This window comes from Rissa tridactyla, chromosome 3 (genome assembly GCF_028500815.1).
Source record: "Rissa tridactyla isolate bRisTri1 chromosome 3, bRisTri1.patW.cur.20221130, whole genome shotgun sequence".
Taxonomy (NCBI): Eukaryota; Metazoa; Chordata; class Aves; order Charadriiformes; family Laridae; genus Rissa; species Rissa tridactyla.
In genome coordinates this window covers 76,164,952-76,453,309 of record NC_071468.1, presented here as the reverse complement: position 1 = coordinate 76,453,309, position 288,358 = coordinate 76,164,952, and the positions used below count along the sequence as shown (strand labels likewise).

The 288,358-nt window shown below is 41.7% G+C and overlaps 5 protein-coding genes and 1 long non-coding RNA gene across 12 annotated transcripts in view; 1 reads left to right on the top strand and 5 right to left on the bottom strand.

The window, feature by feature from the left end:
• Positions 1 to 91,782, bottom strand: part of WASF1 (WASP family member 1) — a 101,373-nt gene extending 9,591 nt beyond the window's left edge. Inside the window, exons 1-4 of one of the 2 annotated variants that reach the window (XM_054194854.1) lie at positions 91,718 to 91,782; positions 39,518 to 39,598; positions 23,063 to 23,223; positions 10,309 to 10,443 (exon numbers count right to left, since the gene is read on the bottom strand). In XM_054194854.1, coding sequence (XP_054050829.1) covers positions 10,309 to 10,443; positions 23,063 to 23,195 — 268 coding nt within the window. In that variant the 5' untranslated portion in view covers positions 23,196 to 23,223; positions 39,518 to 39,598; positions 91,718 to 91,782. Of the gene's footprint in view, positions 1 to 10,308; positions 10,444 to 23,062; positions 23,224 to 26,479; positions 26,540 to 39,517; positions 39,599 to 91,717 lie in introns of those variants that run through there. The other variant, XM_054194855.1, reaches the window with a different exon arrangement.
• Positions 91,783 to 92,924: 1,142 nt separating this feature from the next.
• CDC40 (cell division cycle 40) lies at positions 92,925 to 135,389 on the top strand. Its single transcript, XM_054194853.1, has 15 exons — positions 92,925 to 93,139; positions 103,810 to 103,896; positions 105,425 to 105,554; positions 115,715 to 115,798; positions 117,783 to 117,922; positions 118,547 to 118,643; positions 120,098 to 120,237; positions 121,762 to 121,836; positions 122,478 to 122,523; positions 123,919 to 124,020; positions 125,311 to 125,426; positions 125,510 to 125,643; positions 131,577 to 131,653; positions 133,860 to 134,004; positions 134,928 to 135,389. The coding sequence occupies exons 1-15, from the start codon at positions 92,948 to 92,950 to the stop codon at positions 135,103 to 135,105; spliced, it is 1,743 nt and encodes a 580-aa protein (XP_054050828.1). The 5' UTR covers positions 92,925 to 92,947; the 3' UTR covers positions 135,106 to 135,389.
• A 12,979-nt stretch (positions 135,390 to 148,368) lies between these two features.
• Positions 148,369 to 200,592, bottom strand: METTL24 (methyltransferase like 24). Of its 2 annotated transcripts, none has more exons than XM_054196926.1 (5): positions 200,190 to 200,592; positions 180,087 to 180,185; positions 175,630 to 175,769; positions 169,472 to 169,700; positions 148,369 to 149,889 (listed from the first exon to the last, which is right to left on the bottom strand). In XM_054196926.1, the coding sequence occupies exons 1-5, from the start codon at positions 200,481 to 200,483 to the stop codon at positions 149,575 to 149,577; spliced, it is 1,077 nt and encodes a 358-aa protein (XP_054052901.1). In that variant the 5' UTR covers positions 200,484 to 200,592; the 3' UTR covers positions 148,369 to 149,574. The 2 variants fall into 2 exon arrangements, with proteins under 2 accessions (XP_054052901.1, XP_054052902.1); XM_054196927.1 differs by lacking the exon at positions 200,190 to 200,592 and adding an exon at positions 199,809 to 199,824 and having other exon boundaries at positions 148,370 to 149,889.
• A 15,025-nt stretch (positions 200,593 to 215,617) lies between these two features.
• On the bottom strand, positions 215,618 to 227,866 carry DDO (D-aspartate oxidase). The gene is made up of 5 exons (XM_054195493.1): positions 226,962 to 227,866; positions 221,878 to 222,080; positions 221,572 to 221,680; positions 220,598 to 220,774; positions 215,618 to 217,558 (listed from the first exon to the last, which is right to left on the bottom strand). The coding sequence occupies exons 2-5, from the start codon at positions 222,047 to 222,049 to the stop codon at positions 216,991 to 216,993; spliced, it is 1,026 nt and encodes a 341-aa protein (XP_054051468.1). The 5' UTR covers positions 222,050 to 222,080; positions 226,962 to 227,866; the 3' UTR covers positions 215,618 to 216,990.
• A 3,724-nt stretch (positions 227,867 to 231,590) lies between these two features.
• On the bottom strand, positions 231,591 to 268,926 carry SLC22A16 (solute carrier family 22 member 16). 2 transcript variants are annotated; one of them, XM_054195483.1, is made up of 8 exons: positions 268,796 to 268,926; positions 250,223 to 250,699; positions 247,225 to 247,342; positions 244,785 to 245,334; positions 242,735 to 242,862; positions 242,233 to 242,342; positions 241,633 to 241,732; positions 231,591 to 236,629 (listed from the first exon to the last, which is right to left on the bottom strand). In XM_054195483.1, the coding sequence occupies exons 2-8, from the start codon at positions 250,657 to 250,659 to the stop codon at positions 236,417 to 236,419; spliced, it is 1,656 nt and encodes a 551-aa protein (XP_054051458.1). In that variant the 5' UTR covers positions 250,660 to 250,699; positions 268,796 to 268,926; the 3' UTR covers positions 231,591 to 236,416. The 2 variants fall into 2 exon arrangements, with proteins under 2 accessions (XP_054051458.1, XP_054051457.1); XM_054195482.1 differs by having other exon boundaries at positions 268,792 to 268,925.
• Positions 268,927 to 277,492: 8,566 nt separating this feature from the next.
• On the bottom strand, positions 277,493 to 285,977 carry LOC128907084 (uncharacterized). Of its 4 annotated transcripts, none has more exons than XR_008465458.1 (4): positions 285,815 to 285,977; positions 281,705 to 281,800; positions 281,459 to 281,609; positions 277,493 to 280,732 (listed from the first exon to the last, which is right to left on the bottom strand). It is a non-coding gene; the product is annotated as an uncharacterized LOC128907084 (long non-coding RNA). The 4 variants fall into 4 exon arrangements; XR_008465455.1 differs by having other exon boundaries at positions 277,493 to 280,686; XR_008465457.1 differs by having other exon boundaries at positions 277,493 to 280,686; positions 285,843 to 285,945.
• Between the last annotated feature and the right edge of the window lie 2,381 nt (positions 285,978 to 288,358).

The following is a 288,358-nucleotide window of genomic DNA, read 5'->3' as shown; positions in this document are numbered from 1 at the left end:
ATCCACCAATGCCATAATGCCGTCGTAGGAGGCAATCAAATTTGTCAGACACTATTTGCCTTTAGTGAAGCCATGTTGGCTGTCACCAATCACCTCGTTATTTTCCATGGCCCTTAGTATAGTTTCCAGGAGGATATGCTCCACAATCTTGCCGCACACAGAGGTGAGACTTACTGGCCTCTAGTTCCCCAGTCTTCCTTTTTTCCCTTTTTAAAAATGAAGGTCATGTTTCCCCTTTTCCAGTGAGTGGGAACTTCACCAGGCTGCCACGACTTCTCAAATATGATGGATAGCGGCTTAGCAACACCATCCACCAGTGCCGTCAGGACCCGCAGATGCATCTCATCGGGTCCCATGGATTTGTGCACCTTCAGGTTCCTTAGATGTTCTCAAACCTGGTCTTCCGCTACAGTGGGCAGTTCCTCATTCTCCCATCGCTCCCTTTGCCTTCTGTGGCTCCGGCAGTGTGGCTAGAGCACTTGCCAGTGAAGACTGAGGCAAAAAAGCCATTGAATACCTCAGCCTTCTCCATATCCCAGGTAACCAGGTCTCCCGTTTCCTTCCGGAGAGAGCCCACATTTTCCCTAGTCTTCCTTTTATCACTGATACACCTATAGAAGCTTTTCTTGTTGCCCTTGATGTCCCTGACCAGATTTAATTCTATCGGGGCTTTAGCTTTTCTAACCTGATCCCTGTCTGCTTGGACAATTTCTCTGTATTCCTCCCACGCTACCTGTCCCTGCTTCCACCCTCTGTAGGCTTCCTTTTTGTGTTTAAGTCTGTCCGAGAGCTCCTTGTTCATCCACGCAGGCCTCCTGGTTTTTTTGCCTGACTTCATCTTTGTTGGGATGCATTGATCCTGAATTTGGAGGAGCTTTCCTGGGCCTCTGTTCCCTCCAGGGCTTTATCCCATGGTAGTCTACCAAGCAGATCCCTGAAGAGGCCAAAGCGTGCTCTCCTGAAGTCCAGGGTAGTGAGCTCGCTAGGCTCCCTCCTCACTGCCCTAAGGATCTTGAACTCCACCATTTCGTGGTCACTGCAGCCAAGGCTGCCCTCGAGCTTCACATTCCTCACCACCCCCTCCTTGTTGGTGAGAACAAGGTCCAGCATGGCACCTCTCCCTGTTGGCTCCTCTATCACTTAGAGAAAGAAGGTACAACCAACGCATTCCAGGAACCTCCTGGATTGCTTATGCCCTGCTGGGTTGTCCTTCCAACAGATAGCAGGGCAGTTGAAGTCCCCCATGAGGACCAGGGCTTGTGAACATGAGGCTGCTCCTATCTGTCTATAGAGGGCCACATCCAGTCGGTCTTGCTGGTCAGGTGGCTTGCAGCAGACACCCACTGTCACGTCATCTGTCCCTGCCTTCCTTTTAATCCTGCCCCATAAGCTCTCGGTTGGCTACTCATCCATCCCCAGGCAGAGCTCCATGCACTCCATCTGGTCATTGACATCTATGCAATGATGCGACACTCCCTCCTCATTCTCCCCTGCCTGTCCTTCCTAAAGAGCCTGTATCCTTCCATTCCAGCACTCCAATCATAGAAGCCATCCCACCACGTCTCCAGGATGCCAATAAGATCACAGCCTTGCAGGCACACACACATCTCTAACTCCTCGTTTGATCCCCATCCTACCTGTGTTTGAATAGAGGCACTGAAGTTGGGCCCCTGATGAAGCTGACTTACTGGCTAGAGCGGCTGGAATTCCTTTGTGAGTTCCTGCTGACCTGTGCTCCTTCTCCAGGCTCTGGGCATCTATTGCTGGCACTGACATCAAACTGGTAGGAGTGGGATGGATTGAGGCTTCTCTCCCCCAGCAAGTCTAGTTTAAAGCCCTCTTCATGAGCTTGGCAAGCCTTAGACCAAATATGGTCTTCCCCTTCTCTGACAGATGGACCCCATCAGCCCCCCATAGACCTCGTTTCTCAAAGCGAGTTCCATGGCCTAAGTAGTCAAACCCCTGGCTGTGGCACTAGTCCTGTAATCTTTTGTTGACTCGACAGATTCGACTGGTCCTTTCAAACCTCTTCCCTTTGACTGTGAGGACTGATGAAAAAACTACCTGCACTCCAGAGTCCTTTACTGCCGCTCCCAGGGCTCTGTAATCCTTCTTGATACTCCTCAGACTGCTCCTGGCAGTATCACTGGTGCCCACGTGAAACAACAGCAGCAGATAATAGTGGACTGTAAGAGGCTTGGTAGTCTCTTGGTGACATCCCTGATAATGAGCCCCTGGTATGCAGCACACCTCTCTAGAGAGCGTGTCAGGTGAGCAAATGGGTGCGTCCATATATTTCAGAAGAGAGTTGCCTACTACTATCACCCATTGCTTTTTCTTAGTTGCCCTGGTTGTTATATGGGGAGTAGATCGGGCTGCCTTACTCAGCTCCAGCGTCTCTCTTGATGTGACTCGTCTTTCCTCATCACTCTGCAGAGCAGCGAAGCAGTTCTGCAAGGGCACCTCAGGCTTTGGGGGAAGTCTCTCCCTCCTGCTGGTCCTTGCAGTTGCAAGCTTCCGTTCTTCTGCATTACTGGCCCCCCTCTCTTCTGTCTGTGCTGGTGGGGAAATTTTTTGTTGTTTGGCTGTGGATCCACTGCAGACTGTGCTTGGAACCAGCTGTCTTATGCTCAGGCATATCAACATATCATATGCTACTGCTATCAGTGAGTTTTAATGGCAAGTGATACCATGTTCCAACACATGAAACTAGTCTAATGTTGTTTTTTAATCAGACTGTATAATCAAGATGAGACTTACCTGTTTAATTCAGGTGAGACACCTTGAGTTTTTAAGCACAACAGTTTGGAATAATCAATTATCTTTATGTAAGATTCAAAGGAAAATAACACTAGATGAACACAATAGATTGAACAGTGATTTGAAATAGTACTGACTTACTGCTGTTAAAGCTCATATATCTTTTCCTATTTCACAATCATTAAAATTCAGAAAAAGATTAATGGGAAAGCGACTGCAACTGATGAAACCTGCACTTTTAATTCTGGACACAGTGTACCTGTTCAGTCTCATATTTTTCTCCCTCTCTGATCTTCAGTTACTACATCTGTGAAGTCCAGATGTGTCTCGACTAACTTTGCAGCCAGTGTCAGGCTTTCACTAAATAAAGCAGCAACCTGTTTATAATAGGCTTGGGTTTTTGTTTTTTTTTTTTTTTTTTAATTTTTAAAAAAAATCACAAATAATACTGAAAATAGACAGTTTTTGAGACATACTAGCAGAGGATATTTTCAGCACATGTATTTTATATATAACAAATTATGTTTATTTTATACAAACAGGTTGACAGTAGTGCTCCTTTATTCAAGATGAGAGGGCATCCTCCCCCTCACTAGGGCCTTCAGCAACAATTTTTTAAAAGAGTCCATCTGTTTAAGCTGAAAGCTGCATTTTACTCTGGTTCCTGTGACACAGACAAGTGTAAGTACTTGCATACATACACACACACACACACACAGAGCTGGATTTCTATTGTACGATTACAAAAGGGCAGAAGGTAGGATTTTTTTCCAGAGGGCTTGAACATTCCTGGAATGTTCTATCTTCTTACTGATGTGTATCAGCAACATCCTTTGTGAGGCTAAAGATGGGATTTATTTGATTTTCAGTATGGCTTTTGAAGTTTATTACAGTTGGCAAGGTTGTATGCTCTTGGAGAAGTTTCCTCCTTTTTACCCTTAGGTTCTATTTCATTACAGTGTCTTTTATTTTTTTTAATACCTTTAATTAGCTGCTCAGAAGCCTTTTTAAGTGTGTGAAAGAAGTATTATAATGTATGAATGTCAGCTAGGAGTCTCAATTTCTGCAGGTTTTTTTGCACTCATAAATAACCATATATATTTTGTACCTGTCATGAAGTACAGCTTGTTATTTGCTGGCAAAAGTTCACAATTAAAAGAACTGGGGTTTACCTCATCTACAAACCTAGTCTTAGATTCTTCTGTACTTCAGCTGTTTTTCCTTTTGGTTGTTCGTTTTACAAATCTCACCAAATGTACTTGTTCAGAGTTGCTCATCAATCCTTCAAGTCTTTAAACTATCTGTCACTTATTGGAGACTATGCCAACCATAAAAAAACCAGTATACTTTTCTTTGAACCTGCGTACATTCTGAAAGCAATTAAATAAATTAATTTAATCCAATAAATAAAGAGTTCTTTGTTTTAATATTAAAATGCTCACAGAGCATGTAAGACCATATTATTGAGATGTACATTGTTCTATAAACTCTTTATTAGCATTCCTTAATCTCTTGAGTGAGGAAATACAGCTGGTCTAATTCATACTCTCCATTTTCTTATTTAAATCTCCACTTTTTGTAAACATGTACGGGGGTAACACACCTGAGGGTAATCAATCAATCCCCAGTAATAAGCATAGATTACTTTCTCTCTAAAACTAAGCTACATAGCAAAGGTCTTCATAAAAAATATACACTGTGGAATTTTAAACAGCTAACAGCATCTCCTGTGCTGATATCCAATGACCAGCATTCACTGAAAAGCATGTCCATTATTCAAAGCAACTGCCTATATTAGGACAATATTACTAAGGAAACAAAAGGACATGGCACACAAAATACTGAGAATCATGACACTGATATAACTCGCCTACAGACAGGGATCAGGTAAATCCCGTGTTGCAAGCACATTGTAATCTTGGGCTGTGCATGGTTTGGCTTACAAAGCCATTTGTTTAGCTTGCCAGCTGGCTAAGAAACAGAAGCCCTGCATGGCTTGCCACCTCAAGGGGGGAGAATGCGTGAAAACCCGGCTGGTTACCCAGCCACTTAGCTTTGGCTGATTGACAAACTGGCACAGCAAGAGAGGACAGGTCAAACAAATTGGACATATGAATTCAAGCGTGGGAAGAGACAAGACACTCCTCCAAGGAGGAACTGGAAGTGCTGCAGGGTTTTGACTTGATTCTGATAAATTTAAGCTTCCAGTTGCTTAACTAGCACCAGAACCTTCCTGTAGCCTAAGATCCTAAATTTCACATGGAGACATTTTCCTGAAAGTCCATCTGCTATACCACTTATGTTCACTGCAATGAACAAAATATGTGGTCTTACATAATTTCCTGAAATGCTGAGATGGTCAAAATTTAAGTTAAACATTCATTCAACAATCTGAATAAATGCCAGTTTATCTTTACTGTGTCTGTTGTTTGGATTGTACAAGAAGACCTATTATATCAGCCAGTCTAACTTTCTGTACACCACAATGTTTTCTACATAATTAAAAACTATCTCTGTCTGAAAGCTAAACTACCAGCTTTTTGTACATTTGGTTTTGAAAAAGAGATGTCAGTCCATTTTTATTCATAATCAACAATGAATCGGGGGGAAAAAAGGTATTTAAATTGCACTCTAGTAGGATACAATAACTGGGTTTCTTCTGGGCTGAACTACACATTAAATAAAAGAACCTATCAGTAATATATACACATAATAACATTTTACCTCCTATTAAACCTCTCATTAAATTGCAATCCCCAATTTGTAGTAAAAGTCAGGTATGGAGCACATCAGCATACTGACAGAAAGTACCTACTTTTACATTTTATTTTACCTCAGTGGAAGAAAAACACCTGTTACTAGATTTTTTTAATTATTTTAAACTCACTCCAATGTACAATTTATGAAGAGGTTCTAGGCCAAAAAATACCATTCTCCTAAAGGTGGTAAATAAATAAATAATATATATTCCTTTTAAAAGCTTGCTCTCTCAACACTTTCCGTAGAATTTCATGCTGACAACTTTTAAGACCATCAACTCTTGAAAGCCACAGCTGTGACTCCTTGCAGAGCTGAATGACTATGAGAAATTATATACAAATCAATGGACTCAGCTGCCCACAATTCCCTTTCTCTGTTCAAAATCTTACCCAGTGATTTGAAAATTGCAGGGAAGAAAGAATGACAACATCGAATGAACAACTTAGTCATAAGATTCCAATTAAAGGTAGTTAATTGGGGTTGGGGAGGTTGAAGATTCTCTTTAAATAAAGATCTGTGTGGTTCAGCTCCTCAAGATGGTGCAAATCTTGAACTGTGATTTCTACTAGTATTTTATTTTTTTTAATGATTATCCCCTTCAACAATGCCTAGAATCGCACACATATTAGGTTTCTCCACCATCAGAACACACTGACTGGTCACTGCAGGTTTAGTAGTTGCTAAGCGGATGGATGACTTCTTCAGAACAGAACTCTCCTTTGGGCTTGTCCCCAACACATGAAATTCAAATTTTCTGAAATATTGATTTAAAAAAAAAAAAATCCAACACAGCTCAAGCATTGTTTGGATAGAGAATGTATGTAGTTTAACTACTACTGGTAAACAAAGAGAAGATGTAAATGTTAGAACAATCATGTTAAGAGGACTCAGAAGCTGCTTTAAATACAGCTTGTAGAACCAGGGAGCCTCGAGCAGCCCATTAGGGAAGACGTAAATCACCCAGATGCATCAAGCAGCAAATCTGCTGGTGAGTTCTTAACAAAACCACCACATTATTTAGCAAACGATACTGTGTCCATATTCCTCTCTTCATATACAAAATACAAGTTATGCAATATCATGGCTTTACCATTGAACTACTAAGCCCTGGACGCACTAATTTAAAACTGATTTACTTACTAAATAACCCATAAATTGAAATGAGGACTAAGAAAATTGGAAGAAGCAGCACGGAGAACAGTTGGAGCTCAGCCCACCGGTACAGATCTTTGGGATGGAGACGCATTGAAATCCAACTTTCATTAAGTGGAGATGTGCCAGGAAAAGTGACCTGCTACACAACTTAATTTAACAGTCTTTTTTTCCTTATTTGACTTGAGGGGGTAAAAATTCTTACAAATGAATTGACAACAGTGTTATTCTCCACATTAACATATTACATGTGGAAGGCATGACCCAACTTTCATCTGCTCCCTGTTCTTAACTTTGATTACAATTACACTCAAGTCACCAAATTCTTCTTCAAAGACTACAGACAATAAGTGAGCTGCCCATTAAAATAGAATTTACTACCCTTTCCTTCACAATGGGCTGAGTATCCTGATTTGCAACGTGACCAAGTCTCCCATTTTCAGAAGTATACAGACCAAATTAGCTGTCAAAATTAGCTCTTTAGGTTTCTCCCCACCAGATGCCACCTTTTTGGCCTACACCAAACACTCAAATTTCTCTTTAGCATTAATCCAGCAAAACTCCTGAACTACTGTCCTTTTTATGACAAGGCAATATTTCTAGAATGCTTAGAAAAAACCAAGCACATGTATTCAAAGCCAGAAACTTCTTGAAATACAATTAACAACATTGTTGGATTCCTTTCCTGAAGTACTCCAGGCTGCTCACCCATAGCACTTCTGCCATTATGATTTTTAAGTTGCTTGTCACAGTTGTAACAGATACGCTGTAGAAATCAAGACTTTGATACATTGCCTTTGAGATTAAAATCCTCTCCAGTTTGAAACTTAAATAGAATTAGGCAGTTCATATTAAAGAACCACTAAGTTAATGCCAAAATATGCAGATAAACTCTTAGCTTATGAATTCTCCTTCTGTCATGATACCATTTATTTCTGAGCGATACACAACTATTTTCTAATACTTCATGACACTGTACATCAGAGCTGTACTATGTGTTAGCATTGCAAAAAAGAACATAAAAGCTAAAATGACTATTCTGTGAAATCAAGAATTTGAGAACAGTGTAATAATTCAAAGCAAATCAAGTTCTTAGCAATTCTTGTGACAGAAAGATTGTGCATCAGGAGTTAGTTCCTTCGGGATACAATCCTAACCTTGGTTTCATTTGGTTTTATTCTTTCACAGTGATATTGTAATAATTCAAAATGAGAAAACACACAGACTATGAAAAAAAAAATCACAACTTTTTATTACTTCAACTTAACGCTGGTACCAACTCTGGTACTTTCTACCAGAAACACCTTGTCAGGTATCTGTACCTCGTTCAATGAATCTTCACTCAGGCTGTTTTTGTTCATGCCACTTAGCTTTAAATGAATCTTAATTTCTTCCTCTTGTGTAATAGCATGGGCCCAAAGGAAGACATTAAATCTTCCATTACTGCCTGCTGGCAAAGAACTAGCAAATGAGACTCATTTTACAAGTAGAGGCCATTTTAGACATGCTGTTAGCTGAGCAGAAGTACTGAAATTTGCTTAATTCTTGCACAGAGGGTTAAGAAAGGCAAGAAAGGTAAATCCAAATGTTTTCCCCACCCTCCAGCTATTTTAGCCCAGATCAGGACTAACACAAAACTATTTGTGATGAATTTCTAAATTTTGAGCCCAAAACAGGATACTGAAGGAGAAACGGTTTCCAGATCCCTAACTTTTAAGGAAATATAATATTGAATTTCCTCTCATCTCCTTTGTCCTCATCTGGTGACTCATTCTGGGCAGACGTTTGTGAACAAGGAACACTGTATATGGCTCAAGGGCTGGATAGTCTTAGGTTAATAAAAATAGTCATTTAACAGCTCCTGATTGAGGACTGCATGGGTTCCTCTGAAGTACTGGCAGTCTCGGTTGTTCCATGGTGTTGAGAGACAAATCCAGGATATCAGATTCGAATCCCATTTAGCCACTCCGGACTTGAGCAAGAAGACCTCTTTTCAGCCCTGTTTTCTTTAATTGCAGTGTCTGTCCCTTTCTTTAGCTATACAGTTTAGCAAGTGCTATAGTATACACAGTACTGTGAAAAGTTATTGTTCTGGTGCATTCGGGACTACATACTATTTAGAAATATTTCTAGCAGTTCTCTAACATCAAATAGTTATGGATATTTAGTACTGAAAGCTACAGCCAAACTTCTCAAAGGCCATTTACACAGCAAAGTACAATTTGCATCTTGCTATCCTGTAACATCCTTAGATGACTCAATGAGTTAAAATGGTCTCTCCATTTTCCTACATGTGAATAGTAGCCATATTAGATATGCCTTATCAACATATACCCCACTCTGATTTAAACCAAAAAACTAGGCTGTCAAGGGTAAACACAGAAATGACGTTAACACTGTGGAGTATTACAGCTCTTAAAAGATTACAATTGCTGACAATTTGTTATGGTACACGGAAAGGATTTTTGTCACTATCCAATCATAGTAAACATGGTATTTTATTGGAAAAAGAGGTGTAAATGTATGATTTCTGCTACTGTCAAGAATCTTGGAAAATCCCATTAATGCAAGAATTCACGATTTCGTGGAAAATCTGCTACTAGCTGTGAACAGCTGTCTTTTGAAACCTGCTCTAAAATTAATGTCACACCAAGTACAGAATCAAAACTTCCATAGCTTAATTTTGCTATTAGTGAAATTTCGACAACAGTAACTAAATATAGCCTGAAGACCATGCTCCTGGTCTGACACTTCATTTTTCCTGAATGACGCACAACTATTATACCCAGACATTTGAAATTGAAACAGATTTCTATACTTTAAAATTGGATCATACAAGCAATCTGAAGTTATTTTTCATGACAGGATGTTGCTCTACTTTCTAGGTCTTAGCTATATACTCTAGAACACCCTAAACCCGTTTGGGGTTACAAGACCTTTCAGTTTCACCTGTAACCAACAGATATCCAGGAAGGCAAAAAAGCTTCATGGCATTTACATATTAGGTGGTCATTGCTCCTATAGTAGTCACAAAACCTATGCATCATTTAAATCCCAAACAAATTCTGTCTAACAGGCATGCGGCATACCCTATTGACTTTTGGAAGTACTCTTCTTCTCAGTGCTAACCAATATTTATAGTACTTACAGCTATTTAGGAAGAATCCAAGGGGATACATAGCATTAATAAATGGAGCTATACAACTATAACTTCATAGAGAATGTAAAATGGTAACAAGTCAAATGCAAAAACCTTATTTGGACAAATGGTATGTCCCATGGGAATTAGTAGGAAGGTTAAAAAAAAAAGCAAAGACTTATCTCTAAGCATTCACATAGTATTACATAGTATTAACACTAATACATAATACTAGTGAAGTGACACATATTCCTGTAGCAGTTTTTATGTAAATTCATCGGCAACATTACTGCTCAGTTACCATGAAAATGTTGAGCTCAGAAAGCTGCTCAAGACTATCAAAGAAACTTGTAGCAGAAATAGAAATGGACCTCTCCCTCATGATGCCTTGCTCTGTGTTCTTATAAATATAATTTAAACTATTATTATTTCAATCTCATGTATCAATAGTGTCTGGGTGACAAAATAAGAAATCTTCAGTGCAGGGGTTAACTTACATTCCTCTTCCTTTGGATCAAGTTGTGTAACACTGACAGATAAGCGATCTACACGTTCTTGTAAGGAGTTGACTCTAAATGAGAAACTGTGTGCTTCATTAAAAAGTTCACCAAATATATCTTCAGCATATTTACCTGAAATAGGAAAAAAAGAATAATCAAGCATATCACAAGACAGTCAAATAAGTTTGCCTTGAAAAAGATTTCTAATTATTTTGTTCAAGGAAGTAAACCTAAGATGTGTGAGTATCATTTGTAACAACATGTACTTACTGAGCTCATTAAGAACGCTTCAGAAAAGTAAATATTTAATGTATAATTTATTTATCAGAAATTAAATTATTTAATACATTACAGGACAGATATTCAGGTAGTATAAATTTATTTAACTATGCTGATATGCAAGGAACTAGACTGTTTAGTTTCTTGGGTATGTACAGAAGGATGATTTCCAGCATCTTAAGTTGCTCCTGTATGAGCAATAATTAATCTTTCCAAGTGAAATTTATCTCAACATTTCTCAAAATGAAGCACAGTTTCCACTTCTACTGTTTAGAGGACCTGTCAAAAGCAGAAGATCAGATATTTACATCTAGGTTAGTTAGAATGAACCTATTAAAAAACACACACTAAAATAATAATATAATATAATATAATATAATATAATATAATATAATATAATACTATAAAAAATAATCCTACTTTGAAGAATCAAAATTCTAGTAACTGACTAATTTATACTGAAATAAAATAAGAATGTCCTTTGTTCGCTTCAGTGGGCATCACACATTTACCTCAAAAGAGAAGGAGATTTGGGTATCACGAGAAAAGGATCAGTAATGAGTTTATCTTCTACAGAGGGAGTACTCCGCATAGTGCTTCTAATGCATCCTGGACTCAACTTGAGTAGTCTGCCAACGCCATTGAAAAAACCTACTACATTGCCTAGCAAAATTTGCAGCCACATTTCTGAAATATCACAGGATAGCTTTTTAAAACTGTCTACCATATTGTGCATATGTAGTTTCTGTGCTATTTGTGCACTGACTTTGGTTTTGGAAGTATAAATCTCACAAATTTCTAACTACCTGGTTTGCGCGCAAGTTCTGACAGGTACAAAAGGAAAGGATAGTTATGAAAACTTTGCTTCTGGTGCATAATAAATCTGGAAGTATACATAAAAATGAGGACACTTTTAAATAAAGACATGAAAAGGACAGAAATTAAATCCCTACAGGTAGTGTGGAAACTACTTAAAGATACCACGCGGTTAGCACAAGGCCAGCACATACCATTTATTAAGACGTAGGTAACGGCAATAGAAAACCAGCATGACTATAAACAACAGACTATAAAAGGGGATATTAGAAGAAATATACAGATGAAGAAAATAGAAAGGGTCATAAATTCTGGCATATTAAACGTAAACCCCAAAGACTAGCTTGAGGAACAACTACCAAACTAATAATAAATATTTCTTCCAAGATGTGAGGAGCAAGAAAGCCTGCCAGGGAGTCTGTAGAGCCAACTGGTAATGAAGGTATAGAGGAGTACTCAGAAAAGATAAGATCACTGCAGACGAGCTAAACGAACACTTTCCACTGGTGTTCGGTGAAAGGAACTGGAGAGATCCTCATCCCACAACTCTGCTTTGTGGAAGGCTCAAAGAAACTGAAGTAACTATATAGAAATTACAAAACTAAATAAAAAAAATGACCAATAAAATATTAGTAACAAATTGTAAAACTCCTTAATACACGCTGAAAGGTGGCAAGCACAGCAGTAAGGTTGAAAAATTTTTTCACGGAACATATGAGTGCTACAGGCCTGTAAGCCTGACATCCAGACAACTTAATATAAATCATTATGAAGAACTGTATAAGCAGACACCTGGATGACCTGTTGGAGAAGAGACAACACGGCTTTTGTAAAGTGAAATCTCTTGTGGTGGGTTGACCCTGGCTGGGAGCCAGGTGCCCACCGAGCTGCTCTATCACTCCCCTTCCTAGCTGGACAGGGGGAGAAAAAATATGGTGAAAGGCCTGGGGGTCGATATAAGGACAGGGAGATCACTCACTAATTACCATCACAGGTGAAAACCAGACTCAAGTTGGGGCAATTCATCTAATCTATTGCCAATCAAGTCAGAGTAGGGTAATGAGAAATAAAACCAAATCTTAAAACACTTTTCCCCCCAAGCCCCCCTTCTTCCTGCGCTCAACTTCACTCCCAGTTTCTCTACCTTCTTCCCCTGAGCAGGGCAGGAGGTCGGGGAATGGGGTTGTGGTCAGTTCATCACACACTGTGTCTCTGCCACTCCTTCCTTCTCACACTCTTCCCCTGCTCCAGTGCAGAGACACTCCCACGGGAGACAGTCCTCCACAAACTTCTCCAGCGTGAGTCCTTCCCACAGGCTGCAGTTTTTCACGAAGTGCTTCAGCGTGGTTCCTTCACAGGGTCACAAGTTCTGCCTGCAAACTTGCTCCAGCCTGGGCTCCTCTCTCCACGGGTCCACAGGTCCTGCCAGGAGAGCCCGCTCCAGTGCAGGCTTCCCATGGGATCATAGCCTCCTTTAGGCACATCCACCCGCTCTGGTGTGGGATCCTCCATGGGCTGTAGGTGGATATCTGCTCCACCATTATCCTCCATGGGCTGCAGGAAGACAACCTGCCTCACCATGGTCTTCACCATGAGGTGCAGGGGAATCTCCACTCCGGTGCCTGAAGCATCCCCTCCCACTCCTTCTTAACCCTGCAGACACCAAGGCCAGTGGTTTCTCTCCTATATTCTCACTTCTCTGTCTGCTGTTGTGCAGCAGTTTCCCTCCCCTTCTTAAACATGTTATCCCAGAGGCACTACCACGGTTGCTGATGGGCTCAGCCTTGGTCAGTGGTGGGTCTGTCTTGGCATTGGCTCTGTTGGACATGGGGGAAGCTTCTAGCAGCTTCTCACAGAAGCCACTCCTGCAGCCCCCCCACTACCAAAACCTTGCCACACAAACCCAATGCATCCCTGAAGTGTTTATAAGCACATAGATGGAAAGCTATCATCTAGTTAAGATTTCCAAGAGAGTTTTGAAAGGCTTTAATCAAGGCTTTTGACAAATACTTAACAGCTAGGTCATAAAAAAAGAAAAGACATAGCACAGATAAATAATTCCTCGGAAGGTACAAAACAGAGGATAGCAGTAAATAACTCGTCTTCACAGTTAAGAAAGGTGAGTTTTCACATATTTCTGTACTGGGACCCATGCTAAAGAGATTTAAGCTTGCCTACAATACTAAGTCATGGAAAAGAAACACACTGAGCATTAATAGATACACAGAAGCCCCAGCTGGCTGAAGAGGCTTCCAAGCTGGAGAGTTCGAGGCTGGGAGATCAGTAGGAGTATCGTACATGCTTGCCTTGCTCTTATTCTTGGAGCATCTTCTATTAGCCACAGTGAGAAGAAGATCAAAGATGCAGCCATTCTTAGAATCCTTAAGTACCAGGCCACAGTAAAATATAGATGGAAAGTTAGTAAAGTCTACTTAGCTGGCAACTCACCTAACATAAGACTTTCTAATATGTAAAGTTTACGTTCTTTAACCTGTATCTGAAGCAAGAGAAACTACTTAAAAATGTGATCCACTAAGAGCAAGATTACTAAACTTTTAATACGCATTTACTACCATTTTAATGTCTTTCAGATAATACATTAAAATATATATTCAAATATATTATTCAATTTAATTAGACAGCTCACATAATATTCAGACATGCAAATTAAAATTAAAATCAAGTGTAAAATTTCATATATAGAATAAAAAGTAAACTGCAGGGCTTTAAAATCCAACAACTTCCCTTTTATAGGTGTTTTTTAAGGCTACGGTTTGTTTTATCTACATCGTTTTATCAGGCTTACAATTTAGCTACCTCATTAATGAGCTCCAATTGCAAATAATCTGTCTCAAAAATCTTTTCATTATGTTGCATACAGCCACAAACATATTGCATGGAATAATTTGCCTGTGCTTACGAACACTAATTCTCAAATGGGAAATACATTAAAAGCAACCTGTGGCGTTTGAAGTGGTATGCCAACCACAATGTCTCTACCTACATGCCTGTTGGCAGTCTTTTTATTTAGCTTGAAGTATATTTAACTAAATGCTTTTTCAAGCAAAGCAAAACGTCTGCTTTTAGTGAAATGTACAACTTCCCTTCAAAAGAATACTATGTGTGAAGGTATATACGTATGCAACGTTTATAATCCAGCATTTGTTCACGTTGCTGTCTCTGCGTGTATTCCATATGAATATATCTTCAATTTTGAATGGCTACAAAAAATACAACTACAAGTGATAACACTGAACAAAGAGTCATAACAATTCAAATAAGTAACAAAAATCTTATAAGAAAAAATTACATTACTGATTTCATTACACTTAATTTATAGGTAATATGTTAGAAGAGTAAGGAGTCAAAATTACTTCCATTACATAGAATGAATATTCCAGAGTACTATTAATACTTCAGAAAATTTACATCATTATGGGACTGCTTGATGAAAAACTCTACTCTTGCTTCATGGAGCACAATAAAGAGAATGACAGATGACTCTGACAATTAAAATAGTAACGCCTTAGGATCTTGGTCACAGCTGGACACATAATACCAGATTAGAAAGATCAGTGATCTTGTTTGTCTATTAAATTAAACGACAATATAAACTTCTGCAAGTAAGTTATTTCAGCATCTGTGAAAAGCTTATTTTACTGTGTTTGCAAAACTTGCTTAATTGACTAGAAATATAACAAAATTTGTCATTTTCAAAAGACAAGTCATATTCCCTCCAATATCACTAGCTGCTCTTCTCAGTCCATCACACCTGCATTTAGTTTTATTAACAGAGTACAAGTTTTCTTCGTTTAAATAAGAGCATAATTATTACTTATTTTTAATTAAGGAATGTATTATTCACCTTATTATTATTTTCACAACGTTTTCCTCTTGTCTCAAAGGTCTCTGTTCATTATTAACTCTTCACTAAGAAAGGGATACAGGAATGCAGCTCCCTCTGGTGTCACTCGGTGTCCTTTGTTGTGACAGCCAAATAAAATGCCCTGAAAGCAACATGATATCCTTCCTCCCCAACAAGCATGTGTGTGTGTTTTGATAGCCTTTTTTGAACAATTATTTTCCTGACACTTAAAACAGATCTGTGAGCTGAAAACAGAATACTAGCTAGTAGTTACTAGCCGAAAACAGAACAAAAAAAAAATACTACTCACTGCCTTCACCATTTATTTTTTTTTTAATTAAAACCACCAAAACATGTATCATCCACTCCTGTTCGTTACCATGGCAGTAAGTGTACAATGGCTTATAAAAGCTGTAAAAAACCTACAAATCAGTCTTACAGTTCTCTTTCACCATTTGTTTCTGTTAATTTGTATTATCTTCTAATCTTCTCCCATAATGTCTTAAACATTTGTCCAGCATTGGCTTCTGTGCACAAATGAATAATTTCTAACTATCCAATACACTAATATGAAGGGATACCAAGGTAAAAGAAATGCTACTTTTGCCTTGTTCTGGGGGACTGGGTATGTATCAGACAAACTGAAGTCAACTACAGTCACCATGTAAAGTTCTGAATCTTGTTTCAGGCTAATTAAACAAAGTGTGGCAAAGAGATGTCTCATACATTGTGTTATACAAATTCCTAGAACCACACTAACATGCTGCAGGATAAATTAGCAGTTCCCTCAAAACTCCACTCCTCAAATTCACCTGAACTACAGCATTCTCTAGGCTGTATCTGTCAGTAAACCTGAAGGAAAGGGCATTTAAATTAATCATTTTACAATACTAGATCCGTTACCTTCAAATTTAATTACAGGCTCTCAGACGAGGAATGGGACACGGGTCCTAAAGCAGGACTGGTGGAAGAAGCCACTTCTTTACTATCCTTTTGCATTTTCAAAGAAAGAGTTCCAAACCCTTCAACTGCATCTAAACCTGAAACAGCATCCTGCAGATCAGCTATGGCATCAGCCACCTCTAGGAACTATGCTCTAAATTTTAAGTAGCTATCTGGATAAATAAATTAAGCACCTAAAGTGCTCAATGCCGTAAAACAACAATATTTTTTTGAAATTCAAGAGGATGACTGGGGTAAATCTCAGGCCAATGTAAGACGCCTCGAGCAGGACAATCAAAATGAGGCAGTTGTTCAATGTTGCCAAAAGTATTAATCTTCATTAATTTAGCCTGAACCAATCTGTCAAATTTCTGGAGCTCAGTGGGAAGAGGGGAGGAGGGAGGGCAGCATTAACATGTACACAACCAAAATCTAATCCAACATACTTATCATTGGAATTAAATTATTAATACATTAAATATTGCATTATTACATGCAATGTTTAATGAAGTGTTCTATCATTAAATTTAATATTATTAAATGTTATTCTAATATTAAAATAGTAAATATGTTCATATATTGAAAGATACAAACCTCATAATATTATTACAGTTTAAAAATACAGATTTGGCAATTTGATTTTTAAAAAAGATGTAGAAATGGATACAATATCAGAAAGAATAAGCTAAGAATTCAGTCTGTTACCCACCTATACGCTATCGTTCCTTGATTTCTATTATTTCAATCCCATTCACACACTAAACCATGTTTTTGCCCAGTACCTTTTCTAAAAAATAAAAATATGTACAAAAGCAGCTGTAAAACCTGTCTTACGTCCTACTGCACAATCCCTTCCCAATATACTTACACTATGCAAAATTACATTATTCACTACTGAATAGTTCCTTCCTACACAATATAGCATATATATTAGAAAATATTCTTTCAGGATAATTAGTTACCACATAAGCCACTAACAATGTAACACCAGCGTATCTTTATAAAGCAAACCAAGAAAGTTATTCCAAGTCTATTAATACATTTTTCTTCCTCTGTTAATTCTAACACATAATTTAACATATCCGTTGCCTGTTGATTCAGCTTCAGATCTTCACTACATTAATTTTACTTAATTGAATGTTTTAGCAAAAATCGAGGTATATCTGAGTTTCACTTGAAACCTTAGACTTGTTTCTCATCAGGATCATTTCAATCTCAGAAGTCAGTGGCTAGGATATGGACTAAAAGCTAGGAGACTGAACTGTCTCCTCAGGCTTGGAGATAAGACCCCTGGTAGATCTTGGTAGATCCTTGAGAACTTTAGTGGCTATGGTTGAGCAAGCTCTGAAAAATGATGTACTAAATATAGTTCAGAGATGCTAATTAGGAACCTATCATTATGAAGGTGTAAGGGCAGTCCACAAGGACTGGATTTAAGGATTGTAACAGAAATATCAGAGTACTGAAGAGGCAACTTGGTTCCTTTAGCCAACAAAATTGAACCAGGCATTTATCAGCCAACCTGACCAGGGTATCAGAAGTTATCAAATAAACTCTGTTAAAGGCCATCTCTGGAGCAGGTCTGATGCTTCTTGTTGACATCCAAGAAGAAAAAGTCAGCCTTCAAAAATATTCAGTCACGGTGGTCTGAGATATAATTTCTTGTCTCCTACTGAGGACACCACCAAGTAAACTGGCTGAAATTATCCATTAGATATTCAGAAATCTGTGAGACTGCTGAGAGATGAACCTGATGTTGAAGGCACCAGTCCTAAAGATCATTTCACAGGGAAGCCTTGCTCTTCCTTTCCTTTGATAGTGTCACCTGAAATCACAGCACTACATAGGCAAGGAATTAGTAACAGGTAGGACTTTATTCTGCTAACACATGGTAGTTTTTCAATGAGAGATTACCGACCATTTGCTCATCACCTCATTATCATTTGAGGTGGACGCGAAACAACATCACATCACCAATACTGCCACTGCTGGGGAGACAACATCAAGAAATCGGACAGAAGACTTTGAGAGGATGGGGGTCTCTGAAAAGCTGAGTAAGCCTTTGGTTTTCAAGTCCATCCGCTCCCTTACCCTATGTGCATAAGAACACTTTTCTAGTACTCCCTGGCTATCACAGTAATAACGAAGAGAGAGAGGTGACTAATGAAGAAAATTCACAGAGGATACTGAATGTGCTTGTGAACACAGCGAGGAGGAGAATTCCCAGGGCAGGACTTGTCACAGGGATTCTGCTGGTTCTGGAATATTGACTGAAGCTCTAGCTGCAGATCTGCAGAGACATACCTCAGATCATGCAACATGCAGGGGCCTCACCTTGTCCTGAAGATGTTGTAGAGACAAGATGAAGAGAAAAGGCTGGTCTGAAGAGGCCTCGTTCCAAAGATTAGTTGCAGTCCAGACACCTTGCTGGTAAGTATTTCAGATGAAACATTTCCCACTTATTGAATGTTAACACCTTAAGCCATGGCAAACTGAAGGTTTTCCTAAGGTGAGAAAATGTCCCTCACAAGATAAGCAGTGTTTAAAACCCTCTAGGAGATCGTGTGGTAAGCAAAAAATAAGGAGGAAAAGTTAAAAGTGTGTGAGAAGGGGAAAAAAAAAAAAAACGGGGAGAAATAATATGCTCCAAAGTCAGGATTTTAGTCCTGAAAACCAACAAATAAGGGGTGAGGAAAAGAAATAACGAACTAGAACAGCATGGTAAAAATAGGAAATAATACAAAGAAAAGATAGAAAGAGGGGAAAGGCTACTGAAGATTCCATGTTAATTGAAAATTGCAAATTTTCACAAATTTGCACTCCGGCTTAGCAAACAAGAGTTATGCAGCATTCTCTTCCTATATACAGAGGTAGAAGAAAAAAAAAAAAGGGAAATGACATCTTGCTATGACTGAATAACAGTTCTGGTCTGAATGCCTGCAATATAAATATTCATTAAAGGAACATACTCAAAAGGAGAAATGTTCTCCTCCACAGATGGAGGTGTCAGAGACCAGGGCCAAGAACAAACCCCATCAGCTAGGTTTCTTATGTGATACTGAGATTCTGTGTACAGGGAACAGCTGCACAAAAGGAAAAGCAAGATTGGTCAATAGCTGTGAACAAAACGAGGAGGTTACATGCACACAAGAGAACTATTATCCATCTTCCAACAATGGCACAGCTGCACAGTGCTATCAGTTATGTTTCATCTATGCTGGAATGCTATAGTCTGACATTCACCAACATATACCAAACACAGGCAGTACTGGAGTACTAATGTATCTGCAATATCGGTGAAAAAAAAAGGTAAGCACTTCTCCAAAGCAGATACAGGCAGAAAGCAAGAAATACAGGGAAGAATGTCTAGAAAACTAAAACAAGTGTTGCTGTTGTCCAGAGAGTTTCTGTTGCCACAGTGCTAAGAAAAGCTGTCCGAAGACAGATCCTTTTATGAAGTTAGAGAAGACTGGGAATAGGAGGCGGGGGGGTCGGGGGTGGAAATTACTTACTGGCAATTTTCTGTGTTGCATCAAGACAGACTGATGTGTTTTCATGCTCCAGGGAGAAAGGCAAGGACTATCACTCAAAGCAGAAATAAATATTTTGTCCTTTCATCTCTACTTCTTTTAAAGGTCAAAAAATTTCTCAAACTGAACAATTAAAAGCAACACATCAAATAAACTATGAAAGGACTGAGAATTTGTATGGAGACACATAGCAGCTATTGCTGACATACTGATGTAAAGCTCTTTTCATTTTATATTAAAATGCAGGAAAAGCATTCCTGTTATTTAATAGGTATTATTTCTGCAGGCATATCCTACTTAGACAGTGTCCAAGATCATAGAAACAGTGCTGTACATGTTGAAAAGACCTCCAGAAGTCATCTAGTCATCAACACCATCTAGTCATCAACATCCAGAAGTCATCAACACCCTGCTCAAAGCAGATCCAATTAGATCCACTTGCTTGACTAACCCAGTCAAGTTATTAATATCTCCAAGAATGGAGATCTAACGACACACATGACAAAACTCTACACTTAGCTTTTCTAAAAACATTTCTAAATTATGTTTTTTGGTATCATTTAAAGTACTGGAGGTTCTAATTCCATCACAGTGCTCTTTGTCCATATCATATCAGAAGAAAGGTTAAGAATGGTTGGTCTTGAGAGTCATAATGGCAGGAGATTAATCCTCTCTGTTTGAGGGCCAGTAACTGAAAAATCTTAGAGGCAGAAATGACTAAGTGCTAATCAGGTCAAAGACCATTCATTTAAATTTGTGTAACTTTACCGTCAAAAGCAAAAGCAGCTTTAGTTTAAAGGAAATGAAACCCTACCAGAGCACTCAGTTTCTGCTCTGAGAGAGAAGCCCTGTTTCATCTACAATTTAAGGATGATTCTCAAACATACACATTATACACAGAAAATAAAAAAGAGAAGGACTGCAGAGAAGCTGGTTGCCAGGGGACTGCTGCGAAACCATGCCCACTGGCTGTGACTCACAGGCAACTACTAACATTTATCTGCGTGTCAGCAGGCCTCGCTGTACACCACTAACAGTGACACACCGAGTGAAGACTGGTTATTTGGGTTTAAGCATTAGGGACAAAATTCCTATGCCAGAACTCCCAAATCTTTTTGAATTTGTATTGCTACTAGCACAAACAGGCAGAAAAGCTAAAAAAAATATAATTAAATACATATATATATATATATTCTGGAACAAAATACTTTCACAGGTACTCATACCTTTGTAACACAATCTCCATTTTTATAGAGCATCCTTAACATGGCTGAGAAATAGGGATTATGTTGCAAAACATATTCTATTTAACTGTAGGAATAATGTATTTTTTTCTTGAAAACACATACAGTATAAACCAAAAACTTTCTTCAGTTGGTATAAACACTGCCCGTAGAAAACCTACAAACACCATGGTGCTATTTGGAGGGAAGAACAAAACACTGATGTAACAGGTCCTGCTCATCAGTGTTTAACTTATAAAAAATCCTGAATGACCTACTCTGGGCTTGCTGTTGCAAAGTAAATTAATACATTTTCCCTCCTCTTTTACCTTCCTTGTCATTTCCAACGTTGCATGCCTTTTTGACCACTAGAGAGTCACAAGTTCATGACAGAAACTTCTGCCAAGCGAAACCAGCCAATTTAGGGCTCATCTCTATGTATGCACGCTTCAAGTGGAACCACATTCCTTTTACAGAAAAGTTTACATAATTACTGTTACATTCCTTTGAAAGTATCTCTCTAAGTGTGCTATACACTAGGCAAGCCATGTAACAAATGTGGGAGGATTCAATAGATATTCTTCAATACTGTTTTTTCTCTCTTAATTGAGTTCTTTCTGTTCTGGTATTGCTTCATCCTGACCTCCTCCTCAGCAGTTGTGCACACAGTGTCTGGCACAAGCTCTGTAATAGCAAAAAAACATAGCAAAGGCAGCTGAATCTCAATAGGTAAGCACTGAAACCATGATGTTGAGTTAGAAGTTGGTGTTCTTTCAAATGGAAAAAACACGTGCTTTGTGGGTTTTTTTTAAGGTCAAATGAAACTTACAAACGAAAATATCAAATGTAAATTTGGTATGCCACCTACGAAAGGAAATTACCCTATATGGAGTATATAATCATATAAGAATTTTTAAAACAAGCAAACTAAAATAAACGAACACAGTATTAGTAAGAGTGACTTGGAAGGGAAGGCTAGTACACGAGCAGCTAAGACTGGAAGGGCTTTTGGCAGAACAAAGCAAGACCACAGATGGTGACCATATACTGCACCTAATCTGATATGCTCTTGATTCACTGAAAAGAATTTAAATAGTTATTTTCCTTGCTGTTGCAGCAGCTATATTAATAATGTTCATATTTATATGGTGTAAGCCTTCCTGTCTCGATTGCATAATTCACTGTCCCCAGTTAGAGTCTTCAATCTAATGGCACCCTAACAGCTTTGAAAGCCTGCCAAAACAGAGTCACCATACAGTATACCATCAAACCAATAACCAAATTAATCTAACTGACAAATTAGGCTACATCACCTACGACCCTAAGATACTGACGGAGCTGAAATTGTTTTTCACACTGAAGATGCATATACACGCACATTTTAATATTTACTGTGTTGGTAGTCTTACTAATGTCCTAGTAGTTAAAAAGCACCTGTAGTATTGGAAATTTAAAATGCCATCATGCTGGTTCATCTGACAACTTTTTAAAGTTGCTGTAACTTAAAGAAAAAACAACCCATAAACCAGCCTTTTCAGAAAATCTTCAGAGTTCAAGAGCTTGAGAAGTAGTCACTCTTCTCAAATGCACCAAGGGAAAAACTGTTGACAGAAGGGAGAAGGAGGAAGAAAGATCTTCAGCTGTTTGAAATACTGTGTAATAATTACATTTCTGGGTTTATTATTTTAAAAGGCAACTACTTTTTTTTTTTCCTGAATGACCACAACATGATCAAGGGTTTAAGTTAAGAGAATTAAGCAACCAGTGATATATTCCTCATTATGTCATATTCCCTACTCAAGAACTGCTCTAAGGTTAGCAATTACTGACTTCATTAACTACCAGCTATGTTTTTCTGTCATGTTCCACTAGTAACAGAAATATATGTCTGAACAGTTTTAAGATGTGCTGCTGGAAGGACTCCTAGCTTTCTTTCACAGAAGTCCAGGCTAGTCACTAGGCACAAAAGGAGTACATTCAAGGCTCAGCCACAATTTTCTACTGAGAATTTGAAAAGGTGTTCCTACTTCAACCACAGAAACTGTGACTGTAAAGTATATTAGTTCTAAATACAATTACTAGGACAAGGTACTTACTTAGGCTACTCAGTTGTCTGATTATATTTGCCAAGGAGATATTGGTGACACATTCCAATTCATTCTTGATACCTCGAGGCAGAGCCGTGTGGCACAGGTGCCTGGGGTCTATGTTCCTTTTTACCAGCGGCATTCTGAAATGTATCAGAGGACCAGCAAACCTGTAAAGAAAGGAGACAAAATACTGCTATAAGTTTAATCATATTTTAAATTCAGATTATGTCTAAAGTTAAACTGACTAATCCTAACAAGGTAAAAATACCTCCATAGTACTGATGGAATTCATTGCTCTGAGTACATAAATCTTTTCTTCTTTGCCTACCAAAAGACTATTTCATTCTCTCTCTTTAAACCTTTACCTGATTCAGATGCCAGTGAAGTGACAAATAATTTTTTACAGTTCATGCTTTTTTCTTTTTTCCCCTGAAAAAAAAGACAGGAAGATCTTTGCGATACAAAAACACTAAAGAATTATTTCCTTCTTGATGGACTACTTCCTTAGTCAGGCCAGGCAAAGTCTAACAACAAATTCCCTTTGTTATGAGGTCAAAGTCAAACTTAGTTGCCTATTCCACCTGAAAGGCAGGTATGATCCATTCATTATGTAATGTCATATTACTAGCAGGAATCACCCTTCTAGTCTAAACATCACTTCTAAATCACATCTAATTGAGGCAAGAAAAGAGATGTTTCCCTTCTACCTACACTGCTACTGGCAAGAAATTCAGGTAAGAATGCATCTTCCAAATACAAGTGTCCTCAATAAACTTGTAGTGCGAAGTCCTCAGTGACTCAGAAATTCTACCCCTCCACACCTTTCCAAATCTACATATGTTAAATTAATCACGAGTCTTTACTAGTTCTGCAGACAGTGTAAGAATCATCTCAGGCTGTGAACCCCAGGCTTGTAATTTTCTGCACCCGTGGCAGTGATTGGAAGGAGTTTCCCAGGGGACAAGTTATGCCTCTCATCTTATTAGTGCTGCTTATTAAGATCTGCCTACTAAAACTTTTCTTCATGAAAAATGGATTCCCTAAAATTCTGTAATTTTTCCATGATCTGTCATGTAAAACTCCAAATGACCAATACAAAACTCCCATTTGATAGGCAGAGAATGGACACACTTGGTATTGTAATAACTTAGTCTCCTATCCCATTGCAGAAGAGATTACACTTTCTTCAGACAGCAAGGCAGACAAGTTTTCCACAACTCAACCTGCAGTCCTTGAACCTCAACCGTACAGCCTGCTACAGCTTCATCTGTCCTCTGCTTAGAAGCTTTATCCCAAAGTGTTCCCAGGATGCAGTTAGGGCTTCATGTTGTGCCACAGATTCTTCCCTACAGTATACATTTAGCCACTGTTATCTTTACTTGGCGGAAAGGAAGAGGTTTTTTTGCATAAGAATAACATAAGGCCACGGTGCTAGAGCTGAAATTTTGCTGACCTAGAATGGCATAGGGGAATTAAAAGAGTCAAAGAGACTGTAACGGAGTACCTTCCTCTCGCAGACTGCTTCGATTTCTCCTTGCCACTCTTCCTGGGAGTATATTCTTTCACTGAAGCCAAGGCTCGTCGCTGAGGGACCCAAGCAGGATCCTTAAGTCCACCTGAGAAACACCTCTGTGTTTCCAGGATCTCATTAGACTTCATTCATTGCATTTTAACACCATGTCTACTGCCTTTATTTTCTTGAGAGAATAATCCAAAATACTTCATGCTTTTGAGGGATAAAAACCAATTAAAATAATTTTTCTGGCTTAAGGGAAAGGTTTATACAGTTCTTAAAATTTTGTAATTTAGTTTCTCAATATCACCGGTAAAAATTATGGAAATGTACATGGGGCAGGGGTAAATTATAAGAACAGGTTTTTTTTTTTTTTTAATTTTCTAGGAATATCCAAAATCCTTCTAGTTCCTAAATACCCGAGTTCTAAAAAGCTAGCTGCTACCTACAAGCTAAATGAAATAAAAAGTGCAAATCTGGACACAGTCTCAGAAGCAATGAGGAAGTGTTTATTGTTTAAGTGAGACTTTACACCTGCTCGTACAAGACAGGTGTTTGTGTCCTTTGCCTGAACCAAAGGAGATCAAATGGGCCCCACCAGCGAGCTTCTGCTGCCTTAGGAGCACACAACCCCTTCTCCCCCCAGTGACAGGACCCTGAAGAAACCTTTAACTACAGGTTCATTATCATGGTTCCCCAACAGAAAATAAAGGAACTATTCTGTTGCTGTAAAAGAAACACAACAAGTGATATGTGAGCAATGTTCTACAGAAGCAATTAAATATTAATCCCAGAGTTAAGCCCTTTCTTGATTACTGCCTTTAATGATACTCTTGTATAAACAGCACAGTAGGCAAGTCTTTTAAAAAGAGGTCCAAACAAGTATGTAAAGATATGTTTTCACAGAAAAAGTAAAAATCTACTTATAAAAGAAACTGAAATAGTCCTTATTTCTTTCTGTCTCATATAGATCTGGGTTATGAAGGTTAAAAAAATATCTGTAAATAACAGGCATAGAAGCAGTTGATGGCTAGTGCACTTTTTCTTTCATTTTACCTTATATAATCAAGATGTTGCTAAGTGATGATAGTCCTCTTTGACTTTATATCATTCATGAAAAAACTTGCCCAATTTATAGCACATATAGATCATAAAGCTCCAGATGACCAAGTGACAGATTCTTTAGCAAACTGTATGTAACAGCAATTAAAAAAATAATCTTAAAAGTAATTATAACCAACTTCAAATAAAAGCGTTTGAGTGTGTATGGCCCTTTACCAGTCTGATGTGTTTATGATAGAACACTTAATAAAACAGATGAAAAGACACAGTATTGGCCCAAACATTTTCTCCAATAGACAAAAAAGATGCTTTACAAGCAGAGAGTAAACCCGAACTCCCTGAACCTCAAAATGTACAACTCTGAACCTGAATAAAAGTCCACTTAAGACACTAGAAACTTTCTTGCATTGACCTCTCTAGAATTTTCAGAAAATCTACTCTTTGGCCTTTTTTCTCACCCAAAACCCACAAATACCATCTTCTAATATCTGAATAACACAGCTCTGGTTGTCCTACCCAAAGATACAGTATAACAAGAAAAGGTAGCAGAGGGAACAGCAAGTATGGGAAAAGGTATAGTTTTAAATTAAGAATAAACTTGGAAACAAATGACAGAAGATATAACTGACACCTTCCAAATTATGCATCACGTTTAAAAACTATGCAAAACCCAAACAGAGAATATTTCCCCATTTCCCACAGAAACAAGAACAAGGAGGCAATGAAGGAAAATACCACTCAAACATGGTTAAAAAAAAAAAAAAAAAAACAAAAGGAAAAGGCATTTCATGCACATTTAACAAATCGTGGAACTCATTGCCACAGGACGCAGTATACAACAAAAATACCTGCCAGTAATTTGTCCACCACAGACCACATATTCTTTGCAGTTTGTTGCAACCACTAGAAGATCTTGACGATTCCTCCCCAATCGTATTTAGTGAAACAGGTGTGCAACAGCAAACTGAACTTTACTGTACCCAAATAATTTCTTCACTCCTATAAAAGATGTCTTTCCTAATGAAGTTCTTATCAAGAAAGCTGAAAAATTCTGAAATCACTATTATTTATTATGCAGCTTTAGAGCTGTGGAAGAGGAAAAAACAAAAAAAGGCACCATTACAATCTAGTATATCCTTTAGGTGAAAAGTATACAGACACACCCCCAGTAAAAGAATACAGACACACCCCCACCCCGCTCCCAAACCATACATTACCCAAGCCACTTGGTCAGCAAAGGAAAAGCTCATTCCTAGATCATAAAATCCTGCTACCATGTTGTTCCCAAGCAAACCCTGGAAACTGTTCACAACCCCAACCAGGCAGACAAGAGAAGCAGCCTGTCAGTGCATAAGAGGATCCCTGGGCTGAAAGAAAGGTTACGTGACACCTCCTCAGAGGCTCACAGTTCTCCTGTCGCGCAGTCTCAGAGCTCTCCCTCCCCTCAGCCTCACCGCTCCCCGGCTCAAAACTCAGGGGAAGGGAAGGCAATCTTCAAACACAAATCCCTCCTCTTCCCTCCTGTCCCATACAAATCTTTGAAGCAATTCTTAAGAAGCTAGTTTAACTCTAGTTTACACGAGTTAACTGAAAGTCCTTTATTCTATAGTGATCTTAAACTGAAACTCCTCTTTACAAGGAGATGCTGATCTCTTTTGCAGAGCTACTGTTGAAAACTCTTCTCCCCCACTTCCTATGCATCCTTTGTAGCACTCTGAATCCACTTGAGAAGCCAACTCTAATCTTCTTTACAAACCCCTCTGCTACTTAAGTTGCACAATGGTTGGCACAACACCACGTATGTTGCAAGTATGAGTACAGAATACGAACACGTGTACATACTGAGTATCTCATGTTTTTATCAATCTCTCATGCTTTGATACATGACTTTTTACGAATTAGGTAAAACACTTCAGTTGCTTTTTCAATTAATTCCTATTAAAGAACTGCAGAACAATGGTGCTAATGAAAGTTAATTATTATCTTTTTAGAAGAATAGCCTTAATGACATTTGACTGCCCATCTTTTCGAAAGGCAAAGTTGTTTAGTGTGCTGCACAGCCTTCTTCAGCTATCGGGGGCCTTACGGGTGATGCTGTTCTATCTCCATCTCCTACTTCTCAAACGCTGCTGGCAGCAGCTGAGAAACCTGCTCTTGGGATGCCTGTCCCCTGCGCCCAGGCAGGAGAACCGGCAGGAGCAGCGCTGCTCCCATGGCTCCGACCAGGACGCTTTCACCCTGCCGCTAGTGCCAAGAGACAGGCCCTGGGGAGCAGCAGTGTACAAAACGGTGATCGTTTTCCCTTCAACTTTCCTTTCCCTTCCCTTCCCCTCCTGTAGAAACATCTCAGAAGTGCAAGATGTGCAAAGAAATGTTGCCTTACTGGAAGCTTGTGAAAAATTTGAAATGTCAGTTGTCACAGTAATGATTCAGGTTTTCTAGTAAGTACTGTAAGGCAAGTAGGAATGAAAGCACAACATTAAGGTGGGGAAAACGAACTAACTAACCTGCCCTGCACTTTAACTGGTAATTAAACTATACTTCAGTTTTTCTTTCAGAAGACTAATGAAATTTCACGATCACGTGTCTTTTTAAATAAAAGTTCACTTCTGATTAGGTTACATTTCATCCTTACTAAACTTGACATTATTTTCTTAGCATTAATAAAAGACATTAATCTATAATTTTTATATAATATACCAATAATGCAGCACTGAATGCCCTTGCCTTCACAGGGTTAAATTTAATTCCAACAACTTCTAGAGCATATCTTCATGCCTTGATATTACCTTACTTCTTGTAATTTTCCTTTAACAATGTGCAACAGCAATGCCTTTCATGTGCCTCGTTTAATTGATCACGTTCTAGCTGCTGGCAGAACAGACCACAGCTTGAAACACAACAATCAATTTAACACTTCCCCCACCCACCCTCAGAAACAGAAATAGAATATACAATAGTTCTTATATTTGCTTACATAATCATGTACTAACTGCATCTACACTATACAGACTTTGGGACAGAATGAAAGTAGCTAATAAAAATCCTCAAATGTGTTAATGAATCTGATAAAATCAGCACTGCATCAGTTAATAAAACAGGCTCATTCTCTTGTCAAGTTTTAATTATACTACGAGACATCATGTTATACTAGTTGCAGAAAATACAAAGACGAAGATCTTCTAATACACACCTCTACTATGAAAAGGCAAATGTGCAAAGACTTCATGTAGCTTTTTTCTCTGCAGCTGTCACTGTAAGATCAAGGTCCAGGCAAAAGCTTGAGAAATGACAGACACCAACAGTATGGTGTCCTTCAAGAAAGTAGGCCACTACCACCTACTGCTGAGTCAACATAACGATTTTAAAACTCTAAAGGCAATTAACATCCCTTAGAGGATACATCTTGGAACTGACAAGTTGACAACTGACATCTTAAATTGACAATTCAACAGAAATGTGTTAAAATTACTGTTTTGCAATCCTTTCTGTTATGAACCATGTCACAGAATGAAAGATCTTCTCCTTGGAATACTTCCCTCAAATCTTAGTCTTCTGAAACTCGCTCTCAAAATTTTTTCTAACTGCAAGTGATGAGGAAAAGATGAACTTCCTGTAACTAAAAAGCAGTGTCAAAGAAAACAAATGCAAAATATATTATTCGAAAGTGATGTTGACATCAGTGCTGTTTGAGTGTAAAATGAACTGTTTACAGTTTAAGACCTCCTATATTAGATTGACCAAATGTGTAACAACTTTTTTGAATAGACAACATAAGGAGCAATGCCTATATAGGGTATATAAAAGAAGTTCATACATTTATTTTTTTATTAAACCCTAAAGTCATTAATAAAATATTTCTTAATTTATTTGTAGTCACAAATATAAAAAATACTGTTCCTGAAGTAATACCAATAACAGTCTCTCAAACGTCATTCTCCAAATGTTCTGTTGCTGAACTGAAGATAACATTATGCAGGGATGGATTAATATATCAATGGATGACTGAAGTCTCTATCTCAGTAACTTTGTATAGGAAACCATTTGATTAGCAAGATAATAGTGAACAGATTGTAAAAAACAATCTAACTCTTATAAAATGTATTTAAAATGCATCTCAGTATATCTGTGACATCAGATAAGCAGAAAACAGACGACAGCCACAAAATGGGTAGGACTTGAGTTCTACTCAATCTCTAAGGCATAATTACAGACAGTGCTAAAATTACTTTTCAGCTACTACCATCCAGCCGATTTTCTCCCAGATGTGTATGCATGCACACCTGCACACATACAGGCACACTCATCTTTAAAGTATGTGGAAAAAACGTTTGAAAATTATGGGTTTGATTATAGACACAAACCACAGCTACATCTACTTCCTTGCCAAAATGTCTAAGTTTCACCTTTATTCAGCTAAACAAATGAAAAAATATTTTTTTTTTTACACTGGAAAAAAATTTTGTATTTTCAGCCCTATATTGGTTGCAACTAGCATGAAATAGTGTAGTAAAAATGAAGGCAATTTTGGCAAGTTAGGGGTGGGAAGAAAAGGAGCGATTAATTATTTTTATGCTGACTTTTAAGAGTTTTATCTGTGATAAATTAGCTTTTCAAAAAAATCTTAAATAGTTAATTGACACTGAGATTGAGATGATTCTGGTGACGGCAGAACAGCATAATTCTCAGTACAGTTAAGGCTGCAAAATATGACCCTCCAGTATCAATGCAGCAAGTACAAATTCATTAATAGAAACAGCAGCAATATTCAGGGGAGAAAGCTGACATACCATTTCATAACTACAGGGGCTAACTCAAGTTTTAGAGGAGGCAACAGCATATTTTTGGTGAGTGAAACACTGCAATCTGGGTCGAGTCATTGAGCTACGTGTAACAAAATATAGCATCATAACATGTGGCAACCACTTTCTACTGAATATGTCCAGCCCTCAGGGCTTCCGTACCACTTCCAGTTTTGCTGGGGAAGATCTTCAGAGCCTGACTCCAGCTACAACCCATTTGTATGGGTTTGGGCTTCCACAGGGTCCTTACACACTTGTCTGAAATTCCTTCCACCTGTGTTTTGTTTGTGCTGTAACTGGCCCCTCTAGTCCCAGTACGCAGATGACAGAACCTGTCACCATCATCTATACAGTCCTCTCCTCCCCTCAAGCCCTAATGAAAGATTTCACTCCGATCATGCGTACAGAGCAAAAAACTAAGGTATCCTAACTACAAGGAGAGAATATTCATCTCAATATTCGTTTCTTTTTCCCAATACAGGTGCAAAATACAATAGGGTTAAGTAAACAACATGTGGATTTTGCAAATCTCGTCCCTTTTGTTAAGCAAAATTCCTATTAATGAATTCAAACACAAACAATTCAGAGCACAGCAGCTTACAAACTGTGGCTATTTTAGATAGTTTCTTTCTACACAGCTAAGCTCAGCTTGATTTCACGTGACTGAAGTTTTTTCCTTTGTTTTCACCTCTGGTTTTCTGGAATACAAACAAGTACCTACTGATTTGTCAGTTTGTTAAGCACAGATTCTTTTAACTACATTGCTTCCTTCATTTTTCCCCACTACCAACAGCTTCTATCTTACTATGGTAAGTGTCTTTTAAATGCAAGTTGTTTATATCAAATTTAATAAATCTGCAGCAAAAGCAAAAAAAAAAACAAACCAAAAACTAATCCAGCCGCCATAAGTGTAGTTATTTGATGTGTTTTGCTAATAATCATAAAAACATTTCTGTTTGTCTTAGTAAAGAAACTATTTATATCAAATTGCTCTTAAGGGAAAAAAAACCAAACAGGTTCAACACTACCTACCCTGAACAGTAGGACTACCTGGGGCAATAAGGCACGAAGCCAGTTGCATTTCTGGCTCATAGACAAAATTCAGTGAACGTGGTTGGACATGACATTGCTTAGCATGTCTACAGCAAGAAACATTTAGTCATACAAACTTCCTTCACATTAAGTATTTTAAGCAATAAGGGAAATTAAAAAGAGAGAGTGAACTTTTTTTGGTGTAACAACTTACTTACAAAATACATGTAACATAAAATACACAGAACAGACAACGAATAAAATTTCTGATTAAAAAAAAATCCCTAAGTATAATGAAAAAACAAAATAACACCACTAAAGATTTCCAGATGCTAGATTAGAATTAATTGGTAATTGTTTTGGTTTTTTTTTTCCTTAGAATTTTACTTCTCAGTATCTTTAAACCAAAACTTTTGTTACACATATGGTGATCCATCCCTTCATGACCTGTGATATTTTAAGTTTACAAAACAGTAAACAATCAGAATATAATTGCATTATTCAAATCCAAATCTTAAAGGCTCAAAATACTAATCACCAATTCTTTTCCTTCCAACATGGAAACTACAGTATTAAGCTACAGTGAAGTCTTACAAAACCGATCTTGTGAATAGTGCACAGAAAACATGAGAATCACTGTCCCCAAACAGGCACAAGGTCTTATGACACCTTACTACAAAAAAAAAAAAAAAAAAATATATATTCATCATACGTGTCCATATATTAAGGGAGAAGTATTTAAGTCATGTGGAACCTCACTGCACTTTATTGTTACGATATTAATCAAGGAAAAAAAAAAGTGACTCCTTGCACATGTATTTCTATTAAGCTTTCCGAAGAAGTTAATTAAAAAAATATAAAACATATGCACAATGTATTTGCATTATATAAATGCACACACACAAACTCCTACCTCTAAATAGAAATCTTTTAAATTATTACATGTAAGGTTTGAAAAAAGACCTGCAAAATTTCTTATTAGCGTTACCAAATATTATTCAGATTACCCTGTACTCATTAGTTGTCTCCTAGTGAGCTTCTGTCAGGTCATTTGATTAAAAACAATTTTGGAAGTATCCTGGGTTCTAATTTAGGTACAGCCAAGAATGCTCAAATTAATTTTTGATTACAAGTTTTCCTCTGTTCCCCAAAGGCTAAAAAAGTATTAACAAACTATGTGATTTGAAATTGCTTTTTGAGACCTATGTTTTATCTGATGACATTTTCTCTCAGCATTAATCTAAGTTTTCCTGTTAACAGCTTCTATGTATGGTGTATAACACAAAAGCCCTATGATGGATTGCAACAAAAGCCCTTTATTATAGTCTTGACAGAGACAGATAACTAATCCAGTGTTAATTTAAAATCAAAACCTTAGTACCAGAACTAAGGGTATGGTTTCTGTGGTTTTAGCGTATCCATCATAACATACTACCTTTGAAAATTTTCTACAATTTTTGAAGAATGTATATTCTATATATCAACCTTTGTTACATAGTCCTTTACTGGTTCAGCATAAGGCCTATTAAGTGCACACATCAGTTTTGTAACTTAAATTTTATAAAATTCACCAAATGCATGTAAAATGAATGCCAACATACTTCTATAGCATGGATACAACAACCTGCTTTTGAATGGTCAGTAGTTCATTGCAGTAAATAACAAATATTTAAAGAAAAGGTACCTGAACTTCCCAGCTGGTAAGAAAAGTAACCTGGATGGGTACTGGGAAGACAAGGTGTTCCACCCTGGCTACAGCACTGGACTGCTAGTTGCCCATCAGCTGTGCATCACCAACTTCCAGAACTCCCCATGCCGAGGGAGCCCTCGGGCTGCAGCACTATTAATCGCAGCCAACACCTCCCGCACTGGGCTGCTTCCAAACAGGCTGGCCCTTGCACAAGGCAATTAGAATTCAACACACAGTGCCCTGCCTTAATAACAGAGCTGTCCTTACAAAGGAAACACAGAAGCGCTCACCCCCGGTGGCCAAGCCTGCCCTTTTTCCCCAGTCGCAAAGTGGAGAACCCCCTGAAGGCAGAGTGATTAGAAAATAATTATTCCTTTGGTACCAAGCTACAACTGGTAAATATTAATTTATGATGTGCCAAAAATGAAAGAAATGAGTGGCTGTGCATGGGTGAGGAAAGGAAGGAAGGAAGGGGAATATGACAGTCTGGGCCTTTCATTGTGTTGACCTTACTGCCAAATCCAAGAAGGAAATTGGATGCTACTGAAATAATAAATAATGTCGGGAATCTACAGTAGTAAGACCAATGTAGAGAGGGCTGGGACTAAGAAAACTTATGCAATGCAGGAGCTACTTATGCAGTTCCTGTATATTAATCCACCAGTGATACACACTACACTAACTAGTACTCACTTACTAAGCTAAACAACAGGTGTCAACAATGACAATCAGAAGCTTTTCATGCCTCAAAACATTACTAGACATTTGAAGAAGTGATGTTCGCACTGCAAGAGCCAAAGATAAGCCATGTATTTAAAAAATGAAAATTTCACTGCACTTTATGCTGTGATCCCAAATGCCTAAATGCATTTTATGCTATGATACCAAACCCATGAAGGACAGATTATTGGCTTTGATTTTCTTTTTCACGGTTTTAAAAGAAGAATTAAGATATGCCAACTATCAAATGGGATGTACAGATGTGTAATAATCACCTTATTACTAGCTGAGCTTCTTTGTAGATGAATTTTTCCCCTCTGTGAACAATAAAATTCCTCAGAAGAGGATTTGTTGCAAAAAATGTGAATGTGCATAAACAACGTTTTGCCCTATCTACTGCCATTTATACTACTTAGCATGTTTGAACAGACATGCTGTGGGAAAAAGGTATTAACATTCACAGAGAAGTTGTTTACTTTTGAACAGAAATGTTATTAAATATTCAACAGTCCAGAAGCACTAATGATTTATATTGTTGAAGGCTAGAAACTGATCATTTCATCCTTCACTCAGTATAATGTCAAAACTCCCCACTGAAGTGAATAAAAGATGCGTTAAGTAAAGACTGGAGGACTCAGATATGACTGTTTCCTACCCAGTGCAGTGCTGTTTGGTACAAGTATTTTTCCAGAATTTTTCCCATTCAATTTTCATCATTTTAGGTAGGGAGTTTCCAGTAATTTAATGGGTAAAATCTTCTACAGCCAACTACATCTCATACACAGCAAAATGTACCAATTTTCCCTCCTGCCCTCTCAGTTTTGTTCCCCTATACTTTCAGATTACACATATTAGCTCTTATTTCTTGTTGTTTGTAACCTTCAGGTATTTATAGATGTCATACCCATTCTTTGCTAGCAATTCTTTCAAGTTATACATTTTTGTTCTTATTTAGGAGGAAAAAAATATAAAATGTCACTTATTCCAGTAATGTTTATTACTCTCACTCAAGTACCATCTAATTTATCGGCATTTTTCTAGCAATGTGGTATCCAAAAGTGAAAACAGCATTCTGGATGCATTTGTGTTACATGTGGATACCTAAACAAGTCTAAATATCAGGATGGTGTTTAGCTGGCATTATGCACTTACAGCCCAGAAAGCCAACCGCATCCTAGGCTGCATCAAAAGAAGCATGGCCAGCAGATAGAGGGAGGTGATTCTGCCCCTCTACTCCACTCTGGTGAGACCCCACCTGGAGTACTGTCCAGTCTGGGGTTCCCAACATAAGTGCTGCGGTTTTGGCTACCTCAAACCAGGACATTAAGAAGGACATGGACCTGCTAGAGCGAGTCCAGAAGGATGACGAAGATCATCAAAGGGCTGGAGCACCTCTCCTATGAGAACAGGCTAATAGAATTGGGGTTGTTCAGCCTGGAGAAGAGAAGGCTTCAGGGAGACCTTATTGTGACCTTTCAATATGTAAAGGGGAGCCTATAAGAAGGATGGAGACAGACTTTTTACCAGGGCCTGTAGTGACAGGACAAGGGACAACTATAACAGGTTGCCCAGAGAGATGGTAGATGCCCCATTCCTGGAAACATTCAAGGTCAGGTTGGATGAAGCTCTGAGCAACCTGAGTTGAAGATGTCCCTGCTCATTGCAAGAGGGACGGACTAGATGACCTTTAAAGGTCCCTTCCAACCCAAACTATTCTATGATTCTATGAAAGAGGGTATGTTTAGGTTGGACATGAGGAAAAAAATTCTTTACTGTGAGGTGGTGAGACACTGGAGCAGGTTGCCCAGGGAAGCTGTGGATGCCCCAACCCTGGAAATGTTCAAGGCCAGGCTGGATGGGCTTTGAGCAACCTCGTCTAGCGGGAGGCGTCCTGCCCATGGCAGGGGGGTTGGAACTAGATGACCTTTAAGGTCCCTTCCATCCCAAACCATTCTATGACTCTAATAATTCTTTCAGTTATAGCATTATTTGTTGCTATCACCTACTTTAAACTCGCACCTGCAAAAATTCAATTTCACAAGTTAATTGAGGAAAAAAAAACCCAATGAAGTTTCTAGTTTGTATGTCATTTGAAGGCTGAGGTCTGGGGTCCAGACTCTCAAACTCTTGGTCTTTTAAGTAGTTATTCTGAAGTTAAATGAGATTCTTTGCAGGACCCCATTTAGAAGCTGCAATAGGAAGTTTTTTCTATTAGTCTGACTCATATGACTTCCAAAGAATAAATAATCTTTTACAGAAAAATCAAAGAAACTGCTCATGCCCATATTTATTAACAAGAAATGTGACACTGTTTGCCTTTCTGTTATAACACTCTGATGAAAGATAAATAAGGCTGCATCTTTTGGCCTACAAAAGAATCAGTACTCATTTAGCAAATTTATGTAGCAAGTAGGAATTACCTGCATGAAAGTTTTAAAACTTGTTAAATTTTAATAAATTATTTCTAATATATCATAATTTCTGCAAACCATAATTTAAACACCTTAAAATATATCATTAGGAAAAACTTATTTTCCAGACAAAATTAGATTTCCTCGTAATTTCATAAGCAACATTTAAGGTTGTGTATTTACATATGTATATTTCCCTAAATTTAAATACTAGAATTAATTCTAGCCACCATTTACTTTCACTGTCCATGTCTGAGTTTGAGAAATATTCTTGCCAGGAAAGGAATAAATATTGCAGAGAAAAATAATTTTTTTTTTGTGAACACTGGAACTAATTAAAGCTAGTTCTCTCAAGGCTTTTTTGTCATGGTTGATTGTGAGCTTTAAGTAAAGCTGTTCCCATAATTGGGATATCTGCAAGATGCCTTTCCTCTCTGGTTTCCTGTATCTATTTACATGTAAACTAACACTGTCACCTTTCCATTGCCTGGAACGTTTGCAAAGATACACATTTTCATAATATGTGCAGGAGTTTAACAATCTTCCAAATATCTGTTCCCCTGTGAAATTTGGCTCAAATCAGACAGGAGTTTAGAAATTATTGGGATGAAGCAGGAATCATAGACAAACAGACAAAGAATTCACCTCCTTTTCTTGACCCCAGGTTTGGAAACTTGATTTTTAAAATAACTTGCTTTTGTGCTATGCTTCAAATAACAATTATTTAAAGCTACTAGCTTAAATAACTGGAGGCACAAACATGAAATAAGAACATTCTGAAATTCATTCTTTCTTCTACTTTCTGATTTGGGCTTGAAAATACAAAATCCATGGGAATTAAAACTACGGTCACTAAACTGGAGATGCCACCTCAGTTTCAAGAAGAGACAAACTATTAATATCTGGAAACTTTGCAAAGGAACTTGTCGGGGGTCAGAAGACTATTTTCAGTTGTGCATTCCTCTTAAATCAGACTTATTAATAGAAAGTAAAGATACACCTATAAGGCTTATGGCAACGTTATTAAATCACTATGACCAAAAAACCCTGCATGTACATATTTATCAGGGAAAGTAAGGTGTTCTCAGTCTTCAGGGAGAACATCCATGGCCCTCCTGACCATTACATGTGACAATCATAATATATTCTGTGATAAGGGAAACACTGATTAAACGTAGGTCTCTGCTGGCTCCTTCGAGGGAGTCAAGGGACTATAGATGAGAAAAGGAAAAGAAGGTGAATCTGCTTATTCTCTAAAATACAGCTAAGATTAGCCCAGCCAGCCAAGAGGAAGGGCAGACTTACTAAGGGAATTAATAAAGTCGGCTCTTTCTCTCTTACAAGTATTTAGCAAAAGGTAGATAGTGATTGAACAGGGATGGAGAATGAGATTATCTTTAGCTGTCTCTACAGGGAGCTCTGAAAAGATAGCTTGGAATTGTCAGACTTTGAACTAGTACATATAATTATCAAGTAATAAAGATACCCATTTGCCTCAGAGGTAGGTAATGTAAGAAGGAACGAAGGAACTCAATAACTTCAGTAATTCCTTCTACATTTAAGATATTGTAACTGTAGATATTCAGATAATTCAGGACACGGTACTGGAATAAAACTGTATAAAATTCTAATTATCAAATATTGGTGCTGTCATCAAAATGCAGGTTTCAAGCACAGAAAAATGGAGGAAATGGGCATGGCTGGGAAGACAGCAACAGAGTCACTTTAGCAGTCTCTGAGAGTAGCACTGGAAAGTCACTGTATCTAGCTAAATGTCTGCACTTCTACAGAATGCACAGAAATCACAGGTGCCTATAAAGAGCAATCCAGTCCATTTACATTATTTATTTTTTTTCTACCAAGGATGTATGGAACCAACAGTAAATCTAAAAGGCCTCCATGTACTTCAGATTAACTCTATCTACCCTCTTTGAAGTATAGGCATCATAGGAAGGATGGTTCTTGCCTCCTGACAACAGCCTGCTGTTTGGAGAACTCACTCGAGAAATGGAAAGACTGATTAAAGGATGGAAGCCAGATTAAGAGGAATGAATTCATGCCTCCCTTACTGCAGTAATCAAAAGCATTAAGCCACAGAACATTTTGTGTGAAAGCATTTGAAACTGAGAAAGCAAATAAGGAAGCCAAACGTTATCCAGAAATTGAGATATTAGCTGCAAGCGGCAGAACTCAATTTCCACATCTTAATCCCGGAAAATAATTATGCATTTAAAAAAATATGTATTGTCATTTGATAAAACCATCTCCAGAATTACTGATTAGAAAATTAGATACGCATCCTTCCAGTTTAATGTCCTGGTTACTTGAAAGGCATTTTTCCTCTGTTGCCTAGCTCTTTCTCCCCTACAAGGTGGAAGACACAGGTTTAAATAACCTAGCTTGAGTGCTGCACCCATATTTGTCAGTGCTCTAATATGGCACAACCAGCTGAATGCTCTATCAATCAGGGACAGTAATGACCACTCTCATATGAGATGAGATCAGTCACAGATCTAATCCCCAGCTCACCTTTTCAAGCTTCTCCTGGGAATGACAGAGAATTTAGGAGGCTGTCCAGATATCTAGACAATTTAAGCACCTCTAAGTATGTGTGGGTGACTCAAGTTAAATGTCTCAGCTAGGCAGGGAGGAGCCTAATGTATTTATATGCATAGTGTTAAGCAGTCTTGGAAAAGAAATAGATTTGACTATCTGAGATGTGTATCTTTTGAGTGGCTAAATTGCAATTTGGGCAGGATATGTCATCCTTAAATCGCAACTCTAATCCTATGCAATGCAGAGGACAACACTGTATAATCCTATTTATAAACTAAACTAATCAAACTCCATCTTAAATCTAGTTAAATCCTTGCCCCTGGTATTAAATTTAAGCACAATTCACTCCTTAGGTGACAGGAGACAAATGGCAATTCCATTCTAGATTTATGATTAATATTAATTTTTTTCCCATTCTAAAAGTGTTCCTCATTACCCGTTTTCCTTAGAAAATTCTCTCTCTCCAATTGTACTTCTGTCCTTTACCATCATCCCAGTTTCACATAACTAAAATATATTATAATTAAATTTAAGATAATTAAAACCAGGCATGGCCTTTCTGATGGAAGGACGAGTTGTGTAGTCAAGGAAGTACAGAGTACCTTGATTATCACATGGACTTTGGTTCAAGTCAATAGGTATTCAGATATGATTCAAGTTATTTATTTAACTTACAGATGAAAAGACTGTCCAGGAGACCGGAACTGGTATGTTGATGAAACACCAGTCAGGAATCCATGTAATCTGGAGACATGCCTGAAAAGAAGTGGATGTGGAATTTAGCACAGGATTCAGCATAGGGGTAGGCTGCTATGTGGCACAGAATACCTAAGGACCTCATCAGTGTATGGGAAGGGGATGCAGGGAAACACCAGGAAAAATCCATTGTACGGATCACAACTTACAGAAGGTAAGCATAGGGGGAAACCAAGTCCAGAATGGTCCTGCTATTCTCCAGTGGTTTACGTAGTGGTTAGAAGAGACTTTTTATATATACTAATATCCCAAATTGATTTGCAGGGGGAGAACAGCTATTCTTTTTATACCACCAAAAGGATACTTTATGCACAAGAACTTAAGAGCCCAAACAGCACACAACAATAATGGCCAGATCATTACAGACTAAAAGGTGTGTTCTGACAGAGGACATAGAATTAAGCGTCCAGAAAACCAAGAGATGTGGGCCAATACCTCTGTTAAAGAGACGGTATCATCCTGTCTTGCATATTATCTTGAACCAACAAATACAGGCATCCAGACCTCTCTGATCCAAGATCTCTTTCTCTTTGGCAGGAGAAAATAACTGCAGTACATTCTTTTCTTTAGATGGGAAGGATTAATTCCATTTCTCTCTGGTTAGAAGAGTGGCTTCTTGTTATTTTACCATTTTGTTAAAAAATAAAAAAAAACGGTAACCAAAAAGAGATGGAGATGGTAAGGCTAAGGGCTGCGAGGGAATCAGACTAGATGTAGGGGTTACTGAACAGAATGATGTTGAATACTTCCTTTCAAGGTGAAACTGCTTCAGGCCTGATCCCAAAGAGCTGTCAGGAGGAAGATGATCCAGATAAGAGGAAACATCTCCTAAGCAAAGATACAAGGTGATATGTGAGGTGCAATGAACACCAAGCACAAAACTTGTCTGCTGCAGTGGAATTGCAGTCTCCTCCAGTGAGGGTTACAAGGTCTTAATATGCCTTTGGAACTTAGGAGGTTGAAGAAAACACTCAGAAAAAATAATCTTGGAACCGAAGGAAAGACTCCAAAAAGGATGCCAAGGTAGGCACTGAATTCTTAAAAAGAAAGTTAAACCAGCACCCAACTAAATGCTCTCCATACAAAAACAAACAAAGAAATAAAATCAAACCCCAAACCCAAGCAAACAATAAAAATTACACCACAGAAGAGAATGCAACAAGAGCTAAAAAATAAGCGTGAACCCCCAAAAGCTAGAGTTTACTGCCTACAAATTATTCTGGCACTGTAGATAAGCATTTGAAGCTCTGACCTGGCCAGACAGTTGAGAGGAGTGAAGAGGAGCAGAGTGGTCCCTGCATGGTGCGCACAAGGGCTGACACTACCCTCAAGAGCGCTGCTGAAGATAAACACATCTTCAGTTTTGAGAACTTTGGCATATCCAGGGCCTGGTTTTGAAAGGGAAAGGTAAATGCCTATGCAAATATTACTTCATGTATTGTATCACAGATGGGAGTATTCTGTGGATCAATGCCAGGAGACTAATAAAAACAAAATGAGAAGTTTTCCTCCTCTTTAAAACTCCTACTTAAACTTAGAGACACTGGTGGATGAGAGTATAAAGGCATCACTGTGACTAGCATCTCCAGGAAAGTTTCACAAACATTCACAGAAATTGGAGACATTCATATAAAGCTTAGTGGGAATATTCATACAGCAAATTCAGATAGTCATCTATCTTTTTGTCAGTAAAAACTAGCAAAATGAAATTAATTAAAATAATATTCCTCTGTAGAAAATTGTTGATTTTAATGAGATAGCACAGAATAATTTTATACCACTAAAATTCTTAGCAACTAATTTGAAATAATCTAAAAAGAAGCTAAATTTCTATTTTTCTCAATAAATATAAGAAATACAAGCTGTAAATAAAATTGAAGTCTTTGCCTTACCCTATGTACCACAATGACAGATGCAATGAAAAAACAACTGCTTGGCTTTTCTGTAAGATCTTCAATCAAAACCTTTATCAAAAGGACAGAAAATAACCAAAAAGGAAAGTAAAAAGCTTGCTCAAAAAAATACTACCTTTAGTGCAATCTGAAGAAAATAATGCTGCTGGCAGCAACAAGTAAAAACTAAAGCAGCCACCACGAATCATTTGTATTACTCCCAGTTCAACACTACAAAAGAAAACAGAAATGGCTATGCACTTAACAGAGTAGATAAGATGTTCCTACTAATAGTCTGGAGGTACTTTGCAACAGTAAGCAGGAGAGAATGCTACACTCGTGACAAAACCAATACTGCTGTTTAGTCAGTAAACAAACACATATTTTTGTATTTATATATGGACATGGTGAAAGGTCCCAAAGATGAGATCTAAAAGCACAGATTTAAAAGAGAAAACTTAATATTATTTCTGCACATTTTCAAAAACCATGCCAACTTTATCTATGTATGGATTATATCCATAACCTCAATTTACTAGTGTCCCCAAAGGGCTAGACTCTCACATGGGAAAAAATACTACCAGAATTCACACCTGAACTGATGACTAGAAAGATTAACAAAATTACCTACTCACTGCAGTGCACGATTGTAGAAATACTCCTAATTTTTCTATGCCAACGCCAGAACTTCTGCTTTGAACTACATGCATGCAAAAAGTGGAACAAAAAAACCACCTCAAATTATGGAATACATACACATGCTAATTTTCCAGGAAAAAAACCCATATGCAAACAGTTATAAATAAACCTCTTGTGGTTATGCAATGCCTGTATTTTCTTTTCCAATATAAGTCCCCGGCTACAACTAAAGACTGGTACCAGCTTAGATAATTATATATTTAACTCACATGGCAACTCCTACATGCTTGGATTTAGTCTATTAGTACTGAGACGATCCTTGCCATGTAGATGTTTAGATGAACTAAGGTTAAATTCACGTGACAACTCCTACGTGCTTGGAGTTATTCTTCTGTTAGTGTTGAGATGATCTGTTCCAATGTACTTGAGTCAGGGGGAGGGAGGATCACAGTAACTGGAGTATTAAAGCAACAAGGAATAAGATGTTTCAAAATTTATATCGCAATCATACACTGAACCCGCTTTCCTCCAGAGAACTAACCAGAAAGAGTTAACTAAAAGGAAAACAATAGGAAGAAGAAAACCCTTATGTTTTGTTGTTAAGCTATATCATAAGGCCAAAGCTGCTTCTTCCAATACCCAGTTTATATCAGACACCACTACAGGGAAAATATTTTACTAATATAAGAGGAGAGGAAGAAGAAAAAAAAAAAGCAACCGTATAGAAGACTTTACAGTAACACTATTAAATTATCATTGTGTAAATGTTTAGACAACCTTATCCATAAATAAAAAGGCTGAAAGTGATTGTCCAGCACTTGTAGTCATACAGTCATTCATAATGAAGGCTAACAGTTTACCAAGCTATAATTATTCCCCGAAAAGGAATTATTCTCTACTATTGCTGTAACTCAAAAATGTTACTACTTATTGAAGAAAGAGAAGCACCTTTTCACACAGTTAGAGAAAATAACCAAATGATTACACAACACTTAGAGCAAAACTGTTGAGACCCAGGGTAAGAGGAGGATGTTCTTGTTCTTTGTAGACCCAGTCAAGACAACAGCACAGTAACAGTTAAATTGAAACAAAAAAGCTTTAGGAAGGAACAGGCTTTTCTCACTGCAAAAGTTGATAATTTCACTTTGAAGGTACTTTGCTGAGAATGTTTCATTTAAAATCACTGCCATATTTTTTTAGTGATTTCTAATAGCCGATACTGAATGAGCAGGATGTGGAGAAAATAAGTTTCCACAATTCTCAAAGTCTACATGAGATTGATATATTTTATGTCTTCAAGAGGCCCCAGTTTCCTGCCTGCCACTTCCAACTTGCTTAAAGGTCACCTGTTCCTTCTAAACGTAACTGTAGATGGGAACACCAAATTTTAAAATTCCCCTTCAGCTTCTGGTCATTATTGCTGAAATAGTACTGAATATATGATATTGGGCACTCCTGGATGCGAGGCGAGTGCTAAGAACATGAAGCCTGGTGAGATGGCTCCACACAGTGAGTTCCTTGGCAAGAAAGCGCTCTTACCCAAAGACTCCATCTCCACTTCAGGAAGCCCTTACATCTCCTGCAAGATAAAGACACTTCACTGCAAAAAGCATGAGGAGCTCTGCCAGGGCTTCCCGACTCCTCTAAGGACAGCTGGACAAATTTTCTGCTGTTTTGAGTCACTTTGGAGAGCCCCAACTCGATGGTTGGGCTCAAACCAGCCACGTTCAGCAAAGCATCTTTCCTGTCTCCATTTGCTTCCTAACCCCTCTAGGCTTTCCAATGGGGAGGAAACCAGCAAAGGCGTCTTCTGCCAAACTGCTTCTCTCTTCAGCCTGTCACCCTGGAGAGGTCACTAGGGAAGAGCTGTCTCTGTGTTGGACCCATCCAGATAATCAGGAGACTGAAGGCTGCAGCAATCCACAATGAGCAAATCCCAAGAGTGCTCCTGTGGGAGTTATAAAAGACTTATAAGAATTATAAAGCTGAGTACAAGAGCAGGGAAAGTTTCAGGTCATCTACAGTCCATTCTTTCATTCTAAGGAAGTTATTGCTAGCAAATGATAGGTTAACCTGTCCTTAAAAACATGCACAGATGTCTCAGAAAGTCTATCAAACTCCCAAGGAAAGCTGTTGTGATCTTCACAAAACCCACAGGTCACCTTGCCTAGTTGAAAACAAGTATCTTTCATTATACCTGGGAATAAATTCTATTCGTCCCAAATAAAAATACTGGGCAAATACAGGAGAAAAAGTGTGGGGGAAGAGTTCTCACAGCAAAAAAAGCTCATCTAGGGAAACAACCTAATGCCCAGAGAACTGTACCTTGGTTTTCTGCCTGTCTCAAAGCTTCAACCACACAAGCTCTAGCAAATTTAGCTTAGCTTAAATCTGCTGATGTACTGAACTGAGAAAGGTGAAAAGCAGACAAATGTGCCCCCACCCTAGCAAAGTGGCATGAGATAGATGGGACAGACAGCAGAGAGCAGCATCTTAAACATCTACAACAACTTCTAATAGAATTCATCTGTCAAAGAGTCTTAGTCATCTATGTCGGGAGCATAAATGCTAGTCATTCTAGGACTTGTATTGACTCCAGGTAACTGCCAAAATGATAGTAAATCTACAGCCCTTTATCCCTTTCTCACGTAAGGAAGACACTTTATATCAAAATATTATGGTTTTACTCAACAGCTTAAAAAAAAAAATCTCAGATACACTGGGTCCAAGCTAAATATGACAGAATTTGAATAGTTCTGCTGTTGACCCAAAGCAAACTCCTTTCTCAGTTAGATCACTGGATGGCTCATGGAATAGATAAATGCTCCCTGAGTCTTCTACCTCTCAGCTGAAATCCAGGCTAGACTGGGATTGGATGGCAATAACTACTATGCAATTCTTTTCAGTGCCCTGTGCAAAAACAGACAATTAACCCAATGCATAGATGATAAAACTCCATCGCTCCAACAACTTTATCCACAACTGCTCATATCAGAGCAGCTACACAAGGGTGAAACAGCCCAGTGAAAGCAACGAAATTCTGGTTTTAGTCAGAAACTAAGGACATCATTCAGAAACTCAGTTATGCTGAGTCTCTTCTATGTTGGTACAACCACCTTAAGGCAGTGAGGATGACTGCTTATAAAGAATATGCTTGCCTTCACCAACTACTATACCTCTTAAGCACCTCTTATATGGAACCTTAGCCAGGAAAAGAAAACCTGCCTGAAAACAAAGGCAACCGGATGAATAAAGTGAGCCTGTCTTTTTATGGTGAGGATTTCTGAACTTTTTATCACAAGCTCTGTTTATGAGACCGTTTCCTACATTCAAGGTTCCAGTGTTAGTTTCTAGTTGTGCACTGCCTTCAGTTACCAGCATTCAGAGTATGATCTGATGTATCACTTTAAAGGTGAACATTTTTAAAACAGCACTGTAAAGAACTGCATATAATCATCGTAATCCATACCAACATGCATTTTTATTCACCTCTGTAAACCGAGACAGGGAGAGAAAGAGACTATTGTCAAGCATAATTATGTGCTGCGTAGTACCCTGTGAAGTTGGAATGTGCTTGTTTCTGACTGAACACGCTAACGCTGTCTGGCATTGCTGTCCCGGCAGCAAGGTCCCCACTTCTCCTCCTGACATTATAATGAACAACCCTATCACTCAGCTGCTCTCCTGACATTACTGCAACAGCATCATTAACTGCAGAGTTTGGACAAGTCTGTAATAACCCTTGAAATGCGCACAGAGAAGAAATATTCCTAATAACTCCCAAATAAAGAAACTCATGAGAGAGGGCAAAAACTAAGCAGAAGTGTATTAGATTGCCAATGCACCTCTAGATTCTCTCTCCTAGAGAAGGCCCTCATAGTTCTTATGATTGTAAAGGGGCCAATTAAAAGTAATAAGCAATGGTGATAAAAATAATCAAAGTATTTTTCATGGATTAATTAAAATAATTCAAAGCAGAGAAATGAGTACATCAACAAAAAAATCTAAATTTTGCATCTACTAAATTATTTAAAAAATAAACATATCTGGGAGGCAAATTTCAAGAGTTACAAATATTGTACACACAAAAAAAATTGTAATTTGTTAACTTCAACTGGTAAAGCTATTGGATCCTTCACTTACATTTGCCTGTCTACAAGTTTCACAGCAAAAATAAAGAGCAAGTGTTACAGCTCTATAAATGTTCTGAGAAATTCAAGCTAAAGTTGTTACCAGAAAGTATATAAAGTAAACACTATATTGAGTATTTAATATGTTTTAAATTATCATCTTTGGCTGGGGACATACTACATTTCCCACATTTCTGCATTAAAGAAAGCATTTCACTTTTTTAGTATTAAAATAGACTCTTTCAAGATGTTACATAAATTAAGCATGAAGTAACTGCTTGTTCCTATGTGCTACAGAAGACTTCCTCATGCATTAATGGAACATATATATAAAATAAGACAATTAGAAAGTCTTGAAACGGTTTGTTACATATTTTAGCATTTTATTTGCTGCATTCATAATTCTGTTTTTAACTCCTTCTGACAATACAGAAATATAAAGAAAATGGAAGGACTTAATTTGCTTCAGTTGCTGAATTTCAAACAAAGAATTTGGAGGGTAGAGAGGGCAACACAGTACTTACTTACATTATTCACATTATTTAAACTGCAAGCTTCCTGGAGCTTGTTCACTGAAATGAAGATGGTTAATCTTAAATATTCAGTAAATTCCACAGATCAGCTGAAAAGTCTTCCGAGGCACAGATTAAAGAGCTTTAACTAGGCATCTCTAGTTCATGCATGGGGTAACTGCTTCAAAACACCATGTGCTAAATCTGTATAGGTAGAGAACACTCTCTACAAATCCTACTAGGATAATTCTAAATTGTTCAGGGTGTTAAATTTAGATAAAATTAATCCCAAAAAGGCCAGATGATTTGCATGGGTTCTCATAGGAGAACACACAGAAAAAAAACAAAGGGCAAAGAAGTGATCATGAAACTTGCAAAGGTTCTCTTTTTGTGCTTATTACTATTTTTACTGTGGTATCATGTTGAGAATCTATTTAGTGCTAGATGCTCAATAAAGACATTACTCCTGCCCTGAAGATCTTTGTTTTAGAGGTCAAATCCCAAATAACTGTGGAATCCTGACCTACTGGTACCAGAGTCACCTAACACTAGAGATCAGAAGGAGGAAATGCTGATTATGTGACTTAGTTGTGCTTTATTTTTTTTCTAATTAAGTGAAAATGCCATTTCCTTTTTTGAACGAAACAAATTGTTTTCCCCTTAAAATGAGAGGGATATACATGTAACACAAAAACGTCCTGTCAAGTATATAATTCTAATGTTACTATTCTGGCTGATCTGTTCAGCTATTTGTTCCATTTTATTATTCTAGGCTTTCAACAGAAGAGCTGGAGAAAGTACACATTTGCATATTTCTACATCACCAGCGTTTCTGCATTAACAGCATGTACTATACAGCTCATACTTTTAGCACACAGCACTTAAGACGTCTAATTTTGTTCTTTTCTGTGCCACTTTTTCTTTTGTAACTTTCATTTTACATACAATTACATTTTAAATGCTTAATTTTATCAAGTTATTAATGCCCATGTCTCAATATTTATGGAACGCATTAATAATGCGGAATACATTATTTATACTTTCAGCATTAGAACAGGAATTGCAAATTCAAAGGACCATTTCAGATCAATTTCTTGTCCTAAATAAAAACATTAATATACCAGGCATAGTGGAAACTTTGTGAAAGGAAGCCTGGGGACACAAAATATACAGTAAACTGTGCTAGGTGTACAACAGAACTATGTACTAAAAAGAGAGTTTAAAATCAAATCTAAGTAACAAATTACCATTTCGGTGACTAGCAGACAAGCTGCATGGATTGAAATTTCAGATAGAAATACAACGTTTTGCTGCATATTGCTACCTGCCCACCTATGATAGTGACACCAATTGTAGAGGCAACACCTACTAACAGACATCAGAGATGTAACAAAGACAGAGCATTCAATTGTATTAGACATAATGTAGGTGAAACAAACATCATAAATATGACATTATTTAGATCCCACTGATTTTTTAGACCAGAGGTTGTTTCATGGTCAGCATCACAAAACAGGAACCACTACCCATGACATGCTTGCACTGAGGAATGCATAGCGCCCGTCCAAGACCTCACAGTGGAAGTGCCACTGAAGCAGTGACTATAATGTACCGAAAATCAGTATCACTGCATGAGCAACAAAGGCCATGAAAAATCGCCACAGCTGTGCTAATCTTCAGAAGGTGGAAGTATATAAAAATGAAGATGACTGCTAAAAAAAGCCAGAAGAGGCTCCTAAAACAACTGAATCCTTACAGGCAGGAATAGAGACTACTGAAGGGTATCGTATCAGAAGCACAGTGTCAGACTACATGCCTTACTAAAGCAAATGCTGTTGTTACTGGGTAAAGTGTAATCAACTGACTAAACAATTGTGTCATTAAGTCACGAAGCAGAGGTTCGGTTTAAAATGAAAGTAGCTATGGAAGAAGCTCTGGTACAAGCACACAAATTAACATACTGCCTAGGCTCCATGGTATTCACCCAAGGGTTCTAATGAAATACAGGATGAAGTAGCCAAATGACGACAATTTCTTTGGTACCTAAACACTGGAGCTGACAAATGCAATGCCAAGCTTGAGAAACAAAAATGTTCTGGGGAACACATTTGTGTAAGCCTGAGATTTTATAGTAGAGAGTATAATAAAAGACAGAATTAGCAGACATCTCAATAAATACAATCCATCAGTGAAGAGCAAATACAGCTTCTGTAAAGGCAAACCTGCTGAAGTGCTCTGCAGGGGTTACATCTCGTGCACAAGGGTGATCCAGCTCACACAACCTACTCACTTCAAAAAGACTTTAAACAAAATACCCTACTAAATGTTTTTAAGGAAACTGACAAGACATAAAAGCAAAGGTTGTATTATGGGAAAATAACCAACTAAGAGAGGAACCAGAAGATAAGAGTTCAGACTCAGCTCTCACAATGGAGGGAAGTCACTTGTGCAGGGGGCTGTACTGAGCACTGTCCTGTTTAAGACGTGTATAAGTAACATGGCAAGGGAGAAGGAGAAGGGGATACATCAGTGAGGTGAGAAAACCTACTGATGGTACATACTTATTCAACGTAGTCAGGATGAGTGCCTTAAAGAACTGCAAAAACACCTTATCAGTCTGAGTGATCAGGTAATAAAGTGGCTGGTGAAATTCAATTTAGATTCATGTAAAATGATACATGTATGGAAAACTAATCCTGGCTTCATATATAAAACAAGAGGCTCTGAGTAGACCAGTAACACTAAGGAGCAGAAGAGTGGGGTTATGCTAGCTAATCCCATGAAAGCAGCAGCTCAGTGCCTGGCCGTAGTAAAAAAGCAAATTAGGAAATTTAAGAAGCATTATGAAAGTTACGAAGTAATGGGAAAGGAAAAGAGTATAAAACAGGAAAAGGTCATTCTATATAATTCTATCAACTTCTGTTTGTTCCATACTTCAAATTTTGCATGAAGGTTTTGCCTGTTCCTCTCAATAGAGGACACAGTAGAAGTGGAAAGAGTTTTGAGAGGGCAAGAACTACCCAGGGCATGAATTGCTCTCTACAAGGAATGCTCATATAGCCTGGGACCCTTCTGTTTGCAAAAAATCTCTGATAGAGATCTACAAAATCTTCAGAGGCAACACCTTAGATAGAGATTAAGTATTCATGGTTTCTTCCAATAAAACAAACAAACAGACATGACATAAAGGTAGGAAGAGCCAGGTTCTGTGGTAGGACTTCAAACTATGAGCAGCAACCCCCTGGACTCTGTGCTGAACACAAGAAGCTCACTTGATGAGGTCAAGGAAAAACCAGAAAAGCACTTACGAGACAGAATCACTGCAGGTACCTAAACAGACTAACCCCCAAAAGTCCACAAACCCTTCAAGCTGAAAATGCTCAGAAGATGAAAGAATAATAGGAAGTACCATATGGGCTAATCCTATTCTTGCCCTTCTCTAGGCATCTGCTGGTGGCTACTGTTGAAGTGAGAATTCGAAGTAAGGTAGTTTGGTGCAGAATTCATTACTTGGTTTCCTATTTGAGTGCAAGATTTACTGCAAACTACTAACAAGACAATTCACAGTATAAAGGCTGAGTTAAGGGGGTACAATCATATCTAATAACCTTACATAAATTTAAGTATTTAAAAGAAAAGCACTTAAATTGCATTCTGCTGTCCTTGCACTCATGTATATGCGGAAGTTCCTATCTTTAGAAGCCCAAACCTTTCTTGCAACTTAGTTGCTGAACCTATTAAAGCTGGTAAGATTACTAGTACAGTAACTAGTTTATCTAGAATAATTTATTTGAAATAATCTTACCTCTGTATTGTAGGCATTTTCCTTTTTTTACTTCCTTTTTAAAAAACAATGTACATTTATTCTCATCTTTTATCAACAGAATTATAATTTCTAAATACTTTCTGTATATTACTGTAGCACATTCATTTGTCACGTTACGGTTGTATTTTTCTCCTCTTTATTTTTCCATTGGATCTTACCATTAATTACAACATGACATAAAAATCCTGTTATCTGATGTGAAAGCCCAGTCCACTTGAGACAAGGGCCTTGAACGTTTAGATTTTCCAAATTAATATCCAGTGGTCAACAAAGGAGAAAAGGCTGGGGTTTTGTTTGTTTCGTTGGTTGTTGTTTTGTTTTGGTTTTTTTTTTTTAAAAAAAAAAAGATACTGAAAGCTAAACCATTATACTGGTACTGAAAACCTTGACGTACCATTCTGCAGAAGGGAACGTTTTAACCAGAACTTAAAATTTCTTCAGGCTATACACAGAAAGTCAACTTACTTTAGAGTAAACCTCTCATATGGAAGAATTTATAGAATATGGGTGATGTTCATCATTCCTTCTGTTACTACAGTGCTTTGGAGCCTCAGCTGTAGACCAGGGCTCTATTGTAACTACATGTATTCATGCCCCATCTTATAGACATTTTTTCTCTTGCCAGAATCATCTTTTATCTTAAGAAACTCTCCTTCTGTCAGTGTTTACCCTCTGGTGTACTTAAATGAGGTGGGGTCACAACTCCTTTAAACTTTAACTTTGTACATCAAATAAACCACTCATAGTCCTTAGCTGCACGTATTACAATCATAATATATCATTCCTGAATACAAAATTTGACGTTAGATCTTCTGAGGGCTTTGTAAAAGGGCCCTATTTTATTTCTAGCTATTTCAGAAATACTTCATCAAATACAGCCTAATTTCAAATGTGCCTTTTACAGAATTCAGATTCATTTTTGCTTGGCAATTATTATTGGGTCAGCTAGTGCTTCTCAGGTTTCCTCATGCACTCTTCTACTGATAAACGTAAAAATGCTTTTTTTTGACATTTACATTTTTTATTACATTTCACCCTAATCAATTTAGTCTTCAGAATTATTCAATCTTTCCTCTATAATATCATGATCTTTCATGATTTAATTATACTTTCCACTGCCTCATCTACAGATTTCATCAACATCTTCCCACTTTCCGTGTACTGATTTAGACTGGTATCTCCAAGTGACTTGCAACAGGAGACAGGAAAATAAGAGACAAAAGACCATAGACCAGAGATACTGGCATCAGTACCGCTTATGCCTGTTTAGGTAGGTATTTGGCAACAAATTATAAGGAGGGTATTGACGGACTATAGTGAAGTATTTTTACAGCTATTAAGTAGTGAACGCCATTAACATGAGCATGACAAGCAGCACAGTTCTGTATGACTATGCATGCAAATTGCACCTGGAAATTTTTCTTTGCATACACACTGACCATTTTGTAATATACAGTGCACTGAAAAGCTTTGAAATTTTTTTTTCATTGCTTGAGTTTCTTTCCCATTAAAGATACACTCATTAGGAATCAAAGATAAGGCTGCTTCCAGAATGTTTAAAATTAATTTTTTGTATAACCGAAAATGGAATCTTTTATTCTTGGTGTACAGAACTACCAAAAATAACAATTGTGACTTAAGTGATCTCACTGAATTAACCGTACGGTTTAAACTGCTCTTGTTAAACTGTATCCAAGAGTCAGAACCAAAATAAAACTCATCATTAAAGGCCAAAGGATAAGAAATCAGGTGGCTGGCTCTAGGGATGGAATTCACAGGCTCCATTAAGCACCTTCATTGTCTTTATGTACAGCCTTAGGTATAGCAAAATAGTATTCACAATACTCAGTATCCTGAGTAGAGGAAATACCTACAAACACCAAAATGGAACGTGCAAGAGAAGTGTGTTTCTGAAACTTTACCTCTTTTATGGATACCTAAGCTACGCTTGAAGTAAGCACCTCAAATTATGTTAAACATTTCCCACATGTAGTTTTCTCAACCATATTATGTGTATCCAGACAACTGGATTAATTTATGTTATTGCCCAATTCGCACATAACAGCCTAGGCACTGGAGCACTAAAGGGAAACACTGACTCACTAAGCAGAAACTCCCCATCTATTCAGATCCATCCTTCTCACCTTCTAGGAGAATACCTTAATCACCAGGATACAGGCATTTGTACCCTGTATGTTTCTGAAATCTGGCAAAGAAAAAAGAGCTGTGGTTTGGGCCTAACTCCCTACTGTCTATGTGCATCAAATGTGCTCAGCTCATTCCTCCTGATACGCATTCCTGGAAGAATGCAGTAGTATGAATGTCAACCTATGGTTTCTTAAAAAGCCTTTGCTGGAAGTTAGACACCTAAGTGTGCTGATGGTTGCACCTCCAGGCGTGGGCTCAGCACACTCTCCAAAGATTATGAAAGTTTTTACTAGAAACTTTACATACTGGTGATGGTCAATTAGATCTTTCATATTTTACAGTTACTCAGATCATTCTCTTGACCTTGGAAATCTGAATCCCACACAAACTCAAAGCTAGCAAGATATTTTAGAGGAGAATGGCTGTACACGTGCTTTCCCTATTCTTATTCTTTGCCAGTGCCATAGACAGAGTATGAGATTTGTTTCCTCCATTTTGGCTTGGCTTTGCAAGCTCTTCTGCTCTTAAGCAGCACTTCACACATCTGTGTGTTTCTCGAAATTTGCCCTTTGGTTCTGTGAATTTAATTAACTTGGATATTTCACATGTATTTTTCCTAACATCTGTGATTTTTTTTTTTTCCTAACATTTCTGTTACTCTACATTAACAACCTCAGAATTAATGCTATGTCTGGAAAGATGGTATTTTCTAGTTCAGGAAATATTTCAAGTATAAAAGACAAATCTATTTATCACCTCAAAAACTATCTATCATTTGCCATGATAATTAAATACACGTGTAATGCAATGATGATAGGAAATGTCAATAATAATTTATTCAGCAACATGCTTTCTTTAATACTTTTTTAACATATGATAAATATATGCATTTTTATATACCTGTGTTCAATCAGAGTCTCTAAAATTTTTAAGTGCCATTTATTTTTAAAATACTTCTCTAATTCCCCCTGCCACAGTGGATTATCCCGCTGTAAGGCATATCTCAACAAAATCATACGCTTTCAAGGCTTCTGACAGTTTCTGTGGCTACTTCTATCTGAAGTTAAGGTTGTACACATATTTTATGTACAGTTGCGTATAAAGAGATTTCTTCCAGCCCTCTTCCTCCTCATGAAAAGAAATACACGGAGCTTCATACCAACAGGCAAGAGCCACTTTACACCATAAAGGAATTTTTAATGCTTATAAAAATAAGTTACTGCAGGATGATAAAAGTTGTTCCATTAGAACTGTAGGGCGTTCTGCAACATAGAAGGAAGCATACAGATGCAGGTGTACACACGCAACACAGGCAAACCCAGCTGAAGGACAGATTTCTTGTCACAACATGGTAATAATATTCTTGTGAGTTGAAGCCCTTAACATACAAGATAGCGTTGTGAGTCTTGTTGGTCAATTTTTTGCCACCTATACTTATCCAAAATTCTAGAGCTTTATGCTCTAACCAACCAAACCACAAATTACTCTTCACTTTACTTCCCAAAGTGCAGCTCTGTTAGTGGTTAGAAAGTTTTCTACAGGTGAGTGTCAATGCAGTTTATTTACTGTTAGGAAGTAAAACCAGCTTCTATCATTCACTTTTATCACTCTATCTATTAACATCATTTCTTGGTGGTAGTGGTAGACTTGAAACAAACAAAACAGCAAGCAAGTGTAGATCAAGGCATAGAGAAAATATTTTTGGTTTGTGACTCGTGCAGGCATACCCTGCGAAAATAAATCTGGCTTAATCCTCTTGCCTGAAAGAATCTGAAAGTTCTGTTCAAGCACTTGAAAAATGCAGTTTCTCAATAAGCATTAGCAGCGAAAGCAGCACTATGGAACAAACATTTCAACCAATCTGTCTTAAATATTAATTGTATATCTACTAGTTTAATGAGAAAGGAATAAATATTCCCATCTGATAAACTGTTTCTACAGACAAAGTGAACATTTAGGAAGCAGTGCTACTCCTTCTACAAACACCCTGGGAGCCTTCTGTGGAAAAACTTCCCCGATAGTTCCGGCAAAGAAACACCAGCTGACTCTGAGGAGGAGAGAAAGGGAAAATTATGAAGCTCTTCTTCCCTAGAAGGGAGATCCAAGGGACACAGTTTGCAAAAGAACTGATTGTTAATTTAAGACTATGAAAGCAGCATTTGGTCAGATCTGTGAACAACTGAGAACACAGGATGATCTCAGGGCTAACAAAAAGTGAATTTATCTTTACTTGACAAATTCAGAATCCTAAATCAAACAATTCCAACAACCCTGGGCAACATATGTATTTGCAAAGAGTTTTACAGAAATTCTGGACTCGGACATATACCTTTGATTATCAACTAATACCAAAAATAGAACACATGGTGGACTAATAATGATAATGGTTTTGGGGCTTTTTCCAACACAAACAATGTATGTCACTAATGATTGTGCAGGGTGCTCTTCAATCTGCCTCCAGTGGCAGGAGTCTTTTCAAGAACAAGGACTTCCAGTTAATGGTACACATATCTCTTACAGTACCCTTCAGTTCTTGAGAGCTCTATACAGTCCAACACAGACCTGAATTTTTAGATCCCGGTTTCCACTGCCAGTGATGAACTCAAAATCAAAAAAAACCCAAACCAAATCAAACAAACAACAACAAAAAAACCAAAACAAACCACCTTGGTAAACAGTAGCTTACAAAGTGGATTCTGAAAACTGATATAGAAAGATCAGTCACCCTACCTTAATTAGTTTATTATAGACACATGAACTAACAGAAAAAAGATCTACATTTAATTTTTCTTCTTCCATGTAGATCACAATATGTCTAATTATAAAAGGCCATTTCATTCTTTCCTTGGGTGATGTTACCAAGATAAAACACCATTACAAGCTAACCCTAAAGAACTGAGTTGTATTTACGTAATCTTAAAAGCAAACAAAGATAATAATTCATGACAAAAAGGAAACACTACTGTTACTAAACCTTCCTGAAATGAAAAGGCTTGGGAAAAGCAATGTTTCCTTCTCTTTGAAAATTATTCCCATCAGTAGAAGGCACCAGCAACTATGTCACCCCCCAATTACTCTCTTTTGTTAATGATACGCATGCTTAGCTAAAATTTTTCTAAGACACTAGTATTTACTGGCATAACTTGGAGGGTAGGCTCACAGATTATTTCATAGCCTAGATGCCAATTCTGCTAAACAAAATAAAGGCACACACACCAGAACTATAGTCATAAATAGGTACATAGAGTCCTTAGTGTTATGAGATGACTGTGATCATGCCGAGCAGCCAGATTAAAAGTATGCGATATAATTACATCATATTTTTTAAAAAAAACCAACCAAACACAAGGAAATATACATTTAAAAAAAAAAGGTTTAAAATGCCATAGCTAGATTAGTAGATATAAACCTGCTTTTAAAAATGGCTACTTAAAAAAAATTCAACTAGAATAATAAGCTTGCCAGAGGACATATCATGCAAAGAATAAAAGATGTGAATGAAGGCTGTATATACCTTTTTTGAAGTCATCATGTAATGCAGTTACTCAGTGTTGCAATACAGATCCCAAACTATTCCAGGACAAGGTTATCAGCTCAATCCTATTAAGATAAATCATAGAATGTGTTGGGTTGGAAGGGACCTTTAAAGGTCATCTAGTCCAGCCCCCCTGCAGTAAGCAGGGACATCTTCAACTACATCACGATGAACATCATCGCGCAACAAAAATGTATAATGTACAATTTTTTAAAACACACTCTATGAAATAAGATACATTTACCATTTCACATAAAAATGCAAGATATGTATTCCAGAGAATAGATGCTGAAGTTTGAGTTCGGCATCATGTAGATGATCACCTACCTTTTTCTTCCTGCTTTCCTTTTAGCAAAGGAGAAATGAAGACTTCAGATAGCTAACTCAGGTAGTATTTAAATATAAAAGAAAAAGAATGCATGAGATCCCACCTGTTACATCAAAGTAAAACCTCATGTTCTACTGCAATGTCTGAAAAGAAGCCTCTCAATTAGAAATAAGAGATCACAGAATCCCTTGTCCGAAAAGGCTGTGGAAATCCCAATCCTACAAACTGATCTAAGAAGAATGCTTTTGTAGTTCTATTCAGTGAAAATAATTTGTAGGAATGAGACCAAAAGTCAAATGGATGTAAACTTATTAAAGACACAAGGAACTAAAAAATAATTAATACTGTGGACAAGACAGACACAGTCCTTATTTTATACATACAAGGCATTAATGACAATGGGGTTTGTTTTGGTTAAAATCAGTCCAATCTTTTCTGTAGGAACTAAGGAAAGGACTGATCAGTTCTAATAGAATTACCTTAGAAAAATTAAAAGTTGAAGATGTAATCCCTTAATTATGAAGTCTATCAATATTGTGACCATTTTAATGACAACTTAAATACACGCTGATAGGATCTAGTCAGAATCACAGAATAGCCAGAACATATAATTACATCATATGTTCTGTCTGAAATCTGGTGGGCGTTCGTTTATGATCTTGGTTTTTTTTTTTCCCCTCACTAAAATGCTGTATGTTTGGGCGGATGGGGAGGTGCTTAATGGACCATCCACACTTCTTTACTCCACTATGCCTCAGTGAGTCTGTACATAATACATAATATTACTAAAGCACTAGATACAAGATCAAACGGAAGCATGCCGTCTTTTCCACAAGTGGTCCAAACTGAATCATGGGTATTTCTTACAGGGAACAATGCCATCATCTTCCTACTATGCATAGCTCCCAGCTGCTCATCTCTCCCTTCTTTTTACAGTCTTTGAGCACAGTAAATTGAAAATCACAACTGAAAGAAAACCAAAACCAACCCACAAATAAAACACCCCTCTGTAAATAAAGACAAAATCCATGTATTTAAAATTGAAAATCCTTAGAGAAGCATAATCAACTAAAAACACAGTCATTCACCTAGGATTAAATAGCTAATTCAGGATGAACAGCATGGTCTTTCATTAATTGTTCCTACTATTTTGTGTGTATAAAAATCAGAAACACAACTATCGCCTTTGGACTATGCAGGAATTTAGCTTTATCATAGCACGTTACCTACCCTTAAAAACCTTAAACCTTGTCAGTACAGGGGTCCTATAAAAATTCTTAGTTTCCATATTTTTGTCTGTTTTTCAAAACTGATAAAATAAAAAAAAACATATCTGCATGTAATTTACATACAACTATTCACATTTTGTTGTGCTAAGTATGTAAATCCTACTCTTTCTCTGCCTTCCAATTCTACTATTGCATATAAATGCAACTGAAGTGCTTTGTGCAACTCAAAACAATAGTCTCCTTGTACATGCAATTTTGCCCACTTCAGGTCTTCAACTATGCAACTAATTTGCTGAGTTTCAAAATAACTCGGACAACACTGATTTCAAAGTTAATTTAGTTTCCTGACTCCTCCATTACTCTGCTTAATGAAGATGACAGTGAAACCACTGTTACTACAACATAAAACTATGTTTTCAAGCACAGTTGGTAAATTTCCTGTCTTTATGGCCCCAGAGGATGTCAAACAGGTATGTAAGTATTTTATTTGATATTATCAAAAGGGAGAGACTGTATTTATAATCTTTTTAAACAATCATTTGGGATGTTGGTTTGTTTGGGTGGTTTTTTTTTTCATTTTTGAAGAGTTATATAACTCATGATTAGAATCAGAATTATCAGTGACACCTTTCATGGGGACAGACAATGGGGAGGAAAGAGGGGGCTTTATTTGTTGGTTTTGTCATTGTTTGGTTTTTTTTTTTTAAATCCAACAGCTTTTGTTCATCTGTTCTGAGAATGATCAGTCTGATCTGAGATCAAATTATTTAGTTTTCCTTTGTCCGTATTCTTACACTCATTTCTCTATTCATCTTATTTCCTCATGTATTGTCTCCTTTGTTATTTTTTTTAGGTTGAGTAACTGTCTCTCCTCTGCCTTTCAATTCCGTTTTGGCAGCGTGGATCTCCGACTGTTCCTTCTTCCAGTCACTAAAAAGCTACACGTTGCTGGGTGAAGAGAATGCATTACCTCACCCAGAGTGCCCAAGGAACAGAAAGAGGCTTAGATCTGTGATCTGTTGTAAGAGCTTCTGCAACCAACATTAGGACTAATACAGAAAGTGGACAGGAAAATGGGATTTTTTATTTTTTTTTAAGACACCTGTTGCTTTCTTACTGGCAAGATTTTCTATGTATATACACATAGATCTTAACTTTCTAAACCACCCGATTTTTTCCCACGTCCTGTATCTGTCTAAATTAGCCTGAGAACCTTACGATCAACAAACATTGTGCACAATGTAATGTGCCTAAAATGCATTTACTATCATAATTTTCACATTTAAATGTTCATCTTTTTAGTACCGAATATACTTTATGATACCTTTTTTGTTTGCAGAAATAAAAAGATGAGTAACTATCAAATTCTTTGGAAAGAACATGGGGAGAGCAGGGAGTAAGTCTTGTATTTACATAACCTTACAGAATTCTACAAAACTTCTGGTATTTCAAATGTATTTTAACAACTGTTACTGCCATTGCATAAAATGCAGAAAATGGGCGGACAGAACTACTTACTATATTTAGAGGAACACCTGCTAGCACATACAAACCCTGCTTTTCAAGTTTCCAATCAAGCCACTGAGAGTAATTGTCTGAAACTAAGTACACTTAGCTATAATTATCGGTAAATATGAAAAACATGTTCTATGCCTTTTACTTCAAAACCATATATAGTGATATGATACACTTTTTACAGAAGAACAAGCACATTTTGATCTGTGTGAAAGTGTGTGCACAACTGCACAGCCAGATCACTCAGTGAAGTAAGCATAATTTCATCATCTGCATGGTTTTATGTCAACTTCCGAAAACAACTCTCATAGGATGCAAACAACCTGAAACTGCCTACCATTCCAGCAGATGACGTGCTGTAACACGTTTTTCAGTGTTACCTCATTCCTCCTTCCTTCCTTCCCCCACCTCCTGCCCACTTCCTAAGGGAGAAGGAGGATAAAATACAGAACAGAACAGTGAGGACAGTCTTCCACTTGACAATCAGCATCAAAAACAAAACAAGCCCACATGCTGTAAACTAGCATAGATATGAAAAACCATGAAAATTTACCATTATCTAATAGTATAGCTAATGTGACTCTAACAAAGTGAAAGCTAGTTCGCAGCTAACGTGAAGGGATTTAATTATTCAATACATTCATTTATTGCAGTGTCATCAAAATGCATCAGCACAGAGGCAAACTATCCTCACCCCAATGACAACTTCTCCATGTTATTGCCAGGGAAAAGAGAGTGCAATGGAACTTAGGTGCTTTTGTTGCATAAACTTACACCTGTTCTATAAACAGATAACAGTTACTGATCTAGAAGCAAACATAGTTACTTCAGATGCATTGACCGCAGACCTTTCATTGCTGGTTTGCAAGCACCTGGGGAAATTTGGGCTTCTTTTTAACCAGAAACATTTTCTTTTGCAGCACTGTCTCTATGTTATGACACCTGCAGGTACAACAGATAAAGTTGTTCTTTGTGCATGTGCAGTGGTAGCACCCCCCAGCTGCAGAAATTCCAAATAGTGGGGACAGAAGGTAAGTCACTGTCCCTCAGTCCCTCAGTCCCTCAACAGTCCCTCAAATAACTGCGGCTACAGGAGGTTAAGTTGCTTGCATCAATTCATCACCCCATTCATGGTGATTAGCAAGAATCCTTACTCATTTTCTAAATCAAGTCTGATGAACGCATGGATCTAAAGTTCAGAGGGAGACAGAATCAGAGACACACCTGGTTGGAGGGACCTCCGGAGGTCATCTAGGCCAACCTCCCACCTGACTGGAGAATTACTGCCAGCAATAAACCAGGGCAGCGTTGGCTTTGTTTCATCATAGTCCAGAGGCCTGAAAGGATGAAGACTACAACCTCTCTGAGCAACCTGTTCCAGTGCTGCACTATCCTCCTAGAATGTTTCCAGAAAGTTTAAAAAAGTCCACACATTTGAAGTTGTAAGAGATCAGTTCAGCAGAAAAGCAAGTCAGAAGAACTTTGGCCAATAAATCATAGAACCAATGAGGTTCAAAAAGACCTCTGAAGATCGTCTAGACCAAAACCTTCTCAAAGCAGGGACAGCTAAAGCAGTTGCTCCAGGCCTCTTCCAGTCGTATTTTGAGTATCTCCACAGATGGAGAGTCCACAATGTCCGGACAGGCTGTTCCAGTGTTTGGCCAGGCCCGCAGAGAGAAAATTTTTTCATGTTAAAATGGAATTTCCTGTGTTTCAGTTTGTGCCCATTGCCTCTTGTCCTGTCACTGGGGACCACTGAGAAGAGTCTGGCTCCATCTTCTTCACTGTCTTCTGTCAGACGTTTATATACATTGATGAGATTCCCAAGAGACTTCTCTTCTTTAGGCCAAACAACCCCAGCTCGTTGAGACTCTCCCCTTATCACAGAGGCTCCAATCCCTTAATCATTTTTGTGGCCTTTCACTCCAGTATGTCCATGTCTCTTCTGTACTGGGGAAACCACAACTGGACCCAGCACTCTAGACGTGGTCTTGCTAGTGCTGAGTAGAGGGGAGTAATCACCTCCCTTGACTCACTGATGACCCTCTGCCTAATGCAGCTCAGGACACTGTTGTCCTTCGCTGCAACAGCACCTTGCTGGCTCGTGTTCATCCAGCAGCCCCAGGTCCTTTTCTGCCAAGCTGCTTCCCAATTAGCATGTAGTAGTGCCTGCAGTTTTCCTCCTCAGATGCAGGACTTCACACTTCTCTTTGTGGAACTTCACAAGGTTCCTGTCAGCCTGTCCAGGTCTCTCTCCACAGAAGCACAACAGCAACTCCTTCTAGTTTTATATATTTTAAGACCATCAAACATTTTGTCATGATCTTTTTTTTTTTTTTTTAAAGTAATTTTGGAGCTATTTTCTTTCTGAACAGAAAACATTCGAGCACCAAATGCATTGTTAAATTAAAATATACTTGATTCTTATATTAGTCTTTGGTAAGCTCAATACTGCCTACAGTAATGCATATTCCCAATAGGAACACAGCAATTGGCTAAATGTTATTAAACAATGCTTTTTAAAAGTTTCATGTTTTTAATATAGGAGCATCAGGCAGTATTATTAAATTCAGACTTCCCTGTAACTCTACTACAGCATTTTAGTCATTACAATCTATTCAGAGATTAGATAATAGTTTTTATTAGTTCTCACTGCAAACAGTTAAAAGCTCTTTATCTGCATTTTCTAAGGTAAGATTAAGATAAGATCCTTGAGTCAACAAATGTACTTTGACTTTCTCAGTTTCTTTTATTATGTACACCTACCATAAACCTCTCTGGTTCTTAGAATCATAGAATTGTTTGGGTTTGAAGGGACCTTCAAAGGTCATCTAAGTCCAACCCCCTGCCGTGGGCAGGGACACCTTCCACTAGACCAGGTTGCTCAAAGCCCCATCCAGCCTGGCCTAGAACACTTCCAGGGATGGAACAACCAAAACTTCCCTGGGCAACCTGTTCCAGTGCCTTACCACCGTGTCTCACCTTACAATGTAAATATTCTCTAATTTTCACCTGGTACTTATAATTGGCCTACTCCTTGTTCCAAAAACATTAAAATGTGACAGGAAATGAAGAAGTCTGTCTTGGACCCAGCTGAAACTGTCTGACATGGTGGCAACTCCTGGTGCCCTCTCACAGAAGACACCCCTGCGGCCCTCCGGCTACCAAAATCTTGCCACATAAACCCAGTAAAATACAATAAAATCTGATCAATTCATTCAGATATAGATAGCTTCACAGAGGTGACACTTCAATATATACACATGGAAAGTTGTAGATGTCATCTCTGGACACCGGAAATAATAATGGTATCTCAAAAACAGGAATAAAACAAGATTACGAAAGAGATGCTGTCAATCAGAGCAGGAAAAAAAACCTGAGATATAACAGGCAGGTTACAAGATCAGGTGACAAGAAATAGCAGAAGGAAGAGCACATAACAGAATTCTAATATGACTCAATGGAAAGATAATTTTTATAAATTCCAAGATAAAAATTCAGAGCTGGTAAATTCAGATTATATCAGAGGATTACTGAAGTTATGACAGCTGTCCCTTTTTCTCCTGAGTGCCTTCAGATTGCTAAGGGCATCATGTGACAAGAAAGCGTTGGGCTCCATCATAAGAATTTTTACTGTCACCTTTCTACTTAGGCCTCCAGGACTAAGACAACTACTAAAAGGTGCAAATCCTGTTCTTTCAGTGTGGGACAAGCCCTACCTCTTCACATCAAGAGGATGGAGAAAGGGCAAATTATGCCAGATTATAGAACTGTTTCCTTAAAACAATGTATTTGTTTTAATTTTTCATGGCTTTCCCCTTTTGTCAACCATCCCTTTCTAGTAAGTAGCCTTTTCCGTAAATGTTTTTTTTATGTGCACCAATAATAATTCATTAAAATTTAAAAGAACATATAACAATAAAAAACACTAAATGGTCTGCTCTGTAAAAAGGAAGGTCAACCACTACTGCCGATTTTTTAAGACTGCCATTTAAAAAATAAGGATGTAAAATAAATATAAAATTATTAAGTTAAAGAACCCATAATAACTTTCAATAAAATGACACGTTAAGGCACTGGGCTCTCTTTAGGCTTGATTTCTACGTTTTCATTTACTTAAAGATAAAAGTTCAAAATTTGTATCTGTGTTATAACTGTATTTACAACATTCGAACTGCTACTCACACTTTCTGAGTCACTTGCAATGCATCTACAGCGGCTTTTTCCCTGCTGTAACAGAAATATAGCCACAATGCAGAAAGAACAATTTTTTTTCCTCCTTCAGTTCCAAGAATGCTCAATTAAAGGACACAAATGCATTTGGAAAGTCCTCTTCATTTACATATTGAAAATCTGGATGGAAAAACAGATGAAGAATACACACATTTTGTAGACAGAGCATTATATTAGATATACAAGATTAAAGAACAGATTATGGAATCTCATGAAGTTCAATAAGGAGAAATGCAGAGCACCTCCCATATGAGGACAGAGCAAGAGAGCTGGGACTGTTCAACCTGGAAAAGAGAAGGTTCCAGGGGATAATCTTACCAACGTAATATGGATACCTGAAGAGGGCGTGCAGAGAGAGATGCAGTCAGACTCTTCTCAGTGGTGCCCAGTCACAGGACCAGAGGCAGCGGACACACACTGAAACACAGGAGGCTTCCTCTGAATATCAGGAAACATTTTTTCACTGTGAGGATGACCAAGCACTGGCACAGGTTGCCCAGAGAGGTTGTAGAGTCTCCATCCTCAGAGATATTCAAAAGCCATCTGGACATGGTCCTGGGCAAATATGTCTAGGCACCCCTGCTTGAGCAGGGTAGTTGGACCAGATTAATCCCAGATGTCCCTTCCAACCTCAACTATTTTGAGATATAATATGATCTATCATATCATAATATGGAGTTCTTCCTAATCTAAATGGATACAGGAATTCCTCACAGCAGAGTACCAAGAACGCTGGGAAAGCGTTCGTGTTTGAAGACACCTGAATGTGACTATAGCATTCCTATTTATATCCAAGTGTTAAAATAAATAAAACAATTTAAAAAGGCTCCTAAATGATGACACAAGAAAAAACAAATCTGCCAAAATTTTTCACCCTCTCACAGGCCACATTTCCAGAAACTTTTATTGACATTAGAATGAAAATTAACATCCTAATTTACTACAATATTCAGAGACTTCTAATGGCAGCATCATAATGCTAACCTAAGGCTCATTGAATGACTACTGTTAATAGCGCGTATGCCAAGGAAGTGTAGTGCATTCTTTATAATTACACAGAAAACGTTAAGTAAATTTTTTACATTCCTGAAAAGCAGTTACAATGAATTTACCCAGAACAGTGGCAAGAAAGAGATCTATCTTTAGTAATTTACAGGAAACTTCAGCTATGCATTAGGGGAAAAAAAGATAAAAAATTACCTGAGCTCACAAAACATACAAAATTTGTGCATTTTTGTTCTGTAAGCACAAAAGCTCTCTATGCAAACAATTTCACTTATTTTCTACAACCACAGCTTTGCAGCTCTGAATAACATCAACCATCATAGTATCTTCTGCTTGCTTAGAATTTATTACTTTAAGAATATAAATGCAGGCAGGCAGACAAACTCACTCTGTCTGCATCAGGGATATAGATGCTATTCAAGCTCATAAATGAAGAAACTTGGCAATAAAGATTAATGGTCTAATACTGCAAGATGATGTACTCTTCAAATGCATTTCAATGCAAATCAAGATAAAACAATTTCTTACAAGTTTATATTCCAAATATCAGCACGTGCACACAAACTCCCCACAAATCCCAAGTGTCTGCCCTGACCACAAGATCACAGACTAGAAAATAAGACCCAACACTATTCTTGCCAAAACATCTTCAACTCAGCAAATATAGTACCTGCTTGGTTAGATCCAAACACTGAGAGAAAACCACGATCACCAGAATACTTTCAGCCTCTTTGGAACAACACCATTTCCTGAATGACATAATTCAGGATACACATGTGACCTGCCATCCCAATTCACCTGACATGAAGTCCACACTCTTTATTTAGGACCTTTCAAACATAGTAGGGGGAAAGGGACTGCAGACGAACCAAACTGCTCTGTAGCAGTCTGCTCCTTACTGACACTGGTCTTTCACTCCTTCCATTTGAGATGCATGTTCAGTCCTACAACAGACTAGAGACTCCAGAAGAGAGACAAAATGGAAACAGACTGCAGCTGCCTAACTCATCATCAACATATTTTTGACGGTCCTCAGGAAAGAATACGGTTGGGAGCGCATTACATAAGTTGTTGTGGTGCCATTTCTGGATGCTGCCTTTCCAATAGACACAAGCAGGAATCTATGCCAGTGCCTTTTCTGTACTGTACTTGTGCAATAAGCGCTGGTCCTCTCAGAAATACACAGGTCACGGGTGTTCTAAAAGTGAGCGTATGGCAAGAAGGTGACTGAGAAACTTCCCCCAAATGCCTATAGTTGAAGCTATATGGCTCATACTGAGGACATGGAGAAAAGCCAATCATAGATAAGTTTTGAGAAAAACAGAGGTCCTGTACAGCTAAAGGAACTGGTCTTACAATTCAAACTAAAAACTTTACTAGCTTACAGAAAGAGATCACTTCTAATGATTTCAGTGCTAATTTGTAGACTACCTCCCTTAAGGCTTCTGTCACTGAGCAAAATGTCCATTAGATGCTCAGTGTTGACTGTAACATTATATTTGAATTTCATCAGTGAAACACCAAAGTGATGCCTCCCTGCATGCTTTTCAGTCTTTTCTGACATTCAAACTGTAGACTATAGTAATAGAACTTGCTTCTGTCAGGAAAAAGAACAAACCAAAACACAACACAAACACAACTCAGTAAGAGCCTCTCCCCTCAATTACAACTAAACTAGGTTGTCAAATTTCAAATTTAGTATCCAATTATCTTTTGAGAAATATGATGTTTATGTCAGCACTGTTCTATAACCTGGTGTTTTGCAACTGTCCAAGATTAAATTTTGAAATGAAATTCTGAATGTCAAAAAAATGAAAAATAAGAATTTTGAGATTAGGGCTTAAGGAGTATGTGGAGGTGGCTCTTCTTCCAAGCTTCTCACATTATGTTAATTTTAAGCAGTCCACAAAGATTCTCCATCCCTTTAGCTTTTTCAATATGAAAGAAAACAGACTGTTCCCATGTTTCTTACATGTTTTACTAAATCCAGTTAAGCCCTGAAGTACATAAATATCTTTCAACAAAAGATGCTGCACAAACAGAATTCTTGGAAGACCATACGAACCGCAGAAATATTTCACAGTAAAGAAGAAACTAAACATTCAGGTTGTACTGTGTTTGGGTTTTTCATTATAAAAAAATATTTGTGATATAGAAGTTGCTAACATTTTCCATCATTTTCAATCATTTTCATGTTATTTTGAAAAGTATATATTTCTTTCTCTATGTTAAGAAATATCCTGTTCGTTTAAAAAATTCCATAAATACCCAGTATCTCTCTGCAGCAGTTGCCAATGCATCAAAAGCTATCCTCAAAATGATGCTGCCCACACATAATGGTTACTCATTTAAACCAGAAAGAGAAACTTTAAAAGAAGGGCAAACACTATTTTTATACCAAAAGAAATTTAAGAAAAAAAGCCCAAAGAGTTAGAGGAGGTAAATGTCAAAAGTCACACTTGTGGTCATAGCCTGAGAACTGCAGCTTCTATTTCCCTACTGACAATCAAAGAAAACGAACTGTGGCCTACGTGCTGGGTAACGAAGAGGTTAGTGTGCATGAAGCTTCCAACCAAAAGGATTTTTCTTTCCAAAAGGTTTTATGTTTCTATGAAGAATAATCATGACAGCAACAGGCTTGCGATCACAAAACGTTAACTCAAAATTAGTACATTTTCATGCTTAAACTTAGGAATTTCCTCAATTCATACATGCATGCACACCTCCCGTTATAGTTCCCAGCACTGCAAGCGGGAGCTTCCTTCATGGTCCAAGACCCCAAATTCAAATGCCCCTGGCTGCCCTGATTAGCCCTACCAGCACTGCCTGTTGCTTGGGATCATAGAGCATAGGAAAGGCCATCAGACTGCACTGCAGCCAGAGGGAAAAAAAAAAAAAAAAAAAAAAAAGAAAGAAAAATTTCATAATCTCTGTCCTTCACCACTGCTTGAACTTTGGTGAGTTGTTTATTTTTTTATAGCTATACCAGTCCTTCAAATGATCTCGCATTAGTCACATATGAACATCCTCTGCTCAGCCCTGTCTTCTGCTCCTCAGCCAACCTGGAGCAGTTTGGCTCTGTACATATACCTTAATGCTTACCTGTATATTAAAGTCTGTCTGTCTGTCTCTCTTTTTTAATTTTTATTCTGTGTGTATTTATATATGTATCTTACTGTTGAATCAATCTGGAGGTACTTTTATCTTTAAATAGATTTTATATTCCACACCCCCAACCCCCCAAACATCAATTCATAGCAACTCCTTCCTGCACAAAATATTGGAAACAGAAAAACTTTGAAAGAACTGTAAGTGCTGAAAGCTTTGGCATGCTTTTGCTGTGGTAATTACTATACTTTGTATCCAACTACACACAGTAAGACTAAATTAAGACCAAATGATTAAAATTTCACACGTAACAGAGCTTCCCCTGTGCACAATATGAAACTGAATCACCTGTATCTTCAAAATAGCAAAGACTAGTCAGTGTATTTTCCGTACACTTGAACTTACATAGTGAAAACACTTGTAAATTAAACTGGCATCCGGGGAATTCCCTAAATATCCAGACTAGGCATATGTTACATTTTCTCATCTATATATATGTATATATAACTAAAGTGCTCATATGGTGAGATTTCAAAAGGCAGAGGTGGTTTTTATCTCTTTTCTTCTCCCCACTCACATTTTTGTTTTAATATTTTTGCTTTTCTCCTGACGTCCTTTTGGGTTTCATCAAAATGGTTTTGGCTAATGAGAACATCAGTAACTGGGAAAAGACACCTCCCTTCCCCAAACTCTGCACGTTGATGTAATATCAAATAACAACAAAAATGGACAAGCTGATCTGAAATCCCTTTACCACAGCAATATTTGATCTGTCTCAGATATTTCCATAATTTGCTTTTGGCTGCTAAGCAACAAATTAAATATGATTTGGTATATTTAAATGCATTATTCCTCCTACTGCTTTTCTGACTGAAAAAATACAGTTATAACAATGCTGTTGTCACAGAGCAAGTGTTGAGGAAAGGTCCTGCACTTCAGCAGGTGTACTAATTGTGCACAAAAGAATATACACTTGTTTGCCCTGCAGTAAAAATGAGGAAATACAGAGAACACAGGATCCTACGATTTATTTCCAGAGCCACTGTTGTCTGGATTGTCATGATACCTACAGGGATTACAATCTTGCCTAAATTAGCCAGCTCACAGTAAATTAATAGGCAAGGCAAACATAAGATGGATAAGTAACTCCACCTGGGGCTCTCTGAAATCTACTAGCATATTGGGAATTCAGCACTCCATTCCATGACTTTACACACACGGACGCTACATTTCCAGCTGAGAAAAAACAACTGAACAAAACCGACCTTTAGTATCAATCAAAAATGCCTCCTGCCCAGAAATCAGAAGCACCCCACCACTTACTAGTCCTTCTGTTGCAATACGCTACTACTGTACCAAAGCACACACAGACATAAATTGAATGCAGATTTCAAGTATTAAGTGCAGAGAAATCACAACAGGCCCCTGTCTTCCAATTTACGTGCACTACAAATTCAGAAAGACAGTTTTTCAGAATGCAAGAGACCACTCATATCTGTGCACCTTCAATTTAAAACATGAAATAAAGTGCTGTGAAAGGTGGAAAATAACCTTTGAGTTTGGAGAAGGTACAACCAGCTTCCTTTAACATCGTTAAAGCAACTATGTTAAATATGAATATAAAGCAAGCAATAGCATTTGGTGTGTGGGCAGGAGGCTTGCATTGCTACTACCAATGTTTGTTGTATGTCTACTGAACAAAAGTACTTTAGGTCTTAATCTTGCAGTTTTAACTGTTAAAACAGTAACAAAACCATCCAAATCACAAGACAGTTATATTTGTATACATCTTAGTATCTATTTTCCAGACAGAAATACTCTTGCATTCTTCATCTCAGTCCCATTAACTTTCTCTGCACTCACTATTCAAATTATTTGCTATTAACTATGTTATTACTGGATGAACATTAGCCTGTAATAACAACTCTGTGACAAATATTTTCTTTACTTATCCACATCACTATGATGGATGTTTTTAATTTCAGCTGCAATATTAAAAAAAAATAAACTACTGGATTAGGTTGTCAGAAAAACTTTCAGGTTTTTTTCTTTTAAAGTTTTAATGAACAGATTAACAAAAACTAATTCCTTCACACACAAATACATCAGACCTCATTCCTCCACTTCCTTTTCAAATTATATCTTCAAAAGAAATACTTAAATATAAAAGTGGTAAGAGAGGCTTAGTCTGACCTCATTATTTATGTAAAAAGAAAGAATCCCAATACTAACTTTATTAATCAAAACAAAGTATGTCAATAATTGTATATGAAATACATGGGTATAAAGCAGGTTTTACTGCAGATACTCTACCATTATTTTTGAAATATCTGTCGATTTTTCCTCCTGTGAAAGCTGCTGGTATTTACATCCCCAAAAAGGAGGTATTTATTAATCTATAAAACAGATTCAATACATGTGGTATATGGATGGACAGTCTACTGGGATGATGTCCTTGAAGGCCAATGCAGACTAATTTCATGTTAAAGTGAGTGTGTAACCCCTGCCAGTGCTACTACTAAGAAGTTTCAGGCACACCAATATGCAACTGTTCAGCAGCAATAACTTCTCATCACTAGAAAGATGAAAATAGAAATGCTCCTTTTCTCTTTAATTTACAAGTTTGGAAATTTGGCCTTTTTTTCCTAAGATAAAAATCTAAAGCAGCTTTTCTTTGGGCTTTCAAGATGTTCAGGGCCCTTTTTCACTTTGATGAGTTCACAGATTGTAAGCAGAGTTGTACAGAATATCTAACTCAGATCCTGTTTTGACATGGTAAAAGAAAAACTCACAACCAAACTCACTGATAACAGTAAAAAGAGGGACATGGAGAAACTTGACGAGTGAGTCATCTGAAACCATGAAGTTCACTTAGAAGCACAAGGGGGAAGAGTTGTTCCACGTATCAGTACAGGCAGCCTTGCTGAGAAGGACCTGAGGGTTACAATGGACCCTAAGCTGAAGACAAGTCAACAATGCTTTTTCACCACAAACAAGGCAAATGGCACACTGGGCTATATTAAGTCAAAAAAAAAGAACGAGACAGAAACAAGAACAAACAGAACAAGAAAAGTTTCCATTCCGCTCTAGCCCAGCACAAGTAAGGCAATACCTAGAATAATGGTTTTGGGATTCCCGCTTCAAAAAAATAATCGGAAACTGGAGAGCATCCCCCTGGATGGTAGGGGGCTGAGAACTCACAGCCTCCAAGAAGACTGGGTGACCTAGACTATTTCAGCCAAGAGGTCTCAGGAGCAATTTAATAACAGTAAATGACAACTACTGGATAGGAATTACTAAGACAACGGAGTCAAACTCTTCTCATTACTAGCAGGCAGTTAAAAGTTAATGGCCAAAAATAGCAACTCAAAAGGTTCAAGCTGGACTTCTGGAGAAAATTCCTCCATAGTAGGGTGGTGCAGGGCTGAAACCAGTCATAGAGAAGCCTGTGGAAGCTCCATCCTCACAAGTGTTCAAGACTCATCCAGATGAAGGTACCCGGCCTGGTTTAGTGCTGGTCATAGCTCTGAGTTGAGCAGGAGTCTGAACTAGATAAAGTGAGGTCCCTAGTCATCACGTCTATGGTTTTATCTTACGAAAAGACTTTAAAACTGCTAGGGGATTAAAAGAGCGTGCAGAGGCAGCCATAGAAAAATGAACCTAATGTTCCTAGTGTTATGATAGCTATCTAAGAATTGTAGGACTATCTCCCCTTAAAGCAGTTGTATGCAATACAAAATGAAACAGGAAGGAAGTTTGGCATTACCACTAGAATAAAATGTGTCCTTTCACCTGAAGCATAAAAGAAAGATACAAGAAATGGTCTGAATCAAACCAATCCTGATGCTGTATTAAAGGATTATTTTGTAAGAAAGATGTCACGCAAAACAAGCTTCTCCCCCGCCCCCACACATTACTTTTAACATAAACTATGTATTTTATTCTTCTGGAAAAATAAACAGTTACAGAAGTCTGTTTGATACAGCATCAGATTACTGATAACTAACTTATGAATGCAAACTGCTTATTTGATTTTAGAACAATCTTTTTCTATTGTCTCACAGAACTGACAGGATAAAATCTAATTTCATTTTAACTGTCACCCTCATTGTCTATTTTATTCCAAACTTGCTCATCCCCAAGTTCATTAATAAAGCTTCCCCATCTATAATGTCATACTTACAATTAAGAAGTTAATTTAAGGGATTCACAGATCAGGGTGTCTCCAGCTTGGAATAACGTATTTGCCAGAATTATTTTCTTCTGAAAAAAAACCCTCTGAGTTTAAGAAAAATAAGGACCATTTACAGCCATGATTTCAGAAAGAATAACTGATGTGTAGAATACTTACTGTAATTATTTCTGACAAAAGCCCAACTGATATCTAAAGTACCATTCCAAACCTACATAGATGCCTTTCTTTCTTTCTCCGCTACTTTAGAACTAAGCATACTGTGATGAAAATGGAAAAGACGACTTGTGTCTTGAAAGAAAACCCTCAGGAATTCCCTCCAGCCACCCAGCTTCCCCAGTCAACTTCTTATTAGGAGCGTGACTCTACTGAAATCAATTGCAAAGCCCCCTTGATTTCACCAGTGCAGAAATACATTTGAAGAGAATTCTTTGAAAAGTTTTGCATCAATCTGCAATGAATACTTAGGTAACAATTTGGTAACTGCTTTTCAAGAAGCGCAGACAGAAATCCTATTTTTCTACACCCAGCACACAGGTAGAATTTTCTTGAGAAGAAAAGAAAATTAATCCAAGTAAAACGTAATCCAGCAAACAAAACCAAAAGACCTTGGATGAGTACGCAATCCTGCTTACTGTAAAACCATAGAACTGCAAGGTGACATGAACACAAGCATCATCAGCAGGGGCTACCTAACAAAATTGGTACCACAAGAATTTCTTAACAGACTACATTCTTACAAGCACCTTTCTGAAACTCACTGAGCCTATCTAAAGTATTACATTCATATAAAATCCATACTTTTTCAAAATACAGACGTAGAAGAAACACAGAGACACAGTTCCTGCCTCAAGTTCAGTATCAACACTGCAATAATTTTATACAAGATGATTTTAGCCTAAGTTAGTCATGAAGTTTCAGATTGTATGATGTTCTTAAAACCAGACATTGCAGATTGTTAACATAAGGCACTGAAGCCTCATACCTACACTTAAATAACTGGCTCTGCAAAATCTCGTGTTGCTATATTTAAGGACAAAAGCATCTGCCAGAAGGCAAGATGAAAACCTAACTGATACTCTACGTTTATAGGATGAATGACAATGACTAACAAGATATTGGTCTGACTGTCTGGATGTTCCTTTGACTAAAACAAATATGGCCCGTAAAGAAGCTCTACTAACACCTACGTGCCTTTTAGATCTGCACAGGGTTTCTAACATCAAGTTGTAGTTTAACCTAGTTTTGTATCCCATATCCCTCTTCCTCCCTCATATTTTTGTAAGACTGTAAATTCAGGTGGTTTTCTTTTCTAAAATGAGACCCTGATTTAGATGCATATGCACTTTGATCCTCTGCATCCTTAGTGTTTTTGTTACCTTTCGCTGCTTGCTTTTCTCCCTCCACTTTCTGTTCTCAGTCACATTTTCCACCAATTATATTTGTACACAGGATTTTGTTTCCCAGGTTATTTTCCTCTCCCTCACTGCTATTTCTTCTCAAATGTATGTATCAGCATGTTAGAGCCTTCTTCCAAAGCTCCTTCACCTTTTACTTTTTCCTAAATTGTTTATCTACACACCAGATTTATCTTCTTTTCTCCCTTTTCCAGCTCCAGATTCACCTCCTCCTCCATCTTCTATCCTTTCATCCCTCTCCACTCTCTCACTAACTTCAACTCTTCCCAATGTATACAATATATATATATGTGTATATATATATACGTAAAGCTCTCTATCAACGTTCAATACATCATTAAAGAAAACCTTCATAATATTACTACCAATTTCAAAAAGGTCAGGGCTTTAAATAATTTAAGAGAAAAATGGGTAGTTTTTAAAGTGAATTTTCCTAAAGGAGGAAATAGCACAGAAGCCTCCAGTGCTTCTCAAATATTTGAAAAATCACAAATGCTTCTTTTTTTTCTAGTCCATCTAACTCCTTCTTAGATTTTCTTGCTGCACTGCTTCACCCATCTTATCTGGTGATGAACTTCTGTGCCTTCACAGATAATGCCATCTATTGATCCCACTTATCCATACGTCTTGCAGCTCCATCACACTGGGATGTCATCACACACAACTATGAACATAATCAATCTCATTCCATGCTGAAAAAAAACCCAAAAATCTGTTTTGCACATATGGAAGACTGACCACAACAGGAGTTTCCCCGTGTTTTCAAAACTGTTGTCTTCTTGTTGTAGGTAGGACAAATTGGCAAGTATGACAGTGGTCATACCCTCATCATTTGTAAGGTTCAGCTCTTCTCCAATGAGAGACAGAAATTAAGTAGATAAAACGCTATTTGAAAATAAAACCAATTGTCAAATAAATGGATTGAAAGCATGAATAACTAGACTGTGTTCTTGTTTCAGCCAGTTTGTGAAAGAGAGGGGAATGTTTTTTGGGTTTTTAGCTACAAGTTTTCATTCGCCTCTTACTTTGTTGTTTGGTGTTTTTTGTCTTCTTTAGTAGTCATCCATTTTCTTCCCAAAGACAGCAGGCTTAGGAAAAGAACTTTGAAATCTCCCCATTCCATCCCTACCCACAGCCCACCTATGCTAGAAAACTAAGTGGTTGTAACAGCACAAGAGGCCCTTAAACCCAATTTTTTCATCTTGTGACAAACCTGCTGTATCCATAGTCTGTAACTGGAAAATAAAAGAGCATGAGAAGGTTTAGAGTCTGACCTTCCACTTCGGAATTTTCTAATAAATGCCAAGGGAAAAAAACAACTACACTGGCAAGCAAGCAAATATTAAGCTGCATTTTACTGGAAGAATTATGTATTCTTTGTAAAAAGCACAAGTTTATTAAAAGACAGACAAGATTTCATTTGAACATGCCAGCTGACATATAAGGATAGAACAAACTGAGAGTAAAGATCTTACTTTGTACACCATCTTAGCAGATTTCAAGAGCATATTTTATTTTACTAAATTGGGCTCATTCAAAAAAACCTGTAATACTTTAAAAATTGTTTCCTGAGATGCCCGTATAAATTATGCCTTATAGTGGTGATTTAGCAATATCCAGAAACGAGACTATTATTGCAGACAACAACGACACTTGAGGTTTCCTTTAATTTGGTGGCAAAATTTTTAAGGCTCAACTGGGAGCCTGAGCAAATTTCTTTCAGAACACAACTGCCTCCCATGATCCTGGAACTGCTCACTGTTCATTCGAGTAATTTTCTCCACTTACCCACATCCTCTTTTTTACCTGTTGAATCTCATTACCAGTTATTGGTTTCTTCCAGTTTTGAGACAAAAACAGGATGAAACCAAATAGTTTTCTTCCTCTGTAATATCACTGCCCAGGCTTTGAAGACAGCAGAGAAGCTCTAAAAATTCTGTTTGGCTTTCACTGTAACACCTATAAAAGCCATGAGCTACTACACGTTATTTATATTTATCATAGTCGTGAATAGTCACACAGAAATCCTTTAGCATTTTGCACACACAAAGATCACCAAAGATGACCGATTTCTCTGAACCCATGCATGTTTCTTTATTTTACTACACTATTACAATTAAAAAAAATCCACTCAGGATTATGGCTTTATGCTGTTCTCACTAAACACAGTTCTGCCTAGAATTACAATGAAAATACAAGCAAAATTTTTTAACAGTAATTGCAAAGTTTTGTTTAGAAAGGTATTTTCTCAAGTCCTAGGTACACACAAATGCATTGAGTTAGTTAAAAGTTTCTCTCCTGAGCAAGCTTTACACAGCACAATGTAAAAATAAACACCCCAAAAAACCTTCCACATACACAAGGTGTTAGTAATTTTTTTTTAAAAATTAATGTTTTAATATGTAACATCAGGAATTCAAAATTCTAACAGTAAATTTTACCTTCTCTTCATATCCCTAGCTCTTTAAATTATACCAGTTATTACAAATAAAACAAAATGTTTGTTGCCTTTACATTCTACAATCTACTGGTCAAAACACGATTCCATTGCTATCCTCTTGATTTTGCTACAAATTTCTAGCTTCCAGTTTGAAATCCAGCTGCTATTAAATGCAATTTTTTGCTTAGGTACATAATGATGAACTGATGTCTGTGAAAATAAGCATTGTATAACACATCTTACTAGCACTCCTACCTTTTAAATATTCAAAAAAGTGATAAGCCTTACAACTAGAGTAACAATGGAAAGCTAATTATGTATTACAATTTATAGCAATCAGACAAAAAAAGAATCCAAGCAATATCTTTCACTTACAGATCATTATTTAGGCTGCTAAAATGATTAAGCCTTCTTCCACATACTCCCATTAAAGTGACCCACCAATGTAAATAAGCATAGCTTGACACCTGCTGTAAGAGTTTGTAATTGGAATGCATTTACTTGCCTAGCCTTGTGTAGGATATCTACACATTAAAACAAGTCCTGCATACCATCATTCTGCTTTACCACACAGAGAAGACTTACCTCCACCGTAAGAAGAGAGCAAAGCATTTTAGTTACCAGTTCACTTAGCAAGGAATGAAAAGGCAACAACTCTGAACAGTAATATACTCAACTGAGGCTGTTCCCCCTTGCTCAAACTAGATACTACCTCAGCAAGTAAAATACAGCAGTTTTGTAGAAAAGAGAAGGAAAGGAGAGGAGAATGGTGAAATGAGAAAAAAAGAAGATAAATGAAATGCAGTGTTCATATGACATACGAACCAGACAAGGACAGTGTAATACAGCAACAACATCTATGAAGAAGAGTTTAAATTATTGTGTTGCTTACATTTTTTATCTCAAAGCTAAAAAAGCAGAAATCAACATTTTGTCAACGCCTGATAAAACATGCTGTCAACTTACATCAATTTTTATTGTTTAGAGGAGAGTTATTTTTAGAAGAATTATATTTAGGAGGGAGTTAAACTAGTCTGTTCACATTGCATACTACTTCTTAATACTTCTGACAGTGGCTGTTGTCTTTCTTTTACAGCCACCTTCAAAAAAATCCCATTAAGAAAACTACACTCTTGAGATCAAAGAGTAGAGTTTTAGAAGTTGTTTAACGGCTGAGTGAATGCAACTGCTATCCCAAGCAGTAAATGTGGATTGCAGAGGTCAGCGAGGACTGAAGTGAAACGTTCACTTCAATTAGTTTCTAATACCTGAAGTTCAGAATGTTCTGACAAAGAGTAACTTATGAATTCCATGAAATATCCATTATCTACACGTCACAACAGAATGTTAAAGTGACTGAAGGTTCTCCTGCTCTTAAAAAGCAGCAGTCACACAACATCTGCAGTGATCTCTTTTTCTCCATGACAGCAGCTGTCAATCTGAGGGGCTTCTAATGTTCGACTGAAGCATACCATAAGGGGTGACCCCTTACAGATAAGGCACTCTCTAGGGTAGGTATGACAGACCACGGATGGCAAAGCTCTGAGGCGAGAAGAAAGGCATTAACCAGCGTTCTCTAAGGGAAGGTCATCTCTGCCCTTCGGAATAAAGCAACGTTTTTAGGTACCTTCCTTTCCCCACTGGGAGCAAGCAGTGAACCTACTGCCTCTCTGCATTTCTCATTCTCAGCTGTGTTCTGTGGGTACGCACAGACGTACAATAGAGCAGGGATAGACCAACCAAGCCAGCATTTATCAAACTGCCGTAAACTGACTGCTCAGGAGCTTCAAGGAAAAAGGTTTGAAAATTTCTACTTTAAGAAAAGGTTCTGTTTATATTCTTATTAGCTGCCTTACAGCAATGGAGGTTTGCAGCAGAACACCAGATTCAGGGAGAAGAGATTAGGGATATCAGGAACTGAAAATGGTGGAACAACACTGATAGGTGTTGATTTTTCTGCTCCAAGTTTCTCTGTTGCCTATAGAAATAGATCACCTTCAAAAATTCATGCTCCATCGCAATAAAAAAAAAATCTGATAGCAAATCAGCGTTTATGGAGATGCCATGTTTAGAAGATTGAAAGGAAAATGGTGTGACTTTAAACTTTACTGACCCAGGAAAGAACATAACATAGCTAGACTTTGGGTGAGGAATAAAAGTTTGCAATCATACATGAAACATGATTCTACATTCTAACAATTCTTATTTCCTTACCAAACCATGATATGACAGTTACTGGTCAGCTTCAAAATGAAGCTGTACCGTCTGTACCCAAACAGCATTCAAGATTACTAATATGTTATAAAACAAACTTAAATTGCCCAAAATGCATCTAACAACTTTGCTTTGCTCATTACTGAAACACTGTGAAAAGCAGAGAGGAAGGAATTTAAGATATATTTAAAAAAAAAAAAATCAGCGTTTATTTTCAAGCATACTTCATTTTGCTAAGAACTGCACTAAGAAAGAGATACTATGACTCCATTTACACATATATGCGTGTCACCTTTCATTTAACAGGTACATTTTTCAGTACTGCATAGACAGCTTTATTCTCAAAAACACACACAAACAACCTCAACAACTTGCTTTTATTTACATGTTGCGTCAGCCAACTTTGCATGATATATGATTCAGTCAAATCCGGTCACACCATTAAAGCCTAGATCTAATAAAACATTTAGGGTATGTCTACCTGGACAGCTGAAGACAGCGATTCATTAAGGTGTCTGGAAAAGAGCCAGCACTGCCTCAGTCCCATCCTATGCCCATGGCAGTATAGACTGCCTTTGAGACAAAAATCTTCATTTAGGTTTCTAGACTACCCACATACAGTATGATGTGGAGAGGGTATAATCTGAAATAAATCTATGGATGAAAGTAAAGACAGGTAAACTGTATATTTCACCCCTTTTCTAGACTTCATCTGTCAGATTCAAACCTATAAGCCAGCATCTTTATCCACTAAAAATTAACATAGCTGTTTACATTCACTCCTTCAAAGAATGAAATAGATGTCCTTATTTTCTCTTATAAAACGTGGCCAGGAGAGAGGGTGCCCATCTTTGATATTAGGTCTGTCCTCTACAAAGAGGAAACATCTTCCTTGGCTCTCTGGGGGTTCAAAAGCCTATCTCCTTGTTGCCGTGGGCGAGAATATAAACAAACACAAATTAGAAAACTATTCACCTTCTCTTCGCAGTTGTTCCACTAACCACAAAACAATTCAAGATTCACAATAGCAGAAAAAAGCGAACATTACTGTATGACTCATCAGTTAGGACACACAATACACCCTCCAGAGAGCCTTTCTGTATTTCATTTAATAACTGTCTAAAATTCTCTGCTGTTACAACAAAAAAATACTCTACAAACTCGGAACGCAGGCAACATCCTTAAAAACTGAATACAGAATAAATGTATCTTCTCAGGATGTTTGACATTGTTATTTTATTTATTAGAAAAAAATAGGTAGATGCTAAACAGGACAAAACATCAAGGACTGATGATTTGCCTGACAATTTTTAGCCACAGTTCAAAGCAGCAAGCAGTTGACACCTTTTTTAAACAGTGAGGTCCACCACCAGTAACATTCAGTTACAGTTCCCTGACTAAAGCCTAGCAATCCACCACTTTCTTCTTGAAAAACGAGATCCCTGAAGTTTGTGTTTTCTGTCCCAAGATCCCATATACTGCAGACACCGTATCTCAATTAGCACTAGAACAAGGCCAAATCACTTACTTTCCCTTTCATTTTCATGCACCTTACACAGAAGAGACGAGCACGTACCTAAGTCTCAACCAAGCTGACCAGCATTAATTTCACTCTGCAACTTTCTGAGAAAATCCAAGCTGCAGCAAAGGGACTGAAACACACTGTGTATTAAATAGAACAAACAATATTATTATTTTCGATTAATATTTGATACTTTATAGCTATCTAACTGAAAGCATAAACTCTAAACTTACTGAGCTTTGGGTTGGTTTTCATAATAAGGGAAACTTCCTAAATATTTATGGACAAGTAAGGTGTCATCTTAATATTATGGCTGTACTAAAGATTCACTACATTAATTTCTCCAATGCTACTCAAACTTACCAAAAAAAATTTTCCCATATAATGCATACCAGTCACCTTAGATTTTGGAGCACTAGTTTTTGAATCTTTAGGAAAGCCTGAAAGTGGCATCCCAGCAGAAGCACACTAAAATTATTAAGCAGAAATCCTGTATCATGATCTAATTCTGATTTCATTAACAAAAGACAACTTCTCATATAATTGACACAGGGAAATTAAAGAAGAAATAACAGAGTATGTAGAGGGGAAATTGTTAAAGCCCACGCTTTTCTAAATAGGTTGTAATGTCGATATTCTTCAAAATACACTTCCATAATAAGCTTGATATGCTAAAAATAAACTGAGTTTCAAAAAAAAAAAAAAAAAAGAAACTCAAGACTTTGCAAGAACATGACCCAAGTTTGTACTTTTGACATAGAAAGCCTGGAACATAAGTGGTTGGTTTATAGAAGAGTTAAACAACGTAATAGAAGAAGCTAATTCACATTTAGATTCACTTACTCCTTGTTTATCTGTGGTAGTATTAACGCCAGTTCTGATTATGAGCTTTATAATGCACAAGCACATCCACTAAAAATACTAAGTTTTGGCTCATATTGGCCTTGGACCAGAGTCAAACTGGATGCTGTTCACTCATCTTCCCAATTCATGCACTAGCTAACTGTATTTAATAGACAAATTTCTCTCCTTAGGGTATCAACTAATTACAGAATATATTTTTAAAATCCTAACAGCTGCACAATAGCAAACAGTATTAGCAATACTTTCACTTTCTAAATACATAATAATTACAATATATTTCATTTTTACTAATAAACTTTCACTAACTTTGGATAACAAGTGATTTTGAAGCCCTCAATTGTAACTACATCTATGTAACAAAACCCACAGCATTTGTAACAAAATAAAAATTACTACATATCAGCAATTAGCACTGTTTTGTCCAATTAAACCTAGAAATTAAGTTACAATTGTATAGTTTTTAAATATATCTGCATGTCATTTATTAAATCTTATCCCCAAAGCTTGCATAATTCTAACCAAAATTAATACATGCACTACAGTGAAACCACCATGTACCAGTTACAAATTTTCATTAAGAAAAAAACCCACCACTCTGAACAACATGTTTATTATTATATTCAAACATTTCATTCTCTGTTTTCCACATCCTATAATGTCTGCACTACTTAAAAGGGCTATAACTCTGTGCACTGACCATGCATTTTCTTTCTATAATCCTCCAGATATTTCAACAACCTTACAGAAATAAGGTCCTGTCACAATATATATTTTTCTGAAGTGTATCTTTTGAATTAAAGTACTGTTCCCAAGTACAGGTGAATCAGGCTTCTCCAGAACCCTTTCAACAACAATGGGCCAAAGGGTTCCTTGTGTTCCAACGTGAAATCAAAACCATCTATCATTTTGCCTGCAACTCAAGCTTAGAGATAGCCAGGTATTCTAAAATTAAGGCTACCAGGTGTGTCTTGGGATCTAAATGGTCAATAACGTCTTGAAAATTAACATAAACTGCTAACCTGCAAAAATGGTATATAGGCAAGTTGCAAGTCAGAAAAAAAAATGTATGAAAAGCCTCACTTTGCAAGTTAAGACTTTTAAGGCAGGTGGGAAACCAAGTATAAAAACTCTTACAGTGCACGTTTGGAAGTGTTGCTACACGAGCTTATGAATTCCTGAAAAAGGAGGCATAAAACAGGTAGAGAAGAATCTGTCCTTCAAAGTCTTTCTCAGCCTTCTAGAAGGTTACCATCAAGCAGAGTCCTCAGCTCTCTCTGACTAACATGCTTCAGAACAAAAACTGACCAACAACCAGAATCAAACATCCAACACATTTTGACTGCATCACACAGTTGTTATGGCTTTCTTTTCTAGCTGTTTCCATTTAAAAAATCATATCCTTATCTCTTTGCTTAATAAAATTAATCTTTTTTCTAAAGAGATTCTCTAATGATACATAATTTTTCAAAGGAAAAATAACTATAAGTAAAGAAGCTCATGATAATCAAGGATGGACTAGACTATCTACAAGCAAGGTTTGGTATTCTTAAAAACTGATACATTTGCTTCCTACCACATAAAAAGGATTGGATGCTACTTTCATGCTCAAAAACCAGCTTTGGTAGCCAGTGCCCCATATGCAAGCACTAAGCTAGGGGAAAGTGCTTACATTTCTGAAAATACTCGGACACAGATGATGACCCATTTAGATTGTTTCTACACGCAAATGGCTTTGCTTTTCAGTGTATTCCAAGGAGCAATGAAAGACAGAATTAAGGGACGAAAGTCTGAAAGTATTCAAAGTAACAAGGATTTTTCTCAACCAATAGGTTATTCTACATGAAACCTCTTACCAAGTATCGCTTTAGGATATCACTAGGACAATCACGAAGTGGCTATTTCCCATGGGAACTCTCTGACATCTAGGCAGAGAACTCATTCAGTTGCTGTCAGCAGTTCAGAGCTAAGATAAATTTTAAGACACAGAAGTATATACATTCATCAAGATGTCCCATCATTGGGACACACTGATACACCACAAGGTCATTCCAAGTATAACACGCGATGCTGTATTAAAGAAATCAACAGACACTCAAAGATCGACAGGTTTCAAGAGAATAATCTTTTGGCTACACTGATTAGATCTCTAATGAATAAAGAGATAGCAAACTTGTGAGGAACGCAGAGTTTATTAGAAGACAGCCTATAAATATATTAGTGCTTCAAGAATCTATCAAATATGGTAGATATTAAGAACTAATCCCATCTACCTCAATTGCAATAGAGAGTTTGGTATATAAGGCATCAGGTCAGGATTAAGAAGCCATAAGAGCTCCTTTTTCCCCTTTGACATAATATCACTACTATCAATTTTTTTTCATTAATACTGCCAGTACTTGTAAAGATTTGAGTAATGAAGCCCCACTCAGAACTTCCCTGCAGATTGGACAGATGACCGTATAGAAGGAATGCAAACCTGTCTAGAGCCTAATGACATGTACATTTGTCATCCTGGAATAAAATAATGTAGTTATCAGCAGAGTAGACACAGGTGTGCAATAAAGGTCCAGCTTTCTCCCAACAAAAACAAATAGTACGAACAAAAGTCTTTCTCCCTGTTAATAAAACTTCTCCTCTTTTCCTAGACAAAGAAACAAAATCTTTTTTATAGTTAGAAGTAGAATGGATAAAAATCCAGCCAGATAGGCAAGCCACAGATAATCCCCAATAATCTGGCTTCCACTACTGGAAACATCATAGCTAGTAGAAAGTATATTCTTTTTGGACTGAATCACAGAGCTTGCTGAAGGTAGATTTGCTTGCAGTTTGTTCCCATGGGAAACAAAAACTATTAACTCCTTTGTAACTCAGATTTATTTTTTTAATAGACTACTCATGCTAGCTAGAACCACAGAACGCATTCCATTGTCTTGCCTGGGGATGCAAACAGTACTGTTTCAAGTGGGTAGCCACATCTGAAGTTTCCAGAGCACAACAGTATTGAATCTTCAAGCCTATGGAATAATGTCATTTCATTTTGTATATAAATGACATGCATAAGTATTCTGCCATATAATGCCATTCTTCAGCTGCAACATAGATCCCTGCAACACCGAATGCTTGTTGTATTATTTTTGAGGTACTTTCACAAAAGCAAATTCAGATCAGACTGCAATGCCAGAAACTTTCATTACCACCTCTACAACAGTTTAGGCCACCTATCACTCCTCCCAAATTATTTGTATGATTTTTTTTTTCCTCCTGCTATGAAGATCATATAATCATAGAACACTGGAGGTTGCTCAAAGCAGGATCAACTAGAGCAGGCTGGTCAGAGTATTAAGGTGTAATAAATATCACTGTCTTGTATTACCAGCAGAGACTGACATTTGCAACACCATGTTGCTGGGAGGCACAAAAGTAAGATTTCCCTCCCTACAAATTACACAATTTTTGTAAAGCCCTTGTTCCTGAGGAGAGGCCTCCAAAGAAACAGCACCTATGGCAAACTCAGCTTGTGTCTTTGGTTGTGTTCTCAAGCCTAGTAAGTTTCACAACTGCATGGGGAATCACAACTGGAAAAGTTCGTCAATCACAGCCGTCTTTAATATCAACAAAAAGGCAGAACCAGCTGGGTGTAAAAGACCTCTCAAAGCATTTCTGCACACACATTCAGTGGCTAGTGGCTGAACAAGATTTAACAAGTTAAGCATTTCCTTTTTTTACTGAAAAGCACGCCATTTTTGCAAGAGATGGCTGAACTACTTAAGTTCACACATATTATCAAGTTATAAATGACTTGTTATAAATGACTTTTCCCAATTTTTTTTTTTAATTACTTAAAGGTCTGTACCAAAATCACTGTGGAGGGTGTTGTTTTGTCTTATGATAATGAAAATCTTTAGTCAAAAACTGCTGTCAGCTACCAACAATGGGTCTTCAATAGTGACTCTGCTTATCTGATACAGCCAATCTGGCAGACAATCTATCTGAACCCCCATCACCATCCGGAAGGCACTTGAATGTAAAAGATTCTGGACCCTCAAACCATGAACAGTATCGTGTTGTAGAAATATAGTTGACAACTTCGATTTTGGCCACTCCATAGCCATTACGTTGGAGGTGGCAACTGGGTGCTGCTGGACAAGCCGCTGTATTTAGCGTAAATACTACCAGTAAAGTACCTCAGTGTCAATCACTTACAACTTCCCATAACCTATGCAAACCAGGACAATTATGCAGTGCTGATACTAAGTAAAAAGGATAATCTAAAGGAAGGCTCCACCCCCTGAAAAGGGCTCTCCTGCTCCTTTGCCATACACCTTCACTATAAGCTTGCTGGATTGGCCTAAAATGGCTTGTCTTCAAACACCAATTTTCATCCACAGTTTATGTTCAAACTGGCCATCCCCATGCTACAAGCCATTTTCATATTCAACATATTGACGTAAGACTTTCTCTTATTATCCCCTTGTCCTGGTTTGAGCAACACAGGATTCAGTTCTCTTTCAGTAATTTTACTTATCAGTAAGGTCTCTTCTAATGCTTGGGAAAACTGCACTTTTAGAAGACTCTAGCATCTGAATCTGTGAAAATATTTACTTTATAGCCAACTAGGCTATGTGGGTTTCAAGATCTCAGCATTTTTGAGTCAGCCAGGTACAGGAACAAGGAGGAGCGAGACCTGGGCACTTGACCCAACCTGGCCAACAGGATTATTTCATATCATGAATGTCACATTCAGTATAAATGAGAAAGTTTGCTGAGGAGTTTCTCCTCTTCTATGATGGCTGCGATCCTGAGAACTTCTTGCACCAGACCGCTGAGCCCTTCCCTTCCTCCCAAAGCCACAGCACTCGTGGTGTCCAATATTTGCTGTCCACTGCTGGGAGTGCACAGCTTCCTATTGATAGAATTGACTGAGTATAATCCTCATGTATTTTGTATTGGTATCAGGATCAATATTGGTTCTTTAGTATTATTAATGTTAATTATCTAGTCTTATTCTATTAAATCTGTTTCTATTTCAGTCCTCGGCTTTCCTTGGTTTTTTCCCCAATTCCCCTTCCCAGGTGGGGAGGGGTCATCGCGTGACAGAATAATTGCCTAAATGACAATAAATTGTTGTGGGTTCTTCAAACCATAACACCCCCTGATTTGGACCATTTCATTTTGTGTAAAACAGTTTGTTGTATCAAACAGCCAGAAAATTACTCCAAAGCCCAGAAATTACAAAATTAATTTCAGCTATAGAAGACTGAGAATAGCTCATACCAATGAATATTAATTTATTTGAGCAGTCATCTCTGATAAGAAAGAGCAAAGTTCAAATTATTGGTTTGAAACAAATAAAGCAAGAAGTTTAAGCTGGTTCTGTGTATTCAAGAGAAACAGTCTAACACTGAATAACAGATAGATAGACATATACATACACATATACATGGACAGAAATACAGGTACAATACACCTGCTCTAAGGTGACCCTGTTCTGGCAGGAGGGTTTGACTAGATGATCTCCAGAGGTCCCTTCCAACCCTATGATTCTGTGATTGAGTGGAAGAAGGGAAAAATTCTAAATTCCCCCTCTCTTTGCAAAAAAGTACTGCTTCAATAAATTGTCTTTTACCGAATGCAGCTCTTTTTATTTTACATCCGCTATTGGAGAGCATAAATTCACATCTATTTTACAACTTCCCACTCCTCACTGGTTTGATCTGCATTTCATTTCCTTGGGTAAATAACTCCAATCTTTTCAATCCCTTGAAAAACTCTGCCATATCCTTCATAGCAAACTCTCTACAATGCTGTGATTTATCTTTTTTAAACTAATTGACAGTTAATAATTCTTATCTGCTATTCAAAGTGTGTTAAGGAATTTATATAGAATGGCACTTCTTTCTCTATGCTTTTTTCCCCCACTTCTGATTACAGCTATAAATTGGGTAACGATACCTCAGCAAACTGCAATAATACCCAAATTTTCTTGTTATATTAATACTGTTAAATTAGGAAGTTTTAAGACATATAAATGGTGTCTTATTTTCTGCCTCCAAAAGACACTGTTTTGCATATACCAACAATCAGTTTTACCTGTCATCCTGCTGTCCTTTCACACAGCTTGCTTGGACTTCTCAGGTGACCTTTCCAGTATTTCTGAATTTGATTAAACAGTTTTGAATCCTCAGTAAACACTGCTACTTATAAAACAAATTCTACAGACAATTAATAGAAAATATGGAACAAAACATTGTCTCCTATGATTTAGTATTTATTTCTGTTATTTCCTCTCAGAGATTTTTATGACCCTCGAAAATATTTTACCTCTCGCATCTTGGTTTCTTTATTTAATAGCCTGGTGTGAGAAACCTTAAATTATACCCTTAAAAAGTATATGTAAATTAGAACTATACTAAAATTTAACCTGCTATGCTAGCACTGCAATCAAAAACCCTAGTAGATTAGTGAGGCACAACTGTCTCTGCAGAAGCAGTACTATGTTAGCAATACTAGTTAGTACTACTGAGTCTAATATCAGGCTTTGTTCTCATCATATACTTCTACCTACAGGCAGTTGCGACTGTAAGGGTTGAGAATTACATGTGCATGTTTTTTCCTTAAGAGGTCCCAACAATTTTCAGACCTGTTTCCTATGCAAAGTTTATGAGCTCACTTGCAGAGGATTTGTTGGAAGCTCCCCTTCAGTAGTTTAAAATCTATTGACCAGTTTCTACCAAATTGGACTCAAGTACATTGAGGTTCTCCAAATTTGTGAAAACAGGAGCCAGATAGAGAACAGAGACTCTATTAATCCTCCCAGTAAATGAATGGAGCTTACCAAGAAGGAGGAAAAATGGGAAAAAAACAGTAGAAATGCCCTAGCTATAAGAAATGCTTCAACAGAATTCAATGCCTTTTATTAGATGCCAAAAAAACCCACCTGGGTTTAGAATAGATTCCTGTTTTCTAGTAAGTTTTACGTGTCAGACAGTCATGGCATTCATAATAATCTACTTCTGTGCGGAGTCTGCTGTCGGAAGACTAAATTCACATCGCAACCATAGCATCTAAGTAAAAAGTCGATCAACAACAAGGTATAAACTCATTGAAAACTATCCATTATTTCTGCTCTTCATTAAGTGTTTTGTTAACATGCAACCACCTTTGTTATGCTGTAGTTCTTTGTGTGTATAAGGTAACACCAAGACATTAGCATAAGTAAGCTGGCATTCAATTTGGCATCCCACCCCCCAAAAAATATAGGCACCTAAATTAATAAATATATTTTTAGAAATGCATACACTTTTGATAACATTTTCTGCCCTTTAAGTGATTAAAAAATTTTTTTCAGAGAATTAAGGAATCCAATATTAAAGATATGAGAATTTCTAATTATGCTAATTAGTTTATTTTCCTGGAAGTCTGTAATTAATGTTTTAGCTGCCTCTCCGACACATTCTTTGTTCAACTTGTGCTCTAAGATGCAGGTCACAGCACTGCATAAGCACTTGAGTAGTTCGAAGAGGTTATACAGAATGCTTCTGACCTCTAGGAAGAAGGTGGCTCTGCAAAAAAAAATTATTTTGTTTGGAAAGTCATTTGAAATAAGTATGACAGTCTAAGTTGTTCCAGTCTTATCCCATATCTTTTCTTCTTTGAAACTACATCTTGTAAACATGAAACATATAGCCTGTAATCTGTGTCAGACGACCTCAAGATCCCCTCCAAAAAACTTAAGCGGCTGATTCACAGATGTACTGGAACACAGAACTCCTATTGCAATCTGGCGCCTTGGTATCTTTGAGAATCCAGGACATAGTCCAAAAAAACAAAAACTGGAAAAATGGTATTAGCACCCTTGCAGAAGTCAGAGGCTCCAAGGAGGCAGAAAAAGCAGAGCATGAGTTATAAAAGGTGCTTCATTCTCCAAGCAGTTAAATTAAATAGAGTACATTAAGATGCATCAGACACACAAGCAGAAGGTTATAAAAAGGCCCAATCTGAGTGCAGTAACAGTAACCTGATAAGACTTCCATCATGATACCTTTTCTCAGCAGCCAAAAGCATAGGAACAAAGGAAAAAAACACCCTTGTTTTCTTTCAAACTCTATATTTCCCACAGACAATAGAGCTTCATATTTTAATTCAATTCTCAGTCTGATAAGTATCTGGCTTTTTTTTTTTTTCTTCCCTCCAAACTGCAGACTTACAGATCTTGGTGGATGCAAAGTAAGCATATATGCAAGTGGGCTGGCAGCAGTTTAAGACTGTTAAAAAAAATAAAAAATATAGATATAAAATAGAACAAGTGAGATTATACACATGTTCTGTGGGGAAGAAAAACCAACTGAAAATGCAAGGTATGAGATAAAGCACATCCATCATGGAAAGTGACAAAAAGAACTATGAGAGAGCAAGTAAAGGGAAAAGAAAGCAGGATAAAAGACATTAAAAGCACAGGGAAACAGATTTCATTGTCTACTATAGGGAAGAAAAGACTGATGTGAAGGAAAAACTGTAAAATGTTGGGTTATAACTTAATATACTTTACCCCAGCTTTTTAAGGAAACTAGTCTCATGCAGGAAGTGTTGGGGTGGGGATCCCCCACTTGGAAACTGGTTGGCTAAATTCAATCGAATTTGACAGAAGGGTAGGGGTCTCAAAGATAATTGCCTAAGAAAATGCTAAGTTCACGAAATCAAGATGCTATGAGTGTCCTGACCGAGGGAAAGGCTGCAGTACGCATTAAGACCTTATTAGACATTAGGTGATCCACAAAAGGATGAGACTGTAAATGTTTCAAACGGGGGAAAAAAAAAAAATCCATTAGAGCTTACAATCATCTGTTAGATTTAAAGAAAAAAAAAAAAAGAAGAAAAAAAGGGTAAGAAGCCAGGCTTCTACTGCTTAAGGAACTACTCTTTTAAAATACTTCTTCTTTCACCTGGGGAAAAATGGAAGGCATGGTAATACTTGGTACAGTGTTCACCATCAGGAATAGTAAGAAACAAGTACCAAAAGGCCCTTTTTAGATGCAAAAGTGGTGTACAAAGCGGGACATTTTTATCTTCCTTTGGTGAAATCAAAGCAAGAGAGACAAAGTGACTGCAAGGAAAAACAGCAGTGGAAAAGCTGGATGGAAAGAAAAGCCAAGTAACCCAAATCAACTTCCACCCACTACTCCAGTCTGCCTTCAGAACCAGCAGCATCCAACACATAGCATAACACATCCTCTGAACCCAATTAAAACAGAACGTACTTTCAGCATGCAGTAATCAATGAGATGAATTTTTTTAAAGCTGCATCATTCTTTTGATTACTTTTATACCGATCAACCCCTTCGTGAATTCACAAATATTCAGTTAATAGTCACTATGTGTTAACATATTATCTCAACACGGATGAGCAGCCTTTTTCAAGAAAAACAGCTTTTAGATAACGATGTATATTATCCATCTACACTTCTATAGCGCAGTCAAGTCAGTATTTCATATTCAAAAGCAGCACCTGCATGCTTGCTAAAAATTAATCTTTGCTCCAATTTAAGCAAAGAGAAACTTCAGACGGTGTTCCACTGAATGCCTTCTTCTGGGCTTGCTTTATACTAGCCTGACAGTACCAGAAAGGCACCTCATTTAAACCAGTAAGGGATTTTCATAGGTTCTATAATGAAAGCATCTAGAATCCCAGGTGATTAAATTTTAGTGGCAAGCAATCTAGGATGCTTGGACACGATGTAGCTGAACATACTTAAGCAAACTAACAAAGCTTTGCCAAACATTTCTGATTCAAGGATAACAAAGCAGAAATAGTTTAATGATTTTCAACACAATCCTCCAGGTAAAATATCACAGACTGGTTGCACAAATAGATCTTGAAATATTTCACTTCTCAGGAAGTGCACCTTTCAACTTCAGACAATACCCAGCATCTGCATGCCAAGAGAAAAAGGAATGCAGTCATATGGAATCAGTTAACAATTACAGCCAATAAACAAATCGACTGCAGCGGAAGACCCACTTTGATACTAATAAGCAGTGATTCATGTGAAGCGTCATAGAGCTTTCCTTACTTATAGATTCATCATCCATATATTTAAGAGAGACATTCAACTCATTACCATATGAAACGCTAGTTAAACATAGTATATTTCAGCTGTTGGAGATGCAAACACAAGAAAGGTCTTAGTGCTGAAAATGTGGGACTGTTACCTAAAACCCTGATTCTAGCATACAAAGAGGCACGTCCGTATTTAGTAAAACGGATCTAAATGCAGCACCTTGCTCCACTCCATACTACGAACACTTTCTACTTGCCCTTATATTTATTCTATCATTTTTTCCAAGAAGAATCCAAATTACGTCTTCTCAAGCTAAGGTATTTGTTTAAAACCATCACTGCTGAAGAGGGTGGGAAAAAAAATTAAAAAAAAAAAATCAAACTAGAGCATTTAATCTGATTAAATGCCGCTGTGTCACAATTAGATGTCACTGTATGTTCACTTTAAACCCGAAAGCACATGCAGCATGAAAAGGAAGCCACGGCAATGTACCGCTCCAGGTGCAAGCGCATGCAATGTACATATGCCTAGGGTTAAAGCTAGCCCTCCACCGCTCTGGACTTTTATTTATTCTGCCCGGGAGTGAAGAGGGAGCGGAGAAAGGCTTTTTTTTTTTTTGCCGGCCAGAGAAGTTGGAACCTGCTCGCCTCCTCCTGTCCCCCGCCAGCCGCGATCTCCCCGGCCGGCCGAACAATGGTCGCAGTGTTCCGGCGGGCAGATCTGCCCCCTCCGACGGATCGAATCCCCTCGCCTCGGGGCGGCCGCCCGTCCCCCCACCTCCGCCCTCCCGAGCCCCCAGACACCCCGAGGTCGAGGTGGGGAGCGGAGCCGACCCCGCCGCCTCGCCTCGCCTCAGCCCGGCCCGGCGCCGGCCGCGCGCACCTGGCTGCGACTGACGTCACCCCCCGCCGCCCCCCGCCCCGGCCCCGCTGACCCCGGCCCCACCTTCCCCCGCCGGCCGAGCCCGCCGCCGCCTCGCCGGGTATAACACGGGGCCAAGCGGTCTGGGCAGCGAGGAGAGAGGAAAGCGCCGCGCTCCGGCACAACCGCGGCCCCCCCCCTCCCCTCCCCACCCCGGAGAGACGGGGGAAAAGGGGCTTCGCGGCCGCGACGTGCCGCCTTCCCTCCCTCCCGCCGCCCCCTGCACGGTGCACAGACAAAGGGGAGGGAGCCAACACCTGGCGGGGGCCGGTCCCTTTGTGGGGCAGGCACAGCGCCGGGAAAAGGGGGGGAGCGGGGGCTGGTCCCGCCCGCCCCGGGGGCCGCCGAGGGAAGGGTTGAGGGGGGGAGGGGGGGGGGGGCAGCACTTACCGGCCGGCCCGGCTGCCCTGCGCCGCCCGCCCCTCGCCTCACACCTTCACGCCGCTCAGCTTCGGCCCCTCCCTCCGCCTCAGGCGCTGCCCGCGCCGCCCGTTGGGGGAAACTTCACGCGGCGCCGGCCGTTCCGCGCGCGCCGCGGAACCGGCCGGCGGGGGCGGGCGCGTGCGGCCCCGGCGGCGGCGCGGAGCTTCCCCCAGAGGCGTCACAATAGGCACCGGGCAGAGCGTGTGTCTGCCTGTGCGCGCGCGGGAGGCGGGGCCTCTCCCGGCGCGCCGAGGCGGGAGGGAGGGAGGGCGGGCTGTTTACCCGGCGGCCGGACCCGGCTCCCTCCCGCTCGGGCTGGTCCATGCGTCGCCGCGCCCCCCCCCCCTCAACGCGAGGCAGGCGAGCCCACCCACCCCGCGGGCGGCAGGTGGTACAGTCCGGCCCGTCGGGCTCCCTCTCCCCACTCACTGAGCGGGGCGGGGCCTGCCGTTGTGTGACGTACCCAAAGCCGGCTGCTGGCGACCAATCAGCGGCAGGGGGCGTGGCTCCCTGGGGCTGGCCGGGACGGGGTGGTGGGAGCTCGCGGGGGCGCGGCGGGCCCAGCCCGGCCCGGCCCCGGGCAGTAGCTCTGCGGCGCCGGGATCCCCGTTAGCGCAGCGAGCCCACCTCTCTGCCGAAGAGGTGGCGAAAGCCCTTTGTGTGCGGGAGGGAGCGCCCGCCCTCCCCTGAACATTCTCCCCCGCCGTTACACTAGGCAAGCGCGGGGGGGAAAACCCCAAGCGCCCGTGACCGGCCGTAACGGGCGCTGGGGGCGGCCCTGTCATCGGCGGGTGGCCGTTCCGCCTGGCGCTTGTGTCCCCGGCAAGAGCGGCGCCATCAAAGCTCCGCCGCCCGGGCGGCGGAACGGCAGCAGTCGCGCCACGGCACCCGGGGCCATCCGCCTCACAGAGCCCGCTGGGCCCGGGCCGGCTGGGGCCGCGTTGCATGCTGGAGCTTGTAGTCCCGCCTAGGAGTCCTGAAAGGTTAAGCACTAACAACAGCAAAAGGAGATGATCTCCCCCAGATACCTCTATATCCCATCGGAGACCATAATTTACCGATTAAAGCACACTTTCCGTTTTAATGCGCTATTTTGTATTGTGCAGCCCCACCCTGTCTCATCCGCAGGGGAAGGGAAATACGGCGAGCTCCGCGGAGCTGCCAGGACCTGCTTGTCCCGTCATCCCCCGCGCCAAGATGTCGGCGGCGATCGCAGCCCTCGCCTCCTACGGCGGTTCCGACTCGGAGCCCGACTCGGAGCCCGAGGCCGAGGGCGGCTCCCAGCGCGCCGCCGTGCTCGCCAGCCGCGACGCCGTGCTGCACCTCCGGCCGCCGCCCGCCGCCCCCCCGGCTCTGGCCGTCGACGCGGCCCCGGAAGTAGCCGTGAAGGTAGGCGTCCCTCCGCCGCCTGGGGGAACGGGCCCTGCGGCCGCGCCGTCGGCCTCCAGCGCCGGGGAGAGCCTCGGGGCAGCCCCAGGGTGGGAAGGGCAGGGTGCTGGGGCGAGCGGGCCGGTGTGGGGCCGGCGAGAGAGGCGTTGCCTGGTCCTGGCCTTGCCCCTACCCCGCGGTGTGGGGGTCAGAGCTGGGCAGGGAGGGCCTGCGTCGGGGAGCTCGGCCGGTGGACCTCACTGTGGCGGTTGGGCGTATTAAAGCCTATTATTTCTTATCTCAGAGCCGTGCCTTGCTTGGAGTTCCTCATTTTCTTGTATTCTGCTCCCCCGAGTTTAAGGTGTTTTTCTGCGTGGTTTGCCCGGGTGGTGGGGTGAAACCGATACTCGATAGGCTGAGTGCAGCTGAATCCCGTTCTGAAGAGCAGCCTGAAAGCCGATCGGTGTTTCTGCTTTCATTCCAGTGTTGCTTGGGAAACCTTAATTTTCCAAGTTCAGTATCATATTAGCTCATTTCTGTGATTCCAGAAGGGGGGAGGGGAAGGCGTTGGTTTGATTTGGGGATTTTTAGTATAAACAACTAATTTCAACTCAAAAGCAGACGTCTCACCATGATACCTGTCACTATAGTAGTGTGTTGCTTCCAGTTGTTCTGAAAAGTTTCCTACTTTGTGATGGAGGTGGATGGAATCTTTCACTTTGTTGTCATTAGTTAATTCATATGTTATCGCAACTGATCATATTTATGTGTGCATGTTATATTGTGCCTACTGACTAGATGTGTATTTTCTTATGCCTTAAAGTCCTAGAAATATCTAACTTCTTGAATTACAGCCTCTGGCAGACTGTCTTGTGCAGGCTTTGAAAGAAATGCTAATTAACATCTATAATACTTTTTGAGTGTGAATGATGATAAGTGGCAAGTAGCATTGACTGTGCTCTTCACCACTCTTAATGCTGTAGCAACAGGGTTTCCCTTTGCCACGCCAGCACAAAGGTTTGTGCCGATGCTTGGTGGCTGACATCAGGGAACTGATCTGAATTTTTAAAAAAGTAATTCTGGTGGAGTTATTGGACGGTCCTTGGAACCGTTCCTTGATCTGGTTTGCAGTGCAGTTGTACAAACGCTGTGCCGGCACAGGTAAATGCCCAGTGCCAGCATAGAAATAAGCGGCTGGAGGAAAGAGTGAGGCATCAGCAACATGTTCTATTCAAAGCTGTTTGCCAGGCTGTGCCGTGAAAGGGGTATCCACCAGTGCAACTGGGACTGTCTCTGCTGCAGGCATCCTGCTAACCGACATAAAAAGGAAGTGAAGTTTCTGAGTATCAAAATGTTTCATTAAAATGTTGTTTATAATTTTTGAGATCATCGATGAGATGCATATAACTGAAAAGATCAATGACTTCAAGCTGAGGCTTTCTGAATACACACTGGAGCTTTTAGCACCACAGCCTTCTTTGAGGAGTAACAGATCATCTCCTTGTAGAGTGATATCAGGCTTTCTTTTCAGACTTTTGTGGTTCAAGAAAGAAGTGCTGGTCTCATAGACAAGATTCTCTCAACGACTTCAATGTCTAAAAATGATAGTGTCCCACCAATTGGCAGTGAAAGTTTGACAGTCACCCCCTTAGGAATTTACCCTAATTCTTTACAATTAGAAAGCCCTTGCTGAACAAATGTAAAAGACATGATGTTTGTCTTTGTCTTGTGTAGGTCACAAGAATTCGCTAAGTACAAGGTTGGAAAAACAGGAAGCTGAGTGAGGAGGAAAACAGAGTTGCATTTCATTAGTATCATTTGAATTGTGCAAATGTTGTTTTGACATGAATAAGGATCAAGTACTCTTAAGTGCATGGATATGTATTACACAAGGGACCAGGAATGGATAAGAAGAGATGGTGGTAAGAAGGGAGACTGGAAGAGTTAGTCATACAATAAGTATAAACGACAGCTGCACACAGTGCATTTTTGGCAGTTGAGAATCACTGTACCTGATTCTGGTTCAGAATTTCGGCCTGTTAACTTGCACAGACATGAGACCTATGTGTACTTTAGAGAGGAATAGGTTCCCCCCGCCTTTATTAGCAAGGCATAATTGTTAGCACACTCAGCTACAGCATTAGTGTTTTTGTTGTTACTTAAATATGCATATCAAATATAGCCCTAAGATGTTACTCCAAGATGTATTTCTTTATTGTACAGAAATCTGCCGAGTCCTTGCCTCAAAGTATATCACAGATAAAATAACATTTTTTGGAAAATAATTGCTCTATAATTGAAAACAGAGGTAATGATTTGTAACTATGTTTTAAAAGTTTGAGGGGATGGCTTTTTTACACCCTCTTCTTACAGTCTGCTTGTTAAAATATGCCTATTGCTGGTCTTGATGTTAAATTACTCATAATAAATAGCATTGAGCTATAATTACTGGTTACTTCAATCCAGCTGTACTTCTACTTTAATTTTAAATTGAAAAGCTGACTAGATGAAAGTGCATGTTTCTACTACTATTTTTAGCACTGCTAAAGTGCTGAAAACAGTGTGCACTTCAGGTCCATTCATCCAGAAAAGGATATGTTATAACTGTAGAAAGTTCAGAGAAGGGGCAGCAGGGCTGAAGAAGGGTCCTGCTTCTATATGAGGAATTATTGAGGGGACCAAAACTGAAAAAGAGATGACTGAGGTGAAAAGCGTGACAGAGACCTACAAAATCATTAAACGTCATGGAGAGGGGCTTGAATATTCACTGCCTCTTCCAGTTCAGCAACTATAAGCTAACTAGTAGGAGCAGGGTTCAAAACAAACAAAAGGATGCAGTTCTTCATGCAACATATAGTAGGGCTATTCCCATGTCAAGAAATATTGTGTATGCAAAAAGTTTACACTGTTACAAGGAGAGTCTGGACAAGTGAAGAGCTGCTGAGGGAGCTGGGGTTGTTTAGCCTGGAGAAGAGGGGGCTGAGGGGAGACCTTATCGCTCTCTACAACTACCTGAAAGGAGGATGTAGAGAGATGGGGATTGGTCTCCCAAGTAACAGGCGACAGGACAAGAGGAAATGGCCTCAAGTTGCGCCAGGGGAGGTTTAGATTGGATATTAGGAAAAATTTTACACTGTAAGGGTTATTATGCATTGGAACAGGCTGCCCAGGGAAGTGGTTGAGGCACCATCCCTGGAAGTATTGAAAAGACGGGTAGACATAGTGCTTAGAGATACGGTTTAGTGATGATTTTTGTCAGAGTTAGGTTGATGGTTGGACTAGATGACCTCAAAGGTCCCTTCCAACCTAGGCAATTCTATGAAGCACTTGGAAGAGCTCCATTGAAGGAAGAAGTGTCAGTAAATACACAGATTTCTTCAAGCTCACAGAGTCTTCTAGCCTGAAAATATTTGTCTGTTGGGAGAGTGCAGGAGTAGTATCGTGTACACTTGCCCTGTTCTTACGCTCCCCTAGGCATCAAGTTATCGTAAGGCTGATGTTTTCTCTTGTGGGGAGAGCGGATAGGGTAATCAAGATATTTTCTTACTCCTTCTTACAGAGTCTTTCTGCTCTGTAACAGCATCTTGCTGCAGGATGGGTGGCTTCAGGACAGTTGTGTTGATTCTGATTATTGTGGGGCATGAGCCTATTGAGAACTAGCTGTGAACTGGCGATAGAGATCTCATCCCCAGCATGGCAGTGTCCATGATACTGGGCTAGGCAGGCTCTTCATCTCTTACGCTCTTAAAGCAATCAGTTTTGTGAACTGATTAACTAAGATTAACACAGTGAGAAAAAACCCAGAATATGTTTAAGTAATGGAAGTCTGATGACCTAGAGCTCCTTTGCTGTTAGCTATCCAGAAGCTGGCTGAGTAAGGTGTGTTTATTAGTGGTAGCTTTTATATGTGGAATGAATTAGGCTAATTAAGAACATAAACTGAAAAAGTCAGATACGGACGCTCATTTACTTGATCCTTAACACCAGTGCATTATGAATGTTCAGTGTTTTAATAATGCTGGCTTTGATTTGAAAGCAGAGGCCAGCATGTGTTTCAAGGCCTATAACAGCAGTTTCCTTTTTTCACTCTAAGCCTCTTATTTTAGGATTCTTTCTAAGTTATATTTTGCTAGACATTGCCAAAACCGATTATAATTAATTTTCCTACAGCTTCTACTGATTTGAAAAAAATCACCCTAAGATTGCTCACAAAGTATTTACCTTCACTATTGAATTAAAAATTCTAGAGGAAATTCAGGAAATCGCACGTTCTGTGAAGCAATCACTTTCGCAGGAGATGTTGCAGCTATAAGCTTTGCTTTTGGAGAGAACGTTTATTGTTTAATCTCCATCAGTTCAGCGTAAGACTTGTATGGGAGCAGATTTTACAATATTTATCTACAGTGTTTCCTTCAGTGGTTTTCAGGAGAGAAGACTCAAGTGTGTTGAAATCAACTAGGTTGGCCTGGCCCAGTGCAGGGGCTGGAGGATTTGTGCGGTCTTTAATGGGGGAAGGGATTGGAAGTCTTGGGTCTATTTCTGTCTTGAGTCTAGTTCACCTTTGGCACTATGCAGGTGTCCAGAAAACTACTACTTTAGGGGAAGAAATAGATTTCAGTCACATTTCTCAATGTTCTCTAAAACCTAATCCCTGCCCAGCTACGGAGAGAGGAAAGATATAAAGTCATCGTGTAACCATTCTGTAGCAGTGATTTACATTAGTGACTTGGGAGGTGCTATTTATTAGGAACATTTTGGCTTCTTTTAATATGGTGGGGTTTCCTGCTTTCTTTAACACAAAATATCTAGGAGAGAATAGATGGTTAGAACTTGTCATCCTGCAAGATGCTAGCCTAGTAACATATGCTTTTCTTGCTGGTTTATTTTTATTCTATTGAAGCTAGTGGGATGGCCGTTTACTGTTAAGAGTGTATGAATGGGCAGAATGACTAAAAACTGATAACAACCAAATCTTAATGTTGGGAATTCACTGTCAATGCCATTAATCTCTTGGTAATAAACCTTAAAATCTTTAGAATGAGATAATACTGCATATTTGACAGCCCAAGTGATTTATGCAAGAATTGGTAAGTGACAAATTGCTTAAGCCTCTGTGGCTCATGGGATGGGGTCTTAATTTACCACATTTTAATTTAATGGATAATTAAAACTAATGAAGTCTTATGCAAAGCAGCCTGCCCTTTTCAGCCATTTGGCTAATTAGTAATGAATTTACCTGGGGAGAAGGGAACATTGTAGGTTTATTATCTAAAATGTCCAGGGGGAAAAAAACCCCAACATCTATAGATATCACAACTCTTTGCTCGCATGGTATGAAACTGGAAAACTCTGACCTTTGCTTTGTTCTAACAAACTTTGTGTTTAGACAAACACTTGAGAATTTAAGTGTCAAATTCTGCTTCTAAATACATAAACAACTCATTAAACTTACAGGTAGCCAGGTATTAGCACAGTGGACATTACAGAATTTGGCTGACATTTAAAAATATTGGGGATTAAAAGGATTGTGAGATGCCTTAACATAAACACCACTATATTCTAAGGAACAGAATTAGCACCCAGTGGTGCAGTCCATGCTGCAGTTTGTTTCTTTTATTTAAGGTTTTGCTTTGATGCCTATCACAGGGATTTGGCCTGTGTTTAATTCAAAAATGTTTGTTTCTGGCATACATGTAAAAGAAAACTTCTGGCAGGTTTTTTTTTTCAGATTTTTTTTTAATTATTGAACTATTTTGCATTCTATAAATCAAGTACTTTTAATAGATGGTTAATAGTTTTGATTTATGGCACTCAGGTAGGCTTTTTCTGAAGAAAAACGGGACTGTGTCATGTTCAGGAATCTGTAAGAAGGAAAGATAATCTGATTTACGTATTTGTAGTCTAAAATCCCTTCTATTTCCTATGCTCTTTCCTATGATGACTTTTCACTGGCCACAGGGCCTTTATGGTAGGACGAAAGCAGCATGCCTTGGTAGGAGCTAGACGTTCTGTGATCTCTAGGGAGTTACAGTGAAGCACCTGCTTGTCTATACTTAGCGTCGAAAGCTTCTTTCTGTCTCAAGGTAGATTCCTTAGGAAATGCTAATGCTCCAGAGTACAGCCCCAAGTGCCATTCCCCTATGATAGTGTGATGCTGTGTTGTAGAATGAAAGAAGCAAAAGGAGACCAGCTAAGTATCAAAGACTTTTTTTTACCTAATCAAGTTATATCTGAACCATAAATCAACCTGATACTACAAGTAAGCAGGCATCGCATCTATTTAGAAAACAGACAAAAAACCCAACCAACACACCAAGTAGTTCAGTGATAAGACATCATCTGCTTCATCTTGCATCAGGTGATACCTGTCTGTCTGGTGACACTCATTTAACCTGTCCAGCTTCGTTGGATCTACAGGCTGAGCAGTTTCAGTGTTGGGTGTCCTTTTTTCTGCTAAGTTGTATAACCTGAATCATCTTTAGGCTGAATTAGGTTGTTCAGTTTTTCTATACAGGTCATATTTTCTTAGACCTCTGATCGTTCTTAATTTTCTCTTTTGGACCTTTTTCAGTAGCGTGTTTCTTAGCTGATAAGCAGTGCCCAATGCAGCAGCTGTATTCAGTTGGGCGCTTGTTACTAGCGCTGAGAAAAGCAGAGAGGTGACATATAGAGCTGAAGTTTGCAGCTCCATGGTATTACGTCTTCCAAGAAAGCCATATTCAGTAAAACATAACTTCCTAAAACCTTAATTCTTCTTTTCCAGGTTTTATGGGGTATACCACCTTTTATCATATTATGGCATGCCATAAAGCCCATATTTGTACAAATTCTGAGTTGCAGCAAACACAAGCTAAACATTTAGCTTTCTCTGGAGGAACACTGTATTGTTTTAAATTGACATGTTCTTAACTACCTTTTTTATGATTCCTGTGCTTTTGTGAGTGGGAAGTGACCGAGGGTAATACTTAGCCCATCATTGAATTCACAGATGTCCTCCTCTCTCAGCCTAGCTACTGATAGGCTTCCATCCCGCAGAGCCACTTGTGTCACCCTTGGGACATCAGCTACACGATGAATTGCTCACCTTAGGCTTTTAGATAAATCAAGACATATCGTGTGTGACCAAAGGAAAAACCACAGCACAGCAGAGGGATGTGATCCCTTAGATTGCCTTATCTCAGCCACAGCTCTGCCAGACTGCGGCTCCTGTGATCCCTTCCCTGTTCACTGTAGCTATGGCAAATGCATCTGGAATGTACGGAGGTGAATTCTGTTGGCTGTTGCCAGCGTAAGGGGACAGAGTCGTGAGACCTGTATGTTTACTTTTTTCACTCTCTGGGTCTTAGAAAGATGAATTCTGCTGAAACAGTCTTCTGGTGATGCATGCAGTTGTACCCAGTGATCTTCAGCATGTGCAGAGGTTGCTTATGTGTTCTTTCCTCTCATTAAAAAAACAAAACAAAACCAAAATGCCCCCGTGCAGATAGGTTGCCAATTTGGGAAATGATTGATGGACTATGTTAATATTTTTAATATTTCTGCTACCTACCAAAGTCTTGTAATGCTGTACAAAGTGGCATTTATCGGATGTTGACCAAAGAATAATTTGTCTGCTGCAATTTGAGCTCTTGCTGTAGACCAGCATCTCAGAAGATGTTATGTCAATACTTTATTTTCCTGTCAAGATTTCAATTCTTTAAAATACTGAGAAGGTAAAGTAGGGAGTTGGGACATGTTCAAATTATTGTATAGTTTAAAGCAAAATGGCATAATGAAAAGATAACCATGATGTGCTTCAGCAGCATGTTAACAGATCATCATTTGATGCCCAAATATATGAAAGCATGAATAAGGCTGGAGGTCCTGGGGAGCATAGCTCTGATAAATATAACATGTGCTTCAATTTCAAGGCTGGGTAGTTTTCACACAGAAAGACTCTGCCTGTGGTGGTCTAGGAGCGAACATATTGTGTGGCTTTCAAGTGACTCAGCACTGTTCCACCAGCAGCGAAGTAGAACCAGAATTGCTATAATTGTCCAGCAGAGGATCAGCTTTCATGGCACAATCTGTTTCTTTTCTCAATTGCCGAGCAGCATATAATAGGACTTAACAGGGAGAAAAGAGGAGGAGAAATAGCAGATCTGAAAAATTCTTGGCATTTTTGCAAAACTGGATTTTTCTCACTCTTTCAGTTTAAAGAGCAGGAAAAAAACCTGTGTCTTAATTTCAAGTAAACCGATAACTGTTTAAATGTCACTGACAGTTGGTCAAATAAATTTTGCCATTTTATCAATGATATTAATTTTTGTTTTCTCAAATTATAATGTTGGTGGATAAGATGTGAAGTCTATCTGGCAGAGAAAGCTGTATGATGTAACTTGAAAACGTTGTCTATGGAAAATGTCCTCAGGTCATGGAGCTGTGAAAGGAAATCTAAGTGTGTAGGTAATACAGGTTAGGAAACGGTTTTCATGTGTTCCTGTTCTAGCTGGGGATGGGGAGGGAGGTCTGTTTTTGTTGCTGAATGACTGGATTAGGCCTGCTGTGCTGTTCCCAGGCAAGTTCATAGTGTATGAAAGTCAGGGCTGTGAATGTACCGGTAGCTGTTGTCATCCAAGCCCAGTGAATTGGAAAGGTTGTGTGATGAGAGAAATGAGGTCAGGCCAGGAATTGGCAGTGCTGAGGGCTCAAGCAAGAGCAGTGCAATGGCTGGACCTGCCTGTTAAAATAATTGATGCATAGTGAGAGTAAAGCTTTCTAGTTGGACTTAAAAAGTCTATTAAGACAGTGGTCTTAGTAGAAAAACAATTCATGGGATCGCTGATGTCGTTTTCTTTTTTTTTTCCTTTTCTTTTTAGACATTTTAACCAAGTATAGTCCCTTTTTTTTTTGAGTGGTTTTAACAAAATGTAACCAGATAACAAGCCAAAGATCTTTAGGTACTGTTTTTCTTTTCTATGTTGTAGAAAACAGTGTTTTACATGCATAAGTAATATGAAGACATGCTGAGAGAATTGTGGTTGTTCAGCCTGGAGAAGAGAAGGCTCTGGGGAGACCCTATAACAGCCTTCCAGTACTTAAAGGGGGCTTATAGGAGAGATGGGGAGGGACTCTTTATCAGGGAGTGTAGCGATAGGACAAGGGGTAACAGTTTTAAACCAAAAGAGGGACATTTAGATTAGACATAAGGAAGAAATTCTTTACTGTGAGGGTGGTGAGGCACTGGAACAGATTGCCCAGGGAGGTTGTGGATGCCCCATCCCTGAAGTGTTCAAGACCAGGCTGGATGGGGCTTTGAGCAGCCTGGTCTAGTGGGAGGTGTCCCTGCCCATGGCAGGGGGGTTGGAACGAGACGATCTTTAAGGTCCCTTCCAGTGCAAACCATTCCATGATTCTGTGGTTCTAAGTAAAGGCATGTAAGTCTTACGTGCTTAAGCAAATTTGTTTGTAATTTACTTGCTGTTGAGCTGGGGAGAAATAAAGCTTCTGGGCACGACATGTCAGAGAATAGCTAATAATATTAAATAAGTAAAGAACATGCCATTTTGCTTTTTCAAGATACTATAATGCAAAGCATGATTGAATTTTTTCGAGGTAATTTTCTATTAATGAAGTGACTGCTAAAATTCGATCCTCTATTGTGCCACTGCCTTCTGTGAGTTGGAGATGCTTTTGGATCCTGTTGTAGGTGAGCACTGATTAAGCACTGATGCTTAGATAGCTTTTCCAGTATAATTACTAGGGATATTGTCAATACACTAGCACATTGTAAATCCCTTTCAAATACATTTATTCTAGAATAAAGATGCAGGGCGCAATACCAGTAATGATACTGCAACATAACATTCTCCTTCATTAACTGGGGGGTAGGGGGGCATTGTGTCAATTTAAGATGAATGTAAATGAGCCTTTGTACAGCTCTGTGAAACCAGGTCTTTTGGAGCACTGCTACCTAATCAGCCTTTTTCTCCTTTGCCATCTTCTCTGTCTTCAGCTGCATGTGCCCTTCTGAGTTTTTCCCTTCGAGTTGCTTGAGAAGTTATTCTTTTGGTTAGCGCCTCTTTCTTGTCCCTTCATCTATCAAGTTAAATTTTTATCACAACAGGCTTGGAAACGCATCTAAATACTGAAGCTGAACTATGTCTATACTTTCTGGTAAAAACTTGGAGATAAGGAATTGTTGGATTCTCTGAAACTCATTGTTATACGTATGTTTGCGCTGATGTCTAGTATTTTTTTCCCAACTATCTTTCAAAACAGTTACTTGTGAATTCTGACTTCTACCTTTTGTAGAAGTCTAGTTTTCACACGGTTATATTGAATTAGTGGCTATTTTAATTTACTCTTCTTTACAAGGTCTGGTTTTAAAACATCCTAAAAAAAAAAAAAGCTTGCCTCCAATCTTGCTATTGTTTTCAAAATGTGTGCATGAAGCATTTAAAAAAAAAAAAAAAAACACACATGCAAAATTCTGCATGTGTCTTAGATTATTTCTCAGTGAGGGCCTGACATGGGTTTTGCAATCAATATTTTTTAAAAATAGAAACTTTGGCCAACATACTCATCTGCTTTTACAGTGCTTAAAGTGTCAACTTGAGCTCAGCCCTAGTTTGGTCTGAAGGGAAGTAACGTCACACATTTAAAAGTCTGTATGTGAAAAGTGATTTATTAATATGTCTATTTTATTTCAGGAAGATGTGGAAACAGGAGTACACCTTGATCCTGCTATCAAGGAAGTTCAATACAATCCCACTTATGATACCATGTTTGCACCTGAGGTAAGAAACAATATTGATCTTTAGAGCAGAAATGCCTTTGGCTTAAAGGGCAGAGGTTCTATAAATCTCCTGTGAAATTCATATAAAATATATCTTCTTTGGATGCTTGCTATATTTTGAATTTTGTCTGGGCAAATTGAAAAAAAGATTCTAAACATGTGTGTTGATATTTTTAATGCTTGAATTTTAATATTCTCCGTAAAGCTGTTCTAAGAAGATCTTAAAATGTTTATCAGAATTATAGCTACAGAAATTAAAAATCAAGCTAGGAAAACAGCATTATAAAGATGTTGAGTAAAACACGAGCTGCATCAAAATAGCCTCTTACTATTTTCACGTTTTTGCTATTTACTCATCATGCTACTTTGAGTGTGATGAATGGTTCTAAGTCTTGCGGATATATGGCTCTTAAGAGGAGGATTTAAAATTAAAATCCAAATACTTTCAGTATAACTATTCACATCAGTGTTAAGTACTTTAGCAACTTAAGCTATGCTAAATGTGTGTAGTAGAAAAATGATTTTAGTCTGAATTTGGACTGCCTGGTGCCATGTGAACCACTTTCTATTTTATTATCTGAAAGACAAAAATAGCTGTTCATTTAACTCTTTTCAGTATCTAACTTCTTTGTACCATTTGTCTGTTAGACCAGGGGTTAGCATTCTAGGTAGACAAAGGCTGCATCAATCCGAATTATGATTTATGTTTAGAAAGCCATTTCTGGAACCACATAAATTGGCCTTTACATCGCAAGCTTGCATTTTGCAACATACCAAAGCCACGAAGTGTGTGAGCAAAAATACTGATTTAAACTTAGTACAGTGTTACCTTGTGTAAGTGTTTTAGTTAGGGAAGCCTAATGTGGGACAGTCTCAGGTGTCTGCAAATGTCTGACGAGCATAGCGGTTACAATTAAATTTAGTTTGATATTAGTCTCAGTGAATTGCATTTGTTTGTATTCACTGTTCTTTTCCCTAACCGTGGTATGGTCAGGAAGACTAGCATTTGTCATCTCGCAAGAAGAAAAGCAAGACAGGGTTTCATAAGTGTATTTCCTGGAATAATACAGCGAGTCCCCAGTGCTTTTTAAGTGCACAAAAGTATTCTTGGCATTGTAATTTTCGTATTAAGTACTTGAGTTTAGTAGGAGCTGATATCTCTTTCTTGATATCTCCCCCTTACAAGAGGTAGTATGCTGTGGGTTTGTCTTCTGAATGCTTGTACTGATCACATACTGAATGGCAGTGTTTTTGTGTCAAGTAGTTGATATTGATTTGTCTTCTGTACCACTAATACAGGCTAGAAAGTTCAGTCATGAAACGAGCTGTTCAAAGCGACTGTGTAAGCAATTGCTGTGTAAAATAATAGAGCAAGAAGCTTATTCAATAGCCATAAAGAAATACAAAGTTGAAGTCATTTTGCGTTACAGATTTGGAAAGACAAGTCTTTTTCTTTCCTGAAAAAATGCAGATACATTAATAAGAAATTAGTAATTCTGATGTACTTTCTTTTAACGCTATTGATGTAGTTTGGACCAGAAAACCCATTTAGAACTCAACAGATGGCTGCACCTAGAAATATGCTTTCTGGATATGCAGAACCAGCTCACATCAATGATTTCATGTTTGAACAACAAAGAAGAACATTTGCAACCTATGGTAAGTCCTTAACAGTAGAATTGACCTCCACCTTTATTATGCTCAGGTCAGACAAAGTAAGTTGTTCTCTTTAGAACAGTTAATAGGACTGCAAGCTCTGTAAATTGCTTTTTAACAGACTTACGAAAATGGGGAAAGGTCTTTGAATGAGAATCTATATGGCTGGAGATCATAATATTTATTTGGGAAATCTCATTTTGTAATTCCCTTTGAAACTGTAATCAAGTGTATGACCTCCTACCAAACCCCTCTTAATTAATCCTTCCATTAGTTATATCAGTGTAGAAAACACAAATCAAAATTTCACACTTTTAATATGACAAATAACTGTAGATCTGTTATGCAAATAGATTCTTTCATGTGATTCTAACTAAAGGTAGCTCTCTCAAAGCCAGGAGGAAGCCTTACTGAGTTGTCACATTCTTCAAAGTGGTTGACTGTAGATACGAGCTGAATTAACAGGAATCGAAGAAAGTGGGAATGCATTACTAAAATATTCTTAGCAAAGACAGGCCCAGAGGATTCTATATTGGGGGTCATTATAGTTGCTGCTTTCTTGAAGAACCTTTTCACTTGTAAATAGTTGCATTTGAAAAATGAAACATTTGAATTTTGAAGAAGCTTGAGTTTCAAATAGACTCTGTATAGAATTGTAAGAAAAAATGATTATTTTTTTTAATAGGGGAAACATGGAAAGGCAGTGGATTCTAAGCCTTCTTTTGGACACGTGAAAGAACAAAACTGCCATGTATTTACATATAATGGGTTAATTTTTCTTCTCTGTTTCATTGTAAGATTTCATTTCTGTCTTAAACTTGACTGCAAGAGCTTGTCTTGCAAACATGAATCTTTGTTTTCAGATCAAGTATCACTTTATATTCTTCAAATTCAGTCTATTAGGCAAGTTGTGATACTTCCTGTGTAAACTTAGTGTCACAACACTCAACTCTGCACAAACAGACCTGTGTCTTTCTTTATTCGTATTTACATTCAAAATACTACTCCCTGCAAACTATCATGCCTCAAAATCACCTCCCTACACACGAGTCCTCTTAAATTCATTAAGGCTTTATTCATGCATGAATTTACTTACTGCATTCTGTGATGGACGAGATTGGAACTTTATTGCTAAGTCTGTGGGAGCCATGTATTACAGTGAAACCTGCCTGAAATCGGAGACTATAACATCCCCAGTTTCTCTTGGTATTTGGGTTTTATTAGAGGTTTTCCTGTAAATGTTAAAAACTTAAATGTATTTAAGACAGTTGTTTGGTTTTTTTTCTTTACAGTTTTAGCTAGTAGGTACTTTTCACTGAGTTGTTAGGATATGGAATATAAGCAAAATGCCAATATTAAGAAATGGATGTCTAGTTCCGTAGCATAACTTTTATGTACTTGACTGCAATTTTGATGTTAGAACTTGACAGACAATGCAGGTAGGAGCCTATTCAGGATCCGAATAGACAGATTAGATTTTGTTCTGTGAAATTAAATGTTGCGTTGTGTGGGTTGTGTATTTTGGGGTGTGTGTGGTGTAAAATAGATAATGGAAAAAAGAGTCTGTAGGCATATAGTGTTTGGTTTGGTGGGTTTTTTTGTTAAATTTTATTTAGGGGAAGACAGAACTAGTGTGTCTACTCAAAGCTCCTGCTATTGCTCTATATCATCAGCGTACAGCAACTGCCTTGAAAGCTGTATTACAAGAGAGTATAAAAATATGTTTTTAAGACTGATAACATTGGCAAATGTGCAACTATCATATTTGGCTTCCTAGAAATGTACAATAGATAATGATCTGGATACGGTGAAAATGGAATTATGAAAAGGCTGAGATAGGCAATTTAAACTACAAGAACAAGCACTGAGAAGCTGAAGCTGGAGCTAGAAGATGCAGTAAATGAGCATGATGCCCTGGCTCACTAGGGCACTCCTTTAAGTTGTCAGAAAGTTGCCTATTGAAAAATTCAATGCTCTCTTTTCCATTTGGAAGCAGGTAGTAAATATCTTCTCGGAAAAGACCAGGTATAAAACCGCAAGTATAATTGCTAGGCATAAGTCTAAGTCATACATGTTTTTAATGACTAAGTCATAACATATTGGAAGAACAGAGAGTAAACCTCTTAATTAAAAGCTTCAGATCTTGAGACCTCTGGCCTCTATTAGGCTGTTTAGCTAAGGCAGGAGGTCTCAGACAAATCTGCAATGGCTAGCATGTAGATAAGCAGTGACTATAAATGAAGGACAAGCGTGGTAGGAGAGAGAGGGGGTGGTAAATGAGATCATGTATCCAAAACAGCTCAACTGCTGCAGAGTCTTTCAAAAAAAAAAATAGTTTTGTGTATCTTAAAAGTTAATAGTTAATATATATTCAGAAAACCCAGATATTTTTGGCAAACAGTCTTTCTCGTCTGCTTCTCTTGCAGTAAATATTTACTGTCAAAAGTACTTTTTCCTTGTGATGCTTGGATAGCTCAGAACATTCGTGCTGCCATTGACTGAGGGTCCTTCCAGCCCTTTATTGTATTAGACAGGGGGGCAGCAATGAGCAATGGGCATCTAGTGAGGTGTAGAAGAAAGAAGCAGGTGAATAGTGATACATCTAAATACTATTTTACAATGTGTAGTCTCAACCAAGGGCAAGGTCTCTATTCATTTTCAGTGAATTTGTTGAGTTTGTTTGGGTTTTCTTTTTGACACATTTGTCCATCTCTTTCTTGAACCCATGTAATTTTTCTGTGTATGTAGTAACCTGTTGCAGGCAATTCTGCAGCTTACCAGCACCTTGTGTGAGGAAGTACATCTGTTTTGAACTTGGAGAACTTAAGAACCTTCTAGTTTGACTTGATATCCCCTAGTCTCTTGCGTTGCTCATGACACCATGAGCAGTCATTTCTTATTCATCATTTCTGTGTCACTCATAATTTTATAGATCTTGGCCATAACTTAATTTCAGTCTGCTTTTTATCCACCTGAAAAGATCTGGTCAGTCTTCCTGTTCCTCTGTTGCAGCCTTTCCCTGCCTATGGCTGTGCTTGTTTATCTTCTGTGTCTCTGCTAGTTCCACTGTATCGTTCCCGAGATGAACAGCAAAGCAGCGCGCAGCTTTTAACATGTCGTCTCACCGAGAATTTGTTCTGTGGCTTATGAGAGTCTTTTTCCCTTCAGTTTCTAAGAATTCTTAACATTGCGTGTTTCTCTACGGCTTTGAGTAACTTCGTAAAAGCTACTTGCTCCCTTATTCCAGATCGTTTATCAATATGTGGAACAGCATGGATCCTCCAGCAACTTTCCTGTGCTGTGGAAACTAACCATTTATTCTTGCCAGTGTTTTAATAACTTTTAATCAGTTGACCATGTAAAGATCTGTGGGTTTTCTGAAGTGTCCTTGAGGCACCCTGTAATCAGTCTAACTTGGTTTGGTAAAGGTATCCAATGTCAACCAAGCTTTGCTCATTCACGTGATTGTCACTTCAGAAATATTCTGGAGGTTTTGGCATTGTAATTTGCCTGTACAGAAAGCTGTCTTGTCTGCTCTGCTGCGAGATATAATGCTCATCCAAGTGCCTATTCGTTGTTTTCTTTATTATAGTTTCTACTGCTTGAAACTTCTAACCATACAAATGTCTGGCTGGTTGACCTGAAGTTCCTCAGTTCTCCTCTGAAGCATCTTTTGAAAGTTGGCATTGTATTTAATATGTTCCATTTCTGTCATATTGAGGCAATATTAAGTGAGAGTTTTTGCACTGTGGTTCGGCTTTAGATCTCTTGGATGACTACCATCTGGTCGCAGTGTTTTGCTACTACTTACTTGATTCTTTAGTCTCCTGACATTTCACTTTAAGGTAGGTATTTTGTCATGTTACCCATAAAGAAAGGTTCTGGTATGGGAGCCTACCCAAGCTCCTCCATGGTGAACATGTGCTCTCTCTTCATTCCTTGGTCATCTGTTGGCCTACATGCTCTCTGGTATGCTTTCTGCCCCTGCAGTTTTTGACAAAGGACAAGTGTCAGTGTCAGTTTCTATACCTTATGTGATTTGCTCCTTGCTTTTTCTGGGGTTTTTTGCATTTTTTTTTTTTGTTGGGGGGGTGGGGGGGGAAGCTGGAGTGGCTGCCTTACTGTAGTATTTACTTTGTCTGCTAGAATTTGTTCTTTGTATTTTTCACATTTGGATGCAATTTTTGAAGAATAGTTCCTTATTTCTAATAGTTTCTCTTTACATACTGTTCAATTGGGCTCACTTCCTTCTGGTGTCTTTAAAGTCATCTTTTAATAGCTGGCAGGCATTAGCTCTTTTTCTCCTACGTGGTGTCTTTGAAGCGTCCCTGCATTTGGAAAAGGCTTTAACCCTTTGGTGCTCACTTTCTGGTCCTTTTTAAAATCTTCTTTACTTAATATAGCTGTTTTAAGACTGAGATCGTTGTAGTAAATGTTTTTACAGCTTTCTTTGCTTCCTCAACACTGTTGATTTATACTGCACTATGGTCATTGCTAAAATGGGTATCCTTAGAAAAAAAATCTTAAAACTAAGTTTCCTGCACTGCTTAATTGCTTTTTTTCCATATGACTCTCTAACATGACTGCTTCATGGTACAAGTACATTGTGTAAAAAATGCTGTTTTCATCACATTGGAGTGTGAGATTTGCACAGTCTGCTACAAGGAGGTGACTAAAATATGTCATTATTACTGTGCTTCTTTCCCAAGCACATGTTTAATCTCTGCTACCATTTCATGGTTGTTGCGTCTTCTGGCTGAACGGTCAGTAAGGGAGTCTTGGCAACTGGACTCACCACTACTTAAACCTGGAATTTCAATCCAGAGGATCCTTTAATGCTTGTTTAGACTATTAACTTGTTAATCTGCTCTGTCTTTAAGCTTTCTGTAGCATATAGAATGTTTTTCCCCCACTGGTATGACCATTTTATTTCTGTATTCTTTCTACCTGGTAAAGAATGAATTCTACCCAATTATGTCAGTATTGTCCAACCAATTACATTAGTTTATGAATTTTAAACAAGATCTTCCTATTTCACTATGTATTATTTTTAGCCTCTGCTATTTTTTATGCATGCTTGGGTTTTTCATTTCCCTGCCCTCAGTTTAAATAGGATTCTGTGCTTGTTGCTATCCCTGTTATCTGAGGTTTCAGATTTCTGTGCTACCTTTTGCTTAAGGATATGGCTTTTTTGAGATAGTGTGTCATTCCAAATTGCTTATTTTTCTTTGCCTATTGGCTATCCCCAACTATTCCATCAAAAAAGCACTCTCTGAACCTTCTCAGTACCAATAACCTTTTAAATCTACCTATCTCAGTAAGGTTGCCTTCATTCCAGGAGTTTGGAGAGATAAAGTTGATGCAGGCCCTGGAGATGTTTTCCACATTAGGGTTAAGATCTGTAGCTTCTCTTTGCAGTAAACAACCTCTTGAAAATGAGCTGCCCTCCTAGAGTGTATTTTATACAAATTCACAAATACCATAGCATAATTGAGTCACTTTTGTACTGTCCCTCCGTCCATGAAAAACTGAGGAAGAGCATGCCAAATGCAAACCTCGTGTCTCTGACAGATCAACCAGGCCTCAGCTTCTTTATCAAGAATGTGTCTGTGATACCAGTGTTTGGAAGTAGTCAATCTTAGACTGCTCTAGTCATTCTCTTTTTTTTTTTTTTTTCTTTTTTTTCTTCCTAGACCCTGGATTCTTAAGCTGTCATTTCATCCTTGACCCCCAAGAGATTGCAAACCCTTGTTATTGTGAAGGCAGACCTGCTTCTCTTGTCTTTCAGACTCCCCAGAAGGAGTCAGGGGATATTCAGGTCCTGTATCCACAAACAACAGCTTGAAACCCGTGATCTAGTCAGATCTCTTGAGTCAGAATTGCTTCAAGGTCATTCCTATTTTTATACTATCCTGCATGGGTTTAAAACCTACATAAATGTTGTTGTTGCAGTTTTTTCACGAGTGTAATAGTTGAGATTTTATTGATACTACCCTGAACCTTTTGTGCTGCAAATTTAAACTATTTCTTATATTCCCTTCAGCATTCCTATCAAGCCATGAGTCGTTGTTGTCTCTAATGTTTCACATATTGAAACTACCTTTGGTCCATCAGTTTTTCACCTTCTATCCTTTGTCTCTTTTTAGACTGACAAGCATGTTTCTTCAATCTTTTCTAGGCTTTCCCCCACCCCCAGTATTTTATTATTATTGTTACTCTGAATTTTCTTTAAAATACATTGCTTAGAACTGGACGTGCTAATCTAGATTAGGCCTTGCCAGTGCTCTTCCATGTTTTATATAGTTTTTCCTTTGCAGTAAATCTCAGATTTCTTTTTTCTTTTTTTCTCATTGATGTCAGATACACTTAATTAGTCTATCAACACCACTACCCTTGCAGCCTGTATTATTTTCCACCGTACCTAATCAGTTGTTTTATTTTTTTGGTATTTGTCATTCAGCATGTCTTTTCAAGTGAAATATTTCACACTTGTTTTTGGTGTCAGCTGCAGGTTTTACACGTATGTGATGCTTTGCTGATGGCATAATCCATAAAAGTATTGAATAAAATAGTCCAGGCAGGCCATTTTATAATCTTGTATAAGATCTTCCCCCAGTTTGGTGGAAAGCCATTAATAATTGCTCTGTGAGAGCTGGACATTTTTTTTAATTGGAAATCAGTTTTGCATCTGCAGTTATAGGTAATCTACCCTATTTTGGATCCATTGATGTAAGGCAATCTTCTTATATAATTTTCAGCTATTAAAGAGAAGGCTTTCTCTCTGGAAAAACCGATTTCTCTTCACGATCTATTATGATGTAAATGGCCAAAAGCTTAACAAGCATTATTTTTCTAATGTTGTCCTTGGAGCATGGCTAAAAAGACTAGGAGGTCCTAAAATACAAACACTTGTTTATTCTTTTGTATCTGTACTCTCAGCAGAAGCAGTCACTTTTCTTGAAAAGACCCTTTTGAGCTCTGTTTAAAGAAAAAAAAAAAAGACAGTATACTCTCCTTAATTATATGTGCATATATAAATTTTCAGTGTCGAGTGGAATTACAGATTTTTTAGATGCTGCACACAAACTGTTCATGAATATGGTAGAAAAATAATTTCACAGCTATTACAGCATCAGTACTTGTCGTCAGTGGACTGCTTCATTCATGCAGCATTTCGTATTTTTAAATTCTCTCCGTCACAAGATATTAGTGTCTTATTAAATAAGAAACAATCTCCTGTCCATGTATCTCAAAGCTCTTTTTGAGTATTCAGTAACTTGGTTATATCAGGATTACTTCATCAGTAAGACTGGTATTTTAAGAGCTTAAAATGACTCTGGCTTGGAAATAACATTTCTGTGTTTTTTTCATCTACTCATGTTACATGCAACACCTGCAGTCGCTATTACCTCTTTCAGTTGTAGGCGCTTTATTCTCTGATTACTTTGATCCTGCGGAGAGGCCAGTGCAGTTGGAATGGGTCAGTCCAGCTGCCTTGTTCCACATACCTGAGCTACCTTGGGTCTCTGTACGCCGCATTGCACAGTACGGTGTAAACATACCTTAATTAGCTGTCTTTCTGGAACGCACATCAAAGTCTGCTTATTTAACCAACCATTTTCAGAGGCACTGAAATTATGGATGTAGGTGGAATTGTACCTTTCCTTGCTAAAACGTAGCGTGAAATATCTGCCTCCTAAATACAACTGAAGGAGACGTAGGAGTCAGGGCACATTATATGGCATACCAACTGAGTAGGATAAAAGCAAGCTGTCTTTTGCAGCTGCGTTTCGGAGTCCCAGCCAGAAAGAAAAGATTCTCTTTCACATATCCACTAGAAAGTAGAAATTGTTCCGAGCTTTGCTATGAGAATGATGCTGGACCAAATTCAACCCCTGTAAGAAGTCTCCGCTTCCACGGGAAGCTGTGCTCAGCCCTGGGGCCCTATTCATTAGAATACTGTCCCTCTTTTACAACTACCAAGCAAATAGAGTCCCAGAGACTGTGTCAATACAGTTGGAGGACAAGTAAACCACTGTATTGATTTTGACATAAATCCAAAGTATTATCTCTCTGCTGTTAACAGAAGCCTTATAGCTTGGAAAATAAGTCATTGAAATAGTGGCTTAATAAAAGCGGCAGTTAAATTAGTGAAAGTCTAATTGCAGTGTCTGCTCAGTTTGGTTATCCATGGAGGTAAATCCTAATAACAGCCTAGAATACCTAAGCCAAACAACAAAAAAGGTTGTAGTGGGAATTTGTATTTCATAAGAGGTCATTGGTATATATGTCTCTCCCTGTATCACATTCAGGGAGCATCTGGGCATATGTTGTTCCATGACTGGGTCTTACCAGCTTTGAAGCTCCAGAGTTGGTCTGCATATGGATTGCTCCATTTGTGTAGGAACCCTTGCTGTGTTCTTGGAATGGCTCTTCCACTAATTTCAATAATAAATTTTTTTTCAGCATCTAAAAATAAATGAACTGGACCATCATCTAGGACAGTAGTCTTTCTGAGAAATGGTTGGGAAGATGATCTCCTTTGGCTATTGGGATGATGTTCATAGGTTCTCAACTTGTGCAAACCCAAGCGCTTTCATGGACCATTGGTCTCTGTGGTGGCCTGGGTAATCTCCCACTGTTCATGGGAGTCTCTGTGAATCAACAAAAACATAAGAATTAGACTGAATGCTGTAAGATTTCTTTGATTTTGTGTGTGTGATTACTTTTCCCAGTGATTTCATATCTTCATTGCTTCTCCACCCCCCACCCCCCCTTTTTTTTTTTTCCCTTTCTGATACAGAGAAATTCTCATTGGGTCTTCAAGGGACATTTTGTCACTTGAATAATATTTAATAAAAATTGGTGATATGTCCACCAGGGTGCAGTCTTTCCAAAAAAAAAGCCATGGTGGTCAGTAAATGTTTAGTGCACCTGTTCCTTGGAAACTAGATGAGTTTATTTGTCTCTTATTCTCATAAGATCATGCTATCCACTTCAGGAGAAATGGAGAAAAACTGTAAGATATGCATATTAAAATTAGAACCTCAGTATCAAAAATTGTAAATATCCTCAATATCTATGAAATGCTGATACATTTTATAAATTATTTATAAGAGTAAATCCAGCAGTTTTTGTTGTTTGGCTTGGAGTTTTTTTAACGAGACTGAATAGCTGTAATCAGGAAATGAAGAAGTGAATACTTAATTCTTTTAAAAACAAAAGGCCATTGCTGCTGCCTTTGATACTATCCACGTTAGTTAAAGCAACTGCTTTCAAGTTGAAGGAACAGGCTTTCACAACTCTGGCAGGAGGAGGATTAAATAATTTCTGCAGGGAGAAACAGGATATGCACAAAGCCCTAGAAAACTTCATTTGCTTTTATTTTTTTTTTCCCCTATCTCTGTCCTCTTCCTTCCAGCTGCTGCCATCCCCAGGACTGCCAGAGATGAGTAGCGCTCACTTTGACCCAGCAGAGGTAGTGGGCAGGGGCCAGAGGCTGCTGCAGAAGCTGGAAGGTTCTCTGTGTGCAGCAGCATGGGGCTGGTTTCAGCGTGACTTACTGCCTTTGCAGACCAAGGAACAGTGCCCCGAACTAAAGCAGCATCTGTTTAAAATCACGTGTCACTAACAATAAGATTTTGAGCTAGTCTTTTCCCTTATGCTGTGTTACAAGAAGAAGAGGTTGCTATGGCATTTCAAAATCTCGTGTTTGTATAACAGCAAACTGCTCTGAATTCAGTGCTGACCTCTCTTGGAGCAGGGTGTTGGGCCAGGGGCCTCCTGAGGTCCCTTCCCACCCTCCTGAGGTCCCCCCTCCACCATTCTGTGACTTTGCTCCCCGTGACTACGCTCCCTTTGTGTCTTATGTTAACTGTTGCCTATTATATTTATTTACTTCTCTGTTTTGTGCAAATTTAAGCATTCTGGCAGCAATGCATACTCAAAGACCTCATGGTAATGAGTAGTAGTTTTGTAATAATCCTAATACCCAGGGCAAGTGAAAACTGGATGGGATTTCAAAGTGTCAACCTTTCCTCATCCCTAGCTCCTTGAGAGCCAACAGGAAAAAAAATCAGCGAATATGGAGGGGGGGGGAAATAAATGCTATACAAAACTAAAAAACTTGATATAACAGTATTTTATTTCTCCTCTTGTTCTAGGTTATGCATTAGATCCCTCAATAGATAACCCTGAAGTTGCTACCAAATATATTGGTTCAGTAGAAGAAGCTGAAAAAAATCAAGGTAAATAATCCAGAATGTCATATAAATTACTTGCAACTGATGACAGTTACTGTTTCTTCACTAAGAAATGGAGTAGGTGTTGGCAAAGGAATGAATTATGAGAGACTTACCTATGTCCAAAGACAATAAAAGATGTGTTCCAACTGTAATGTGAGGAAGGAAGAGAGCTATTGGGGGGCTTTGTTTTCCTGAAATAGCAAATATTTCAGGCTAGGATTTGTAATTGGAACCTAGCATGTGCCATTACATGAATAGAATTGATCTGTATATTTGAAACAGAGCTTTTTGGTCTTCCTAAATTCTGTCTTAGCTAAAATTGTCATATGGCTGTATTAGGATACTTGTATGTTGGGCTAATCACCTTACCTGTGCTACTCGGTAGCAAACTGATTGCTCTGTATGCAGCCTCTAGCGTCCTGTTGGGAATTGCATGTTATCGCTGTTTAGCAGAGTTAAGCTGTTTGGGTTATTTAGAAAAGAAAAAGCATTGGAAGGTTGCCAAATGGTAAAGGCATAGCGTGCCACTGGGAGGATCGACTACCAGAGGCATGGGGTTTGTAATTAATATTTTGATGCAAGATATTTAACACTCAGAATGACTTATTTGCATTGGAAAACTCTATCTGTGTAAACTTTACAGTTATACTTTCCCTTGCATGTCTTTTTTCTAACATCTTATTCACATGTGTATACAAAGGTTCTTTATTTCTGTGTCCTCTTCCATGGAATATATCTGAGGTTCTTTCCTTCCGAAGTAGGTTAAAGAAAATAGACTTATTTTGGTATAGCAGCTACAGGCATTAGACAGAATGGCTAAGATGAAATCATTTCAAAAATTAAAAAATAACCTTTTCATAATGGAATTTTAGTAATTTATTTTAAGAAAACTTCATTAATGTACGAATCCATCATGTGTCACTACTTAAATTTTTACATTGCCTATTTCCCTTTGTTTATACAAAGCTCTTTTGGGCTCTGTTGCACTAAGTATTGCTGATGCTCTAGGAAAACATTGTTTGAAAATTACACATAATTGCATATACAACCTTTTGAAAAACTTTTAAGTCATTACTGTAACATCTTTTAACTTCATTTTCTTTTTTTTATCCCATGTCTATATTGCTTAATAGTTTTGACAAATGAAATTCTGAGGGCACAGCATTTGTGGAAAGCTAGCATTTATATGAAAGGACAAGATAGTGAGTGGTTGGAGGTAGATGACTGTGTCAATGGGAACAGACTTATTAGTAAGGCCTGTAGCGATAGGACAAGGCGTAATGTTTTTAAACTAAAAGAGGGTAGATTCAGACTAAAGGATGAAATTTTTTACAATGAGGGTGGTGAAACACTGGGAACAGGTTGCCCAGAGAGGTGGTAGATGCCCCATCCCTGGAAACATTCAAGATCAGGTTGAATGGGGCTCTGAGCAACCTGATCTAGTTGGAAGATGTCCCTGCTCATTGCAGGGGGGTTGGACTAGATGACTTTTAAAGGTCCCTTCCAACCCAAACTATTCTATGATTTTATGGCATTTTACTAAATTAAAATACACGGTTGGGGTTTTGGGAGACTTGTCTTATTTTGGGGTTTGGGGTTTTTTTTTAGAAACTGAGAGGTGAGGAGGATCAGAAGCCAATTGTTAGGACTCTAGTCTTTCAAACACTGCACTGTTTAAAGTATGAAAACTGATGTATTCGTACAGTCTGCAGACTTATTGTTAAAAATGCATGGGTACACGCATGGTTAAATTAACAAACCATGACACACAGTTTAAGTGGTTCCTCTGTTACTGTACATAATTAGCTGTGTTCGTAGTTAGAAAAGCTAGTGATGCTTTGGCCAATTTTGCTCAAACATTTTTTCGATTTTGCTGTGTATTGGAAGGAGTGGTGGTGGTGGTTTTTTCTTTTACACTGGCTGTGATATGACCTATGATGTTGTATTCTGTGTTAGCATCTAGGCAGTGTATTGTTTCTTTCTTCAGGTTTAACAGTGTTTGAAACAGGACAAAGGAAAATTGAAAAAAGGAAGAAATTCAAGGAGAATGATGCATCTAATATTGATGGTTTTCTGGGACCATGGGCAAAGTATGTTGATGAAAAAGAAGTAGCCAAACCATCGGAAGTAAGTATTGCTCTAATACAATAGATACAAATTGTTAGTACGTTGCAGTGGCTTTAAACAGAGATCCAGCTGCACCCGTAGTTTTTCCAAGCAGAAGGTCCATGCTATGCTTTAGGGTGATAGAAGCATTTCAGGTGATACATCCAAATAAAGTGTTCCAAATATTCTGCGTTCAATTATTTGCAGGACTGTTTGGAAATAAAATTAATTGCATCTGTGTGCAGTGTGTGGAGTCTAATTAAAAGATGTTTATAAACAGAAGTAGTTTGAAAAGAACTGAAAGTAAAAGTTTTTTAAAAAAGAAAAAAAAATAAACAGAAAAACAATTACCCCCAAAAAAAAACCTCTCTAACCAACATATATCCTTTTTGTTCAATTGATGTTGCTTGGCTGTAGTCTACAAATGAAAGATAATATTTAATTCTTTTAAGTGTACATAGCTATTTAAATTATTCTGGTTTTGATAAAGGTATTCTCTTTATTGATATTTAGAAATATTTCTAATCTCGTTTAGGAAACAAATGTGTTCTTAATAGTAAGTAAACAGTAATGCAGTTCTGGATTTTGTTATGTGATTCTGAACGCTGAATTTTTAAAAGTCAAGATCATGTTTTATTTTTCCAGGAAGAACAGAAAGAGTTGGATGAAATAACAGCTAAGAGGCAGAAGAGAGGAAAAGTAGAAGATGATAAACCTGGAGAGGAGAAGACTATATTACATGGTAATGGCATCTTTCTGCCTGTTCTCATTTTCTTGCTCACTGTGTTTTCTTGCCTGCTGCGTTAATTAGTAAGGATGGCAGACAGCCTCAGCAAAACTGCTGAGGCACCTTGATGTTTCTGTATTGGAGATAATAGCGCTCACGGGCATAAGCGTAAAGGACAGGGAAAGAGATAAACTTGGACTAATTCCACTTCATACTGTGAAGAGCAGCGTGGAAATGTCATCTTTCAGGGTACTGTTTTATTTATTTATTTTTAATGGTACTAGATGCATATATCCATTTCCTACTTTACAGAGCAAACATTTTAAAGTTATGAGTTTGGCTTAGTTTCAGCTTCGGAATTACTGCAGTTTTATGTGTCAGTACTTTCATCAGCAGGTAGTGCTTTGAGTTATGGCTTACATACAATTTAGAAAATCACTTGGACTTTATACTTCCTCAATTCTTAATGTAAATGTTCTTGCTGTCATACTATGAATAATTGTGTATCAAATAATCATCCTGTGGAAGCCTATAGCATGTGGTACCTGCAAAGAAAATGGTTTCCTAATTAAGTAAAATTAAGAGATTTCTGGATACTATTATTTCAACTCTCTGCATGCAAAACAGTTCTGCCTGATATTGCTTGGCACAGATAGTTGTGTAAACTGAGTCTCTGCAGCCAGGCTTACATGCACAAGCTGGAGCATCCTTTCTTACGTGCGTTAAAGAAGTGGCAACGAGGTATGCGTTGCCGACATTAGTACTTCATTCTGTTTATATGTAGTAGATTGTGACAATATTTATTGAATAGTGATGAGCATAACAAACCTGAAATTTTAGCCATGGAGCCTCCTATAGAATAATTATTTTGTACCCAGCTTTTCGTGGTCTCTACTTGAAGTTTCACAGTGAAAGACCTTACAAGATAAACTTTAATTTTTTCAAACACAAACATTCCAGAAATATGCCACTTTGTAGACGTGTGTAAACAAGGATACTGTGCAGAAGGGCACTTGTACAACCAAAACTGCCATAACAATATCCCCGAAACCAAGCAATTAATCAGTGCATAGCTTAATGTCATGGCTATCCACCGCCAGTCTACTCTGAAATACCCATTTCCATGCATAAAGTTAGTGTAAGCAAACCCTTGTTGGCCTGAGGAACTCTCTTGCCTTTGATGAGTAAGACGTGTAGGGGGGAGATTGTCTTAATATTCAGATTATCAGATTCCAAGCAGATTTTGCTGAAATGACTTAATTTGAGCTCAGCTGAGCGCAAATAAGATTCCACATCTGTGTTCTATGAAGCTGGGTTTTCTTTCCCCCACCTGTGCCCGACCCTCTTCACAGCAGAGCAGCTGTGTTGAGAAAACCCTTAATTGTGTGTGGCTGTTGAGCCTTTTGAAGATTATAACCTTTTAAAATACAGGCTCTTGGATTCTCAGAATTCTGTGTTTACCTTTTCAGTTAAGGAAATGTATGACTATCAGGGGAGATCTTATCTTCATGTCCCTCAAGATGTTGGAGTTAATCTCCGTTCTACAGTGCCACCTGACAAGTGCTATCTTCCAAAGAAACAAATCCATGTGTGGTCTGGACATACAAAGGTAGGAAGTCCTGTTTGTGAGCATGCATCATAAAAACCCACTTCACTGTGTGTCTGAAGCTAGTAACTTCTGTAATAATGAAGTATCAGTAGAAGGAAGGAGTATTTTCGTCTTTACCACAGTATGCATGTAATTGGTTGCATTACATGCTCACAGAAGGTGTTTGCCTGCATATACTTTTTCACGAACATAGTGACTGCCTGACCTCCTTTTAAGGAGCAAATATTATTCAGTTACTTCTCTAGGATTTGGAGTTATTTCCTAAACTACTACATGAGTAAGATTAAGGCTAGTTCTAGAGATCCCTGAAAATGCTTTTTCTTTCTAATAGTAAAAGTACTTAAGGGCTATTTCGTATCAAACTTATGAAAAGTTACATAAGTTTTGTGATTAGGATGCATCAGCATTACTGGGTTCCCAAACACAGCCGTTACCTTTGAGAGGTGTGCCCTGTTAAGAGTTTTCTTTGATGATGCTACTTAACATTTACAGTTTCTTCTTGTGCCAGAGACTGTAACTATATACGTAATTTTGGTATTAAAAAAGTGTTTCACTTAACAGGTTTTGTAAAGCTTATACTCTTATACTGTGTTGCACTGGATAGCACCTCAATGAGATATGAAAGATGGAAGAAAGGAGGACACAGGGTTAGCTTTCACCCTTTTTCAGTTGAGTCACAACTCTGAACTCAATTCTTTAATGATTGCTGCATCAAAGAGCTTGTAGCTGCAACTCTCAGTGCTGTCCAGAATAACATCTCCTCCCCAAAGCTCTAGTCACTCCTCTGCCTATTATGCTATTAGAACAGACTGATGCATAAAATAGCTTTTTCCTTCAAACAAGATATGGATAACAGTATCAATAAGACAAGCAAAAGAAAGATGGACTGACAAATCTATAAAAGCTGGGAGATATAAGTAGACAGTGATAGGGAGGATAAAGCACCCAACTCCAACCAGGGGTGGGAGGAACTGGATGGAATATGAATAGAGTAATTGACATGAAATTGAAAGAAGGGACATCAAACTGAGTACTTGGTGTTTCTTTGGACTTCTTCTGGAAGGAGTACCTGAAATATAGGTAAATGGGAAGGTGCTCTGCCCAGGGAATCTGAGTTCAGTGGGTAGAAGCCACTGGTAGTATATGTAAGAAACGGAGCTGGCCAGAAAGTATTTTTGTGGAAAAATTCCTCACTTGCCACACCTGAAAAGACTTGTTATACAGAAACAGTCACCCAAATGCACAATTTGTATTTCTTTGCTGTGTTAACCACAGTAATGGTGTGAGTGTTGAAGGAGGGTATAAATAGAGCTTTTGAAGCAAATCAATGTGTTGCCAATAACAATTGGTCAAAAAGCATCGCTGTTTCTAAAATGGAATGTGGGTAGGTTATTTCTTCTCAAGATACAGTATTTGTATATTTTATGAAGATCAGCTTTAGCTTTTTCCTTAGAAAAGAGGGCAAATGAACTGAGCAAATATCTAGATGTTCCACTTACTGTTTAATTATGTCCTTATTTACAGGGTGTCAGTGCAGTTAGATTGTTTCCTCTCTCTGGGCATATACTGTTGTCTTGCTCTATGGATTGCAAAATTAAGGTGAGTTATTTTTCTGGTTTTACATGTATATTTTATACTATCATTTAATACAGAAAATGCATTTTAGAATACTTAAACATTTGATACTTCTACCAAATACCTTTTGTCTGTGTTGCTTTTATTTTTCTTACTTGAATTTTAAATTATAAATTCGTTGGAACAAAGAAAGAAATTATACACAATACCGTGGGTGTTAGAACAGTGTTAATCATTTAGTAATAGCATTTAGAGAAGGTCACAAGTTCCTCATGTTACTGCCTTTGTTATTATAATAATTCATTTTCTGTGAAGCCTAGTTTTACAAATAGCAATAGATTTCTGCTGAAGTGTTTTACTGAAGCATTTGTGGTCTTGAGGTAATCTCATTTTAGTCCAAAATAAATCATATAGAAAGCTGATAATTTTTTTTTTTTCTAGCAAAACTTTAGGGCTTTAAAGGGGATTATGGTATGGGATTTTTAGTTATTTTAAGGGGGTTTTGCTAGCAAGAAGGTGATAGAGCATTCTTGTGAATTCCTGGGTAGATAGTTGTGATTCATCAGTAGAAGGTGTTGCCGTATATGTTTGCGCTTAATTTCAGCATCGTTATTGTTTAACAATTGACATCTTTTCTCCCCATCCCTTTTTTTTTTTTTTCCAAGCTATGGGAAGTATATGGCGATCGAAGATGTCTACGAACATTTATTGGTAATAGTCTTTTTTTTAAACTGATGTATATTTAAAACAACTTAATGGGAGGATATGATTTAAGTTAGCTTATGAATTTATCGTAGAGAGGACCTGTAGGCATCCAAGGCAAATGGTATTCAGTATGATCTTGGCAGTAAGAACTGAAAAAGGTGCAAGTTTTTAGTGAACCTTTGTCCTTATTCCAAGCAACTTAATGTTGATGTATAACACTTTATGACCCCTAAACCAAAACATTAGTGTACTGCAGTCATCAATACTTCATGCAAGACTCCTTTCCAAAGGTGAAGTTGTGAAATTAAATTGCCCCATCTTCCATGTTGAGAACAGCAGCCCTCTGTATTTATGCGGTGAGGGCATCTCATGGTCTTATGATCCCACCTGAAACAGGTGGTCTCTTCTGTGCTGAGTTTCTAGTGCAAAAGCATGGGGATTTATTTTTTTTTTTTAGGTTCAGGTGCTATCTTTGTTCATGTGACAGGTGCTTTATAAAGCAGATAGCTGAGAGAGAGAAAAATACAGACTTCTTAGCAGCCTTGAATGCAGAACAAAAGCAGATGATTCTCCTTTCAAAATGGGAACATTTCTAGAACACTGAGTGAATATATGTTGAGCAACGATAAAGAAGTCTCTTTTTCACCTTATATTTCTGATGACAGCAGTGTGGCGAAGATGATGGCTCAAAAAAGGGTCTCTTTCAATAGACTGCTCTTTCTGAACAGTTTGACTGTTTTTCTCAAAAGGTCCTTATTATCAACGAGATTCACCTGCTATTTTGCTATATTTAAGTGCCAATATTTTAACTAAGAGATGTCCTACAAGTCTGATGCAGCGGTCAGATGAAAGTATTGAGGTTGAGGGTTACGAAGGTTAGCGCCAGATGAAAGCATTCTTAATTTTCTGATCTGATATTTCCTATATTTTGTACCTGTTTTCTAATTTTAAATGTTTCTCCTTTAAATACATCTCCTGTACTGTTTGTCTCTCCTCTTTTTCATTAGATGCTGACATTTATTACAGTGTTTTAGACCTCTCTTGCAGTTCTTAAGTGTGACCAGAACAGTCTTTGAAGCCAACAGTACTGAAAGTTCTGCTTGTGTAACAACTTATGAGTGATGCGCAGTGGTTGGTGCTGTGCAGTGCCAGTGTTTCTCTCCCCAGTGCTTTGGAGGTGCAGGGATTTTTGGTTGTTATTCTCATCATTCTTTAGGAGTTGCTTTTTCTTTCTCACTTGAATCTTTCTTTACTAGTGCTCATGAAGAACTTCAGTAAGTGATTTCCTTGTTCTCTTTGCATTGCTAAAGACTGGAGCATTTAACTTGAATAATGTTTTTGAAAAAAACGGTAATACATGAATGGATAAAAGTTTATCATCACATTTTTTCTATCTTGTAGGACACAGTAAAGCTGTTCGAGACATCTGTTTTAATAATGCTGGCACTCGGTTTCTTAGTGCTGCATATGACCGCTATCTTAAACTCTGGGACACTGAAACAGGTAGGCTTGTATTTGTAGATGCTGTTATTTGGCACTATGTTTAATTAATAGTAAATATCAAGATATATTATCAGTCAGTCAGGATGTTTCCAATTATCCTCAATATCATCTTGTAATTCAGTGTTCAGGCTTTCATTAGTCTTTTTTTCCTAAATGTTTTGTTGTTATCTGTAATGCTGCAGTTGACACTACCTATACACCTGTATTTCATATACCTTTTTATTTGAGAAGTTTGATAGTTATTTGTAATGCTAGAACAATGTTCAGCAAAAAGACAAAATTTTACCAGATCAGTTAATTGCATGTTTACATTTACAGGCATAAAATTAAGTAATGAAATCACACTTGAGACCTAAATATGTTTAATTTTGAGGAATTAAGTCACTTGATCTGTCGGTTAACCTGAACTTGAAGAGCACTCCAAATAAGAAAAGGTGGTAGAAACTGAGCTGCTGGTATAGGGAGCGAAGGGTAGCTCTGATGCTCTCACAGAACTGCCTGGGAGATACTCTGTAACATTCTGCTCCAAATAGTTTCTTAAGCTGAAAACACAGAGGATAGATTTTTGTCAGTATTCTTTTAAACTTAAGTCTGTTCCTAAGACAGGAAGTTCCCACGTTTGAAAAAGATGTTAGCTCTCTTGGTTAGCAGTGCCACTGGTCTCATACAGGTGACACCCAGAAAGGTACAAGTCAGATTCTCCGGACTTGAATCTGAACTCAGTTATTTAGACACCTGAAAAATGTATTGAGCTTTCGGATTAAAACAGGCTCCTGTAAGTTATGGATAACATGTATTTATGGCTGAGGCTATGAGAAGAGGTCAGTGGTTTGTTTTTGCAGTTGGATTACTGTTATCCTTTTCTAGGTTTAGGATTGAGGAATTCTTGCCTGAGTTTAAGTCTCTTGTCAAGGCGACCTTTGATCCTAAGGAGGTGATGCTTTGCAAAGACAGCGGTCAGCTCGTGATAGCTTGACCAGTCCTAATGTCCTTGATATGTCCCGATGACATACAGGGTACTGAGCGGTTATATTGTTTGGAAAGCTGTAGTAAAGGTACGGAACAGTTTGTATGTGTTTACGCAGGTGCACGGATATAAACATGTGGAAGAAAGTATAATCAGAGCAGTGTAAATTCTATCCTCTAATCGTCTCAAGGGCTTTAAAATAAGTATTTTCTTCTGTTAGTAAAGTATAAGTGAAATGAATGGATTTTATCAATATCTGCAAAGAACTAATCATCCCATAGAACTTCCAACCTGACACACTACGAATGGCTTGTCTGTTGCAGGGCAATGTATTTCAAGATTTACAAACAGGAAGGTTCCTTACTGTGTCAAGTTCAATCCTGATGAAGATAAACAAAATCTCTTTGTTGCAGGAATGTCAGATAAGAAAATAGTGCAGGTATGTCTACTTAATGTCTCTTCCTTTAAAAATTATGATATTTAGTAAAAAACAAGGTCTTATTCTGCCGTTTTTATTTGTAGTGGGATATTCGAAGTGGTGAGATTGTGCAGGAATACGATAGGCATTTGGGAGCTGTCAACACCATTGTTTTTGTGGATGAAAATAGAAGGTTTGTGAGTACATCTGATGACAAGAGTTTAAGAGTCTGGGAATGGTAAGTTTAAAAATTTGAATTTTAACTTGAAGTATATTATGAGCAAACTTGAGAAGAGAGTTTATTTTAAAAAGTATACGTAGCACATAGGACGCTGGCGTGTCTGAGTTCTAGCTAGCTGAGGAAGAGCTGAATTTATGTATGTAATTATATATGCAGTAGCTATAATGTAATTATACATGCAGTAGCTAAAATGTTTCCCAATAAAGTAGAACGAGGACAATCTCGGCTGTTGTTGTTGCTAATTTCTGATAACTGTTGAATTGGGCATATACTGCAAACTCCTGCATTCTGCCACTCAGTCTAGCATGGGTCATAATTCTTAACCATTTTTGTCCAATGAAAGGAAACATCCCTTCCAAAATCTAAGTATAATACTTTCAATGTCTTCCAAATCATTCTTGATGTCTAACAGTGAATTACTGTCCCTAGCTTACTGCCCTACTGTACTGCAATATTTGAAAACTGTTTTTTAAGCCTAATAAACCTAAATCACTGTATGCAAAATAAAATGCCTTACATAGCCTCTGTTTTATTGGTGCAGATTTTATATGCGCATTGGGCTGTACTTATTTTTAGCATTAATTGTTAATAATTTATCTTAACACTGTATCTTTCAGAATTATTTCTCTAGAGATTTTAATCTTTAAAACTAGTTGCTTCCTATCACGTTGCTGAATACTAACCAACCCATCCTGGCTCAATGCTCGAGACACTTCACGGGTTTCCTTCTCCCCCAGAGAAGACATAAGACAGCCCCGTCAGCCTGAAGCACACTGCACTCTATTAGTGATCTCTGTTCTCTCTCCTTTCCCCAAGGCTGTATTAACCCTTAAATTAACCTTTTTGAGAAACGTCTGCTCTATTACATTAGTGTGTCGGTTTTGAAAGCTTTGAACTTGGGTGTGCATAGTGTTATGTAATATTTGTCCCATGTATGAAATAGTTTAGTGTAGCTTCATTTCTGGGAGTCTGGGGCTTTCAGCAATCATTGATACCCACAGTATGAATACAGTAGATAACAGAAAAGTGAAATTCTATCTAAGAAAAACTCATTAAAACATATTTTTAAATGGCTTCCAATTTTTAACATGTCTGGGGAGAAAACAAATCTCTCCTATCTGAAATGTTTTCCACAAGGTTCTAGGTACTAAGATTTTCAGCTTAGGACTTTTAAGATTTCTCTAGGATTTCAAATTTCTTTTTTGAAATAATCACTCCCGTATCTTTAGGTATCCATTTCATTTCGCCGTTCACACATGCAAAGCTGCTGCACAATATGGGCACTAGTTCGACAGCTCTGTGACTAATCAGTTCCTTCCTAGCTTTTTTTTTTTTCTTTTTTCTAAACCTAGACAAGAGACTCCAATCTGTGGTATTGGAATGTTACCCAGGCAGCCAGCAAAACCCTCAGCATGTCTGCGATCGGCTGCTGTCATTGCCAGTAGCAGTGGTGGTAATGACCAAAGTCTGGGAACCCAGGCTTAGGCTAGACATGTAATGCTGTCACCATATGTCGCTCCAAGAGAGCCTCTGTTCAGTACTTCGTAATTAGACCCATGTATTTACTGAGCTCCTTAAAGAAAAATCTTTGCAATATCCTATCTGCTAAGGAGTGTCTCCTCTCTGGCAAGTGGGAGGAGGATCTCACTTGCACAAATCTGTTATTTCCTTGCTATTGGATTGCCCTTGTTTTGTGAGCTTTGTGTTGATGGCTGAAATAAATAGCGAAGTGGGTGGATTTAGTCACTCTGGGGGGAAGAGCAGGAAAGGCAAAAAGGTTCTGGCATGGGAACATCGCAACCTGATTGTTCCAGTAGCAGAAGTTTTTTCCTTCTGAAGAAAACATATGTACTGAGCTTGCTGTATGATGAAGAAAGCGCTCCCTTGTTCAGATAATAGGGATATCATAGAATCATAGAATGATTTGGATTGGAAGGGACCTTAAAGATCATCTAGTTCCAACCCCCCTGCCACGGGCAGGGACACCTCCCAGTAGACCAGGCTGCTCAAAGCCCCATCCAACCTGGTCTTGAACACTTCCAGGGACGGGGCATCCACAACCTCCCTGGGCAACCTGTTCCAGTGCCTCACCACTCTCACAGTAAAGAATTTCTTCCTGATATCCAATCTAAATCTACCCTCCCTCAGTGTAAAACCATTAGTCCTCGTCCTGTTGCTCCACTCCCTAAGAGTCCCTCCCCATCTCTCCTATAGGCTCCCTTTAGGTACTGAAAGGCCGCTACAAGGTCTCCATGGAGCCTTCTCTTCTCCAGGCTGAACAGCCCCAACTGTCTCTCAGCCTGTCTTTATAGGAGAGGTGCTCCAGCTCTCTGATCATCTTTGTGGCCCTCCTCTGGGCCACATGTCCTCCTTACGCTGGGGACTCCAAAGCTGGACACAGTACTCCAGGTGGGGTCCCACCAGAGTGGAGTAGAGGGGCAGAATCACTTCCCTCAACCTGCTGGCCATGCTTCCTTTGATGCAGCCCAGGATGTGGTTGGCTTTCTGGGCTGCAAGCGCACATTGCTGTATCATGTTGAGCGTCTCATCCACCAACACCCCCAAGTCCTTCTCCTCAGGGCTGCTCTCAAGCCATTCTCCGGCCAGGCTGTATTTGTGCTTGGGATTGCCGTAACCCAGGTGCAGGACCTTGTACTTGCCTGGTTGAACTTCATGAGGTTTGCATGGGCCCACCTCTCAAGCCTGTCCATCAACTGTAAGCAATACTCTGTAATACAGTCAGGGATTTTTTTGGTTTTATAAAAAGTAGATGTAATGCTGTCTTCCTAGGCAAGACTTGAAAACCTTTCTCCACAACCTGCCATGATATATTTTAATCGGTCTGTAGGCATATTTCTATAATTTTAAGACCCAAATTTTTACAATGCATTAAAACTTAGTTAATGCATTAAGTACCAAAGCTTTTGGAGCTTGAAAATTTCCATGGCAGATTATTTCATGCTGCACCTCAAATCCTTTTTTCCTAAGTTCATAAGGAGAACTATTTGCAACTTAGGGTGATTTGGTTGCTGCACCTTTTGGCATGTTTCTTCGTAAGTTCTTCAGCAAAGTATTTCTTCAGTATCATACAGAAACAAAGCAGAAGTCATTATGACCTGAATATGGCCTTAAAAGCCAGTAATTAAAGCTGGTCTAATTGCAGAGTTTCACTTGTCTAGAGGAATTTTGTAGTGTGTTTTGTAAACACTTTGACTTGGCCAGCACCGGTAATGGGATGCCATGTCAAACTTCATCACAGTGAGGAACTTCTCCCCTGAGAATTTAAATCTCCTTTCCCCAAGAGTTTATCCCGTGCATGGATTTCACAGTGCTGTACGCTGAATTGCAGTTGGATGGTTGCTGAAAGTTCAGACTGCAAGTATAGGACAGACTCTTGCAGATTAAACGGTTTCTTTAGGAAGCTTAATGGGAGCACTTCATTTGTCTGCTTTCGTGTTTCATGGGATCGTATCATTACAACAGGGATATTAAAGTTGGTGTGGGTATCATATTCTGTGTTCTTCCTTCTAGAAATTCAAAATGTTATTTTGTCTTTGTCCGTGCCCGATCCTGCTTGGATAAACAGTGAAATGATTTGGGCAATTGACCTTGGAGGCTTTTATTTTGTACAGTGGTAGCTTAGTTATTATCCTGCCAGGCTTAGGAGGCTTCTCATCTCCGAAAACTATAATCTTCAGCAGCCCTTTTCTCTCTGTCATTCCTGGTAGAGATACTGTAGTCTCCTGAGAGAGCTCTTCATGATGTGTAGATCCCAAAATCGGATTGGGTTGGGTTTGGAGTTTGTGGGGATTTTTTTCCTTCTTTCTTTAAAAGGATTTTTCTCTCTCCTGCTTGGGGAAGAAGTTGTATTAGAACCCCAGAGTATCACGTTTCTAAATCTTCACTAGCAGTTGCTACTTCTGATATTTAAAACTTTTCAGCCTTTGAAATGCTATGAAGTGGGGAAAGGAGTTGAAGATCTTCAAATTTAAAAATTTGAACAAAAAATGTACCACATGAGTTTTGAGGCCAGGCAACCATGACAGCATCTTTCTTGGTAATTTTTTTGTAAATTTTTTTTTTTTTTCAAGGGAGCAGGTTGATATTACTTATTTAGCAATTTGACTGGAAGCAAATGTGAAACATAAATGTATCTCTTTATTCTGCCTAATAGTTTAATGCAGCGTATCCTGCAGCTGTCCTAAGTGTGTCTGGTAGGTTTCAACATAAAGCAGAGCTGTCTTGAATAAATTGCAGTAGATGAGCCTGCCTTCATATGTAAAAGGGGAGAAGGCAGGACAACCTGTGCTGCATTTAAATGTCTCACTGCAGTACAATTCACATTGGACACGCATCTTCTGGGATGAGACTTTTTCTAATGGAGCATCCAGTGGGATTGCTTTTACCTGGCACTGAGGACTTGAGATGACCGGTGGGCTGAGGGAGTGTTGGATGGTGGGAGCTGATCAGAATCTGGCCATACTGCAGCAATGACCTTGTGTCCTGTTGCAGGTGGGGTTTGAAGCTGTTTGGGTGTTGATGCAAAAGGGTAGGATGGGGCACAGGGGGCTGTACTTCCTCTGCCATCGTGTCGGGCAGCCTCAGAGATTATGTGGGCTTTTCGTTATTCCTTTACAGGTTTACTGTCCAACAGTAGCCTTAGATCTGCCTGTTTGGAAGCCCGTTATTCCTGTGGTTGTCCTTATCCACAGAGTGTATTAAGGGGGTTGCCCTTCTTTTTCTGAGGGGTAAATAATTTTAACATTTAACTCACAGGAGCATTTGTGTTACTTCTTGACAACAGAGGAGCTTCTCACCCTGCTGTCCATGTGCACATTGCTTACCATGATGACGGGAAATAACTTACTCCACAATGAAATACAGTTGTAATTACCTTGCTGATGTCAACTGTATTGCCATCCAACAAAGCTCGGTCAACGAGTACAAGGCAGCCACCCACGCTTTCTGCTCCAATTGTGTCCCAGCAGCCCTTCTACAGTGTGAATTAAACAATGAAGTCATAACCATCCCCTTTGTATTAATTAATGTTGCTACAGAACGTTTTGCATGCGTTTTCTGCTGAATACATTAATCAAATCTATGTTCTGCTGGAGATTTCTTTTGCTTAATGAGAAAGACACGCGCATGCCTTCCCTTTTTACCAGTCTTCTAGCGTAGGATATGAGGAATACTGTGAATACGCACGGCCCGTTAGTAATTCAATTTATGTAGTCAAACCCAAATGACAGTTGTGGAGAGTAAGGATTAGACTGTACTTGGTTTTTCCCTAGGTCTTTTTACATGACAGTGTATATTCTTAACATACACTGGCACGGTCCTGTATGCAATCAAGACCGGGGAGTTCAGGGTTCAGTTCAGCTGTGTACATTTGGAATTGACTGGTATCCCGTTGGGGAGATCAGGAAGAAAAGGGCATTGTCAGAGAGATGAGAGAGAGAGACTCCTGTTTTCTTTCTTTTTTTTCTTTTTTTTAAAAAGGAAAAGTCAGAAATGTTCTAGTTAAAACTCAAGTCAGTAAGACATTCCAATAATACAGATGCATATATCAGTCTTTTCTTGCTACCTATATAAGAATTTTTTAAGAGCTGCAGTTAAACTGGGGGCGATAGAGTATCTTTGTGTTACAGCTTTACTCTTCACAATTGAAATTATAATTCTGCTTTAGAGTCTGGGTCGTTTGTTCGGGGTAAATTCACTCTATTAGAGGTCATCCTGTAGATGGCTCCGCAGCTGGAGTTCTCTAGATGGGCAGTCGTAATATTTTTGAGCTTTTCCACATTCTTCCTTTGGATGCCATGCGGGGTTCCACCATACTCCATGGTGCAGTGGCTGCGTAAATCAGCTGACTGGAGGCAGCCCTTTGGAACATGTCCACGTCTTCATAAAATGCATACTTCTTCCTTTTGCAGGGACATTCCTGTAGACTTCAAGTACATAGCTGAGCCAAGTATGCATTCGATGCCAGCCGTGACTTTGTCTCCAAATGGTAGGTTAACACTTTACTGCCTTCTCAGGCCTAGTTTACATAGGCTGATTATATCCCTGTATTGTTGCATCCCCCTGTCACCCCACGCTACCCACCTCCCCCCCAAATCAGTGTGTGCATTTATTCCAAGATTGGACTGGATCTGGTTTTGATTTTAAAGATCAAGAAGTATGTCAAAATTAGGGGTTATATCAGGATTAACTGTATTGATTTAAATTTAGACCTTCATCCAGACAGGGCAAAAGGACTTTTTCTTTTCATAGAGCTATGGTGTGCTCTTTTTTTAAAAAATTCATTTTATTTAAAATACTAAGATAAACAATGGTGGGAACTGATGATGGCTGCAAAGTACTAAGCAAGTTCAGCGGTCCTTGTGGTGCCATGGTTAAAGCAGAAACTGATGTTGTACATGATGCTGTTAATGCTGTTCCTTCTTGTTCTGAATATAGCCCAAATAACTCTTGCATCAGAGAAATCCCAAATTATCTCAGTGTTTCTGTATGTTAAAGTTTCACTGGTGTTTATGTTCTTCAATTAGAATCAAACTTGAAGGAGGATAAAGGTTTAGTTCCTCCAATAGTCAGTGAAAATCCTTCTAAAAGGACAAAATCTCTATTATCTGTTTTGGCCAAAATAATACAGCTTTAGTGTCAACATTATTAAAGCGTTGCCAGTTTTACAGTTAACAGTCCCATTATGCTGAGTAGCGGCTGATCAACTTGTTGAGCAGCTAATGTTTGCAGCCAGCTATCAGCATCAAATTGTATTTGCTTTGCAGCATAAATATTTTATTCTTAATAGAAGTGGGTTTCTAATATAAAGAGGAAGATTATGGAGAAAGGGATAGCTGCATTTAAAAATGTTAGCTTCCCAAGCTGGCCTATGTCAACCCCTGTTTCTGAAATTGCCCAATTTGCTGTATTCTGAGCCAGTTTTTCAGTTCATCTCATTATTCCACATTGAAATACTAGATTTGTCATTCTTTTTCCAATTCTGGATGGACAGAATTTGAGTATTTGATTTTTGAGATGAGACAGTAAATGATATTAGGGATGAAGTAGTCATCTCTTCAGCTCAAAACATCACCTGTCACTTTAACTAAGATTATCTTGACCTACAGTAGTCCGATATCACATAAAGCAAGTTCTTTCGGAATGGTTACGCTAGGGACTGTGCCAGGCACATCATGCACCATTTTGGAGTTAAATTATTCCTTTCAAGAAAAGTAAATTGAAAATTTTACAGGTGTGGAACTCTTCTGCTTAGGGGCACTGATTTATGAATCTCATCAATTAAAATTTTCCTCCTGAGCGATGCAGGAAAAAGACCTTTTAAAAAGCAGAAGAGGAGAATAACATGCTTGGGGTAGACACTTGATTTGTCTCTTGGGGAGGCTGAAGCAAATCCTCAAATTCCAAGGTAGTAGCTGGAAGTGTGGTCAGATTTACAGTCAAGTCAGCACATTTTATGTTATCACTGTTTGCATAAAACACTGTACAGGCGGTGACGATACACAGAGTTTAGGACAGAAGTCTTTGTTCTATGGTGTTCTGTAGCACATCATCTTCATTGGATTCTCGGGCAGGAGTTAATGCACTGACAAGACACAAAATCAGATAGAGTTAAGATTAGAAAAGCCTGGATTTTTTTCTGTCACTAAAATATCTTTATTAAATTGTATCCCACTAGAGCAGAGAATACTAAATATTTGCAAAAACGTATCACGATTTTAAAACTCCCGAGTCTACCTTAGACCTGTTTTTTTCCATAAAGAAAATAAAAAGTGACCATTTTAGAGCACCCACAAAATAGGTAATGAAATAGATTGCAGCTAGATGGGGGTTTTTTCACCTCATCTGGATTACTTGATTATGTGCACCAGCAAGCTTACTTGGTAGCTTAAAAACTTACCAGGAAGTCAATGGAGTTGATGCAGCACATTGTTATAACAGCCAGAGCTTTTCTACAGTCCTGAGCGCGTTTTGTAGGAATAGGCATCCCAAATCCTGTTAAACATAAGGGTTTGCCTCTTGGCAGTTGTACCAGGCAGAAGCAATATCAGCTGCTACTGAGAACCCTGGTACATAATAAAAATCTGGATTAAGATAGCGCAAGAAAAGTTATAAAAATCCCTTAAAACTTTCCAGTTAAGTCTGTTTCTTCAGATGCGGCATTCTGATACCACCTTTGTTTGTTGCATTTGTAGGGAAGTGGTTGGCTTGCCAGTCGATGGATAACCAAATTCTGATTTTTGGAGCACAGAACAGATTCAGATTAAACAAAAAGAAGATTTTCAAAGGTCACATGGTAGCCGGCTACGCTTGTCAAGTGGATTTTTCACCTGACATGAGGTAAGTTCTTGTGGGAATGAGCTTCATTTTAAAACTTGCCAGCAGAGACACTAAATTTCTTTTTGAGTCCTCTGCAACATTCACTGATGCACAGACGCCCTTTTAACTCGGCGTCAGACAGAGTTCTCGAGCCAAGCAGCAGAACGGATAGTTTGCTCTTGTCATTCAGTAGGGATAAGTTTTTACTCAGTGGCTGCTCTGAGCAACATTTAGAAAACAGTCCGTGTCGTCCTGGTTCCCTGTTCTGCAAAGATGAGTTACCCTGCCATTAAAGCATCGCGAGACTCCCCTTGTGCTGCAGCAGGGCTGGGCAAAACAGGAGGCTTCCACTTCTGACTTGCACCTGGCTCTTTTTGTGCATGGTCTGCAGCACAGGGTCTGTTCCCACGGTAATGCAATTGTCTAGAATACCTGGGATTTGGACTTGCCCAGTTTTCCCAGTTTGCGGGTCTGGTGTGGGTATCCTCATTCATTGTTCAGAGAACCATCTTTTTCATCGTATTTTGCTGAGTAATATGCCCATGCACTTACCTCTGTACCTACATAAGATATTCATTACTATAAAAACTGGAGAATAACCTCAGCAAAACTGGAAGAAAAAGTGGAGAGCGGTGTCTATAAATTTCAGAGAAACTTCTGGCACTTTCTCTTTTGCTGATGTATTCTCTTTAGTTCCAGTAACACAGTGTATGGTATAATCGCATTGCTTAGCACATTCACCTCGCAGTTGATGAATCACCTTCTGCAGGACTTGTGCGCTTCAGAGCACAGCATGAATGCTAATTCTTTGGGAGGTATGTTTGCAGACTGTCAGACGGGAAGCTCACGGGCTGAAGCTCTTTTCCCTTGCTCAATGTAAAAGTATTACAATACAAGCAGTCTTCGTGCATGATACAGCTTTTCTTTTAATCCTGTTAATGTAGCTACGTGATATCTGGAGATGCAGATGGAAAACTTAACATCTGGGACTGGAAGACAACAAAACTCTACAGCAGATTAAAAGCACATGATAAAGTCTGTATCGGTGCGGTGTGGCATCCACACGAAACATCTAAAGTCATTACATGCGGCTGGGATGGTCTTATTAAACTATGGGACTAAAGAGGATGCCGCGAAGATCTAAAGATGTAGGTCCTGCGTACATCTGAGATTAGAGCAGATTCTGCGGTAAGGATGGGTAGACATTTGTAATCCTGCAGTTGTCAGCTAGCTGTATATATGCACTAAATATGGGAAATCTTCAGAAGACACAACTGAAAGGATATAGTTCTAAATGTGACCTCTGAGAAGCTGAGGCAGCTGAAGCATGCAGAATCAAGTGTTAAGTTTGTCGTGTCTCTCTTTGTGCAAAACACTCTTGTAAAATAAAATAATTTTAAGAACAACTGTTTTTGTGGTTCTGGCTGTCAGAGATGTGGGGAGTTACAGGACAAAACCAGCAATTGTGTAACTCTTCCTAAGAAGAAATCTTTGATATCTACTGCAATAGAGCTGGAAAAGAGGCATTTCTTTACCTGGTTTTGGGTGGTATTTTGTTGTCCCCAAAATACTTCTGTCTTTATAGAACACAAGCCCACTTGTCAAGATCTGTTAATTCACAGTAGAATTGAAGAACTAATCAGAAGCTAGCAGTTGTCAGGTAAACTGTATCAACTGAAGACTATTTATAAACTCTTGGTTTCTGTCTGTATTTAACAATAGCATCATGCCGATCACTGAGTTTCATCTTTACAAATGCTCCTCAATTTCAAGATTTTGCTTGTAATTGTTGTGTGTTAAAGTGTTGGTTTTCCTCTTCCCGTATGCTGTTATGTTCCAATAAGCATGACATACTAAAAAAAAAAAAGTGAATGTCTCTTGTTCAGTTTGGAATACACTGTATTATAAGCCCCATAAAGTTTTTGACAATTTAATGTATATACATGCCACACTTTTTCTCTTTGAAGAACTTATTTTTAATAAATCTTTTTAAAAAATTCTGCTTATCTTCATTCAATTCTTTTGTTTATCAGTGTCCCTATAAAATATTTCTTATCCTTTAGTATTTTAGTTGTCAGTTGTACCAGCATTCGGATAAACTCTTTCTCTTGCACTGTTCATACAAAACTAATGCAAGCTGGAAGCAAGAGAAAAAAAAATCATTTTAACTCCCTATACACTCTCTTTCTGAGCACATCATGGAAATAAAAATACGTAACAAATTTATGCCATTGATCTGTCTTTAATTACAGTCTTGAATGAGGAGGATGCGGAGAAGGCGGAGTTACTGAATGCCTTCTTTGCTTTGGTCTTTACTGCTTGGCCCAGCCCTCAGGAGTCCCAGGCTTTGGAGAAGGTAATGGGGAAAGAAGACGACTTCCCCTGGGTTGAGGAAGATCGAGTGAGGGGTCAGTTAGGTCAATTAGATGTTCACAAGTCTGTGGGCCCTGATGGAATGCACCCGAGAGTGCTGAGGGAGCTGGCGGAAGTCATTGCTGGGCCGCTCTTCATCATCTTTGAAAGGTCCTGGAGAACAGGCGAGGTGTCTGAGGACTGGAGGAAAGCCAACGTCACTCCAGTCTTCAAAAAGGGCAAGGAGGAGCCGGGGAACTACAGGCTGGTCAGCCTCACCTCCATCCCTGGAAAGATGATGGAACAGCTCGTTCTGGGTGTCATCTCAAGGCATGTGGAGGAAAAGAAAGCTATCAGAAGTCCTCAACATGGATTTACCCAGGGGAAATCATGTTCTATGATGGCACGGATAGATATAGATAGATGAGGGGAGGGTGGTAGATGTGGTCTACCATCACTTAAGCAAGGCGTTTGACATGGTCTCCCACAGCATCCTCATAGGGAAGCTTAGGAAGAGTGGGCTTGATGAATGGACAGTGGAGTGGATAGATAACTGGTTGAAGGGCAGAGCTCAGAGGGTAGTGGTTAGGGGCACAGAGTCTAGTTGGAGGTCAGTGACGAGTGGTGTTCCCCAGAGGTAAGTACTGGGTCCAGTCCTCTTCAATATATTCATCAATGACCTGGATGAGGGGGTAGAGTGCACCCTCAGCAAGTTTGCTGATGACACAAAGCTGGGGGGGGTGGCTGACACACCAGAAGGCTGTGCCGCCGTACAGAGAGACCTGGACAGGCCGGAGAGTTGGGCAAAGAGGAACCTTATGAAATTCAACAAGGGCAAGTGTAGGGTGCTGCACCTGGGGAGGAATAACCCCATGCACCAGTACAGGTTGGGGGCTGACCTGCTGGAGAGCAGCTCAGCTGAAAGAGACCTGGGAGTCCTGGTGGACAACAGGATGACCATGAGCCAGCAATGTGCCCTCGTGGCCAAGAAGGCCAATGGCATCCCGGGGTGCATCAAGAGTGTGGCCAGCAGGTTGAGGGAGGTCATCCTCCCCCTCTACTCTGCCTTGGTGAGGCCGCATCTGGAGTACTGTGTCCAGTTCTGGGCTCCCTGGTTCAAGAAGGACAGGGGACTGCTGGAGAGGGTGCAGCAAAGGGCTACCAAGATGATCAGGGGACTGGAACACCTCTCTTATGAAGAAAGGCTGAGGGATTCGGGTCTCTTCAGTCTGGAAAAAAGATGGCTGAGGGGGGACCTTATCAATGCCTATAAATACTTAAAGGGTGGGTGTCAGGAGGATGGGGCCAGGCTCTTTTCAGTGGTGACCGGGGACAGGACAAGAGGTAATGGGCACAAACTTGAGCATAGGAAGTTCCACCTAAACATGAGGAGGAACTTCTTTCCTTTGAGGGTGGCAGAGCACTGGCACAGGCTGCCCAGAGAGGTGGTGGAGTCTCCGTCTCTGGAGACATTCCAAACCTGCCTGGACGCGTTCCTGTGCAACCTGCTCTGGGTGACCCTGCTCTGGCAGGGGGGTTGGACTAGATGATCTCCAGAGGTCCCTTCCAACCCTTACCATTCTGTGATTCCGTGACACTATATTGTTTACTATAAATGCAATCACCGCTCATCAATTATAAACAATAGCAAAGGAGTAATTACCTTAATTGACTGCAGGATAAAAGATAAGGCACTTATGTAGATGAAATGCAAAGAACTTCAAATTATGCAAAGGGAAGGAAATGGGGTGGTGGTTTTGTGGGCGTTTTTTTGGTTTTGGGTTGGTATGGGGCTTTTTTGTTGTTTGGTTGGTTTTTATTAATTTCTTGTTGTGGAAGGATTGATTAAAAAGACAATTTTATTCTTTCGAAGAGTACTTGCTGAAGTTCGGCCCTTCTGAGTGAATATGGAGCTTATGCATTTTTTAGACCAGCTCAAAAGCTGAGCTTGAGCGTCTTTCCACGGTCCATCCATGCTGCCACATAACTGCACCAAGTTTACACATTTCTGTTCACTTTCGCATCTCGGTAGCCTTCTGTACCTGAAGAACTCCACAGACTGCTTTCACGAGCGGTGTGCTGGTGGCAACTGGGTATTGCCTGAGGTAGGAAATGGTAGAGTCTGGGGAGAGAGGAAAGAGCCCGTCCGGCGTGTCCTGAGGGCCATCCCCTCTGCGGGGAGAGAAGAGGCTGCTGTTGTTTCTTGGCTCTTTGGGGTGCGGGTGGGAGTGAGCCGCTGTCACATCGCGGAGGGTGAATTTCCGACGTGGTTCTTTCCACAGGGAAGACACAGCTCCCGAGCTGGGAGTTGAGCTCTGGTGTGCGCTGTGCCCTGGGTGCTGCTTCAGAGGAAAGTGGGCTGAAATAATTTAGAGCAGTTTTCTTCCGTCAAATACATTTCCTAAATGGATATGCGGCAGCGCGCCCTGACCATCAGTAGCTTCTAAGTACAGGGAATTGGGGAGGAATAGAGAACAGATACAGAAACCTCTCACAGGAATGTATATTAGCTTCTGTTTCAGAAAAACCTTTCCCAAATGCTTAAAAGCCTTTAAATCATAATACACAAAATGCTTGGCTCTGTAGCTGTTACTGTGTTTTTCCATGTGTCAATGTGTCGCCTACCAGGCAGAACTTTATTTTTTTTTTATATATATATATATATATGTAGTCTATACAAAGTATAAAAATAAATGTATAAACTTTTGTAGGAATATACCAGGTGTTGTCTTTGCAGAAAAAATATCAGAAATGTTGACTGAATCGGTTCTGCTGGAGTTGATGAACTGGGATTAAATGTTTGCAACAAGCCCAGAATGAAAATTCCCCTAGAAACTTTCAGATAAAATCCTTTGTCCCTCGCGGTTGGTCGCCGCGTTAATCTTTTGTGGAATTTCTCACATCTGCATTGAAGCCTGCAGGGGGAATTTTTAGGAGGATAATTCCCTCTTGTCGGCTCGAGAGTTGCGAACTCCAAAGCTGACGTCGTCAGCTGCCGTGCTGCGCGCAAGGGTGGACTGCGTGGTGCGAGTCTAGACTTGCTTTTCCGGCAGCCACCTGGGAAAAGATTTCTTGCTGGGCTAATTAACTCAAATCATGTCCTCCTCTTATCTTCCCAATTTCATGTTTGGCCAGACGTTGGTCTGTTACAGATGTTGGTCAGAACAAGTCTAGACTGAGACCCCTGGGCTGAACTCGGCGCGTGAGCAGACAAGAGCCAGGGAAAAGGCAGCGTGGGGAGGAGAGGGAAGAGCCTGTTTCGAGTTCCCCCAGTTTATTCTCCTCTAATATTAGGCGGAGAATGCAACAAAGTGATTCAAGCCAAAAGCAGCTTCTTAGGAGGGCTGGAGGCAAGCGTGTGGCGCTGCCGGGAAGGGATACGTGCAAGCCGGAGCGCAGGGCTGCTGTCACAGCATCATCATTCTGTTCCCCTTGATCAAGCGTCTGTAATTTTCAGAAACAGTGTGCCAACGTGTTGCCACTTTTATTAATACCAATTAGTTTTACAGCAAAGGTTTTTACAGGTAGGTGAACTATCATCTCCATCATTCTTGGAGTTCTGCCTAGGAAACTTCATAGTTCCTTTGGCCTTGTGCCATCTTTTTCTGAAGGACTTTTTTCATAAGCAAGAGGGGGAAATATCCCACGTATCCTCATGCAACTTGCTGGTAAGAAGGCTGTCTTTCTTGAAGCAGATGGTCTTGGCATCTGTCTTGCACAGAGTTTATAATTGTCCCCAGTAAGATGGGGCTGCTCAGTCTTTGCCCTCATTACGAGGAACAAATATCTAAATTACTGTAGATCCAGAAAAGTCCAAGATTGCCTTGTAATAAGCCAGTTTTTTAGCAACAGGCAGATGTTCGATACGCCGCTTGACGCTGTGGTCTTTAAAGGCTGATTTAAACAGTCAGCTTTGCAGATCTGACAGCCCAGTAACGCAACGTACTTTCCTTCTTTCCACCAGCTGGTCGTTGCAAACTCCTGCTCCCCTTTGCTAGGAGGACTCCATCTGACAAGCAGCCTGCACGAGGGGGAACACGCGGAGAGCGAAGGAGGGAGGGGAGTTTTGCTTGGAAGACTTTAAACAGTTGAGCCTATACACCAGAAAAAACTAGTTGCCAGGGCGGTTGTTCTTCTGCAGACTACTGAAGGACCTGCTACTGTAGGGTGACTTCTAGCATACACTGCAAATTTAAGTCTCGTATCTTGCAGTAAAATATGTCTTTTCTGTCAGGCTTGCTGATAAAAATGGAAAAAAAAAACAAACCCAAACCAAAACAGACACACCACGGCTGTCTTGCAGCACTCAGAGAAAACTGCTTGGGGCAGGGTTATGTTTACAGAAGCCCCGTGCAGATTTTAAACCTTTTAGAAACAAGTTGTAATGACTTTCAATGGGGCAGAGACCTCTCAATTCGCCAGGTACACTGCAAGTTTGGCCTCAGACCTGTTTGTTATCTTCTTGTATGATAGAACATTTAAAATGCTAAAGTATCGAGTCTTTCCGAGTCTCCTTTTAACCTGCTGCGCTTTCCTGCCACGGGGAGGCTGAAAAAATGAAACGTTATTGCAGATGCGTTGGGTTTGTCCTTCAGAATAAGAGGTTCTCGTTAGGCCTCGGGTTTTCTTGGTTAGTCTGAGAGATGTCAGCTCCAACTGAGCCTGCTTCCCCTCTGATTTGGGAAGGAAGGAAAGGAAGGAAGCCGACACCACAAAGCCTCTAGGGAGTCATTTCAGTAATAGGAACTTTATGGAGCCTCCAGAGCACTGACAGTTACCAGAGCATGGCACTGGGAGCTGCGAATCTTTCCAGTTCTCCCAGTGTAATTACCCCACAGTTGGTGTCTTGCTCTAACTCCCCAGCTAAACGCCTCAGTTGTGGAATAAGTGGGGTTTTGGTGGAGTTTAAACTCTTGCAAAGCAACACTAGGAAAAAAATGCAAAAATGGCCTGCGTTAGGAGAGCTGTAACACTCTAACTTCCTACTTAGCTTGCACCAGGCTAATTTCCCCAGGCTGACCCACGCTACTTAGTTGTATTTTGCTCCCGCATCCATGTACAACCTTGCTCCGTCAGCTCCTCCATATACACTCTGTAAAACACAATCCCTTCCAGTATTCCTTGCTCAGGAGATGACGAGGGAAATCAGAGTCCGAATGAAGACAGTTGTCAGGCCAGACATCTACAGGAAGAAGAAGTAAGCCTCATTCCCCAGAGTTTTCAAAACCATGTTGAGCTTTGTCAGAACAGCCTCTCTTCACCTCTGCCTTGGTGACGACCCTTTGGGAGTACCTTGGGGCAAGGGGTGCGAGTCGGTTTTGTTTGGGTTTGATCATAATCCTTCCAATATTAAAAAGGTGGAGGAGCATTATGGAATAATATTTCCTCAGGTGCTGAATTCTCCTATGTCTTGGAGCAGTTTTCCTTCCCTTCACAAAGAAGAAGAAGTAACAAGGTGTTTGAGGGGCTGGTGAGTCAGCCTGGGAGCTCAGCGTGGGGTTTGGTGATTTCCCAGCCCCTACGTTGCAGCTGCTCCTGGCTGGTGTCAGCAGAGAGATGCAGGTACTGCCCGGACACAGCTGCTGCTGCTGCTGATGATGATGATGATGCTGCTGCTGCATTAGAGGTCTGACACCAGTCAGTCAGGCGGCCGTCCCCATCTCCCTGCAAGGGTGGTGGGTCCACTCTAGACGTCTGAAGGTGCATGCAAGGGTGGCATTCACATTGTTTGGGTTTGATTCAGAAGTGCAATCTCAAACATGAGGGGGGTGGGGGGGAGGAAATGCCAGCTGAGGCACAGCAGCATTTTAATTACTTACAGAAGTTTGGTACTGTGTACACCACTGAATTTTCTTTCCAGAAATTGCTGAAAAATAAGCACGTATGGCGGTAATTCACCAAAAAGAGCAGGGATGTTGCGTTGGTATTCATGTCTGAGTTGTCGCTTCCACATAGCACAGAACAGGCTCCTGTCTTCTCCTTGTGTAAGGTCCTACCCGTTGGGATAAGGGACGTAGCACGGGCTGTCTCTGAAAAGGTCTCATTCTAAACCAGCTGAAACTCTTTACAACAGGCAGGTGAAACTATACCATGAACAGGGACTTCTATTTAAGGGAAGAGAACATTCATTATCACAGGTGGCTCCCTTCAAGCGCCAGGCTTGCTCTGCAGATGCTGCCCCTGAAAGCCAGCGAAGGGAGGCAAGTATAAATATGTCTCTGAATGTAGGTCAGCTCTGAACTTCCACCGGCACTAAACCAGGTCCCTACTGACTGCAATTAAATGTCACATTGTGTTAACAAGCAGGAAGAAATCAAGAGTGGTTTCCTGCTGAATAACCTTCAGGATGCTTTCAAGGGCAAGGGAGCGTCTAATGAAGCTCATGAAATCAAAGTTTTTGAATGAACCAGATGGTCTCAGCTGTTGAATAATTCACCAGAGAGAATGAGTGCTATTTCTTCAGGTGTGCTACCGGGTGATATGTCTTCTTGGCATCTGCCATGAAAGGCCAGACATATGTTCCCTTCACACTTTCTTTGATCTTTCACAGTTGAGAGGTGCTTGTGAAGAACAACCCTTCACAAGTCACCGATGGGATCAAAGCCTGGGGGCCAGAAGCGCATGCGATAAACGTCAGGTTTCAGAGTGGGGCAGGAGGTGACACATTTCTTTGGTAAGACTTTGGAACCTCCAAGGAAGACAGCGTTCCATTCAAAAAGGGACTGGCTCCCCTGGAGAAGAGTGTTAGTGTCCTAACATGTCCCCCTCTGTGCTGCCATGGGCTCTCTATGGAAAGCCCATGTTGCAATATGAACTCTGATAGTTTGGGGGATTCAAATCTGTTGCTGCTTTTCATCCTTACCAGGTCATGGGCAGCACCTGTAAATTCTGATGCACAAATGCGTGTGATTTATAAATCACTGTGGGTCTCTCTGCAAGGGGAATGCCCTCACCTCCACACAAGGAACTGTGCAAATAAAACTGCCATTACACACAGGTCGTCTCTGCAAAGATCCATTTCAGACCCAGCTGAAACATAGAATCATAGAATGGCTGGAGTTGGAAGAGACCTTAAAGATAATCCAGGTCCAACCCCCCTGCCATGGGCAGGGACACCTCCCACTAAACCAGGCTGCTCAAAGCCCCATCCAGCCTGGCCTTGAACACTTCCAGGGATGGGGCATCCACAACCAGCTTGGGCAACCTGTTCCAGTGCCTCACCACCCTCACAGGGAAGAATTTCTTCCTAACATGTAATCTAAATCTCCCCTCATCTAGTTTAAAACCATTACCCATCGTCTTATCTCTACACCCCCTGATAAAGAGTCCCTCCCCATCTTTCCTGTAGGCCCCCTTCAGGCCTGGTGGAGGTGTTAAATTAGCACCATAACGACTCCACTTCAGAAACAAGACCTGGCTATTATGTCCTTGTCAGATCGGGTTGGCAGTGGCTGTGGCCACCGTGACTGATGTGAGGTGCAGGCAGTACGGAGGCTCCTGGGCTGGGCTTTACCCGGGGCCAGGCTGGAGGCGGTGGGCTGGCTGATGCGGATGGGCTCCGGAGGGCTGATGCGGATGCCTGCAGGGAGCGTGGGGAGATGCCCAATGCACCCGGGCACTGAGGGACAGAAGCCCTGGGGGAGAGCAGAGCGGGGCAATACCCATAACAATGACACTGAGCAGATCCAGGGCGGCTGAAGGTGCCAGGAGCACCTGGTAGATGGCATTGTACGGACACACAGCTTAGGAAAGGGGACAGGCCCCTCTTTTGCAACGAACTCCCGCACAAGAGCATTGCTGAGCGTGTTGCTGGGAGGTCAGTCCGAAGACCCACCTTTGCCAGGTGCCACCTGATGAGTTGGGCTGATTCGGGCCCTGTGCTCCTGCCCTGCCCTGCCCTCGTTTGGCCTGAGCACCTTCCTGTGCCGCTCCTGGCAGGAGGAGTTTGAAGGATGAGTCTGATTTTCTTCCTCTGCTGCTGCTGAGGGCAGGGCCCCACGGCAGGTCTCGGAAGAGTCATCTCTCTCTCAGACCAACCAGAAGGAAAAATAGGCCTTACTGCATCCTCCACAGGAGATGCTGGATGATGCCCAAACCAGGCCCTCAGGAATATTTTAGCAATGCCAGGACAGGCGGGTGGCCCTTTCTTCCCGCCCAGGCATGGCCACGCAGCTACCAGTCTCCAGGCTGTGGCTATAATGGGAGAATGCCCTGCCCACGCTGGTTTTAATGGTGCACTCTGTACTCGAAGGAGAGGGCAGCTACCACAGTTTCTGAGCAGAAAGGTCTGGGAAGAGATGTGGAGTACAACACAGGCAGGGGGTTACTGCAGGGAGATCATCTCAACAAGCTCCTCACCTGCTCCATGGCCTCTCTAACTGTCCCCTCACCTCCAGAGCTGCTCCTGGCCAGTGCCGTGCTCCCTGCAAGTAGCCATCCCACAGGAGCAGGGCAGGCTTAAATACAGGTGCCAAACATGTGCGGATGTCCCCAGAGTGGCTGAGAACCAGCACATAGCAGTAAATTTTGGATTTTGGGGGGGGGTGGGGTGGGGTGGGGATGGGGGGTTAGCTGGTGGATCTTCAGCTCTGGCTGGAGCGGTGCGAGTATGGATGCCAGCAGTCCTGGATCCCTACCGGTCTCTGCCAGCACAGTCCCTAACAGGCTGGAGATACCGCCGGAGCAATAAAAGAGAAGGCACAAAAGCAAGACCTCCAAGGGGCAGGCTGTAACTCCGCTTTAAGAGACGCTAAGCAGAAAGGCACGGACAGTGCATAAAATAAGAGCTGTTCATTTTCTCCCATCATATCACATAACTGCCTCCAGAATGATAAATGGCTTTTATCTATCCTGTATCTGAGATAAGGCTTCCTTTAAAATTACCATAGTTATTGGAATCTTTTCTGGCAGAAGATGTATTTGCTACAGCCTGAATTGCTCCTGACACTACCTGGCAATCCTGAGCAAGAGATTAGCTGAGGGTTTACCAAACTCTGCGTCTTAAGCAAAGACGAACCAGGATGGACCTCCACTCCATTTCTGTAATTTACATACACATCACCATTTTTTCTTCAGGGCAATAAATGATGGAAGATGTGCGTCCCTCTGGAATTTTAACACCTGAGAGAAATCGTGTAATTTGGCTTTTAACCTCTATCTACTGGTTTCTTAAACAAATTATAATGAGCTACTAGGCTAGTGACTCTAAGACTAATCAGAAGGAAAAACCTGTGCAGTGCTAGAGCCCATATTTTTATGCGTTATTAATAAATCAGGACTCGCAGCTCAGCTTTTGCAACCCCATTATTTGACAAATGGGAGTTGAGCCATTCTGCAGAGCAGTAAACGTGATCATTCCAACAAGCTAGATATCGTTTTAGGAAACCCTCTCGCATTTTAATGAACCTCCTGATGGCCCCGCACTGTTAAACCACCTCAGTACTTACTGTAGGAGGGCTGCAGCAAGCATGGCTGTCATGGAGAAGGCATTTCTAACCTATTTTCAGAGGTTGTAGTTCTTGTGGGTTGTGTATTACCTGGCTCAGGGATGGCAGTATGTAGCTCGGCTCCGTGGAAAGCGCTTTGCCCCATGTCTTGGACACAGGGAATCCAAGACATCTGCAACAGGTCATCTTGGTTTTGAGCGCTGCAGAGCTGAGGAGGTGGTGGGCCCCCACTGCACCCTGCTCTGGGTGACTGCAAAACCCCTCGCCCCCTGGTCGAGGTGGGATGTGCAGAAGCAGAAACAGAAGCTACGTTTATAAAATCAGAGTATCTTGAGTTGGAAGGGACCCGTAAGGATCATCGAGTCCAACTCCCTGCTCCTCACAGGACTACCTAACACTAAACCATATGACTAAGAGTGTTGTCCAGACACTCCGTGAACTCCGACAGGCTTGGTGCCATGACCGCTTCCTGGGGGAGCCTGTCCCAGTGAACCACCACCCTCTCAGTGAAGAACCTTTTCCTAATGTTCAGTCTGAACTTCCCCTGACACAGCTCCACTCCATTTCCTCGTGTCCTATCGCCGATCAACAGAGAGAGGAGATCAGCATCCCCCCCCTCCACTGCCTGCCTTGAGGAAGCTGTAGACTGCCATGAGGTGACCCCCCCAGCCTCCTCCAAGCTGAACAAATCAAGTGACTGCAGCTGCTCCTTCTAAGTCTTGCCCTCAACACCTTCCACCATCTTGGTTGCCCTCCTCTGGACACACTCTAGTGGTGTGATGTCCTTCTTGTGTTGAGGCGCCCAAAACTGCAGAGTACTCGCAGTGGGGCCACAACAGCGCAGTGTAGAGTGGGACAATCGCCTCCCTTGACGGGCTAGCAATGCTGTGCTTGGTGGACCCCAGAACACAGTTGGCCCATTTGACTGCCAGGGCACACTGCTGATTTATATCCAACTTAGCATCAACTCAACCCCCAGATCTCTTTCTGTGGGGCTGCTCTCCAGCCTCTCGTCCCCCAGTTTGTACATATAACCAGGATTACCCCATCCCAGGTGGAGAATCCAGCACTTGCTCTTGGTAAATTATACCAGAAAACAAAACGGCAGCAGGAGGCACTGCCCAGCCGTGAGCCAAACTGGCAAAGATGGCCTGGCCATGTCCGTTTACTGAACTCTTTCAGCTTCCCAAACAGGGTGGCTGCATCCAAGTTGTCCTTGGCTTGGGCTAATTCCATGGCTGTGCCTAGGGATCATCTAGGAGAGTTCTAGATGGCCTGAGCCAAAATTGTGCCAAGGATCTCATTAGTTAAGCAGATAGGCATTCCTGTGCACGCTGCCTGCCACTGCTTAATTTACTAGCTTAGGCACAGTTGGGATCATCATCTGGTCAGTAGTCCCAGCCTGGCTGCACTGTCCTCCTCCATCCCTAAACGAGGCGTTTGATGTGCAGAAGCCCACGCTAAGCCCCTTTAGAATTAAACTCCACTTCAGAAAATCCTAGTGTGAATAAAGAAGTAGCTGGATTTGTTTTTAAAAGGAAAATAAAGACAGGGAGGCAGTAAATCAGAGACTTCGTACAACACAAGGCACTGTCAGCGTGACTGAAAGGCAGTAGATTGAAAACCAGCATGCATTTGTTATAAAAGAAAGGGTCTGACATTTAGCCACAAGTTAATATTTCAAATGCGATTTGGAAGACTGATGCGAACCTGAGCGCAGGAGGGCACAGAGCTGGCTCTCACTGAAGAGATTAAAATCCCCTCTGTTTCCAGTAGCCCCTCACCACCCTAGTCCTTCACCATCAAAGCAGGGAGGGCTTTTTTTTCTCCATCTTCCAAAGCGGCCCAAGGTCTGTGGCCCCTGAGGCCAAGGATGCTCCAAGGCGGATTCACCGCAGCAGTTTCAAGTCCTGTGCTGGGCTCTGCAGGTCCAGGTGGGAGGCGAGTGCTGGGGCCAGGGCAGGTGGCTCCCCGCAGCCCCAGAGCAAGGGCGGTGGGAGGAAGGCTGTCACCCCAGCAGGGCCACCCGCCTGCTGGCCTCTTCTGGGAGAAAGGCAGCCGAGCTGAAGGGCTGAAGCAGTTTCTGCTGGGGAGAGCGGTCCCTGCCTGCCCTGGGGCAGCGGGAGCCCTCAGAGACCTGGGAGAGGAGGGAAGCAGGTGCCTGGCCTGGGGCGAAGCCTGGGAAAGGTGAGGGGAACGGCTTGATCCACTTGTGAGGAAAAGCAGTGGCGCTGGGAGAAAGGTGACTCGCCTGCCTGGAAAGAAGAGCTCCTACACTGATTTCCCCCACCTCTGGCTGCTTGCTGAGATCCTGTGGGCACGCTGGGTCCAACGCAGGGCCCTGCTCTGGGAAGGAGGGGATGAGGGAGCTGAGGCATCGGAGAGGGTGAAAAAGGAAAGGAGGGTATGAAAGGTGAGAGGGAAATGCCAGGATTACAAGAGAAGGAAGGAACAACACAGGGACAGACAAAGAGAGAGACTTGGTAAAAGCACGACGCTGGGCTGAGGCACACCAAGGGGAGGAACACAGCCCTGCAGAAGGTGGAAGCCAAAGGCAGTTACAAAGGCTGTGTATCAGACATGGAAGTGGTGTCATCTTGTATTTTAATGCGAGGTTTAATGTCAAAATTCTTTCAAAGAGAAGAAAAAACCCAACCCGCTATCTATTTTTTTAGCTCCCCCTCATCCCTTAGCTCCACAGGGAACGGCAGAGGCTGGAACATGGGAATGCACTGCAGCTCCCACCAGCCAGCAGAGCCCCAGCATGGCCACAGACCAGGGCTCCTGCCTGTCCCACCACCTCTGCCAGCATCGCTGCAGACATGGGGGCCAGCCCGCTCCTGACAGGGAGAGGTGGCCAGACCAGGGAGGTGCTGAGGAGGTTGCAGGCATCCAGGCACAGCTTTGGAAAAGGCACACAGTAGAACATTCAATTTAAATACCAACACAAACAAACGAAAAAGACCAGGTTTCACTTTCAGCTCTTTTAAATAGGTATTTTATGAAAAACCATTTGCTACAGCTGTTGCAAGAGTAATTTAAAATAAGCCATTCTTTGAGCGGATGAACTAGGGAAGCCCTGTCTGGTGGGGCTGAAGCCTCCGGAGGGTGAGGAGGGGGAGCACTTGTGGCAGATTTTCCAGCAGCTGAGTCTCTCTGTCCCACCGCCTCCTGTGTCAGAAGCGCTGAACTCGCTTCCCACAGCCAGGCTGACGTAAAGAGCGAAAGGCAGAGCACTCAGAAGCCACTCAACGAAACAGGTAGGAATTTAATTTGCTGGTGATTTCTGCCTCCGACAAATTCAGCTGAAATTTGCCTGTGGGCTGAAGAACATCCGGTTCTTGCCTAAAATTTGTTCCATGGGAAACAAAGCCAAAGTAAAGAAGGTGCAAACCAAAGATCATTTTACGAAGAGAAGTAACACTTGACCCTTCCTGAAAAAGGCACCTGCTTCCCAGGGCAGCCCCAGGGATGCCCTCTGCACCGGCACGCTCAGGCACGAGGCAGCCTGGGAAAGCCACGCTGTTAGCCACTCCAGCCAAACCTTTACAGAAACCACTGTCCTCTGAGAGGGTGTACCCGTTGGCAAATATATTGCTGTACAATAAATTTGCGCCATGTATCTTCTGCTAGCGCCAGTTCTTTTGACAACGTATAAAAATAAAAAGGCAGTCCATTTTGTTAGCAGTCACTGTGTGCATATTTAGCAACTTTAGCCAGTGATGCCAAAGTCCCCTTCAATAACGCTATGGGGCCAGATGGCTCGCAGTCACACATCATAAATTCCTTTCTGCTATTTCCATCTTGTATTTACCCAGCTTAGTGTGTAACAGCTACTGGCGTTGAAGGCTTCCTTTTTCAGAAACATCTGTGGTTTTGATAAGTCTTTGTAGGTATGGAAAAGCCTGAAGTCCTTCAGCTCCAGTTCTCGGAGCAGACTGTACCAGTACCGCACCACGGTGCTGTCGTTGCCGCTGACCTCAAACCCAGGCCAGTGGACGTGTACCTCAATGACCAGCTGTCCTATCTGCTCAACAACATCTTCCAGGATCAGGTTTTCCAAAATTTTCCACTCAGCGCTCTCCACATCTGCCTTGAGGACATCAATCTGCAACAAAAACACCATTGCTATGTGAAAACGAGAGGCTCTGCAATTATTGTCAGTAACATCCGAGGCCAGGCTTCTCCATTTTATAACATACATAATGGTTATTATGTGCAATTCCTTTTGTATTAAAAAAATAATAAATCTCAAGAGCATCACAGGGCTAATACGAACAGTACACGAAATTTCACGCTTGCCTGTTGACAGCCCTTCTTCTGCTTCCGACTCTGGATCTGAAAAGCTTTGTACCCTGAGGTGTCCGATGCTGCTCATCCTACAAACAAAGCATGTTACTGTTCCTTCACAAATCTTGCAGTGGTATGAAAGCTATGGAAAAAAAGACACCCACCTAACTAAACAAAGACACTAAGGCATTACCGTTCCTTATTTCTCCATCACAAAATCCTGCGGCAGAACAAAACACACTTGCATCACAGTAGAGCGGGGCCCTCGTGTGCCAGATGCTACATACGCCACACAAGTGCAAGAGAAAGCCAAAGTGAAATGAGTGAGAAGGACCAAATAAAAGAGAACTATGCCAAGAGCCTGCAGGGTTTTAGGGGCAGCTCCTCCAAAGAAAAAGGGAGAGCAGGATTGAAGCCATGAAGCTGTCTGAAGGGAAATATCCATCTAATAAAAAAGCACCCTGGTTTAGTTTTAGACCATTATTTCATTTTGTAGCAAGGTATTCAGCAATCCAACCTCTCACAGCCCAACACAACCGCAGGTTGACTTTGCCTGGAGATTAGCTGGGGGAGGGGAGTTGGATGCTTTAATAAAACCAGAGTGTTTCATCACAATTTCAGACCTGGTGGAAAACGATGTCCGCAGTAGTGCTCACAAGCTGCAGAGCTCAAGGGTCTGCGTTCCCAGAGCTGAACAGGGGAGACTCTCTGAGACAGCGGGGTTTGTCTGTCAGTTCCACCTGAGCTGCTGCTTCTGCCCATCTGCTCGTGCTCAAGATGCGTTTGAAGTGAAAAACTAGAAGGCTTTATTTGGAGTCAAGAATAGTAAAAAACCCCAACCAAACCAAAAAAACCCAGATTCTCTCTAGCAGCCGACCCTAACTGTCACGGCGCTGTCGGAAAAGACACCTGTGCAGGTACAGGAGAGAAATTTGGGTGGGTGACATAAAAGCATTGCCAAGGCAGCCGTGCCATCCCAGGACGCCTCGCTGGTGCCAGGCCATGCCCCATCCATCCATGCGGGCTGGGGCCCCGGCTTGCAGACCCCTCTTCCCCGGGGGCACAGGGCAGGGGCTGTGCTGTGAGCACTCCTCCCGTACAACCAGAGCTCTGCTTCACATGGGACATTGCCAGAAACCACTGGGCCATGGCAAGGGGTGGCCACATCTACCTTCCCTTGTTCTCTGGCTGGCTGACTGGAATCACCAGGGTCTGCTCTGCTGAGGTGCAGAACGCTCACAGCCATGTCAGCCCTCCTCAGGGGCTGTGCTCTGGCACTATGGATGGCAAGAATCTGTAGGTGTTTAACACTCGAAGTTTCTGCTCTCCATCTGTAAAATGAGGGTATTAAGCACTGAACACCCTCTGCAGGGTGCAGGGGTTGTGCCTGTGAAGGGCTGGGAGACTTTTGCAGGACAAGCTGTAAACGAGCTGAAAACAAAACACTGCATTTTCAGAGCAGGACTTGGAGAGTGGGACTTGAATGAGGTCCACGGTCACAGGCCAAATAATGACAAGCCAAGCCGCTGCTTCTCTGCTCATTAAGGGTGCATTGTGCCTCCTCCACAGTGAGAGAGGCAGGGGGCCAGTGGAAAATGACCGAGGGATTATGGAATTAAAGCCCGTATTGTGGCACGTCCGCACAGGGAGCAGAGGTGAAGGCTGCACAGACAACGTTAGCTCTGGTACTGCCTAACTTAACCCTGCAGCAAAGAGCCTGTCAGTCTGTCCATCAGAGCCTGTCAGTCTGTCCACCCGTGGGCCAGTGAAACAGTTTAACATAGCCCTCCTTTTGGGTTCAAGGGGAGGCTGAATGTAAAGGGTGCTGCTCATAACATCCCAGCTGAGAACTACTTCATGGTTGAGCTCACTTGTTGTCCTTTATACATTTAAATAGGTTACTTATTGTTCAGACACCAACTCGCAGCTCTACCTGGAATGCAATTTTGTAGGTAGTTGATTCCGCGTTGTGCAATTACCACAGGACTGAGCTGCTGCACTTCAGAAACCACAGACTTTTATCTTCGGGAGACTTCTGTAACTTTGAAAGGAGATAAATTACGCAATTTTTTTTTTTTTTTTTTTTTTTTTTGCGAGGGTAGGGAGGAGAAATGTTTCTAAGTGTTTGCTTTTGTTTTCCCATGATCTTGCTTTATGGCAACAGTAGGACATCTTTTTCCCATGGTAATGTTTCCAGTCATCATCCAGGTTTGTTTGTTTTTCTCTTGTGACAGCGACTGCTGCTCAGCAGGCACACTGCACGCTCTGCGCTGTATTTACAAAATTGATCTGAAAAGTGGCTGCTAACCAATGTTTCCATAGGATAAAATGAGATACCACAGTAACTGCTTAAACGCATACTGAAAGTACCAGGAAAGAAACACAAGGCTGGTGGGGATGTGCTGCATACGCAAACCAGAGGCTCTTTGTTGCCCTCCGTGCCTAGCCCTGCTCAGAGCCCTGGAGGGAGGAAGGTGCCTGACTCTCCCCACCAATTTTGGTGACTGCCTTCCAGGCAAAGGCGTCCATCTCAGCCCAGAGTCTCCATTTTATGCCACGGATAGGGTAAAATAAACAGCAAACCAGCTTTGTGTCAGAGTATCTGAGCGAATAACAAGCATCTTGCTAACACCAAACGCAAGTTTTGTGATGATTACACCGCTCAGGAGATATTTATCCTCAGTGATAAGCAGCGCACTACTGATAAGAAATGAACTACCGCCTTCCAAATGCCTTGATTCAAAGTGCCAGTGAATGGATTAGTGGACAAATCTATAAATTCAGAGCTCTAATTCAACTGGGAGCACAGCTGGAATCTGCTGCTGAGAGTAAATCCTGGAGGGCAGAGATCTGCGGTGCCTGAAGGTAAAGGATGGCAGTCAACTGCCCACCGGTTTTAAGCACTCATAGACTAAGGCTGGTTCCTCTTATCTTCCACAAACTAATCAGGTTATCGCAGAAAAGTAAAAAACGTGTTTTTTTTAAAATGTTTTCTCAGTGTGTAGCTCCCTTGCAAAAGCACTGCAGCATTGTAGCAGTTACACTTGGAGGAAAAAAAAAAGTCCTTTCCTCATGCACAACCAAGCATATAAAACAGATGAATAAGAATGTGTTTTAGTTACCAAAGGTTAACACGTACTGTACGAAGGCTCATTTCTTCTTTTTAGGGTAATGACTTGTTACAACTAGGCATCATTTCCTAAAGCAGAGATCAGAGCTCCGCTTGCCTTGATCGGTTTTGAACTACCAGGGTTAACGGGGATTTCGGGCTCTGCGCTGCCCCATGGGCACCATTTAAAGCTCCCCATGGAGAAGAGTCAATTGAGAGTGAGTAGCTGGAGGAAGCAATTTAGCTGTATTACTTCCAGCACGAACTCAGCATGTGGAAGCGTCAGCCAGGAAAGGCAAAAAACAGCAAAGGCAGTGCAGGTCAGGCAAGGAGGATCCCTCCCTTTCCGTAGGAGCAGCTCTGTGGCAGAAGGTGGGAGCAGGGAGAGAGGAGAGCTGGTTACAGCTTTCAAGTGGAGGAGCAGAGCTCAGAACCACCCCATCCTCCTGAACCACTCGGGATTTGAGGCTTTGAGAAATAACCCTCTGCTCCAGCTCCCTGATTCAGGGTTACCATTTTGACATCAGCCGTACAGCAAGACAAACTCTGCTTGCTTATGCATCAGTTTTTCTCCTCTCCACCTAAGTACAATTTTCTATTTGCAGCAGACAAAACTCTAAAAAAAGATGCTTAATTCATATTTTGATAGCACGCGACTTTACAGGTAACAAACAGGTTCTTGAGTGTGGGTTTTTTAAACGTAGCTTCCCTCTTTTCCCATCTGCAACCTTTCAGCATATGTCCTTCACCTTCTTTCCTTTCAAAATGCATCCACAGCCCCTCCTCACCAGCAGGCAATGCCTTGGATGTTAAGTCCCTTTCATTCCTTTTTATTCTGAGCCGAGGCTGTAATTGATGGCAGACAGGATGCCACGTAGCCTAATAGCAAATTACACTCCCAGCAGCTTGCAACCGCCCCTTGCCATGCTCCCTGCGATCCGTGGGAGGGGGAACCATCCTGGCTCTCTCTGAGCCACCCAGCAGGGAGACTGGGACTGCTGAGGGCACAGTCTGAGCAACACGGATACTGAAATCAGGAGAAAAGTCAATCACTCCTGGTCAGTGATGTGCAGCTCCAAACAGCAGCATTGCTCTCTCAAATTACCTCCCTTCCTTCCTACTCACATTTACACCCCACCTCTGCGATGGTCCGTATGGCCAACTTCAAAATGACACTGGGACAAATGTGTCATTTGAGATTACTCGCTCCCAACATGACAGATCGGGCACATCTTCGAGTATCTGTTTGAGGCATCAAAGCCGCAGAGCTGGTTTGTGCAGTCGGGTGCTTACACGGTCTTTGGTCTTTTTTTTTACAGTAAAGGGCAACTGTCCAGTTGAAGTCACTCACACAATATACGAATCACTGAAACAGAAAACCGTCCGCGAGCGTAGACGAGCTTTGTTCCTCTGCTCTCACCGCTGATCCTCCGCAGCCGTGTGAGTGACAGAGAAGTCTTTTTTTCTTTCAGTTTCAGCGATGTGCTTCCATGAAAGCGTTACACAGCAGGGGCAGGATATTAAGTCATTTTATATTTACCACGTAAGCTGGAGAAAATTCTTCAAAATCATATTAAGAAAACTTATTTAACTTTCTCTGACGGCCAACTGCCGGTATAGCAACAGCTTGCCAGAAGCAGTAATATCCCCAGACAAATGTACCCATCCGGAAAGCCCACCTGGTGCACACAGGAGCCATCAATCTCAGCTAAGTGCTCAGGAGCACTATGAGCACTTTGTCCATGCTGTCCCACGGGGGACTGCTCCCAGCAAGAACCCACGTGGGCACCCCAAGTGACTCCCTCCCGCAGCCGCAGAGCCCAGGCGTGGGAGCGACCTGGCGCTTTTATTCCCCACTTTTTCCCTTGGTCTCTGATGCCGAGACATTTCCCACATACTCTCTCCATCTGGAAGCAATTTCTCTCTGAAGACTCATTACAGAAAAAGATACACCACCCATCCTCCTCCAGTCTAGCCCAGTTAAGCAATGCCACTTACTCCAGTGGACAGGCAGAGAAGAAAAGGCCTGTTAGCTGGCAGGAGGTTTTTTTCAATGCCACTTCACCAGAAGACAAAATAATCTCTGGACAAACAACCACCACCTGACTTCGGAGATCAGCATAGACTGAAAGCCTTTCTCCCTGGCTGCATTTGGTCAGGAGGCTGCAGGGTTTCACCTGTGGCTTTCCTGTCATCACGAACATCTTTCTTCACCATGGGATTAGTTCTTGGCATCTTCCCATCTTAGCTCATGCCGGGCACTGGATCAGCCAGAGATGGCAGCTTACTTGTTAATCATCTTCTGGTCATAAAATAATATATGTCCCCAAGACTAAACTGATTTTCAGACAGGTTTGATTGCTTTAGCTAGCATTACGCTGTAATGGCCTTAAAGCTAGAGTTCTTGCGCTTAACATGTTGTCTACCTTTCTACCCAGCAAGACCAAGGTTCCTGTACAGTGACCCAGAGAACAGGACCTACAAGCCCTCAGCATGGGGCAGGCTGGCTACACATAGACAATCCTGAGGGAGAGGACCTTCCCCTCACAAAAATCCTCAGCATCAAAGATCTTGGTTCCCCACCTCTTTAAACCGAGACCAGTTTCCAGAGCAGGCAACGGGAACCTCATCGCTAGCTGAGGACTCGAAGTGATGCTTTCTCAGAAGAAACAGGGTGAAGACCTGGGTGGGGGATTTCAACTTCCCGGATGTCCGCTGGGAATACTACACAGCAGAGAGGGAACAGTCCCGGAGGTTCCTGGAGTGTGTGGAAGACAACTTCCTAACACAGCTGGTGAAGGAACCTACTAGGGGAAGTGCCCCACTGGACCTACTGTTTGTTAACAGAGAAGGTCTTGTGGGGGATGTAAAGGTTGGAGGTCGTCTTGGGCAGAGTGACCATGAAATGATAGAGTTTTCAATTCTTGGTGAAGGGAGGCGGGGAGCCAGCAAAACTGCCACCTTGGATTTCCGAAGGGCAGACTTTAGCCTGTTTAGGAGCATGGTCGAGAGTGTCCCTTGGGAGGCAGTTTTGAAGAGCAAAGGTGCCCAGGAAAGCTGGTCATACTTCAAGCAGGTGCTCTTAGAAGCACAGGAGAAGGCCATCCCCATGTCCCGAAAGACGAGCCGACGGGGAAGAAGGCCAGCCTGGCTAAATAGAGAGCTTTGGCTGGACCTCAGGAAAAAAAGGAAGGCTTACATTCTCTGGAAAAGGGGCTTAGCAACTTATGAGGATTATCAAGATATAACCAAGCTATGCAGGGGGAAGATTAGAAGGGCCAAAGCTCAATCAGAACTCAGCTTGGCCACTGCAGTTAAAGACAATAAGAAGAGATTTTTCCAGTATATCAACAGAAAAAGGAAAACTAGGGAAAATATAGGTCCACTGATGAATGAGACGGGTGCCCTAGTGGTGGAAGACACAGAGAAGGCAGAGTTACTGAATGCCTTCTTTTCTTCGGTCTTCACTGATAAAGCCGTCCCTCACGCATCCCATACCCTGGAGGCAAGGGGGAAGGTCTGGAGAGAGGAAGATTTTCCCTTAGTTGAGGAGGACCGGGTCAGAGACCACTTGGCCAAGCTGGACATTCATAAGTCCATGGACCCTGACGGGATGCACCCGCGAGTGCTGAGAGAGCTGGCAGATGTTATCGCTAGACCACTCTCCATTGTCTTTGCAAGGTCATGGGGAACAGGAGAGGTGCCTGAGGACTGGAGGAAGGCTAACGTCACTCCAATCTTCAAAAAAGGCAAGAAGGAGGACCCAAGGAACTACAGGCCGGTTAGTCTCACCTCTGTCCCTGGGAAGGTAATGGAGCGACTCATTCTGGATGTCGTCTCCAAACACATAGAGGAACAGGAAGTTATTGGAAGCAGTCAGCATGGATTTACCAAGGGCAAATCATGCCTGACCAATCTGATAGCTTTCTATGATGTTATAACGGGTTGGCTGGATGAGGGGAGAGCCGTAGATGTCATCTACCTTGACCTTAGCAAGGCTTTTGACACTGTCTCCCATAACATCCTCATTAGGAAGCTGAGGAAGTATGGGCTAGACGAGGTGACAGTGAGGTGGATCGAGAGCTGGCTGAGTGACAGAACTCAGAGGGTTGTGATCAGCGGCACAGAGTCCAGTTGGAGGCCTGTAACGAGTGGTGTCCCTCAGGGGTCAATACTTGGACCAATTTTGTTCAATATATTCATTAATGACCTAGATGAGGGGACAGAGTGTATCCTCAGCAAGTTTGCTGATGATACCAAGCTGGGAGGGGTGGCCGACACTCCAGAGGGCCGTGCTGCCATCCAGCGTGACCTGGACAGGCTGGAGAGCTGGGCAGAGAAGAACCTAATGAGGTTCAACAAAAGCAAGTGTAGGGTCCTGCACCTGGGAAGGAAGAATGCCAAACACCAGTATAGGTTAGGGGCGGACATGCTGGGAAGCAGCTCTGAGGAGAAGGACCTGGGGGTCCTGGTAGACAGCAAATTACCCATGAGCCAGCAGTGTACCCTTGTCGCCAAGAAGGCCAATGGCATCCTGGGCTGCATAGGGAAGACTGTGGCCAGTAGGTCGAGGGAGGTCATTCTCCCCCTCTACTCTGCACTGGTGAGGCCACAACTGGAGTACTGTGTCCAGTTTTGGGCTCCCCAGTTCAAGAGGGACAGGGAACTACTGGAGCGAGTCCAGCGTAGGGCAACCAAGATGATTATGGGACTGGAGCACCTCCCTTATGAGGAAAGGCTGAAAGAGCTGGGACTCTTTAGCCTGGAGAAGAGAAGGTTGAGGGGGGACCTGATTAATGTTTACAAGTACCTAAAGGGTGGGTTTAAGGAGGACAGAGCCAGGCTCTTTTCAATGGTTCCCAGCGACAGGACAAGGGGCAATGGGCACAAGCTAGAACACAGGAAGTTCCGTTCAAATACACGGAAAAACTTCTTTACAGTGAGGGTGACAGAGCACTGGAACAGGCTGCCCAGGGAGGTTGTGGAGTCCCCTTCTCTGGAGATTTTCAAGACCCGCCTGGATGCAGCCCTGAGGGATGTGCTTTACGCAATCCTGCTCTAGCAGGGGAGTTGGACTAGATGATCTCTAGAGGTCCCTTCCAACTCTGAAGATTCCGTGATTCCGTGAAGACCCCAGCGTGAGGACATGAGCCCCCAAACAGTGAGCTCCTCACCTGCTCAGAGTGGCAGCAGCTCACAAGTGAGCATCCCTGCTCAGAAGCACTGTGCCCCAGCTCCCATTTGCACCATGTTACCCTTTTCAGTTCGCACAGCTCTTCTGTTGTACAGAAAAAGATGAAAACAACATCCCCTCACCAGGTCCCTCAATCCAACGGCTAGATTGCCCGAGTGGGGAAAATCCCACAAGGGAGCTGCAGAAACCCTGATCTTAAATTATTTATCAGCCTGATCATCAGCAACAGTACTGCTTGCCAAAGCCCGTGCTGCAAACAGAAATTTTAAATATTGCATTTATTCCACCAGCAGCCAACAGCCCTGGCCGAGCCCGTGGAGTTGCTTTGCAAAGAGCGCATTCAGCCACCTAATCTCACAGGAGATGTCCCGCTGCTCGCTCCCCCCAAAAAGGGGGGAAAATCCTTTCATTTCTGTTCTTTTGATCTTCTCCGCCAGACGCTGCGGGATGCCTGTGGGAACGGATGTTTACTCAAAAGAATAAGCGCTGTACGCTGGACCCTCAAATCTCTTCGTTAAAGGGGAACAAACATTTGCAGCCTGTTTGTGGTGCCCCAGCACCAAGCAAGGACTGTGGAACCCAGCTTTGGGCTTTCATAAAGCCACATTATCCTGGTCTTGCTAAACATGAAAGTCAGCAGCAGTACCATGACAAATGCATTAGGAGGGAAGGAGGGGACGGCCAGCGTGGGAGGTTTGTGTTAGAGGACAAATAGTTAAGCAGCAATTGATCCCAGAGCCCTGAGGAGCAAGACCTGCCAGTGTGTTCGCATGTGCAAGGGAGAGAGGACTTAGGCTACCGTAAAATGGTTGTACTAGTAAACAGCATTTGTTTATTTAGTGCCTATGGGGGCCTTCAAAATGTAAGTAATTGAAGAAAGGGCTCAGGGTCCCATCTTCAAAAAATGTTCACCACACCTTAAAGAACATCTTTTATAGGATGAGAACATGCAGCCCCGGTATAAGTGGGCAACTCCAATTAAATCTGGTGGAGCACCTGGTTCCCATCTGCATTACCCAGCGCAATAAAGTCCTTGAAGACTACACCTTCATGGGGATCTATTAGTTTCACTCCATTTCTGGGCCAAGGTGCCAACTTGCCTCTCTTCTGCTTCACCGTTTGTCTGACCACCCTGCTGTTTGCTTGCAATTGCAGCAGGAAGAAAGCTGTGTGTTCCTGAAAATGTGAATAAGGAACATCCTGAACTGCTTGCATGACTATCACATTTCATCTGGGATGAGCAGCGGGGAGCGGAAAGGAGAGCTGCTGTGTCTTTGACCTCTGGATTTCAAATTTTTGAGAAAGGAGGGATACCTTGAACTGCTGTCAGATCAAAAATGAGACCAGAAAGGATCCAGACAATAAGGTGAAAGTATTCAGACAAGAGATCGCCAATTCCAATGACAAGAATTTGTAAACAGTGACAGGAGGAGGGATGAGCTACCAGGGACAAACGTGGAAGAAAAAAATTACATTTATTTAGAGAGCTCCTAAGTGCTCTGGATAGGGCATCTATCTAAAGAACTTATTAATGTCAATTACTCCCTGCAAATTGTGAGAAAGATGGGTAGTGGAGAAAGACCAGGATGCTTATGAAAAGGGGTTTGCTCTCAATTCTCATAAAACCAGCGTCATGCCACGGACCACCGCCCTGAGCAGATATTCAGTGCCCTGGCCGAATTAAAACCGCACAGATTCACATTACTGTGCTTAAGCCAGCGTTAATGGCTTAAGCGGGAGCTGGGGAGCACGCATACAGGTCTGAGCTCAGCAGGTGCCCTGCATCTGGTACCACCTTGTGAAACACGACAGGTTCCCCAGGCTCCTGCCAAGCTCCAGTTTCGATGGGAGGAGGGAACCAGAAGTGACTGGCTTCCTGCAGCAGCAGCATACCAATGATGACTCCACGGTGCCCGCAGCAAGTGCCGTGCTCTTCTGAATGCAACTGTTTGACACCGAAATAGTGGTTATGCTGCTGCTGCTGTTGAAAAGAAGGTGGAATGGCATATTAGTGCACCGGACTGTGCTGGGAATTGAACACAGATTGTGCAGCCCTCTAGTAAAGCTGGGGGAAAGCAGATTTTTAACAGCTGATTTTTCTGAAGGGTCTTCCCTAACAACAACCACCACCACCAAGGCAACAAAAAAGGAAAATAAACCCCTAAAAAATCCTGCTTCCTTTCTAGTTTTCAGCAGACAATAATATGCTTTGAAAGCGGCGTGTGTTTTTTTTTTTAAAGAAGACTTTAATAAGTTCTGTTTCAACAGTGAAATACTTTCATTACAATTCAGGCATTACGCTAGCCCTTTTCCTAGGGGAATAAAAGGCTATGGATTGCACCACATTCAGCCCATGTTGTCATTAAAAAGATCTTCGCTCCATGCCTGACAATTGCATACTAAACAGCATCTTCAGGTCACTCCCTAGAAACGCCCCTATTCTTAACAATATCTTAAGAACTGCTCCTGGCGGAAAGAATTTAAATGAGGTGAAAGGAGATGTAAGGGACCAAGAGAAAACCCCGTGAAGGAATGTGTATGAGGCATTCCTGGCATTCAACACAGGGAGCAGGAGAGATGGTGAGCAGTAAATCACTGTCCAAAGATCTTTGCTTCCAGAAACATGAGGTTGTCAAGCCCACTTCTCCTTGCAGCCACACTCTTCAATCTAGCTACAATGAAAATATTTGACACAGCAGCAGCCTCAGCTGACTAAGCAAACGCAGAGCAATTACCACCTTGATTTCATTATCACTAAAATTAAAAAATATATACATGCAGGAAAGAAATACTGTGTCAGGAGCTTATAGATTACTACAGAGCAACCATTACAAGGTTGCAGAAAGCAGCATTTAAACTGTAGCTGGAAACATCTCCACCAGTTCAATTTCCAGCAACCAGAGTAAAATTCGCTAACTCACTGATGCACCCCCAAACAAAAGGTTCACGCACAGGAAATGGTTAGTGGTCAAATCACAGCTCTGCCATAACTCCAAGGAAACTGGTGGCGTTAGAACATGAATTTGGCCCAGCATGTACAAACATCACCTCAAAGGGACTGAATGCCTGTGTTACCGGCAATAAGTCTCGCAAGAACTCATAAATCAAATTACAGAGCTAGAGGCAGATGCTTATTATAGAGTAACATGCTCTCCAGCACTCTGAGCTTTTGCTTTAATGGGATGACTTAAAAGAAAAAAATATTACTCTACGTTTTCTGGCTAGCTTGCCCAATGTTATTATCTCCGGTGCTCTCCCTTTCTGCACAACCAGCACGGAAATCAGGCGCGTGAGACAGGTTTGCAGAACTTGAAGTCCTGATCTCAGGACTTGTCAGACAGATGCTGAGCACAGACAGCATCATGGTCAGACGGATGCTGAGCACAGAGCTGAGTTTGGAGTCACCACCCCAGCTCCCTACATCCTGCAGTTTTTTCCCTGTATATGCTTTGAGGTTACTGTACACCTGCACAGCAGGTCTACCTCCTCATGCATTCATTCATACCTTTCTGGTCCCACACAGAAATAGGAGGCTGGAGGAAAAAAAAACAAACAGGGGAATTAAAACACCCATTTATTTTTTTAAGGGTGCACTCCCTCCTCACTGCTCAAGACCCCCCCCCTTCCTATTCCCACTGCATCAGCTTGTGCTGCTGCCGCGCAGCCTGCCCATCGCCAGCCACCCACACTGCTCTCGCCTGCGCTGCAATCGCAGGGTGCGCTACCCAGTCTCCACTTCTTATCCCTTCTGGTTTTTGTGGATCGCTTACACACGCACGCACGCGTTACCAGTGTGGCTCAGGTCACATCTGCTAACATTTTCCCACTACGTGTTAAAAACAAAACAAAACAAAAGCCCAAATACACATATGGTACATCACTACAACAGACCTACGCTGCTCACAGTGGCGAGAAACTCTGGCTTTCAGGAACAACCAACCCACAGTAAACATGAAACTGCAAACTGCTCTCCTAATCAATTAAAAATTATTCCAAATATCCTATTTGAAATCTGCTGAAATTATTTTCTGCCAGGAAAACAAGACAGAAAAGTGGGAATTACGTATCAGTTCTCTGCGTGTCCTAATAATTTCCTACGGTGCTGCTGAGAGGGGCAATGCTTCTTGCAGGTCTGGGGAATTCTCTCTGTGTTTCTCTCTGTGTTCACCACTAATGGCACTCTTACCACTGCAGCAGTACTGGTGTTTGAGGATGTTCCAACATGTTGTTATTTAAGAAAAAGAGAAGGAAGAAGTTCTTTACAATGAAGGTGGTGAGACACTGGAACAGGTTACCCAGAGAGGTGGTGGAGGCCCCATCCCTGGAGACATTCAAGGCCAGGCTTGATGAGGCTCTGAGCAACCTGATCTAGTTAAAGATGTCCCTGCTTACTGCAGGGGGGTTGGACTAGGATGACCTTCCAACCCAACACATTCTATGATTCTGTGGTTCTAAGAATAGGAAGAGGTGGCCACCAGTCTCAGATGGATTGTCCCTCTGTGATGCTGGGGCAAGTCACCTGAGGTGCGATGCACCTCACCCAGCCTTAGACATCTAAACCCAAACCAGCTGTCCAAGCTCCCTTTAGAGACCAGAGAAAAGAAGAGGAACTTCTAAGGGCAATTTGAGATGCACAGTTCACATCATCCAGCCTGTTTTAAACCTCTGCCCTTTGATGAGATGAACTGCACCTTCACGGTTTCCCTTGAGTTTATGAGGACCTCAACAGCTATCTCATATGTAGAAACTTAAGTTAACGGAAGTGAGTTCTATGCTTCTCCATTCCCTGGCAGGTCATTTATTTAGACTATAAGCTCTTACAGCTACAGTAATACATCTGCGTGGTGCAAAAAGGGTCCAGTGCTAACATGGGACTTTACTGTGCAGAGTTACTCCTACTACAAAGAGGCCAGGATCACCCATTTACACTTTAAAAAAAAAAATCACTGCTCTGGGAAAAATCTCCTTCTACTGTGCCACGCAGAAACTGATATAACAAACAGACAGTCTGATGTGTCCACATAAAAGCAAACGAGATGGCAAGCAGTAGCAGCGCAGACGTTTCTGGGGCGGAAGAAGAATAAGGCGATTCCAGCCTGAGCCCCCGTTGGGACTCCTGAATAGTACTGATGTCTGATGCTCCAGCTGCAGGAGGGGCGGCGAGACAGTAATAAGATGTTATGGGAAATACAGGATCTCTTGTGTCGGAGGAGACTTAGAGAGGCCAGTATGATGATCCTACCTACCAAAGCAAAGGCTGTTCTTCCCAAATATGTCTGGATGGTAAATAACAGCTGCAAAAAAAGGGCCACTTAAGCCTAAAGACCACTGATTGCACAAGAAAACTTGGATGTGAAAATAATGACTCTAAAAATCAGATGAAGGGTGGGTTTTTTCCTTTTTAAAATTGAGATTCTGGAAAAGCCCCAGATAAGCAAAATAAAACAAAGAAAAAAATTAAGCCCTTTCAAGACAGAACTCCAAACATTTACTTAAGGATTTGTACGATGCAGCAATTCAAGAGATCTGGTCTCACTTGGTTTTTCTGACACTAAGCCAAACGGAGCAGAGTGCAGACCTGAACTTGTGCCTCCCGCTCCAGCAAGGTGAAGGGGGGCTGTCCTCCAGCTGCAGCAGCACCAGTGGCAAGGACTCACCTCCCCGCAAGAGCTCCTGGACTTCTGAGCTCCCGGCTTCTCATCCTGAGCTCAGGCTTCCCCATCATGACATAGACCAGTCTGCAGGTGCTCATCAACCAGCAATGAGGACATTCTGTCAGTTAAGATGGCAGCTGAGCTGAGTTTAAACACTGGTGGCAACCACACATCGAACTTGGGCATGGTAGCCCCTCAGTGAACGTAACTCACACTAACTAACCCCCAGGCTCCCTGTGTAATACTTAAGTCTACCCTTGCAAGGGATACTCAAGTTAAATAATTTTGCCTAGTCAGGGTCAAGAATTCAAAAGACTATTCTGGCCCCTGCAGTCCTGAGGTGTGTGTAGTAAAGAGTAAGCATGGATTTGCTTGCTCCAGAACCTGAACACAGACTTTTTCTAACCTGGAGAGTTGTTTTTTTGTTTTGTTAATCAAATCTCCATGCACAACTAAGTTGTTATACAGTTTTCCTGGGGCTTTTATTTTATATTTATTTGTGTACGGCCAACAGAGCCGATTTTAAACCAAAATGGTAAATTGATTTTCTTTAATCTTTGCTCTTTCACACCAGTCTTCACAAAACTGAAAGTGCAGCATGAAATAGACTCTATAGTATCTGCTTTAGGAGAGGGGCAAGTGATAAATTACTTGCCTAGGAGGAGATAAGGTTATTAATCAAAATGGCTTCAGGGTGTAGTGTTTTGAAGTTGTGTTGAGTATTAAATAGCAGGTGAAAGGGAGGAGGTTTTTCCTTTTGAAAGGCTAAATCTAAGCCTGTTCAATAAAAGGAAGCAGATATCTGTTAGCCAGGATGCCACAGAAAAAATTCTTCATGAAGAGACAATGTAAATTAAAGCCTTCAAATCAAAATCAGGACTTAAAAGATTGCTCTGTGTTTCTTTTCATAATAAACGACACAGTTTTGTCTCTTACACAATTTGTTCAAGATGACTCGAATGGCAGGAGCTGAATGCAATCTGCTGCTCCCTGAAATTTACACCTATGCGCACTTCCTGATTAAATGAAGGTTTTACTTTGCATTCTCAGATTCTCCTTTCCGGCTTAATTTGTTTTCCAAGAAACCATCTCATCCACTGCTGAGCTATACTGCCAAGGAATGCAAATTCATAGCGCTTACTGACGGCATCACGTGAGATTTGTCCTACAGAGCTCCAGAAAGAAGAAAACTACTACTGAAGTGAGAGTCTGCATGCCCTTTCAGGACAGAATGAATTCTTGCTTGCTTCTGCTGCTCAGGGCCTTTCTTGTCAAAGGTTTTATATTTTGCTTTATAGCATAACCTTTGGAATACAGAATACGTGTAACAGCTTGTTTTAAATTTCTGGTTAAGGGTTAGGACTTTTTGTAGCGGGGACAATGTTGGAGTGCGGGGAGGGAGCTCACATTTCAATATGGTCTTCCCATTACAGTTTTACTAAAATCTGGGCTACATGGAACACAGCAGTCTTCCGCGGAGGACGCTAATACCATATACAACGCAAATCTATGCTGGGATTGGTGAATGGTTTATTTAGATAGCTGAATTGGCACCCTTGTAACTGAAATTCAGACGGATGATCCCCCAGCTGTGACTAGTCTAGAAGAGCACTGGGATATATATTTGACGCTGTCTCCCACAGTAGTCTTGTTTCCAAGACAGGACATTACAGTCTGGATGAACAGACAACCACATAATTAAGAAACCAGTTCGATGGTTGGTCTCAGAGGGCAGTGGTTAATAGGCCGTACTCTACCTGGAGGTCAGTTACAAGTAGCGTGCCACAGGGTCTATACTAGGATTTGTCCTGTTTAACTTCATTAGCAGTTCCCTAGAGGAGGTGTTAGATCATGCAGAGCTGCCATCCAGAGGGACCCAGACAGGCTGGAGGGATGGGCTGACAGGAACCTGATGAAATTCCACAAGGACAAATGCCAAGTTCTGCACCTGGAGAGGAAGGACCCCCTGCAATGGTACAAGCTGGGGACTGCCTGCCTGGCTGGGGAGACAGGTCCTGGGGGTCACGGTGCAAAGAAGGCCAACAGCATCCCAGGATGCATTAGCAGGAGCATGGCCCGTAGACCAAAGGATGTGATATGCTGTACTCAGCACTTGTGAGAGTGCATCTAGATACTACATCCATTTTTGGTCCCCACAACACAAGACAGATAATGTAAACTGAGGTGAGTTCAGCTGGGAGCCATCGAGATGGTTGGGGACTGGAACACTTGCCCTGCAATGAGAGGCTGGGGGAATGAGGCTTGTTCAACCTAGGCAGGAGACGGCTTTGGGGGGGGACGACAGCGACACTAACATCAGCCTGTAGAGCCTACAAAGAGGTCATCAAGACAGCGGAGACATGCTCTTCAGCAGTGCATAGAAGTAGGACAAGAGACAACAGCCATAAACTGAAACTGGGGGCTTTCAGACTGGATATAAGGAGAAACTTCCTCATGATGAGGACAGTCAAGCAGGACAACACCTGGCCCAGAGAAGCTGTGCAGTCTCCACTTTGGAGAAAACAATGGTTTTTAAGACCAGAGTGGATAAAGCTTTGAACAACCTGGTCTGACTTCACAGCTGGCCTTGCTTTGAGCAGGGGATTGAACTACAGGCCTCTCAAAATCCCTTCTGACTTGAATTATCCAGCGGCTCTGTATGAAGGAAGTTGCTCATCCAGCTATCATTAATCCATGGGATACACCATCATTGTAGCATCCTCACCCCAGCAGGTACTTAGAGAATACGAAAGGGAAAGCTTTCACAAAGCTGAACTCCACTGCAATAAGGAAGAAAATCTTGTGGCTTTCTTCCTTTTTTCCACTGTTCATCAGCAGTGGACTACAGAGTGTGCATGTTCAGCAAAAAAATTGGGAGGGGGGGAGGGAGGATGAGAAAGATCAATTTTTACATCTTTATCCTTTCCTGTGGCCGATAAAATACTGCTCTTCTCAGAAGATACACCACTAAATTTTCAGTTTAGATTTGTGTACCAGGAAATAGGACGCTCATGACATCCTTTGGAGATTATTCCAGGGCTTAAAAGATTTCACACTCTAACTGTTCCCCAAAATACTCTGACTACATGTTTCCTTTGTCAGTCTCATCCTAATATAGTACTAGATAAATCCTCTACCTCCAGGCTATTTACACTCCCCAGAGAGTACGACACATAGCCAATTAGAAAAATCAAGTTCTTTTAATCTTTCCTCAAATCCATTCTAATACTGAAAACCTGTTTGTATTTCTTGACGTAATATCAGGATGGGTTTCCCTTTCTGTGGATGAGGTCCCAGTACTGACTGCAGAACAGCAGGTGCGCTCTCATCCAAGCCAGAGTATAAATGAGCCCATGCAAATTCTTTGATTCCCTTGCACACAGAAAAAAACCCCAAATTACACATCTTCTTCTCAAGGCTACAACAGCAAGAACTCCAGTAGGCCTTGTCTGTCCTCTCTTCATCAGCCCCATCCAAAGCCTCTGATGTCAGTGGAAATAGTCTCAGTCACTTGGAGGGTCTTGGATCAAGTCCCAAATCTTAAAGAATAAAAGCAAGCAGAACATGAGGCATTAACTTCAAATGCAGCTGCCTGGAATTCCTGCCTTGAAGTGGGAACAGAATGACTTGGAGGGTAGGCGGAAGGATTTTTAAAATTAAAAAGAATGGGACGAAGACCATGTTTTTACTTTCTAATTGAAAAAAGTGCTTTGGAAAATATTCTGTGAAACTGTTTTGAATTAACTTATTTATTCAGTCAAGGGAACATTCCACTCACATTCACCGGAAGAATGAAAACCTGAATGTCACAGTATTTACTCTGATGTTCTCTTCATAAATTGGAGCTTATCGGTGTCTTTATGCAACATACAACTTCTCAGGCTGCCTTCCGAATTAAAGAAAAACTAAAAAGAACAATGTGAGGAGAGTCAGCTGTCCTGGCTCCAGCAGCCCGTTCAGGTATTTCACAAGTAGGACGAAACAGAAGATTGTGGAGCGTATAACAGCTTTATCCTCACTGGGAGAAAGTCGGCTCCTGACCACTAATGCTACAGGGCAGCTACCCAAATGCTAACAGAGCAAGAGGCTGCATACACTGTTCACAATGCCCCAACACACTTAACCAAATCCTATGCCATGTGTACACGGCCAGAGGACAGCCTGATGGTATGTGTTACATGTGCATTATGTTCCTTGGCTGCCCTCCAGCCGCTGCTTTCACGTCAGGTAACTTTTCCCCTGAAAATTACATACTCAGAATTCATAGGTACACCCTTCTCATTCACAGAAGGTCTCACAATCACTCCGTATTACATGATAACCTGAGAACTGACTGTTCTCAGCGGGTCTTGTGTATCACAAGACTCATATGCTTTTTCTGGATCAGGTCATTAATCATTTGCTCTGTGATCAATTATTCTAAAATCAAAATAATCAATGTAAGGAACACATCAAAGGAAAGCCAACTCTCTCCCCAGATGTTTCACTAATGCACGGCCTAGTATAGTATAGTTACAGTATGACTAAGAAGTAGGAAAAAGCTTCTTTCTTCTGCTCTTATCTTCAAAATGGTCCAATCAGTAGAGCTAAACCAAAAGAAAATACTAAAGGAAAGCAAGAAATGAACTGAAAAGGACATCCTGCATTTTCTAGTAACAAACCAAAGAAAAGTTGCACTGCTTGCTTTGTAAATCTTACAGAAAAGCTCCTCCTTAGCTCAGGCTGCCTATTTCTTGAAAAACAAAGACAAGCAGAAGTAGCTGCAGGCAATGAAGTATATTAGCATTTGAATTCAGGCTTGTACATCCTCTGAGGGAAAAACTCTCTTGAAAGCAACCTAAGGAACTGCCTCAAATGTATTTTGGCAACAGTTATTCGAGACTTGAAGATTTCTGATGTCTTTACAGTTCCTTAAAAACAAACTGGGAAACGTTAAAAAAACCCACAGAACGCTGCCAATTTCAAAACAGGATGTTTTTGTTGTTGATGACTGTAATTAGGACCAGTGACCTTGAAAACGTAAACAACCCACCCATTAGCTCTTCTATTCTAATTATTGTTGCAAATACTTTTTTCTCTTTATAAACTTGGCTGCTCGAGTACTTTAGTGCTCCTACAAGGGCAATGACCAGAACTTCCACAGGACTGAAGATACTAGCTCTCAATGTCACCAACTAGTTGAAGGGAAAAGGAAGGGAGGAGGAGGACAGTATTTAGTATACGGCTAGTGATTTAAAATCAAAGCGGCTGTTATGAGCACACAGAAAATCAAGACAGACAAGGCACCCCTACAAGAACTGCGTTACAAGCATTTCTGAAAAAAGACCAGTTGTCAGGAGATAACCTTGGAAAGTGCCCGAGCTCCTGAGACACCAAGGAGGAAGTTCTGCAGCTTTCCCAACACCTAATCCTGCAGTCAGAAACCTGACACCAGAGTCCTTACCTTCTGATGTCCAAATTCGTTCAATATTGTGCCCAGCTTCTTCGTGTTGCTGTGAAGTTTATGAGGAGCAATGGCTGGATTTGGATCCCTCCAGTCAATGGACAGGCGATGATACCAGAGGTGCTGACCCTCATGAATGTGTGCTGACTTGATGCTGGGGTCAAAGCGATGCACCTCACATCCACTGTTGGCCATGCTGATCTCAAACTGGTTGTCATCGTTGCCTAGCCTACAAAACAAAAAAGATGTAACCACTAACTCTAATAAAAGAACTATTAGTGTGTAGGACATTCTGAGGATTCAGAGTAAAAGAAGGTAAAGTCCAACCTATTTGCTTCCGAAGCAAAGTGGTGGAGCTGTTGTGCTCCTTCTTGGTATATATCCACAGCACTGAGCACAGTCTAACCCTAATTCTGATGAGATAATCAGAAATAAAGCTAAGGGTCCACAATAATACCTGCTGAAGATTTGGAATAAATAGTTAGATCAAAGAAATTTAAAGGAACATGTGTTTTTTCCCAGTGTCACATTCATAATTGACCTTCATAAACTTTTAATTAAATTTTTCATTTATAGAATGAAACTACTGAGGTCACCAGAAAATTCAAGCTTAGTGCAATATACTGCATACAATTAGAGTGAAGGCTCCTTTCAGGGCAAGAACTAAACTTTTACTCAGGCTGATAACCTTCCCAAAGAACTTTTCCTTAATTCAGAAGTCAACGTCATTTACAAGAAAGTAAATAAAACATTAGAGCCTTTGTGCTGCCATTATTCCTCTATTTATATTTAGTATTTATATATATATTCCTCTATTTTCAATTTTATTTTTCTTTACAAGATTATAGTACATTCCTTAGTTCCCACTGCACAAACTTCCAATAATCGAGCCATAAGCAGAAGAGCAAATACATTTTAAATGTATTTGCATACAGCATACAATACTGTTTTCTAAAAATCAGGCATATTTCCCACTGTGTCTATAACCTGGTGTTACAGAGATGAGCCATAATGGCCACCAACAGGGACAAGACACAAGAACCAAATGTCTCTCTTTCTCAGTGCACAGGAAGACACAGATAAAAAAGCAAATTTAAAAATAACCCCTTCACAACAGTAGCAGAGTTTTTACACGACTTAAGGGAAAGATTGCTGCTAATTTGGCAAAGACCCCAAAGTAGAAAAATTAATAGCCCCAATAGCAGTGTTGTCTCAGTCCCTGTCTCTGCAAGAAGATGTACTTTACAAGGCTGTGCCATATTCCCACCTCCTACAGCCCATTGGTTCACACAGGGTACATTAAAACTAAAAAATTCTGGTATTTACCATTGCAATCACATGTCTGGACCGCAGGCCTTCCCTACTGCATAAAACAGGATATCCTCTTCATTCCTGCTTCTCCAAGCTGATTTCAAATGTGGTTCAAATCATGCATTAACCATTAAACTTAATCAAAGTTATGCTGTTGGATATACACACATGTAGCACTGGGAAAAGAATCAAGTTTTTTAAATCAGCGCTTCAACCAGTTGTGCTAATTGAGAATATTCACCGTGTACTAACACAGCATGGCATTTATCTGTCACACCCAAACCATTACAGGGCAGCACTCTCAGCTGTACTGTCAGAGCACCTGCTACACTACGCCACAATTACCCTTAGAAATGCTATGAGTCTGAAATCATTCTGGCTATTTGGATCAATATGCAAAACACGATACATTTTAAATCATGCTACACTATGGTATGACATTAAGCCAGCGCTAAATGTTTTACATAGATGACATACTGCTAAACTAAAATGAATCCAGCTCGTGAAACACTGTTTGGCAGAGCATAGGTTTTGGAAGTTACCAATACGGTATGACGCTTGCTGTAATACTGGCTAAGCACAGTGTAACAAGGACCTGTTAGAAGGTCTTCTCCTCAACCATCTTCCCCTTCCAGCATCCTGGGAAAGGAAGAGGAAACAGGGTTTGCAAAAAGAGCCCGGTGTGCTTTTAAGGACAAGTCTATTTCACAGGATTCCAGCCCGTACAGCCGGGTAGGAGGGAAAAGAGAGGAGGTTTCTTTTAATACATTCAACACACATTAGCAAGAAAGTTCAGAAGTTAACCAAGTGAATCGACATATTTGTTTGCATGTGGCTTTCTACAGAAGGGACGCTGATGAACAAAGACCAGTGTAATCCCTTAGGAATGAGAAGCTGGCTAAAACTGAACAACATGTGAATTGTTGGGGACAGTTAGAGCATTAGAGCGATGAGCCTACCAGCAACTGAAGGACACATGTGTCCGTGCCACGCTTCTAACAGTCTCAGCTGGTACAATCCACAGGGCCAGATGCTTTTGATGTAGACAAACCTCAGGCTGCCTCCAAACAGATTGCTACCCACATGGACTGCAAAGGGAGGTTCACAGTGGTGCAAAACAGAAAAAAAATCACAGATGAGGGTGAAGTAGGTGCTGATATATCTTCTGGCACTCTGGCTAACAGCTTAAATTTATGCCTGAAGAGAGATATAATCAACAAATATTTAGGAAAGAACATAAGGTCATAGAATCATAGAATGGTTCAGGTTGGAAGAGACCTTAAAGATCATCTAGTTCCAACCCCCCTGCCATGGTCATCTCAAAAAGAACTAGTTTCAAAAACTCCTGGCTCACATGTGATCACGCTAAGGGATAACACAGCATGAAAAAGGTAAACAAATGAGGCCTCCTAAGAAAGATTTTGTGTTACTTGAAAAGGTACCACGATTTTAAAAGAAAAGTGTGGAGCCCACACAAGACTAGAGAGGCCCTTCCCCACCACCGGGAAAGAGCAGCTGCCGCCTCCAGCAACAGCAAAATAAAAAATGTTAAAGAGCCCGACCTATTTTTGCTGCAAAGGAGAAGAGAGCTTGGTCACAGAGTCGGCAGTTGCAGGCAGCCCCCTGCAGCGGGGGCAGAGGTGCATTTTTCCAAAGCAGCAGGAGCGGGACCCGGCCTCCGGAGGGTCTCTCCTTGCCTGCATGGTGGGAGTGGAAGGGAAGGTCTCGCTGGCGCTGCTCCCCACCGGCAGCAGGGCAGGGACGCTGACCCAGGACAGAGCGTAGCGCAGCGGGGAGCCGTGTCCCTTGGCTGTCCCCTGCTCCTGGGGTTCCCAGAGGGTCACGGTACACAGAGAACAAACAGGGGGCGGCAGCTTGCACTGAAGGGAGCATTGCATCGGCCTCCACCTCACGCTGGAGCACGAAAAGCTGCTTTGTCTCCTCCAGCACAGCTCTATCGGATACCTGTAGCTGATCCAGTCTGGTAACCCCAGGTACTCCAGCTCCCACAGGGACCACAGGACAGAGCTGTAAAAACATGCGTGTTAAGGTCCAGCTTTCCCTTTCTGTGTGCCCCTTCCTCCCTTTCTTTCTCAAAGGAAGATAACCGAGCTCTCAAAGGATGCAGCTTGGGGAAAAAAGAAGCATCCCCTGCCTGGATCCTAAAGCTCCTACACTAAGACCCACCTGAAAGGGCTTTTATTCAGTATTGCAGTGAGACTCTTTAAACCTGAACTGGTAAATTTCTGAAATCCCATTCACTCATATTATCCCGGCTTGAGTGCCTGCCTGTGGTGTTTGTAACAGATTTAGCTTAATCTAAGCAGATTTAGCACTAATAACTGAAGTTCACTAATGCATATTGCAATTATGTATCATACTGGGAAATCCCGACCCAGAGGCAACAACATCGCTGCCTCCCAGTAGGGGAAGCAACTAATACTAATCTAAAAAGATCTCCAGACATTTCAGGCACTGCTCGCTCCCATTTGCAAGTAACCTCGTCTACAGAGTTCAAGAAGGCAAAGCCTATGCAGCATGTTTTGTTCCATTTTTAATGATATATGGATTTAATTCAGGATTCCCAGTAACGCTTGCACTGAACTTTCACATTTGTCATCCATCCATCCTCTCCACAGAGAATGTTCTCCATTGGGAGCAGCTGCTCCCCCTTCGCTCTTTATGAACTCTATGAGATAACAAAAATGTTTAAAGAGGATTTTTGTCTTACTCAGAACAAAATTACTTTTCTGCCTGTCATAAACTAAAGGAAGTAGGACTGAGAGAAGGGTTACGCAGTAATGAGACCCAAAGGCTGCAGAAGTAAACTGGAAGACTGAAGACTGCTCCTCCTCAACCTCAAATATTTCCCGTTTATTTTTTAGCTGTTTCATGTGATGGTTGGGTATTTACTGCACATGTGTATCTGATGACAGATGGGTGAGCCAACATCAATTTCAACCTCTGCTAAGCCCTACTGTTCTGTGAGTACAGAAGATCTGGCATTCAGGCTCCCTGTACCCTACCCAAAACAGCACCACACATAAAGCACTGGTATACACGCACTAGCTCAGATTCATTTGAAACCATTAGCAAGTTATCTTTGTACTGGTCAGCTTTCTGCCAAATCTGCATTTCCTAGCACAAATGAAATCAACTCTGCATTGTGTCTACTGGCCAATTCAACAAAAATACCATTCTCAACCCACACTTGGCCCACAGCAAAAGGGAAGGGGGACATTAATACAGGAGATCAGGTCCAATATTAATGATCATGTAACTTGAAGGGCAAGGTCTAGATTAATTCCACTGAACTTTGAGTGCTTCGCCAAGACATGTACAGTCAGCAGACATGTTATCCCAGACTTCCGCTATAATCAAAGGAAAGCAATACCTGCACCTCCAGAATGTTATTTAATTTAGCTGATTTTCCACCTGAATGTGCCTGCCTCTCCTTACTGACTACTAGAAGGAGCCTCAGGCAATGAGCCAGTTCTACAGTCAAGCAGGTGAAGTCTGGACCTGAACACGGCATAACACAGCATCTCTCCTAACTTACATAGGCACATGGAAAACTAAGGAAAAAAAAAAATCACATAAATCCATATTTTGCATTAAAACTAGGTAAGTATAATTTGAAATAGAGTGTAAAGAGCATTAAGAAAATAAGAAGCAGCAGTAGTCGAGAGGAGTTTGCTCTCCGTGTATGTGATTCGTCTCTAAGGGGCATGTTACTGTTCTGCCACAGAGAAATACAACTGAACAAAACCTGAGAGCCCCTCACCCTCTGAGGAGTTTGGCCTTTACAGCTCAATATAAACTCGACCCAAACATAAGCCCACCCAAATTAAGAGAAAACACTCCCTTTGACTGCAGCGCACTCTGCATCCACTTGACGTTAATTGCTGGTGTTAGCTGCCATGGGCTAATCACTGAGAAATGCCACCCAGACACAGTTCCTTGCTGTCCACCGTTTGTAAGCCCACTGCAGCAAAATCACAGAAATAAACCACGCTGGTTCAAAGGAGATGAAGCCTTTCAGTACACCTCTAACCTAAAGCTGGCTCCCAGGACAGAAAAGACAGTTTCATTAGCCTGCAGCCACGTGGTGATCTGTGTGAAACGAGCTCCACATCCCAGCCACCATTCTCCTAACCCACCTGTGCGCAGATGGGTAATGCAAAAGGCCAGGGGCCTGACAAACTCCGAGCACTGACCTCCCTCGTCCCTCTGGGAAGCGGAGTGTTTTATTAGCAGGGAAACAGGCTGCATTTGCGGGTTTACTACCTGTGAAAGCACTTGTTCTGTGGAGAGTGAAAATTTCAACCTCAAGTGCTGTAAACATCATAAACACTACAAACATTTTAAAATAAAGCTGCAACTGCCTTTATTATTATCACTTTGCCACATGTCACCCCTGAAGTGCTTAGCAAACACACTCGCACATGGAAATGTACTATTTTGTCCCAGGGGTAGTTAATGAAGTTTTGTAAGTAATGCTGCTGGAGTAGCTGGCAATTACACACGTCATTTCTGCTCAGGGAAGACGCTGTAGGCCTCTCAGTTTATCTCATTAATTTCCATCTTCCTCTATGTGAACTACTACTCACCATTAAGCAATTGTTTTCATACTGATACTAGCAAAGTGAAGGAAACAAAGACCATTATTGTGAAAGGTTCTTCCCTAAAAACATTGAGTTTACAGAAAGCACATCACCATGTAACAAAAACACCCGAACAAAGTCTGTATTTTAAAAGACAACCTTGTTGCAGCCTGTGTTGCATTTATAGGGCTTTTTGAAGCTAGCTGTTGTGAAACAATTTGCTGTCTTTTAAAGAGTGCTTACCCAAGGGAATAGAGACGGCATTGCTTGCTTCTGATTCGATGAATGAGGCTAAACCTCTCGTCAAGACAGATCGACCAGGGCTTCTTTGTGGTTTCAGAGTACCCTTTCAGGCTGCTCAGGTTCATGTGTTCACATGAAATCTGTTGAAATCAAAGGATGTTTCATTTTAAGACATAACTTTTAATCTGTTTTTAGTTTGCCTTCTGGGGAAAGAGTGGAAAGAAGAAAAACGTTAATTGGTTTCGTTTAAATCTGATTGTCAATCTGATACACAGCTATGGAGATCTGATGATTTTTTTTTCCTTGTTCATCTGTTCTACTTGGTGAAGTTTAAGGCTTACATAATCCCCCAGAGACTAATGCAGTTTGAAAAGCAAATAATTAAGCATTAGTACTATACCCCAAAATCAATTTTCCTGAGAACAAGTCATTTCAGCATTAAAATGTTTATTTTTTTTCTTTTCAAACCTTGGAGTGGATTCTGCATCCTGAATAATGTTAAAATCATGTCATCGTTCAAGACTGTAAGCACAAGTTGCAGTGTCACTGCAATGTACACTGTATACCTTGCCTAGAGTGTCCTGGATTTCGGGTTCCAGAAGGGATTTAATCATTACCCCAACACATCCCCTTTCCAACAACAAAAGGATTTAAGCAAGTGCTTAACTAAACAGAGGAATCATATGTGTGTCTATGCTGTGCTGGCTTAGACATCTAGAGTCTAAAGCCAGGATAAAAACACTGCAAAAGGAGAAGAGATAGAGGCCCTGCAGGGAGGAGCACTGCAAGTCAAAGTCCTCATAAAGACCAAGAAAGCAAGGACTAAAATGTGATGGATTCATCAGAAACCTGGAAGTGCCAAAAACTCACTTAACTAAGAGGTGAAGTTAGCTTTGCCAGCAGCTGAGCAGCAGCCTGCAATAGCCAAAGCACAGCGGTGATGGAGCCAACAGAGCTATGTCCCTGTGAGTATCACCCTACGGAGGAGCCCCTCCCTGGAGTATCCACTCTGCCTGTCCCCTCAGCAGCTCAGGCCAGCGCTTCGTCACCGGACTCTACCATACCATTCATCACCATCCTCTTCCTCCAGACCCGCTCTGGAAAAGGCAGGCACGGAGCTGGGGAGTGCTGCCACCCTTCCAGCATCCGGGAGCCAAGGCACAGCAGGCGATGGAAAGCCAGCACAATTTGTACGGCTGTTGCCGTAGCAGTGGTAAGGAGGTAACGAGAAGCAGGAATACGCATAGAATCATAGAAGGGTTCGGGTCTGAAGGGACCTTAAAGATCATCTCGTTCCAACCCCCCTGCCGTGGGCAGGGACACCTCCCACTAGACCAGGCTGCTCAAAGCCCCATCCAGCCTGGCCTTGAACACTTCCAGGGATGGGGCATCCACAGCCTCCCTGGGCAACCTGTTCCAGTGCCTCACCACCCTCACAGGAAAGAATTTCTTCTTAATATCCAATCTAAATCTACCCTCCCTCAGTTTGGAACCATTAACCTGTGTCCTGTCACTACACTCCCTGATAAAGAGTCCCTCCCCATCTCTCCTGTAGGCCCCCTTTAGGTACTGGAAGGCTGCTCTAAGGTCTCCCTGGAGCCTTCTCTTCTCCAGGCTGAACAACCCCAACTCTCTCAGCCTGTCCTCATAGGAGAGTTGCTCCAGCCCTCTGATCATCTTCGTGGCCCTCCGCTAGACCCATTCCAACAGCCCCATGTCCAAGCACCAAAGCTGTGGCTACTTCTGCCCAAGAGAGGCTGTGCCACGCTGCACCAGCATCAGCTTGCAGTTGGTTGTGGAAGGGCTTTACAATCCACATGCAACCCAGCCATCAAATTCAGGGGCTGCAGGGCACAGGCTGGTAACAAGCAGATAGGAAAGCAAAGACTGAGAAGAGTTGCAGAAACCCAGCTGAGCCGTCATGACAAAAAGTCGTTCTTTGGGCCCAGTACCAGCCCTGGCTGCAGGGACGGGAGCTGGCACTGCCAGAAAGGCAACAATAAAAAAGGTGGAAAGAACAGCAGTAGAGACAAAGCCAGTTTAAACATCGGTCCTGAACTGACTGTTCTCATCTTGCTCCTTCCTTCCTCCACAGCAGAGTGCCCAGGCTCAGCTCTTGGTTTTAGCCAAACTAAAAAGCACGGGTCTGGCCCCACCTAGAACCACAGAAATTGAACAATTTTACACAGGTGTGAGAGTAAAAACAAGAAGCCAGCCTTTGCTGTAGCAGGCACTCTCCACCATGTGCCTTATAATAAGTAAATAAAATTCTCATTCTTTAAGAACCGTAACCTCTGAAAGATCATTAACTGGAGCATTACATCCAGAGAGCTGCACGCTGCACCGCCACCTCCCTGCTCCTGCTCAGCTTATAATTCCCACGGAAAATTCATAAAAGCTAACATAGCATCTCTTCACGCTGCTCTCAAGATTCACTAAGTTTTAAGCAATGATTTGCACTGCACCCCAGTACCCATTTCCCTTCAGTCACATAACAATCAAGGAATAAATGGCATTGCAATAACAAGTACTAATTTTAAGACACAGAAGAATAATGTGCTCTCTACAGAAAACTAAGATTCCGCAATGCTGCCACTTAATCGACTCATGGCATTATGAGCAATTACAACACCCAGAATTTGGAGCAATTTTAATAGCTCTTGCAACTTGATAGCTCTTCTATCAAAAATATAAAAAAAACCCTGAACTCTGCCTTTAGCACCACCACCAATCTGTTGTGTGATTTACAGACCCTGATGCACTGAGTTCACGTCCTGTTCTGGGCTTCTTCTCACTAGTGTTGCACAAACAACAGCACGTGTAAGATGGTTCATCTGATCATTAGAAACTAGCATTGAAACAGCTTTTTCTGGCCACTCCTCGACCCTGCTCACATGGCATCTTCCCCCTCCAGCAGTTTGAGCCATTCTATGCTAATGGTAAGGAGCTGAACTCAGGCACAGTAATTAGTAGACACTTGCTCAGCAAACAAGGAAAATGTGATCCCATGCTCATCTACGTAAGCAGGATCCCATTTCCAGAAGTGCTCATACCAGTCATTGTGTTAGTCTGTCAGTTATTAATCTTATAACATCTACCCGGTCAGGAGCAGGGATTTCTCTCATTTTTTTTTGTTTTCACTTACGCTTGTCCCCTCCACCAGGGTCAGTTACTCTGGGAACGAAGCTTCTCGATTAGTATGTCAGAAGCAATAAACTCTCTGCTAATTGATGTCCTTGTAGGCTTTGACCCAACTAGTGGAGTTTAGCAGCATCTGCCACTGTTTATTAAGTCACGGAGATGAAGGATGTTTTCAGCTTAATATGCCTGCCGCAGCTTAAACTTCTGTACAACAAAACAAGCAGCTCTACACACATCTCTTGCTGTCTCCACATGCATCATCTTGCCTCGTGCCCTCTCGGTGCTGGCATGAGCGGCGGCAGAGATGTCATTTTCTTGAGCATTTAGCCCGGGGGACCCACAAACTGGAGGATAAGTTAACACTCTGCTACCCTCCCAGTTACCACACCATCAGCACAGCAACTTATTTTTAGACGGGTTTCAAATGAATCTCGTCTCAGCCCTGAAAGCATTGCATTAACCAAGAATTTTCTGAGAATGACGTTTCAGCGACATTAGCACCTGAGGCTTTACGCTATTCTCCAACTTAAGCGATGGTGCAGTTAAATATGTATTCAAGGGTCAATTGCTGATAGACCTGGGTACCAAAAGCAGCCACCCTGTCGGAACTGTGGGCATCTGACACCTTTTCCATTTTTTATTAGAGAAAATGCATGCGTAAATGCTGTTGTGCAGAAGTGGCCTCCACTAGGTCATGATGGCCCAATTCCCATACATGCTGAACCCTGGAAGTATCTGTCAACGCAATCTGGATTTGGAAATGTCACCTTTGAAAAAGCACATAAAAACATTAATTTTCCAGCTCATCATTTTTGTCCTTAAAATATCAGGATTCTATTGGTACCGCTGGGACAACTTGTCCAAGTTAGAGACCGACGCCTTGTTGTTATTTTACCCAGGGCCTCAAATGCATGCTTTTTGGCTAAAATGAGCCTGGTTATCCCACTATTATTGAGAGGTGGAGTGGCTGAATACACAGTTCTCTCCCTACAGAGTGCTCTGTATTTTTCTGTGTCTGAGAGAGAGCAAGAAAGAGAGAAAGAGCAAGAGAAGAACCACGTCTGGAATTTCAGTCATATCATACTCCTGTCAGGACATGAACCCATCTGGAAATAAAAAGCTAGGAAATAATGCATTCCTTCTACCCCGTGTTTCAACCCTTACATTCACGTTGACCATTACTGCTAGGTTAAGCAACTTCAGAAATGAAGCAGTTTCAAAAATAGTTTGGTGTGAGGTTAATTCCTTAACTGAGAGGGAACAGCCTGTGCCAGGCAAACTGTTTGCTAAATGGTGACTGAAATGAAAAAACCTACCTGAGAAGTGCTAATGTACTTCAGGAACCTCAAGGCCTCGTAGTTGAGGGAAGGAGTTGGACTTGCCCATGGCTGTAGTTCAATGTGCCATCTTACAGTCTGCAAAGCAAAGCAAAGCAAAACAAAACAAAAAACACCTTAAAGGAACTGGATTTATTTCTCAGAACAAGCATAGAATGCAAGGGCTAAAAAATTAAGGAGATTTAATTTCAAACAAAAAGTGTTTCCTAAGGGCTTGTCTACACATGAAAGTCATTTCAGAATAAAGTAGGACTTGAACTACGGTGAAAGAGCATCTAGCTATGATTTATCATGATCAGCTTTGAAAGCAGATGTAGGTAATTCAGAAAGAAGGGGTTCTTCATCTAGGATACATGTGTCAACACAGTTACTCTAGGACACCCGAGTAAGCCCTAGCTTATAGAAACGCATAAAGGAAACCAAGATCTGAATAACTAAATCTTCTAGCAAAACATCTGAAAACAGTGAAATAATTTTAATTTTATATCTATCGCATATCTCCACTTGATTGCTGCTGAAACAATAACGTGGACTACAAACACTAATCACCAAAGGAAACCTCTGCAAACAACCTCTTTCCCTTTTTAAAATCTAGATTTGATAGAAAAGCAAGCTGCTTGCAGTCTTTGAGAAAAGTCCTCTTCCTCTCCCACACTTGCCTGATGAGATACATCACAATTCTTTGTTTTCCTGAAAAAACACCAGTGTGGCTGCCCATAGCCCTACCGCTTCTCATTTTCATAGCCCCAGGGAAGCAGCTTTGGTGGATGCTTTCTGCTCTCCCTGCTCCTCAGCTCCGAACCTCGGGGATCCTGTCAGCTTTTCCAGCAACACTTCCCACATAGACAGAATGAGACAGAAGAGGTCTTTCAGACACGTGCTTGCAGAGCAACGGGGCTCTGCGCTCCCATCTGCGCCACCTTCTCCAAATTCTGCCCATTTTTGTCATGCTGGGAAGTTTAGACGTGTTATCTCTTGCCCTCAAGTAGATAAAAATACAAGCACGGTGTTAAGTTGTACTAGATTAAGATTGATTCCTCATGGCTTTTCATCTTCAGGCACCACAGCTCACTTCTATGGCTGGGCAGGTAGTATCAAGCTTCCCTTTAATCATCCCCAATTAACTGAGCTTCCATGATGAACAGGATGGGTTTGGTTTTTTTCCCCTACAGGTTCATATTGACATTCAATAAAATACCAAACAGAAATCCCATTCGGGATCCCCACAGGACCTTAATTCAAATGAAGCCCTGGAAAACATATAGGAAATAGCAATTAACCGCAGAGGACGGAGGCAGATGAGAGAGGTGAGGTGCTGAGCCCCCGGGCAGGGCTGGTCTGCAGTGCCAGGAGAAGAGTCGGCACGGTGACAGCGGGGACCCTCTGACGCCAGAGAGGAACGCAGGAAAGAAAAAGAGAAGGCGAAACTAGAAACGAAAGATGATTAAAGCAGATCACCAGACCAGATGGAGTTTGCCTTGAGCTGATACCATGAACTGATATTTTCGCAGCTTAAGTAAACATAGTCTGGAGTGAACATGAGCCAGGAGGTCTGTATGAGATTTATTGTTCTTTTAAGGTTTGCTCTTTGGTTTCGTTTTGTAGGGTTTTTTTACTGTAAATAGATGCTGAAAAGCACGTTTTGAAATTTTTTTCCCCCCAGAAGCAGACAAAAGTAGCATTTCCCACCCTGAAACTTGCTGCCTGCAGCAGACATGGGGTCCTATACCCTGCATAGCACAGGGCTGGAAGCAAGCGAGCTCTGCGGCACCACGTCCCCCTGACCCTCTGAGCACAGAAGGCAACCTGCAAACATCTCACAGCGGGAGGATAGGTGCATGCCGGGGAGGGAAATGCCTATAATCTTTCAGAATGAGTCACAGTTCACATGGCTGAATAACGTTCGCAATGACAGGAATGCTGCAGTTTCAACAGGCTTTGAAACCTGAAATGAAAATGAAGACTGACAATCATTTTCAGGCAAAAAAAACCCACAACCCACCACCAGACACCTAAACATCTGTGCCCAGTTATTCTGAAATCTATTTGTGTGAGAAGTAGCTCATTAAGTAGGGGAATTGCAGGGTGGCCATTGTGGCACTATTCACCAAGAATTCCCTCTGCACAGAGTTGATGGGGAAGAAAAAGAAAAAAAATCCCTATAATTAGCCACGTGAATGAGGTTCTTTTTCAGCAGAGTGCAATATCCAAGAGCCACAGCGGCTTACCCTCAGGTTCTTAAAATCTTAAAGATGACAAACTGCCTTCCCACTGACTACAAAATGTATCAGCAAATACCTGAAAATGAAGACAAAAACCCCAGTGGCTTAATAGAATCATAGAATCCTATGATTCTATTAAGTCACTGCAATAATGCAGTTTCACTAAAAAAAAAAAAAAAAGCAAAAAAAACCCCAACCCACCAAACCAAAAAACTACAAAACAAAACACAAAGAGATCAACCTTTTATATAGTTTTTTTAAATTTAGGAGCACTACATAAATGCTACTTTTGTGACAGAGATCAGACCTAAGCTCCTGTTTGACAGCAGTGCTTTTGAATAGCTTCTCAAACATCACACTTGGTTCCTGGCTCCTTACTAAGCAGCAGCCCGTTTCCATTCACTAACGAACGCATTAGAGAAGTCGGTGCCTAACCCCTATGGGGCATTTCAATAGCTCCATTACAATGAGAGTCACAGAGGATGAACAGGGGTGAAAATCCAGTACATCTCTTGGACCAGGTACACCCTCCCAGCGGGTAACTCACTGATTCCGGTGATGCAGTATGGGTATGTTCAGGACTCACAAAATACCCTCCTGAAGGAGCCATTCCCTAGGTAACTCGGTAGCCTTCATTTATAGTTTTCCAGGTAATTTTCAGCCTGTTTCATAGTGTTTCCATGTAAGCCTTCTCAAACAAACTCTGCAGATAAAATGCATCCAGTCCCTGTGAATGAAGTGCTTTGTGAAAATCATGTTCGTTCCTGATAAACACGTTCCTTATTTTGAGTTTTTCCCCTCTAGACTTCAGAATTTTATTTACTCAAAGCAAACCTGGCTGTGGCATCATGATTTGGATTTTCTTGCTTGTACCACAGAAACCTCTAGAGTAAAGAGCAGGTCCCTGTGGCTGCTGTACAAAACAGGCTGAGGAGCAGCTCCTTTCACAGGGGGCTTCTACAGCAAGTACACAAGAGGAGCAGAGGAGGTATTATGGTCCATATTATGCAACTTTGGATATGAAATTCTGACAGACCTCCCCAAGGTCGCCCAGGAGAAGCCAGAAAACCAGTTCAGACGTTCTGCATCTGTGGCTATTGCCATCGCTGTGCCGCCTCCCTATGGTAAGGACTTATCCAACAAGACACCATGACTCTGTTTCCCAAACACCAATATATCCTGATTCCACAATATAAAGAGATGATGGTACCTGGAAAGTTGCCACTTAAAAAAAATCATACTGAATATCTTGAAGTATCGCTCTATTTACATTGTTTCACTTACAGACACGTTACCTGAAACTAGCACTGTAAGAAAAATCAGTCTTCAGCAAGACTTTATCACAGGCACTGGTCAAACACTGACTTCAGCTACCCCAGGAGGGTAATGGATATCTAGATCGATGTCTAAATTTTCACCACATGAGACAAGCACAGAGCAAAGCAAGTCTTAAGGCAATGCCATTGTTTTGTTAGGAAAACTAGGAGGCATTTGAAGGTCTGATTTATTTTTTTTTTCCAGGTACTTCACACTTAAGGATAAGGACTGATGTCTCCTTCAGACCAATCTGACAGTAATCTGCAGTGACTTTTCTCTGGAGACCACTTCTTTCTAGATTTTTCTCCCTCATCAGCCATCTATGACAAGCATCTGATAATCTCTTAATAATTTGTAATATATATATATGGTATCATTTGTCCTAAAAACCTGACATAATAATATAAAGTTTAAATCAACATGTGCAAAGGGCTCACAAACCAGCAGGTGTAAAGTTGTAGGTTTGCAAAATTTCTGGCTTTCCTAGCATAAACTTGAACACAGAAATGAATACAGTCTTTCCAGATCAATCCTAGTTTCACTGCAGTAATTCAAACAGCCCAATTCCCCCCTTCCCTTCTGCTTACATTTGAAAGGGAATTAGTATGTTTTCCATACTTCCATCTTTTCTAATTCAGTAACTGTTTTTCCCTTTCCTTTCATTCTCCTTCCTTTTTAGCAGCCTATTAAAATACAGAAACGTATTAGCCATGTTTATAAATAAAAATTTGGGAATCTCATTGCCCTGCCAAGCAGTCTACTGCTTCCAATGAAGAAACAAAAGACTTGTCAATACATACACAGATGTCTTAATCAAGGGAAAAATATAAAATCCTCTGATTAAACTGCACAACAACAATTTTTTACATTTGAGGCAGGACCAAATGTGAGTGGAAAGTACTTGCAGCAATAAACTCCATCAATAACCATAAATATTTGCTAGCCATAGAAACAAATGACATACACATCTTCACCTCCAAACCTTCTGGCTGTACTCTGTGTATCACCATGCTCACCCTTTTTGGAAGGGTACAGCAGAACAGAGCTTGCTCATGGGTGAAATTTTGCAGGGGTTTTATCAGTTTAAAATGCAATGGGTGGGATTCCAATTGCAAAATTTCAGACAAGGCAAACGTATATCTGCTGGATTGTATTCCTGAAGGCTCAAGAGTAGATTGTCCCTAGATATGATTTACAAGGCCTGGCCATCATTTTATTTGGGCTCCCTCTGGAGCACCTGTGGCCTTAAGCAAATGATTTTGTAGTGGTCTTGTTTCGTTTTTTCTCCTTAAATAACGAAAGCTGGGTGCTGCAGCCCACCCAAGTACTGGCTTTACGGGACATGCCAGCAGGCCTCATGAGGGACACGCAACAAGTGCAAAGCCTGCTGAGGTGAGTGGGAGGGCTGCTGAGGGTGGAGGCGGCCAAAGCTGGCACGCTGCTCCTCTCGCTGACGACATGGAGCAACTCCGGCAGTGAATGATCCCTTGTAAACACCCACGTTTAGTTTCAGAGGCAATTAGCTGATTGACTCCACGGGAGAGCTGTGAATGAAGAAAACATTCCTGCAGTACGGACAACCAGGGACCAAGCTCCTGCAGTGGGCTGGGGAGCCAAGTTATTTGACAGGACAGACGAGGCAGACAGAGTCTTTAAGGGAATGATTCATCTCTAGAGTGGATGTCTAAAATAAGTAAAATGAGTCATGCACTGGAAACATCCATGTCTCTCCATGACCTGCAAAGAAAACCTGGAGGACGGGCTCAGAAACACCTAAACTGTAGACATTCAACATCCCAGAAGAGGAACCCCACACCAGAATATCATCCATGCCATGCTGCAGAAAAACTTGTATTTTAGGGGGCTGAGCCTATTCTTTAGTTCTGAGCCTCAAGCAACACCTAATTGCACTTCATTCTTCAGCAGGGTTGAGTAACTCCAAACGTTTTATGTTTGGAGCAGCAATACGTGGCACAAGGAAAATAAACCCCACCTCAACAGGAAAGAACGAGTATGCCTCGGCCTCAGCAAAGACCTCCTTGAGAAAGTCCAGTTCATAAGCTCCCCTTTACCTAAATGTAATCAGCATCCTACAGAAGAGGGCTCATAAGAGGTATGCCCATAAAAACATGCCACATTACAACGTTCATTTAGAAGTAGCAGGGCCACGCACAGGCTCAGTAAGCTGTAATTTAAAATACAGGCTTACAAAGTGACTATGACTCATATTTAAAGCTCTGAGCGAATTAATTTCTCTGGTGTTGGCTGTATAGGTATTCCATCCCCTACATGTCTGAACTGCTTCTTTGCTTTTTTTTCTTTATGATTACTATTATTTTCTATTTTTCCACAGCTTTCTTAAACATATGATTTTTTTTGCCTAGGAAACCATCTTGCAGAAATTGTTACATACACTCCCCTGTTCTGTATATGCACACATATTGAGAGATAAGCAGCGGGTTCCCACTGAGGTGTCAGGCATTGAGAGTATCACAGGGAAACGCAGCTGACATCTAGACCTGTAGCCACCTAAACCAAGAACTTCCAATCCAGCAGCAAAACTTTCACGTGCCACATAAAATCCACAATGAACTGAAAAAAAATAAATACAGGAAATCTTTCTATTTCCCCATTTTGTACTTTTCCGAGTTTATCTAAAGCAGAGGCATCTCTGACAACGCTGCACGCAAGCACACAGCCTTCTCCATACCCAGCCACCACCGGATTGCTCCATCCTCTGTACGCATTGGGTTGGTGCAGTGGGACAAGCAGGCCACGTAGGGAGTCCCTCCCACAGATGAACTCCAGTGCTGTAAAACTGTAGTGTGTTTGTTATAGAAAGACGGAATGGTTTGGGTTGGAACGGACCTCTAAAGACCACCTAGTCCAACCCCCCTGCCAAGGGATACCTTCTGCTGGATCAGGTTGCTCAAAGCAAATAGTGTTGGGCCCAGTACGGACCCTTGCGGGACACCACTTGTTACTGTTTTCCACTTGGACATTGAGTCATTGACTATAACTCTTTGAATGCAGCCATCCAGCCAATTCCTTACCCATCTAACAGTCCATCCATCAAATCCATATCTCTCCAATCTAGAGGTAAGAAAGTTGTGGGGGACCATGTCAAAGGCCCTACAGAAGTCAAAGCAGATGACATCTGTAGTTCTTCCCTTGTCCACTGATGCAGTCGCTCCACTGTACAAGGCCACTGGATTAGTCAGGGACGACTTGCCCTTGGTGAAGCCATGTTGGCTGTCCCTATCCACCTCCCTGTCTTCAGTATATTTTGACCTATCTTTCAGGAGGATCTGCTCCATGACCTTATCCAAAGATTTGATGGCGGAACATCAGGCTGAGGAACAAAAGCTTTGTGCCAAGATGAGCAGGCAACATAGGCAACATAATGCATACAGTCAGGCACTCCCGTGCAGAACGGCTACTTACGAGTAAACCCTGCCTAAGGAAACCAGTCCTGTGATAAGAGCATTTTCTGCATTAAGAAGTGGGTGTCTTCAATTTAAGTGAGTTTTCAACATGACTTGTGTATGAAGAATTTTAATAACTAGGGGTGTTTTTACATCGGGATGCGCATGTTTTATTTTCTTGAAAAGGGAACTTCTGGGATGCATTTAACTCTCCCCTAGCTCCTCGCTCTCTGTGCATCACCTCCTCCAAGCCTCTGCAGTGCAGCACACAACTGTCTGCCTGGGAGCAGGATGCGATTGCTGTGAGAGCCAACTTTGGCAGCCCTGAGCATCACCCAGAGGGCTTTGCTTGAGAGCAGTTTATCAGCACTTGCTTCCCAAGGCTGCAGTTTGCACCATAAGTAATGCTCTTATGCTTAGCAGGGAAAAGGAAAAAAGCAATACGTCTTGAATGCAAAGTTTTACACTGAAACCAAGAAAACAATTTTCTGACTTCAATTCTCATTAGAAAAGCTTTGAGCCACTGCACGGTAATTGAAACCGACAGAGTCTTTACCCTTGTAGAGCAAATCAGCCTGAACATGCATACATAACAACCCCTGGAAAGGCAGCAATCACCAAGCCTTTCACCTCTGCTCTCCTTTTGTTAATATTCATGTTTATTTTCTGCTCCTTTTGCTTCTGATTTCCCACCTGACGGTATGAAATGGAGCCACACACACACAAATCACAGCTCTCAGGCTCAGGAGGGAACTGCTGGCCTAACCCACAGGCAAGCCGTGCTGGCAACCTCCACACAGAACACCAACAGCTTCGATGCCTTGGGAGGTTCCACGTTTCACACGCAAAGCCCACACTCAAGCTCTCTCCAACTACGCTTTCAGTTGTGTGTCTTTTCCCCCAAACAAGTGTCTCATAAGAAAAGCATACGCAGGAAAAAAAAAAAAAGGATGCTTGGCACCGACTTTAAGTGACAGAATTTATACCCCTTTAATAACTAAGAAATGGCTTTGAAAAAATAAAGAGCAGCTTCCAAAACTAACATGACACGGCCAGATTTGTAAAGGAATTTAGAGGACTAATGCTCCATTGAATTCAAATCGAAACCCTGACTTCCATAAGAAATAGGTATTGGGAAATGGCTTACCCGGTTTAAATTAACCATCGTGGACACCCCTCCCCTAAATTCACTGGTAGACCTGGGCTTCAGCCTGAGTGCAGGTTTGTGACTTACAGGAAGCTCATCTTTCAGAACACTTGCCAAAATACTAATTTGTAGGCACTTATGAATGCGAAAAGCACTGCATCTAATTTATTATTTACATAGCATAACTACCACCCCTCACTACCTCTGAGGAAAAAATCCACTGTGACGAAAGGAGCTGGGAGCTGCAGAGGTAGGAAAGGGCAGCGTTGCACCGGGAACTCCTCCTCGGACCTTCAAAGGTCACCAAAGGCTGACAGCTCTGCCATTGGAAATCCCAGCAACATCAGGGAGAAATACACAGTTATTAAAAGAGAGATTGATTTTACTCTGCGAAGAGACACACGGCTTTAAAAACAGTCAAGTGGGATTTCTTTGCTATGGTAATAAAATAAAATAAATAAATTGTGCAGCAGCATTCCAGTGCTATCCAGAGGCTGACAGCGTGATAATTTATATCTGATGGAGATAAAACCAGGAGCCAGAACAGATTGAAATTTATAGAAGCAAATTCTTCAAACTGCTTAAGCAGCATGAAACTCAATCAGCTGAATTATTTCCAGTGCCTGCATGCCTTTGCCAACACTTAAGGATAACAGCAAGAAACAGATACAGCAACTACTGGTCACTGCTTGTCAAATTCAGATTTTAGCTAAGCAGAGGCAAGGTCACGTTTTCAACCTGTATTCATAACTGCTTTAAATGAAGTGCTTTGGTTGAGAAAATATGGCAGATGTCATAATCCATACAATGTGGAGGGGGGGAAGCTATTTTGCTCTAGGTTGATTTCACTGCAATATTCAAACCACAGCGTGCAACAAACAGAATTCATCAGTAAATACTCAGCTAGCTAGATAAGCCGAGTTTATTTTGCAAAGATTCCAGCACTCTAATTGTGATTTACAGATAAGGATGCCTCTGGCAGCCTATCCACTGACTTCAGCAGGCTCTGCCTGAGGCTAAAAACTGTGGAAAAAGAAGGTACTTTAAAGTAAAACTTAATGCTTTCACACAAATAAAAGCATTTGACACTTGCGCAGTTTTCCCTCTCATCCAAGTGGAGTGCAAATGTCTAAACAGAAACGGTCCACCACACCTTCCAGCCTAAAGGGCGATCTGAAGCATCAGAAAATCCCTTCCCCTTCATCTGCCCCTCCTGGGCAAGGACCAGCTGGACCTTCTGTGCCAGGGGAGCAGGAGAGGGCAGTATTTGTCACTAGGCATCTGCAAGTAAAGTATCATTAATTCTTATCCATGGGTAAACAGAAAGGCTGAGTAAATTCTACAGGTATTTAGATTTCACAATGTAAAACCTAAGGTAAAATGGAAAATATTCATAATAAGTACCTAGGGGCTTCCATCAGTCTTATGAGGAGTGGATGAAGGAGCTGGGGATGTTTAGCCTGGAGAAGAGGAGGCTGAGGGGAGACCTAATCGCCCTCTATGACTACCTGAAAGGAGGGTGTAGAGTGGTGGGGATCGGCCTCTTCTCCCAAGGAACAGGTGACAGGACAAGAGGAAATGGCCTCAAGTTGTGCCAGGGGAGGTTTAGACTGGATATTAGGAAAAATTTTTACACTGAAAGGGTTCTCAAGCATTGGAACAGGCTGCCCAGGGAAGTGGTTGAAGCACCATCCCTGGAGGTATTTAAAAGATGGGTAGACGTAGTGCTTAGAGATTCTATGCTCCCTCCAATCCAACATTCACTTGATTACTTGATCATACTGAGTTTTACTGGATAGCCAGGGAAGACTTAGAAAGCCAAACTTCACTTTCTTCTTCTTCAACTCCTTATTTCATACAAGCTTTAGTTAATAAAGCAAGGTAACAGAGCTCCACAGAATGAAATGTATACTAGCTTTAAATGTCTACACACATACTCCCCTTCTGGTTTTTAAAATGATTACATATTACTGCCCTTAGTCTAGAGCTATGCAAAAGTCTTCCAAGCAAAATAAAACAGCGTGTTGGGGAATCAGTTCCTCATGTCCAGAAAGGGAACAAGAGCTGGCATACAAGTTGTTAGGATTTTAAGCACAAGACAATACATTTATTTTCCAATTTGTAAAGAAGAAAATAAAGCTTGTTTCAAAGCACACAATTTTGAAATAGTTTTTGTTCAAGACAAGTATAGACCCAAGTATCATAAGCCCGTGGAGGATGGGCTTGGGTAAATATGCACCATCCTCTTTAGTTAAGGACATTTTCCAATGTTTTATTACTAATTCTGGGCATTATAGAGAATATGGCACTGAACAGCTACACGGTTTGACCCAGAGCTCCTGATGTACCCAGAATTCCCAGATTTCATAACGAATAATAATTGCAAGATCAAACCATTAATCAAGACATCTAACAAGAAACACATCAGCTCAGCAGCAGCCAATTGACACATAATTGCTTCTTGTCTAATTTTCTCAAAAGAGCGAGAGAAAAGGAACAAGATACCATTGCTTTGCTCTATTCAGGATGAAACAAAGTTCACTTATTTGAAGCTTCAGTGCCGCAGAACAACCATGTGGAAAGCCCAAAAAGAGACACAACATCAGTATTAACAAATTTTATTTTCCTTTGGGTTTTTTTCAGGCAGCTCCTACCCTACAGCGTTCATCTCTGGGATAAATCTCGATCCTCCACTACTGCCGTCAACTGTTCAGGGAGCAGGAAGGATTTCAAGCTGATTCTTATCATTTTTAGGCTTCTAAGTGGCAAGTATTATTTAACACTACATGCCATACCAATAGACATTACCATCTCTTCCCCCTAGCATTTCAAACACTGTCTCTTTGTAAAATATGAAAGAGGATGCTAAATAAAGGGCACTGACTTTGAAGCTCCCAGTTAATTATTTGACTTAGCTAGCTGTTAGGAGAGGAATGAGGAAGAGGGCTGGGGATGGATGGGGAAAAGCTGGGGAGGTTAAAGTAGTGACGGCAACTCTCCCATGCCAACCTTCGCTGGTTCTAACACCGTTTTCAACAGCACACATTTCCCAACCAGGTCCAGCTCCTGGCACATCACCCATATTTGCTTCTTTGCTTACTTTTCATCTAGGTTAATTTTCCCCAGCAGACCACCCTGTCACAGATACCCAAAAAATAGTGACTTATTACCTCATCGAAACTAGTAGCAAGAGCACAGAGCATCCACTATTTTAGCAATATCCCTAAGAGAGATGAGTTGCCTAACTGACTCTTTGCAGGCCTTTCCCTGCTAAGCTCTCAAGGCCCACGAAGTTTGTCTTCCACACACCAAGAAGAGCAGAGGGTTCAATGCCTTCAGTCTGCGGGAGCCACAAGGTCAGTCCTGGAAATGACCCAGAATTTTGTCACTTCCAGAAAAACCTACAGCAGTGCACCCGAAATCTATCAGAAAGTGGAACCCGAAGTAATGTGAGTCACTTGTTAAATGAGCTGTTGGTTAGCTCCTTCTGCAACAAGCATGTGAGCCCAAAGGTTTTCTGTGTAAAATCAGAAGCAGTTGGCTTGACCTGAAAATCCTAAGAGACTTCAGAAGCCAATGGCTCACTGAAAAGTCCTCCTGGTTCTATATTCCCAGAGACAAGAGAAGCCCCCATTGCATGACAGGGAGAGGTGGCAGCAGGAAGGACGTTCTTCACAAGGGATCTGCAAAGCCAAAATAGTTCTGTGGTACTGACGTTCGAAGAACACTGCAAAGCAATTTTGCTCCCGTCTGCAGAGCGTACAGACTTGGGTGAGAAACAAGGTTTCTGTGTATGTGGCAACAGCTGCTGGAACTATTACATTTATTATTGCACAAAGACATAAGGAAAGGTTTATTTATCGTATTTACACGTGTGTCAGGGAGGACATAAATTACAGGTCTAGTTTTTAAATGTTGCAAAAAATGAAAAAACAAGCAAAACAACCACCAACGGGTTCCCCCAGAGCTAGACCCAGGACTTGTGCTCTTCAAGGGGTCAGCAGTCACGTAAGGACACCCCGTCCACTCATTTCCTGACAGTGCCGTCCATGAGCACCTCATAAACAGCACTTTTCTTGATGGCACCTGAGCCTGATGCCACATTTAAAAGCAAGACTGCTGAAGATGGGACAGAAGATCAGGCAGGGGAAAACGTGTCATTGAAGATCAAAACTCTTCCACTTAGTACTGCACAAACAGCTGGGAACGTTTCAGCCATCTGCTTAAAGTGAACAAGTTGTTGCTGTAAGAGCAAGTTCAAAATCATGGCTTTCATCTCTCCGTTACCCAAGGCATCAGTCCATTTGCGCACATGGTTTCTATTACCCTTAGCCTCAAAATAGGACAGCGTGTCACCCTGTCACTCTTGTACAGAGAAACACTAACATAAACAACATCAGGGGGAGTAATGTTTGTTATAGATTTCAGGACATACATGCAATACAATTAAAAAAAAAATTAAATCAAATCTCTTCCCCCCACACGCACTTTTACTTATTCCAGTGAACACTTGATCTTAGACTTCAACAGCACAGAAGGGCTCTGGACAACGTTTCATCACACACAAAAGCATCTTGGTGCGTATCTCCTAGCTACGACGCCACTTGAGTTGATTAAATGACTCGCATCCACTGCACACAGCTCTGGAGCACTGAACGGCCGTCCAAGATAAACACAGCTCCAAGTTAATATTAGAACAAGCGATAAGAGGGGGCTGCTGCAGATGCCATCAAAGATTAGCCGTGCTTCTCATGGACTTTCTCACCTACACATTAAGTATTTTATCTAAGCTGCGCTGTGAGTGACAGCCATCACTTAACAGTCTGCAGGAGGAGGACAGCATGGTCCACCACAACCAAACCAAACTGCTTGTGTGAAGACTAGAGGACCCTCATTAACGCTATCTAAGCCTCCAAATTCTACATCTGGCATGGCAGCAACTACCGTGCAGCTTTGAAGCAGATGCACATCTCTTAACTGCCTGGCTGGATGGGTAAATGTTGGTGCAAATTGACTGAACAAACTGGGATGAAAATCTTACTAGCGACAAAGTTAAATATTTGTCTCAAAAGAAAGCAGCTAAAGGTCAGAGATGCAGAGGAAAAACCCTAAGGCTTCCTGGGAGAATTTTACTTGTCCCAGATCTCTCTTTCTGTCCTCTTCTCTTTCCAAAGAGGGAAGTTTTGGAAAAGATTGTCCACCTTGAGAACTGCTGGAATAAGGAAAGCCACATGTTCAAAACTGTCCTCACTTCTATTATTTCTCATATAAAACATGAAACGTGACAAAAGATGATTTTTGGTACTAACTCTGCTCATTCTCTTCAAGGCTGTCAAAATTTCTGCGTTTCAGGGACTCTTGCTCTTTTCCCATGACAAGACTGACTTGCTGTGCAACTGACTTTCGTACCAGCACTCACCTCCTCCCACCTCCTGCTTGACAGCTGCTCTCCTGCAGGAGACATCCTTCCTTCTCCGAGCACCTACACAGAATGTGAAGGCAAGCCCTGCTCGTTCATTCGCTGCTAATAAGGTCTGATAACCAGCAGTACACCAGGCAACCCAATCCAGCACCCAAAACACAGTGAACCATGGAAGGGTGAAGAAAGAGGTGAGAGCAGAGGACCTGTTGACCGAATTGTTGCCCCTTAGTGGAACACAGAGGCCACGTCCTGAGCTGCTCAGCCACTCTCTGAGCATCACCATGTGGGCAGGAGGGCAGTGTGGGTCACTTTCCCACATAGCAGTCCCCCTCTACAGTTTGAGCTGAAGTCAGCAAACGGTGCTGGATCAAAAAAAGCGGTTTTTTTCCTGCACCTGCTACCACGGGTATAAAGGATTCACGTTTTGTAAAAGGCCCATGGACCATCTAGCCTGGTTCAAGAAAAAGATAGCACAACTGCAGCAGCCATTATGGAACAAGGTATCTGCAGAAGAAATTACTATCTCGGTCCCTGGGTTATGTCCTTATGCAGGAAAGTTCATATACCCTGAAAAACATTTTTTTCTGTGCCACAGTTATCTAGAAAATATTATCCCCCTGCCTTTATATGCTGAAAGAAAGCCTTGACTAGCTATTTGAAAGAAATCTATATTGTTGGATATAATTAAGTCTCATAAAGCTGTAACGACTTTCTGAAGGATAATATTGCCCAGCTGATACTCAAAAATTCATGAACGAAGAACTTATTTTAGGTAATAAAAAGTGTGTAAGAATCAAGGTTATTCTGAGTGATCATTTACCTCACAATCTCACAAGTGACATCACTGTCAGAAACAATATCACCATCTCCTCTTTACGGTCTACCATAAACACATTTCCTTTGCAGTTAAAATACAGCGAAAGGCCAGTATTGTCCTTGCTTGGCTACTTAGAGAAGGATTCTTGTGCTTGGGTACCTTCCGGTGCCTCAGCTGCCCCTGTTTAGAGGCAGAGCTAGCTGCCTCTCCCCAGATTTGGTTGCCTGCTGTTGAAAACTGCTGTCAATAGAAGTTTGTTCTTTTCTTCCAAACACAATACCTAATCTCTCTCAGCCTATGCCATTAGCCCGAATATCTGAACAAAAACCAAGCAAGGCTCTCACAGCTGCTCCCAGATACTCATGTCCTGAAGCCACAAGCTCCTACCTTGTGCTAATCTTACAAGCTAAGCAGCTTTGGGTTGGTTTATATTTAGCCAGAGACCTCCAGGTGCCGGAGGGAAAAAGTTGTCAAGTTCCTCTGAGGTCCACTAAGTCACCACAGGACAATTACGATGGGGTTCGGTCTCTCTAGTGAGGTATTAAGCCAGTGCAAGGATCACTTACAGTCTTTAAAGACTCCATTACCTCTTTTTTATTACATTGATGTTAGATCATTGTTCAGGCTAAATTCCAGTATGGCTAATCACGCTGTACCTGCCAGACTGCTTCTCTAATTGCAGAGCAGGTGAATGTAGATGGAGAGACCTCAGAAGGCTGACTGGACCCTACCTCCCTCCCCTGAAGCACAACTAAGGATAGCTAGACCTTCTCTGTGTGGCTACCCAAAGTCCACGTTTCTTCTAAGGAGCCTTTCCACTGCTTACTCAACCACAGTGTTTAAAGGTTTTCCTAATATCTTGCCTGAAAATTAAGCCAGTTACTTCTTGTCCTACTTGCAGCGGACCTTGGGAACAATCGCTCATTATGTCCTTCAAAAAAAATTATTTTTTTTTCCACTTTGAAGAGTCTTGGCACATTCCTCTCAAAACCTACTTTTCCCTATTCAAAACAAGTAGCAGCTCTGCCAGGCTTTCCCTGCAGGCCTGCCTTCCTGCACTTCTTAATGCCTTTTTCCTCCCATTGAGACTCTCTCCAGCCTCTCCAGTCTACCTATGGTTAAAGGAGGTGCCCGAAAGTAGGAACACTCAAAAGGATAACCAATATTCAGCTCTTCAGCATCACACTCTTCTGTAACAGAATCACAGCTGCAACTCACTTTGTCAAAGCTGGGATGCTATTCACTCCTCAGTGCAGCATTTAGAGAACGCTGTAAACCTTGTCATGTCTGGTACACAGGTGAGGTGCCTGGAACAAGCTCTGGGTTTAAATTCACCAAGAAATCCAAAATGCTGCCTCGTCCCACGCTGCTGCCCCTTCTTCTGGCTCAGCCTGGGCAAATCTGCTCCTTTAAACACAGCCCGATGTGACTTGCTGCACAGCTTCCAAAGCGCTGTCATGTTCAACTTTGCTGTAACGTTAAAACATTGCTCCAGGCATACATAATGAATAAATGGCTATAAAAGTTAAGTCCCAATCCAACATGGGCCAGCTATTACACCGTGGGATACGGAAAAACAGACGGATACATTTGACTTCAGAATAACCAAGTTTTCTCCAAGAATTTTGGCTCCTGCTCATCAGAGGAACTTCCTGCCCAAAGTTTACCAGATTTTTAAAGACATGAAGTCAGCCTGAAAACACTATACATACTGATAAGACAATGAAAACACCTGCGGTATTTTTTTTACCAGATTTGTAGAAGAATTAACAAGGACTCTTTGTGTAAGCCCTACGTATCACTGACATAAACATAAGTGGCACTGTCATTTTAAAATTAAAAACCAAATGTATAATTTAAGTAAAATCTGAGCAATAATGTAACGCTAAATTGCATGAGGTTATTTTGAACCTGACGGGATTTCAGAGCATTTCAGAGCACGGGAGCCAACATAACCTTCTTATTGCAGTCACTGTGATAAGAATTTGCTGTTATTTCAAATTCCAAATGCAACAAAATTATTATTATTTTTTTTACCATCACATCCTACAATAAAATTTAAAACTCACCTCACGTGTCTCTAGCGCTGTGTGGGTGCAGACCTCACTAACAACTATTGCAAGAGCAGGTACATGTGGCAAAAATTCTGTGTTTCCATGTAGCTGGAGGTTTTATCTGTTCCATACATTACCAGACTAGTGCTTAACACAACCGGGACTTAGAATCACAGTTTATAAATGTAGTTGGGCATTTTATTATCAACAAGGCAGTTTTAAGCACTCCCACCAAAATACAAATGGGATTACAAACTTCCATTTGGTTTACATTTGCAGCATAACGCATTGCTCATCTGAAGAAGACCACCATATGCTCCCAGTGACGAATTTTGTTTATTATTTGTCAGCAAGAGCAACAGCATCTGCTTTTTGGTAAGCTCCACCAGGAGCAAAACAGCTGGGAGCAACACAGCTCCCAAAGGCACCAGAACAGGCAGCTCCGGCAGCTCCCAGAGCCGTCACACAGCTAAATTACTTTATTCCCTGCTGCTTTCCGTCAGCAATTTTTATGCGCGCATCTTAAGGCACAAACCGACACTTGTAACCGTGGTGGTCAAACCCTCCCACCTGCCACACAGTCACTCTCTCCGCTGACACGGAGATTTACCAGCAGCCAGGGAAAGCGCAGGACAGCACAGGCAGTTCCTAGCAGATGCAAGGGCCATTTATGGAGGAGTATTTCCCATCATATCTGGGTCTTTTTTTTTTTTATTCCTTTATTTCTCCCCTTTTGGTGCTCTTAGTTGTTTGACTGAAGTTGTGTTTGGGAAATAACATGACTCTTCTTCAAGAAGCTTTGTAGTGATTCAAAGTAGGCATGAGATAATTTCCCTGCATGTTTTTTGCAATTTTTTCATGCGGCTACAAAGCAAGATATTCATCCAGACCTGTGGAAACACTCTGTTCATCAGTCTTCTGCATTAACTCAGTGATGTAAGTGTGAGCAGAGTTATAACCAAGTGGCACCAGGAAAACAGAGCAAAGTCTGGCCACGCTGATTTTTCGTTACTGCCATCCTGCTGGCTCACTTATCACAACATATTCCAACACCACCACCACCACAATCAGCAGCAGGGGGGAAAAAAAAAAATATACCTGAAAGCCTCTGCAGGCTTCAAAAACGGACTGACAGTGGCTTACGGACAGATATAAGACACAAAAGCAGATAAAACCCACAGCAAGAGGCAATCCCAGCCTGGAACAGCAGGGAGCCCGTCCCTCTCCCCCAGGCAGCATTTCCACACGCCACGACTCTGCCCTGGCAGTGGCTCCACGCTGTCGCCTTTCTCCAGAGCTGCTGCTAGAAGCCACAGATCACCAATTTAAGCGTCTTTTTCTGATAAGAGCCCCCGTCTTGTCTTAAAACAGTCTGAAGTCAAATACGTTTCCCGATGACAAAAATCAAATATAAAACCAAAATAATTCACCCACTAGTTTTGTTTTAGCCATCATGCACGATCCACAAGAAAAAATGGCAGTACTCAGACCACTTATACTTTATTTTCTCATCACTTCTTCCCCACTCCCCATTTCTATTTAGCAACTCTATTTCAAAACCAGTAATTCCCAAAATTTCACTCCCACTGCCTCCAAAGCCTTATCTTTACTTTGAGTGGGTTTTCTTAGCCTGAAGCTAGAAGTCAAATAGCTGAACGCGGAAGACACCTGATGGTCTCAAACTTAACCTGGCAACTCCACCCTATATTATATTCAGTAATATTTGCATTTTACTTAATCAGTGGGATTCAAATGAGACCTCAGCAGCAACGTGCCAAACACCACAAACCGCAGCAGCGATGTTTCACACACTTCACCTAGAGACACACCGAAACGCGCTGTGGGCTTTCCAGAGCTCTCCAACACCACAAGGCGCGGCCAGTTCTCCGCTACGACGAGCGGCCTCTCCTGATGCTACTTCTCCACTAGGATTTCCTGAAAAATCATTAAACAAATGAGGATATGCTTTACTTTTGCCTCCTGTTTTTTGCACGTTTTCAAGAAACCATCTGAATCCACATGATTACAATTTTTACCCTCCGTGAATGCTGAACTTATTCCATAATTACAATCACTTACAAGTTGGGCTTTAACAGAACATCAAGTAACATGGCATTGACAACAAAAATCACAAAAACTGACACTGCAAGAACTGGATGCATCAACATGGTATCAATACCACCACACATGAGGATGCCACATAGTCATTACGCTGAAGAAATATGTGACAATGATTTTGTCCTCATCGTTGCTACAGTGGTGAAGGAAGTAAGGGATTATCTCATTTCTCCTTCTAAACCTTTCAGAAAACCAGGGACAGAAAATAGCAGTTCTATTTTTCCATCACAACTCCCCATGGAAGATGAGGTGAATTTAAAATTCAAACTATACACGAGTTCATTGTCCACCTCCTCTTTATATAAAAAAAATAAATTACTGGGGGCACACAGGCAAAGAAAAGAAGGCAGATTTGCAAATGAGACCCTGTGATCACAGGACACCTGCTCAGATGGTGGTCTGGATGTTAGCAAGAGGTCTCTTCACCAAGGGAGTTGGAGCAAACCCAAATAAAACTTCAGTTTAAGAACAGTAGAAAGTTTAGACATTCAACAGATAGCTCTGGTTTTATTCTTGTCAAGGCAAACATCAGGAACAGTTATTTACTTTGACCAGAAAGCTGGTCCCATCTCTAGCAAAATCCCATTTGCTCCTCTTCACGGTCATTCTAGCTTCTTTAATTATCTACACAGACCATTACTCCTGCACCCCAACAGCAGGGCCTCTAAAGAAGTGACAAACTACTCTTTCCCAGCCTTTGAAAGATGGCTTGTCCCCCTTGAAAGACTGCAAAGAAACCTCAACAGAATAAACACCTGAAACTATAAGTGATTCCTAAAAGACTGGCACCTGCCAAAACCAAAGAGGGGGTGGAGCTGGGTGAAGAAGGCAGCATCCTGCCGCTGGTCACACATGCGGCTAACTGGGGGAAGAGGTTGGTACTGGCACTCCTCGCTCTTCCGGAATTCCAGATGCTAATGACGGCCCTCACATCTCCAAAAAGCTTTAAAGTCATTACCATTGTCTGAACCTAACTGCAGGTCCATTTACCAACTTGTTAACTAATTCATTAGTTCTCATGCAGACCACGTCTTAGACACACTTCTTGATGGCCTTCAGCGAATTAAATGGGTTTTGAGTGCCAAGAATGCCAAGGGCCAAGAACTTTTCCCAAGCTTGCTCCTGCCAGGGGCGTTTCAGCCTGCCGAGCAAGCCTGGTGGGCTCTGGGCCAAGGTTACCTTTATGCCCAAGGTCTGACCTTCTTCAGCCCCACACCAGCCGGCTCCACCTTGACGGCAGCCGAGCAGCGCCCCTCAGAGCACTTCTTGACCACGAGATGAGCTTCCGAGGAAGCCGCCATGCCACCACCTCACCTCACGACACCGGCCGGTCACCTCTTCTCAGGTACCGACAACATCTCAGTGATGGGATGAGGCCACACCTGCGAGCGGGGGCTGCCGCCGGCTGTCCCCCAGTGGCCACACGCCCCAGGAGCCCCCTCACCCTCACCTCCGCCTCAGGCGGGGAGAGGGGACGCCCTGGCCCCGCTCCTGTCACGACGCAGCGCCGCTCCTATCGCGACGCGGCGGGCGCTTCCCACCCCCCTCAGCCCTCCCTACCTTCCTGCGGCGGCCGCCCAGGGGCTGCAGGGGGCAGCAGGCGGGCCCGGCGCTGCCCCGCCGCCCGCTCCGCACGTAGGTGACCCGCCGCCTGCCCGCCGCTGCCGCCGCCGCCTGCCGCTCCGTGCCGCGGGACGGCGGGGGCGACCGCCCCGCCACCGCCGCCGCTGCCCGGGGCTTCTCCTCCGGGCACCATGATCGCCTCATGCCCAGCTGGAGGCAGAGGAAGAGGGCGGCCGAGAGCAAGCAGAGGCGGAAGGCCGGGCCCCGCCAGAGCGGCCGTTCCTTGGGCATGGCGGCGGGGGCTCGCCCTGGCCGGCGCTGCCGCCCCCCCGCCCCGCCGCAGGGATCATTGCCGCCGGCGGGACGGGCCCCGCGGCCGCCGCCGAAAGTTGGGAGACCCCGCCCCGAGCGGGGCCGGCCGGGGAGGGGCTGCCCCTGTCCCTGCCCCTGCTCCTGCCCCCGTCACTGCCCCTGCCCCAGTCCCAGTCCCTTGTCCCTCGTCCCGGCCCCGCGGGGGGCTGCGGGGTTGCCCCGCGGGGCGTGGGTCAGTGCTCCGGCACGGGCGTGGGGCTGGCGCCGGCGTCTTTATAGTGCGGAAGTTATTAAATCATAGAATAGTTCGGGTTGGAAGGGACCTTAAAGATCATCTCGTTCCAACCCCCCTGCCATGGGCAGGGACACCTCCCACTAGACCAGGCTGCTCAAAGCCCCATCCAGCCTGGCCTTGAACACCTCCAGGGATGGGGCAGCCACAACCAGCCTGGGCAACCTGTTCCAGTGTCACACCACCCTCGGAGTAAAGAATTTCTTACTCATAACTGACATAAATCTCCCCTCTTTCAGTTTAAAACCATCACCCCTCCTCCTATCACTACGCTCTCTGATAAAGAGTCCCTCCCCACCTTTTCTGTAGGCTCTCTTAAGTACTGGAAGGCTGCTATAAGGTCTCCTTGGAGCTAGTAACTTGCTTTTTTATATGTATATAAAATATATATATTACATATATAACAATATATACGTCAGTTCACATTATACACTGTAATATCACGAGCAGTGGAATTTTACTGGAGAGTTGGGTATTGCTCATGCTTAAGTAAAACAAACTAAAGGACAGCCTGGTCCTGGAAGTGAGGACTTTGCTTTGTGGAAGGTTAGAGCTGTCTGTGAAAGATAAAGGATACCCCTGGACAGCCAAGATTACACCAGCATCCTAACCCCTCTGACATGTCTTTTAAACCCTCCCAGCATCGTCTGGTGCTACAGATAAGTAACTCTGACTTATCTGACTTACAAGGCTGACTCCGGGGATGTCTGGATCAATAGCCAAGCAGCAAGAATGCTGCAAAAATAGAGTTGCTTTGCCAAGTTTTACTACGATTAGTACTTGATAGTGTGGGTGTTAGTGATTAGTCAAATGGTATTGGACCTGAATGTTTGAAGGGTATGAGAACCCTGCGTGAAATCATAGTTGGGGTGCCCCAGTTTGGCTGGGACACGTCATGTGCATGAATAAAAGAATTACTCCTGTAAATCTATACTTTGTGTCCTAGCCTCTCTCCCAGCTCGGCACAGGCCAGCTGGGAAATTTCGTGACACTTCCTTGGTTTCACCGGTTAGGGAAAGGCTCTGGATGAGCTGAGCAGGACCAAGAGGCAGCGCAGGGCCCTGCTTACCTCCTCAGGAGAGCATGGGGCCTTTGGTCTCAACAAGGGGACACACTACACAGAATTATTGAAGTGTGCAGTCCACCTTTGGTCTTAAGTCACAATGCGAAACCATCGCTGAGCGATGAGCAGGTTGTGGTGGTTCGTGGGATTTTCTGAAGCTGGAACCTCAACTGGGGAGAAGCATCGGTGGCAGGAGAGTAATGCATGTGTTCCCTGGTGGGATGTTCAGGACACAGACAAACACCTAATCCCCATTTTTTTTACCGAGCGGGGGACGAAGGTTGTGACTGTTGTCCCCTGTGTGCAGTACTGTATTTCCAGGGCCCCTGCCTTGCCTGCTGCGAAGAGAGAGGCTTTCTGCGCTGATCTCCTCCTCCCTCCTTTCGGCTGTCCTCTCCCTGGCAGCAGCCTCCGTTTCTCCTCTCTGACCTCTCCTGTCTGCTCACAGCCTGGGGCAAAGCTGGAGCTGGCTGCTGCTCGGGGAGCAGGTCAGAGAGGAGCACTGGGAGAAGCGGAGCCTGCCAGCAGCCAGACAACCGGACCTGCTGGCAGCAGGACGGAGGAGCTGCACGCAGGACAAGGGAGGGAGCAGTCATCTGTCTGCAAAAGTGGGATTTCAAGCGTGGCTCCAAGCACAGCAGCACTGGCAGGTCAGGTGCATGCCCCCTGTCATTTAAATATTGCCATCCTCTTTTTTTTTTTTTGTAAGCTATTCTTCTAAATTAGGTTAATGCAATTCCATGGTTGTTTTAAACCAACCTAAGTGCAGGCTTCTCTTGGAAAGTGGTAGGTGGCGGTCCTGCCTGCTATTCCTGTAGCAGGAGGGGGGCTCCTTTGTCCTAAACTAAGCCAATAACTGGGCAATAACCCAGATGAAAACTAACTCAAGAAAAACTCTATTTGGAGCAGTTTCCTAATAGACCTGGGCACCTTTTTTGGTACCATCCTGTCTTTTGGTCAGCCTACAGCCAACGTGGGACAGCCTCTGGGTGGTTTTTGCCTCTGGGGAAATGCAATGTGGATCAGGGCACTTCTCCCCCTGCCACTACTCAGGGGTTCACATCCATCCCTTGGGCAGGCTCTGGTGCTTGCCACAGGAAAGAGGGTTAGCTCTGGCAGCAGATCTGTCTGAGAACCGCATGCTTTTGCTCTGTTTCCACCCTCCTTATGTGGCTCACAAGGGGATCAGAGAAGCCCTGGTGCTAGTGCAAGGGAAGAACACATTTATGAGGGCAGAGGGAGAGTGTGACTGCAACAACCATGACTGATATCAGCTTAGGAGACAGGCACCCAGCTCCATCCATGAACATCACCTGGAGTTCATCAGCAGAAGGTTGCTTGGGCTGGCACAGGGGTGCCTGTCATCACTCTGCTCCTCCGAGTGAAATGGCCTCATAGAATCACAGAATCATAGGGTTGGAAGGGACCTCTGGAGATCATCTAGTCCAACCCCCCTGCCAGAGCAGGGTCACCCAGAGCAGGTTGCACAGGAACGCGTCCAGGTGGGTTTGGAATGTCTCCAGAGACAGAGACTCCACCACCTCTCTGGGCAGCCTGTTCCAGTGCTCTGCCACCCTCAGAGTAAAGAGCTTCCTCCTCATGTTGAGGTGGAAGTTCCTCTGCTCAAGTTTGTGCCCGTTACCTCTTGTCCTGTCCCTGGGCACCACTGAAAAGAGCCTGGCCCCATCGTCCTGACACCCAATCATCTCGATCATCTGGAGGACAGTAGTCATGCCTCTGCTGAGGGAAGCGAGGTTTGGACATATGTCGACTACACTAAATGCAGGGATAAAGGTGACAAGGCACAAGAGTTGCAGTACTGCTAGCCAAAACCATTATATCAGAAAATCCTTTGCACCAAAGTTGTTTTAGGGTATGAGTATCTGATGTCAGTAAATAATGGCATGTGAAGGTCCTATTAAAATAAAAGTTTGTGTTTGAGTGGTTATGGAGAAAATCTTAAAGGCAGAAGTATAAAGGTCAAGTCTCAAAAAGTATAATGTTCCAAAATACATTTTAAAACTTTCTCTTGAAGTTTAAACCTTGAGAAATCTCAGTTTTCCTAAAAGCTTGAACAATGCATATTCAAATAAAGAGGTCTGAGTGAGCAGAATAAAAACTATAAGGTCTTTCTCGGTTTTAGCATCACAGGTTCATTTGTTGTTCATCTCTCATTGTATAGCTTCAACAGAAAGCTCAAACACTTGAATCCAGCCACTCTTCTTGTCATTGCTGAGCTGTAACTGTAAATGCCGACCTTGTACAAGACATTCGCTTTCTTAGAAAGCCGACCAGCCCCAATTTGTGAGCATGCTAAGAGTGATCCTGGTAAAGAACAATTCATGAATTTAACTCAGTGTTTTCATTTTGCTTTTGTGTTTTAACAAACGATTGAGTTTCTCATGCTTCTCCCCCATCTCTTTTGAATGTTAAGAACAGAGGGTTTCTAAAGATAGAGAAAAAGGGAACAGTGGTAGAGAAGGATTTCAGGAACAATGAGAAATCTTATCTGGATTAGCATGAGAATCAATGGGAACTAAGATAGTGCCTTAAAAATTCTCACCTCTCCAGCATCCTCTCCATTTTAACAAGGGATTTATAAACTAATTTCTTCCCCCAGGAATCTCCTGCAGAGACACCTGTATGTGAGCAATGCCTGTTAAGAAGAAAAGCAAATTAAAATTGCAGCGTAATGAATGCGCCTCCAGTTCAGCTGGAGGATGGGCCTTTTTGAGGTGATTGCCGGAAAATACAGCTTCTGCAAAGTTTCACAGCTTCCGCAAAACGTGCTCCCTTTTCAGTCAGGTGGCAAATAGTGTCCCCTCCCTGTCCCCTCCCAACCAAGAGGGATAGCGTTAGAGGTAAATATAGCCAATAGAGCACAAAGTACTGCCACATAATGCAAAGAGTCACTGAAACAGCAACTAAATATGAGCATGCAATATCTACTGAGAGCGGCAAGCATTATGCCCTGATAACCAAACCAGACATTGGTCCTACCATATCTGCTTTCTATGTAGGTGCCGAAGATTTCTACAGCTCCCTTCATTTCTCTGGGAAAAGTCTTTAAAAATGTAAAATTCCTCCTGCATATACAAATTTGTCTATGGTGAGAGCATAATGCTGGATCTCTGGAAGAAAAAGTTTAACATCAATGGAAGTTCATTGCTTCGGTGCTGTCTTTGCTGCTTATAAATGACATCTTGCCTGGGATGTTGTTGGTAGCAAAATCTCTCCTTTGCAACAGTTGTTTAATATTTTTGATTTGATTTTGATTTGATGTTGATGAAATGGCCATTGATTATGGCCATTTTCAGTTCAAACATTTTGCCTACCACCATCCATCTTCTGCCTCCACCCACTGTCAAGGCTTCTGTTTATCTTCTGGCTAGTCAAAATGTCTGCCCAGATCTCGGTGCAAAATTAAACCCCGGGAAGGAAAAACACCACTGGGAATTCCCTGGATTCGCCAAGGGCTGTTAATGGAAGTCAAACATTCCTCCCATAAAATGAGTAAATGAATAAAAATGCTCTTTTTGCCTCTGCTTAACAAGCCCGCTGGATTTGGTATGAAGCACTTGCCAAAATCTACAGGACAGAGCGAAGGACGACTTTTTTCCCCTCTCCTCCCTCCTACACTCCTGGCTAATTCTTTGAAATCTGGAGTGGCATTGGTCCGTGCACATGAAAACAGAGAGGTTTTGTGTAGAAACTTTCACAAGGTCATTTTAAAAGCAGCTGCGCGAAGAGAAGTACAGGGTGTCCTTCCCCACAGAAGATGCGTGTGCCTCTGATCCTGCGTCCTGTTTTATTGCCTTGCAGATTTACGTGCCAAAGCTCTGCGATAGCCCTGAGGAACACGGGATGACATATTTATAGCTCCCCGGGTGACTTCTCAGTGGTGGCTTCAGTGCAAGCCTGGTCTCACTTCTGTTCCCTAAAACTGCAGCTGGAAATCCTGGAAGTATTTCTCCATGCCCCAAGTGACAGGCCTCCCTGGAGCCTGCACGCAGCCAGCAGCTCTGCAAGGGAGGTACAGCCCTTACTCCTTCCCGTGCCTTAAATCCCACTGAAAACTCAGAGAAAGAGTCTCTTTCTGTTATCTTTTAGATGTTAGCAATGGAGAAGTAAATTGGCCGCATTGGTCTATTACCCACTTACCACTGCTGAGAAATACGTGTCTGAACAGCTGTCAAGGCTAAAGCTCAGCTGCGTGGATCATTAAAACCACTTCTCAGCTCGCCACTGGTAGGTTTGAAGATAACAACTGCAAAAAAGTAAGTTCGTGCCGTCTCCCATTAGCGCTCCTCAAGCTCGTGGGCTATTTAGGCAGCTTAACACAAGATTGATCTTGCTGTCGGGCAGCTCAGCGCCAGGCACGGGCAGAAGCTCTCTTTTCCCTCCAGCTACGGAGAGATTCAAACGCCACAGCCGAGCCGTGTGCTCTCAATTTGATGAAAGAGATAGCTGATAATTAATGGCCTGGAGAGGGGATTACAGATCACGATTTACTTTTGAGTCACGCTTTTTTGTGTTCGCTCACATACGTAACCATACCTGTGCGCATCTATTCGCTGCAGGAAGGAGAAGAAGAATGAGATGGCCCTTCAGTAGAAGATGCTCCGCAGCTCTCTGCTGTCCCTGGGCCATCCCTTTATTTATTTAACCCTAAACTTTGTGGTATCTAGAAATGTGACTATTGCCTTCAGCAGCTGTATTTCACTCCTCGAGAGGAACAACAGTGATTTTTATGGTCTGCCTTTTATTAAATTGTCTAATCATTCTGAACAAGCAAAACTCTGCCTGCTCTTTAAAGTGAGGGCTGGCAATTTTGTTGAACAGATACTGGTATAAAAATTGGAAACATGTATCGCCAGTTTCTAAAAAAGCCATCCCAGTTCACAGGAATTAAGCAGTGATATCTCATATGCAGTTCATGTGCTATTGCACAAAGATTTTTGTGATATTAGTTTGTTGTCTGTATTTCCACTTATCTATACTGTAATCCCAGACAGATGTCCAACTTTGCTTAAAAATTACCCTGAATTTCTATAGCAAACTCCTATTTTCTGTATGGTTTAAAGATTACCTTGGTGTTACTCTGGGCTCTGCTTTTTCCCTTTTTTCTTTTTTGGATGCAATCAATTTTACTGTTATTTTTACACTTCTAAGCTCGAGGATGAATATCTTTCATTAAAAAATGTAATTTGGCAAAGGGATTAATCTATAATGCCCAGAATTCTACAAAACACCACAGCTGGAGTAGTAATTATAGCTTTAAGAAGTTATATAAGCCTTTTTATTACCTGTTTTTAATGGGTTTACATAGTACAGTACAAATGCCAACGTATTTATACAGGGAATGGCAATGGCACTGGAGTAATCTAGCAGATGTCACGATCTGATCGCTGAGAGTGACTTTTATCTGCAGGCGCTCGGGAAAGAGTGCTCTCCAAGGGCAGAAGAGATGGAAGCCAGAGCACCGGGGCTGCTAAGGAGAACAGCAGCAACGTGTTCCAGGCAGCAGTTGCACAAACAAACAAAGACCCATAATTAATGTGCTGTGAGCTTTTTCTACAGTCTGTCTTGCAACATTGTTTGATAAAATGGCATCTGCCTGTACAGTTTATGCCTCATTAAAGGTGATAGGATAAAATCAAAGCTGGGAGTGGCTGTCAGCATTCTTGACAGACCTGGTGGGCGAAAAACAGCTTTCACAGGATAGCAGGTGTGCAAAAATATCCCGGACCAGTCCCCAGGCCGATTTAATAATATGCATCCGCCTTTAATAGAGGTCTCACTCACACGTCTGAAAAGCATCCCATCTTTGCAGGATTCTAAGGTTGCTTTTCGAAATTATTACTGTGTGGTCAGACAACGCTCTCCTCCAACTGGTTGTATTTTAAATGTCTTAAACAAAATCCTAATGAGGAGCAGAGAAATAGTCTTGTCCTCAGCAGAAAAGATGCCACGGCTCCCCTGCAGCCGAGCAGCCTGGCCAGGACCAGACGGTGAGGATAAAACTCTGTGCTCTTCCCGCAGGCTCCTTTCAAGGCAGTTTTCCCCCAATGCCAGGTAGCGTCAGTGATGCAGAGATGTCAGTATCGATTGAAAGTGGAATAACCTCCTTAGCCGAGAGTTTGTATATAGGTTAGGTGTTACCCCAGGGGTCATCCTTTTGGCATGTGTCTTCCCACAGCATAGAATCATAGAATCATAGAAGGGTTCAGGTTGGAAGGGACCTTAAAGATCATCTCGTTCCAACCCCCCTGCCATGGGCAGGGACACCTCCCACTAGACCAGGCTGCTCAAAGCCCCATCCAGCCTGGCCTTGAACACTTCCAGGGATGGGGCATCCACAACCTCCCTGGGCAATCTGTGCCAGTGCCCCACCACTCTCACAGTAAAGAATTTCTTCTTAATATCCAATCTAAATCTACCCTCCTCCAGTTTGAAACCATTACCCTGTGTCCTGTCACTACACTCCCTGATAAAGAGTCCCTCCCCATCCTTCCTGTAAGCCCCCTGCCACTATCCTCAGCTGTGGACATGGAAAGCAGAGGCCAGCCAGACTCTTTGAAGACGCACTGGGAAGGATGAAGTGGGTTTGTGAAGATGCAGGCACCCCTGCAGACATCACTCCAGGCGATGAACACTCAGCTGGGCTAATGCTTGTGGCTGTGCCCCAGCTCCCGTCTTGCTTGCGTGCCCGTTGCTAGGAGAAGATCCCTTTGCCAGGATGCAGTGAATTTCTTCAGGAACAAGGTCATTTCTCTGTACTCTTGTCAGGAGGTAAAGCACATGCTTCTGAAAGCGCAAAGACTCTTTGCAGAGCCTGCCTAGTGCCTGCAACTGTCCTGGTGGCAAGGCTGGAGGCAAAGCTGGTGGTTACGGAGGAAATCCTGCCCTGCTGTCTCCCCGAGGTCCTGTCAGCGTAGCAGAGGCAGCACAGAGCAGGCAGGACTGTCTCAGAGGGCACTTACCACCCTCTCAAGGCAAAAGAGAAGCAACTACTCTGAGCCGTAGCTGGGTCAATGCCCGAAGGCAGGCGAGCACAGGAATCTCCTGGCTGGAGCCCAGGCCACCGGGGAAGGCAGGGAGGGACCCCGGTGGTGGTAAACCCAGAGCAGCATCTGGAAGAGGCAAATTTTCCCGCTAGTTCCTTACTCCTCCCTCCGGTTTAAAGCAAAGGAAAGATGATGTTCAGCGACAGGAGCCTTTAGGAACCGAGGGCTTTTTGCGCAGTCTTTGTGCTGAAGTGCTCAGCCTTACACCGCAAAGACAAACAGCGGCAAGATTGCTCTCAGCAACCCAGACAAGAACATTTTAGTGCATAATTATGGATGAGATGCAAGAGGACGAAAAAAGAGGGAAAACATCTGTTCGCATAGAGTTTATTGCCGTTCACTTAAGAGGCCCATTAAATGCCAGAAAAAGCTATTTATCCTTCTGTTTGAGGCAATTATCATGCTGCAAATCTCTGTGGCAATTCGCCCCGTCATTATTCCTGGAGTGCTGACTCTGTGCAGATACACTCCCCAAATGGAAAAAAGGCATGGACCTTGCCCACCAAGGCTTATGGAGGGATTTTCAGAAGCGGGGTAGCCAGTGTTTGTCTCAAAGTCTCTTAACTTATGCTTTGACTGTGCTCAAGCTGTCATCCTACTGAACTGCTACGGAATCACCTAGCTCTTTCAAAAACTCAGTTGCAGGGAAATATTATGTTGTCACTAACCACTGTTTCTCACAATCTTTTCCTGGACTTTCAGTGCCTCAGGCCCTTTCTTTCAAAAATCAAAAGGATCTTCTTTATACAAAGCACACTTAAAACTGGGATTGCTCTTCTTGTAGCCACTGTCTGAGCGATATGGGAAGCAAGAAGCCCAAATCCAGTTCCTTGCATGCTCAAAGGAGACCAGCTCTTCCACCGACCTGGAGACCACTGGTCTCACCAGGCTGCGAGGCGTGTGGGCAGGACAGTCTTCATCTCCTTGAAGCTCAACCCTGCACTCGTTTGGTGAAGAGGAAAGCAAGCACGAGGCTCCCTCTGTGGCTCTAGTGCATTCCATGAGGGAAGGGCTGTTTTCCAGACCTTCACTTTAGCCAAAAAGCGGACTGGAGGTGCATATGCAGGTGCTTCAGAAACACCTGCAGTTGGCTTTGGTTGCTTAATTCTCCAGTGATACAGAAAATAAACAAGCCTCCCCTCCCCTCTTTGGCTCATAAATGTAAGTAAAGGCTAATGTAAGGCTTAGATATCAACTGGTTGACTGAGACTTTGATGAAGTTACATAAAAAGGCAGCAGAGGTGACAGTGAGAGGAGCACAGCATATGATGCACGTGGCACACACCTCTTACAATGTGAGAAAAATATTGTCCCCCATGGTAGGTAGTGGACATGAACAGGAACAGAGGAAAGCAATGTGGGACAGTGCTCTCCTAGTGCCAGCTGCTGTCAGTGGTGTGAGACAGTCTCAGAGGCAAAACAAAACACAGGAAAAAGTTTCCCTTGAATCTTTTTCCCTTGAATCCTGGGAAATACCAGTTTTAGGAAATTGTTCACTTTCAGCAAAGTTTCTTATCCTCTTCATCTTCTCCCCAGCTGCTCCCTTTCCTCCTAAGGCTGAGTTTTGACTCATGTCCACCATCCTCCAAAATATGTAACTTTGACTTCTTCATTGAGAAAAACAGACTGGGGGGGGAGGGGGGAGGAAATCCCCAGAAGGAAAACAGACCATTTCAGATCAGCCTTTAAACAGAGATAGTTTCTAACACCTGAGCCCCCAAGAGTGGTGTGTGGGCTGCCTGGGAGCCTGGCCAGGCATCAGGCCCACGGGCCAGGCTGCAGCCCCGCAGAGACCCCCGGGGAATGCCTAGCCCAGGCAGAGCTCAAAGGGCTGGGGGACCCCAAGTCCCCACAACACGAGGAACTGAGGACACTTGGCTGTCCAGGACAGTGGTTTCCCTTCCAGCCAGACAGTGGGGGAAAAGCTCTGGGACATGCTGCTATAGCAACAGCTTTGTCTAGGATTATAATCCCTTATTTTTATTAACAGCTGTTTCTGGTGTGCTGCTACCTTTACATTTCTGTTTCTTCAATGTTTGTTTTTTTTGGTTTTTTGTTTTTGTTATTTTTTTTAAGCATCCCAATGACATTTTACGGTTCTAATTGATTCACGATTATGTCTTCACCCCTACTGCAGCACCCAAGCCCTCCAAGCCTTATAGGTACGTGGGAGCCCGGCGGGCACCCACATTTCCACTGATTTCAGCATCACCGCACTGGCCCTTTGAGATGGAGTGCGTGTGTGTGTGGAGGGGCGGGGGGGGTGGGTTTCTTTCAGTAACTGCTTGATCCAACATCTCCCTCTGGTGGAAAATAGGGAATACAGCAGGATGAAATGAAGCCTCGTACAACATGCGCATTGATTTAAGATAGTTGCGAAAACGACACGAATCTCGGTCTAGGCTATGATTTTCTCTGCTACATTTATTCCAAATGAATTTGAACGTATCACACGGAAGTTTACCTCAAATAGTACTCGACTAGAAAAGAATTGCAATGAATGGTATTCAACAATTTTTCCTGTATTTTCTCAGAAATTTGGCAAATTTGTTTTAAATATAGGCAAAAGCCTATATCGAGACCATATATCTTCATGGATTTGTTTCTGCAAAGAAAATCAACAAAATTCCCTTTTGCAGAAAACTATTACTTTGTGCTCAAGCTCTAAAATCCATCATACAGCCCATCTGCCGTCTGCAATCGTCAGGATTGATAGAAACGTCTCAAAATATAATCGTTCCCTTCCTATGGCATAATTGCACCTTTGAAGTTCCCCGTGAGTGTTGACAGATCGGTTGCCATCTGCCGGGAGTGCCTATTCAATGTAGATCAGAAAGTGCGGATAAGAAGGAAATGCTCAAGTGCGGTCCGGTTACCTTCTGTCCGGACATGCATGGGCTTAAGAAATGGCACAGGGATAAAAATGCTTTGCACAGGTGACAGCTAAGTCTTTCTTTAAGGGCACCTTTCATCAGCACAGAAAGTCGTGGAGGTTTAATGACCTTCCACTGTTAACCCTCTCCCGCGTGCAAGTGTTTTCCTGACCCTCGCTCTGCGTTTCCAGATGAAGACTATGGAGCCGACGCAACAGCGTGGACAGATTTAGGATCAAAATGGAGTTTTGCAAATTCTTCAGCTGCTGGCTCAGCTTCGGCGGGAGCTGGAGACAACACAGGTCACATCTTTGCTTCAGCTCCTGGCACGGCTCTTGGGTGAGGAGCAGAAACTCAGGGGTGGCTGATGAGATACCGGCAGAGACTGACACCCGAGGCTGGGCAGCTGAAGCGAGAGAGGGCTCATCTCAACAGACTTCAGTGGCCTCAAAGCCAAGCGGGCAGTGTCAGCGAGCCAGCTTGCAGGCATCGAAACGTTGTGACTCCCCTTTGTGGGCAGGTATAGAGGTGGCACAGGGCAGCATCACTATGTATCTATGGAGATATTTTAGAATATTTACATTTTCCGTGCCTAGGGAGAAAAATAAGGGAGGGATGTGCAATTATTCCCCAAAATATTAGGATATATTCTTGGCAAATCGAAAGTTTCTGGAACAAAAAGCTGAGGCTCCTGAGTAGGATGCTCAGCCTTTGTGTGGCATGACATTAGCAGGGAAAAAAGCCTCTCTGAGAAAGAGTAAGATTTAAAAAGGCATTTCAAGCTAGAGACTGGGAGGAAGAGAGCAGGCAGAGAGGAGGAGGGGTTCATGATGGCATGCCCTTAAAGGTGCCATTTCGACATCTTTATAACCACAAGAAAACAGGAAATGGCAAGGCTCAATCTGGACAAATAAAGCCCCTCTCAACAGGGCAGAGGAGCTGGAGCAATCAGGCCGAATGTACGCTTGTTTCTATTTGCTGTAAGTCCAAAGATGAGCTATTGGACTAAAATGCTTCATTTTTATATAAAGGTATTGAAATATCAGAGACTTTCCAGAAGAAAGATCATTACTGGCTCATTGTAATAGCATGATAAAAATTACACGGGAAAGAACTGAAATAGACCGTCCAAATGAGGAAATGGAAAAGAACACGAACTCTGTCAAATTAAAAGCAGAAACAGAAAGGCAGACTAAAAAAAAGATTTTGAGGAAATAACTTGCTAACAGACAAAAAGCTTCCTCTGCCCCAGCAGGAGCAAGGAACCTGCCGGAGGCTCTGCAGGTGACCGGGGTACGCGGGCAGCAGCCGATCAGGGTGGCAGAGGAGTTTGAGAGAAAACAAGCCCTAACACAAGAGCTGAACAGATAACTCGCGTCGGCGTTCAGCACAGAAAAGCTTAGTGGAATTCCCACAGCGGAGCCATTTGTTAAAGGGCTAATGCAGAGAAGCTGCCTCAGATTGAAGGGCCATTAGAGGAGGGTTTAGTACAAATAGATGCAACGAGTAGTAACAAATTCATGAGAAGCAGATGTTACTCGCCTGTGGGTTTTTAAGGAATGCTAATGGGAAATTGTTGCACTGTTAGGGCTCGTGTATAACCCTTTACTTAAAACAGCCACAGAAAAAAGAGGATGGCACGTGACACTGTTTTAAGTGCTGTGAGGGATCTAGAGAAATGCAAACCACTAAATCTGAAACCCGTAGCAGGCAAACAGTAAAAGCCATGATAATAGAACAGTTGCAAGGACAGATATGGACTAAGAGGGAAGAATCAGCAGAGCTTTGCAGGGAGGAGCTACGAAGCTGTGCTTCACCATTCTCCTATGGCTTCAGAGGAAACTGTGAGACTGCAGACCACAGCGATCCACTCGGTCTGATCTGGTCAGCTTCTGGAAAGCCTTTGATAACGTCTGTCACCGAGGATTCATAAAGAAGCTGATCTGGCGTGGGATAAGAGGGAAGATCCTCTCATGAGTCAGCAAATGCACATCCTCTACATAGGATAGAGAGAGGAGGTAAGTATAAATCACCTGTTTTTCACAGTGGAGAGCAGTCACCAATGACATCTGAGAAGGATCTGTAGCAGGGCCAGTGCTAATACATATAACCCATCAGTCGGGCGGTAAATGGTGAAGTGGCTTAGACTGCTGGTGATACCAGTTTATTCAAGGTAATGAAATGCAAACTGCCTGTAAGGAGCTGCAAAAAAACCATATTCTGAGCCTGGGCAATGAAATGGCAGGTGAAATTCAGCACGAATAACATCAGAGAAAAACACGTGGCTGAGTTGGGAATCATAGAATCATAGTCTAGTTTGGGTTGGAAGGAACCTTTAAAGGTCATCTAATCCAACTTCCCCCGCAATAAGCAGGGACATCTTCAACTAGATCAGGTTGCTCAGAGGCCTGTCCAACCTGACCTTGAACGTTTCCAGGGATGGAGCATCTACCACCTCTCTGGGCAACCTGTTCCCAATGTTTCAACACCCTGGAAGAAGACCCCTCACTACCCAGTCTCAGCAATGGCCTCTGAACCACCTAGTACTGTTCAGGACAAATATCTTGGAGTTAGGTATTTTTATTCAAATGGCAGTTAAAAACTTATTAGTGACTATAAAACTATTGGATATTAGAAGTTATTATGAAGGGAAGTGAGATGTCATTCATTAAATACAGGATTCAGCCTCTACCATGAGTACCGTGTGCAGGTCTGGACCCTCCATCTCAAAAAGGGTACGGTAGAATGAGGAAGTCATAAAGATGGACAACAAGTAAGACCAAGTAGCAGCTACGTAAACCAAGATTCTTCAAGGTGGGAAAGAAGAGTCCGAGAGGGAGAGTGGTACAGCTCTGTAAATTCAAGAAGGGTCATGGAGAATAACTAGTCACCACTTCTGATAAAATGCATGAAAGGGGCACCATCCACATTCAAGACAAACATGAAGGCAAGGAGCTCTGCACCTGGGCAAAGAAGCATCTCCTGTTATGGAACCCATTGTCACGAGACGTCAGGGACTACAAAATTGCTGTACGTGGCCTCAGAAGCAATCAGACAAATGTGTGGAAGATAAATCATCTGAGACCTATAAAACACTAAGCTACCCCTCAGGTGAATTGGCCAGGGTATGCTAGAAGTGACCTTCTCCACTTCTAACCATGGCCGGAGCTAGGGTGCCAGACTGATAGGCCTTGCAGATGAACCCAGTTCCCCAGTGTTATCAAACAGACAACTTTTAGAAGTAAATTAGAAGAAACCCCCCTATCCTGGAGAGCAGAAGTGCACAACCAGACCTTTGGTTTCTCATGGGGCTATGAGCACCCCATTAGTATTAGCAGAGTTTCTTGGATAAGATGCACTGTTTGTTACTTTTTAAGATTAAAATAAAGAAAAAATAACCCATTCTCATGATTTTTTCATGTATTTTTTCTGTTCCCTGTTAGCTGAGGACAAAGCTGCATTTTGACAAGTCCTACGCCAACACTGCTGCCAAAAGCAGCCGCTCTGCCCTCTTGTACATTCTTGAAAGGACAAATGATGGGAGGGGGAGTGCAAAATAAGCCTGCAGAGCTGAGGAGAAGGCGGCAAGACTGCTGAAGGCAGGGCTATCTTAGGCCGATCCCAGGCACTAATTGACCTATAATTTAATTTGATGACGTTTCCTTCGACAGCTGTCCCTTGGGAAAGATAACTGTCCTCATCCCCCCTGAGAACAGCAGGAGTTGGCAACCATGTCTGCATATGGCCTTTCTTGGCGCTGTCAGGCTATCCCAAATGAAAGGCAAACCCCTTGTTTATGAAAGAAAACACTACAGAAGTGATCTTGATCCTGTTATTAGAACTTTATTTGTCGGTTCATTTTAATCGTGTGAATTCTTGAAGGATTTTGATTTGTTTTGCGAGGACAAAAAAAATAGTCAAAAGTGGATGCTATCGCTCTTGAATGAGCCATTTAGAATCTGATGAGAGCATTAATCACTAACAGTCAGACCTGCACTTTGACAGTAAGCTCCAGTTTTGGGGAGTGACTATCTTCAGCCGCATCAAAGGGCTTGAATTACTGAGGGGAGTGTAAAGTCCAGCTCAGCCTCCGCCATGGAGTGAGGGTCAGCTGGTTGCTCAGCTGACGTTGGTGGCTCAGTTTCCTTATGGCAGGGGGGCTCGCTCACATCTACGTACAGACAAATTTGTCTTTAGAGTGCTTATCTAGTCTTAAATGGCTTTTCTCTCCCTTATGAAAGTGAAGCTGGTGTTAAGATCCTTGTTGGTTTGTCACCAATTTATTTGTATCAGCTGTTGCAAGGAAAGCAGCCAGTGCTGATGCGAAGTAAAGAAGAGATCCTTACACCCCCCAGCCCGTCCTGAAAAATCCTCTACCGTAGAACAGAGGCCGTGTCAATGCTGCCATTGCCGGGGAGGGAGGGAAATCATCTGTGTCTGACAACAAAATCTGAGGGGCTCAGAGAAAAAAAAGACATTTGCAAACAAGTGTGAGGAAAGACGCGCAAGTCTGTAGCTCATACGGGGCAACCTCCTCTCAAAGAAACTTTATGTTAAGTTCCCTGTGGTGTAATATGCAGTGATCAGTGTCACAGACCTGCTCTTAAAATCACGCTTGCCTGATCACTGTGCGTGACAGTGACCTGACATTGCTTTCTGTAAGAGCTGACCTGGAGCACTGTAATGCAGCACTGTGTGGGGTTTTCTTTTCCTTGTAAATCACATGGAAAATGGTAAAGTTTGTTAGTCATATGTCAGGAGCAAGGGTAATACTAGATTAGATTTGGTAACAGAGGAGAGAACTAGCTTTTACTGAATCTAGTGCATGCGATACCCTTTAGATGCAGATGAAGAAATGGTAAATTGATGTTATTGATATTATACTGCAGCAATCTGATCCCTGTTATGTGAAGAATATTTACATATCTTGCCTTCTCCTTAATATGAGGCTAGGAGAACTGCCCAGGGCAGAAACAATGCTAGATGGAGGAGAAGGACAGCCGGACTAATACTTGGATCAACCCATCATGCCTTTCCAAGGTGGCAGCTGGAAGCCAGGTGAGCTGCTACCAACCATCTGCAATGGCACAAGCTGTTGTCTTAGGTTCCTAGGTAATGGAATAAAAGCCCAAAGCTACTACTAGGAGATGCAACACTAGGCTGTTGTAAATGGAAAAGAAACCTCTGGGATTCAAAGTCTGGCCCTCGATGAGGAGCCTTGTAGGGCTGCAATGCATTCTCCCACCAAGCGAGCAGCCTCTTTGGCTGTGCCCCTGTGGACTGAAAAGCCACCTGCCCCATGCCCATAGTTGTGGACCACTGGGAGCTTAACTCCTCCTTGGCTCAAGACCTCTCTCTCCAGTCTCACGCTCTGCCTGGATGGCCTCAGGCCCACCTTCACCTTGATATCCTGAGCTCCCCGCAGCGAGGGCTCAAGGGAGCAGCACCTGTCAAAGATGTCTTTGGTAGTGCCGGGATCGGGGGAGAGACTCCAGTTCTCCTTTTCCCTGGTTCCCCCTAGGGTTACCCTATGTATCCCTGGGTAGATATAAGTTAAGCCATCCCCATCACGGATGAAGTTTTTCACCCAAGGAGCATGAACCTTGAGTACTTGTCCCCTGACGGGGAAGAGCTTCTCATCCCCCACCAGCTGCTGGGCTCCAATGCCCGCGCAGTTGACAACGATGTTATATTCGCTGTGCAGCTCCCACAGGTCTGCAACTTTTCTGGTGGAAATCTGGATGCCAGTTGCTTTCAACCTGCAAAAAGACTCCAGAAGTGAGGCACAAAAGAAACCACTAAACCCTCATGTAATTGTTATGCACGTTAAGTAAATGAGATAGATTGCCTTTAACCTACCACTCAAAACCAAACAACAGATGGCACAAAAAGCAATGAAAATGCCATGGGGTTTCTGTTTGTGATTTGTCTGATTTGGTCTCATCAAATCTATTTTTTAGCTTGTTTGGGCTGGAAAAGTCACAGCAAGTTGATCAATATTAGAGAAGAGTCTGGCATAAGACCCTAGACAGACAGGAAGGTCCTCATGGTCTCATTGATTCATTTCTATAACTGTACCAAGCTTTAACAGTTCAAGCACGCTTAAAAATGTCAGATTTATTCACCAATGTACTTCTGCTAGTGACATCACTATCGTTCTACACCCCTTTTATTGTGCTTATTACACACTGTCACATTCATTCTCCACTCACCCCCGCGATACCAGGAGCCACTTTGTCATCTAGTGCCATGTGCGAAGCCCTGAGGTACCCAGGATGTTGCCAAAGGCTGGGCAGATGTGTCATGGGAGACCCACACCCTTCTAGAGCAGCAGCCAGGAGACACCCAGGACAGCTCAGAACACTATACATCCATGTCTGCCCTTCAGCCAAATTCACCCCTTCTTGAGGTTCGTCTTTGAGCTCAATTTCAAGCCAAATTCCACCCTGAACTTGCCTGATGCTTGATAGCCTTCCCTGTGGAGAATCATAGAATCATAGAACGTGTTGGGTTGGAAGGAACCTTTAAAGGTCATCTAGTCCAACCCCCCTGCAGTGAGCAGGGACATCTTCAACTAGATCAGGTTGCTCAGAGCCTCATCCAGCCTGGCCTTTAATGTCTCCAGGGATGGGGCTTCCACCACCTCTCTGGGCAACCTGTTCCAGTGTCTCACCACCCTCATTGTAAAGAACTTCTTCCTTAATGCCTGATGTAAACCTGCCGTGCTCTAGTTTAAAACCATTGCCCCTTGTCCTATCGCTACATGCCCTTGCAAACAGCCCCTCCCCATCCTTCCTGTAGGCCCCCTTCAGGTACTGGAAGGCCACTATAAGGTCTCCCTGGAGCCTTCTCTTCTCCAGTCTGAACAACCCCAACTCTCTCAGCCTGTCTTCATAGAAGAGCTGCTCCAGCCCTTGGATCATCTTTGTGGCCCTCCTCTGGACCCACTCCAACAGGTCCATGTCCTTCTTGTGCTGAGGGTTCCAGAGCTGGACACAGTATTCCAGCTTGACATGAGGTGGAGTCACCTCATGCTGGCAGCTGGATCCAGGTGCTGGGGTGGTTTTAGCACGAATAAGTTGCTGAGGATTTTAGCACGAGCAAGTCGGGAACAGATCTGCGATGACGATGCACTAAGTGGGAAGTCCTGCCTGCCGCAACGCTCTGGCAGCTGTGATCTGGCAAAGTGATCAACCTCCCTATAAAGGCAGCAGTTTCCCACAAAGGCAGTGAGCCGGGGATCCAGGGCACAGCTGGTGCTCTGGGGGCTGGGGTTTGGGGGCAGCAGGATGCTGAGGCTGGCTCTGAAGAACCAGGGAGGTCTCATGCAGCAGCTCTGTCTGGGACAACTTGCTGGGAGAGCTCGTAAGTGTTGTAATTGGGACTCTGCCATCATGGCATAAAAAATACACCAATAAAAAAACTGCTGAAATCTCCTGAATTCAGGCAAGCAAGCAGGAAAAAATTCCTGAAGTCCATTTTTGGACCAGCAAGGGGGGCACAGAAACAATTTTCCTTGTGGATTGCCAAGAGAATGGTCTATAAATACTGCTCAGGTCGCTAGGGGTTTGAGAATTAGTTACACATTTAATATGCTCTCATTTCTCATCACCAGAGAGAAGAGAAAGTAAAGGAGCCTGATCGTCTTACTAGACTGCATCCTTTGAGCAATAAGAAAGCTACAGCAGGAATAAGGAGACAGCAGGTGTCACATGGTGGACACTAAATGTGTTGAACAACTTGGTTGTGCTTCAGCAGAGGTTTCCGATTCTGTTAAGGGATGAAACATGACAGTGCGTGTGTACCGAGGAGGCGGCACAGACCTCAAGCAGCACTGGTGCCACTGGAGTAATCCCAGCCACAGGACACGGTTTTTCACGTTTTGCAGTGAGATGAAAGGCATCCGAGCAGCTGGCTGAGCTGGCAATTTGTACCACAGTGTCGGTACACGTCTCTTCACTTAACCTCAAATCAGCTTGCAGCCTGCCCCTTTCTCTCAAGCAGAGACAACTAGTTGCTCATTTTAAGGGTACTTAAGCGGATTAAATGCACACCCCAGGTGTCAGAACCTTTTCAGCTCTGCATCCCGACTCTCCTACAATTCTCTGAAATCCATATATTTTGTGAAAAAATTGGAAACTGCCCAATTTTCTAACTTTCACGTCAATCCAGGCGTGAATTTTGAAGCGACAACTCCTCGTAGTGAGTGCTTCACTCATCTCGTGCAGGCAAACATTTCCAAAATTTTTGTTAGAAGATGATGCTATTTGACCTTTTTTCACCTGACTGGATTAAGAAATGACCAAATTTGAGATGAATCAATCCAGCTAATTCTTAAGTGCAAAGTATTCACAAATAAGACATCTGCCCAGACATGCATTTTCTCCCAGGGGTTGGGTTGATCTTCAAGAACAGAGGGATGCATTTGGGAAGTTTGGCAAATGAGTTTTCTTAGGACATGGCAGGTTCCCGACATACTTTCAAGGTCTGGCTGGCCAAGTGTGGCCCCTGTGACTATGTCGGTCCTGTGCCCAGAGGTGCTCCCACTCTGAGCCCCACTGTACAGCCACAGTGGTAGAAAGTGAACATTGCACAGGTGGGGCCTTTCGCATTTTGGAAAGATGGGGTATTTATTACCCATGCTTCTCCCCAAGGAAAAGCTTGCTGCATTTTCCCCAGTGAGAAACAGCCCTTTTACAGTTTTGCTCAACCCTAAGGCTCCCAAGGAGTCCCCAGCTGCCCCCCAGCTCCCTCTGCCTGGGTTTCTCTCTGCGTGCCCAGCCTGCAACAAAACCAACCTTTTCTCCAGCCACAGCAGGTAGGGCGGACAGTCACATTTCAGGGTCGTAAAGGCCTGACCAAATTGGTGCTGCGGAAACTTTTGGAGTTCTGCTTCGGACATTGATCGAAAACCCAGGACGACGTCTGACCAGAAAGGTAACTCTTCCTTGGGAGTGTTTTTAAAGACCTGCCACCTAAAAGGACACAGAGAAAAAAAACGCAAAACTTAGCCGCTATTGCTCTGCCATGTTATGTGTCACGGCAACCCTAGCACAAACCCAGGAACTCAGGAACCTGTTCCCACTCATCAGTGCAGCTCTGCAAGGTTAACAGCAGTGGGGAAACATTGCTGCCTGCTGCTGCAACACCCGCCTTGGCAAACGGTCAGGGGGCTCTCATAGCCCAGCTTGAGGGTGGCACACGGGCTAAATAAACTGGAGAGAGTTCTTCCAGCTGCGGAAGAACAAAGCCCCCTCACACAGTGTCCCCACCACGGCCGCGGCCACCCTGGCTGGACCTTCATGTAGGGCCACTTGCACACCTGGGCATATTTTTTTGGGTACCCATAAAGCTACGGAGTGCCCAGCCTCAAAGCGCCCAAGAGGCGAATTTCTGTGTACATAACAGGCAGCATAAACACGCCAATTGCATCCCTATACCTAGTTGCTGAAGCTGGAAGGTCCTGCAGTCCCATCCCTATGGAGACCACCCCTGCTGCAAGCAGCTGGTAGATGACAGGATGGAAAACATCAGTTATGAGAAGATATTTGTTGCTGGCCAGTCTAGAGTGGTTTCTCTGTGTACACCTGTGCATGAATTTTGCTTGAAAATACATAGTATCTGAGCATCTGCGATGCAGTTTCTTGGGAATATGGTCATAAGAGCTACTCCATGCAGGGAATACGCCTGACCTCCAGCAAGGAAAACCTCTCTGCCTGGTCCAGCACACAGCACAGATGTACCAAAGGCTGCCCTGGGGGGCTGTTCTTACCCAGAGACGAGGTGAATGCCAGCCTCTGATGCCTCGGCTGAGTTGCTGATGGCAAAAAGGTAAGTGAAGGTCTCTTTGAACCACTGCTTCTGCACGTGGATCGGTGTGCCTGCATGTAAACAAAACCAAACGTGCAGAGAGGAATAATGCAAAGAAGAGAAGCGCACAAGCCGGTGTTGAGGAGACAGGACAGACGGGGAGCACAGGTTGTAGCACCTTTCTCCCTGAAGCTCTGTGCATCGCCGCACACCCGGGCACGCAGCCGCATGCGGTGCCACAGGCAATGCCACGCCGGGCTGCACGCACCTGGGTAGGTGTGAGGGATGAGCATCCCGGCTGCGACATCGCTCGTTGTGTTGGGGCTGAACTGGTCTGAAAGGACGGTCACGGAGCAGCTGGGGCAAGTCTCCGCGATGCACAGTGCTGTGGACAGGCCGACGACTCCGGCGCCAACCACTGCCACCTTGGGTGCTGCCATCTCCAGGATGCAGAGCCAGAGAGGTCCCTACCTGCATTTGGAAATAACATACCCCATGTCACCTATATCCCTGCCAGACATCCTCGTCAGGCTATGAAATACCCACACAAGATGTAACATAACGCCCCTGGGGCAGGTAATTGAAGACTAACTGCTGCACCCACCCAAGACTGAGGGGGGGATTAAAAAAATCACCATCCTCAGGTATGACAACAAGTTTTTGGGAAGTACTTCAACAGCCAGTACCCCATCCTCGGCACAAGAGCAAAGGGCAAGAGAGCGATCTGCACGTACAGCACTGGTGTTCAGGCCGCGGCAATCTGGGGCAAGGCTTTTTCAATAAAACCCGAGGGACTGAGGTGCCCGTCAAGTTTTCCATCGTGTCAGGGGCAAAAGCTGGAGCTCTGGGGCACCATGAGCAAAAAGGTAGTTTGAACATCAGGATCTCCAGCAAGGAGGTCCGTCACTGCCTGGGCAGCAGAAGCAAATCACACAGGAGGCAAATTGGTTACGTAAAGGGTCCAGCGCACTGTGGAAGATGTTTTTCTTAACATGCACATCTTCGTTCCCCTGCGGTGCAGGGCTCCTCCTCTGACCCTGAGGACTGGGTTACCTGACTAGTTCTGCCCTAGAAAACGTGAATTTTAGCTATTAAACACAAATGCATAGTTTCACAAGGTACAGCCTGGCTGTTTACACTCCCACATCCAAAAATTGTTTGGGCCATGATGCCTTGGTGGGAAAAGTGTGGGAAGAGAAGCTACCTGTACCCTTGGGGATTTTGTGCCCCTAGTGACCCGAGGTCTTCAACCCACCTTTGACCGCCGTACCTGCCAGCGTGACCCACTGCCTTGGACAGATTTGTGAGCATCCGAGGCTGCCACACTCTCCTGGCAGCACATGGTGGTCCCCACGAGCCAGCCAACCTTGCTGCCCCAAGAGCCTGTGTATTTTCCTCTCTCTGCCTCGCTTTATAACCTGCTTTATGTCCTGGAGCAGCTCCACTCCACTCCTCAGCATCTTCAGCTGCTGTTTGCTACTCCAGGAGGTGCAGCATCTCTATTTTCCCTTGTCCTGGACAAGTTTTGGAGCTTGGCATCTGCCCTGGTGAGTGGCGCACAGCTCCTGGTTGATACTCACCTGGCTGCCCGTCCCAGCGATGTGCCAGCCTCTGTGCCCGTCCACGACCAGCGAACAGGTTTCACACTGGCAGAGGCATGAAGCACAACTGAACCTTCCAACTCAGTGCACTGTGCAAAATCCCCGAAGCCAGGAACTAAATGGGCCCAAAAAGAGACCGGGAAATCTCAGAGGTGATAAACCCTTCAGCAGCTTTGAAACAGGGGAGCTGGGGCGCACCTGCTGGCTCGGGCACTCCTGCGAGGGGTTACTGCCAAAAGCTGAGCAGGGATGTTGGGGGAGAATCTCCTTTGCCTATGACTTTTACGTTTTCCTGGAATATCTACCAATATTGACTCTTGGAGGGGATGCTGAGTGATATAGACCTTTGGTCTTGCTCCCTTAAGGACTCGGTCTTCCTTGAGTGTAGAAATCCAGCCTCGCTAATTGCATTCCGAGAACCTCTTCTGGAATGCAGTGCCTGCAGTTACAAGGATGGGCTGATTTCCCATCTTCCTGTGGCTTTTGGCATCTTTGATGTAAGTTTAGGCAAGACGGACTGTGTGGGAGTATGATGGGTCAGGTTTATTTAAGACATCTTTGCTCGCAACCCTTCACACAGCTTCTCACTTACCCCTGAGGTTTTACTACTTAAAATTTGATGTCCCTACTATGTAGGAAGGGAGAGAGGAGCAGGCACCATCGCCCATCACTGCATTCCTTCTGCGTCACAGCCAAGGGTTGTTACAACCTCTCTTTGTCCTCTCAGGGAGGTGCTTACCTTTCTCCCTGTTAATTATTACATCTCCTTTCGCAAGCCCACTATAGAAGTGCCCACACAGCAGGGGAAGAGGGCACAGATGAACCCTGAACCAGAACCGCTGGCCTGCACCACTGCCACCCACAAACACAAAAAAAAAGAGAAAAAAAGAAGAGTAACAAGAAATTAGGGGAGTTTTAATAATGCTGAAATTACCCTTTTCATGAAAATTGGTTCTGAGAAAGATCTCTAAACCTGTTTTTATTAACAAACCTTCTCGCTCAGCACTGGCAGCTGTGGAAATGGCGTGTGGCTGTCAGCACGCCCAGCGAGGCTCCCGGCAGTCCACGGACCACCATAGTCCTGCTGGAACATACGTGCCAAGTACATTACGCATCTGCCGGAGACATGCTCTCGGCTGCCCCTCACTGCTCTCATTCGCTGAAGCCCGTGGACTGCGATGGAGATTGAGTTTCCTGACTGACCTCCCCGCCGCTGGGGAAGAAAGGGGAGCTGCGGTTTGGCGGAGGCTCAGATTTCACAAATCTTCCCAATTCGGATGGGATTTTTGCAGACAAGCCAGTTCGATATCAACTGATCCCAACGTCGCAAGGGTGGGAAGGAGCTGACGGCAGCGCTGGAGCCTGTGGGAATGGCTCAGAAGGCCATGACGGGCACCCATCCATACACGCCATTTTTCTAGCACTTACTGCTGTAATCCCGGAGCACGTCAAGGCTGAATGTGCTCATGAGCCAAAAATTAACCGTGTGCAAAGCAGAAGCTGCACGTGTTGGCATGAGCAAGCGCAGCTCGGGCTTCGGAGAGCCACCGACCCGGCTGGGAGCTGGACCATCACCCGGGGCTCTGCCCTGGCAGCGCAGCCCGCCCCAGCAGGGAGCCCTACACCTTGATGGGAGGGCACAGGAGGGGAAACACTATTTTTAGCGATGTGGCAGGCCAGCTTAATGCCAGCAGGGGTTGTGTGGGGGGTGACACACTTCTCACCTCCTCAGACTGGCTTGTGTGGAGGGTTTTGCAAAAATCAGCATTTAAAAAGCAAATCAGTTGCAGTAACTGTAGGAGGGGAGGAGGGGAAGGGTGTCAGGTGCCATTTAGCTCTCTGGCCTTTCTTAGTGTCAGAAGAATGGGACGGAAGCCAGACAGAGCCACCTGAAGTTGCAATTCTCCAGCAAAGAGGACACTGGCTGCCTGACGTGGGCTTTGTGCCCCTGCCACCCTCCTGCTCCTTCCAGGCCACAATATTTTTTACAATTTTGCAACGTTTTGTGACGTGACTCAATCTTCCAACTCCTGCAGCTGAGGAGACAATATCAGCCTCATGTGATGCCAGGCGGTCCTTATTCTTTCTTGCCTCACGTAGCTGTGTTATCTCCACTGAGTGCCACTAACCTTCAGCCTTAACCTCGTTCTAGCAGTGGATAACGTGATCGATGTGGATAAATACACTGGTCAACAGCACACATACACGCACACACACACAGAGGAACATGCACTGTCAGCTCCAGCTGTAGCCTCTTGGCCCGCGGTGCCTCCAGGCTGCCCCTCAGGCTGTGGCGGACCCAGGGAAACCGGCATCCCTCAGCTGGAATAGCTGCACGAATGCTATTTCACTTTGGCATCTTTGCGTTACAGGCACAGCCCCTCGCTGTACCCTTTTCCCCCTGTGGCCCAACTCCATGTCACGCCTCCCTGGCAGGCTGGCTGCTCTTAGCCTGCGTTGCAACCCAGCGGACCTACCAAACTAAATGAATTTACACACCCAGATGAACACTTGAAAAAGCCCGACTGTTCTGTTGACCAGAAAATGGCTCAAGAGGAAGTAACTAAAGAAAACCCAAAGCTGTCACATTTGAAGTCCTGTGGGGTTTTTTTGGAACTAACTCCCCATAGCGAAGTGCTGAAACATTTTTTTGGATCGCCTGAAGCCTGCGGTACCAGGGAGCAAAGGTTCCAGCCTTTCTGAACTGCCTGAGGGGATCCTCGTCCACCAGGGTGGCTGTGCCCATCATCTCAGTCTGTGCCTGACATGGAGAATTTTCGCCCTTCCTTTTTTTGCAGATCCCTCTTTTATTTATTCACTCCCCCAATTTACAAGCGCCCTCGGTGTTGATTCCCTTTGCCTGATGCCAGAGAGGGGTTTTGCCAGAATCTTTTGCTAGAGGTAGATACAGATGGTCATGAAGCTCAATCCATTCCTGGGGGTTTGCTGAGGAGGGGGGCCTGATTTTGGCCTTTTGACAGTGGCCTGGTCCCATTTCTGTCATTTGGGCTGCTCTGTGAGATGTACATTCAGGACCTGCCACAGGACAAAGGTGAGGATCCTCTGTCTTCACCGAACAAGGGATTCTGGAGGGTCCTTGGGATCCCCTCAGCCTTTCTGCACATACAGCACCACTGCCAGAGAGCGGGTATCTCTAAGCCATCCTCACAGGAGACCCTGAGGCTACCAGGGAGGCCTCAGCTCCTCTTTTAGAGACCTGTTTGCATATGCATGCACGGGAAATACCTCCTAAAGGATGCTTGGTTATACCCACCCTATAAGCTACCAACAACAGCAACCTCCACCAGCAGCACCTACACGCCAGGCGATGCTCTTGCCTTTCTCCAAACCCAGAGAGGTCTGTGCTGCCCGTTCCCGCAGGGCGAGGGCTGTTGAGCCCGTTTCCCTCTCCCGTGCGGGGAGAGGGGGGAAGCAGGGAGAAGCCGAGGTTTAGCAGCCCGCGGGGCAGCAGGGACCCCACACCCTCGGCCCAACCCTGCGGCTCACCCCTCACGCCACAGCCACCGCCTGGCCGCCTCTCTGAGTCGCCGAAACCCCTCCCTGCCCGGGCTTAAGGTGCTGGTTCGTGCCCGGTGGAAAGTCCCCGGGGCAGCGACAGGTCCCCGGGCGCCTCCCCCGGCCCTCGGCAGCTAAAGGGCTCCGGCGTCTAACGTTTCCCTCTTCGAGTGGAAGTACGGTCCAAATAAAACCAAGCCAACCGGCAAGGGAAGCGGGGAAGAGAAGGCAATACCTGGTGAGGAGAAGGCCCCCGGTCCCGCCTGGAAGAGCCGCCCTCCCGGGAAGCGGAGCGGGAGAAGCCGCAGCGCGTTACCGGGGGACGCGCAGGGGCCGCCGGCGGCTCCCCTTCCCCCGGCTCCGCGTCCCTCCGCTAATGAAGGAGCTGTTTGTGCCGGGGCAAAGGCCGCCTCCAGCGCTGGCACCTCTCCCGGGAGAGCCCGGCCGGGGCCGTGCCCTTCACCGCCGGCCGAGAACTTTTTTTCCTTGTCGATTTCCCCAGAGGAGGCTCAAGGGGCCCCGCTGTCCCGCAGGGAATGCGTTGTCTTTTTCCCTCCCCCTGCAAATAATTAATTATGTTCTGTATGTTTCTGAAGCTGCCTTAAGATTGCCGTAGTGCCTGAGCAATCGTGCTGGCAGTCAGGGTGGCACAAAGACGGCGTGTCCGTGGACCTGGTCGTTTCAGTCATCGCAGGTCGATAACGAGCAGGTTCCTGCTAAACCGCAAATGCCTGATGAGCACAGCCAGGCAGGTGTGTTCAGATTTAACCTTTTTTTCAGCAGAAAACCACAAGTTTGTCAAATACAAACCTGTCTGCAGGATCACTAGGGTGAAAATGTATACCAGGGTTTGTCGGCCTCCAGAGCATTTGCCATCGGCAGGACATTTTGGCTAATATTTGCCAGCCTGAGCCTTCGTCCCTGAACAGGCTCAGCAGGACAGTGTTTGCAGACCGCGCCCCTCCAGCCCCGTCGAGCAGCATTTGCAATGGATCTTCCAAGCACATGCCTTTTCTCGGTAGCCATTTAAATGCAGCAGCCACCCAAAGGGCATCTGTACAGCCAGCAGCAGCGTGCACAACACACCACCAGCTGTTCTCACCTCCCAGTCTAGCTGTGTTCTTTAGTAGTAAGACTAAAGACATGATATATTATACATACGTAATCTCTGACCTTTGTAAGATGCATAATTTTTAGCATTTTTTCCTTTAATGGTGAAAGGAAGAAGGAAGAATTTCGCCAAAATTATAGTATAGCTGGACTTTTCTGAATGTTTTGAGAAGATATGAAAACAGGGTATTGAATACGACAGATGCAAAGGCAGATGAATGAAGAAAGCTTGCTTCTTTAGAAATGAAACTCTTGATGGGTTTGGTGTATTGATTGTCAAATGTATACCGTTTTAAGTCATTTAAGGATATCTGCAATAGCTGTAGAGAGGAGCCTTTCAGATACGGAAATCTCTCCTCCTACAAATATAAACAGAAGTCGCAGTGCCAGCTAAGATTAAAATTACCTGCTGTTTCTCCTCTTAAGATTCTACTTCTCATTGCTTATAACTCTGCCACATTTGAATGATTTGGATTGAAATTTTCTGTGATGGATGTTTGTGCAGGGCTGAATGCTTCAGGGAATTCCCAGTGTGTCTTAGACTCAGGAAATGCAAGCTGGTTTGGGATACCAACTCAGTAATTTCATTGAGAAACTCTTGCTCTTCCATGGGCTAAAGCGTTTTGGAAGGGCGAATACAGTGAGTTTTGCTAAAGTGCCCATAAATAAGGTACACCATATTTTACAATGAACAAAAAGCTTTGTTTGTCCTTTCTGTGTAATCTAGATGTGTGAGTTCCCACCACAAGTGTTTGTTTATCCATGCAGGCATCTCTAAGGGGAAACAATTTCAACTCCTTAGTGCTGCCATTGTCTTTCTTACCTCTACTCTTCCCTGAAATGAACAGCACAATATAGAGCCTCTTTGCTCTAACTCTCAGAGCCCTAATTAACTGAAGATTAGCCATTCTGTATTAAGGCCTTCAAGATACAAGTTTTTTGCTACAGATGTTGGTGCTGTCTCGTGAAAGGTGGGAAAAAGCACAAGGACAGACAAGAAGCTCTGCATATCATCCCAATAGCTAAAGAGCCCCTGGATGTTTGTGTATACGTTATTCTGTGTATTGCGCAAAGTGTGTCATTTTGAACTAACGAATAATTGGCTAAATGGTATTCCAAGTGCAACATTCAGCTATTTGTGTTTTGAGAACACTCCTGACAGACTCTGTGAGAGTGGCTATTGTATCCTTTGGCTGAGCGCGAGTCGTGATTTGGATACTCAGGAAGGGGGTGCCAGCCTTCTGGCATAGAACAAACACAGCCCTGATTGGACTTGGAGCTGTTTCTGAACAGTGACCGGCAGTGGCAACCCAGCACACCACCAACCCAGCTCCAGCAGTGCTTAAGGAGTGTTTCTCTTTACCTTAGCGTTCCCTTTGGTTTGTGTACTCTTTTGGATAGAGCAGTAACGATAAGCAGAAACGACTTCTGTGAACACAGCACTGCTGACTTGTTTTTCATCTTATGAATGACAGGGATCACTTCTTTGACCAGTTCAAAGATCAAGTCAAGCATCAGTGTCCATGGAAAGTTACCATTTCAGCAAAGAGGTTAAACTGTTCCTCATTTTGCTGTTTTCCCATGTTGTTTACTTACTGCTGGGGGAATTCTCTCAATATGAGGAAGATAACCAGCAGTACTGACATTCCTACTGAAAAGCTTAGTGAAAATATTTACTGAGAGATTGCCCATTTATCCCTGGTTCTTTTGCTATGTTCATGAGCACCTCAGTCAAAAACACTTTTCATTCTTATCACTGGCAATGAGACTGTGGAAGACTCTTCACAAGAATCACCCCTTGGTGCTGTTTTTTTCTTACTCCTGTACAAGTCAGCTCATCTCCACAGGGAACATTATGAGGCAACAGTAATAACCAGATGCCTGTGAGCACTCCATGGCTGTATCCTACTTACCTGCAACAAACACCTGAGCAGTATCCAAGCCTGTGTATTAGACAGGAATGCAGAGAGAGAAGAGTTGGTTTGTTACTAAGTGAGTGTCCTGGTTTGAGGTAAAACAGAACCAATTTTCTGATCTGTAATTTTACTTTTTAGCTGGGCCTCTCCTAACTGACTAAAGTCTGAAATTAACAGCATATTGTTCAGAAACTGTTCACTCCCAGAGTGATAAGACCTGATTGTACCAAGGAATGGTATGCACACAGGCTCTTGCTCAGACTTATTGCTATAACAACCAAGGTCAGCTCGCTTTGCTGTTTGCCCCGTTCGAGGGTCGGAAGCGGAGAAGCGTAGAGGGGTCCCACCTGCAGGGAGGAGCAGACGGGACAGGTGACCCAAAACTGACCAACGGGGTATTCCATCCCATCTGCATCACGCTCAGTACAAAAGCTGAGGGATCAAAGGGGCAAGGGGGCTCTGGCCCGTTTTTTCTTCAATGGCCGACGTCTGAGGAGGACCCTGTCTGTTTGTCTGCCTTTGATCCCGATCCGAGCATTCCTGACTCTAGTTCCGGAATTCAGCTCCTCTCCGTCGCTGACTCCAGTCTGGGACTTTCCCTGTGTCTGCTGGTGATGCGATCATCATCCTGGGAGCTGGATGTGGTTTTGTATATATTGTATACTTTTTATTTTATTTTATTATTATTTCTTATTTCCTTATTTATTATTATTTTCATTAAAGTAGTCTAGTTCTTTTTTCTAAACTCGTAAATCTCCTTATCTCTTCCTGTCCTCTCTGAGGAGAGAGGTGGGGGACGGCCATCTGTTGTTCTGCTTGGCCAATCCAGCCAAAACCACGACAATGAGATATTCTCCATTATTTCTGATTGTTCATAAAGCTAGGTTAGTAATTTCTTTGAAAGAGCTGGTTTTGTGTACAAACCTCTGCAATCATTTTTATACATTAGTCATATTAAAAAAAAAGGGATATTTCCCCATTTGAGGTATATACTTTTTAGGCTTGATTTTTATCAGCTTGATCGAACTCAGTGCTCTTGAAATTGGTATATCAGGGACGATTCAAATTTCTCAACTTTAGCAAACAAATATTTGAACCATTCACTATGGTTACTTTCAGGGAGGAACCCAAATCACCTGGCAAGGACATACAAAGCCTTTAAAACATGAATGATGGGTGTAACTTGATCAGAAAACACTAAAATTAATAAAATATGCATGGAAAATTGAGTAATTTGCACTAATTAGAGATTAAGGGAAGTGGAAAATAAATGGGTTCATCAGAAAGACTAAGGGGACAAATCACAAAGAATAGGGCTATAAATTGCTGCAATTCTCATTTTCCTTGCGCTGTCTGCCCACTCTAATTCCTGCAGGAGGAAGTTACAGTTGGTTTTCACATTGACTGAACACCAAGCGGTTACAAGTTATGTTGTTTTGTCACTCCTATAGTCAACCTACTCTCTTTTCTGACCAACTCATGCCCATTCTACAGTACCTGCAGCTATTTTTGTCACTACTGAATGTGTCTGAGGGACTGCTGCCCCAGCCAGCTTTTACAAATAAAGGCAAAAAGGAATCATATTCTTCCTGCATCTGAAATGCAAAACATGGCACATTTTTAATGCACATTTTATCATAGTCACCACCTAACGCATTACCCCAACCTTGGTTTACACCTGCAAACACAAACAGGGAAAAAACACACACATGATACTTGCCAGCCTAAACCATGGGATCTCCATGGAATGCCGAAGCACCAGCCCAGCTCCTTCCTACAAAGGAGCCGGTACAAAACTGAGAGTTGGTGATTGGAGTTCATTAAATTTCGTAAAGGTGTAAAGATAAAATAACATGTATTTGATTTTATTCTTGCACCTAATTGCAGATAATAAATACTCATTTAAAAAGCCATTAACATATATTGTATTAAAACCACATATTCTGAGCAAACAAACTCCTTCCTATGAGCACCTCCTTCCCCCATGTTACCAAACACACACTTCACCTGGTACAGAATCTTGGACAAAATTATTAGCTTGCCAGTACATAGATGTGCTTTAATCTTTCTTCAGGAGAGATGTAGCAATGCGGATACTGCTTGGCTGCATTTACTAGATTTTTTTTCCTGATAGAATAATCTTGTTCTTTTGTCAACACTCATATTTTTCACAAAATCACAGAATGGTTTGGGTTGGAAGGGACCTTAAAGATAATCCAGGTCCAACCCCCCTGCCATGGGCAGGGACACCTCCCACTAGACCAGGCTGCTCAAAGCCCCATCCAGCCTGGTCTTGAACACTTCCAGGGATGGGGCATCCACAGCCTCCCTGGGCAACCTGTTCCAGTGCCCCACCACCCCCACAGTAAAGAGTTTCTTCCTAATATCTAATCTAAATCTACCCTTTTCCAGTTTGAAGCCATTACGCCTTGTTCTATTGCTACATGCCCTTGTAAAAAGTCCCTCCCCAGCTTTCTTGCAGGCCGCCTCCAGACACTGGAAGGCTGCTATAAGGTCTCCCCGGAGCCTTCTCTTCTCCAGGCTGAAGAGCCCCAACTCTCACAGCAGAGGTTCTCCAGCCCTCTGATCATCTTTGTGGCCCTCCGCTGGACCCGCTCCAACAGGTCCATGTCCTTCTTGTGCTGAGGACTCCAGAGCTGATTTTTATTAATCTTTGAATTTAATCTGTTGAATCCCTATTAATCCCTATGAATCTGTTCTGGGATTCAGACAAGCATCTTTAAGAGGTTTGTAAAGGGCATAGGATGAACTCAGACCCTGCTTTTTGCAGCCACAAATGCCTTTCTGGCATCATGCCTCTGTGACGCAAGTGACCTCACCTTTTTATACCTTGTGAGAGGCACTGACAGGCCTTGCGTGTTGCTGAGCCCAATGCTGCGGAGGCTTCCTAAGTGACTGCACCTAAGGAGTTGGTAAAAATAAGCTGTGAAAGATACAGGAGAATGCCAATGAGTCCTCCACTCCATCACAGAGCTGCGATGTCAGACCATCTTCTGTTTCCACAGAGCTGTTACACAAAAATCCCTCGGCCTTCAGGCAGGATCCACTGCCTTGTTCAGACATTCAGGGTACCACCCAAAGCATTTGACGGACTGCACATGATTTGCATAGCTATTGTTTTTCTACATCGTTGTTTAAACTATAGAAATTTGCACAAAGAAATTGAATTGAGCTCTTAAAGTAGAAAACACATCTTTTCACATCGTTTTAAAATACAGATTCGAAATATCAAACACATTTACTTACTATTTTTTCTTAGTTATCATTAAACTAATGACAATTGCTCTCATTCCTATATTTAACCTAGAAAGTATGTCCTTAACAAACTGCAAGACCGTCTAATGAAATATGATATCGCATTTAGGACAAAAACATCTGTCATTGTGCAATAGTGACCAGCAGTTAAGACAGATAAGAATTCTAATGCAGTATCTCCACAAAACATTAGGTAACTCCAGAGACATTGATCAGCTCAATAAATTTGCACTAAGAGAGAGATGACGAATAGACACATAAAAGAGCTTAAGGACTCGCATAAGGAACTATGAAAAGGAATTCTTTTTATAAGCAACGAGAGGAAAATATGCCCCACAGGAACAGAAGCATTTGTTCTCAATAGAAAATCTATGAATATTTAAGAGAAAGAAATCAACTCACCCTGTCTATGCTATGTTTATAATGTATGACATATTTTTGTCCATATGGAAAAAACAAACAGAAATGCTAGATACATAGAGACGTGCTATTTCCTTTTTTACAGTAACATGCATGCTCACATTAAAGAATAGGATACCTCAAGGAATCCTCTAAGGTATTAATGCATAAAATCACAAAAGATGTACATGTGGATCAGAAACCTTTTTATTTCCAGGGAAAAAGGTAACATCATTTGTTCAGGGAAATTCAGGTCTCACTTGAATCAAAGACGAAATACCAACTGACTTCAGTGACAGAAGGAACTGGCCTTCGGGATTAAAAGCCATCGAGCTACATTGTGTTTTAGAATCATCATTAAGTTTTAGCCTGTAAGGATTGCTCACTATCATTGTGCATTTAAGTTTTTGCTTTTTTCTTTTTTTTCTTTACCTTATGTATACCAATTACAGATGACTAGGTCCTGAATCCCTCAAGTCAAAGGAACACATAACACATATTGACTGTTCTTAGCAGGGTAACCCCCAGCTCAGGGGGGTTTGGCAGGTAAGGAAGTAAAAAAATTAATTTTAATTGTTCTCTAGTATCTTCTTAGAAATAGACTGTACTGCCCCCAGCACTCAAGACTAAGGAGTTTAAGACAGGACATTGTACTAATAAAAGAGGGAATATCAGTGCGAAAGAAACCCAAAATAACGTGACTACTTGGATCTCTAGGGGAGGGAGGTGGTTGCAATACCAGACAGTACCAGTTTAATTCCTTGTTGTGTCTATTGCATGACATTTGCTTTTTTAGCATGGTTAAACCCCTGTTTAGGGCAGAGCATGCGGGGTTTGGTGACAGATCTTGCAGATAAGGAGAGTTGTTCTGCTCTGGGAAGCGGAGGGGGATCTGAAAGCAGTGGAAGAATACCAGGTCTGACCTTCAGCAAAATAAAAAGCCACAGCTTGTGAGTCATCCTATCTTCAGTCATCAAAGTATGTATTCAAGTCGTTCTCTGAATAATGATGGGATTACTCACGCGGGTAAGGTTAAGCACATGCTTTTGCTGAACTAATATATCTGGACAGAAGCCATAGTATTCTATGCAGTTCTTTTGGGAGGTTTTCTCTGCAAATCCTGGAACACCCACAGAGTTGAAGGGAGCATAACGATCCCTTTCAGCTTTCTGTGTAATTACCACACAGAAACTCCCTGAACCTAAACTTACTGATTTTTCCTTGGCTTTGAAGCATGTTAGTCCTTGTATAGGATATGATTTTGTCCTAATACCAGGACCAAAATTCTACTTGACACTCTGGGACAGCACAGTGAAGAAAAAAAATCTTTTATAAGGGGATATAAACCATTATTCTGGTTTCTAATATGGCTGTGAAAAATGTGACCATTAAACTCTACAGTATATAGAATACTTATCGACAGTAATATAGATGTCTTATTTTGAGGTATATGTCAAAGAAGTAAACAAGGAAAGACTTGTTTTGATGAGATTAAATCGGCTGGCATGGCAATAGGTGCCTAAGAAGAGAAGAACTCTGACTTCAAACCAGGGCTGACAGGGTTTATGCAGCCCAAGCAAAAGAGGGTTGTCTGAACCCCAACACACACAAAGTTCACGTATCACCCCTCTCAAACCAAGGGTGGTCGAGAGAAGAAGATACAGATCCTCAGGCAAGGAAGAAACCCCCCAGGTCTGGAGGTAGACTGAAAAAGGCAGAGTGGGACAGAAAGCCATAAAAATAGCCAGTATGCTGCATTCCTATCTATCAGTTTTCTGTGGTCCACAGTCATAGGGCACGATCACTGCACCAGCAAGGAAGTGTTGATGCACGCATGAGGTGTAACAATAGTAGGACACTTACAGACACTTTGACTAAAACTACTAGAGTAACTGGTAACTCTTCTATTGATCAGTGTCCTCCAGCTACCATTTTTTAAATTATATTTTTCAAATTATATTTTTCTAATTGATTTTGTGTGGTATAAGGAAAAGAGCTACAGACAGCTGATCTATGAGAAAAATGGTGTGTAGAAACCATGTTTACTAATCATTCATTTATAATGAATTCCACCTTGTGCAGAGAGCCTGAATAAGACCCATTTGTCAGTTATTCTGCTCCACTGAGGCCTGAGGTGGAGGCATTTGGCAAAGTTGCTGGTGTAGTTCTTGCAAATGATGAAGAATCTGATGCTCGATCTGAGCTGAAATAAGTGAGAGGGGAACACTGAAATAATGGTCTGGAATGAATGTGACTTTCAAAGGCATTTTAGTTTTACCTAAACTAAAAAGAACCTACTAAGGCAGCAGTAGATCCAGTGAACAATTTTTTCTAAACCACTAATAAAAATACATTTGCCATTCAACAGAATGAAGAGTACACAAACTATTTGCACATTTTGCAAACTTAGTATTATTTTTTCAATCAGAAGCGGTTGCACAGAATACTTTCCTTTGTTAGCAATGGCACCTTTTCTAGTAGAAAATTGGAAAATAAAAAGAGAATAAATTAGTTGGGCTTTGAAATTATTGATATGACTTGATTCAATGTTAGGGCTTCTCTCTTGCATTATACCTGTTTGAGTTTACCATGTTTTGAAGTCTCAAGCCTGTAACTGTCAGCTGCAACAGGATGAGAGCAGACAAGGCACTTTGTGCTGGGTTTACAATCTAACTGCAGAAAATGTGAGGCAAAGAATTGGCATATGTTTTACACATGTGCAATCAGGCAGGTTCCAACATTTAGAATAATCATTCCAACTGGTCACAGCAAGCAAGACAGGGTTTCTAAAGGATCTAGAAATCCTGTCAAATTTTCTGCAGTACCCCAGTCACGTGGAAAAGGTTTTATATACCTGCTCTGTTGAAAAGGCAAGACTGGATAAAAATTAAAAGGCACAGATACTATAGAACAGTCATATTTCTTGAATAAAAATATCTTATAAATTATATCATGATTAAAATTGGGAACAGCCACTTATGCTGTTGCTTTATTTCTCAGTGCTGACTGTTTCTTGACCAAACATCTCTATCTTTTCTGATGCCACACCACTGTGTGCTGGTGGCGTCTTTCCTGAACTGCTTTTCTTGCTTCTTCCCATTTCTGTAGCTTCCACCAAAGTATTAGTCAGTGGTTTTCCCAGTGTTTCTGGAAGCATTATTGTTAATATTCCACTCAGAAGAGCCATGATTCCAACAAGCAACTAGAAGAAACAAACAGTAGCTGTAAAGGTAGAAATGTCTTTCAAGTTATGCATATCTTTGATCTTACTTGAAAGTACATTTAAAATAAAGCACTAGGAACTATAACATAAAGCAAAAATGGTAAGTTTTAAATGTTGACTGTATAAAAGATCTGACTTTTTTTGTTGTATAAATGAAAGATTATGCAGAGGAACTAATGAAGAGCAAGTGAAGTGTTTTGTTCCACAAGGGATCAATGCAGTGCAAGCAGGAATAATTCCGTTTGAGAAAACATATATATATATATATATATATGTATCTTCATTTGGTATTTCTACTATCAGGTATATATTTAAGAACTGATTCTAGGGTTGCATACATTTTTACATGCATGTTCATAGAGCTACCTGTGATCTCAGTTTGAACTCTAGCTCCTGAACCTATTCCTGTGCGCCTGTTCCTCCTGCACATAGCCAGATGAGAATGTCTCAGTAAGGATCGTTGTTGGCCTGGAGCTGCAGAAGAGCGTATCCCTGCTCAGGATTGCTCCTCAGCAGATAATGAATCTGGCTCTCAACAGGAATACTTTGCTAAACTGCAGTTTCAAAGATCTGTTAGAGGTGTAGGCATCTACTGACGTTTGCACTGGGATCACATCTCGGTTTTGTCTGTGGTGTGCACAGTTCCGAAATGATAAGTGTTGCAAGCATCAGGATCGTGTGTGGTAGATGCAGAAGCACACACATGCTCCAGGAGTATCTTTTCCTTCCTTTCATTTCTGTGCCTTGCTCAATGAGAACAATTTACACTTTCCTCCTTTGAAGTACAGAAGTGCATTAGAACGCTGACATTCTTCCAGAGCCAGGTTATAAATGACTCGAATATCTCTTGATAGAAATAATTCCACAGAGTACATCATGCTTGGACTCAGTATTTTTCCATTTTATGACTGTGCACTTTGATACTGTATTATCCTTATCTTGCCCTGTGCTGATTCTCAGGTCTGTCCTGTTTGTTTAATGCTTTCTTTCCGAGTGTGAGAGACAGCATTTGGAATTACTGTGCCTACGTCTCTCCCACAGAGCTTGAGACAAGAACTGGTCAACTACCATCTGCAGCTCAACCAGGCTTTCTCCTTAAGTCAGAAAGGTGCTTTAAAATCAGAATTCTCCATTGTATACCTTGAACAGTGCTATTTTCATGCACATGTACCATGCTGCTTTTGCACCCCCCTCCAAAAGAAAAGGACAGCTTGTCTGAAACACTCTTTTGAGAAGCAGAATGCACACTGCATACACTCCTCTTTTTGCACTTGGATTAATTATAGAGGCTGACAAATAAAAAATTAAGCAAAATACCATTGAATACTGCAAAGTACAGTGAAAATAAAATAGTCATGCTTTTATCATAAAAAATTAAAAAAACATTCTAGCAGTAACAGGACCAGAGGAAATGGCACTGAGCAGCAAACTGAGGGAAATGCTTGTGGACATATATATGTGGCAGGAATTATATTTAAAAATATATTCCAAAATATTAAAGTCTCACCTCTGAGTGTCAAAATTCTTCTCCACTATTAAAACATGATTTTCTGCCATAGTAAGACACATGGCAGCTATTCCACAGTAACCTGTCTCATGCTTATCCTTTAGGCTGTCGTAAGTTTGAGGATACTGAGGGCTCCTAAGGATATTGAAGCTTACGGCTACCCGTACATTTGGAGTTTATGAGAACAGGGTTACTGCTGATGCCCATCAGAACAGAAGGTTAAAGCAACACTCTGTGCTTTGAGTATGTTTGTCTCTTCCTTTTCAGTTAGTCTTTTAGACACTTTGCATTCTTCTCAAGTTTCCCTTCCTCATAAACCTACCTCTTATTCGCCTGCGGACTCTCACTATTCTGTAAGCGTACACACCACCATCTTTCCTGCCTTTTCATCTCAGCTCTCTTAACTCTATTCCACCACATCTTAGCGTTCTTTTTTCCAATGTGAAAGCTGCTGCATGCCAACTAACTCAGAGTGTTTCCCTTCTCCCTAGCCCTACAAAGCAATTTCCAATACTTCCTATGAAAGAGGGAATATGAAACAATTAAGTCACAGTATATTAACAAAAGGACTTTTTAAATGTCATCTACCTTTTCAGGGGCAGTAACCACACTTAGCAAAGCAAGTCTTTTGCAGTCTTACCTTGGCATATTTCTTCATAATTTATGAAGAAGCTTATGAAGAGCAAGCTTTTCTTGCTCATAACAAATGTGTACATTTTGTCTGTATGTACTATTTTACATATATTTCACCATCACAAAATGTTCTTCTGATATAGTCAATGAGTTAAATGCTTATGGCTTAAAGTGTACTATTGTATAAACTATTTAAGTATGTGTAAGCTACATTGAAGTTAATTTGACAGGAGTACCTGCTTAAATTAATTGCTTTTTCAGGGTCTTAATTTGAACTCTGACTTTCTGCTTAGTCAAACTCTCAAAGTATTCCCAGCACTTCAGTACAGACAGCAGCTTCTAACAGCTACCATAAATAACTTCAAAAAAAGATTTACCATGAATTTTCATGTCTTCCTCCCTACCTGGAGCAAGAATTTTAATTTCACAGTGGTCTAAGACCAGGACTTAATACATTTAGTCTAGAACAAAAGATAATTTGAATTAAATATCCATACAAAATAATACTTTTATTTCTGAGAACAAATGATTATTCTAGTCTGCTATTTATATCTACATCTGATGGCTCTGAACCGATTTAAAATGTGATCTTATTTCCTACTTCAACAGAAAAAGGTTAAATTTTGCCCTGAAAATCCACTAGTATTAGACACAGGATTTGCATTCATTTAACTTTACCAACCTCAGTGGAGGGTTTTTTTTAATATATAATTTATAGTTTATCTCAGAGAAAAATCAAGTCTGTTAAAGGGCTCCTGTAACATAATTCTTAACAGCTGAGAAAGAGAAATAGGTTAAACATGGAGTAGTTGCTTTACTGTAAGTTTTCTAGAAAGTCGTCACATGAAAAACATACTTGGCAAGTTATTCAAGATTTATAGGCATTCAAATGAGCTGCATTACTCACAGGTGGCATAGCTACATGAGGCAGACTGTCAAACAACTAGCAGTAGTAACTGCTTGACAATGTGTGGTGTATACAATAGATCAACATGATGTATATCACTTTACTTACAAATGTAATCCGTTTCATTTCATTTCCATTCCAAAACACTTACGTTACCTGAGACTTGGCATGCTATGCTCCAACACGAGGCAAGCCTATTTAATAAACTGACAAATATTTTATAATAGGAGCTAATAATGAAAATATATTCACTGTGAACTACTACACAACTCTACAAATAACTCTGGATACCTTTTGTACACTGAGAGCTGCTCATAGCTGAAATAATTCCTCTGTTTATACTGCCATTTGCACGGCTCTCCAGCATGTTTGAGCATTCCCCATCTGTGGTTTAACTGCAGCACTTCTGCACAGATAAAGCTTATCTCAGCCAGTAAAGGCAAAACACTGACAAGAGAAAAAGAATGTTCTCCCACGACCACTCTGTTGTGCAAATGTTTCTTCATCTTTCCTGGGATGATATCTTCATTTGTATGGGGCCGTTATTAAGAAAGAAAACATTTTTTAGTAGCTTGAGGGAACAAATTAATTTGTGGTCTGCTTCATCCTCTTAACTTTCATCCAAAACAGCTGAAAGTAATTAATTTAAATAATGAAACAAGTTCCCAAGAATTCTCTGAAACCAACCTCCAGCATCTATAGTTGAAGAATTTATAGTTGCAAAATCAAAAGGACACAACGCCACTTTTTCAGGAAATTCCAATGCGGTAGACAAAGTCAGAGTAAGAATCTAGGTAAAAGGCACATCCCGTTACATTTTCACCTTCTGACGTGCGTAATCTACATATGACATTGGTGTGCTAGTCACAGTGAATTCTAAGGGTTTTTGAAAGAACTCAGACTAACTTTAAATCATTAATTAACTCTCCTCTACTTAAAAATTTAATATAAACTCAGTAATTCCTTCTGTTTTTACATATATGGGCATAAATTATCTTCAGGAATAAAAAGGGATTGAGTAGCTGCAGGATTTCTTAGCAGCAAATGCCTCATAACATAAATGTGATGAAGAAATATGATTCGTTTACGAACAGGAAATATATAAAATATATTTGTCCAAAATGGATTTGAAGGTAAATAATGCAGACAAAATGCCCAAAGTCCACGAAGGAATGGTCCCATCTCTGTTTTCTTGGAGCAACTGGAGGTAGAAGACATAATCTAATGGTAGCATGACCTGGAGTCACCTACAAGTAGGATGCGCTTAAGGTATCCAAGGTCCTGTTGCTTGTTAAAGTCACTGTGAACCTCATCAATATACCATTTGCTTCTCTTTTTCTATCTCATTAGTTGTTTTGATCAGTTCTTGTAAAAGAAAAAAAAAAGGAGCTTTGGGAGAGATGTGAAGTACGTATAGTAAGCATAAGACATTCTTGATCCTTTGAAGGCTATTCTAAAGATGCAATGGAAAAGACTAAGGAATAATATTACAAAACAGTAATGGTGAATTCTAAGAATGGAAGAACTATGCCTTTGAAAAAAGGTAAGAGTAAATCATGAGCGTGGTCAAGAACTGCTAGGCCTGCAGACTAAAGAAGTATGAATTAAAACACTTCCTAAATGTTACATGGTAGATAAAGTATATTTTTATGGAAAATATTTTTATCAATTTTACACTAGGATTCAGTGCATATGTATGTTTGTATCTTCCATCGTAAAAACTTTCCAGAAGATTTCAGTGACTCAAACTCTCCCTTTTGCTTTAGCTGCATATTCTTAACAACAGGAAGTTACTTTGAGACTTAAAATTTAGAACAAGAATGGTTCATTCAATTTCCTTTTCAAAATAGAAGTTCAGCATTTCGTTCCTGAGAAAACAGGTGACATTACGCCTTTTCAAAACCGGAAACATTCACCACTGAAATAAATACTTACAATTGGCATGAAAATCCAAATACTTCTCAGATATACACAGAAAGGAGCAACCACACTACCTACACGGCACATCATGCTTCCACTTCCAACAGCAAGTGACCTGCACATAAAACAAAGACTCTGATAAGAATTCTGGCAGATAAAGCAAACAATTAGAAATGCACAGACACTCAAAACATTGGTAGGATGATACATATCTTTATGCAATGGTACTAGAAAGCTATTGCTACATCAGTGTAAATTTATTTTGTAATGAAATGCAGCTGCTTCTACAATTAAGATTAAAAATGCAAAAATAATTCAGCAGAGACCACAGGACGAACAACCAGGAGTTTTAAGTTCCTGTTTAAAAAGCATTGAGCATTCTTCTAGTTCTTCAATGAAACCAAAGAATGCACATGGAAATGAAAAATAAAGAAAAAATTATTATATAGCTAGATACTAGACAACTCTGAAGCAGCAGAGGAACTCATCTCATCCCAAGACTTTTGGACCACCACCACTAATGTTCAGAGCTACTGGATCTGACCCAGGAGCATAACAAAGAAAAAGAAATAACAGCAAAATAGTGAAAAATATATGACTGGTGAAAGTTCTTACCTTACAATTGTTGGGTACAGTTCTGCTGTGTAGAGATATATAAGGCCAAATGCCACACCTATTGAAAATTTTCCAGCCATATTTGCTAAGATAATTAATATATTGAAATCCTGTTGAAAGAAAGCACAAATAAATAAATCCCAGAAAATAACACTGTTCCAAACTTAATTTAAATCCTTCAAATTTGTGACCCTTCTATAAATAATAAGTAATACATATTGCTTGCTTTTTTTAAATTGGTCTCAATAAGTAACTAGCGCCCATATAACTTTTTACCAGTCCTGGTTCACTGAAGCCCTGGGAACATTTTACATGTGACTCCAGCAATGAAACTGTGAAACCTGTACTGAAAATACAGAAATCTATCGTAGACTGGCAGCTGCATTTTGAAAACAGCCTTTAATCAACTATATGATTTAGAATGAGCAGCTGCATCTACAGACTTAAGAGCCTTTAAAATCAATTTCTACTATAGGAACACTTTCAATGGTACGTGACTAACCTGAGGTATGAACATAATTAAAACACAGATCAGTGCACTTAAAATAAGGAACGGAATGAGTGTGTTTCTCCTTCCCAGTTTGTCCATCCCAATGCAAGCAATGATATAGCAAGGCAACTCCACAGCACCTGTCAGTATGAAATTATTTTGTTTTAAGTCATGATTACACATATTCATGTTATAACTCTTAACTTCCCCTTTATGGGGATTCATTTAATCTAGGGGGTAATAAGTAAGTAAAATCTAGAGATAACCAGTGTGTTGGGATAGTCCATTTGGTAACAGAAATGGCAACAGAAGGCAGAAAACATGGCCTAAAATAAGGTAGTGGGAGATGGAGAAGGACAAGGGAAAGGGGTTTCACAGCACAGAGCAGCTTCAGTTCCCTTTGGGGTGGAAAATTACAGAAAACAGCAATGCCACGGTCCTGCTTTTATGGCACTTGTGACTGAAAGCTCACCATTTCCTGCTCTTCTGCTTCAGGTATTTTCACATCAACAGCTTAAGCGTGCCCACAAGGAATATTGCTGGTGTCACACCGACACACCTCTCAGGGTTTGCCAGCTTCTGCCTGGACGCAGAACCGAAGCCACAGGCGCCTCCCCCAGCTTCAGCCCCAAATTATCCCAATGTAAAAGGCAAGCAAAATCTCTCCAGATCCAGTTTTCTGAGTCAGCTCCACAAATACAGAGAGTGAGGTTCCAGCTTTCTCTCTTCTCCACTAAGAAGAGTGCAGCTGCTTACAATATCCCACTCTTACTCAGACCGTCTCTTCCTCATGTCTCTTTCCAGAGAAAAACTTCTGCAGCACTAAAGTAACTGGTGTTTGGCTAGGACTGTTCACAAACCCTGTGCAAACATGAGTTGCCCCTAGACAAATTATACTGAGCCTAAGCCAGTTTGGACAGTTTTTAAACCAACTTGCTCATGAAGAATGCTACGATGTCCAATGTCAAATTGAGGAAGAACATAAGATACAGCCCTGAACAAATATGCTGTATTCCTTTACTAAGCATGTACAGTATGGCAATACACTTATAATACCAGGAAACAATCTTTTGGGCCTCTGCTGGTAAAAGCAGGCTGCAATTATTCAGTGTGTATTAGTCTGCTAAAATATTTTTGAAGGAAGTGGATGCAATAGTTTATGCACTGTTCTCCATCACATCATAACATTTTTGTTTCTGTGCAATACTAGCATCCACTCTTCAACATGGCCGTCTACGAATACGCTAAAATAAGTGACAACACAAACTGAATTTATGAGCGGCCCAGTCCTTCTGTGTGCTTATGTACATGAACAGTCACATTCACTTTACTGAGAGCACTCAGTCGCGTAAAGCAAAGCGCATGACTTAATTCTTTGCTGGCTCAGAGCTGCATGCCTGATCTGGAGTCTTCTGTAATGGGATATTTCCACTGATCTTAACAAACTTTGGACCAGGCCTTGAATGCACTCAGCCACCTTTATAAACAACCTGTGTACCAGAGGAAGATTTACAGTCACACCGACAAAATTAAAAGAATACTACAACTAAATTAAATATATACTTTGGAGAAAACTAAAATTACTCTTTCTTCTGAGAATTATGAATCTATTTTCTACACAAACTGACTTGACATACCATGACTGTAAGTGATTAGGGCAGTAATTTTCTTCTCTCATTTTCCTAGTTTGTACTTTTAACAGACCCCTGTGAATTTTGTGTTGCTGGTCTGTTTCCCTTGGTGTTTGTGGAACTGCTATATGCTTGCAGGGCAAAGAGGAAACAAGTAGAGTGCGGTTTTACAATCACAAAGACAGTCGGAGAAGAATTTTGTACACCAACAAATTTTAAATTCTTTTTTTTTTTCCCAGAAACAGTGATATTTGGAGTGAATGGTACTCCCCCCATGTTAGTCAACTTTACGAACCATTAGCAATAAACTTTTTGAACAAGGTTCATAATTGAATGAACGAAGTTTAGAAGTTGGCTGCCAAATCTCTAGTCATTTCTAATTTTTATGTTCTAGCTGTGTCATAAACAGAATAAAGTGCAAAAGTATTTACCTATGAGAAAGAGATTTAAATATTCATTGCCTCCTAGACTGACGGAACTGAGGGAGAAGACGTAGTACCCCAAACTCCCAGTGAACCAAATCAGCCAGACTGTGATGGTCCTTCTTGCGATGTGCCAATTACAAAACAGATCTAAGATGTTGTGCTTCTTTGTTGAGGACGTGTCATTGTCACCCATTCTGCCACCGACTAGATCATCTTGTTGGACTGAGCACAGTTCAGAAACTTTGCAGGGAGTGCTCACTTTATTCCATCTTGCCATTATATTAATTACTTTTTGTGCATCTTCGTATCTTTCCTCTGACAGGAGCCAAAAAGGTGTTTCTGGGAGCATCCAGCAGCACAAGACAAAGGGAAGAGTCGCTATGGACAGACATATCTGATAGACCCACCAGGTCCGAACCAAAAATCCCACAAGTGCCACAATCATAACTCCCATAGCAAAAAAAGCATGGACATGCATAGAAGCCCAGGTTCGTGCTTTAATGCCAACGAATTCAGTCACATAAACAAAAGCCACGACCAGATAGCCACTTGAAACCTGAGGGGGTGGGAGAGAGAAAAAAAAAAGAGTGAGATTTTTATCTACTCTCCTTGTGCAACAGCAGTAAAAGCAAACAGCTAAGTGTTCCACATTTGTGTACGCTTAATTGTCACTGCACTGGCATGTCCCACACTGACAGAAAAAAGGCGTCTCTGAAAACAAATCAACTGGAGAAAAAGCTTACTCAAACCTTCAGACTACCCGGACACTGTATTTGAAAATGTGAAGTGATTCTGGATGCTTCTCTGCAGTGGGGGAGAGCCAGCAAGAGACATGTGAAGAAGAGACTAATTTGCTGATGTCACTAAGCCGTTCACCTCCAAAAACCATGTCCCTTAATGATATAGCATACTGGACAATTCGGAAAATTAGGTCCCTTGAAGTAATTGCCACTTCTGAAAATCTTGACCTTGGCTTTTAAGTAAACTATTAATAATCTGCATGTCAGGGAACTGCAAATTTACTGAGAATTACCTTCCACACCCTTGCAAATTATCTCATAAAATCAAATTTTTACAATGTTGGAAAAGAATCTCATTTATAGCTTCTCATACATTATCTAGCCATAGTAACAGAATGCAGTTACTGGCATGTTCTGTATTATAGTATTTCTTCATTGAAAATATATATATATTATTGAATATACATATATATTTCAATTTCTCTAGTAACAGTCAAACTCTTGGTATCTCAAAACATTTCAAAACACAGCTAGAAACTCTAGAGTAGAAAATATTCCAGTATATTTTTTTGAGTAATCAAATTTCTGGTTAAAAATATTCCGGTTAATAAACTCTTATGCTGAACTCACTGAAACTGATAGCAAAGCTGCGCTGACCTCAGTGTCATGGGGCTAGAGCTTTAGACCTCCATCTCACAAATCAGTCCCAGTGGGCAGTTAAAACCTACAGCATCATTCTGGTCAGAGCTTTTTGCTTTTCCAAATTACCACAGCCCCTAGCATCAACAGCCAAGGGAGTCAGTAGAGGGACTCCTGTTGATCTCACTGTTCAAGGCTGAAACGCCCATGCAGTTTTTCCTGCTAGGAAATCCTTCTGAGCTCTAATCAGGCGAAGGGAGCTCCAGGTGCAAGGGCCTGTCTCGACTAATGCACTGCCAGCAGGAATAAAATAAATGATGTGATTATTTTCAAATTCCTAACCTCCTTTAAATAACTTATGTAATTTTTCTTGTGATAGCTTTCTGATTTCTTTACGCATGATATAGTGAAAGACTACAAATATTGTACTTTTGGATGTAAAATTGTAATTTAAAATTGGCTACTATATATATAAAACCTGAATAGATATTAGATATATATCATACAGATATACAAAAGTATGCATATAGATATGCATAAATACATATACTGGAATACCCTTAAGTACATACAAACATCCAGGTGTTAAAACATATCTACCTATGTATTTAGTATTTCAGATGTAGTTTAAAAGTCCAAAGAGATGCATGGAAGAGAAAATGCGCATCTCTCCTCCATCACTCAAAAGGGTAGAGATAAAAATCATACTTATTTGTTATTTTAAGAAAATTATACTCCATTTCTAACAATGAGGAGAAATGCAATGGCAGCTGCAATGCAGAAACCAGAGTTTGCTGCTCACACTTGGTATTTAATTACCAGTCCAGCAGAGGTTGGGATGGAGGAAGTACAAACACTGCTTCATACAGATGCTTTCTATTAATTCAAAGAGGAAAAGTGCTGTGGTCCAAGAACATTCAGACTCTCCCTGCTCTGCTGAAATAAGTGCAACAGAGGGGGCTTTAGAATCATGAAGTAGGGGAGGAAAGAATAACAAAAAGGAGTTTTTCCTGAGAAGGGGTAGGAAATGGCCCATAAAAAAAGCCAGGCTGAACATCCTTTCTTACCATAGCAAGGAGAAAGCGCACAATCACAAAACTGTAGTAGTCAAATGTGAAGGCCACTGCGATGCCAAATACAAACTGACCGGCACTTGTGAACCATATGACACGCTGTCTTCCCAGTCTGCAAATCACAGCAGTGATAAAATTATGAATAACCACAAACATTCTATTATAATACACCTGCAACTCCAGAGAGCTTATATGGAATTGCGTCTGAAAATACTGTACTTAATGCTCTCACTCACCACAGAAACTCTGGTTTAGTTACCTGTATTAATTTTTCAATAACTCCAACTAAATGCAAGAAAAAGGAAGCTCCTATGGACAGAACTTCCATTACACAATTCTTGGCTGGAAGAAGCACGCCCATCTCCAGTTTCAAATTCAACTTCTACATAACTAATCTGCAAATTTACTCTGTCTTATTTATGAGGACAACAAGTAAGACTTGTTTTTTCAGATATTTTATATTAAGTAATGTCTAGTTAATAATTTCTAAAAAAAAGTTAGCTGTGGTAACATATGCTACCTCTTGCCAAAGTAACAACCAATTTGGATAGTAATGAAAGGCTTCTGTAACTTATCTTTATCCAGTTGTTTAAAGTTGAATTATCTAATAAATTATAATTACATAGTTCCCCTGAATTTTCTGATTGCATCACAGCACACACGTACACATGCGCAAACACAGAAATCCAGGAAGCTAGTATACTAACAGGAGAAAAAAATCATGTCAAATACGAGCTGCCCATCACCAACATAGCGATTTCCAGTCTAGAAGAAGAGCATTTAGTAAAAAGGAACTTCTATTTGTTTATGTTCTTCCTATATCTCAGGGAGAAAGCATACCAAACAGAGTCAATTGTCCCTAAACAAGTTAGCACATGCTAAGAACAAGAAGCTCATCTGAGGCAAAAACCTAGAAATCTGCAGTAGGTATACAACACTCTAGAAGATTCATTGTATTCTGTCTACAAATGTTCTGTAATACAAAAAGCGCGGAATCATTTTTCTTCCCTGATAATATTGTCTTGGCGTCTTATTACCTACTACTGCAAACAGCTTTTCACAGATGTGGATATTACATTTAGCCAGAGAGTTTTAGGACTTTCAGGGGTGTGGGCTCATTTGTCGTTTTTATTCTATATTTCGTACTACATTAAAACAACCCTGGAAGGTGATGCTGTAAATAGGAGGTGTAATCCAAACAGCCACTCCACATAGTTCTTTCCAGTGCCCTCCTGTTTTTCTGCAACCTTTACCTGGAGTCATGCACATTTGGTCTCTAATCTTGGTGTCTAATCCCTGCCAGAAGAGATCCCAGTGAGCCCTTGCTGTCGGAGCTCTTCTGTTGGGAAATCTGTTAATTGGGAATGGGAGGAAACCCACAAACTTATTTCCCATCAGCCAGGATGTGTCAGAAAATAATAACTTTCAGCTGTAAAATCTACAGCTGCAAATCTGCAGCTCAGAATGTGTATATTATCTTAACTGTCTGTCCATGGCTTGAATTAATGTAAATGAGAACAATATGATCATAACCTTATAAATCATGTCTGAGTATTAATTAATAAAGCTATGAATGATTTAAAGGGATGCAGAAGAAATGTTGGCATTATATTCTGGTTTTGTATTAAATATGGTTTTACAAAGCCTTGGTTCAGGAGGCAGGATTGATTCCATGTGTTCTAAAAGCCAAATTAAAAAAAGGTCATCTTTACTTTTGTATTCTCATGTTGTAACTGTCACACCATAGCATTGTACTAATGAAGGAAAATCAGAAAATTACATGCCTGGTCTCCTTTTTCTGCTTATACTGTTAGCTGTGGGATAAAATGTCACCTTCCACCTAAAAGAGCTGTCAGTCAACAAGCTCCTTTATAGAAAGAGAGAAGTAACACTAAACCAGCCTTCAGCTCAAAATACCGGTACGTAAACTGCCCAAGACAAAACCAAGTACAACATAGCTTAGGTGTTGGACTCTGATATGGATAGAGGGGCATGGCTAGGCATTCTTCTGAGGTAGGAATATGTGTGTTTGTGTTGAGAGAGAAAACCAAGAGAAGCAGCAGGATATAGACATACATCCTGGATCTCACTACTGCTTCTGAGTCCAGCTCTGATGGTGGATCTAGGTGCATAATCTGAGATAACATCCAGGGAGGAAGCGTCAGAGGGGAGCGGCTGAAGGACAGCCTTGGCACCATGAGCAGGGCACTGCTCGGGTTGAGCTCCTCCATGAACAGACTCTCCTCGTGGTCAAAAAGAACTTTGTACATGCTAGTAAATAAGTGAAACTACAGCATAGCTCACTGACAACCATTTTTCATCCCATCTGGGCTAACCTTCAAGAGACTGAAGTTTAAGTTAACCATTCAGGGGAAAACTATAATTGGACAGCAAGGAAAAATAGTGTATGGGTGTTTATTTTAAGAACATGGGGCCTGATCAAAATCTCAAAGCCTTTGCATCAGCCCCACAGAGCTGTATTCATGACAGATATTAGGAAATTTGTGATTCTGAAATACATGATTTTTAACCTTCCAGTAGCCCTTCAGCAGTTATCATATCGGCAAATAAAAATCTGTGTTTCCATGAGGAATCTCTTCTCATGGAAAATGAGGTGAAAATCTACTCCCAAGTTTTACTATTGCTGTTACTACTAACTATTGCTATTCCTGTTTAAAAAAAAAATAATTAATTAATCTAAGGGCAAATACTACCTGCACAGGGCAATTCGAGAGATCGAGGCCTAGAACAACAGATGATATAAAGTAGGGAAAAAAATGTAAAAGCAAATGATTTGCAAATGCATTTTAATATTAGTACTTGGTATCAGAAAAAGAAATTGAGTTAAACATCTGTGAATAAAACAATATCCAAACCCCCTGAATGGTGAATACATAATTATGAATACACAATGAATGAAAACAACAAAACAGGTAGATACGGGTGGAGTTACTGCAGTCTGAAGCTACATTTTCAGAGGATGGCACTTTACCTGTCAGCAATGTCACCAAAAATCACTGCTCCAATCAAGACTCCAAGCATGAATGTAGGCTGGATTAATTTTGCAAGCCATTCTCGGTCACAGACCAGATCCCACTGTGTAACAACAGTGCTCTTCCATTTTGTATCATCATAGAGAAATCCATCAGAACAAGAAAATACGGACTTGTTGCCTTTATATTCATATGCCAGATCCAAACTCATTTCTCGTTTGGACCTGCTGCATTGATTAAGTTCCCAAATTTCTCCATTTTCCAGCTGGACTACAATGTAATTTTCTGTTGATGTCCATAGTGTCCAGATGTCCTCAAGACTTGATTCAGAGGAGTTGTAGAAGAGAACACTACTCACATTTCCAGGGATCCCACACACAAAGTTAGGAGTAACAGCCATGAACACAGACGCTAAGTAATGGATACCACATGACATAGCTTGAAAGACAGATGAAAAATAAAGAAATGCTTGAAATCTGTAAAGGGAAAAAAAAGTTTACTGAAGAAAAGCCTTTTATGCATGAAAAAAAAATCAACATAATTATTTTGTTAGGATCAGTAAATGCAGACATCATTAAAGTGTCTAGTGGTTTGTTACATATTGCTGCTACGATATTGGCTAAGCCCTGCGAGAGACCAAAGATGAGGAAAGACTCACAGCAGAAGTAATCTACTGTCAGGAAGTAAATGCTGCTCTTAGTCATGTGTTTAGCCATACACAAGAGAGACCATTTAAAAGAAGCAAATCTGAACTTAAGCACTTAGTTTGAAGCAACCTTCTACCCTCCAATTCTGTATAGTACATTCCCTCAAATAAGGCCTTAGGTTCCTGGAATGGTTCAAAAAACCAAAATGTTGCAACCTCAGGTTCTGAGGGACAGAGATATGCACATCAAATAAAACAAACCAAACACATTACGCCCTTCGTTTCACCTAATTGTACCTATATACCTGTATTGCATCTGTCTTCCGTCTCTATTGCCTCTGAAAGACAAAGAATACACGTAGACACATGTAGAAGAAGATAGAATCTGAACAGTATGAAATGTTTTGTACCAAAACGTACCTGTAAACTGGGTTGGGTTTTGGCTTAAGCAGTGTGTGCAGTTATGCATTAAAGATTGTATCATAAAGCAAACATGGTAAAAGAATATTTTATGCATAGCCTGAGTTTTGGCATTTTAACAGCTTTTAAAATATGCTTGAGATGCAAGAAAATCTTGGTATATAAAATGTACATGCATTCTGAATGTCAAAAGACTTGCAATGAACTTTAGCATCACTGACTGCAAATTCTAGATGATTTCTGATAATCTAAGCATAAGGAGTCTTCCTCAATTAAATGTTAAATTTATGCACAGAATTAGCACAACATCTGTTCAGAAAAAAACAACATAGCTTTGTTTCTCCTCCACTTTTTATTTCCTGAAGACCCATCAATTGCACTAATTTGAAGAAGGATTCAGTGAGCTTCTATATACATATCCTTAGTGCAGTATTTGCTGGGCTTTGGTAGTATGAAACAAAAAACAGGGTTTATATATATCAGAGGCTATCTCTGCTGAAGTTATAGGAAATGATGCCCCAAAAACAATTGCCTTGAAATATGTTGTGTGAAAAGTCAGAGCAATTCCAATCCCCATAACAAATGTGACCTGTAGGCCACTCCTCTCCAAAATACGTCTAATCTAGGCTTGAATTCTGGTAATAAAGACCTAGTGCGGCACTTTTAAATCATCTATCATCACAACTTCTAATTAATTTCTAAACTATCTATAAGCAAATTATTTAAACAGAATTTGATGGATACATTTTCTTAATGTCCAATTAAACAGTTCTCTTGTATAACCTAACTCCATTCACCATCCTCATTCTCCTCTGCCTTTTATCTTGTGATTCTTATTTCCTTCCTTGGTAAATGTAAACCCAGTTGCCTCTCCTGTCTTTCCAATGGCGTTGTTGCTGTACAGATGGAGCACTTTTAAACCCCTTTTCCCCTGGCAACAGCTCTATTGACTTTTCCACAGCACTCTGAGGAAAGGCCTTAATTGCTAAAACCACCGTGGCGGCTCAAAAGCTGGCTCCACTTCCCTCTTGAAGATGCTGCAAGGCAATCCTCACACAGGTGCTCTGCTGCTCTTTCCCAGCAAAGCTTGTAAGAGGTATGGTCAAGAGACACTGAACATAAACCACAGCATCCCTTAGGCCTATCAATCCCCTCTCAAGAGAACAGCTTCTTGAGGACTGAGTAGCTAGCCATAAATCAAAGCAAGGCTAAATCTGCTCTGAAAAGCTTTCTGACTATCTCGGACCACAAAAAATCAAAGATTATTCTGAATATTCTGTTCCCCTATTAATGCAGACAAATACGGTCAGCAACACTTTTTAGTTTCTCTTCTCTAGTTTCACTTTAACTGTTCCCTTCAAAAGACACAAACCCGCTTTAAAAATAGCAGGGCAAGACCAAATTCAACACCTTGGGCTATTGTTACAGTATGAAGAATGACTGAAATCAGGACTAGAAGACGTCTAGCAAATTACCAAATTTAATCCCTAGAAGCTGTGCAGTTCCATCTTCTACTAGCTAAAAAAAAGTAGCATACCTGGAACCAGGATCCCTGGTATTTGCAGTATCTGTCATTATGCATCAGGAAACTGCAGAGTCAGATAGCCCAGTTGGTATTTCCCAGACAGAAGAAGAATTAAATAATTTCAAACTCCCATACATTCATCTTGAGTTTCCTAATTAGCTCTCACAGTACAAGAAATATCATGTTCATCATTTCTCTTCTACTCAGTAACAGTGAGCAGGAAAAATATATTTATGCCATTTCTTGTTGGAGATGCTTGAAAGAAGATGACAACTTGTAAGGATACAGACTGAGAAGATGGCACAAACCAATGCATTACATTATTTTTAAAAACCCAAATCCCAAGAGCATCACAAGGGCTACGATTTTGATCAGGTCTAGCTAATCTCTGCACTAACTGCTCCCTTGAGAGTTTATCTTATCTCTTCCTGAACACTTCTTGTGATCGTACTTCAATAACCATTTTGACAGACTGCTCCGCTGTCAAGTCTTTCTGTTGGAAAGTTTCTCATTAAATCTAATCTCGATGTCCCCTTTTTCAGTGTAAGACTATTAGTAGCTTATAAAACATCCTTGTGCAACCTTGAATAAATTTTCCTTGTCTTTTATCACTTTGTTGGACAGCATTATCAGTTATCTCCTCTCTAATTACTTTCTAAAACCATATAAATTACAGTCCCTTACCCTTTCATCATTTTTCCATTGTGTTCTATAGAATAGTTTCCACCTCTATAAAAATCAATAAAAGATTAATTTTAAAGAAATATCTGTGTCATGCCATATTTCACCCATCTTTCAGGGGTTTAACTGATTCTTGGAAAAACGTTCTTCCATTTTCAGTGTTACGAAAATCTAATTCAGTTCCAATGAAGAAATCTACTCTATAGTATCATTATTTTTCTTACCTAATTTGCAGCATCCATGCTAAGCAAACACAAAAAGTCAAACAGTATGCCAGATATAGATTAATAGACATAATTTATGCTGTCTATGACTTAATTTAAGAACAGGAAAATATATTTTTACAGCAAAATGGCCATGTTGTTGCAGAATCCTGCAGGATGGATTGCACTGCAGATTTTAACCTCTAACTGCTCAATAAAAAAAAGCCAAGGATCGGGCAGAGGAAGCAGAAATAGGGAAGAATAAGGCCTGATGTGAAGCTAGAAAAGTGTTTGGCAGCACCAGTGGCTGAAGGAATCCCACAGCCCTGCCACCACACCAGTGGGCTGCTCCCCTGCCTGTAAAAACTACCTACTGCTCTCTCCAGTAAAATTCCACAACTGGCTGCCTAAGCCTCTCTCTATATATAGATATATATTTATATTAAACACACGCAGAAAAAAACAACCTGAAAACCTCTTTTGCTGTGAAGGCAAAATTCAATTCTGACTACAGTGTTGGGGTAACGTGATCTTCATGGATACTAGATTGAAAAGCCCAACCTTATTAGCTGCTGAGAATCTCCTGTGGGTAGGAAGGGCTTTGCTTCCAGAAAGACCAATTGCGTAGAGGTCAGGAAATTCATTAACTTGCATAGTTACCAAAAGGAGTTTAATTAGGTCATTAGTGCAAGATATAGAAAGGATGAGAAGTATGTAGGGGGGGATGATATATGGGATGGGAGGAGACTATAGATGCATTGAACTTTGCTTGCCAGAACAGGTGAAGATTGAAAAGGGGCAGAGAAAGACAGAGGCCCAGCCACATGGTAGACACATGTGCTAGAACAGAGGTTGGGGCAGCAGACAGTCCTGAGCAAGGAGGCACATAAAGCTGCTGCCTGTTCTATTGCTAGCCTGGGATCACTCCCTTTGGACCACTGGGGGCGTGAGTTTTATCTCAGCCCTCTTGCTGTGGCCGTCTCAATGCTCTTCCCCAATCTTAAAACCCCGGGGCTGCTTCTTGGCCCACGCTCACGCGAGGGCTGAGCAGCTTCTCCTCTTTGCGGGAGGACTCGGTGCCAGGGGAGCATGGCCGGTCCCAGCTGGGGATCCTGGAGCAGCCCCTGCGGCAGGCTGTGCTGCGCAGCAGGTCACAGCAGAACCTATACAGGTCATACACTTCACTGACCCTGAGGCACAGGTTAAAGTTTATGCTGTCCTTGCTACCTACTGTAAATTATTAACTTTTTTCCTGAATTCTTAATTTAAAAACACCGGACTGATAAGAAACTCCTCTATTGCTAGCTTCAATCTCTCTGTTGCAGGCAAACATGTAATTTAATCTTTTTAGTAAACTCACCCAACTCCATTTTAAAAGTTAAATTTCCCAGAATAAAGAGATACTGCTGCTCATGCAACAAAATGTTAAGATAAAAACATTGCTGTAGCAATAAACACTATTGAAATTCACCAAAAGAAAACGAGGCTTCTTTCAGCAAAGTCTGTGATCTATTTTCCTGGACTGATCTCAAAAAAGGCAGTTCTTGGCAAGGGTATTTTATATGCCAATTATCTTTACATACACACATCAGATTATGTAATGCATATTGTTGCCAGTAGTAATTTTCAATACCTCTTTTACGCATATTTTTCTTTTTAAAAAAGCACACTTTTTGCAGTTTTTAAGATCTGTGAACATGATGACTGTCCTAAAAGGTATGATAATCTCTTGCAGTGTTTTTCCATCTCTTCAGTGACTTGCCATGGGAGATAATTATTTGGCAAGTACATTTTGTCACTCTTGCCAGGAGTGTCAAATATAGAAGTCAAGAAGACTTTGTAGGTTACTGCTCCAGTATAGAGGTGCTTAATGAATGCCAGAAGTCAAATGAGCATAAAAACTGTCTTCACAAAAGCTTGAGCAAGACACAACATGAAAATGTTCCTGTCTTTCTTAAAATATTTCTGTGAAATTTCTCCCCAGTCATTCTTTTTACAGTTTACAGCTTATAGTAAAAAAGACTTACATTTTCTGACTCCTCCACACAAGTTTTAAGATCGCACCAGTAAGAAAAGCAACTGGCAATATCATAATGTCAGTAACTGAATTGAAGAAATATTCTTCCGTAAAGATAATGAACTAGATTTCAGACCACTGTCACGCCAGCTGTAGTCTCATGACACATACTCCGTGGCACTAGCACTGTAAAATACTTCCTTCTCCTTTCCCACTGTTTATTCATCCCCTGAGACGTAGTGCACTATACCCTTAGTTGCAGTGGTACTTTTTATGGAACGACTGTGGATTTTATCTGGGAAGCTGATGTAACTTGAAAAAAAAAGTCAAAATAGATGATGATTGAAAAGCCAAACAAGTCAGAACAGTTGCTTGATCCAATTTATATTGCATCCATGCAAACAGTCTGCACCAGTCTATTTGAAAGGTGGTACATGTGGCATGCAAAAATATCTAAAGTGGGCATTGCTGTATATATGTTAGAGAATAAATCCCCAGCCTCAGAGTACTTCTACCATTGTCAGTTATTAGAGTGTATAGCTGGAACAAAACTTGTTGTTAGACACTAATTTTCTCTTAAATAAAATATGTTTCTGATAAAATTTGTTTCCTTGTCTGTCCACCAAAGAGAGGAGAGGGTGAACTATTAGATACTCCTCAAAAGCTAATATAAAACTCTAAAAATCCTTTCAGTGTAGGATAGAGTCACAAGGCTGTTCTGTGATTAGCAAAAGATTTGTACTATTCCACAGGTTTTATGAGAACTATTTTTACTGTCTCTCTTTTCAACCGCCTTCTTAGCAAATTGCTTAGTCAGAAAACACAGTATGTTTTTGTTGTGCAGTGTACACTCAACGGGATGGTTTCAGTGGAAAGAAATTTCCAGATATTTACTATTTCTGAAAGAATTTGTCTTCAGTAACCACTTTCACCTCCGTATTCCATCCTGATTTATTTTAATGTGAGAAAAGCCATTCAAGCATTCTTTCCACTCTAAACCAAAAAAGCTCTGATGCACTTACACATTTATTTTTTGAGAGGAAAGGAGTTGAATGAGACTCAGGAGCACTATTTTTGCTATGGTGCAGAGATGCCAATTTGGAAGCAGCCTTAAATACCTAACAGACATGGTCTTATTTGACTTAGAGTGTCAAGAGTAAACTTCCTTCCCTGCTAAGGGTGGTTTAGACTGTGCTAAGACTTGGTCTCAGCCCACATCAGCAAGTTGGTTATTTCCAGAATTTGTTTTCAGAGGAAGAAGATGCTATGTTGGATATCCAGTTTAAACATAGATGAAGAAAGTCACATCAATGTAAAAATCTAGAATTAGTGCTACAGAATTTAGGGCTATCCTTTTAATCCTTGAAGGACAGTATGTTCACACCTCAGCGCAATACCCAGCCTTCTGGTTCAACTGACAGTGGAACAAGACTAAAGGCTCTAGTTTTGCACTCAAGCACCCAAGCGACGTGCACATGGCCCACCCTTGACTTTTCTGTGAAAGCAACTTCTGGTTGAGGGGAAGCGCATCACTGGGAGTGGGAACTTTTTAATTTCTGGGGCTAGATCCACTAGCTTTCCTGCATGCGTAAACTACAAGGGATTCTGAAGTAGTCAACAATGGACTTCGAACAGTTTGGCAACATTTGAGGTAAGCACAGCTCTTGCACCGTACTCTAGGCTCCTTAGTTGAAAGCATGATAAATGCTATGTAACCTGCCATAGAGAGAACCATCTACAGATGGATTATCTGCTGAAGAGAGATATCTATAAGACCTACCTATGTAACAAATTCCAACCAAACCTCTCGCTTACTTGCTGTGAGGAGCAACTGTTTTTCTCCTTCACATATTTATAGTATCTACCTTATAACTAGTAGAAATAAAGCAATAAAAGGGAGAAAAAGTGGAAATTTAAAACTGACACTGAAAACAATGGCCAAACATTAAATGGTGCACATTAATTTTTAACGTTTTTCAGGTCAGCCTTCTTTTTGATTATCAAAATTAGCATGAAATAATTTCTTATAATTCTGGTATGTTTGCAGCCATACAGGTACCAGTCCATCAGACCTCAAACTTGAGGTCACGGCTCCAAGTGGGGCTACAGCAGTTACCAGTGGAGCAGCAATCACGATGGCAACAGGGCTGGCAAGCAGGAATGGACTGCAGTTGCAACGGCAATTCCAACACCTTCCAATGGCAGAGCTGCAGTCAGTCTATTTCATTCCAGTTATCCAATTGTCCTTTCTGCTTTACGTGTGTCAAGGGTATGTACCAGGTAATTTAGTTAAAAAAGAACATCACCATGCACTTTTTAATTGTTTAGGTTTGTTTTGGAATTATTTGGGTAAGTGATAAACACAGCAGAGTGGTTATGCTTGAACAGTAGTAACACTTCAGGCTTTATACTTGGGGATGTTTCCCTTCCAGGAACAGCATTTTTATAAACATCTACCATTTAGAACATCAGGGTGTACTCTGTCTGCATGATATATTACTAGCATTACTTCTTACAGGGGAAACTCAACCCCAGTATCTTTGGTAACACTGTTCTCTTTTGGTCAGCCTCTCTTTTGGGGACAAATCCAAATTAGGTATTTAATTCTCTTCCATGCTGTAGCACTTCCCTCAGCTTCTGTAAGCAAATCATTTCACACCCTAATCTGTAAAGTATGTAATAGAATTTAAATTTTTTTATTGGGCTTCCATCTAATTATAGACATAGGCAGTACTGCACATATAAACTGTTATATTTCGTTCTTCTCTCCTCACTTAGGAAATCAGATATTTTCTGCTGTTAACCTTGATGACGCATTTCACTAACTTTGTTCAAACTATGAAAGTTTACATTTCTTTTACTTGAGCTTTTTCTGTCTATAATCCTGAAATAAAACTCACTGGTTTTCATAGAAATTATGTTCTTACTTATTTGTTATTCTATTTACATATTTCTATTGCTAAACTGAACCTGGGATAGCTGAAGGTACAATTACATGGATTGAATACCTACTACTTCACAGTAGTGAAAACTGTCGATTCTGAAGCAACTAGCAATCTATTTTTCAAAGACAGTTTTGCAAAACAGAATATGATTCAGATGATTTGGTCTATTTCTGTGGGCTACATAGCACTGTAGCACCTGCATAATGCGTCATTTTACTTTCTCCGACTCCTTCTGCAACTCTTACAATGTTATTTTGTTAATTCTGACTTGGACCACAATGACTCTTCATCAAGAGCAAAACAGAAGAGCTAAACCTTTATCTTCTTAGATTTTTAGGAATATTTCACTAAAAAAAAAATCACTTAACAAGATGTTACATGTAGGTAATTGAGTGTCAGATAATACCGCTTCTTCTAAAATTTGAGACAAAGTCAACATATAAATCAAGGCAACTCAATTTCAGCCAGGGATTCTTTGCTGCCAAAGAGAATACAGCAAGTTGCAATTCTACCTGTATAGAATTCTAGACTTGTAATTCTACAGTTCTACAACTCGAAGAAAGTCAATTTAATGCACAGTCTGGTATTCTATGAAACATGGTTTTGCTTATGTATGAATTGTTTAGGAACATCCATGTTTAGCAGCTATGTTCTACATTCAAAAGGAAAATAGCCTCCACACCAACAGCTTTTCTCTCTTTGTATATTAGAGTAGCTTGTATCTTCTACAGCCTTTGTTAAAGCTCAGTTAGGACACAAAAGAGGAGTAAGACATAGCTCCCTTCTTCCTCTCTTTTCGGGAGTCTACACTGATGATCCACCAATAGTTCATCAGCTCTTGCAAGGGCTGTCCAGAGGCTCTTGCAAGGTCAGCCAGTCTGTCCCACCCACGTTCCTGCTCAGCCAGGTTAGTATCCCTGACAGGCTACCTTCTCCGAGGCAAGGCAGGTTATCTCTAAACCCACATAAAAGAAGGTTACTAAGTGCAAGAGGGCTTTCAGCTTCTTTTGCAGATTTGGAGCTCACCTTCCCTCCAAAATGCCCCACTTCACTGTAAATGTGCAGCTCACTCTTTGCCTCTACAGAAGGCATCAGCCTCTTCTCTTCAAATGGTCATGGAAATCTGCCTCATAGTAAGACCTTATTAAATAATTAATTCTCACTGGAGAGCTTTTCATTTTGTTTTGTTTATATTAGCAGCTTGGTCATGAACTTCTGTCCGATTTTTATTTACTCGTATCCCCTTCCAGTGCAATGCTGGATATTGGTTTGGCCAGCCTGTGTCTTCACAGGACAAGAAAAATATTTCTGTTTTCTCTCCTCGGAGAGATTTACACATTGTAGAGTATATAAAATAGTATGAAATACTGAAAGTTGATTTAATAGATCTTGGATATTTGACACACTGCCTTTGATTTTAATTAGACAAAGAGTTTTTCTACAACCTGTCTTCTAAAGAAGACAAGTCAAAATCTTAACAGCTTTATTGATCTTTCCAAAGAAAATATATTTTCATTAGTTTTATTGGTCATTTATCTCTTCCATGACCAACAGACTGAGTTATTCTTGATTTCTTAATGGAAAGCAGGCAACCTTTTCACTTCCTGTCAAGGAAGATGATTCTACTACCTTTCCCTTTAAACTGTTAAAATTGGAAGTAATTTAATTAAAAACAAATAAATGCAAATTACAGATTTGACTGTTTCCAAGGATAAGAATGCACTTTTACCTCTTATTAAATACGTTATGTACTGCTCTTTTACCTGGTTATGCTTCGACAGTAGTGTCAGGATCTTTCCTTGAGTCTTTCTCTTATTGTAGCTCATACAAGGGAATGATCTGGAATAATGCTGTTTTCTAATCTTACATAAATACTTACAAGCAATATACAGGTCCCATTCTCCACAAGAATCCAATCAAGAAGCTGGATTCTGCTCAGCCCTACCAAGATTCTTCTGCATGAATATTATTTTTGTACCAACTGCACCCTTTTTTCTCAATGGATAAGTGAGACAGAACTGAGCTTGGCTACACTGATCTACAAAAGATGACACTTCTCCAAAAAGCCTAAAATACAAGTGTAACTGAGATGAGGTCCCAGTTGCTCTGACCCTGGGACTAACAGGAATTATCTCCCAAAGAAGGGTGGAGCTGTAACAAGTTTATGGTATTTCCCAGATCTGCTGACCTAAACTAGTTCCAAAGATGCAGAAAAAAAATCCAGCTGATAATTTCTTCTGGAATATGAGCCATGAATATAAATTATTTAAATGAAATGTAGTGTCATCAGTATAATTTCACCATATATCCAGTAGCTTTGTGTCAGAAAATGCTTTTGGATGTTGCTTATCTATTATTGCTTATTTTTCACCTTTTGTATTTGACTTTCTCTCTAGCACTAGACAGGCTTTCAAATGAAATATTACATCATAGATATGATAATATTTATTTATAGAACAAGGGCTAAATTAATATTATTAGTAATATTTTCTAATTTTTCATCAAGGACAGAAAGATCTGTGCATATAATTTAAAGGCTAAAAAAATGTATTTTTGCCTACATTGTAAGTTCTAAATGACTGCATTAATCTTCCTTTTTCCTTCTCAGAAAGTCAGTTGCAGGTTTTATTCCCTCACTTTCCATCCTGTTGAAATTTCTGTGTTTTCAGCACAGGCTTGATCTCTTATTTCTCTGATCTTAATGCTCTCAATTAAATAGTTGGCCTAAATCAATCTTTCCTGGAATTACCCGTATCCAAGGAACTGATTGATTGCGGATGGAAAGCCAACAACGTAGCAAGCATTGCAGCAGTAGTATTGTTGCATACGTGACAGTTTTTCTGATGCCTGACATAGGCAGAGCAAAGCAAGGCTCTTAGTATCTGCTTTGTGTTGTCTTGAGAGAAAGATGCTGGCTAATGCTGTGACACAGAAAGTGTCCCGCCAGAAGCATTTCACACACCTCAACCCCTAGTTAAGCCTTAAATGCTTAATTTAAGTTGAAAGTAAAGAATCTGGATGTATACTATACACTTGGATGTTGTCTACAGGATGCAATATACATCTATACTACTTCTCTAGATCCACTTTTCACTCAATGACAAACCACAGACAAATCTAGGTCCACCATTTATCTGGTCTGAAACCAGTCATTAAAGTAAGACAGACGGATCATGCCCTTAAAGGGTCTAATTATCGCCCTTGACAAGGGGATTAATGCAGATGTCTGAAGTTTTTACTATAGGCCTGTAAAGTTAGTGAGGTGGGCTCGCTAGTGCCTTGATTTGGACAGCTGATTTCCCCACACAGCTAGCACAGACTTATACAGATGTATCAGGTAGGAGCTTAGATTCTTCCACATCTCTTTCACAACTTAGAGAGGAGAAGGAAGTCACAATATGGCTGGAAAAGTCCAGGCCATCATGGATACAATACATTTCAATGGCACTGGGCTCCACCCAAAGTGTGGTGCTGATTGCTCTTTATAGAGCAGCAAATTATATCCATTTTTTTTAAGCACCCTTTTGGCACTTCTTTTCTACTTCCTGATGCCTTATCAGCCTTTTCCATCTATTCTCCAGGGCTTGTCCTGTATTCCTGCCTCAGCACCACTGCTGAGGCTGCACCTTTGATGCTGCTACCTAATAGTAATGCTTCCAAATAATAGGAAGAGGAAATCCAACTTCACCTCTTAATGGAAACATTTTCTGGAGGAAAGGGTTCAATCTGTGATCCAACAGATGGTGCTTCTAGATTTCTCAAAACACATTTTCATTGCATGTGATTTTCAGAGAACATCTGCTCTGAGTGAGGTGAGCATTATAGTTTGGTTGTCAATATATGATATTAAGGCATACGTTAGCTCTCTAGGTAATTTCAGTATTTTTCAAAGACAGCAGAGATTTGTCTCCAAGTATATGGGCAATCTGACGGATCAGCCATCATTACTGGTAATTGTAAATCTCAGTCTTGTACAGTTTGTCATCACGCTTTTTCCAGTCTTGGCCTTGCAACTGAGACATAGCTTACTCAGTTAATATTTTCTCCATCTTGCTGCTTTTTGTGTATTTCTGAGAAGCTGAGAATCTCGTGTTCTTGCTCAGCTACTATAGCTTCATACCGCAAGCTACCTCAAATAAATCATCAGATATGTACATATCTCATCTCCATTCTAGTTGCATATAGCAACACAGTGTCACAGAATTTTTCACAGCATGTGCTGAAGGGTCCTGGAGCCCTTTATAAAACATTTCCTTCCAACTTTGAGATATCTTAGTACTACTGCAAATCATGACTATTATGAGAAAATTATTGACAGATCTTTTATAGGAGTGCTATCCCAGTCCCAGGCATTGTATTACAGGGAACACGCTGTGCAGTGCCTTATATGTTTCATTTTCATTCAAAGCGTAATGTTTTGGGATGAAACAGCAGATCATCAGCTTTTGATGCGTGTGATAATTGCTTTATGCTGCCATAACTATGTCCATGCTATAACTCTGTCTAGAAGCCACACTGGGGGGGTTGCCAACATTTCAGAGGTGAAGTCTGAACCTCAGCAGCTGGTTTACAAATCGTAATTGATTTACTAGCTTCAAGTTTGAGTGTTGCTTGTATTGCAGGTTTTAGCCTCAGAGAAGTGATGGACAGTAGAAGTGCAATTTCATCCTGCTTTTATTTAGTTATTTTTCTATTACTGTGATCTACTTTTAAATATACTTGTATTATTATAATCTGCTTTTTCAATTGACAAACAGGCAGAGTGAGATTGCCAGTACATTCTGATGCAGTACAGTTTTGTCTATGCAGATCCTGTGCTAGACTGCCTCCAGTATGACCTGGATCCCACCAAAATGCTGTCAGTACCTCTTGCTGACCACACTGCTAATCTTTTGTCACTACTATCCAGGAGCACTTGCCAGCATCCAACTTTGGTTCTGAGTCTTGAGAGTATTTCTAATTTTGCCTAGTCAGGCATAGATAATAAGATCTTTGTTTAAGCTGTTAGAGTCTGCTCTGTGAAAACACATGGCTTGTCTCACTTCTCCAGGGCCATTATAATGCTATTCAATCAATGGGATCAAGTACTCTTTGCAAAATATCCGGACACCTCCCTCCCTCCCCGCAGAAAAGAAGGGGAAAAAATTAAATGCAGCCAAGTCCACTTGTTTTATCCTATGAACATCTGAGATGAGCACAGGCTGATTCAGATGTTATAATATAGTACAGTTATAAAGCTGAAGAACATTTATCAAGCGTTTGTGTCAAACACCACCCCTGACTAGGAGCCAAAGGAGGGCTTAGATTTGAGATTCTTCTGTCTGGCACATTCCAGTAAACACAAACAGCTGTCCACTGATACATTTTGAAAACTGAATGACACACATGTTGCGATAAACTTTTCCACTGTATAAAAGTAGCCAGTACATGGGGAGAAAAAAGGTTTTTTTAAAAAAAAATCTCTAGCCCACAGTATTTTGTTCATCTTCAGGAAGCTACTCAAAGCTTAAGCAGAAATTCACATTATTAATATTACAAATATTGATTCTGTATAGGATGTACTAAAAAAGCTTGTAATATTTCCATTTTCTAACAATCTGTTCAAATGTGAATATGATTGCCTGTTTCTCCACAATAACTTGGAAAAGGAAAACCAGTTTCTTTGCATGTCCAGCAAGTACACCTCTCCATTTGAAAAATGTATTTTTTCTTGGGGAAGAACCTTGCAAGATGTCTGTAAAACATTTGAGTTTAAAAAATCATTGCTTGAAAGTATTCTTATTTTCTTTTTGTGAAAAGAAATGGTGGGCATGTTCTTTAAGATACTTTGGACTCTTTGTTATTTGATACAAACCCAAGAATTCCTGGAAGTATCATGTACACAGCACAATTTGCAGAAGACGTAATGTGATCCCAACAAGAGCTGTGAGCTATGAAACAAGAGAGAGGATAAGGGCATCAGCATGAAAATAGGAGCCTGGAAAAGTTCTGAGATGTGAAAAGAAGATAGATGGTTCGGTGTAGGAATTTAGAAGTGAACCAAGAGCCCTACAAAGTAGGGAGAAATAGCGTTAGCACTGAGTGTTCAAATATCGCTATCCTGGCAGTGACCAGCAGGGTCTGCATTGTAGAAATCCATTGAAAGAATCTCTACATAAATCAAGCCAGGTTTTTTACGAGCCAAGCATAGTCTCTGATCTATTTATGAACACTAGAAAAGTTCCAATGAAATTAACAGAAAATGCTGAAACTGTTGATGAGAGTAGTAATTTCTACTAAACTCCATGTTTGGCTGCAACAGGTGAGCATCCTATCGAACAGGCAGCCCATTCTGCTTCTCTGCTCCTCGTAGCAGCCATTCCTAATCCTTACATTGACTGCCTCTAAAGTCCAAATTGTAGCAACTCCACTGACTGGGCAACAGGTTCATATAAGGCAACAATGTAAAGATGTTAAAAACTGAATAAATACATAAGCATTTCAGTAAAGAGCCGTTATTGTTAATTTGTTAAATAGTGTAACTGCTAGTAGAATACATTATTTATAAAACCAACATTTGAAAATCTGGATAACTTAACTTTGTAAGAAACAGGATATTTTAAAAGACAATCTATTAAAAGATTCTGGAAATACTTCATTACAAAACCTGGAAAGAGTGTCAGTGACGCTCAATCTTCCCCTCTCTCCCTGACAATTTTCACCACCTGCTTTTAGCTAAAGTATAAGCCAAGATTTGAAAACTGTAAATCACAGGGAAAACTCTACATACCGTGTAAACTGCATCTCATAGCTACCAGACGTTCCAGCTGGGAAATCAAGCCTTACTCTCATCCACACTTAACAGCAAGAGGTACCTTACTAGATTTCTCTCTAGACAGCTATTCCCGATTAGATCATGTCTCTGTTCAGCATTCTGTCATGGTGTAGATCAGAGCGGCAAAATACAGAGCCTGCTTCTCACCAGCAACTAGATAAGTAAGTCCTGTGTCCTGCCGGTAGATCCGAGTCACTAAAGTCATTAAAAGCTCTTCAGTTTACCTGGGAACTAGGTGTGTGGGCAGTGCGAGCCAGCCAGCCGGGTCCTTAAGGCATGCCTCCCACCAGGATGTATGCACGCGCTGTGCTACCAACCTTACGCCCATCGGTCATGTCTCCCCTTTCCCAGTACAGGGGGCTGCCAGTGGGGGCAAGTGGCTGACCATATCCTCTTTACCTGATGGGCCCCTGGGCGGTTTCTGCAGTTGGAATGGGTGGGCAGCAAGGGGCTGGGGAAGGGGCAGAGGGAAGAGAGGGAGAGCCCAGAGGCACTGCCTGGCAGGAACTGCCTGGCATGGGAGAAGCGTGCAGTTCAATGCAGGTAAATTGGGAGCTTTAAGGCCTGGCAGCTCATTAGAGGTGAGGCCATTTGAGGCAGACAGGACTATTTTTTCTCATTCACTTCTGCAATAGTGAGCAGTGATCTAATGCTCCAGAGACAGACTCAAGAACAATGTTTAAAACAACTGTCTTGAATTTATAGGCCACAGATGCTACCCATGCCCAAACTCAAAGACCGGCATAAAGTACTCCTTTAATGATGGAGCCAGAAGCCATTGTGTTTTTATGGTTGTTCATGCATGTCCCGAGACCCCAGTAGGAAGTATAACATCACTAAGACTTCTGAAGGAGAGTCCAAATGGAAAGCAAAATGTTGTCAGCACCCATGTGAATGTCAGTTCTGCAAAACTGACCATCTTAATCAAAGTGAAAAGTTTATATATTATCTGTATATTAATAATTTTTACAGCTATATATATTATATTACATACATACTCTCTCCATGTATATATTTATGTACACATAAACAGCTGGCCATTCTTTACTGCATCTGTCAGAGTTTAAGAAAATCAAAACGGTCCCAAAATACTAATAGTCATGCTTGGATCGCTCAGAATCTGACTGTGGCAAATCTACATAATCTATATGTTGTGCATAGGTTATATGGGCCTTATAAGAATTGCTTCAACTGGAGAAATGATCAATTATCTGTCAGTGTCATGATGACACATAAACACAAAATAATCAGAACTTCATAGTTACAGTTAAGAACAACTTTTTATACAAACTATGATAATTTACCTAGCAGTGTCAAGGGATTAAAAAGAGGTTTCTACAATATTTTTAAAATCTGTGCATCTAATATAAGCTACTACTATACTTACTTTTAGCATGTGGTCTTTGAAATACCGAACAGCCATGAGTCTAACACGACTATGCAAATTTTGTTAGTCTGCACTTCATCTCGAAGGTCCTAAACCTAAAGCAACCCCTATTGAACTGCATCTCAAATAATCTGGCCCCTAGATGTGAGGTTATCACTGTAGAATTGTTCTCCCTTTAATTGCAAGAAGTAGTTGTGAAAGCTTTATCTAAAGTATTGATAAATATTCTCAAATAGGAAAACTACTTCAGCAGTTAGGAATAACTGCTTTTGTGCTATTTCACTAACCAATGTCAAGTGCCTGCTTTCCACAAAAAGCACGCAAGAGAGAACAGCAACAGCAAAATAAACTGACTGCTAGGATTTCTCTCCGGTTCACACCAGAACAAGGTATTTTTGTTGCTGACCCAGAACTGATAATGACTGAGATATTGTTCAGATAGATATACGTGTAAGTCACAGCTTAGCCAAACATGTAATTTAAGCATAGGTCCCAGTTAAGCAAAGAAAAAGTCTTTCCATCCTGATCATCTGCAGAGGCTATTGATACCCACCACTTCTGCATACACATAATATTAAGAGTTTATTCTGCTGTGGAGTGCAGGTATGTAATTCTACCATTAAAAGGAGCTCTCAGGCTTTGTTCAAAATGCCAGTCCTGCCTGCCCCTGATAGAGAGGAGATCAACACTGTGGGTTAGGCTAGACCACTGGTGACCCAGCTAGAGCTCACAACACCGCAATTCAACAGCTTGAACTTGTAGCCAAATTATGACACATGGGCCTATTCCAGACATCTGCTCCGAGGAGTACGTGCCTGCAAAATCCACGCTGAACAGCACACCGTGAAAGTACAGGACAGAACCTACAGTGAGGATGTGCGCCTCTTAGTCTTAAAATTCTTATCCTCTAAAATTTCATTTCCTTGCCAAATGTTTCTTCTCCGTTAGCTGCCGTAAGCAGAGTCTCATATACCAGCCCTGCACCCACAGCTATAGAAGCATAAACAGACACACACCCCCACCCCCGTATCCCATCTAACAAACCCAGGCCTGTGTACACTCGCATCACAGCCACAAACCACATCGAAGAAAACTTGCCACAAGGCACCACACCATTTACCATACAGATAATCCCTTGCCAATAAACACATGTAGATATACGCCACATCCAGGTATCTATCCCACGTGACAAGCCCAGCCTCAATACAAACACACCATCTATCGCACACCACGAGCCTGTGCCCCTGTGCAGAAACAGCCCGTCTGTGTGTCACGCAACACTCCTATATGCTCCTATGTGCTTTCACCCTCCTGTCACCCCCCGAAGTGCACAGGCTGTTCCAGGGCCTGGGGCTCTGTGTGCGTGTGTGTGTGTGCACGTGTGTGTGTGACTGCATGTGTGGTGTATATACAGGTGTGTGGATGGGTAGCGTGTGGGCGCATACGTGAATGCAGCCCATATATGCATGTGCGCGCGTGGTGTGTGCGAGCATATAGGCATGTGTATGGAAGACGTATATACGGGGGTGTGCCCCCTGCTGCGAGTACAGGCGTCAGTGCCTGTCTGTAGAGTGTCAGTTTATACACTGGGGTGCAGTGTGTGTGTCTGTCTGTCTGTCTGTCTGTGTCAGTCAGCGCGTCTGTGTGTGTCTGTTTGTCAGTCAGTGCGTGTGTGTGTGTCTGTCAGTCAGTGCGTGTGTGTGAGTCTGTCAGTCAGTGCGTGTGTGAGTGTGTGTGAGTGTGTGTGAGTGTGTGTGTGTGTGTGTCAATCCCCCCGCAGCACACGCAAGGCCGCTGCGCACCGGCGGTGCACAGTGATGTCTCCCGGTGCCAGCCCCTGCGCGGGGATGTGCCAGTGCGACAGTCCCCTCTGTCCGCCCGTGCCCGCGCAGCCCCACGGGGACGGGACGGGACGGGGCTGCCCCGGTACCTGCCGAAGTGTCCCAGGGAGTCGAAGAGCCTCTCTGAGCTGGGAGCCATGGCGGGGCGGCAGCCAGCCGGGAGCCTCGGTGTCGCTGTCCCGCCGGTGCCGAGGAGAGGCACCGTCCCGTCCCGTCCCGGTCCCGTCCCATCCCCCCGCCCGGCCCCCGGCGGGCACAGCGCCCCGCCCCTGCCCGCCCCGCCCCGCGGCAAGGACGGGGCGCGCGGCCCCTCCGCGCGCGGGCCGGGCCGCCGGCCCAACGGTCGCCGCCAACGGCCCTCCCCGGCGGGGCAGGCGGGAGCTTCATCCCCGGCTGCCCGGTTTGCCTCAGGGCAGCGGGAACGCCGCCTGCCGAGCCGGGGGTGGAGGCGGGGGGGAGCTGGGCGGGCTTTACCCCGGCGGCATCGGGGGAGAGGGGCTGGGAATTCCTGCGCTCGTTCCCGAGGGAGGGGTTCGGCCTCTCGCACAGGCGGAGCGCCCCCGACACGCTCCTCTGAAAGATGGGTGTCTCTGCCTCATCCCGCCGGGCAGCATCTGCGGCGGGTTCGGGTTTTTTTCCACATTAAAATAATTAAATTAAAGGAGGCAATTATATGCTTACATCCTCCTGTGACAATCGTTTATAATCTAATATGTTTAGTCTCTAGTGTATTTCATATGGATGGTTTCAATTAGAGGAGGGCATAAACAATATTTTTTTTCCCCAGGAACATCTGAATGGCAATCATTTTTAGTAGCCTTATTATCTCCTCTGTTATTTGGATATATTACACGGGTTTTTTTTACAAAGTTTTAGCACACGATGTAAAGTAGAATTATCATATAGTAGTGGTAAAATATGTAATGTGCCCCATATCTGCATGGCTGTCATTAGTACTCCAACTTGTAATGAAGCCTCAGTTATATTTGGACTTATTTTTCTGTCTTACCCAGGGTAGGCCAAGATAATCAATTTGAAATTGTTTGAGGATTAGCAAAGCGAGTTACAACAGGAGACCTTTGTAATTAACTTAGCAGTGGGTTTCGTTTAAACAGCTATGCCCCAGCAGCCCAGTCGATCTGGGCTCCGAGAATTAGGCAAGATACAGAAAAAACTGTTGCAGTATGTGTATGTTTAAGGTTTTTCCTCCCCAGAACACTTGATTTCCCTTCTCTGGTAGATCAAAGTTCAAAGCTCTCCCTACTCTGAGTGAGGAGATGGACCAGCTGCCCTCCAAAGTATCCTTCCAACCTAAATTATTTTATGATTCTATGATGAAAGACACATTTCCAGCAGATTGCATGAGGTCTTTCTGGGCTGCTCTATTGAAAAACACAAGGTGGGGGCAGGGAGGGGTGGGGGGAGCCAAATCAATTCAATCTTGCTATATGCATACTTCATTTTTCAGGAAGCACAGAAAAAGCTGAGAAGAAAACCCTGTTTAAATCAACCTTCCCTTTCCAAAACCTGACCCAAACACTTCTGCTTCCCCACGGGTCGTCAGGCTCCACCGTTTTGCAGGGAAATGTGCCTTTAAGAAGTCCTGGCACCAAGCAAACGCCACAACTGTTCCTCTGCGCAGAGCAGATGTTGGGGCTTCGGGGTGACAATCTGTCCTGACATAGACCTGGAAAAAGCAGATGTTTGTCAGGCTCCTTGGCTCTGAGTGACTCCTGACCTGACCAGCAAAATGAGCAAATACCATCTTACACAACTTGGAATCAGAATAATAAGTTCAGCAGAGGAGCTCCTCACAGCTAGAATGTTGTTAGGCCCCTCGCCTCACCCAACAGTTTTGAAGGCATTGCTGCATTTGACGAAGCTCCCCATGTGTCTCTCTGCATCTTCAAAGGACTTTTTAAACACTGAGTCTAGAGTTGGTTGCTGTTACTTTCTGAGGATATGTAAACTAGTAAGTGTAAGGACGGTTTTGTTTGCTTTTAGTAAGAATTTTTGAATTGCTTGGGTTTTACCTTATAAATATCAGCATTAAATTTAATCGTCCTGGGTTTTTTTCTGGAGAATGTTTTTCAGGTTTGCGATGGAATGTGCTTGAATGCAGCACTGGTACTTTAACAAAACATTTCTTTCTCCAAAGAGCCATGCTAGTTAAATAGTTATTTGCAAAACCAAACACCAACGAATAGTAAACATTCTGGCTAAATATTGCATTGCTGCTTATGTGCCTGTTTTTAGTGTCTTGCCTCCTACAACAAGTAAATTGATCATTTAGCAGCATTATGGTATAGGTAATATTTTTGGTGTAAAAGTCAACGAGGAAAGAAATAGATAAATCCCTTTCAGCACCATTTTTTAAACCTAAAAAGATCCATACATAGTTTTCTCTTTGTTGAATCTCTCACAGGCATTCTTGCACACATTTCTCTCTACGCTTGCCTCTTTGATAATATCCTTTACTGCCTGTATCAGAATAAGGAAAGGAAATTTGCACTCCCATTAAAGTTAATAACAAACTCCCACATGTCTGCATCTCCAAGGGTTATTAATGTAATGTCTGCAATGCCTGCTCTCTTAAACATGTGGTGGTCACAGATTTGCCTTGTTTCTTTCAAGCCTGAGAAGATGCATAGCATGCTTTGAAGTCTCTCTTCCTCCTATCCTGTTACACCAAGGCTACATGAAGTAGTTACTGTGCTTTTAGTCACCGTTATTCCTCACTGAGTTGTTTTTCACCAGAGTCGCCTGAAAATAGTCACAGTACTGTTCACATACAGTACACGGCTCTCTTTTGAAAGGATTGTGCTGTGTGCTAAACTCATCTAAAGATCTACATGTGTCAAGATGAAACCATCCACATCCAAGCTCCACTTACTTCAGATTTTTAGGGATTTTTATTAGCAGAAGGAACTGAAGGGAGGTTGTCATCCCTTTCCTATAATGTCTTTGGAAACCACTGGGATGGGAAGATTGAGGGTGTTTACAACAGGCAACACTCCAGGGTATTCCAGGGGTTTAAAGTGTTGGTCTTTTAATCCTGCAAGGGGAATATGCAACAGCTCATAACAAGAAACTTCAGTTACAGGTTTAACCTAATTTCTGGCACTCACAAGTGAGTTGTTCAACAGAGACACTCGATATTGCACAGTCCTTGAGGAAGAAGTGATCTGAACAACTTGTAATGGAAGAGGAGATGGCTTACAAAATAATCTCCTTCAGTTTGTCATTCCCACTAGGAAAAATCTGGCATCTACTGGTACAGGCTGTTCCTGGTCTCCCCTTTTTCAGGTCATATTACAGTGCCACCAAAATATGAGAGGTATATGAGGAACATGCCTGTGCTGTGGTTCTAATACATTCATACATGCATGCTGAGCTTCAAATTACAGCTGAACCCTAAACACCAAAGTGGTGTGGACAGCAGATATGGTAGGTGTTGCCAACACCTTTCTGTGGGCACAGGCAATGACTTCTTAAATTGAGACAACTTCTGACCCATCTGTTCAATATATCTTCATCTGCTCAATATATCTTCTTTTCCCCCTTGCTGCTACTCAAACAGCAGGCCAGGCAGGCATGAGGCAGTTGTAGCAGCCAAAAGTCATTCTCTATGGCTTTTACTGTATTTTTTCTTCCACTCTCTCCTGGATGGGACCTCTGGAATAATCACAAAAGACTCCTCTAGAGACCTCACTCAGTTTTAATATTCAGCCCAATAAAGGCCCAGAGAGGATTTAGGAAGCCTAATGAGTGTTTCCTAGTTGTACTGTGCATATCTGCAAGGATACATCTAACCGTGTTCAGCGTGGCCTACTTCAGTTTCACATTTTCAAGAGCTCTTCCTCCACAGTATCCTTTTGTCTGGAGTTATTCCAGCCATACAGATGATGAATGCATATGAACAAAATACTTCATCATGGAAACTTTCTTTACTGGTCCATTATGAAAAATCAACCTTCTTGAATAATCTAAACATAATTCAGAAAAGCAAGTTGAATGCGCAGGAAAACAATGAGAGCTTTACAGGTCATTACTCCATTGGGGTAACAAAAGCCCATTAGTCTATAAGGAAGACGGCAATGAGGACTTATCTGAATACTGTTTTAGTTTTAGACTACACCTACAGGGTATATACACGTAGACTTTGCCTTTTGGGGAAAGCAGAAGCTAAGCCCTATGATATCTTTACAATACAGTTCTTCAGGGATGCCTTATGAAAGTCAGAGAAATCCTATAGACATCTTAAAAAATGCCTTTTAACAAGAGTTTAATCTAAAGAGAAATTCCAAAGAGAACGTTCTAATTAAACATAAGATGGGTACGCTCAAAATCCCAAGCCTTTAGTTTTGTTTCAATTATTATTCTTTTAATGTGTTTCCTCCCTTTCTGTAAGATCGATGATCACATATGAGCCAGGACACAACATTAGAAAGCCTGCCATGGGACACAGGGCTCAGTGGCAAAGTTCGGGCAATATTCTCTCAAGCTCTCTCTGCTCCAAGTTTTTCTGCACAACTTCCTCACCATTAATGTGATTAGGAAAGTGATGGCATGGTCTTGTGCACTCCCCAGAGCCTCCTAAACCCACAGCATGTAAATAAATAAAAAAACCCCAACAAACCCAAAATGTCAAAGAGGGGAAGGGAGCTCACATTTTAATTTTGTAATCTTGTTAGAAGTAAAATTACCAGAATTTATGCTGCATTAGAACCTGAAGAAAGAAAAAATACAACGACCAAATGATCCTATACACTAGCAGAGACAGAGATAATATAAGCCACAAGCTGAAAGTTAAAGCCAGGTTCATTGAAATGAGAAACAAGGTCTGTGTCCATAGCAGAAAGTGCAGATAATTATGGGAACCATCAACTAAAGGAACGGATGGATTCTTCACCCCTTGAAATTTCCTAAACATCAGCAAATTAGATGTTTTTCCTCTTTTATAGATAGACAGACAGACAGACAGACAGATAGATATTCTCTTATACAGAGATATTCTCATATGGAGAGATATTTATCTAATAAGTTAGTAATAAAACAAGTTGACAGTCTATATCCTTTGCTCTGCAAGTGATCAGGCATGCAAGTAGTGCCTTCTAGATTATAAATGTATTCAGAGAGAAAATTGATGAGAAGAAATTTTTGTTGCAGCTGATCAGTTAAACCACACTGGCAATGACTGAATTCCTTTTGCTGCTGCCATGCTGATATATGGAGCTGTCTCTGAAAACTGGAGTTTCACTGGGACCCCACAGATAAGCGTTATGGCTTCTTAACAGCACAGAAAAACCAGCAGCATATCATGTTAGTTTAAGCTATTTAGCATGAATAACCAAGGACACAGTCAAGGAAGATCTGACAGATTTAGATGAAGTGAACTGAAGATGATACCAATACCAGCTGTCTGCTCAATGGCCCTCCGCTTGATGCCTCAGCAAATATATGGTCTGTGAAACAGGCTGGCTGAGGTACAGATTTCATATTATTTGGCCCTGTCTATGCTGGCAGAAAGGTGGGTTGGACCTGAGTGCCAGTAGTGTCTTAAGCCACTGCATTTTGGACTCCCAGACTCCCACTGTTGGTGGTCTCAGCAACGAGGAAGTGGCAGCACAGATTTCATAGCAGGAAGGATGCCAGGCACAAGTGCCTCAGGGATCTGGAATACATACTGCTTGTACTGTATACTGCAAAATAACACCCTGGCTAATAAAGCAGACAAGCAGAAATTATACTGCCTACGTCAATAGGAGCTACTTATTTCCTAACGTAAGCTGACTTTAACACAGGGTGAAGAGCAATTAAATGTAACTGAATTTTTTAGAAAAATACTTCCTTCTTGTGAGACATGTACTAAAAATGAGAGGCAGATTTTTTATGTATTTGGCAAAAATCAGAGACTATACACAGATATGCAGCCAAGTAACGTCAGGTACTCTCATCAAAAAGTCCAATTCGAAGGCAAAAATTTTAGGCCATTTTACCAACAGATTCAAAAGCTATTGCTACACACAATTATAGAATCATTCCTATCCTGCGTACCAGTTGGGGATACAAAATGCCACAGGTGAGTTTGCACTCACTGGACTGATTGCACTTAGGCTACGAAGAGCTATGACAGCCGCACCCAAAGAATGGCTGTCAATGGGTCCACGTCCAAGTGGAGGCCAGTGACAAGTGGAGTCCCTCAAGGATCAGTACCGGGACCAGTCTTGTTTAACATCTTCGTCAGCGACATGGACGGTGGCATAGAGTGCACCCTCAGCAAGTTTGCTGATGACACCAAGCTGTGTGGGGCAGCTGACACGCTAGAGGGAAGAGATGCCATCCAGAGGGATCTTGACAGGCTGGAGAGGTGGGCCCATGCCCACCTCATGAAGTTCAACAAGACCAAGTGCAAGCTCCGTCATCTGGGTTGGGACAATCCCAAGCACTGCCGCAGGCTGGGCAGTGACTGGCTTGAGAGCAGCCCTGAAGAAAAGGACTTGGGGTTGCTGGTGGATAAGAAGCTCAACATGAGCTGTCAGTGTGAACTAGCAGCCCAGAAAGCCAGTTGTATCCTGGGCTGCATCAGGAGAAGTGTGGCCAGCAGGTTGAGGGAGGTGTTTCTCCCCCTCTACTCCACTCTCGTGAGACCCCACCTGGAATACTGCGTCCAATTCTGGAGACCCTACTACAAGAAAGATATGGATGTGCTGGAACGTGTCCAGAGAAGGGCCACGAGGATGATCAGAGGGCTGGAGCACCTCTCCTATGAGGACAGACTGAGAGAGTTGGGGTTGTTCAGTCTGGAGAAAAGAAGGCTCCAAGGAGACCTTATAGTGGCCTACCAGTATCTTAAGGGGGCCTACAAGAAAGCTGGTGAGGGACTTTTTAGGATGTCGGGTAATGGTAGGACTAGAGGGAATGGATTAAAACCAGAGATGGGACGATTCAGACTGTTCGTTAGTAAGAAGTTCTTCACCATGAGGGTAGTGAGACACTGGTACAGGTTGCCCAGAGAGGTGTTGGAAGCCCCATCCCTGGAAGTTTTTAAGGCCAGGCTGGATGGGGCTCTGAGCAACCTGGTCTAGTGGGAGGTGTCCCTGCCCATGGCAGGGGGGTTGGAACTAGATGATCTTTAAGGTCCCTTCCAACCCAAATCATTCTATGATTCTGTAAAAAAGAGGCTTGTTTAGCTGAGTTTCCAAAGACATACTCAAGCATCCCTCACTCGGAAAGTCTAATCTCAGGCTGACGTTGGCTACGTAAACACTTTAAAGCTTTAAAGATTGCTGCAAAGCTGAGCCAGGTGAAATGCACAAATGGCTAGAAAGCAAATCCAAACTCTAATTCTACAACCTAGTCCAAGCACAACCCCATAGAAAACCTCTTACCAAGTCCTATTGCCACATCCATCATTTCTTAAGAGGTATGGAGCAGCCACTCTCATTAAGCAATACTCCAGATGGGTTTTTCCACACAGCAAGGGAAAACAAGGGAAGCAGGAGTAGATGAAGATAATGCCAAAGCCAAGCAGCACGCTTGTGCAAACACTACAGCAAGGACCTCCCAGGAGAAGTCCTACCAAGCAACGGTCCTTGAAGGCACACCACCACTCCTAGACAGCAGAGGCAAGAAAAATTACACATTTTGGCAAATTTTTCTAGCAATTTTGGCTATTGTGCTCTTAACTCTAACCCTTTACTTCCCTGTACAGGGATATCCATGTCTGTGGAGAGTCCCACAAGAGATGGTATTTCACACTCTATAGCACACACCCTGCATGAAAAAACCTACACATTTCCAGTGTTTCCCTTCACTTAAGCAAGCTATCAAGAGCCACCACTAGATTAACACAGTGCCAGCTGAAGCTGCCCCTCCTGTTCACTTCTGAAAATGGTACATGTGATTCTTCAAGATTTGTAGAGTCCTGTTCTTCTTCTGACAAAAGTTGCTGTGGAAGTACAACACAAACTTTGATGACATGCTAGCAAAGCCGGTATCCTTACAGCATTTCTACTGTTTTGCCTTCCCTTTCATACACTTAGCTCTTAAATCTTGTGGTGGAAATGGCCTGGATTAAATCAAATTTTTCTTTTTGCAGTTGCTTTTCTCCCAGTTGACCCAGTTTATCTTTTACTGGATGTGCCGATGCCTGCTATATGCTAAAAGACCACAGTGAGGCAGGTATGCTCAGCGAGTTCCTGCCAAGCCTTTGGGATTAACAGTTTACTCAGTATTCCTCCTACAGCCTGTCATGCTGGCCTCTGTGAGATTTCAAGCAGAAAGCAGTGATTACTCAGAATGCTGCTCCTGTTACTTTTAAATTTGCTTGGCTGACTCAAGAGGGACCAAACTAAGTCTGCACATGCTCAAGGACTTCCAATCCTCTCAAAACAATTATTTCAAGGTACTAAATATTGTTCCTGTTCAGAACAAATAACACAGGACACGCAGTTGAATTTTCCAAAGGACATCGCTAAAACACGCAAGGCTTAACACAAGCACTTGATTGAAAAAACAAACCAAAACATGCCATTCAGTATTTTGACAACAGTAATATCAACAGCTCAGGAAACTAAAGGAGTGATTTTGTGCACTTACTATACATCTCATGCTTCTCTGAAATTTCCCAACATACAAACACAAACCATCCCATAACTGTTACTCCTGATATCAACCTGGGTAAAGGGCAAAATCAGGTCCCCCATCCCCTGTCACTGCTTCAATTCAGATGGAGAAAATGAGAAGAGTGTTGCAAAATGAAAGAAATAAAATAATGAGGTGCTGGATTTTCTTCCATTTATTTGAGAAACCTCAAACTATGATTTATTTCAAGCACACGTGAAAAAGACAGAAGGGACAAAAAGAGCCAATTTGTGGCTTTGGATGTGCTACCAAAGTCCTTGTTCCAGCAAGCCGTGACCCTTCCCTGGCGAAGTGCCCTCTTCTTCCCTTCCCTTTTGTGTGTCCACATAATTTCCTGATTATGCAAATGCACAGCAAAAACGGTTCATCTGAAAATGAAAATCGAGACAAAACACAAGACTGAACTGGTACGTGAGGTTTTTGTGTCATCTGTCATTGCACAAGAGAGAGTTTGCTAGTCTGAGTTGAGGATGCCAATTTTTGAGCAGGAGGGTGAGCAAAAGCTTGCATGGTGGAAGCAGGTGAAGTTCCAGCTTTCTCCTGCACCCTTTTCCAGTCCAACACACTCTTGCTGCACAGCTGATGTTTCTGTGAGAATCCCCATGGGTTTCCCATGTTATACCATGTTTCATTATTCTAAAATTTCTGATTAAGCTACCAACCATATCAGATTTTTTAGACAGACTTAGGCTGCCCACGAATCATCGGGAAAGATGGCAACTAACTGGCTAAGGCAAAGCTTCCAGATGACAGCACCACTTTCAGAGAGACGCTCCTCCTTCCCAATACATTTTGAGCAACTTCCTCGTCTCTTCCTTCACACAGAGCTGCACTGAGCCAAGGTGCTCGCTCAGAGGCTTTGTGATTCATTTGGAATGAACAAAATAAAAAGTCTTCCTACTCCCGTGCCAACCCATGAGGCACTTCTGTCTTGCACACGCTTAGGTTTTGTACTCACATCCCAAAATAGATGTACTAGAAACAGAGGGAAAATGAAAGCCAAGAGGGAGGAGAAAGTTATTTCCATGCAATGGGAAATTACATAAACTAATACTTGGATGGATCACAGGCCAAGAAATGCGATATGACAGGCCCATAAAATCAGGAATGGCACAGAGAAGATGGCCAGGCAACAATTACTCACAGTTTTTCATCACACACGAGTAGGGACATGGAGTAAAACTATCAGGTTTGAAAACAAATTTATGGAAATATTTATTCATATAATTAAACTGTAGTTTTAAAATAAGAATACATTGCTATAATGAAACACTGTTGCAGCTGAAAATATAGATGGGTTCAAAAGAAATGAAATTAAATATTTTATCAAAATGCCGTCCTTAGGGGCTTATTTATCCAGTTTTTTGATATCAAAAGCAAACCAATCATTTCATCTCTGAGCTCTGCTGTTCAGAGGATTCCTCTGCTCTTTACCGTGTAGGAGGAAAATAACAGTAAGAACAAATGGTGCCAGCTCTCGTTTCTCTCCCCCCGGCAGGAGAGCTGCCTTGAGCCTATGGGTGCCACACCGTACCCGCCCACACCAAGGTTAGAGAAGTCCTTGGAGGCACAGGGCTGGTCTCCCCTGGCACAACGCCTGCTATGACAGCAGCCGGGGGACGTGGGGCATTTGGAAGTTAGGAAACGGACAACTGGAGGCAGATGCTGGTGGTGCCCCTGGGACTGAAGCCTGTCTGCTCCCTGGCGCGGACCCTCATGTGCTGTAAGAAGGAGGCACAGCTGGGGACACGATGCACTCTGCACCCTGGTGTGGGAGGGAATTTCCAGGCTTGGGTAGGACAGTCTCCACGAGCCTGCGTGAAGGTTTCTATTTCAGCAGCAGAGAAAGACAACAGCCTATGTGAGAAGGGAACAGATATATGAGCTGCTTAACCAGTGGGAAACAAGCTCTATTTTGGACTCTTAGCCTTCAGCACTGCTTCTAAAGTGCACAGACCTGATGTTTTTATACTTATTAAAAAACATAAACTCTGAAATAATTACTTGCCTAGTGGCTGCCTGCTCACTTTGGGACTCAATGGCTGCAAACACAAATCTCCACCTGGCCCTGTTTTAAAGACAGTACCCAAGAGTCTAATAACCTCCACTCTAGATAAATATTGGACTAAAAATCAGTGAGTGAATGATTTTGTCACAGTTAAGAGGGCACAGAGAGCAGACCTGCACCCCGGTCTCTGATCTGAGGAACACCCATGCTGCATGCAGCGCCTCCAAGAGGAGAACGACCAACCTGAGGGTAACCAGGTGCTGATGACAGCCACAGGGATGTGGGAGACCAAGGCCTTGGTCCCAGCACCACATCAAGGATGTGTCCACAAAGATGTGCTCCAGGCTGGCAGAACCACACCAGCCTCTGCAGCACTGCCAAGCTTGAGGATGGCCAAAGGAGTAAAGTAAAGGCAGCTGTTAGCCTCTGCAGGCACCAAAGCACCCAAAGGGTTTGAGTCTGAGGGGGATGGTACCTCTCTTCCTGCGTGGCAGCACTCTTTCCCTGTTTGATTTCTTTTTCTCTGAGCAGGCACTGCGCTGTTTCTGCAATTATCCTCAGAAGGACTCAGATTCTCAAACTACAGCGTAGGTGAATGGTGTCATTCAATTTGTGCACACAAGAAAGGTGTGCAAAAGTTTAAAATAGGATGAGAAGCAAAAGGTTGTTTCACTTCAAGTGGAAAAGAGACATCATTAAAGGAACTCAGACGTGCCCTGTTGGTATTAAAGCAAAGTGTTCAAGTAGGGTCAGACAGGCATGAGAGCCTCTGCAGAGCGTGACTTCTCTGGCCAGCCCAGGAGACGCGTCTAGAAAGGGACTTTTCTTCTTTACCTTTCATAGCACCTAAATGAAGCAGTAGAAAATGAGCTGGCCAGAAAAAAACACCTGTTTGAAAAGAAAGTATAGTCAATTTTAATCACTACCGGGATTATTAATTGCATGTTATTTATAGTGTTTATAGTGATTTACAGGCCACTAAGAAAAGCATTCTCATACATGGCTTGAAATAAAATCCTCTTCAGAATTTGTTTACACATTTGAAGGATCTGTCAAAATAACAGACGCAATATTTGCATTTGATGATAAGGTTTACCTCTTACGAAGAAAGGGTTAATGTGCCTGTACACAATTCTTAGCCGTCTTTTCAGATGGAGTCTCTTCATAGGAAATGCTGGGGACATCTGATAGGAAACCCATTTGATGGCTGAACTAACCAGTTTTCCCAGCTCCGGTGAAGATGATAACAAGTAACTGTAGAGGCTGTGAGTGTTGAAACAGTTCAGTAATGCATTTTCTTGCTAAAACAGGGTGACACCATTTTTCCTCTCTGTAAGAAAGATAGTAACTCTGCCTCCAAGTTCTTGAGCAAACCCCTGTAAATCATGTAAAAGGAAGGCTGTTTCTACCAAGTAGCTAAAAAATCTGCAAGGAAACACTGTGTGAGACAACTCCGATCTTCTTACTCTTCTTAATTACACTGTATGGAACTAGATCCCACTTCAGAAATCAAGTACAAAATTACAACCTAAACTGTAGGAGGCTCATTTTTAATTCTAGGTACTTGATGTAACGATATCAATGCTACTTCTATGGATCTTAGTAGTACAGTAATTTGGAATATTTCCTCTGCTATCAGGGAAATAGTTTGGATTTACAACAGTGCAGCTGAGAAAAAAATCAGAGCCTCATATTTATTGAGGTTATTCATATCTAGTGTAGTCATAGACACCAGACTAGCCATAAAACCTGGTGCTGCTGTTAACTGAATGGGCAAGCTTTCACATGTATTTCCAGTCATAATATTACAGCTATTTCAGCTTTCCTGTCTCAAGTAGATAAATATTTATTTAAGGATTACTGTAGCAGGATTATAGCACATCTGAAGACTTTCTTACAGATGTAAATTTATTTAAGTATCAGATGAAATCCTGAAATACTTCTGCCAGAGTGTGATTTTCAGTTTGAATCTGGATTTAACCACTGACTCGGCAGAAATCTATTCTAGGGCAGCTTTCCCAAGTCCACTTCAGTGTTTGGAGAAACAATGTTGCATCAACATTTAATGAACCTTGTATGTCATAGTAAGCCTGGGCTCTTACCTCACTGCAGAGCTGCCAAAGAAGAGGCTTTTTCCTGGATTCCCTTACATGCACTGGGTGGAGTAGCTTCACGTCTCCAAAACACCCCAAATGTTCTTAGGGCTTGAAAGCTTTCACAGGTCTTGCAAGTATCCTTGTGTTGGGGACATTGCTTCGCAGTGAAAATAATACTTTGATTAAACATAACAAGTCACAGTAACATCAGCCATAGCTCAATGGACGAACCCATGCCAGAAGGACACTCACAGAGTTGACAAGCTCAGTGTTAGGATCTCAGATGAGACATGCTCTTGTCCCCGGAGAAGGACCTCCCAACAGCGCTTTCCAGAGTATTCTTCCTCCCTGCATTTTGAAATTTAAAAAAAAAAAAACCCAAACAGATCAAATTAGGAATAACAAGTCCTGCAAGGCAGATGATATTGTTTCAAGGTTGTTTTCACTATTAAACTATGAGAGATTTTGGCTAAAAGCAATGGACCCGATTTTCAAAGTAAATCTTAACCAAGTGGCCATGCCGAACATGGAAGTGTTGATCAACTCCTTTCTCTGGTCTTTCCAGAGCAGAGTCAGCAGGGCACTTACCCTGGTAAGTAGATACTAAGTTGTTACAAACTTTATATCAAAATCATTTCTAGACTGCAGCTCTCCTTAGTTGGCTTCCTGAAAGACAACATTTTCAGAAACCTGGTAAAATTCCAGTTGGTCGTTTCCAAGTTACCCAGATGTGACAAAATGATCCTGTATTACACTTTTAGTTTCTTCTTCACCACAGAAATTCAAATAATGTTATATCTTTTTGTTGCCATACTTCCCCTACCCCTAAATTCCTTTTGAATTTCTGTGTTCAGTAAAGATGCAACAGGAACCAAGTCCTGTTGAACAGGCCCTCTGTGATAGACCTGTTGGATCTTGAGTTTCTTGGCTCAACTTGTTCCAAGGACCTCAGGGACATTCAAAGCCCCTGCTCAGGGGTGGATGTAAAGCACCAAGTGCTTTACCGCTGCTGGTAAAGCAGGGTAAATCTCCTGGTAGAGCTGGGCAGCTCTAGATCTAAGCAAGCGCACGACCTTTACACAGCCGATGTAAGACCCACAGAGTTTACACAGTAAAATCAATGCTTTCTCTTGGATTGGAATCTAGATCAAGGGCTTGATCCTGCAACCTGTCCCCATGTGAATGATCCTGATTCAATGCCATGGTACTCTTTACCAGGCAACAGGCAGTAAAACAAGGCCGCTGTGTATTGACACAAATGTCACCAAGCAAAGGGTCTCTAATTTGCTGTAGAATGAGGGATGCACTGTAAAAACATGTTGGAAAAAATTCACCCCACGTCCAGTCCTCACTGAAGGGAGAAGAAATAAAGAAGGGACAACTCGGATGCAAAGCCACAAAGAAACTCAGCCTCTCTTAGATAAGTTAGTTCCGATAGATATTTGCAGAAGCTCAAAAAAGGGTGCGAGGAACGTATGTCCTGCTCAGGAAGTAATAATAAAAAAGCACCTTCACTTGCATCAGCAAATCCAGCATTTATTGCCAAGGAAAGCCCAAGCTTTCTCCCCAGTGACACAGAGGACTCTGTTCCGACAGGTGTCAGAAACAAAAATACAGAACCAAGAATATCAGGGGAGATCCAGGGCTGCCGGCACCCCAATTTCAGCAAGTAACTCTTTGAAAAGAATGAAAAAAAAAAAAAAAGCAGAATTGTCTGCTTGAAGGTGTCAATGAATTAACAAAACAACTAGGTTTGTAGTGCACGTGACTCAGGGGCATGGAATATTTTTTTAAGTGTCTCTCTCCATAAATAGGTCTTGTATTTTGCTTTTGCAAACAAGCAGAAGAAAGTTTTATTAATAAGGTGTTTTGAATGTTGATCTGCTTGGCACAATCAAATGGGCAATTGAATCCAAAATAGGCACTGCAAAATATATTTTGGAACATATTTTCCCTCTGATCCAACACCACTGGTTGCCAATAAAACAGTGAAAAACGGCTGAGGCACAAATTTTGATATTAAAAACACATTTTTTTTCAGTTGTGGGGCATTTTCATAATGCCCTTCTTAGAAGTTTATTTATGTGGTAGAACTCTTCAGAGAAGCATAGGATAACCACAGTGCACAAAATAACACCTAATTTGCTGATACACTTGAAAGATTTATCTTTTTTTCTTTAAAGAGATAGTCGAAATAAACTGCAACAACACTAGTATTGGAAAAAATAACAAAGCAAATGATCCATGGACGTATCTCAAAAGTCACACAAGTATTCCCTGTGCAATTATTGGCATATTGATGGACATTTTCAATACATAAGGACTGCAGAGCTGAACTTAATTCTCCCTTACGTCTCATGGTGGTACAGGAAAAACATAGTAAAGACATTTGGCTCAAGCCTCCAGATCAGACATTACTCATTTGCAGTTCTCAATGTCTTCATTTGCCTCCAATGAAAATAAGTCAAAGCAAAATAATCTGAGAACAACAGAAGTCTTAACGGTTATAGGAGCAATGACCTAGGAAAACGAACCTCTGTCCTCCTCTGCTTTCTTGGGAGCGGCAGGCGGCTGCTGCAGCTGGATTTGCTGGGGGTTGGGAATTGTTTTGCTGCACTCTACAGCCTGGGGGACAGCCCCATTGCCCGACATTTCCTTCTCTGCTGTCCCAGAAAGATGATTGCTTCGTATGCTGGACTGCTGTCCTCTTGCACTGGCTCCAAGCCACACTGCTTTTGTGTTATTACGTATATACTGGCATGTAAAACCATTAAATTAAAAAAGGACACCACCTCTTTTTTTTCTTTTTTTTTTTTTTTCTCAAAACTAAGAGGCAGAAAGTGGTGAGAAACTAGATTTATAGCTGCCCCTGCGTCCTTAGTCCGACTCCTTTATATGTTTGCCTTGGGAAATGATTGTATGGCACAATCATATAGTTAAATGCTGTATCATAATGCACGTGCACAGTGTGTGCTTACAAGGGTTGCCTTTTTAACATTAAAAATAGATTTTTATTTGAATTTTAACACCCTCTTCTCTTTGTTTCAGGTACTCACAAGAGAAGGGTAGAGAAAAATCAGCTGAAATATTTCTTTAATTAGAATTTGCCAATACAGTGATGTTAAACATTTTGTGGTTTTGTGGAAAGGTTGGGACTTTGACAAAGTTCCAGCAGAGCCCATCCATGTCCTAAACAGTCCCTCAGCATTATTCACTGGTTGCTTGACAAGGGGTCATGCACCCAGCAACACAAGTTGCTGTATTTTCAACTCCTCGGGAGCCCACAGTCCCACAATTTCCAGAATCTCAGAGCCAAGGTTGCAGTCTCTTTCGTAGAAAATCTGATATATTGGAGTTTTGTGGCCAGATGGAACAAACCCAAGACAAAGAAAAGTCATAAAGTCCTCAGTAAGAAAAAGCATAAAACACCTAACAGATGGATTGCCTCTTAGTCGCTCCTCCTTCTGATTGCCTTTTAACTGGCAATCAAAAGCAAAGTCAATATTTAGTAAAGCCTAGTGGTGTCTGTCCTAGAAGTCCACATGATGCATTTGGTGTGTGCTGGGGTTCCTAGGAACCTCTCCTAAGAATATTCGATTCAACAGGTCCAAGTAACCTGGGAAGAAGAGACAAATCTCCCGTGCACCCTTACTGACACAAATGTAGGTGCAGCCTGTTTCTATCCTGCTGTCTCAGCAGAGACTGCATCCTCACTAGAACCTGGATGCTGGCAGCTGCAGCAACACGAAGCTCGTCCCAGGCTTCAAAACCCACCCAGCAAGCACGGAAAATGACTGTGTAGAGAATAAAGCTGTGTGCTTAACATTGTACTGTGATCTCCAGGGTGGCTGCCACCTTGACATGCTCTGCACGTAAACCAAAGGCAAGGTTTTAGTAGAAGCCCAAGTCACACAAGTACCTTGAGGAAACAGGGCAAGAGCCACTTTACTGAAGGAGATCCTCCACCACCACCATGAAGTCCTTGACTGTTCTCCTCTCAGTCAGTTCCCCAGCTGCTTTCTGATCCCCCTCGACTCTGTTTACTTCCATCATCTCCCTTACTCCTCCACTCCATCTCCCTCAGACCTTGCAAGTGCTGGTGACCACTGGTCAGGGATGGGCTAGGACGTGCCTGCAGCCCCTTGGGGAAGTTATCCCAGCTGGGTGCAGGTGGTCCATTGCCCACTGCTGGTGGTCAGCTCCATGGGCTCTGCTCTCTCAGAGCAACAAAAGTGTGCCCACACCACAGGACCACATCAGCGATGTTGCTTATACACTCTTGCCTCTCACTGCCTTCAGCAGATGGGACGTGGTAGCTATGGGGGCCCTTGAGCAAAGACATCCCGTCCCCAGCACCGTTACCTCCATCACTGTCTGTAGCCATGCTCACCCACGCCTTCACCTGCTGAGGGCTCTGCGTGGGCTGTGGGACCCCACGCCTCCACTGGGGGATTTCTGGAGAGTACAAGCCATGCCATGGCTGTGCTTTCCCGCACTCTTAAAGCAAGGACAGCAGGAAAGTCATGGCCTGTGGAGCAGCCTCCTTGTCAACAGGAGATGACCCCACCTCTCCCCTGTCCTCCAGGTCACCACAGCTTGTCACGTCTGTCTGATCTCAACAACCCATCAACACCAACACGTGTGAATCAGAGCAGCAAATAGCATCTCCCTGTCTTCACACACCCCTGCTCTGGGTTCACTGGTCACTTTGCTGCAAAGGGCACAGCAGAAACAGGATCTTTTCTGCACTTGATACCTGGCTATGACAGCCTGGAAGCTGCCCAGCTGGCCGCAGCCCAGAGACCTGAGCCCAGCTCCTGCTGGGAAGGACTGGCTGCTTCCTGGGGTAGCGTGTCTCACGGGCACAGCCTTCACTTCCCATTTCCAGGCAACCAAGCCACAACTGCTCCAGCCCATGAGAGCATCACCCAATGCAGCACACGGACAATAAGCAAACAGTGCCAGGAGCATCAGCCTTTCCTGCACACAAGACCAAAGGGCAGGTGCAACCACAGCAAGGGTGAGTCAGAAATACCCTGCCAGGCTGGAGCTGCTCTAATGCAGCCAAGGAGGCTTCAGGAGGGGCGACCTGCAGGGCCAGGCGGTGCAAAGCAGCCCTGTGAGCCACCTTCCCCTCCCTTGCATCAGGGCTCTCTGCAGCATCTCACACGGCTACCCGGCAAAAGCACAGCCAATTCTTTTATTTCATTACCTTCTAAAATTTTCTGCCGTTATCCTTTCAGCCGCCGGTAGATGGTGATACTTTTATTTCCATCCAAGCTGCATGGGTACACTGGAGAGCCAGGGAGGCAGCACGACAGTCTGTTTGAGAAGGGATTGAAAAATAAAAATTAGGTATCATTCTAAAAGTCAGGCTCCAGACAACCTCCTGCTTGTGCAAATACTGATTTTGAAGGTCTAACTAACATCCCCAACCTCACTCAGGGATCCTGGATAGACTTCCAGAGCTGCAAAAACTTCAACTTCGACTATATTACTTGCTTCCTGGTGTGATCCTTTGTGTGTGTTTGAGTGAGAGCACGAGAGGAGGCCTGAAGGCACAGCTCTTCATGGAAGCTGCACAGACTGGGCACCAAAGAGATGAAGAAAATTTATTTATTGCTGAGAATGCAAATAAAATCCCTGCCATCTCTAACCAAGCAAAATCCTGGAGGTGTGTTTGGTGATCTCTTGAAAAGCTCCCTTTATTTTACAGACTTCCTGCAGCAAGTGAAAAACTGTGTAAATCGCTGATCTGCTCAGCAGTGTAAAATAGCTGATCTACACAGTCCTCTGTAGAAAACATACTCTCACACATCCAGCTCATACGAATTGCCTTCAGAGCTGCGCCTGTGCAAGAACTAACCCGATCATAAGAAAACATAGGGCAGACCTGGCTAAATTCTGCCTGAAACTGCAGTGGTAACATTTCTCTCATTCCTGATTTATTGATATAACATTTGCTTTGGGGCAAGGCTGGTGTGGTCGTGAATGATGTGGTCCTAAGCACAGGCAAAGGGTGGCAGGATAAGAAAGCCCTGCCTAACGCTAAGCCACATGGCCGGCCGCCTTGCAGGCGTGCTAGGAATGACTGAAAAAACATGGACCACAGCAGATCTTTCCCCTGTTATTGCTCCAATTACAGGCCTGATCTTCTCCCAGAAGCTCTGTGGGTTACATGCGTGATCATTTTTTCTGTCCAAAAACCATTGTGAACACAAGCTCTCACCCATTCACCTGGCAGCCATTTTTGGCAGGTGCATTTCTTAGACGTTCCCATCTCCATTGCCTGGAGAAATCACTTTACAGCCTCACCAACTCATCCTTGTTTTGCCTGGATCCACCTCCACAGGTGTGCCAGGTTGTGCCTTTGGTGCCACCAGCCCATACAAGCGTTTCACAGCTTAGAGTTTGTAGAGCTGGTGGCCGACAAAGGGCAACAGCAGACACCGAACCTGTGGACGCCTTACCGTAGGGAGGACAGGGCGCAACTCAAAACACAAGAAGCCAGGCTCAATTCAGTAGTTTGCACGGAGCATTAAGATGCTACCAATATGAGCCCATAAAGTAATTATGAAAACAGGGATCTGAAATCGGTTCTCCCTCTGACACAAACAGCACACGTAGCCCAGTGAAATGGGCGTCTGAGAAGGAAGCGGCCTCGGTTAAACATCCCCAGCCAGAGGACGCAGCTATCGGTTGGGTTTCAGCCTTACCTACCACACAGTTAGTAGCAGTTAGTAAGCAGCATGGTTTTTCCCTCAGAGTACAATTTCCAGACAACTAATTTAGACTCAAAATATCTCTCTCTCTCCTTAGGGTTTGAAGAAGACAGAAACGCAAATTAGAGAGGAACCGTTCAGATTTAGCAAGAATGCTGTAAGCATTTCACCCAACGAAGAGAAT

Coding starts and splice junctions, on each gene's coding strand:
- CDC40 (XM_054194853.1), top strand. CDS start 92,948: ATGTCGGCGGCGATCGCAGCCCTCGCCTCCTACGGCGGTTCCGACTCG. Junction 103,897..105,424: donor ATACCATGTTTGCACCTGAG/GTAAGAAACAAT, acceptor CTATTGATGTAG/TTTGGACCAGAAAACCCATT. Junction 131,654..133,859: donor CGTGACTTTGTCTCCAAATG/GTAGGTTAACAC, acceptor TTGCATTTGTAG/GGAAGTGGTTGGCTTGCCAG.
- METTL24 (XM_054196926.1), bottom strand. CDS start 200,483: ATGCCCAAGGAACGGCCGCTCTGGCGGGGCCCGGCCTTCCGCCTCTGC. Junction 180,186..200,189: donor TGGGCGGCCGCCGCAGGAAG/GTAGGGAGGGCT, acceptor TTTGCTTTGCAG/ACTGTAAGATGGCACATTGA. Junction 169,701..175,629: donor TGCCGTCTCTATTCCCTTGG/GTAAGCACTCTT, acceptor TTTGTTTTGTAG/GCTAGGCAACGATGACAACC.
- DDO (XM_054195493.1), bottom strand. CDS start 222,049: ATGGCAGCACCCAAGGTGGCAGTGGTTGGCGCCGGAGTCGTCGGCCTG. Junction 220,775..221,571: donor GGCATTCACCTCGTCTCTGG/GTAAGAACAGCC, acceptor GTGTCCTTTTAG/GTGGCAGGTCTTTAAAAACA. Junction 217,559..220,597: donor CTGCTGTGGCTGGAGAAAAG/GTTGGTTTTGTT, acceptor GTCTTTTTGCAG/GTTGAAAGCAACTGGCATCC.
- SLC22A16 (XM_054195482.1), bottom strand. CDS start 268,841: ATGGCTCCCAGCTCAGAGAGGCTCTTCGACTCCCTGGGACACTTCGGC. Junction 245,335..247,224: donor TGCGCTTTCTCCTTGCTATG/GTAAGAAAGGAT, acceptor CCACCCCCTCAG/GTTTCAAGTGGCTATCTGGT. Junction 236,630..241,632: donor TTTGGATTTTCATGCCAATT/GTAAGTATTTAT, acceptor TGTTTCTTCTAG/TTGCTTGTTGGAATCATGGC.